We start from the raw sequence: 243,793 nt of genomic DNA on the forward strand, positions 1-243,793 counted from the left end.
CCCACTCAGAGACACCCCTGACCCTGGAAATGGGGACGCTGGGGCAGGAGGGCAGCCCGGGTGGCACCCCCAAAACGCAGCCCGTGGCTGGGGGTGAGCTCCCAGAGCTCCCAGGCGTCAGTGCCTGGCACGGGAGGGCAGCCCCGGCTCCTGAGAGCCAGCCAGGGCTGCATTACCCGGCGCCAGGCTCGGCGGGAGAGGGAAAATGCTAATAATAGTCCTGGGCAGAAGGGGGGCACGGTCCTTCCCTCCTGCACGGCCTCCTGCAGCCCCTGGCCACCAGTCACCCAGAGGATGCTCCTGCTCTGGGACCACCCTGTGCCCCCACAGCCCCAGAGGACAGAGCCCCTCTCCCCCGGGGCACAGCCAGCACATGGGGACAGCAGAGGCCTCGGAGGGACAGGAGCACCCAAGCCCTTCCCCAAAGCCAGCCTGGAGCCTGCCCCACTCCCACACTCCACGGCACAGCCCTCATGTGATCCAAGGCTTGGCTTGTCCTTGCTGAAAATCCTCTGCCTGTGCACAGGAATCACAAGCTCTGCCTGCCCCGAGGCTGCTCCCAGCGCAGCTCTGAGGCTTTTCAGGGCAGTTTGGCTCCTGCCTCCCCTTGAATAGCAGCGTTTGTTCCTGCAGGAGGGCCCGGTGCCTCCCACACAGCGCCCTCCTCCCCCAGCCCTGCCAGGGCAGGCTGCACCCCCAGGGTGAGGGCTGGAGACCCCCAGCTGTCCTCACCTTGAGTGACCCGATGGGAAAACCCAACGTCCCCAGGCTGCTGCTGCTAATCCAGACCAAGGAGCACCTGGAAGCTCAAGCTGTTGGTTCCTTTCCCTTTGAGAGCTCCCCAAGGTCCATCCCTGCTCTGGCCATGGGTGTGAATGTGACCTGCCCAGAGCACATCAGGGTTTGGAGCAGCACAGTGTGGCTGTGTGTGACCATCCCTGGGGACAGCAACTTCCCAGAGCAGCCTCTGGAGCTGCTCCCACTCTCCCTTCCCCACAGCCCAGCATCCCTGGAACCCACAGAACCCAGCATCTGCACGTGGCACCAGCTGGGAGAGACAACTGTTCATTTGAAAATCTAAAAAGGTTTATTAAACCTGGACAAAAATACAGCAAAGGGCTACGTGAGGAAAAAGCTGCAGGGCTGGGAACTGCCCCTCGTGCACACCACGGGGCTGGTTCATCCTCAGGAGGGATGCTCAGGCTTTTATACCCCTGGGGCTGCATCAGCCAGCCCTGGCCCTCCCAAAGTCTGTCACTCAGCTCTTCTTTGCCATTTATCAGTGCAGACTGCTTTGCCACTGGACTGGAGCTCAGGTGTTGCCATGCCCACCCCCAAAGCACCCCCTGAGCTTTGCCATTCCCACCTGCCCCAGGTAAGAGACACCTTCTTTTTGTCACCATCACATTTTCTGGAGAAATCCCTTCACCAGGAAGCTGAGAAGCCTCAAAGAAAAAGCAAAACAATAATTATCTGATTTGCTTCTCCTGTGTTTTGCTGCTTTGAAATGTGGTTGGACATTGTTTAGCAACAGATGAATGTTTGATTGGTTTCTGTGAATTGTTTTTACTTAATGACCAATCACTGTCCAGCTCTCTTGGGGCTCTGGAAGGAGTCATGAGTTTTCATTATTGTCTTTTAGCCTTCTGTCTGTATCTTTTCTGTATTCTTTGGTATAGCTTAGTATAGCATTCTTTAATATAATATAGATCATAAAATAATAAATTGTTCTTTAGCCTTCTGAGAACATGGAGTGAGATTCTCATTTCCTCCTCCATCTGGGGAACCCCGAAAATCCCACACTTTGTACCTGTCCTAGACAGCAGTACAGGGGGAAAGGGAACTGTGGGGAGAGCAGAGGACATCTAAACCACAACAACACAACTGTACATCACTAAAGCTGTTCTTAACATTCACACAACAGTTATCTTTTAATTGAGACAGCCAATCATCTCATTATCCATCTGTGACACCAGAGAACCGTGGTGGCACCGGGGTGACCCTGCCAGGCTGGGCTGTGCTGGGGACCCCAGCCCCACACCGGGGTGACCCTGCCAGGCCAGGCTGTGCTGGGGACCCCAGCCCCACACCAGGGTGACCCTGCCAGGCCAGGCTGTGCTGGGGACACCAGCCCCACACTGGCTGTGACCCTGCCAGGCTGGGCTGTGCTGGGGACCCCAGCCCCACACCGGGGTGACCCTGCCAGGCTGGGCTGTGCTGGGGACCCCAGCCCCACACTGGGGTGACCCTGCCAGGCCAGGCTGTGCTGGGGACCCCAACCCCACACCGGGGTGACCCTGCCAGGCCAGGCTGTGCTGGGGACCCCAGCCCCACACTGGGGTGACCCATGATGGCACTGGCTGTGACCCTGCTAGGCCAGGCTGTGCTGGGGACCCCAGCCCCACACTGTTGTGACCCTGCTAGGCCAGGCTGTGCTGGGGACCCCAGCCCCACACTGGGGTGACCCTGCCAGGCCGGGCTGTGCTGGGGACCCCAGCCCCACACCAGGGTGACTCTGCCAGGCCAGGCTGTGCTGGGGACCCCAGCCCCACACCGGGGTGACCCTGCCAGGCTGAGCTGTGCTGAGGACCCCAACCCCACACTGGGGTGACCCTGCCAGGCCAGGCTGTGCTGGGGACCCCAGCCCCACACTGGGGTGACCCTGCCAGGCCAGGCTGTGCTGGGGACCCCAGCCCCACACTGGGGTGACCCATGATGGCACTGGCAGTGACCCTGCCAGGCCAGGCTGTGCTGGGGACCCCAGCCCCACACCGGGGTGACCCTGCCAGGCCAGGCTGTGCTGGGGACACCAACCCCACACCGGGGTGACCCTGCCAGGCCAGGCTGTGCTGGGGACCTCAGCCCCACACCGGGGTGACCCTGCCAGGCCAGGCTCTGCTGGGGACCCCAACCCCACACTGGGGTGACCCTGCCAGGCCAGGCTGTGCTGGGGACCCCAGCCCCACACTGGGGTGACCCTGCCAGGCCAGGCTGTGCTGGGGACCCCAGCCCCACACCAGGGTGACCCTGCCAGGCCAGGCTGTGCTGGGGACCCCAGCCCCACACTGGGGTGACCCTGCCAGGCCAGGCTGTGCTGGGGACCCCAGCCCCACACCGGGGTGACCCTGCCAGGCCAGGCTGTGCTGGGGACCCCAGCCCCACACCGGGGTGACCCTGCCAGGCCAGGCTGTGCTGGGGACCCCAGCCCCACACCGGGGTGACCCTGCCAGGCCAGGCTGTGCTGGGGACCCCAGCCCCACACTGGGGTGACCCTGCCAGGCCAGGCTGTGCTGGGGACCCCAGCCCCACCCCAGGCACCCCGCAGCCTCCCCCGCTGCCAGGGAGTAATTGGGTGCAGCAGCAAAGCTGCGGGGCTGCTTTCATCCTGCTCCAGGTGGCTGCAATCCAGTGCAGGATTTACAGTGCCCTGACCCTGAGCTGTCAAGAAGGAACAGCCAGATTAATGGGGTGGGCGGGTTCGTGCAATAATCGTTTGTTTGATGTGACAAGCCTGATAGGCGTTGATTTACTTACAGACTGATAGGCTTTTAATTGAGCACCTCCGTCCCAGTCACATCAAAGGCAGAGGTTGACAAGGGGCCCCTTTTACCAAAAGCTCCCAGTGACTGACAGATCCTGGATGCTAATTCTCCCGGGGAGGGGGTTCCCTCTTTTCTCGGTGGTGTTTTACTCTCAGGCTGGGCCGTGCTGAGAAAGTTCCTGTTCCTGCAGGACAGGGTGCCTCTCCTCACCCAGAGCCCTCCAGCTCCCTCCAGCCAGGCTTTTGTTTGCCTCCACCAGAGTTTTGGGGTGCCCCTGCCTCCTCCTGCTGCCAGGTGGCTGTGGCCGGGATGCCCAGGGTGTCACAGGGCTTTGTCCCCACCATGGAGATGCTGTCCCTGGCACCTTTCCACCCCTTCCTCCCCCCCTTCCTTGGCTCCTGGGCCTTTGGGGTTGCTCGGGGTAATTCCTCTCCTAAAGGAGAGGAGGGACGTGGCCCTCTGCTTGTCACAGGCCAGTGACAAGTGCCACACAGGCTGGACTCCCAGCTCCTTACCCCTGTGCCCAGGGCCAGCAGGGCACAACCTCAGAGGGAGGCACTGACCCCGACAGGAGCAGCCCAGGTGGGCAGAGAGCTCCTGCCCGGGGTGTGCAGCCCATGCCCATCACCAGGCACACCTCTGGATCCAGCTGTGCCACCACAAGGACAAGAGAGGGTGGAAATCAGCTGGAGAGCAGAGGCAGAACCAGCCCACAGCTGGTTTTGGTGTCGGGGTGCATCACCTGCCCCACCTGCAGGGGCTGGGTCACACCCCAGGGTTGTGTGAGTGACCCTGGCTGGGCACAGCAAGTCACCTCCAGGTGAGTGTGAGGTGTGTACTCAGCAGGTGTGCACCCCCCAGCCCACCAAAGGGGCTGCAAAAGCAAAAGCAAACCCAAGTGGCTCAGACATTTTGTGAAAGACTTATAGGGGATTATGCTCTTAATGGGAAATTTAAGGATGTGGGAATAAATCACAGCCTTTTCCTCTAACCTGTGGGGTAGCATTTGCCTGAGCCTTTGGGCTGCATTAGCTCTGTCTGTTTATGTTTTAAAGACTGATGTGTTTTTCGCTATCAAAATATAAATTATTTTTACTGTATCAATGATTAAATATTTTTCTTTGAGATCATAGAGTCCAAAAAAATAAATGTTTCTGAAGAGGCATTCAAAAAATTTAAAAGAAGAAAAAAATCCCTCTGAGAACCCCTTTTGTCATTTGCAACCAATAAAAATGCCTATTGTTATGAAGGGCTCATAAATAATCTGATTTTGGCATGCTTTCATACCATACAGAAAATGAATAAATTAAACTTGATTTACAGCCTTTTTCATTTTTATTAGAGTTGCTCCAAACATTTTCTGTGACGTATGTGCCAGATGAGCTGCACTGAGTGGTTTGAGGCTCTGGCCCTGGTATTACAGAAATTAAGTTGGTTTCATTTGCATAGTTTAATTAACTAATACTGGCAAAGAAAAAAAGGAAACCAGGGGCAAAGGTGAATTTTTTTGTGGGTGTCTGAGGGCTGCATGAACCCACCGAGGCTGATCCCAAAAAAATGCCAGCACAGAGACACACTGAGGTCCCCACAGCGATTTGGGGGGGTCCCCACAGCGATTTTGGGGAGTTCCCACAGCAATTTTGGGGGTCCCCACAGCGATTTTGGGTGTCCCCACAGTGATTTTGGTGTCCCCACAGTGATTTTGGGGGTCCCCACAGTGATTTTGGGGGTCCCCACAGCGATTTTGGTGTCCCCACAGTGATTTTGGTGTCCCCACAGCGATTTTGGGGGTCCCCACAGCGATTTTGGGGGTCCCCACAGCGATTCTGGGGAGTTCCCACAGCGATTTTGGGGGTCCCCACAGTGATTTTGGGGGTCCCCACAGCGATTTTGGGGGTTGCCAGTGCTGACAGTGATGGAGATTGGGGGGTTGCCATCACCCCACCTTTAGAGATAGGGAAACTGAGGCACGGGAGCTTGGCTGCTGGGCACAGCCCGGGGTTATCACGGGGGTCAGCAGAGAGAACTCCCCAAAGTGTCCTGGCTCCATCCCAGGGCTGTGCAGCCCCTCCCTCTGATGGCATGGCCAAAAACCTGGAAAGAAACCCCCAAACCCCCCAAAAAGGCCCAGTGAGGTGCCTGTGAGCCCTGACCAGCCCCGACCTCCCGAGCTCCCTCCCTGCAAAGCTCCTTGGTGAGTGTGGGATGTTCTCCTCCCCCCTCCTTGTGCAATTTATCCCGCAGAATTTCCCACCAGGAAACAGCTTCATTACATCAACAACAGGAAGACCCCACTGATTTGTCACACAGAAAAGCAGCTGCTAGTCACACATCAAGGGAGCAGGGGAAGGGGAAAAAAAAACCCTTCACCTTTTTGTGCTTTAATGTTTGCAGCATTAATGGCTCTGTGGAGGGAAACAGGCCTGGCCATTCCATAACTAACCATCACCAGCGAGGATCAGTTAATATCCAAGTGTCTTCCTGCTTTTCCTGCTACATGATTGCTTTGGAAAGAAAGATTAATTCCAACTTTAAAAAAGAAAACACTATTTTTATCATTGCCAGGAGTCTATACGGGCTTAAAAAAGAAAAAGCACTTGCTTGTCGTTTTACATCTTGCAATTTTGTCAGTTGTTTTAAAACATGTCTCCTGTAATAAATAAGATCATTTTTATGCACTTGTTCTGCAGCTAAAAGCAAGGCCTGGGCTGGTGCTGCGTGGGGAGTGGAGGGGCTGGGATGGAGCAGGGCAGGGAAAACGCTGACTCGGGAGCTTTGGGTGCCATGGAGCAGAGGGAGGGGCTGCAGGGGGTGAGAGAGGATTTACCTGGGAACAGCAGGAGTACAAAGGCACTGAGGGGCAGAGAGAGGCTCAGATTTAGGGAGGGTGAGGGAGGGTTTACCTGGGAACAGCAGGAGTAAAACGGGCACTGAGGGGCAGAGAGAGGCTCAGATTTAGGGGGGGTGAGAGAGGATTTACCTGGGAACAGCAGGAGTGAAACAGGCACTGAGGGGCAGAGAGAGGCTCAGATTTAGGGAGGGTGAGGGAGGATTTACCTGGGAACAGCAGGAGTAAAACGGGCACTGAGGGGCAGAGAGAGGCTCAGATTTAGGGGGAATGAGGGAGGATTTACCTGGGAACAGCAGGAGTACAAAGGCACTGAGGGGCAGAGAGAGGCTCGGATTTAGAATGTGCCTCACATCCTCATCCTGCAGCAGGGGCTGGAGCCACCCCCAGCTCCCCCCATGGTGGCTGGAACCTCGGTGGGACCCGTCCCAGCCTGGCCCCACACCTCTCACACCCCCCAGCTCCCCTTATCCTGTCTGCCCTTAACCTGTGCCCAGCAGCAATGAGACAGGAGAGGTTTATTCCAGAGTCAAAGCCCAGCAGAGGAGAGGTCCTGCGATTTAAATTCATGTCTTATCTTATCTTATCCCACCAAATTCTCCATGCAGGCTGCAGCTCCTCCATCCTGCCTGCTCTGCACCCCCTGGCACTCAAGGTGCTGCACCTGGGACACAAAACTCCCTGCTCAGACTCATCCCAAGTTACTGGAAGACCCTGAAGGCAAACAAAAATCCAATTCCCCCTTTCTCAGCCTCGCTTCACAGGTCACAAAGACATCAGAGTCCCTGGGCTTCATTAGGGCTCTGCATGGGAACTCGTCCTTGGCAAAATCAAACCTCCTAAAAGGCAGCCCAGACAGGGCAAGTCCTGCTTAGGGATGAAAACATCATCAGTCATTGGTGAAAGTGCTCCCCAAGGCTTCTGGTCTCCTTTGGCTTTGCCTCTATTCCAAATATTTTGCTTTTCCTTTGGTGCTGGTGTTATTTTTGTTGGGCAGGGGTCTCGCTGCTTTTATTTGAACTTGTGCAATCCCTGAGCAGAGAGGGGCTTGTGCTGGAGCAGAACTGGACACGGAACAGGCAAGTTTCACTTTCTCCCCTCTGGTTACTGTTCTCCTTAGTAAAAACAGGACCCTCGTGGGTTGTAGAACAGAGGATCCAACCTGCACCAGGACTGGCACCAGCGTGGATCCATCACTACCCACGACACCCCTCTGATGAAGGAAGGGCTGTTTGCTTTACTCCAGCAAGCACAAGCTGATCCAGAATGGTCTCTGTGCGCCAGCACCGGGGCAGGATCAGGCCCTGGGCATGCCCCGAGATCGGGGGAAGGACAGACAGCCCCGGGGGCATCGCGGCTCCTGCCCTCGCTCGCCCCGGCCATGCTGCTCTTACTCACTCACCCCACCTGATCTTGGGTACTCGGTGAGGGCCGTGTTGTTGTTGTTGGCGAACGACTCGAGTGACTTTGAGGAAAGCCTTTTTTTCAGTTTCCTCCTTCCTTGAATGGCTCCTTTGAGCGGCAGCGCCTCTCCGCTCACATCCCGCTGTCCGGATTGAATCAATCTTGCGGTCAGCTTCGGGAGGGAGAAAAAAAGAGGAGAAAAAAACCTCACAAAGAGGGGAAATTGACAGGTCTGACCCTGGGTGTGATTGATAGGGGTTGGACGAGCGGGACTGGATGTCAGGCTGCGCTGGGCGATGCCAGCACTCACTGGGGAAATCCAGCAAAGCCTTTTTTCCCAGAACCCGAGCAGCGGGCTTGGAGAGGGGTGGGCACATGAACTTAATAATAGCAACATTGTTGGAACATAAAGCATCTGTCAGGAGTTAATATGATTAATTAGAGGTGTCTGTCTCTCCCCCTTTCCCCTCTCCCTTTCTGCGTAGGCAGGAGGGACCTGAAACACAAACCCCCGGAGGGCAGAGGTGGGGCTGGAGTGGGCACCTGGCCCCACATCGCCTTTCTTCAGGCCAAAGGCCCTCAGTTCTCATCCCATCCTGACCCCCAGGATTTTGTCCTGTCATTCCACACCCCCATCCCATTGCACATCTCCCCTCCAGCCCTCATTCTCCCCCCAGCTCCCACCTGAAGGCCAGGGGAGGAGCTCTCACCCCACCAGGACCCCCAGCCTCACATGCAGGACATGACTCGGACAGAGCTCCAGGATTTATCCGTGCCTTGGCTCCTCAGAGCCTGGCTGAGCTCGGCAGCTTTTCACCCCCCTGCAAAACTGAAGCCCCAGGGGTTTGTGAAATTAATTCAAGGATGTCTGGAAAAGGTAACTAGAAATAGGAAGTTAATTGTTGGAAGTTAATTAGTTATACAGCAGCCTGCACTGGCACCTGAAGATTTTTAAGACTCAGCAAACCAAAGAAAGGAGAAAATGACTGGAAAAAAAGGAGTTGTGGGTTCATAAGGGAATTGTCACTTTGTGAGAGCCCTGAGTTAAGGTCACCCCCTTAGCCCTGGGTGGCACCAGGACAGGGCACAGGTGTTGGCTGGTGGCAGGACACAGGCCCTGGATGCAGCTTTGGGTGCAGGAGCCACTGGCACAGGGGTGCTGAGCTGTGCCAGGTTGATCTTATCTAAGCCATGCCATGGCAGCAGTGCCGTGCTGTGGTGTGCCAGCTGAGCCATGCCATGCCATGATCAGCCACGCTGAGCATGCCATGCCAGCCAGGCCGAGCTGTGCCATTCCAAGCTGTGTCAGCCATGCCAAGGTGTGTTAGCAGTGCCATGCTGTGCCCTGCTAAGGTGTTCCAGCCAAGCTACACCCAGGTGTGCCAGCGCTGCCATCCCATGCCATGCCATGTCATCCAAGCCATGCCATGCCCAGGTGTGCCAGCAGTGCCATCCCATGCCATGGTAAACTGTGCCAGCAGTGCCATGCCATGCCGTGCCGAGCTGTGCCAGCCAGCAGCGCCGTGATATGCCGAACTGTGCCACGCCGTGCCGTGCCGTGTCACGCCGTGCCAGCAGCGCCGTGCCATGCCGAGCCGTGCCAGCGGCATCACGCCACGCCGTGCCCGGCGAGCCGCGCCAGCCGCTGCCGCTGCCGCTCGGGCCGGTGCCGCGGTTCTCCCCCGCGCGGCGGCGCGGGGCGGTGGCGGCGGAGCGGCGGCGGCTCGCCCCCCCCACCGGCGGCTCTCCCCGCCCCGGGGGCCCGGCCGGGCGCGGATTGGTGCGCGGCGCCGGCCCCCTCGGAGCGCGGCCGCCATCGGGGCTATTTGACGTGTCGGTGGGGCCGGGGAAGGGCTTCGTCTCGCCGGGGCCGCCGCCGCCGCCGCTCCGCCGCCCGCCCGGCCCGGCCCGGCCCCGCGGAGCCCGGGCACCCCCCCCTTTCCCCCGCCCCAAATGAGCGGCGCTCCCGGCGGGCCCCGGCCGAGGACCCCGCCGAGCCGCGGAGCCGCGGCCGCCCCGTCGCCCCGGCCGCCCCCCGCCGACCCGCTGCGCCAGGCCAGCCGGCTGCCCATCCGCGTCCTGAAGATGCTCAGCGCCCACGGCGGCCACCTCCTGCACCCCGAGTACCTCCAGCCGCTCTCCTCCACGCCCGTCAGCCCCATCGAGGTCAGTGCCCGCCGCCCCCGATCGCGCCTCGGACCCCCGGACCCGCGCCCCCGGTTCCTCCGGCCGGGCTCTTCCCAGCCCGGCGCTCCCGGTCCTCCTGGCCGGGCTCTTCCCAGCCCGGTTCTCCCGGCATTCCCGGCCGGCGCTCCCGGTTCTCCCGGCCGGCTTGCTTCTCAGCCCGGCGCTCCCGGCTTTCCCGGCCGCCGCTCCCGGTTCTCCCGGCCGGGCTCTGCCCTGCCCGGCGTCCCTGCTCCCCCCACTTCGTTCTTTCCCTTCCCCCGCCGCCGCCGCAGCCCCGCTCCCCCCACCCCACCCGGTCCCTCTTCTCCCCGGCCGGGCGCGTCCCCCCGCCCCGTCCCCCCCATCCCCGCGCCCTGGCTCGGCGCCGGGCCCGGCCCCGGGCTTTCGGCGGTGGGGGGAGGCCGGTGCGGGGGCGCCGTCGGGGTCCCCCCTGACCGGCTCCGCTCCGCCCGCAGCTGGACGCCAAGAAGAGCCCGCTGGCGCTGCTGGCCCAGACCTGCTCGCAGATCGGGAAGCCCGACCCGCCGCCCTCCTCCAAGCTGAACGCCGTGGCGGCCGCCGCGCCCGCCGCCGACAAGGAGCCCTCGGCCCGGCCCGCCGCGCTGAAGCCGCCGGGCAGCGGGGACGCGCCCGCCGAGGACAAGTCGAGCTTCAAGCCCTACTCGAAGGGCGGCGGGGAGCCCCGCAAAGAGGGCGGCGCGGACAAGGCCGGCTTTCGGGTGCCCAGCGCCGCGTGCCCGCCGTTCCCCCCGCACGCCGCCGCCTCGCCCGGCGGCTCCCGCGGGGCCTCGCCGCAGCACCCCGACCCCAAGGCCGCCGAGGAGAAGAAGGAGCCCGAGGGCGGCAAGCCCAGCCCCGAGGGGACGGGCGGGGCGCTGGGGCGCGGGGTGGTGGAGCCCGGGGCGCACGGCGAGCCCCCTTCGGGCCGCAAGTCGGAGCCCCCCGCGCTGCCGCCCGCCGGCCATGTGGCCCCCGTGTCGCCCTACAAGCCGGGCCACTCCGTCTTCCCCCTGCCGCCCTCCAGCATCGGCTACCACGGCTCCATCGTCGGCGCCTACGCCGGCTACCCGTCCCAGTTCGTGCCCGGGCTGGACCCCACCAAGCCGGGGCTGGTGGGCAGCCAGCTGCCGGGGGCGCTGGGGCTGCCGGGCAAACCGCCCAGCTCCAGCCCGCTCACCGGGGCCTCGCCGCCCTCCTTCATGCAGGGATTATGCCGGGACCCGTACTGCCTGAGCTACCACAGCGCCTCGCACCTGGGCTCCAGCAACTGCTCCAGCTGCGTGCACGACCCCGGCAGCCTCAAGAGCGGATACCCCTTGGTGTACCCCACGCACCCCCTGCACTCGGTGCACACCACGCTCTCCTCCAGCGGCACCCCCAGCCTGCCCGGCCACCCCCTCTACACCTACGGCTTCATGCTGCAGAACGACCCCCTGCCCCACATATGCAACTGGGTGTCTGCCAGCGGACCCTGCGACAAGAGGTTTGCCACCTCGGAGGAGCTGCTCACCCACCTACGGACCCACACGGCCCTGCCGGGGGCCGAGAAACTCTTGGCGGGCTACCCTACCTCCGGGCTGGGCTCCGCGGCCTCCTGCCACCTGCACCTCCCGCCCGCCGCCCCCGGGAGCCCCAACACCTTACCGGCCTCGCTCTCCTTGAGGAGCCCACACACTTTGGGACTAAACAGGTACCACCCCTACGGCAAGAGCCACTTGCCCACGGCCGGCGCCCTGCCCGTGCCCTCCTTGCCGGCTGCCGGACCTTACTACTCCCCGTACGCGCTCTACGGCCAAAGACTCACGTCAGCCTCGGCTTTGGGATATCAGTAACCGGCGCGGCCCCGGCCGGCTCAGCCCCAGCCCCCCGCGCCCTCCTTGGACTCTGTATTTATTACTGTATGTTAGCTTAAAGCTGGGAATATAAGTGCATTATACACCAATGAATCAATGGTATGCAAAAAGTCTGTGTCCAAAAAAAAAAAAATAACTCGAAAAAAAGAAAAAAAAAAAAATCCCTCTTTACTTTGCAGGTGTGGTGGGGCTTTGATTTTCCCCTTCTGTTTCTTTTGAATTTTTTTTTTTCCTTCCCCTTCTTAATTTCCCCTGAGAAATTCTTGCATGACTCCTGCCACACAAGGAAAAGCAAAAAAAAAAAAAAAGGCATTTTCCTCCTTCCCCTCTGCGTTTATTGCTCTGGGATCCTGTTCTCTGCATTTGTAACTTGCAGATGTAATTTTTTTTTTGTAATTTTTTTCTTATTTTTAATCTTTGGGGTTTTCAAATTTTTTTTCCTTTTAAAATTTTTGTGGTTTATTTTTTTTTAATTTTACTCTTTTTTTGTTTTTTTTTGGTTTTGTTTTTTTTTTTTTTTCCTTTTTGCGCTGTGTCCAGGGCCGGGGGGGCTGCTCACGCCGGCCGGGTGATGCTCACCCCAGGCCGTGCTCCCCCCGCGGCCGTGCCCCGCTGGGGGCTGCAGGACCCCGCATGTCCCCCCCATGCCGGGGGGGACCGGAGGAGCGGCGGGCGCAGCGGCAGGACCGGCGGCCCCGGGCGGGCGGACGAGCCCCGGTAAGTCTGATTTTGTTAATAAACGGCTCTTGGTTGTACCCATGCTCTGGTCTCGTCTCGTCCCTGCCCGGGGGTCCGGCGGGGGCCGCGGGGTCCCAGCACCATCTAGCGGTGGCGGCGGCGGGAGCGGCACCGGAGGAGCCCCGCGGGAGCGGCGGCACCGGCGCCCCGGGTGCGCTCCTGGCGCGGCCCCGCGAGCTCCGCGCCCCCGTGTCCCCCCCCCTCCGTGTCCCTGTCCCCGGTGTCCCCAGGCGTGGCGGCGGAGGGAAGGTTCGAGAAGGCGTTTAGCGGGATCAGAGCGGTGCCCCTGCGTGGTCACCCCCTCCCGGGGTGCAGTTTTGGGGGAGCAGGTGTGGTAGAAGCAGGGTACCGGATCTCGGTGTAGGGGGGTCCTGCCTGCTCCCCTTCAATCTTTGTGTCGGGAGGAGGGTGATGGATGGCTCTGACATGGTCTGGCTCCATCCCCACCATGGCTGGGGGGCTCTGCCTGCTCCATGCCCCAAGGAAATCGCTTTCACTCCAGCTCTGGGACCCCCGGCCAAGCTGCCCCTTGAAACCCTGCATGCCCCATTGCCCCACATCACTTATTTTTTTCCTGCCTTGTTCCTGTTGCATTTCAGTGAGTCACGCAATTAATCCCTGTTAATTGCCTTCTCGATATTGCTTTATGCCCTGTGTTTAAATTCCTTTGTGTCCTTTGAGCTGAAAAATAACGCGCTGAGAACAGGGACTACTTTTGCCAAAGGGATTTTGATTTCCCTGCCTGTGCCTGAGCGTGGCTGCGGGCGTGCGGCCGCTGGGAGGGCCCAGCTGGGTTTCCTATGGCAGCAGGAGAGGTTTGGTGGTCCAGGGCCAGTTTGGCTCCATGCTGAGCTCCCCGAGGCTGGTTTTGGGGGTCTCTGGCTGCCCCTTGCCCTGTGCAGATGTGGCTGGGCTCCGTTTGTGGCCGTGCTGGTGTTGCTCCTTCCAGGTGGGATGTTTGCTGGATGAAGGCTGGGATTTGCAGGGCTGGGGCTGGCACAGGGGTGTTTGCAGGGCTGGGGCTGGCACAGGGGGGCTTTGCTGCGGGTGTTTGCTCTGTCCTGTGGGCACAGCAGAAAGGGGGTGCCAGGCCCAGGCTGGTGTAGCCCCTCCGGTGTCTCCTGTGTCCCTGCTGGATGCTGAGCCTGTGGCAGCTGATGCTGGCTGTGGAGCAGGGTGCCACGGGCGGTGGGCAGAGCAGCTCCAGTGTGTTCTCTCTGGTGGCACAGGAGGTACCCAGACCCCCTGGCCCTCGGGAGCATTGCTTCTCCCTGGTCTTGGCCCCCACTCCCAGCAGTGATGCCGCTCGGTGTCAGCCTCGCTCGGGCATTGCCAGTCCCCATCATAAATCCTGGCTGTGGCTTCATGCTGGGGTCTGCCTCAGGTTCCTGCACTGGAATTTTGTCCCACCGTGCCCATCCCTGGCCGTGGCTGGGCACCTCGTGCCACGGGGTGGGAGGATGATGCCGCAGACCCTCGAGGCGCGGTAGCCCGGTGCCAAAATCAGCGCACCCGGCACGGCCGCTCCGGGTAGCAGCGCTGCCAGGGCCGTGCCAGATCCCAGCCAAAGAGCAGCCAGGGCACAGGGCAAGGGGCTGCACGGCCTCGTCCTGCTAGAGCCTTCTCCCAGAGCTGCCGGGCGATCCCTCCTCCCAGCAAAGCTCCATCCCCTCTCTCCCCCAAACCCTCCCCACACCAGGATGGTCCCTGCTCCAAAACGAGCCCATGCGCCTTCCCTTAACCCACGGCAGGGGTGGGTGCTGCCTGGATGAGTCCTGCTGTGCAGGAGGTTCCCTGAGGAATATTTATCTCCTCCCTAAGGACTGCAGCAGCGGGGCCAGACCGTGTAAACACCACGAGTATCATCTGATAGCGGCGGCACTTGGGCTGAGCTGCTGGGGAACAGTCGTGTTGCCAATATATTAAATAATTCCCTGTGTAATGTATGCCCAGGTTATTGCAGAATTCATTTTATAATAAGAGCACTGGGATGCACTTTATTAATCATTCTGTCTAACAACCTGCACTCCACAGTTTCGGTTTGATTTGATTCAATCCTGTCTTTCTGCAAAATATATGGCTGAGTGGGTTGGATAATGTATGGCTTAATTTAGAGTTGTATGGGTTTGAATTACCATTTTCATAATGTGCTGTGCATTAATGTGTTGCATCATTTATACAGAAAAATGTGCCAGGTTTCAAACCTCTCCAGGAGGCAAAAGTCACCTAAAGGGAACGTGGAGAGACAGAAAAAGACCTTTTCAAATCCAGCTGGGGCTGGGAGGACACCGGTGGGTGTCGGACGTGGGGACAGCAGTGTTGGGGCTGTGCTGGTGTCTCCTTTCCCCGTGGCACAGCAGCATCTTCTCCAGCTCACCCCGAGCTGCCGGGGACCTGCAGCACTTGACTCACCGGTGACCCCGGTGCCGGCGCTCGCCGAAGTCGCGCCCACCGTCACTCGCCCCGCGCCGCGAGGAAAAAGCTCTGATTATCCAAATACAGTCATTAAAGGGGAAATGTGTTTTTAGGACTGTCAGAGTGATTAATGAGGGTTAGCAATCCTTGCAAATGCACTTGTTTAGTCTAACTGGCAGCCTCTCCTTTCCTATTGATTTATGGTGGCAGTTGCCGGGGCCGCGGTGTGTGAGGAAGGAGCGGGGCTGCGCCGGGGCTGCCGGGGCACGGCGAGGGGCCCGGCCGAGCGGCACGGCACGCTCTGCTGTGCCGGAGGCAGCCGAACAAAGGCAACATTATCCCCTGTGCCGGGGAAGGAATGACTTGGACGCACACGCCGAGCCGCTCCGCGTGCCTTATAAATATCCCCGTCTGTGAAGCCCGAAGCCCAGCTGACCACAGCCACGCTGTCCGCCCAATAAATACGTGAATGAAAGAGCCAGGCCCTATTTTTTTCTTGTTGTTTTCCTTCCTCTCCTGCACAAAAATCCCCGATGTCTTTTAGGTGATGCAGAGGTGGCTGCCCGCAGACGTACAAGGCGTTTCAGAGTCCGGAGTGGAGCACGGCGTCCTCGAGGGCTGGAGCCTGCCCAGGGGTCAGGTCGGGATGCAGAGGCATGGGCCAGAGCAGAGCCATGGTGGGTGGATGAGAAGTTCCTCAGCTGCATAAAGCAGCTTTTCTTTCCACGTGAGCACTGGTGGAAGCCACGAAGAACATGGGCTCTGTTTGTCCTCCAAGCCAGAGTGGCGTGGACACCTCCTGTCCCCCCACCAGCATCCCCGTGCCCAGCCTGGGGTCAGGGGGTTGCTTTGGGGCACACTTGGTGCTGCATGAGCTGAGAGCAGACCTGGAGGGACAGAGCCGTGCTTGGAGGTGGCAGTGGAGGTCCTGTGCCCGGCTGTGAGCTGGAGCCCTGCAGGAGGAGCAGCTGGAGCAGCCAGCGGTGACACGGCAGTGACACAGAGCGGTGTCACAGGGCAGCACCAGGGTGTGGAGCTGTGTGTGCCCACCAGAGCCCCACACTGCCCTGCTGTGGGGCCACCTCCAGCCACTCCAAGCAGTGGGACAGCACAAGTGACAAGAGGCTGGACGAGGTGAGTGGAGAAGGACAAAGACCTCAAGGCGCCAAAGCCAGAAGAGTGTGGGCAAGCACCCGGGGCACTGCAGTGGCCAGGAATGCCACAAATGGGAGTGGACTTTCCTCTGGCTCTGGATAACAGCTGAAGAACTGCTGCTGCCTCTGCCCTGGCCATGGATTGGTGTCTGCTGCAAATCCTCCAGCTCTGATTCCAGCTTCAGCAGCGACACGCTGACCTGTTCCTCACCACACCAGGACACCTGGCCCTGGCTGGTCACCAGTGACCCACGGGAAGTCCCCAGTGTGACCATGGCCATGGTTTCCTTCTTGTGCAGTGTGACAGTCCAGCACAGGGCCCTGGCAGGTGACAGAGCCCTGGGGCTGGGTCACGGCCGTTTCCTCGCGCAGGTTGACACCGGAGTGTGGCAGCGATCCTGCTCGTTCCTGCAGGCCAGGTCACAGTCACCCTCTGTTTATTGTGGTGACAAACTGAGGAGTGCTGATCCTTACACACCAACACTTCAGCTGAAGCTCCCTGGGGAGCAGAGGAGGGCGCTCTGCTGACAGCTCCGTGCTCAGAGCAGGGTCCTGGAGCTCGAGTCCCAGTAACAAAGATTTATGCAGATTTACACAGACCTGTGTGTTTTCTGAAGGTGTTCATGGAAAACTCCAGGAGCAGCTTTGCCATGGCTTCATCCCACCTTCCAACATGGTGCAGGGAGACAGGACAGGAGGATGTGACCCACGGGGGAGGTGCCTTTGCCAAAGGTGACGGTGGAATGCTGGCCCTGTGCTATCAGAGCTGGCCAGAGCTGAGCAGAGCTGGACAGGACACCCGACACTGTGCAGGGTGCAACGTGACCTCTTCCAACACTTTATGGTCCCAAAATTCATGGATCACCCTTCCTGACCTGGCAAAATTTGGAAGGAGATGAAGGACGCAGCATCCTGGGCATCTGGTGGCTTCAGAAACTTGACAGACCCTTCCTGCAGACGCCTCAGTGGAGCAGAGAACCAAAATGGCCTTTTTTGTGTCCCCCACAGCTGCCAAGGGTGGCTCCCCAGCAGCACTCGGGGCTGTGCTGGTGCCCACCACAGCACCCCTGCATCTCCACTGCTGCATCCCTGGGAGAGGGAGATGCTGCTGCACCAAAGAGGATGGGAGCTGTGGGATCCTCAGGTCCTGGTGCCACCTCCCCATGAGCAGCTCCTGCAGGAGGGGTGGCTGGGGGGCTCTGAGAGAGAAGGACAGGACAGAGATGGGGACTGTTAAAGATCTTTCTTGCTGAGCCCTCACCGTCTTCTCTGCACTTCCAGAGGGAGGAGAGGGCAGAGTGAAGCACAAAAGATTTGCTGTATTTTCCTCTTTGGATGAGAAAGACGCGGCTGCTCATCACCGAGGATGGCATCCAGGCCAGGATTCCTACTCCTCTGGGCAGAGCTCCTAGCAAAGGGACTCCTGGTTTCTGCTGGAGCGTTGCCTCTGTGGGGTTTTGTTTTGTTCCCATTCCCTGCACAATCCCAGTAACAATCCCGGTAACATCCAACGGGCTGGAGAAGGACAGTGCCCCTCGGAGGTGAGAAGAGCCGTGTTCTGGGCAGAATGGAAATGGAGCCAAAAGCCCTTCCTTGCTTTTGGGGTTCCCACAGTCTCTGGGACTCTGCTTGGGTTTTGTTTTGGGAACAACTGGGACGGATGGGGCTGGCTGGGTGCCTGCTCCTCTGGCTGCAGGGATGTGCTCTGTCCCCACTGCTGCTGCTCCTTGATAATTCCCAAGCTTTTCCAAGTTGCTGTGCTGGCACAGAAATCCTGCAGCACTGGGGCAGCTCGGGGGGGTCCTACCTAGGGAACAGCCCGAGGGGAGCACCAGGATCTGACAGCTCTCACAGGATTTTGGGATGTCCTGGTGTGGGGCAGACCCTGAGCCCTCCTGGCTGTGGGGAAACCCTTTGAGGCACTGGGACTGTCCTGCTGGGTTTGGGGACTGGCTCTGAGCACTGGGGTGTGCACAGCACCCACAAGCTGCAGGTGAGTCCAGGGGAGATGGGGACCAGGGCAGGGCTGGCAGCTCCAGGGTGCTCCGTGCCAGCAGGGCACAGAGAGAGCTCAGCACCACAGCCAGGGCTGGGCAGTGGGCACAGCCCCCCACCTTTGATCCCACCCCAGATGGCCACAAGCCCCAGGGCAGGGATGGGCTCTGGGGCACAGATCTCTGGGTGTTGTGGCCGTGGGGCCAGCGCGGTGCCAGGGGATGCTGCTGGCACCCCGGGCTGCCCCTGCTCATCCCGCTGGCCCTGCCCTTCTCCCGCTGCCGGGAGCGGCCCTTTCATCTCTGGGGGAGGTACAAATGGAGCTGTCAGATGCCATCAGCCCCACGATATGACAGGTTGTGGGGCCGGGGCCCCTCGAACAGAGCAGCCTTGTCTGTCAGAGCCGCCTGACACTCCCCATAATGGCCAGATGGATGAGACTCTGAAAGTAGGGCCCGGCGCGTTTTCAACTCTATTTTGGGTGAAAACACTTCTTGAAAGATCTTGAAAGGAGCTGGCAGTTTAGTAGTTCAGATGATTAATGAGCACTGGCTCTGCCGGGTGGATTTCTCGCGCCGTGCCAGCAGCTGGGCCGCTGCAGCGGGCCAAGACACGCCGAGCTCCCCCCGCGGCCCCGGCCCCGGCCCCCCCGGCCTTCCCGGAAATGACACCGAGGCGACAGGCCCTGCATATGGAAAAAGTTAAATATAAATTACTGCTGAAAGAGGCCTCGCTGAGCGGAGTTAGTTAAAGATGTTTATGGATTCAGAAACACGGGCCTGCATATGTATTTAGGGATGACAAATGTGATTCAATAAGTCAGGAATTTCTCCGTGGGCTGAGGCGGGACCCGCGCGGCGCGGGCGCTGCTCTGGGCTCCGCAGCTCCGTGCCATAAATCCTGCAGGCAGGCTCCTCGCTCCTTCCCGGCCTGCTTGGGATTGACTCTTGCCTTTTCCCTGCAGCTCACCAAGTCACAGGAGATCCCGAACTGTGTTTGGGATGTGGCAGCCCTGCTCCCTCCACGGGTGTTCCCTGGGGTGGTTCTGAGGGATTGGGAAAACCCATGGGGGCACTGGGACCACACTGCCACCAGTGCCAGGCACGTCCCTGTCCCTGGGCTCTCTGTCCCCCCCAGAGCAGCTCTGGGAGCAGCCAGGCCCTTCAGGACTGTCAGCAGATGATCAACGACCAACAGCTCCAGAGCAAGTTTGGGGTTTAACCCGGTGCTTAACGAGTTCAGCCCTAATTCTGCAGCCCCTTCACGTGGGGCAGCTGGGGGGGTCTCCTGGAGCCTGGGGAGCACCCACCCAAACTGCCCCCTGTTCCTGCTGCTCTTGGGGTGCACACCAGGGAGCACTGAAGCAGGAAACCCCTAAACTAAACTCCAGCTGCCATGGTGGGGGCCTGGCAGGGGTGCCAGGTCCATGGCGGGGGTGCCAGGTCCATGGTGGGGGTGCCAGGTCCATGGCGGGGGTGCCAGGTCCATGGCGGGGGTGCCAGGTCCATGGTGGGGGTGCTGGATTTGGGGTGACAATCCCCAGCAGACCTGCAGCAATGGGCAGGGCAGTACCCACCCCCTTGGCTCCCCTCATCCCACACCTCTGTGAGGCTCAGAGGGAAATGCCTTTCAGGGGGTCAGCGCCCGGCCAGGCCTTGGACCCACATCCACATTCCTTTGTCCTGATTTTATTCGTTAGCAACATTTGGCCTGGATATGGAGACAGCTAATGAGGGACGGAGTTTATTGCAGTTTGATTTTTCTGTTAAAACAATACAATAAAATAAATGCACTTGGAAATCTGGTCTGTGTTTGTACATAGGAGATTTATGGCTCTGAAGGCTTCCAGAGAGACGCAGCCTTTCATTCCCTTCCTTATTGGAACAGATCATGTTGCAGAGTTTAAAGGCCTCTGGAGCTGTGATTTATTTGAAGGGAGAAATAAGGGAAATCCAACTATCTGTTCCCTGGCTCGGATCATCCAGTAACTCCCAGCCAAGGGGACGGATCTGCACCTCCTCCACAGATTTTTTTTTTTCTTTTTTTCCCTCCTGTCGCTTACATTATCCCTCTCTAAATATATCACCGAGCCAGGGATGGCTCCTGACCTGGGCTTCAGCACCTCACAGAGGTTTCCCCAGCCCTTCCTGGAATCCCACAGATAAATCTCTCTCCTGAGCCCTGTCTGAGCTCCTCCACACCGCTGATGGGACAGGACCTGCGTGGGGCCAGCTGCTGCCTTGATCCAGAGCTGAGGCAAAGACAGGATCTTGGGGTTATCTCTGGATTCAGGTGATAAATTCATGTCACCTGCTCCTGCTCCCCTCCCTTGCTGCTCTCCTGGGCAGAGAAGAGCACAGCAGCTTTGAACCAGGTCAGGATTTGTGCCTGAAAACCTTTTCCATGAACTTGGGAACTCAGCAGGATGATGCTGCAGCTCCCACACTCCAGGTCGGGGCTGCCATAGCCGCCTCCCTCCCACCCTCAGGGAGGAAAACTCTGTTTTGCCCTTCTCTGAGGTCTCCTGCTGCCCAGGGATGAATCAGCTGGAAGGCTCTGTGCTGCTGTGGTGCACCCAGCCCATCCCAGTTACCCCAGTGGATCCCCCCAGCAGGAGCAAGGTGAGATCCCTCCCTGAGCCTAAACCAGACATTTTGGAAGCATTTGGTGTTTGCAGGCCGGAGCTTCGTGGGTTCTCCTGCTTCTCCCAGGAATCTCCTGCACTTCTGAGAATGGTGTTGGTCCCACCAGCACCATCCATCCTTTGCTGTGCTCTTGGGACACACGTGAGAGGAGAATTCCCTTCTCCATCGTCACCATCTCACTGCGGGTCAGGGAAGGAGTGACCGAGGTTCCCAGCTGGGGAGGAGACCTGGCTGTGACAGCCACTCTCCTCCTCCTGGAGCTCCATCCCAGCTCCTCCAGCCCATGTTTTTGGCGGGCTGTTCCCTCCCCTGCACACAGACGGGCTCTGTTTGCCATTAGCTCCCCCCCTCTGCCCCAGGAGCCCATCCCAGCACTAATTCTCACGCATGTTTCGGGTAAATCTACTTTCTTTCCCGGGCTGAATTGTGGTTTCCAAGCACCATTAATCATTTCCCTTTAGAAAACAGCATTGGGGGGCTGGAAACACATTGCTCCTTTATTTACTGGGGGATGACCTGGCACGCTGGCACCCGGCCACGGGGCTGGCGCCTGAGGGACGTGGAGAGAAGCCTCGGGGAGAGCTCCCCTCCTGTGCTGGGAACTGGCTCCCAGTGGGATCACCTCCCCCAGGACAGACCCCAGCTCCTGCCCAGGGGCTCAGGAAGGAGGGGAGGAAAAGGCTGAGAATGCCAGTTCTGTAGTGCTTTCCCAAGAGCCTCCTCCCAGGGGCTGCTCCCTGGGAGCTCGGCATCCCTACGGCGAGGGCAGGAATGTCTCCCTGCTCTCTGCCCACCCCACACGCCCCTCTGGAGGGGACATGGGTCCAGGACCCTCAGCTCATGGGTTTGGAAGGAAGGAAGCCCCCCTGCCCTGCTGGCCGTGGGGAGGGGGCACAGTGACCACGTGTGAGCACTGGAATGTCAGGGGATGATTAATGGCCAACGCCACCGAGCTGCCCGGGCTGCCAAGTGCTGCATTGTTAGAGCTGACACGGAACGAGCCCCGACACTCTGGAACACAGCTCTGCCCCATAATCAGCAAATAACCTTCCATGGAGGAACTGGGGAAGTGTTCTCCCTCCCAGCCCCCTCCCAGCCCCTGCCCTGCCCTGCCAGAGCAGGAGAGGGCCCAGCCAAGCACCCTGCAGCTCCCAGCTCCTTCCAGGGATTTCCCTTCCTGGGCTCCACTGCTCCTTCAGGTTTCAGCTAGGAGACAGCTGGGATGGGATAGGTTCCATGGGATGGGATCCATGGGATGGGATCCACGGGATGGGATCCATGGGATGGGATGGGATCCATGGGATGGAACTGGAGATGGAGGCAGAATTTGGGATGGGGTTGGGGACAGGATAGAAATGGAGATGGAGACAGCAGTGGGGTTGGGGCAGGACTGACAAGCACAGCTTTGCACCCCCCGCTCCAGCTGCACAGGTAACCTTAAACGCCAAAGCAGGAGCGCGGGGACGGAGTTTTTCCAGCCCTATTCCCAGCTGTCAGGCGGTGATTAATGGCCAACAGCCTCGGAATTGCCTTTATTGCCAGGCCGGCATTGTTACAGTGACAGCTAACGAGGGCGGACAGGCTTTACACCGCGCCTTGTCCCGCCCCGCCGGGACCGAGCCGGGCCCGTCCCACCCGGGGCTGCCCACGGGGAACCCAGCTGTGCCCATGGATAACCCAGCTGTGCCCACAGGGAACCCAGCTGTGCCCATGGATAACCCAGCTGTGCCCATGGGTATCCTATCTCTGCACGTGGCTATTCCAGCTGTGCCCATGGCCATCCCAGCTATGCCCAGGGCTAACCCAGCTGTGCCCACAGGGAACCCAGCTGTGCCCACAGGGAACCCAGCTGTGCCCATGGCCATCCTAGCTGTGCCCACAGCTATCCCAGCTCTGCCCTCATCCCACCCAGGGCCTGCCTGGGTCCCATCCCAGCTCCATCCCCACAAGTCCGGAGCCACGAGCACCCAGAGCCCCGCAAATTGTCTCACTGAACTCCACAGAAAACCCCCCAGGATATTTTTACAAGGGTGAGGGGATGAGGTAGGGATGAAGGAGCTGGAGAGAACTGGGTGCAATAAACCATTTATTCCTCCAAACAGCCCTGTTAAAACCCTGAGCACCGTGGCACAGACACCACTGAATGTTCCTGGCCCAGAGTCCAGCGGTAATGATTTTTTTTGGCTTTTTTTTTTTTTTTTAAGGATTATTACAAATAATATTTACCTTTGTGCTGGTTCACATCTTGATGCTGTTAAACACGTGGCCACAGCTGGTTTCCCGCTCAGGGCAGTGATATAGTGCTGGTGTTATGAAGCAAAACCTCTCCTGCGAGCCAGAACACCCCACATTTAAAAACCTATTACTTTTCAATATTCCATGGATGCATTTTGCTCCAGCTCAGAGCAATTTCCTAGTTTACCCTTATTAAACTGAGAGAGGCTGAGCAGAGGCTTGTGATTTATGAAACACATACTAGATTCATTAAAACCTTTAAAGATTTAATACATTTTATCAAGGCCTTAAATCTGGGCAACCGCCTTTAAAAAAACACCAACTGCAGGGTGTTTTTCATCTCTGGCGCCCTTTTGCGCTTCTTTAAGAGCTGTAAAATTTGGATTGACAAATATTGTGGATATTTCATTCCTTATTCCTAAATGGCACTGAACCCTCCTGACAAGGTTGTTATATACAAGCTCGGAGATCCATCACCAGGAAAGATCAAATCATTCTGCTTTATTGACGTTTTATACGTGGTTTTTAAGGCCCTTTCCAGGATTTCAGAGCTGGATGATTCTGTTTCCTAGCCCATCCCATTTCCTGTGATTGCCCAAACGAGCAGGGGGGTCTGTGCAGGGGGCGATGCTGGGGGAGGTCAGCGATGAAATAAAAATGTTGTGGCTGAGAACAATGATTGACAGAGGGGGAATTTGGGCTAAATATTAGAGTCAGATCTCCAGGAGCACTTGGGCAATGCTCTGAGGGACATGGTGGGATTGTTGGGGGGTCTGTGCAGAGCTGGACTGGATGAGCCCGTGGGCCCTTTCCAGCTGAGGGTCTTCTGTGGGAAAATTGGGAATGTGGGAATGTGGAAAAGTGAAAAAGTTGAAATGGGGAAAAGTGGAATGTGAAAAAGTGGAAGTGTGGAAAAGTGGAAGTGTGGAAAAGTGGAAATACAGAAAAGTGGGCAATGGAAATGTGCCGGCCTGTGGCAGGGGCTGGAACGGGATGAGTCTCGCTGTCCCTTCCGACAGGTAACGTTCTGTGTCCTGTGACTCCTCCGTCTCTCTCTGCCCCCTGCCCAGGTGGGCTCGGGGGGCTCCGCGCCCCAGCCCCGCGGGAGGGCGCGGGCGGGTCTCGAACCCGCGGCCTCCGGCGCCGCATCCCCGCTCCTCCATCGCCCCCTGGCGGCGGCGGCGGCGCGGTCGCGCGGTGATGACGCCAGTGGCGCGCCGCCGGTGCCGCCGCCGGTGCCGGGCATGGCCCAGCTCGGCGCCATCGCCGCCCTCGCCCTCGGCGTCGCGGCCGCCGCGCTCCTCTCGGCCGTGCACAAGATCGACGAGGGGCACATCGGCGTCTACTACCGGTGAGACAGCCCGGCGGGGCTCCCTGCGGGGAGAGAGCCGGGCTCCGGCCAGCCGCCGCCGCCGCCGCTCACGGTTCTCTCTCTCTCTCTGTCTCTCTCCCGTTCCCTCCGCAGCGGCGGCGCGCTGCTGACCTCCACCAGCGGGCCCGGCTTCCACCTCATGCTGCCCTTCATCACGTCCTACAAGTCAGTGCAGGTGCTGCTGGGCGCGGGCCCGGGCGGGGCGGGCACCGGGGGACCCGGGTGGCACCCGGGGCTGGCTGTGGCCGTGCCCGCTACCGGGGACAGGCGGCTCTCGGTGCGATCGGTGCCGGGGAAATCCCTCTCTTAAGCCTCTTTCCTTCCATCCCCTGCAGACCACGCTGCAGACGGACGAGGTGAAGAATGTCCCGTGCGGTACCAGGTGAGATGTTCGGTTCGTCCGTCCCGGCTGGGAGCTCCTCAGAACCGAGCCCCTCCAGCCCCAAACTGGGGACACTGGGAAGACCGAGCTCCTCTCAATCCCCAAACTGGAGACACTGGGAGGCTCTGCAGGGTCTCTCTGGACAGTGAGCCCCAGGACCGTGTGCTGGGCAGGTCCCACACCCATCCCACGGAGGGGACAGTGCTCCTTGGAGCCGCTCAGCCTCCTGCAAAGATCATTTTGTGTTTTCTCCTTTTTTTTCCAGTGGGGGAGTGATGATTTATTTCGACAGGATCGAGGTGGTGAATTTCCTCATCCAGAGTGCAGGTGAGTCACAGCTCTGCCCTGGGGCTGGGCTGCAGTGACAGGAGGGGCTGGGCTGGGCTGGGTTTGCCTGGAAGGAGCCAGGCTGTCCCACAGGAGGGGCTGGGCTGAATTTGGTGGGAGCCAGGTTGTCTCACAGGAGGGGCTGGAATTACCTAGAGGGAGCCAGGCTGTCCCACAAAGGGTCTGGGTTTGGTGGGACCCAGGCTGCCCCACAGGAGGGGCTGGGCTGGGTTTGAGGGGAGCCACGCTGGCCCACAGGTGTGCCCCAAGCACCTGGCAGAGCCCTGAGCCCCAGCTGTCACCTCTGACCCCTCCCCGAGGAATTTGGGCTGTTGATTGTCTCTGTCCCAACCCCCCTGAGCTTTGTGCAGCAGGTTGGAGTCCCAGAGGGTTCAGGGGCTGTGAGCAAAGGCTCCTGGAGAACCACCTGGGCAGCCTTTTCCCAAATCCTTTGGGTTTGAGTGTGGGAGGGCCTGGCTCAGCAGGGAACTGTGTGTGTGTGTGTGTGTGTGTGCAGCCCCAGCACTGCCTGGGGGTGCTTCACACCCTTCTGTTCACTGGGCAGGGGACAGATATTGGTGAGAGTGACACAAAATACCAGCAGTGAATAAACCTGCCCTGAGCAGAGGGTTTGAGGGCAGGGGGTCCCTCATTTCATTCTGCACTGAGACTGAGCTCCAGGGCTTTCCCTGAGAGTGCTGAGCCTGCTCTCCCTGCTCCCTTCCCCCCCTGCTCTCTCCAGCTGCATCAGGGAAGGCACAGGTTGGATATTAGGAAGAAATTTTTCACCCAAAGAATAACTAAGCACTGGAATGCTCTTCCCAGGGAGGTGCAGAATCACCATCTCTGGGTGTGTTTAAAAAAGACTGGACATGGCACTGGGTGCTATGGGCTGGGTGAGGTGTTGGGGCACAGGCTGGACTCGATGATCTCAGAGGTCTCTTCCAACCTCATCATTCTGGGATTCTGGAATTCCTGTCCTGCCCCAGTGTATGACATCGTCAAGAACTACACGGCTGACTACGACAAGGCTCTCATCTTCAACAAGATCCACCACGAGCTGAACCAGTTCTGCAGCGTGCACACTCTGCAGGAGGTGTACATCGAGCTGTTTGGTGAGCTGCTGCTTCTGGGGGCTCTCCCTGTGGGCTGTCAGTGCAGAACCCCGGTGATGGGAGGGATTTATCCGTGTTTTATCCATGAATCCCGAGCTGGCTTTGCTTGGAGCCAGGGTTATTAGCCAGCTGCCATCATTTATCCCTGTTATCTTTAGGAGCTGAGTGCCTCAGTGTGTTGTAACAATAAACTGCAAGGCCAGCCCTGCCAGCAGCCTCCCTTTAGGGAAGGGAGCAGGAATTCTGTGGCATTCTCTGTGCGTGCAGCAGCTGGGATGGATTGAATTGCTTGCAGGATTGTCTGACACAGATGGAAGAGCCTGGCTGTGCCTCTCTGCTGTCACAGAAACTGAGCAAGCACCACTGGCCAGAGGCTTTGGGCTGTACCTGTGGCTGCAGTGCCCACAGTGCTGGCAGGAGCCTGCTGCCCTCCCCACCAGGGAGGCACAGGGCAGGAGAGGCTGAGGGAAAGCTGTGGTTTCCTGGTGGGATTGGCCCAGCAGCTGCCAGTGCTGAGTGTTTTGTTTCTGGCTCTGGGCTGACAGGAAATCCTCCCAGGCTTTCAGCAGTGCTGCCTGTGGGCTGCTGGGGGCCCAGCAGGACAGGCTTTGTGCCGGGGTGAGCACGGGGTGTTTGCAGGCTCCTGCTGTCTCTTCAGCCTGGCTTTCCAAGGAGCCTGGCTGCCCTTCCCACACTGGGGCTCAGATCCCCCCAGTTCCCAGCTCCTGCTGGTGGCTGGACGGGTTCCTGGCCTGTGGAGGCTCCAGATGTTGGCAGCTGCTGCTTGAAATGGGCTGAAAGCTCCTGCTCTGCACAGAAGGAGCTTGTGCAAACTCCCTGGAAGCCCTGGCTCTGGCTCGGGCTCTGCAGTGGGGCACAGCCCCTCTGAGCAGCCTCACATCACCCTCTGCCCCCACATCTGCCAGCAGGTGCAGGGAACTGATAACAGCTGCTTCCCAAACTCCTGGCTGGCCTTCATTAGGAGTTCCAGATAGGAAACTGGGACCAAAGCAAACAGTGCTGGAGTGTGATGTGATCCCTCTCAAGGCTGTTACCGTTTGATTTTCCCTCTGCACTTCCCAGCAGGCCCCAGCTGGAAGCACTGCCCTCCTTGGAGCTTTCATCAGAGCAGGGTTTTAGGTTATGTTTCCTTTTGAAATCCTCAGCTACGCTGGAGTTCTGGGACTCCTTGAGCCAAAGAGACATTGCTGATGATTTTTGCAGCCTGTTGAAGTAACTGATGCTGCCATTTCCCACTCCTGCCTTTCCATTTGCTTCGTGTCCTGCTGGCACAGGTCACAATCAGTCAGGATTTAACTCGTCCCTCCAGGGTCTAGTGGGAAGTTCAGTGGGGAAGGGGGTTAGAGCACAGATTGCTGGTTCTGGAGATGCTGTATCTGGCTCAGGAAGATTCCAGGCTGCAGGTTAAGGGAAACTGCAGGGTTTCCTTTCATGCCTGCCACATTCCTGTGGTGTGTCCCATTGCTGGGAGCCTGCCTCGGGGTCAGCCCAGCACTTCTTCATCCAACTGCCATTTGTGCTTTCCAGGAATAAGAAACGTGAGCCATCCCAGCTCACTCTGGGTGCTGACAGCAAACTGCCTTGGGGGATGTTTCATTCCCTTCTCTTTTCTGCCCAATCAGATCAAATTGATGAAAACCTTAAACTGGCCTTGCAGCAAGACCTAACCACGATGGCCCCTGGATTAATTATACAGGTAATCAGGGTTTGATTGAGATATTGAAGGGGCACATTGTGAAGAGGGGAAAGGGCTAAAAGGAACCAAGAAACTGAGATTTGTTTAGGAAATTGCTTTACAACATAGATTTCATTTAACCTGGGGAGTAGGAGCAGTGTCCTTCCTGTCCCCTCACAGTTTTGGTGTGTTGAGTTTCTCCTGGAGTTCCTCTGGGTGCTGCTTTGCCCAGGTTACACTCTCCTGTCATGTCAGGAGACCTTTCAGTGCTGTTTCTCTGTGGGTTTTGAGCCTGGTCACAGTCTGTGCAGCTCTGGTGGCAGAGGATGTCCCAGGTGCCACCCCCAGTCCCCTGCAGCCCCAGGGGCCACTTGGCTGCTGGCCCAGGTTCTCTTGTGTGTCTCTCTGCAGGCAGTTCGAGTGACAAAGCCAAACATCCCTGAAACCATCCGGAGGAATTACGAGCTCATGTAAGTGCCTGTGTGTGCCCAAAAGGCCCCAGAAAGGCAGAAGAACTCAGGGCTGGGGCATCGTGGTGCCCTCAGCTCATGCTGCCCCTCAGGATGGGGCTGGGGAGGAGCAGCTCTGAGCACTGGCAGGGCCCTCACTGCAGCCCTTGGTTTGCCCTGGGGCTCCTTCCCCTGGCCCGGTGCTCCAGAGCCCTCCCAGAGCTGAGCCTGAGTGGCAGAGGGATGGATTTCACTACTAATCCTCTTGTTTGACTGGGATGGAGAAACTGTTGATTCAACAAGCTGAAGACTTGCAAAGCTTTGAAATAACTCTCTTTGACAGCACTTGACGTGCTGATCCTCTGCAGTGCCCTGAGCCAGCTGCCAGCACTTTGCTCAGCCAGGATTGGATCCCTCTCATCCATTCTGCTTCCCCAGCACTGCATGTCACCTTTTGGGCTTGCTTGTGCTAAATCCTGTGTAATAAATACAGCAGGATTTGTTGAGAGACTCAGTTCCAAAGTCTCTTCCCTGACTGGGAGCAGGAGCAGAGTTTTTATTTATGTAAACTTTAAAAATTCATGAATGTAAGTAAAAACCAGTAAGATAGAACAGGCACCAGGGCAGCCTGCAGGGACTGTGTCACAGGGAAATCTTCCTGCTGTGGAGGGGAAAAAAGAATGCTTTGATTCAGGTGCCTGCCCTGACATTGCTGATCCCTCCTGCCCTGGGCACGTGCTGGAAGGAGGGGAGAGCCAGCAGCTCGTTCTGAGGGTGTGCTGTGAGTCCCACAGCAGTGAGCTCCTGGTTTTAACTGGTTTTTCTGCTCCCCAGGGAGAGTGAGAAGACAAAGCTGCTGATAGCAGCCCAGAAGCAGAAGGTGGTGGAGAAGGAGGCAGAGACAGAGAGGAAGAAAGCTCTGATCGGTCTGTGGGGCTGGGCTGGGAGAGGGAATGGGGGGACAGGCAGCAGAGAGACCCCAGGGAGGAGGGAGGGATGCACCTGGTTCACTCTGGGACCTTCCCTGATCTGAAACCTTCCCTGAGAAACTCAGGAGTTTTTCAGGTGGGTTCCAGCTTTGTTCTCTGTGGGCTGGAAATTCTTCCCACCGTTTATTTCCACCTGAAGTGGGTGATGAGTGAGGGTTTTCCAGGGTGAGGCTGCTCCTGGTGTTAGGAGAACATGTGATGACAGCTTGGGCGTGTCCTTGTTTTCATTTCAGAGGCAGAAAAGATTGCACAAGTTGCTGAAATAACTTATGGACAGAAAGTGATGGAAAAGGAGACAGAGAAGCGAATTTCAGAGATTGAAGGTGAGTGGGGGGTGAGCTTTCCAGTAAGTAAATCCTGAAGCAGTTCACCAAGGAGTTCTTGAAGTGTGTGTTGACTGTTCTTCAGCCCAGGCTGACGTTCACAGGGGTAAAGTTCCTGACCACAAGCAGGAGTAGGAATTTCTTTGCAGGCTGTTCTTGAAAGTCCCTTTCTCAAGGTGATCTTTGTAGGAGTTTGAACTTAAGGAGATGTTCCCTCACCCCTCTGATAAAGTGCTTTGTCAAAGAAACTCCAGGGCGTGGAGAGGGCTCTGCAGTTCCAGCTCGGGAGTGGCAAGGCCTTTCTTCCCCTTACATTCATTAGAGGCCCTGACAAGCTTTGCAGAAGCCATTGAGGAGCCAATTAAGAGTTTTACAGGTCAGCAGCTTCTCATTAAGAACTTCTTTGCAGAAATACAATGGGATTTATTTCTTATAACTGTGTCAGCAGGTGTCAGCCCTCAGTCTGGCTCTGTGCTGGCAGAGGATTCCTGCCTCCTCCTTTTTTCCTGGTGTCTCTGACTGGGACCAAGCTCTCCTTTTAGCCAGGAGAGGAAGTTGTGGGCCAGACCATCCAGCTGTTTACAGGATCTTTAAGTGCAGCAGCTCCCAGGCCTCCCTGCTAGGGGAAGTAAACAAATGGTTTATCCAGCTGTGCAGCTCTCAGGCCCAGACTGACATGTTGCAATTGTGTGTCTCCATGCCTCAGGAGGAGTGGCAGGACATGGGCAGGATTCCACTCATTTTATCTGTAACCTGCTGGCCTGATACCCATCATTATCACTGGATGGATGCAGAGGCAGAGGGGAAAAAGGAGTGCAGTACAGAAAGGGGAAGTGTTCCTTAAGTGTCTGTGCCAGGAGTCAGGAATTTCAGTATCCACAGAGTCAGAGCCTTGGAGCCATTGTTGATACAGCAGAGAAAAGGATTCAGAGATCCTGGCCAGGATCTCTGCAGGGGGCAGAGCCTGTAGAGGTTAAAATCCCCTGCTCTGCGTGCCAGATCCTTCATCTGCATCTCCCAAATCCCAGCTGGGAATCCCATGCACAGCACAGACCTCATCTGCAGGGAGTCTGCTGGGCTGCCCAGGCTGCTCCTGGGGTCCTGGGCAGGGGCTGTGGCTAAATCCCACATCTGCAGGAGAGCAGTTCTGCATTTCAGCACCAGAGTCAGCCCTGGCTCGAGAAGAAAGGCTGAGCTCTGCCCACGTGATGGGGATAATCAAACCCTGATGTTTGTCAAGTTCTTGGAGCTCTGCAGTTGCAGATGCAATTTGCTTCTTCGTGCTCTCATCCTGCAGCCATTTAGCTGTAAACTGAGCTCCCATTTCTGGGTTTCCCATTTTGTTCCCTCTTCCCTTGGTTGTACCCTGTGTAGTTCAGAGGTGGCACTGGCCACCTTCTGAAGAGTTGCCAGCTGCAAACAGTGCAAACATGGCTGGAAATAAAAATATGATTCAGAGCATGTGTTTGCTTCCAGATGCTGCTTTTCTTGCACGAGAGAAGGCGAGAGCTGATGCTGAGTGTTACACTGCAATGAAGGTGGCTGAGGCCAACAAGGTACTGTGCTTTCCTTTGAGGTGCCTCAGAGCAGGGCCCCTGGCACCAGGCTGTAGGGAAATGCCAGCACAAGGGCAGGCAGTGATCCTTGTTTAAGTCAAAAAGCAAAACAAGGCCATCTCCACTCAGCACAGCTTTCATCTGGAACAATTAGTCAACAATTAAATCCTTACTTGCAAGATCATTTTGTTCTCTGGACGGATCAGTGTCAGGGTATGTGAAATCTCTGCTCTGCCAGGTGCTCAGGGGGCCGTGGCTCTCTGTGAAATATCACTTTCAGTGCTGCCCTTTCACACTGTTGTGATGAGAAATGTGGTTTCATTCCAGTCTCAAGTTGGCAGGCAGAGCAGGGAGATCTCCAGGGTGACAGGCAGGGGCAGAATAAACCACAGTGCAGGGAAAGAACTGATCTCAGACACTCTGAAAAGCTTCAGTACTGCAGAAGTAAAAACAACAAAAAATCCAAGGTGGAAACAGAAAAATGACATGGATAGAATGGCCAGGTGTGCTCCTGCCCACAGCAAGCTCCCAGGACATCCCAGCAGGAAATTTTAGTTGTGTGGAGGTCAGTGAGAAGGGACAGAGGGCCGGGGTGTTTGTGCCTCTCAGAGAGGTTTTGTCCTCTCTTACAATGTCATTATCCTGAAGGAAGGAGCTCCTCTCACCCAGACTCCCTGGTGGATCTGCTCCCTGGAGAGAGCCAGGGATGTTTCCCTCCTCAGTAGCTCTCCTTGCAGGGGCTGCAGTGAGGGATGTGCTCTCCAGCCTCTCCCTCACGCTTGGACTGAGCCTTTCCCCAGCTGCTCCCTTCCCTTTCCATTCTGCCATTTAGTCCCTGAGATCTGGAGCTGCCCTCAGCCCTGCTGGAAGAAATCCTGGCTCTGGGCACTCTGTTTTCCCTGGGGAGGGCTGGCCATGCCTGCTGGGTTTGTGGAAGGTCTGTGCCTCGTGTGCTCAGGCAGGAATTCCCTTTTCCCAAAGCTGAGCTGTTGTGACCCGTTTTCTCTCCGTGCAGCTCAAGTTAACTCCTGAGTACTTGCAGCTGATGAAGTACAAGGCAATTGCAGCCAACAGCAAGATCTACTTTGGCAAAGATATTCCCAACATGTTCATGGACTCTGCAGGGAGCCAGAGCAAATCTGCAGAGGGACTGGCAGAAGGAATCCAAGAGGAGGACGGGGCAGGAACCAGTGAGGACACAAAGCTACTTCATAACATCAACTGAAAAGAAAGATTTCTATTCATTTTCTATCAAAAAACCATGAACTGGGAAATTCCTTTTAGTTTTCCCCCTTTCCTGTGCTGAAAGAGATGAATCAGATTTAATCCTTTCAATCTTTTATATGACAATTAGACACAAGGACTTTGGTATTTATGGGGTGGGTTTTCTGGTAATTTCTAAGCTCCAGGTGTGTTCTGTAGCTGCACCTCCCCAACTCCTGGTCACCCAGACCAAGGATTTGGGAGAGGCTGTCAGGCCTATCAGCTGGGTGGGAACCTAATTTGGGATTGAGATGGTTCAGAACAGTTGCAGGTAAAGTAATGTTGAGGTTTTGGAGGGAGGGGAATTGCTGCTACAACTTGGTTTGGGTTTTTTTTCTTACTGAAAATTCCAAGTACTTTCTTTCAATCCCCTCTGAAAATAAGGTGCTAGATTTTGTACATTACATACAAGTGGCTGCTCCAGGCTGGGGCCAGTGGCTGCTGAGCCCACATGAGGTGACCCCATGAGGACAGAGGAGTCCTGCAGGTCCCACCCACGGGGGGATCGAAGCCTTAGACCACGTCACGCAGGGAGTGACCCAAACTCTTCATTTTCTGTGTCCTGGCTCTGCTTTGTTTTCCATTTGTCATGTTCTTGTGGGGCACAGGAGAGTTGTCCCAGCAGTGCAGCTGCTGGGGGAGGGCATGGGCAGCATCCTGGAGTGCAGAGCTGGGTGGGATTTTCAGTGAAACGATGGAAATTGTCACAGAAGACCAGGGAGGAAAGAATTTTTGTCTCAGGGACCCTGACTTTACAAAAGGCCTTGCTGGGGAGGAGCTGCTGGAGTGAGCAGACAGTTTTTTAGCTGTGGGAGCAGCTGGATCTCAGTGTTTACAGACTAGAAAAGGACCTTCAGGTGAGCTGAAGTGAGCTCCTGTGGGATTGGGGCTGAAGGGACCTTGTGGAAGGAAGATTTCCCACTGGCCAAGGACAAACCATGATCCTGGAAGGCCACGGGGCAGAGACAAGCAGCTCTTCTGAACTACCCAAAGATGGAATCCCCTTCTTGTCTCAGAACAATGTTCCAGAATGTACCTTCCCCTCCAGAGAGCTGATCAGCTCCTCACATCCCAGACACGAGGAGGGAACAGAGCTTTCTTTTCTACACATGCAAAATTGGAGGATAAAAGTCCAGGCCTAGAGAGAACATTTTTTTCCCCTACCCAATCCATCTGCATTTGGCAGCAGAGCCTGGTGATTAATTGCTGATGTGATTAGAGGCCAGTATCCTCTAATTGCTGATGTAATTAGAGGCCAGATCCTCTTCTGAGATGATGCCAGTGCTCAGTGTCAGAGCAGCCTGGTGCATTCACAGGCTTGTGCCCAAATTCTTGCTCCCCAGTAGCCCTGGCCTCACCCTTCAGTGTTCAAACCTCTCTGTGTTGCTCTGAGAGAGCTCAGGTGAACCTCAGCTGCTGGCTCCAGGGTTTTTACAGCAGTTTTATCTTCCCTGTTGATGCTTAAAATGCAAAATAGAAATGAAGCATCATTTTCTGCTTAGAGTCCCATCCTCTTTGTATTTCTTAGAAAACAGGAGCTGAGGGAAGTCCCATCTCCAGACCTACATCAGACCCAACAGCATCCCCAGGGAGGCTGTGATATTCCTGACTCATAACTAGGTCTGTGCAGGCAGATCCTAACAGGGAATAGGATAGTTTAGCCATGAGGATGAGCTCACTTGAGATTGTTCTACGTTTGTGCTCGAGGTTTCCATCAGCAACTAACACCTCCTTTTACACAAGTATTTTTCACTAATGAAAGGACCCTACTAAGCCAAAGTGGTATTATAAAGGCTTTTTTTTAATGTGTGATTTCACAGCAAGACAATAGCTTGGGATAAAGAGCTCTTAATGATTTTTTTTTTAATTAAAACCCTGACTGCTAAAGTATTAGTGTAATTTAGTTAAGTTGTACTAAGAGTAAAAAAAAAAAAAAAAAGCAAAGTTGGGAGTGTGTTAGTCTTCATAAGCCAAAATTGTTTGTTGTGTCTTCATTCATGTTTCTTCACTCTAAAATGTCCTGAATGTTCCGGAGTGGATCAGTCTCTCCATGTAAACCTTTATTCCTCTGTCTCTAACAGGCAAGTTGACCTGTTTCTGTAATCCTGAGATGAAGATCTGAACTTTAAACCCACTCTATAGCAAAGGGAACAGAGGTTTGTGGCACTGCTGATACCTGGGAGCATGGAAATGCTCTGCCAGAGCAGTCCTTGATCTTCTTATGTACTGAATTCAAAGCCTTTTTATTTTGGTATTTGCTATGACAATAAAATGGCCTTCAATTTTAGAATCTTCCAATGTTACCATCAGGGTTTGTGGGTGGAGTTGAGTAGGAGATGTTTGCAGGGGAGGATTTTGCAGAGGGGTGGTCGATGTGCTCGGTGGGAGTGGGGGGCTCTGGGATGTTGGGGGTCGGTTCTCCCTTTCCAGTGAGGAGGAGGAAGGTGAAAGAGGGGTGGAGGTGTCCAAGGAATCCCATTTCTGTCAGCGCCTGCTTTGCTACGGAATGAGCAAAAACCACAGGAACCAGACTGAAGCAGCAAACACCTCGGATTTGGTGAAGCTTGCAGAAAATCCTTGTCCTGTTTTACCAGGCAAAGGGCAGGAACCTTCTGGGTGTTTTTAGCCAGCTGTGTCAACACTGAATCTGCAGAGGGCCAGTGAAGTTCTGCACATTAAGACAAATATTTGAGTTAATGTGTTCCAGCCGGCGCTTTCCCACTCTGCCCCGGGAGCTCCTCCATAAAGCCGGGCCTTGTCCCGGCCCCTCCAGCTGCTGTGGGGCTCTGGCCGCGCTCCAGGCGCTGCCCACACCTCAGGCAGGGCCTGCGGGACAAGCCCCGCTCCCCGCCTTGCTTCCATGACACACTTCCCCGCAGAAATTGAAATCCACACCCTGCGAGGCGGCTCCTCATGCAGCGATAACAACATCATCTTTGGGGGTGGCCGTGGAGGGTAGCCGGGACCGTGACAGTCGGGAGGGCTGGTGGCAGCGCTCGCAGCTGTGACTGAGGGCACGGAATGATTTGGATTTGTCACCAAAACCCAGGGAAGGGGACAAGCGGGGAACCCCGGCCGGGGCGCCCCCCGGGGCCACCATGGCGCCCGCGACCTTCCCAACATGGCGGCTCTCGCCCCGCCCCGCCGCTCCCATTGGCTGGCGGCGCTGCTGGGAGCGATCCGATTGGCGGGGAGCGGGGGCGGGGCAGATGTGTGGCGGAAGTGGCGGCGGGCGGGCGGGGATGTGGAGAGCGGGCATGGCCGCCGGGGACGGGCTGGGCCCGGCGCTCCGCGCCGTCACCGAGCAGGTGCAGCAAGCGGCGGCGCGGCGGCCGCAGGTGAGCCCCGGGGACACGGGGGGCAACCCGGCGGGACCCGCGGGGCGGGGTCGCTGCCACGGCGATAGACCTCCGTCACCATAGGGACGGGCCCGCGCCGTGGGCACAGGTCACCGGTGACCCTGGGGATAGGCCCGCAGTGCCACCGGGACGGGTCCCACCGTGGGCACAGCTGGTCACCGTGGGCACAGAGCCGCAGTGCCCCAGGGCCAGCACACCGGGGATGTGGGCATGCACACCCCCCAGCAGAGGAGCCGGGCCCGCTATCGCGACAGCGCTCCCTCCTGTCGAGCTGGCGCTCCCCGACAGGACCGGGCCCCCCTCGGTTTCCCCAGCAGCCCGGGCTGTCCGGGGCTGGGTTGGGCTCCCCGTGCTCACCCGCCGTGCTCCCGCAGGGGCTCCCGGCCGTGCAGCCGCGGCTCGTGGCCGTCAGCAAGACCAAGCCAGCAGAGATGGTGATGGAGGCCTACAGCCACGGGCAGCGCAGCTTCGGGGAGAACTACGTGAGTCAGGGGGCTGGGACAGGGTCAGCGGGGCTGGGAAGGGTTGGGGGGCTGGGACAGGGTCAGCAGGGCTGGGACAGGGTCAGCAGGGATGGGAAGGGTTGGGGGGCTGGGACAGGGTCAACAGGGCTGGGAAGGGTCAGCAGGGATGGGACGGGGTCAGCAGGGCTGGGACAGGGTCAGCAGGGCTGGGACAGTGTCAGCACGGCTGGGAAGGGTCAGCAAGGATGGAAGGGTTGCGGGGCTGGGACAAGGTCAGCAGGGATGGAAGGGTTGGGGGGAATGGAAAGGGTCAACAGGGCTGGGACGGGTCAGCAGGGATGGGGCGGGTCAGCAGGGCTGGGACAGGGTCAGCAGGGCTGGGACAGGGTCAGCAGGACTGGGACAGGGTCAGCAGGGCTGGGACAGGGTCAGCAGGGCTGGGACGGGTCAGCAGGGCTGGGACAGGGCCCCTGCAGAAGGCACAGAATCCCAAAATCATTCCAAGCACTCCAAGGGCATCGAGTCCGAGCTGTGCCCGATCCCCACCTTGTCACCCAGCCCAGAGCACTGAGTGCCACCTCCTGAGTCCTTCCTTGGACACCTCCAGGGATGGGGACTCTGACACCTCCCTGCACAGCCCTTTCCAATGTTCAACAACCCTTTCTGTGAAGAAATTCCTCCTGAAGGCTTGGGCCAGCTCAGTTTGGGTGGCTCTGTGGGTGACACATTCCCTGGCCTCGTGTTTTGAGGCTCAGTTTGGCCCCAAGGACACCAATCCCATGCCTGCTGTGAGTATAACAGAATTTAATTCTCCGTCATTCTCCCAGGTTCAGGAGCTGCTGGAAAAGGCATCAGACTCCAGGGTAAGCACACAGTTCCCTTCATGCTTTCTTACCATGTATAGCTGTGTCCTGGGAGCTGCTCAGTCAGAGTCCTGGGGTTTGTTAGGGATCTGGTTGGATCCTTATCTGTGCAGATAAATGGTGGGTTGTTCTTGGCTCACTGCCTCTGCCCTGTTCCCCTCCTGCCTTGCTGGCTCCAGGGGAGTCTGGGAATACATCTGCCTTAGTCATGATTTGTCTGCACAATGCTCTGCTTCTGTGCTCTCTTTAGGAGAAGCACGGTCCTTGTTGAAAAAACACATTAGCACTCAGTTTGGGGAAAATATCATTTTATGACTGTTGCACAAGAGCTTTGTCTTTGCTGTTCCCATGGACAGCATTCCCTGCAGCCACAAACCCATCCCTCTCCAGGCTCAACCTCAGCACAACCACAGGCTCAGTCTTCAGGGTCAACAAACAAAGAAATTGGGTGTCTGGTATTTGGTTGTGGGCAAACTAAGACTGAAGTGCTGCGTGGGGGAAGAGGGAATTGTTGTTCCAACCTGAGCATTCCCTCTGCTTTCAGATTCTCTCATCCTGTCCAGACATCAAGTGGCATTTCATTGGCCACCTGCAGAAGAACAATGTCAACAAGCTGATTGGTGAGTCCTGCTTGGTTTGGTGTGGGCAGTGGTCTTCCAGGGCTCAGATGTGTCAGGGAGGGTCAGGATTTCAGAGAAAGGGGGTGCTGGGCACTGCCCAGGCTCCCCAGGGAATGGGCACGGCCCCGAGGCTGCCAGAGCTCCAGGAGAGTTTGGAAAATGCCCCCAGGGATGCCCAGGGTGGGGTTGTTGGGGTGTCTGGGCAGGAGCAGGAGTTGGGCTCAGCCATCCCTGGGGATCCCTTCCAGCTCAGGATATTTCATGGCTCCCTGAAACAATCCCCAGGAGCTCCCAAGCAATCCCGTGCCAGCAGAGTTCCCTCAGCCTGTGTTCTCTCCCCAGCTGTCCCAAACCTGTTCATGTTGGAAACAGTGGATTCTGTGAAACTGGCAGACAGAGTCAACAGCTCGTGGCAGAAAAAAGGATCACCCCAGAGGCTGAAGGTCATGGTGCAAGTTAACACCAGCGGGGAGGACAGTGAGTGGCTCTTTGTGACAAGTGCATGGCTTGGCAGGGAGCTGGGACAGGCTGGGCTGGTGTGGGCTCTGAAAGCAGAGCTGGGCACTCATCTCCCTGTGCTTTTGCAGGCAAGCATGGCCTTGCCCCCGGGGACACCACGGCTGCTGTGGAGCACGTCATCACCAAGTGCCCCAGCCTGGAATTCGTGGGGCTGATGACCATTGGCAGCATCGGGCACGACCTCAGTAAGGGGCCAAATCCTGACTTCCAGGTAAGGTTTTCTCAGAGAAAATGTCACTGTGGGCTGGTTTCCTGGCACAGTTTGTCTGTCCCAGTCAAACCAGTGCGAGTGAGGCTGTCAGGAGGTAGGAACACCTTGTGCAGAGCCCTCAGTACCAGTGTCAGTGCAGGTGTGAGGCTTCTTTCTGCAGGGTGTTGCTCCCAGCCATCCTCTGAAGCTGCAGCCAGGATTTTGGAGCTCCAGGTGAGGTCTGAGCCTCCTGTGTGTTGTCAGTAACTCTGGGGAACCTCCAGACACTGTCACAGTGCTTCCATGGGAAGTGTGGGAGTTGCAGGTCCTGTGTGGAGGAAACATCAGGGACAGGCAGGAGCCAGGATCAGTGGAACAGAGCTGGCGTGGCTGTCCAGGTGTGTGACCTCTGCTGTCCCCTGGTGCCCTGCAGGTGCTGCTGTCCCTGAGGCAGGAGGTGTGTGAGAAGCTGAACCTGCCCCTGGACAAGGTGGAGCTGAGCATGGGCATGTCCACGGACTTCCAGCACGCAGTAAGTGTGTTCCTGCCCCTTCCCTGGGGGAACAAACGTGCCTGCCCCCCAAATTCCAGCCCAGGTGCCACCCAGACAGGCCTCTAAGGTGAAGATCTCAGTCCAGCTCTCCTGGTCCTGGGGGAGATTCCTGAGATCAAATCAGCCCCTGGGTGTAGCTGTGGGTGCTGAGTCTGTGGGGAACCATCCTGTGAGAGCCAGGGCTGGGCTGTGGGGTGGTGGCAGCCCTGGCCTGAGCTGCTCCTCTCTGTCTCTTGCAGATAGAGGTTGGATCCACGAACGTCAGGATCGGGAGCACCATCTTTGGAGAGCGGGATTATTCCAACAAAACCACTGGGGGCAAGGCCCCTGCTGGGGGTGGAGGCCAAACAGAGGCTGTGACAGTGCAAGGGCACTAAAGGGAAGACAAGTGGCCTCAGCAGAGGAGAGACCTCACTATGCATTTTACCTCCCTCCGTGTCGGCACCCATCCTGATGGTGAGAGGGAATTCCTCAGAGCAGAGGCCAGAATGCCTCATGATCATTGTGATTATAGAGTACCCCTAGAAACTGGAGATCTGCATAACCAACAAGGAAATTGAGGCTTGGAAGTGGCTGTGGTTCCTCAGGGTCATCAAGGACAGACTTTGGGCTAACTGGGCTAGACAAACAGGTGTTTGTCAGGCTGGGGTTGCTGCTGAGCAAGGTGGCTGGCACTGCAGCAGTGCTGGTGGTTGTTTTTGCTGAGGATTAAATGCTTCATTCAACACGTGATGATCATGCCAGAAACCTGTAAATGTTTCCCCAATACAAGTTTTGCCCGTGGGATGGTCACACAGGAGCTGGGACAGGGCCCTGCTGTGGCACAGGAGAGGCCGTGGCCATGGGGAAGGGGTGAGTGACAGGCACAGGGGACTGTGAGGAGCTCAGCTGCCACTGAGTTCATGCTGTGAGGCTTTGGCTGCACATCACAAGTGTGGGAGTGTCTTTTAGCTCAATTTTATCCTTTTCAGGCTGACACTAACTTTTCCCATGGCTGCCCAAATGTGGAATGCTTCCCCCCTTCCTTTCCTTTCCCCTCCTCTGTTGTTGGGAATTATTTTCATCCTGCCTAGTAGTTTTGCTGCTGTTTTTTTGGTCAGAATGGGGGTTTTCTGCCAGGTCTCTGCTCTGCCACCAGCTTGCTGCTGCTTTCCAAGGTGAGTCCCTCATGGTTTGGTGCCTGGGCCATCTCCTTTACACCTGTGTGAGGACAACAGAGCAGCAGGGAGCTTTCCTTGGGAAAATACTTCAGAAAACGAACTTTTATTGTCCCACTGCATTCTGGGTTCCTGAAAAAAAATCATTTGGCCACTGAGAGAGCTTCTAGGCTGTGTCTTGACATCCTCTCCTGCTTTTGGAAGAGGAGAGTGGGACTTGTCACTGCTGTAACTTTCCTTCAGGTGTGAGCAGAAGCTCCTGCCATGTCCTGTGTTGTTCAGCCAGTCTCACAACCCGTGTCCCAGCTGATTTTTGGGCTTTTGTGTCTGCTGAGAGGAGGAGAGCTCAGCTGCCAGCAGGAACATCCTCCCCAGGCTTTGCTCTGTGTGCTCTGTGTGGTTAAACCTCGCTGTGGGTTTCACTCTCTAAAAGCTGAATGTAAATGAAAAGAGAACTCCACCACCAACCTGTCGTAGCTCCGTGGTTTAGAAGCACCAGGGGTCGGGGCTGCCCCCTCGTGCTGCACCGTGTGTGGTTCATAGTCTAGTAATAAACAGTGCTCAGTTCAATGCCATCTGTGCCAGCTCAAAAGCTATTAAAGATGTTATTTTTATGTCCCAGCGTGGTGAATAAATGCCCTGAGCTGCCCTTGGAGCTGTTTCCCCAGCCTGGGGCCGCTCTTGGAGCTGGGGCGGGGAGAGGAGGGTGGTTGAAAGGCAGCTGAGACGGGGCTGGCAGAGAAGGCGAAGCGGGTGTTGATCAGGATGGTCCGGAACTCGCTGTGGCGCTGTCGCGTGTCGCGAGCTGTCGCGTGTCGCGAGCTGTCGCGTGTCGCGAGCTGTCCCCGCAGGAGCCCCTGGGTGGCGCTGCCGGCCCGGGCACGGGGTCCGGGCCCCAAAGTCGCCGTGTGCTCACCTTGCTCAGGTGCAGAGCCCCGGCTGAGGCTGTCAGGGGGCTTGGGGGGCTCCCTGCGCGGGGCTGGGGCAGAGCAGCGTCTGGGCGGCCCTGGGGATGCGCTTAGCCCAGGACACCTCTCTGGGCTCTCTCTGGGCTGCTCCTCGTGGCCATCGGGGAGCAGCCTGGGTGCTGTGCCTGGGTGACAGCCTGGGGACAGCCCGAGCTGGGCTGCGGCAAGGCTCTGGAGAGGAGCGGAGATCTGCGAGAGCTTCTGCTCCTTCCCCCGCAGCTGCTTCTCCCACCCGCGCGGCTCCAGCTGACTTTTCTCGTTGTGCACGGAAGGTTTGCCCGGCTCCCCACGGGTCTGAGCCTCCCCGAGGCCGGAGCAGCGGGCGCTGCCCAGGGGCGCCTCCCGAGGCGCCCGCCTGGAGCCCGGGGCGGGCGGGAGCGGGGATGCGGCGCCGGTGGCACCGGGCACCTGTCGGGGGGCGCGGGGCGCAGACCACCCACTCCCTCGGCAGAGCTCAGCCGGCAGATGGGAGCTGCTGGTCACTGGAGTGCAGCCAGCGGATGAAAGAGTCCTGAAAGAGTCCTCGGCCTCGGAATGAACCGCGCGGAGCCTCGGCCGCCGCCCCCGGCTGGGTTTGCGTCCAGCCGAGCCCCGGCCGCGCAGCTCGGGCCCCCCGAGCCGGCCCTGCAGGGTTTGCCCTGCAGGGTTTGCCCTGCCCCGTGACTTCCAGTGGCCGGCGGTGCTGGCGTTGTCCCCTCTGGAGCGAAGGCATGGCCCCAGCATTCCCAGCGGTCCCCTGAGGTCACCCTTGTTCCCACATGTCCCTTGGGTGGGGGTAGACCAGGCTGACCACCCCCAGAGCCTCAGCACTTCACATGCTCTGTGGTGAAAAACTTCCTGGGGGCTTGGAGCACACCCATGGGTAGACTTGGCTGATTCGAGGAAGAATAAACGCGTTGATGGTGCCAGACAGGGTGATTTGCTGCTGCTCCTTCTTCAGCTCCTGGGAAATGAGTCATCCTCACCCTCGGGGAAGATGCAGGGCCCAAAGGGCAGAGATGGGGAGCTGGGGATCAGCTGAGACGGGGCTGCCCAGGTGGGAGCTGGGACACCCAGAGCAGCTCGGATCCCCCTGCAGCCCTTCAAAGCGGGAAGCGTGTTTATTTCTGGGATATCGCCTTTCCGGCAGGAAGGACGGCCACTGCCAAGGTTTTTATTGGATCCCAGTGAAAGGAACTGAGAGAGTCCCGTGCTTGTTGTCTTTCCCTGTGCCTGCAGTTAAGGGGGGTTTTTACCTTCGAGTGGGAGGGAGGGAGGTACACAGGGATTTGGCATCCGGCACCGTGGAGATGGAGTTTCAAACGGGTTGCCTTGTCTCCTGGGCCAGAGGCATCAGGAGGGGTCGGGGCTGGAAAAGCAGGGAGAGGGGCTTGGAAGCAGTTGAAAGAACCTGAACTCTCAGGCTCAAAGCATGTGGAAAGTGTTGCTTGAGCTCCTCTCCTCCAGCGGGGCTGGGGCAGGGTATTCCACACACACATCACAGCTTGGACAAGGTTCTCACTGTTCTTGGAGGGAGTTTAGAGGCTGAAATTCTGAAGAGCAGGCACAGCAGTTTGATTGCTTCAGAGTTCATGGATGCAATTCCAGCGCTGGGACTGGAGCTCCTGGAGACACAGATTTCTTCATTTCAGGTTCATGCAGTGAAAGGAGGTGGCTGAGCCCGGTACCCTGAGTTGTTCTGGGGTGTCTCTGTGTGAGTGCCTGAGACAAGGAGGCTCCTTTCCCTTGTGGGAATGCCCAGGGGAAGCAGCAGGCTCAGCCTGGAGGTTCATGCCCCCCATGAGAGGGAGGGAAGGCCACTCCTGCTCTGTGCAGTGCTGGAAGGGGGGCCTTGGGAGGGCTCCCTGCTGGGCTGATGCTCGCAGGGTCTCAGAGCGGATGCTGGACACAAGCAGCTTCCTGTTGCTCTTCCAGCTTCAGCTGCAGGATCTGGGAGCAGCACAGAATCAAAGAAGGTTTTGAGTTGGAAGGGACCCGCAAGGATCGTTGGGCCCAGCCCTTGGTGCTGCACAGTGATATGGGTAAAAAAAGAGTTACCCGTCTGTTTTTTAAGAAAAAGGTTGCAGAGTTTAAAGTTAAGCTGGGAACTGATCTCTGGCCAAGAGTTCCTTTGTTGGTTAAATGTTGTAATCAGCTGTTGAGGATCGTCGTTAACCCTCTGTTGTGGAGAATTCTTTTTTCCAGTACCACCCTTGCCTGCTGCCAAGAGGATGACAACCCCCTCCCGACGGTCGGGAGGGAGGGGGAATTTGCATCTCAGGAGACATGCAAATTTATCTCAAAACCCAGACTGCACTGGGACAAGAACCCCACCAAATCCTGGAAAATACCCCAAAAGAGACGAGCCAAAGCAGAATTGAGAGGTCAGGGTGGTGTTTGGACAGCAGGGACGAGGTCCGAAGCCGGCAGAGACGCTGAGAACCTCGGTCACTCCTCGCCCTGACTATACGAAGTCAGTCGGACCTAGGACACCTGAACCAACAACCCAAACTGAATCTGGGGTATACCCCCTTTGCCCTCGCAAGGACGGGATTCCCTGTTTTGCTCTCTTGGGAGTAAAGCCGCACATTCCTCCTCTTCAGAATCACTCTAGGAGTGGCAGCAGGGACCCGCGGACATATCCACCCACTCATTCCGAGCTGATCACCTTTAATAAAGGCATCAAAGAGGAAATAGATCTCTTGCCCTGTTTATTTCACATAGGACAATCCCACCCTGCCCCTGAGTCCATTCTCCTTGAGCCAGGGGTGTCCTGTGCCAGGGCTCACTCCTGGGGCAGCGCCATTCCCCGGGCAGGGAAAATTCTGCTCAGTGGAAAAAACGGGAAGAAAAAAAAAAAAAAAAAGACGGAAATACGTGGGACACCTCATTGTCTCTTTCACCAGCAGGATGATGCTGGTCCCCAGAGCTCTGGGGTCCCACAGCTGATCCCCGGTGCCAAGGTGGGAGGTCTGTGGGGGGTGGGACTGGCCACGGAAGAGCCCTTGGGGCCACAGTCCTTGTCCCTGCCTGGGTGCCCGGGCCGGGAGCTCTGCGGGCACCGGGATCTTGTGCTCCCGACCGAGAGCACCCGCGGGAGCAGCCTGGCTGTGAGCTGGGCAGTTCTCCGGGTGTGAGCTGAGCAGCTCTCTGGGTGTGAGCTGAGCAGCTCTCCGGGTGTGAGATGAGCAGCTCTCCGGGTGCGAGCTGAGCAGCTCTCCGGGTGTGAGGGGAGCAGTTCTCCGGGTGTGAGGGGAGCAGCTCTCCGGGTGTGAGCTGGGCAGCTCTCCGGGTGTGAGGGGAGAGGCTCTCCGGGTATGAGCTGAGCAGCTCTCCGGGTGTGAGCTGAGCAGCTCTCCGGGTATGAGCTGAGCAGTTCTCCGGGTGTGAGCTGAGCAGCTCTCCGGGAGTGAGCTGAGCAGCTCTCCGGGAGTGAGCTGAGCAGCTCTCCGGGTATGAGCTGAGCAGCTCTCCGGGAGTGAGCTGAGCAGCTCTCCGGGTGTGAGGTGAGCAGCTCTCCGGGTGTGAGCTGGGCAGCTCTCCGGGTGTGAGGTGAGCAGCTCTCTGGGTGTGAGGGGAGCAGCTCTCTGGGTGTGAGCTGGGCAGCTCTCTGGGTGTGAGGGGAGCAGCTCTCCGGGTGTGAGGTGAGCAGCTCTCCGGGTGTGAGCTGGGCAGCTCTCTGGGTGTGAGGGGAGCAGCTCTCCGGGTATGAGCTGGGCAGCTCTCCGGGTGTGAGCTGGGCAGTTCTCCGGGTGTGAGCTGGGCAGCTCTCGGGGTGTGAGGTGAGCAGCTCTCTGCTCCCCAGCGCTCACTGCCACGCCGGGTCCTATTTATTTGGAGAGAGGAGTAAATTTCTTTTCCCCTCCAGGAACTGTTGGTCCTGGAGAGAAACCGCATTCCCAGCGTCGTCTCGTCGTCCTTCCATGACCCTTTTCCTCCGCTCCCTGGCACGGGGTCCTGCAGACTTCATTGCCGGCTTTTGATCCCTTTTGATTCGGCGCTGCAGCGAGCCGTGGCCTCGGAGAAGCCGAGCCCCGGGCGGCCGAGAGGGCTGGAGTCAGGCTGCGGGGACGAGGGAGGGGGGAGCGGGAAGAAAAATATTGAACTTAGTGAGAAAAGCAGTGAAGCAAACAGGGAAGCCGAGGGGGACGGGTGTTAACTGCAGAGCGGAGGCTGGGAGGGGACAGGGCAGCGTGACCACGGAGTGAACTGTGAGAGCTGTGGGAGCTCCTCCAGGCGCGGGGTCCCACAGGCGGTAGGACACCGCAGAGCTCCCAAAAAACTCACAAAAAGATCTGCTGGGCCCACGTGTGTGTCACCACCCTCGACACGGCGCCCTGTGCTTGTCGCAGCCGGGATGTCGCAGCGAGGCACCGCAGGGTGGCCACAGGGACCCCGCGGGCTCTGACCCACGCAGGGCTCAGCTCGGCCCCGGGCTGGGAGCAGCCGGAGCGCTCCGAGGCTGCCGTGGGACCTGGGCACCGTCGCTCTCGGTCCTGCGGGACCCCACGGGGCTCGGGCTCCTGCCCGCGGGGGTCCCGCTCTGCTTCGGGCGGGTCTCCCCCGCTCCTCCACGCCGGTGCCGTCGGGGGGGCCGAGCCGCTGCCCTCGGCGGGGCCGGGGCGGGCCAGGGCGGGCCGGGGGAGGCGCCAGGGCCGGCGGCGGAGCGCGGCGAGCGGGGGAGGCGGCGCCGCCGGAGCCGCCCCGGGGAGCGGGGCGGCGGCGGGCGCGGAGCCGGAGCCCGTAGCCGTGGCCCGGGGCCGGGGCCATGCGGCGGGCGGCGGCGTTGGTGCTGCTGGCGGCGGCGCTGAGCGGCCCCGGGGCCGATGCGCGGAGCTGCCCCGCGCTCAGCCTGGGCTGCAAGTGCGCGGCCGAGCGGGCCAAGGCGGGCGGCGGCCCCGGCGCTCCCCGGCGGAGGGTGGTCTGCAGCGGCGGGGGGCTCCCCGCGCCGCCCGAGCCGCGCCTGCTGCCCGAGGGCACCGTCACGCTGTGAGTACCGCGAGCGGCAGCGTCCGGGCATCCCCCCCTGCCCCCGGCATCTCCCCCGGGCATCCCCCTCCGGGCATTGCCCCGCGCCCGCTGCCCGGGGCACCCTGAGCGGGACGAGAGCCCACGCGTGGGTGGCGCTGAGCCCTCTCCGTGCGGGAGCCCCCGCATCGCCCCGTGCCCGACAGATGCTGCGGGGACTCGGGGAGCGGGGACGCGGGGCTGGGCGTGAAGCCCCGCGGGGTCCGGAGCGCAGTGAAGTTCCTTTCTCCTCTCAGTGTGGAAGGGTCGCTCGGTGCTGCGTAGCGTGGTTTAAATCGCGATAAAGGGGTGTCGCGGCTCTGGGCTGCCGGGGGGACCCCGCTGTCCCCAGGGCGCGGCGGCAGAGCGGGGCTGGTGTGGACGTGAGCTGGAAATGCAGGAAACGGGCTCCTGCTCCTGCTGCCCTCCGCAGCGTTCCTGCGTGCTGGGGAACATGTTTTTGTTTGAAAGTGACTGCTGTCCCTGGAAATATTTACTGAGAGGCCATCAGGAGCGCTTAATGGGTTTGGGGTTTGTGCAGAGGTTCTAACGCTGCTGCTCGATCCCTAAAGGCTCCTCTTCCTCGCGGCCCCCGTGCCGGGGGCTGGGGTTCGGCTGGAGCTGGCAGCCGTGTGCTGCTCGCTGCAGGGTTTATTTATAACTCCAGAGGAGATGTTTGAATTAAAATCTGGATTGGAGGCTGGGCTGGCAGCTCTGCAGCTGGGGGGAGCGTGGCTTTTCCCCAGAGCCCATCAGGGTGGCTGTGCTGCCTGCTCAGGCTCCAACCTTGCCCTCCTGGCTGGGGCTGGGGTGGGTGGGATGGTGCAGAGTTGGGTCTGGGGGCTGCCTCGTCCTGTCCTCACATGCCCAAACCCATGGGCAGTGTTGCCATTGCTCTGGTTTCTCGGGTGCTGCTCGCTGCTTTGGGGTGATGGTGGCAGTGAAAGTGACCCCACTGGCACCACTGTCCCCACTGGAGTGTGGCTGTGAAGGCACCAGTGCTACAGATGGTGCCATGAGCAGGGCCTGAGTGTAACAGCCACACTAAAAGCATAAATTGTCCCAGAATAGCAGCACTGATGGGTGTCTCGGGCTTCCCTTGGTGTGGGACACTGGGGGGCCTCAGGCAGGTGACAGCTGGGCTCTCCATCCCACTTGTGAGCTTTGCTCTTCATGTCTTTCCTCTTAGGGCCCTTCCTTGTGTCAGCCCCTCGCAAACACTCACGGGGACGTTCAGTCCTTTGTCAGTTTGTATTTGGGGAGAGCATCCCATGCCACATCCCAGGCCTGCTCCAGTGCCTGCCCAGCTGTTCCCAGCGGGGCAGGGGGTTGTGCTGCCTGTGCTGAGCTGTGCTGGCTCTCTTGGAGGGGCTGGGATGACCGTGCAGAAGCATTAGGGCATTACACGATCCCACTAAAACGTGACATGAAACCTACAGGCGTAGGCAGAAACCTACAAATATGCGGTGACCCTGGCTCTGCTCTCGTGCAGTAAACATGATTTATTCCAAACCCTTTCCAGATGGAACAATCAAAACCAGAGGCTCCGACTTTGGGAGCGTCTCCTGGAGCCACTGGGGTGCGGGCAGGGAGTGGAGGGGCCCAGGCATGTGGCAAGGGCTGCACGTGCCTTGGGGACATCCTGCTGGGGACAGCCAAATCTTGAACTCTGCGGATGAGCTGGGTGTGAGCAGGGCTCCTACATGTGCCCCAGGGTGCCAGGTCCTGTCTGTGCCAGGTTCCCTCTGTCCCCAGGGTGCTCAGGTCCCCTCTGTCCCCCAGGGTTCCCAGCACTGCTGTTGCCCCTGCTGCAGGAAATGTGTTTGGGGCAGTGACACTTCAAAGCAGAGCCGTGTTCCAGCGCTCATCCGGCCCAGCCTGGAACCAGGAGGGCTCAGCACGGGGGAGGCTCTTCCCCGCAGCCGCCTGGCGGGAGGGACGCTGGCCCTGCCCAGGTCCAGCTGTCCAAGCTGGGGACAGACGGGCGACCAGAGAGGCTTGGGTGGCTGCAGGAGGTCTGTCACCCTGTGGGTCCCTGGTCCCACCTCCCATTTGGCTTTTCCCACACTCTCTCTTTATTTATCTCCAATTATCAGCCTGTGCTGCAGCTGCTGCGCGTTTGCCCCCTGCGCCTGAGAAACAGACCCTGGCATCACCCTGGATGGGCAGGGCAGGGATGAGGCACCAAGGACAGGGGGTGGGGGATGCCTGTGGCCCCAGGGGCCTGCCCTGCAGCCACTGCTGGGCTCAGCACGGCCCCAGCGTCCCAGGGGTGGCTGGTGGCTGGCGGGGAGTGCCTGCTGAGCAGAGCTGTGCCTCCTCTCCCCTCATCCTCTTGCAGGGATCTCCAGGGAAGGCTGTGGGTCTGGGGAGGGGGCGATGCTCACACATCCCCTACAGCCCCAGCAGAGGTTTCTCGGTGTGAGCCCACCCCGGTGTATACCCAGGTTATTCCTGTGCCCAGCTCCCTGCAGGGAGGAAGGAGGGGTGCCAGCCCCGGTGCTTTGGGCTGTCACCCTGCTCTGACTCGTGGCCCCAGAGGGGTCACCTGGCTGTGTTGGCAGGGCTGGCCCCAGCCTCACATCCTGCTCCAGCTAGGATTGGGGGATTTGGCACCTCTGGGGCCGTCCCTCCAGCGTGGCTGTGAGGTGCTGGGGTGCTGCAGACAGGGATTAAGGAGGCTTTAATCCCCCCCAGCTGACCCCGTGCTAATCGCCCCATGGAAAAAGCGCCACATCCCTAACGAGGGCTGGAGAGGCTGGGCCAGCCCCGCTGTCACACGGGCGGGAGCCCAAACCTCTTCCAGATGTGGAATCCCAGCACAGGCCTCATTTATGTGCACAGCTTGATTGCACTGAAATTACAGATTGTCTGCAGGGAATAGAGGGCTTTGACTTATGACCAATTTCCAGTTCTACTTGAACTCCTTGCTCCAAGGCTGCTCTATCCTCGGCCCTGCAGATGGTTTCTTTCTCAAGCCTTCTTCAGCTTTTTAGTTGTTGTTTATTGGGCTGCAGCTCCATCAGGTTTGGGTTTTGCAGGGGCTGCAGGTCGTGGTGCTGCCCTGAGCATCCCGGCCCAGGCTGGCTCGGGAGGCTTCGCCCTCTCTCCGGGGCTTCTTTTTCCTGTGCTAACAAAAGCCGAGGCTTGGAACAATAATTTTCACCATCCGAAATAGCCCGGCGTGACGTGAGGCTGGAGGAAACGCCCGGGCACGGCACAGGGAGGGGAAGAGCCCCCGAGCACCCAAACAAAGCAGGGAGGGGGAGATCCCCCAGGGCTGGGCTTCTCAGCCCCTCCGGGTGGGAAGATGTGGGGTCCCCTCTGGGATGCTGTGGGGTCCCCTCTGGGATGCAAGGTTCCCTCTGGGGGCTGTGGGGTCCTTGCTGGAATGCGGGTTCCCCCCTGGATGTTGAGGGCCCCTCTGGGATGCTGCAGAGCCCCCCGGTGTTCCGTGGGGTCCCTCTAGGTTGCTGCGTGCCCCCCACCCTGTGATTCTGCCTCCCCCAGAGCCTTCAGCAGCTCTCAGCGGCCTCGGGGCCCCTCTTTCCCTTCCCGAAATCCCCGCGCAGAGCAGCGAGCCGTGCTCGGGGCGCAGCCCGCGCCGTATCTGCTCCCGGCATATGCTTTGAATTACTGCGCTCGGAGAGCGGAGCCGGGCCGGGTCCCCGCCCCCAGCGCGGCCCCCCAGGAACGCTGCTGCCTTCCCTGCCCGGCCTGGGGAGCCACCGTCTCCCCGCGTCCTTTTTTGGTTGGGTCCAGAGGAAGTTTATTGTTTCAGCAGCCCAGTTTCTGGAGCTGTTATTTATCCAAGTGGATTCCAGCACGCTTGAAAAAACAATCTTGTTTTTTTCACTTTTGGCTCTTCTTTTTTGAGATGAAAAAAGAGGAGGAGGAGAAGAAGAAGAAGGGATCTGTATCTCTCTGCCGGCAGCCTCGAGGGCTCCAAGCCCCCCCAGCCCTGGCGCGGGGGGGATGGAGCAGGGATGCTGAGCCCCTTCCAGGCCTGCATCCCCGGAATGGGAGGATGCTCCTTTCGGCTCCCCCCGCCATCTCCACCACGCATCCCCCATCGTTTCCGTTTGACTCCGTGCTCCAGTCCTTAATCCCCGCATTGTCCGGAGGGACTTTTCCAGCCGCCGCTCAATTAGCCGATTATTGTCCCCGTGGCGGGGCTGTCCCCGGCAGGAGCCCCCCCCGCCCCCGCCGGCTGGGCCGGAGGGTCCTCGGGCACCGGGCAGGGTGAAGGAGCCGTTCCCGAAGGAGAAGGGAGGGTTCTGGAGTGCACGGAAACGCTCGGCCACCGCGGCCTGGGGGTGAGAGGGATCCCCAGCCCTCCCTCCAGGACTGGCTGGGGTTGCTCCTGCTGAGCTGAGGGGTCCCAGCCCGAGCTGGGAGAAGAGCAACAGCTCCAAAGGCCACGGCTCTGTTTCCATGGCCTGCCGAGCCTCTAGGTGGGTGGGATGGGAGGGCACCGGGTCCCCTCTGCACCCCCAGACCTCGGTGGGCGTGTGGGAAACCACTGCAAGCCCTGCCTGGATCTCACAGCAGCTCGGCCTCGGTGAGCTCCGCTGGCTTTGAGCCCTGCAGCCCCTTCCCCCCAGCGGGTCCCTCCTCCCAGGGCAGCTCTCAGCGTTTGAAATGCCCTGGGGGCCTCGGGGTCTGTCCCCACGGCTGTGCCCCCAGCGTGGCTCAGGGGCTGCTGGCCTGTGACCCCCGTGGGCTGGGTCGGGGTGGCCTCGTGGGCACAGTGACCCCATTGTGTTTTGGGGGTTCTCAGTTATTGTCCTGTAAGGGGACAGTGCCAAGGACCCACACACAGCTCTGCTGCCTGTGGACATGTGGGAATGGAAAGTGCTGCGGAGACTGATGAGAACTTCCTGGGGAAAAAAAAAAAAAAAACAAAAAATCCCTAAAAAACCCAAACAGAAAACAATTTGGAACATAATCTCCATGAAACTAGAGAAAAGAAAACAAACCCGTGTTGGAGGATGTGGGTTGTAACTGGGGAGTGCGACCCAGATGGCTGCTGTGGGACAGAGAAGAAAAGAGCCAGGATCTCTACCCAAGAAAAGTTTTACTGAGGAGAAAAGTTTTGGGCAAACTGTCACTGTCAGCACAGCCTTTTGTGCCAAGCCCTCCTTTTAGTCAAGGATCTCTGCTCCTGGGCAGCACCTGCAGCTCAGGGTGCCCTGAGCAGTGTGGGGGTCCCGGCCTTTTTCTGGAGGGGCTCCGGGAGTGGCTTTGGCCCGGGCCAGGGTGGCCCCAGGTGGGGCTGCGGATGCCAGGGGCAGGCGATCCTGCTGGAAATCTTTAAAGGCGGAGTTGTGGTGTTGTGGCAGAGGTGCAGATGGTCCCGAGGGTCTGAGCGAGGCTCCCCGGGCTCGGCCGAGGGCAGCGGCTCCGGGGCTCCGGTTCTGCCACCACGGCCGCGGCTGCAGCCCCGGCACAGCCCGTGCCCTCGGTTGTGAAATCTCCTGCCGCTGGAATGAAAACCTCTTGCAGCCCTCGGGGACAGCTCGGCCTCGAGCCCCCACCGATGCCGTGGCGGGGAATTGGGGCGCGCCACGGGCTAAAGGGGCTGTGCCAGCAGCCATGGAAACATCCCTGGAAGCTGTCCCCCGCCCTGGGAAGGTCCTGGGCTGAGCTGGGGCGAACCGAGCCCCGGCAAAGAGTGGTCCCGGCGGGGAGGAGAGGGCCAGGCACGGCCCTGGCCGTGGCAGCTCCGGCCGCCGGCGTGTGGAAGCAATTTGCAGCCGCCGGGGCCGCCGGACGTTTCCGCTCCCCGCCGGCCGGGTCCGGGGCCCCGCGGACGCGCCGGTGCCCGGTGGCGGCTCCTCATTAGCACAGGATGCGGGGGCAGCGCTGCCAGACCCCGGCCCTTCCCTCCCCTCCCACCCAGCCTGCGGGGGGCTGCGGGTCCCGCTCGGTCCCGCTCCTGCCCCGAGCCCAGCGCGGCGGCTCCGCGGGCAGCGCGTCCGGAGGGGCCGGGCGGCAGCACACAGCGGCCATTCAGCCGGGCCCGCCCGTGTGTAAACAGCCCCGGCCCGGCCCTCAATGAGCCCTTTCTGCAGCGGCTCCCCCGGCCAGGCCTCCAGGATGCCCTCCCGGCCCGGCTGCCGCCTGCCCCCGCTCCGTCTCTGGGTCGCTTTGCCGGCGCTGGCGTCGCCGGTGCCCGCACGGGAGTTCCGCTGGTCCCCGAGGGCCGGGTCTGGCTCTGCTAATTGGGCTAACGAGCTTTAATGAGCTCCTGGCTGAATCATCGGTGCTGGTGCCCTCCATCCACTCCCACCGCCCCGCAAGGGGCCCTTTGGTCAGCAAAGCTGTTTATTTTGGGGTAAAATCCCACTGCTGGGAGGCTCCTGGGATAGCCACAATGACCAGCAGGAGCTGGGGGGCCCCTTGCAGCTGCAGGTCCTTGGGGTGCCCCCTTGGTGCTGGGGTGGGGGTCACCTCCTGGCCGAGTGACTCCTCTCAGCAAGGTGATGCCCCAAGAGGCAGCACGGAGATCCCATGGCACTCAGTCCGTGTGGTCCATGGCATGAGGAGCACGCAGAGCATCCCAGCACGGCTCCTGCATCCCCACGTGGCCATGGCATTCCCTGGTCCCACCTGGCCATGCAGGGGACACCTCCGTGGCCACCACCACAGTGGCACAGCCGGGGCCACGGGGGTCTGTCTGTCCCTGCTCCTGCCAGCCCCTGGGCACCAGGGCACTGCTGGGGGGCTGTGGCAGGTGAGGTGACGGGGAAAGCCAAAATCATGGAATAATGGAATTGTTTTAGCTGGAAAAGCCCTGATCACCCCCTTGTCCCTGATGTAGGGACAGAGGTTTGGGCAAAGTTGGGGCTCAGGAATTTTCTCTGATATTCCTTGGAAAGGATTGTGTTGGAAAAGTTGAGTAATGGAAGAGGTGTTCACAAATGTGAACAATAAGGGGTGGTTGGAAGTGAGTTAAGAGCTGTAATTTTTTAAAAACAATATTCTCAAATTCTCTCCCTCTGCTCTTCCCACAGGCTGCTGAGCAACAACAAGATCACGGTGCTGGAGAACGGCTCCTTCTTCGGGCTGCGGGCTCTGGAGAAGCTGTGAGTGGGGCTTGGGCAGGAGGGTGGGGGGCTCTGGAGTGCAGGCTGGGCTTCCAGGGTGGGTGGGAGCACCATCACTCACCTTCTGCCCCTGATTGCTGCAGCAGGAGCAGCACTGCAGTGCAGAATTTGCCCCTGGCACCCCCGGGCATCGTGGGGACCCCGGGAGCTGCCAGGGGGGCCCCTCCGTGAGGGCCGGTATGAAAAGAAACATTGTCCCCCTGAACAAAGTCAACTTTCTTATCTCTCCATGAAAGGCATCTCTATGGAGGGAGCTGCGAGAAGGGGAGATTTATGGCCCCCATATGGGTTTGATCTGTAGGTATGCAGGCGCGGGGACCAGCACTGAGGGGGTTTTGTTCCCCGCCGTGCCCTGCGAGGGTCTTGTGCATTCCTGCGCTCTGTGGGCTCCCGTGGAAACCCCCACGGGACTGGTTTTGGGCTGAGTGAAGAGCACTCACCTTGGGGACACCATCCCACGACGCAGAGCCCTCCCCAGCAGGGGTCAGGGTGTGAGGTCGCCTCCTGCTCTGGGCACTGCACCCTCGTGGGACTCAGGAAGGAGCAGCCAGGGGGACACCTGGGGAGGAGCAGGGCTCTGCACCCCCCGTGAGCCTGGGGTCCCCCTAAAGGTCTCCATGTGCTGGGAGAGCAGCTGCCCCAGGTCACCTCCTGCTCACACGGGGTCAGAGGGGCCTGGGGCAGGCGGGCAGCGCTCCCCCAGCCACGCCGCGCCTGACTGCCCTCGACAGGAGCCATAATTGCTCTCATCGGGTCGCTTCGGGGCCGTGGCGCAGCCGTGCCCCATGGACAGCCTGTGCTGGCATAGCTGGGACACCGTGGGGGCTGCGGGGCCCCTCGGCCCCCAGCCTGGGGCTGGCAAGGCCCCTGCCCACCCTGGCACCCACCGTGGGTGCTTTGGGGTCGCAGCAGAGCGGGGAGAACCCCTTCCCTGCATGTCAGGGCTGCCCCCACGGACCCGGCTTGGCATCTGCAGTGATTTGTAGCGGCTTAATGAGATTAATGAGTCTGAGCAGGGACGGTATGCGGGGACTCATTAGCAGAGCCCTGCTTGGGAACGGCCCTGGGGGGATGCGAGGGGGCTCGGTGGGGGTGGGTGACTGCACGGACAAGGATGGGCTCTGTCCGTCCATCCGTCTGTCTGTGCTGGGCTGCAGTGGGTGCACAGGGAGTTGTGGGCTCACTCCAGGCAGTGCATCAGGATGGCTCAGGTCCTTGGGGCCAGGCTTTGCTGCAATGAGGGTCTCTGTGCCCTCGTGGTGATTGGGGTCCCCATGCACGTGTGCTGCTGGGGTGTCCCCGTGCACACGTGGCACTGAGCCGCTGCTGGGGAAGGAGGGGGCTCGGGACCGCAGGAAATGCAAAGGCAAATGCGCAGAGCAGGGAAAAGAGGAGCCTTATCGGAAATCAGCAGCAGCAGCCGCGGCCCCGGCCCGCGGGAGGAAGTGCCTGAGTGAGGAAGGCCACCGCTGGCCGAGCTCCAGCCTGGCTGCAAACCCCTGGGGCCCAGCAGGGTCCCTGGCGAGTCCCATCCGCGGCTGGTGGTCCTGCAGCACCCAGACCCCCCCAGACCTGAGCCAGGGGCCGCAGGTTTGTCACTGGAGATGGATTTTGGCTGGCAGGGTGTGCTGGGGGTGCCCTGGGGGTGGGAGTCCCTGGGAAACCCGTCTGGATGGGGGCTGGCAGCTTTGGGAAGAGCCGGGGGGTTTGCAGGACGGGGCTTTGTGGCAAGGGGACTCCTGTTGGTGCAGCTGGCTGTGCAGGTGAGAGCGGAGCTGTTCCTTCAGCACCAGCACTCACCTGTGCACACCTGCCCGTGCACCTGTCTGCCCAGGCAGCTGCCAGGACGGCCGTCTGTCTGTCAGCAGCTCCGGGAGGGGCAGGCGTGGCAGCAGGGCTCTTGCATCAGCCGAGAGGGCCGGGATGACCCAGCTGCGTCTCCTCTGCCGAGGGGCCCCTCTCGTGTCCCCGCCGGGACTCCCCCCTCACACCCCGGCTCTGCTGGAGGGGGTCGCACCACTCTCCATCCCGGCCGCTGGTTTGCCGCCCTCCGGCGGGGCTGTGGCTCACGGGGTGTCCCCAGGGCTGCAGGCAGAGCAGCGGGAGACCCAGTGATGAGCTCCGCGGAGACTGCTATAAATAAACACGTGTCCATATGGATCCCATTTCCTCTCCCGGACAGCGCCGGTGCTCAGCAGAAGCTGCCGCGGGTCCCGAGGGCTGGCCAGAGCAGCCGATGCCACCAGTGCTCCCCACTCTGCAGGCAGACTGTGTGCCAGGCGAGCCCCTGATTAGATGTGTGCCTGCAATTGAGCTAATTGCTCAAACGAGCTGTCCGGGGCTGCGCTCTTATCCCTCACACGGGAGATAAGCCGTCGGGACGCGGCTGCTCCGGAAGCAACGCGGGGCCGGTGCCAGCAGCCAGTGCCAGCGTGTGGGGACGCCCGATGCTCCACAGGGCACCCAGGGGCTGGCATCCCCCCGGGAGCAGTGGATGCCCCTTCCCTGCACCCCTCGGAGAGATAACAGGAGAGAAATGGGATGGAAAACTGCTCGTGAGGCCCGCGCAGGGGGTGGGCAGCACCTGGGGGGGACATGGAGGGGATGGGGGCGGGGGTGGCACGGGTGTGCTCGTGCCCTCGGAGCTGTGTCTCCCGGAGATTCAGCTTCCTGCAGCACACCCCAGAGCGGTGCCTGTCTCCCCGCAGGGACCTGAAGAACAACCTGATCAGCACGGTCCAGCCAGGCGCCTTCCTCGGCCTCCCTGATCTGAAGCGGCTGTAAGTGCCGGTGCAGCCCCTCGGACCCTCGGGGCTGGCCCTGGGGACAACAATGGGGACAGTGGGGCATCCCCAGCCCTGATGTCCCCTCCACTCACCTCGCAGGGACCTCTCCAACAACCGCATCGGCTGCCTGAGTGCCAGCGTCTTCCAGGGCCTCCCCAACCTCCTCCGACTGTAAGTGGCTCCCTGGGGACATCCTGGCCAGCCCTGTCCCATCTCCTGAGAGCCAGGGGGTGTGTGGGCACAGCAAGGGGCCTGGGAGGTGTCCCCTCTCCCAGCAGCTCGCTGGCCACCTCCATGCCATCTTTCTCTCCTGTGCCACAGGAACATGTCTGGAAACATCTTCTCCAGCCTCCCGCCCGGTGTTTTTGACGAGCTCCCCTCCCTGAAAGTCGTGTGAGTTGGTGTCCTGGGATTTCAGCGCCCAGGGTGGGGCGGGGTCCCTGCCAAGGGTCTCAGGGCCGGCGGGTGTCTCAACCCTGCAGTGACACCATCCCTTGCAGGGACTTTGCCACCGAGTACCTGACGTGCGACTGCAACCTGCGCTGGGTGCTGCGCTGGGCCCGCGAGCGGCCGGCGCAGATCTCGGAGCGCACGGCGTGCGCCTTCCCCCGGCAGCTGCGCGGCGTGGCCCTGCGAGGGGCGCGGGACGGGCAGCTCCGCTGCGGTGAGCCGGGGCCGGGGCGGGGGCGGCGGCGGCGGCGGCGGCGCGGGCTCACCTGTGTCCCCCGCAGCGGGAGCCCCGGAGCTGCACACCCACCACCTGATCCCGTCGCTGCGCCAGGTGGTTTTCCAGGGCGACCGGCTGCCCTTCCAGTGCACGGCCACGTACCTGGACAACAGCACGCAGATCCGCTGGTTCCACAACCGCGAGCCCGTGCGGGAGGATGAGCAGACGGGCGTCATCGTGGAGGAGAGTCTCATCCACGACTGCACCTTCATCACCAGGTCAGGGATGGGGCCGGGATGGGAGTGGGGATGGGACTGGGACTGGGGTGGAGATGGAATTGGGATTGAGATGGGGACAGAGATAGGGATTGTATGGGAATGGAGATGACCACTCGTGACCACAGGAGTCACAGGTGTGTGGGTACCGAGTGCCGTAGGCGGGCTGCCTACTGTGGGCACCTTTGGTGCTACATGGCCTGTGTCCCCCTGTCCCCAAGCTTGGGGGATCACTGTGAGGGAGCCCCACCGTGGCAGCCCCTCTCCTGTTCCCGCAGCGAGCTCATCCTCTCCAACATCCACGTCTCCGCCAACGGCGAGTGGGAATGCGCCGTCTCCACCTCCCAGGGCAACGTCAGCAAGAAGGTGGAGATCGTGGTGCTGGAGACCTCTGCATCCTACTGCCCTGCCGAGCGGGTCACCAACAACCGCGGGGACTTCAGGTGGGGACCGTGGTGGCGCAGGTGCCGCGGCAGGGGGGACGCACGTGGCCGGTGCCACACGGAGAGCGAGCGGTGCGTGCGGGGGCCTCCGCTCACCGCAGGTGACCGCGCGTCTGGTAGCGATTAACGGCACGGCTTTTGAAGGGCTTCCCGTGCCGGCGGCGCAGCCTGGCTCCAGCAGCAGAGGTGTTGGAATTTCTCTGGCACGAGACGAAAGGCTCCGGGCGCCCGCCGTAACCCTGGCGGGGCCCTTACGGAATATAAATTACTGGCACAGTCAATGTGGCTTAAATTAGCAGTGCCCCCCACTGCCCGCTGCTTCCCCCCGCACTGCCAGAGCCGAGCGGGACACGGGGCTGGAGAGGGTGGGGGCTTTTGGGGGAGCACCACGCCAGCCTCCCCAGAGCCCAGGGACGGCAGCGGCTGGCGGAGGGGGCTGCGGTGCCCGGGGCGGAGCTGCACAGGGGCCAGGCGGGGGGAGCAGGCTCAGGGCGGGGCTGCCCCGGGGTCACTGTGTGGTGGCCACTGCAGGTGGCCCCGCACCCTGGCGGGGATCACGGCCTACCAGCCCTGCCTGCAGCACCCGTTCGCCGCGGGGCCGGCGGGCGCGGGCTCGGCGGGCGAGAAGCAGGCGTGGCGGCGCTGTGACCGCACCGGGCGCTGGGAGGACGGCGACTACTCCCACTGCCTCTACACCAACGACATCACCCGCGTGCTCTACACCTTCGTGCTGGTGAGTGGGGGGCCCAGGGGCTTGGCTGGGTTGGAGGGGGCTCAGCTGGTGACCGTGGCCGTGCCACCCTGCAGATGCCCATCAACGCCTCCAATGCCCTGACCCTGGCTCACCAGCTCCGCGTCTACACGGCTGAGGCAGCCAACTTCTCAGACATGGTTGATGTCCTCTACGTGGCCCAGATGATAGAGAAGTTTATTGGCTACGTGGACCAGATCAAGCAGGTAATGAGCACTGCGGGTGTCCCCTGCCTGCCCCAGTGCAGCCTGGTGTTTTTGGGGCAGAAAAGCATGAATTGGGGTGTTTCCTCGGGGGATGGCGGTAGCTCTTTGCAGAGCTGCTTGCTGTCCCCAGCTGACAGACGTGATCGTGGAGATGGCCAGCAACATCATGCTGGTGGACGACCACATCCTGTGGATGTCCCAGAAGGAGGAGAAGGCCTGCACCAGCATCGTGCGCTCCCTGGAGAGGATCGCGGCCCACACGCTGGGCAGCAACTCCCAGCACATGGCAGTGGTGAGAGGGAGCACGGGCTGGGGCTGGATTCGAGGAGGAGGGCTGGGTGGGGTCTCTGGCCATGCCAGGGGCTCTGTGCCCGTGCCAGGGCTGATGATCCCTCCGTGGTGCTGGCAGAACTCTCGCAACATCGCCTTCGAGGCGTACGTGGTGAAGCCCGAGAGCTACGTGGGGCTGAGCTGTGTGGCGTTCCAGAGGTGGGATGGGAGCCTGACCCCCCCAGGACGGCCCCCCCCGGCCGAGCGGGGGGCTGAGCCCACGCCCGACCAGCAGCTCAGGCTGCGCTGCACCACGGGGCGCCCCAACATCTCCCTGAGCAGCTTCCACATCAAGGTATGGGAACGCCGGGGCTCAGGGGGCTGGGCTCAGGGGGCTGAGCTCAGGGGGCTGGGCTCAGGGGGCTGGGCTCGGGGGGCTGGGCCCGGGGGGCTGGGCTCGGGGGGCTGGGCTCGGCCCCCGCTCACCAGTGACCTGCACCCGCAGAACAGCATCGCCCTGGCCTCCATCCAGCTGCCGCCCAGCCTGTTCGCCAGCCCCGCCCCAGCCACGCCCGGGGCCGACTGCAAGCTCCAGCTGCTGGTCTTCCGTAACGGGAAACTCTTCTGCAGCACCGGGAACTCCTCCCGCCTGGCCGACGATGGCAAACGCCGCAGTGTGGCCACCCCGGTCATCTACGCTGGGACCTGTAAGGGCAGCATGGTGGGGTGCTTGGGGTGCCCCGTGGGGCTCCCTGGGGCATTGTGCTGGTGCTCCTGCAGCACAGAGGCATCCCTGGGGTACTCGTGGGGAGGTGGCAATGTGCCTGTGGTATGTCCCCTGTGCCCAGCCCCTCTGGGGGTGCAGGTGGAGGGGTGTCCCTTGTCCTGCTGACCTGGTTTTCTGTGGCTGCAGATGGCTGTGGAGTGGGGAACCTGTCAGAGCCGGTGGCTGTGTCCCTGCGACACCCCAGGGAGGGCATGGACCCGGTGGCTGCGTACTGGAACTTCGAGGTGCTGGGGGGCATGGGGGGCTGGAGCGCCGAGGGGTGCCAGCTGGCTGCCCGTGAGCCCAACGTCACCTCCCTGCACTGCCGGCACCTCAGCAACGTGGCCGTGCTCATGGTAGGTGTGGGACGAGCAGCACTGAGGGAGTGGTGCCAGGGCAGGGAGCGTGGGGGCAGCAGGAGGGTGGTGGGGGGGTCAGGGGCACAGGGCTGCTGCTGTGGGGTCTGACGGGCTGTGCTGTGCTGTGCAGGAGCTCAGTGGGTTCCCCAGTGAGGCACAAGGCGCTGTGGAGGTGCTGCACCCGGCCATGTACACCTGCACGGCCGTGCTGCTGCTCTGCCTCTTCACCACCATCATCACCTACATCGTCCACCACGGGTGAGGGAGTGTCCAGTGCTGCTGCTCTGGGGGCTGGGCTGGGCTGGGTGTCTCTGTGGGCAGCGGGAGCAGCTCCCCAGGTGCCAACAGCCAGGAGAAGGTGTACCGGCATGGCTGTGCAGTGACATGGTCCTTTAGGACAGGGGTTCTCAGGACAGTGAGGAAGCACATTCTCCAGGAATGTGCTGCCCAGTGAGTGGCCCTGGGTCCTGTCCTTTGCCTGTGTGCAGGAATGTACCTGTACATCCCCTCCAGCCACACTCCGTGGCCAGGGACAGGCTGTTGGTGCCTCCCAGGTGCAGGATTTGTGGCTCTCTCGGGGCCGGGCAGGAGCTCACAGGTGCCCTCTATGCTCTTGCTCTTGCAGCACCATCCTCATCCCGCGGAAGGGCTGGCACATGCTGCTTAACCTGTGCTTCCACATCGCCATGACGGCCGCCGTCTTCGCGGGAGGCATCACGCTCACCGGCTACCGGGCCGTGTGCCAGGCCGTGGGTACCGGGCAGCGCCCAGCCCCGCGGGGTCCTGCGGGACGGGCACCGGCGGGCTGCGGCATCCCCGCCCCAACCGCCGCCTCCTCCCACAGGTCGGCATCATCTTGCACTACTCGTCCCTCTCCACGCTGCTCTGGATGGCGGTGAAAGCCCGAGTGCTCTACAAGGAGCTGACCTGGAAGGCGCCACAGCAGCCGGACAGGGACACGTCCCAGGCAGCCCCCAGACCCATGTTGCGGTACGGACCCCCCTGCCCCGGCCCTCGGGGGCACCTCCAGGGGCTGGGGCGGGACTTGCTCCTCTGGACGAGCCCATCCCGTGCTCTCCCGCGGGCTCCAGGTGTGCGGTGACGCTTCCCCTCCCCACAGGTTCTACCTGATCGCCGGCGGGATCCCCCTCATCATCTGTGGGATCACAGCAGCTGTCAACATCCAAAACTACCACGACAACAACCCCTAGTAAGTGTCCCTGCTCGACCCTTCCTCCCTCCCACGTGGGTGGCCTCCCTCTGCTGGGGCAGGGAACTGGTGGCACTGGGAATCTGGAGAAGTTTGGGAAAAGGTCAGTGAGTTTTTTCCTGAGTTATCTATCTACTGGGGAAAAAAATCATCCAGGCAGCTGGCACAGCTCCACAGAGCCCTGCCATGAGGGCAGGGGTGCCGAGCAGCTCCAGCCCACGGCCCCTCAGAGCTCCTCTCCTCCCGCACAGCTGCTGGCTGGTGTGGCGGCCCAGCCTGGGTGCTTTCTACGTCCCCGTGGCTTTCATCCTGCTCATCACCTGGATTTATTTCCTCTGTGCCGGGCTCAGCCTCCAGTGCCGACCCTCACACCAGAAAGACATCCCGGAGCCGCTGGAGCCCCCGCCGCGGCTGGGGGCCACCAGTGACCTCCTGACAGACTCTGGCTCCATCTCGGTGACGCTGAACTCGGGGCCGCCCTGCCCCGAGGGGGACGGTGTCTATTCTCTGCGGGTGCAGTTCTGGGCTCTGGTGGCCACCCACGCCCTGTACGTGGCTCTGTGGACGTTTGGCGCCATGGCCGTGTCCCAGCGCTGGTACCTGAGCATCGTCTTCAGCTGCCTCTACGGCGTCACCGCCGTGGCGCTGGGGCTCTTCATCTTCGTCCATCACTGCCTGCGGCGCCGGGACGTGCTCAGCTCCTGGTTCTCCTGCTGCCCGTCGTACCGGAACGCGCTGCCCATGCAGGCCTACGTGCACCCCGGGCTGGGGCCGGAGGACGGCTCGCAGGTCTTCATCGGCTGCGAGCCAGAGGCCGCTCGCTCCGGCGCCTCCTCCTCCTCCTCGCCCAGCAGCGCCGGCTCTGCCGGGGGCCGCTGCAAGCTCACCAACCTGCAGGTAGCCCAGAGCCAGGCGGAATCCCGGCCACCGCCCTGCCCGGAGCCGGACGCTGCCGACGGGAAGCCCGTCAGGCACACCAGCAACCTGCACGGCCGCAGGAGCCACCGGGGCAGAACTAAGCCGTGCCGGGACGGGAAGCACCACCGCTTGAAAATGCTGCGGGGCCCCTCGGAGCACCCGTCCAGCGAGAGCGGCAGCCTCCACAACAGCCACTCCGAGAGCTACCCCAGCGGCAGGACCAGCCCGGCCAGCGGCGGCAGGTCGCGGGTGCCGCAGGACGGGGACGCGCTCCCCAGCCCCTCGGAGGGCAGCGACGGCGGGCGGAGGGTGCCCGACTTCGCCGAGGCTCGCCGGAGGAGCGGCAGCCGGGACAACCTGCGGCCGGGCGGCGGCGCCGAGAGGGAGGCGAAGCGCCGCTCCTACCCGCTCAACGTGGGCAGCCACAACGGTGGCCTCAAGGGCAGCAAGTACGACATCAACCTGGCCAGCGCCGACAGCGTGGCCGGCATGAAGACCGGCCTCTGGAAGAGCGAAACCACCGTGTGAAGGTGGGGAAGGACCGACGGCCGCAGCGTTTTCCTGCGGGATGGGCGGCCAGAGCCGCTCGGGGCAATCACCTCGTGCACTAGCAGGGATGGGCGGCACAGCCGGGGGCTCCGCTCCCACCGGGCACAGCACGATCCCGGGCCCACCCATCTCCCCGAGGAGGCTCCGAGCTTTCCCGCAGCGGTGCCGGAATTGCAGCCGTGCTTTAATCACTCCTGCATGTCACTTGAGATTGATCCTAAATGCTATTTTATATTCTACAGAGGAAATGTCTATTTTTCAAAGCTATATTATTGAATGTATATATGTATAGACAGAGCTGTAGGTGACGCCAGGGCCCCGCTCCCGGCCCCGGGGCAGGGCCCGCCGTGCCACGACTGCAATATTCCCGCCGAGGGACCACTCCAAGTGCCCTTCACGTGCAGGCAGCACAGCCCCAGGATGAGCACACTGCTTCTGGAGAGCGGCTGCTCCTTCTGGAACGTTCCTGGCTGTGCCAGCCCTGGGGGCTGCGCCGTGCCAAAGCCATATTGCAAAGCCAAGCACAAGGTAAGAGGAGCCTCAACTCCAAGCTGAGGTGATTGTCTGCACTGCTTTAATGCCAGACACTAAAATAAGGGCCAGAAAAGGCTCCAGACACTAAATTCACAGCCAGAAAATGCTCCCAGGCCCTCAGAGGCTCAAGCTATGCAGTGGGGTGGGCTGGCAGACCTGTGCTGCTGCCAGGACTGACCCTCTGTGCCAAAGCACCAAGAACCAAGATGTGGGAGAGGCCCAGAGCAGCTCTGTGTCCTTAATCCAGGCTTCAAGCTCAGAGGTTTGCTCTTAAGAAGGCAGAGACCGTTCTGGGGAGCAGGGAGCATTCCTGGGAATGCAAGAGAACGATGCCAAGGAATTAGGGACCTTCCTCGGACGGTCAGAGGGCTGGAACCTGGATAAGCACTTATTGTTCCCATTGGAAAACAAATTTCCCCTTTTTCCCAGCACACAGGTGAAACAGCCAGGCTGCAGAGAGGCTGCAGCAAAGCAGAGGAGGAAGGTGGGAGCCTGGTGCCTCCCCTGCCCTTTCCAGCCTCCCCTGCCTCAGTTTCCCCCACCTGCAAATAAGTTTAATGACGTAGCTACCTCCGAGGGGTCGTGGGGCTGGCAGGGCCAAGAGCCAGGGGAGGAAAAAGCACTTAGTGGGGATTGGTCTCACCTGGGAACCACTCACCCCACGGGGCTGGGGCACCCCTGGGCTTAACCTGCCACTCCCTGCCTGCCTCGGCTTCTCTGCCCAGTTAAATGTTTAAATATTTCATTGTCCCTGGGATTTAACACAGTTTAAACCCTTACTGCAGCTCCTGCAGCCTCCCCAGCCTGGCTGATGCCCCGTGGTTCTATTGCTTGCTGCATTGTGACAGTATTAGAGAAAAAGCTTTGTATTCTTAATTACACTTTGTCTGTTTACAAGCGAATGACATATCAACAGAGCTTCCTGCAATATCCGGGGGGAGGGGAGGGAAATATGCCAAAGAAATGTCTTTAAAGGGGTCTTTTTGCATTTTTATATGAATAGAATGTTTCTAGCAGATATGTTTTGTTTAATATATTAAAGATATGCCAATCTGCCAAGACCTACTGTAATTTCTCTCAGATTTCATGTTGAAATGCAGTGTTTTGACCCTCACAAAGTCATTCTGCTGAAGAATGAGAAGTCCAAGGTGAGGCTGCCCTGGAAAACCTGGCACCTGCACTTTTATTTACTTATAGCAGAAATGTAACACGACCTGAAGCAGTCACTCCACAGAAAGCCCCATTTTGGTCCAGCACATTAAGGAGGACTCAGCCTGCTCCCTCCCCACAGCCTCATTCCCTCAGGGCGACCGTCCCTGCAGCACAATCACTCTGTCCCTAGTGGGCTTCACACTTCTGGTCCCCAAATTGTCCCTCTGGGCCACGGCCACCTTCAGGACCAGGCCTTGGCCTTCCTGAAGGCACGGATCTCCTCGGGGCTCCGCAGGTACTGCTCGATCTCGCTGTCCGAGATGGGCTCGTCACCCGTCACAGCCGCGCCCGGGGCGCTCGGAGCCGCCGCCCGCAGCCTCTTCCTGGGGTGGATGAGGCAGGGGGGGAGCAGGGGCCTCAGGGTGCCCCTCTGCTGCTGCTGCCCTGCCGAGGGACAGCCCTGCTGCTGTGGCACTGCAGGAGAGCTGGGGGGGGCCTGGCCTGGGCAGTCCTGGCCTGGGGAGTCCTTATCCAGGGAGCCTGGGCCCACAGAGCCCTGGCCTGGGGAGCCCTTATCCAGGGAGCCTGGGCCCACAGAGCCCTGGCCTGGGCAGTCCTGGCCTGGGGAGTCCTTATTCAGAGACTCCTTATCCAGGGAGCCTGGGCCCACAGAGCCCTGGCCTAGGCAGACCTGACTCACAGAGCCCTGGCTTGTGGAATCCTGGCCTGGGGAGACCTTATCCAGGGAGCCTGGGCCCACAGAGCCCTGGTCTGGGGAGCCCTTATCTAGGGAGCCCTTATTCAGGGAGCCCAGGCTCACAGAATCCTGGCCTGGGCAGCCCTGGCTCACAGAGCCCTGGCCTGGGGGGTCCTTATCCAGGGAGCCCTGACTTGAGGAGTCCTTATTCACAGAGTCCTTATCCAGGGAGCCCTGGCCTGGGGAGTCCTTATCCAGGGAGCCTGGGCCCACAGAGCCCTGGCTTGGGGAGTCCTTATTCACAGAGTCCTTATCCAGGGAGCCTGGGCCCACAGAGCCCTGGTCTGGGGAGTCCTGGCCTGGGCAGTCCTTATTCACAGACTCCTTATTCAGGGAGCCTGGGCCGACAGAGCCCTGGCTCACAGAGCCCTGGCCTAGGCAGACCTGGCTCACAGAGCCCTGGCTTGTGGAATCCTGGCCTGGGGAGTCCTTATCCAGGGAGCCCTGGCTCACAGAGCCCTGGCCTGGGGAGCCCTTACCCAGGGAGCCATTATTCAGGGAGCCCTGGCTTGTAGAATCCTGGCCCAGGCAGTCCTGGCTCACAGAGCCCTGGCCTGGGGAGTCCTTATTCATAGAGTCCTTATCCAGGGAGCCCTGGCTCACAGAATCCTGGCTTGGGGAGTCCTTATTCACGGAGTCCTTATCCAGGGAGCCCTGGCTCACAGAGCCCTGGCCTGGGGAGTCCTTATTCACGGAGTCCTTATCCAGGGAGCCCTGGCTCACAGAGCCCTGGCAGCCCTGGCTCACAGAGCCCATGCCCAGGCCCGTGTCCTGCTGCTCCTGCCCGTCCTGCTGGCTGAAGGCGCGTTTCAGCAGGAACAGCCGGTGCTGCAGCAGGTCCCCGATGTGCTTCACCACCGTCTTCTTGTCCAGGCGGAGGCCGCGCAGCCAGGAGAGCTTGGAGGCCATTGCCAGCAGGATCTCCAGCAGCTCCCTCAGCCTCAGCAGGGCCGGGGGAGGCAGCTCCACCCCTGCCAGGCGGCAGAACCGCGCCAAGGGGCACGAGAGGCGCGGGCCGGGCCGCAGCGACTGCCAGGCCAGGAACGCCGCGGCCGTGACCACGGGCACGGGGTGCCGCCCGGTCACCAGCCACGTGTCACTGGCCAGCTCCACAATGGCCATGGTCCGGGCCAGCAGCTTCTCCTTGTCCTCCAGGAAGGGCGCAGGGACGCTGGCAGTGGGCTGGACCAGCCGGAAGCTGCAGGGGAAAGAGCCGCGGTCAGCGGGAGGGAGCCTCGGGGACAAACACATCTGTCACTGTCACATTTTCTGGAAAAATCCCTTCGCCAGGATTTCCCTCCTGGGAAGCTCAGAAGCCTCAGAGAAAAAGAAAGCAATATTATCTCATTTGCTTCTCCTGTGTTTTGCTGCTTTGGAATGTGGTAGGTGATTGTTTCATTGGTTCCATGTGAATTATTTTGACTCATTGGCCAGTGACGGCCAAGCTGTGTCAGACTCTGAGGAGAGAGTCAAGAGCTTTCCTTATTATCTTTTAGCCTTCTGTCTGTATTCTTTAGAATAGTTTAGTACAGCATTCTTTAATATAATATAGATCATAAAATAATAAATCAGCCTTCTAAGAACATGGAGTCAAATTCCTCATTCCTCACTTCACCTGGGAACCCTGCAAATCCGAGACACACCCTGCTCCTGCCATGGCTGCTGCTCAAGGACATCAGGAGGAGTTTCTTTATGGAGAGGGTTCCCAGGCACTGGAATTGTTGCCAGGCAGGGGGTGGCATCCCCATCCCTGTAGGTGGCACTCGGCACTCTGGGCTGGCTGACAAGGTGGGCATCGGGCACGGGTTGGGCTCGATGGCCTCAGAGATCTTTTCCAACCTCAGAGATCTGGGATCCCCTGATCCACAGTGCCTCCCTGAGCACCTCTCTGAGGAGAACAGAGCAGGATGAGAATCACAGCCCAGGCGTGACAAGGGAGGGACAAAAGCCAGCCCAGTCCGAGCACACACACCTGAGTCACATCCCATCCCCTCCACCCAGCCAGACAAACAAGGACTGCCAAGGGCTGCCAGGGCCCCATCACCTGCTCAGGTGCGTTGTCACCAGGTCTGCCAGGCTCAGGGCGGGCACGGAGAGCCCCAGCTCCCTCTGCAGGCTCAGGAAGACGCTGGCAAAGAGCTCCTGCTTGGCGTAGAGCAGGGAGCACACGGTGCCCATGGTCAGCGGCCAGCGGTGCTGCCGGCACGTCACCAGCACACAGCAACCCCCCAGCAGCTCCTTCTTCTCCAGGCTGACCAGGTGGAAGGCAGGCAGCTGCAGAGCCCTCTGGAAGTAGGACACAGCCGTTTCCTCGAACGCTGCTGGCAGCTGCAGCACCTTGCAGAGGTCCTGGACCCGCCGGATCCCTGTGGGGAGCCAGGAATTTCTGCTCAGAACCATTTGGAGCAGTCTGAATTGCTGCTGGCATGATCCAGGGTAAGGAAGCAAAAAGAATCTTTTGCATAATATCTACAGATGTTTTGTTCAGCTGTGTGGTGAGATGTTCAGGTCCCAGCATCCATACTCAGAGGAAGCACCCTGTAGCTTTCTCTCCACAGGGGCCTGGGGGCTGACCCTGGTCTCAGGGCAGTACAAAGATAAGGACTAATCAGGGAATAGGGAAGGAGTGGCTCAGGGACATAGGAACAGGGGAAGGAGCCAATGAGGTCTTACAGCTTTTTGAGGGAAGGTTCTTGTGTCTCCCTAGACCAGGGAATGCCCCCCCAGGGTCTCCACAATTCCAGGTTTTTATATCATGAACAAAGCTTCTCTGAAGGATCAACTGAATCAACACAAAATGACAAAACCAGGCAGCACTCACTCACTAAAGCCCCTCCCAGTCCCTCGGGGCAGGCAGGCACCAAGGGCCCTCCCCTGGCTCAGCTCCAGGGGTTTCGGGCACTTTTTCACCGTTAAAACCAGGTGAAACAAACTGGAGGACGGGGTGAGTGGGAGCTGCTCTTACCTCGCTGCAGGCAGCGGCTCAGCTGCTCCTTCTGGCCAGTGCTCTGGGAATAGGCAACCTCTGGAAAACAGGGGTGGGGGTCAGTCAGTCCTGCAGGGAATGCAGGGACACAGACATCTGGATCTGGGGCCAGCAGGTGCCCACAGAACCGGTCTGCAACAAACCGTCTGTTTGAGGGTGCTGAGTTAGAGCAGCACGGGTAAAAGTGAGCTCTTGGATCCCCTCTGAGCTCCAGACAGAGCCAGGCAACAGCCTCGGGGCTGCTGCACTGCACCTGAAGCTTTTCTAAGAGATTTCAATGAGATTTTAACAATCTCTTTTAAAAATAAGAGATCCCCCAGTTTAAATTTAAAGCTCATCACCGGCTCCAAGCCAAATCTGGCCGGGAAGTGCTGCGGGTGTGGCTTGGGGTGGAAAACCCCGCTGGTGTTTGGGGGGATGCGGCCGGTCTCAGTGCCCCGCACAGAGACACAGCTCGGAGCGCTTCGCTTCTCGGGCCGGCTCGGAGAGGCCCAAACGAGCTGCGGACTGTCGGTCCTGCACCCCCCGAGCGCGGACGCTCCCGGTTCCGGTACCGCACCCCGCAGATGCTCCTCGTCGGTGTAGGTGGTGGTGAGGAGCCCCTCGGACAGGACGCAGCCGCAGGCGGCACAGACCAGCTGCTGCTGCGCGTAGTGCGCGTCCTCCACCAGCGACTCCGAGCCGCACTCGGGGCATCGGCCCCGCGCCGCCATCGCCGCCGCGCTGGGGGAGCGCCGGGGCGGGTGCACCGCCAGCAGCCAATAGCGGCCCCGCCCGCCCCGAGCCCACCAATAGCGGCACGGTCCGCGGTCGGCCCCGATTCCCGCCCGCCCGCGCCACCGCCCCTGCACGCTGCGTTCCGCCCCCGCGAGTTCCGCCAGCGATGCCCGGGGAAGCGGCGGAGGCCCCGGGAGCGCGGGGGGAGCGGGACCGAGGGAACAACGCGGCCTCCTCGGCGGGGAACCGCAAAGCACCCCGGGGCCCTGATGGCCTCCTCCTCCTCCCATCCCCGCCGCAGTGTGAGGCCAGCACTGCCATGAGGGCTCCGAGTCCCTCCGCGGTCCCTGCTGGTGCTTTACAGAAAGGGCCGGGGCTGCCGGTGCGGACGAGCCCGTCCGTCAGGTTTCCCCACTCCGCGAGGTGCTTAGCAGGAAGCTGGCAGCAGGGATGGAAGCAGGCCGGAATGCCCAGAGGAGGATGAGGGTGAGCAGAGAGGCACAAGGAGGGGACGAGGCCCTTCTCAAACTGCTCCTTCAGAACAAAGACACGGTGCTCAGAACGCTGGGTTTAAGTTGTCTTTATTTTAGTGTTCCATAAATCCAGAAGGTGTTTAAAAACAAACAGTACCTGGGCTAAAAGCAGAGAGTACAAACAGGGAACATGCATTAGATCCTTCAATAATAAACAACAGATTTGATTCTTAAGGCCCTTGAGGATGTAAAATGCCAGTCCCCCCACACCAAAGGAAGGCTTTAATGAGTGTTACCAATAAAAACGAGGTATGAGGGCTGGGTGGGGCTTTTGGGGCTGAGGAGGTCGAGGATTGGGACCCCCCTGTGCCCTCCAGGGACAGCAGAGCCCCGGGCTCAGCTCGGGCTCCACCCAACACCCAGGGCTGGAACTGGCACAGAAAGGCTGCCAGGGGAGGCTCTCCCAAGTGTTAAGGCTTCATCTCTCCTAAGAGCATAATATTATTAATTTTATGAATAATAATATTATTTATTGCTTTGGTTCTGTGCAGGTCACTCTTGCCAGCGGAGAGAAAGTCTAAAATACAAGTTTATCAGTGAGGTACAGGATCCTCTGTCCAGAGATCTAAGGAGGCACGAGGAGGAAACAAATCAATCCTTCATCTTCCTCACTCGAGAAGGCACAGGAGGCAGCAGCAGCAGCTGCAGCAAGGCCAAGCAGCACCACTCAGAATGAAACCACCACCAAGGCCACCTTCACTCAGAGCAGAGGGGACAGCAGAAAGGAGAGAACACCCTCACTGCTCAAATAACACTAAAATGAGATAAAAGGACCTGAAGTCTTGCAAGACTCTCAGCTCCTAAGGCTTGTTTGAGGTCAGGCTGCCCACGAGGGACAGCTCTGCCAGTAAAGCTCCAGACTTTGGTAGCAGGAATAAAAATGTCATTTAGAGCATTTCTTTGATTATTCTAATATATGTTTACATCTCTGTGCAAATCTATCAAACTGCTCCTTGCTACAAAATACAGCATTTGAGATCTCCAGTGGTTTGTGACGTTGTAAGCAGACTGCTCACAGGGTGAGAGCTGCTCCAGTCCCCCAATAAAGTGCTTTCCTGTAGAAAAATGGAGTTAGAAACTCACCCCTGGGCCAGGAGTGACCCAATAACCCAACTATTTCCAAAGGCAGGAGTGTTTATTTCCATAGAATTAAGGCTGGAAAGCTTTAAGCTTTGGTCCTCATGAAGCTTTGGTCCTTTGCAGGGCTCTGTTGGTTCTCCAGCTTCCCTCTAAGCCTTCCATGGACTCTCCCTATCCTGGTAAATCCCAGAGGTCCCAAAAGGCATCTGATGGTTTTGATCTGTGCCAAGGGCTCAGCAAACAAAGCCCTGCTCAGTTTGCAGTGGGGGGAGCTGTGGTGGCTGCTCCCCAGCCAGGAGCTGTTCCTGCAGCCTGAGGGGATGAGGAGAACAGCCCTGAGACCCCCAGGGGCTCTGGGCAGTCCAGCACACCCAGCTCCCTCAGCCACACAAGGTTTTCCTCCCACTGGGAGCAGGCAGGAGCCCAGCCCCTGTCTGGAATGACAGCAAAAAGCACTGCAAGGCTGATCACCTTGGAAGGGCCTTCAAGGTGAGCTCTGAACAACCTCCAGAGCAGAAACTGAAGACACCAAGAGAACAATTTCTGATTTAAAAATGTACCTTTGGAAAGGCCTTCAAGGTGAGCCCCAGCTCCAAACCCCAAAGGATTTCTGTGTCACTCAAAAGGGAAAAGGTCACAGAGCTCCCACAGGGCACAAGGGGCAGAGCCAGGGCAGCCCCTGCCTGCTCTGAACAACCTCCAGAGCAGAAATTGAAGACACCAAGAGAACAATTTCTGATTTAAAAATGTACCTTTGGAAAGGCCTTCAAGGTGAGCCCCAGCTCCAAACCCCAAAGGATTTCTGTGTCCCTCAAAAGGGAAAAGGTCACAGAGCTCCCACAGGGCACAAGGGGTGAGGGCAGAGCACAGGGCAGAGCCAGGGCAGCCCCTGCCTGCTCTGAACCACCTCCAGAGCAGAAATTGAAGACACCAAGAGAACAATTTCTGATTTAAAAATGTACCTTTGGAAAGGCCTTCAAGGTGAGCCCCAGCTCCAAACCCCAAAGGATTTCTGTGTACCACAAAAGGGAAAAGGTCACAGAGCTCACACAGGGCACAAGGGGCAGAGCCAGGGCAGCCCCTGCCTGCTCTGAACCACCTCCAGAGCAGAAACTGAAGACACCAAGAGAACAATTTCTGATTTAAAATGTACCTTTGGCCTAAATTCATTGACGCCATTCCTATGGCAGAAACGTACTGTGAACCTCAATGTCTCCTACTCCAAAAAACCTGAAAAGCTTCCCTTGAAGGACTCTTGGGAATGTCCACTTGATGAGATGAACTGAGATTTGGTCAGCTTACAGTCAACTTTCAGGGCATTAATTCCTTTAAATTACAGCCCAGGTCTGAAGCTGGGCCATCTCTGGACTTTCTCCAGTGTAGTTAATTATTATTTCAAAAACAATCAAATCCTCAAGCTCTACTGTACAAGGATTTATATTGCACTACAAAAAGTAACTGATCTCTAAAAGCTGCTACAAAACAAAACCATTTTTAAAAAATTCTTCCCAAAGGATCATCAGTGCCTTGCTGGGAAGCAAAACACATCAAAAACCCTCCTCCTTCCCATCACAGCCTTGGGATTAATGCCTGACCTTCCCAAATAATGGGAAGAAACCAAAAAATAAATAACAGTGAGTTCATTACAACACCTGATGGAACTATTAATCAACCCGAGGGTTGCTCAAGGCAGAAACAGGAAAAGGTTTTTCATTCTCTCATTTTCTGTGAGCAGCACGAGCAGCACCACCAGCTCCTCACCCTCCCCTGGGGGGATTCAGTCCTTGCCCACCAGACCCTTCACATCTTCCCAGCTTTTTTGTTGCCAGATATGGAGACTCTGAGGATGTTTGGGGTTTCCTCCATGACTCTGACGAGCAGGTTGTCGATGTAATCCTCGAGCTCCCGCACCTGGAGGTCCTTCCTGGTAATGGTATCCTTCTGTTTCAGCACCAGCTGGATCAGCTCATCGTGTGTCAGCTGAGCATAGGCATAGGCAGGGTCTGAGGGATCGTATTTCTTGGGAGGGAGGGAGGGAAGGCAGGGTCAGAGCAGGCACAGCACATTCCAAACCAGACACACAACACACAGACCAGCACGGTGACAGCTGCTGCCAAACAAACCTGGTACAGCTTAAACCAGCTGCTTAAATGCACACTGGGAAAGCCAAATTCAGGTTAGACAGCAAGAAACACCCACCCAGGCCTTTGCTGTTTCTTCCTATTCCTTTGAAAAATCTGGTTTTAACCCTCAAGCAGCATGAGAGGTACTGGGCAGCTCCTGCTGACTCCTGCAGCTCCCAGAACACTGCCCAGGCAGGGAGTGTGAGCACAGCAGGCTCCTGTGGGCCATCACACACAACTGAGGGGCAATCAGAACACCACAACACTCACTGCAAGTTTTGAACCCCTTGTCAGTCTGAATCACCCTGAACTCCCATCCTCTCCCCTCTCACCAGGAGGAGGCACTGCTGTTATTTCAGTTCTAACTTCCCATGATTTTCCCTGCTGAGCCAGGGATGCTCCCAGCCTTTCAGATCAGCCTGCCAGGGAGGCTGTGCCTCAAGCCTGGAGGTCTCTTTTGAGACCAGGATTATGCTGAAAGCTCCTCTCAATCCCACTGCTGACCCAAGTGCACAACTGTGCTCCAAGGAAGTGGCTGTGCCTGAGAATCTCCCCCACAAAACACGAGCCCCAGCTCTATTAATAGGTCAGTCTGCAAGAAAATAAGCATTTAAGGACTGTTCCCACTCTTGGGGGCTGACCAAAAGGATGTTCATGTCCCAGCTATCTGGAATACACAAACTCTTCAAATAAATCAAAGCTTGGGCAGTGAAAGTGCCACTTCCCTCCATACCTTCACACTCATTTCCAGCAGCTTTTCATTCATGGTGCTGATGACATTCAGGTTCTTGCTCTGAGGCTTGTTTGCCATGGCATTCATTGGCTTCACAGGATGGAGTCTGCAACAGGAAAAAAAAGGGTCCTGTTGTTCAGGCAGGAGAGGAAACAGCAGCATGACACAGATCTTTAGACTGAGAATAAATACAGCAAGAAATTGGGGATGATTCCCTCCCTGCTCTATCTCCTGAAAGAAAAGAGATTCAGCTTCAGGAAGACAAGGTATTTCTAAGCCACAGGGGTTTTGTAAGTATTTTCCAGTTCTCTACTATCTTTACTGACTTAAGGTATTGGAGATAAAGCAGCAGCAGGAAGGGAAATACATCCTGTGTGTGTCATGGAAGAAAAGCCAGGTCAGGCTACACGAGGAGACAGAACACAGGGCAGCTACTCTGATCCCTCAGAAACTGGTATTTCAGGCTGACTTTCCTAATCAGAACATATTTGTGATCTTACAACATACCAAATACTTCTGCTGTCCTGAGACAAGTGTTAGGCCTTGTCCAAGCTGAAGTGACACCACCAGCTGTGAGGAAGTGCTGTCATTATTTCCCTGTACAGGACTTACAGCACCAATTTTAACACAGGAACAAAATTTTCCTTCTATTCCAGCAAACACTGGCCCAGAGGTGTCCTAGACCCCAGGCAGAGCTCTGCAGGTGAAGTCTCAAGGGCTGACAGGTGAGTGGCACCACTCCCAAAGAGCAGGAGCTGCAGCAGTGGTGCTGATCCCTGAGGAGCCCACTCAGGCAGGAAATGAAGCACCACATTTATCAGGTGACCCTCCTCCCTGTCTGACAAACAGCTCAGCCCAGGCCCTTTTGCCAGTGGGATGGAATGACTCCATCCCCCCTGCACTTTCCCTAAGCTCCCCTAAGAGCTGTGAGGAGCAGCTGCTCCCCTGGGCACCCTGAGGAGCTGCACAGACCCTCCTGGAGCCAGCAGCAACCCCACACCTGGTGACAGCAGCCAAGCCCTGACAAACCCAGCCCCCAGAGGAAGTCAGGGCTGTCGTGGCCCGATGCAGCAACCTCAGGGACAGATCTGCACCCAGAGGGCAAAGCAAAGCTCACACCTGCACGGAGTACCTGCTGTGATCCCCACATGTCTCACCTGTGCTGGGGAGACACGGTTTCAGCACCCCGTGGGGTGTGGTTAGGGAACGTTTCAGAGGGTGAAACCCGTGCCTGGAGAAGTTTCTTCTTGCCCGAATTTCCCGCTTTATCTGCGAAGCCCTCGGCTCTTGGCTTTTTCGGAGACTCTGCTCTACGACTCGGGGTGTCAGAGAGAAGGGAACGAGAGGAAGAGTGGGGTTGGCAAGGACTTGACAGGGAGGAAGAGAAAGCAGAAGGCTCAGAGAAGTCACACTCTGCACGTTCCTCAGCACCTGCACTCCTTTCCAGCTCTTGTTTCATAAAATGACTGTCACACTCCCTGGAATGAGGTATCTCACCTAAGCCTGAGTCAGCTCCCTGGACACAGGCCCTGGGAGCACTCACTGCAGCAGACAGCACAGCCAAAGTCCCTGGCTCACAAGCACCAGGCATGGCTCCTGCTCCTCCTCCCGGAGCAGCCGGGATCACCGGGGCCGCAGCAGAGCTAGCAGAGAGCTCTCTCTGATCTCCATGCAAAGGTGTCAAACCTCGGGGCTGCTCTCCATTCTCTAGAACACCTCTGTCACCTGCAGTGGCCCCACAGCTGTCCTGGCAGTCCCCCAGCAGCTCGTCATCGGAGCCTCCCTCCGGGATCACGGGAAGCGCTGAGCCGCGGTCCCCGGGAACAGCAACGGCAGGCCTGACATTTGTCAGACTGACAGACAAACCATCACCACCCTCCTTTCCTAAAGGCCTGCCACTGCTCTTACCTCTGGGTGCCACTGCAGGGGTGACAGCCCCCAAGGAGCCCCCTTGAGGGAGGCACCCAGGAGCAGCCGAGGCCTCAGGGAATGGGAGCCCTGGGGTGGATTTTGCAGCATCCCCTGAAGCAGGAACATCACCCCTCAGCTCAGCCTGGGGAGTCACTGGGGATTTCCTCAGCAGCACAGCCAGTCGTGGGACTGGCTTTGGGGGCACAAGGACCTCACTGCCAGCCCTCCCTGGATCCCCTTCCCCAGGGGACACCGTGCAGGCTCTCAGTGTTGGCTGCACTTGAGAAAGTGGCTCCTTTCCAGCAGGTGGAGGTGCCTGGGGCTCTAACGTGGGCACACATTCTGCCCACTGCTTTCCACCACAGGTCTCCTGCTCCTCCCTGAGCTTGCTCTTGGGGGATTGTGCCTGGTCAGCCTCTGGCAGGAGGCTGTCACTGCACTCGGAGAGAGACAAAAAACCTTTGTCACCCCTCGTGCAGGGCTCAGTGCTCACACCACTGACCTCCACAGCTGTTCCATCACTGTTCCAGGTGGGATGTGTGCTGTCCCCAGAGAGCTCTGTTGATGGGTCACCCCCTGCTCCCAGCTCATCCCCAAACCCTGCTCGCTCTCCTGCTGCCCCTGAACTCATCTGTAACCTCCCACTGGAATCCAGGAGCTGCTCTCCAGCTTCCTGCCCACCCAAACCCGCATCACCTGATGGAACACCGTGCCATTCCCCAAGGACAAAGGAGACAGATTTCCCACGGCCTGCCTTGCTGCTTTCCAAAGAACCCTCAGGCTGAAGCTGGGCAGAATCCCAGTGCGGCTCTGGAGCCAGCCCAGGGGGGTCAGACAAGGTGCTCAGAGGGTGTGGCACAGCTGTGACATCACTGGTTAAAGCCACATCTGCAGAGCCCCCTGAAGTACCACGAGCAGGGTGTCCTGCAGAGGAACAGTCCTCCCCACCAGAAAGGCAGGAAGGGGAAGAACCAGCCTGGGAATGTGGCACTGCCTGTGCCCCACGCCTGGACACAAAGGGATTGTTGTCATTGAAAGGACAGTCAGAGGGGACAGAAGGTGTGCCTGAGCCAGAGAGACCCCGGGAAGCCTCAGAGCCCTCAAGACCCTGCCCCCAGTCAGCAGCAAAAGGATTATTGCCCCTGGCAGAGACCCGCCCAGGAAGAGGCACTTTGGGACCAGAGGCTGCAGGATGATGGGAAGAAGGGAAATGGGTGATGCTGTCGGGATCCAGGGCTCTGGATGCCCTGTCCCACTCAGGAGTAAAAGGGTTCTTGTCATTCCAGAGCTCTGAAGCAAAAGCAGGAGAAGTGAGAGAGGCAGGAGAACTAGTGTTGTTTTCAGAGTCTGGCACTTGGACTGTCTGCCCCACTTCAGGAATAAAAGGATTATTGGCACTGCTGATACGGTGCACAGAGAGAAAAGCAGGGAGGGGGTCAGGTGCAAGAGTAGGAAGCGTGGCTTTGGGTTCCTCCTCTGGAGACAGGCCCAGTCTGCAAAAAGGGACAAAAAACTCGCATGTCACTTGCAGATGCAACACGAGGCAGGAACAGACAAGCTTTAGCACCAGCCTCCATCAGCTCTGCCACTGGAGATGAGCTACAGCTTACAGAGAGCTCAGAGAGAGGTCCCCTTGTCTGTGAGATTTTACATCCTTTACCAAGCACTGGGCTTATGTCAGAACTCTCCTATTGCAGAGCCTGGTTTGGCTGCTTTAAGCACTGTCTCTTTGCACCCCAAGCAGGTTTATTAGTATGTAGAGCACTGCACAAAACTTGAGAAGCACTGAAAAGGAGGAGTTAGGGACACACACAAAACACAGCCTTATTAGTAGGGCACACCTACAAATATATATATTATAAACCCCATACACAATTTATATATTTGTATGAAGGATAAAAGAGCAGAATTTCCGAAAAAGCCTTGTGTACCAATCCACACAAAATCCCTCTGTGTTGCTGTGAACGATGCCAAAAGCAGAAGGGCTCCAAGGCCACCCTTTGGAAGACCACAGCCAAGTAGGGAAGAGGAAAGCAGAGATGTTAGAACGGGCATTTCAGACCCTGGGGAGGCTGCAGCCACACAGCTCAGACAGAGTTAGTTTGTGCAAGAGATCCAGCAAGAAAATTCACCCCTTCAGCACCTGCACAGGTGCCTCCTGTGCTAGAGAACCACTATTTCAGCATCACTTACTAGGAGCACCCCTACATCCATCTTTTGTTCACACTGAGGAAGAACCTGGGAGTTGTTCTTTGCTATCAAAGCTCCCAACGCCAGCGTAAAACCCTCAGGCACCCGCAGAGCAGCACCTGAGCTCAGGTGTGGCAGACACAGCCCGCTGCCACCTGCCACCAGCACTGCCCACCCCCACTCCTGCCAGCAGCTGGGACTCACCTGGGTTTCACAGCTTTGGTCTTGGCCGGTGCAGCTTTCTCAGGTTTCTGTTCCTCCTCACAAGGGCTGAGCACCTGCTTGGTTGTGATGGCCTCCTCCACGTGGTGAGCGTCTCCTGATGGGCTCCCTCTGCCCAGATCTGCTGGGCCTTCAGGGCATTTGGCCTCCTCTTCACTCTTCTCTTCCAGAATTGTATTTTCCTCACTCTGCAGGGTCCTGTCGGGAATAATCTCAGCATCGCTGGGCTTCAACATTTCCTTCTTCCCAGTGACCAGGGTGAGCAAGGCAGACTTTTTGTGGTCTGGTTTTTTGGTCTCTCTAACAGGCTCAATGCTTGGTGGAACGCTGGTGTCCAGGTGCTCCTCACTGCTGAGCAGTTTGTATGATGGCAAAGTCATGGATTTGAAGGTCTCCAAGGATGTGGACCCAGAGAATGCCTGCCCAGGAGAGGTTCTCCCCATCTCTTCAGGTGATTTAGTGGACCTGGAGGACAGGTTCTCCTCTGAAGCAAAGAGCTGCTTCCTCCTGAGGTTATGAGGAGAGGGGGAGGAGGTTGGAGTCTTGTCCTTCGTCGTGGTCTCTTCCATATAAACGTGACTGCCATTGATGCACAGACTGGACTTGGACATGGGATCACTTTTGGATTTAAGGCCACTGAACAAAGAGAGCCCATCCTTTTTGGTGTGGTTAGTGGTTCCCTGGGTTAGCTGCCTACTGTCCAAAAAGGCTGGTTTACGAGATTTAAACAGAGGAGAAGGAGCTGGCTTCTGTTCTGGCACATTTTCAAAGGATCCTGGGAAAAAAAAAACAGGGAGAAATTGAAGATGCAAGAATAACCTTTTCTCTGACACAACTGCCAGCCTCAGTGCCAGCAGGGACTTTCTGTGGATTTGCTCAGAAAGGAGAATTTAACCAGTGCTGTGACAAGTGCAAAGAACCCTTTGGGGGAAGATTTTGTGCCAACACTCACGTTCTGAGGCAGGAGAGGTCTCGGACTCCTCCTCATCCCACTGTGCCTGGAAGTCGCTGGGCCTCAGCCGAACCCTCTGGGTGAGGGGCTGCTGAGTGGGCAGCACTGACATGGACTGGGACAAGGATGTCTTCTGCAGGCCAGGCTTGGAGAACAGCGCTTTGAACTTGGATTTCTTCTTCTCCTTCTCCACTGCCTCATCCTCGCTGTCAGCAGGGGAGTGGGAGGTGCTGGGGACGATCGCCGACGCCGTGTCCGAGAGGCCGCTGCTCCTCTTGCCCTTGAGCTTGTCTTTGAGCTTCCCAAAGGGAGAGCGGGGCTTGTCCTTCATGGACAGATCAAACATGCTGGCTGTCATGTTGCTCCTCATGAACTGGATATCCACCTCGATCTCCCCTCTCTCCTTTTCCTTCTTCCCTGGTTTGGAGCGAAGCTTGTACCACCTGCAGCAACAAGGAGGTTTCTTTAACCACCAGTAATTGAGAACACAGAAAGTTCTTATGGCTGAAAAATCAAATCAGCCCACAGTGTAGGAAAAGAAAGCCTTTAATCTTATGGTGACGTCACCTTCACAGCCCCAGGTGCCAAAGAAAACACTCCTTATCGTAAACAGAAAGTTATTAATAAGATTTGGTTTAAAACCAGGTCAGGAAGGGTTAAAAAAAAAAGGAGAAAAAACAGAGGCACAGCATGGAATTCCTGTATTTCAGCTCAGCCACTCTCCTCTGCCCTTTCATCTCTACTCCTGACACTGGCAGGGGCCACAGCTTTGAAGTGGAGCGAGAGCAGCAGCTCAGAGCTGCACACGCGTCCCACGCCCTCATACCTTTCATTCCAGCTCCTTAATGCCTCCTAAGCCAAGGAACCCCTAATCAACAGCAGAGAGCCAACCCCAGCCTCCCAGACCTCGGGGATTTCCACTCCCCTCTGCAGGCTCGTGACTGGCACGCACCAGGAAGGGCATTGCTCAGGCAGAGCCTTCTCCCTCCCCAAACACAGCTCCCCAAGGTCGAGCTCTGCGTGGGCAGTGCCCAGGGCATCCCAAACCACAATCCCACCACCCACACGCCCTCAACCACCCCTCGGTGACACTCAAACCACATCTAAGCCAGCACAGAGAATGATCAGCACTGCACACCAGTATGGTTTTGTTTGTTGATGGAACCGCAGCATTCCCAACCCCACAGAACCCATAGGAGAGGCTGCCTGGAAACTGCTTGGTTTCTTCCTCCTCACCAACTGGAATGGGAAAATAAAGGCAGCAAACAGAGCATGCAAATGTGCCCTGCCATCCAATTTGCACTTCAACCTCCAAAGGTATACTGGAAGCAACTAAAGAGAACAGGAAAAGGTGATTTGCCCCAGAGAAAATTCAAAACTAATGGGGATAACTGAAGGAGATGGATTCAGGAATCTGCTACAGACACTTCAGAGGGAAATGTGGAAGAAATTTTTCCCTCTGGGTGTGGTGAGGCCCTGGTCCTGGAGAAACTGTGTCTGTCCTGTCCCTCAAAATGTTCAAGGCCAGGTTTGGAGCAATGGTCTAGTGAAGCTGTCCCTACCCAGGGCAGGGGGTGGAACAAGATGGGCTTTAAGGTCCATTCTGGGATTCTGTGACTCTAAACAAACACTTGACTGACAGTCAGGCACCCTGGCCTGGCTTTAGAAGACACCCAGGGAAGGGTTTTTATCAGGAGACCGAGGCTTTGCCCAGTTCCTGAAGCTGCAGCAGCCAGGGAATCACAACCCCTTTGCCTTTAACACCAGCCAGCACTGAGCACTTTTGTTCAAAGCTGTGATTTCTAGGAGCATCCTGAGCTCGCAGGGCTCCGGTGCCACAATCGATCCCGGGTGTCCCGGGCAAACACTGCGTTCAGCAAAGGCAGCTCAGCCCTGCCTGAAAGCAGCACCCTGGGGGTGGCTGGAAGGAAATCACAGACTGACAACCCCCAAACCACAAAAAAATCTCATTAGTGGCATTTATGGTGTTAGCGAGCACCTGTCAATCAACATTATCTATTTTCCAAATAAAACTATTCCTTTATGGCTACACATCACCATGGCTGCAAGAACAAAACAGGCTTCAAACAGGAAACCAAGGGCTGCAAACAACTGAAAACACGAGAAATTTCCCCAGGAATACCAAAGCTGTGTTTTCTTTTTTTTGTCTCCCTCAATTTTCCTTTGCCCAGACACAAAGGAATGCCTGGGAGCCCGAGGCACCGGCCCTGAGCTCTGCTGACCAAGGGGCTCCGCAGTGTAAACACAGCCCAGGCTGACACAGCCTTAATGAACCCGCGGCCTAATTAAGCCCTGACAAGCGGGACAGCTCCGGCGGTGCTCAGGTGAGGCAGGGGAGGAAGGTGACTCACCAGCACATTACAAGGCTGCTGACTCCCAGTAAAACCCTCCCGGGCACCACCCTTGGGTTTCACCGTGCCCATGTTTGTGTTCAAAGCAGGGAGTGTGTGACACAGAGCTGGAGGTGGGCAGGAGCGGCCCCAGCTCGGAGTCAGCCCGTGGAAGGTGGAATTATCCACCCTGGCACGCTTCAAGTGTTTGTTAGCAGAAATAAATTAGAGCTCGGTCCCTGCTGGAAGGAGACAGCACTCTGAGGACATCAGGTTTCGGGGGTCAGGCTGGCTGTTTACTCCGGAGTGTCAGCACTCACACGGAAATGTTTGAAAATCAAACCCAAGGACCAGGCAGGACTGGCTGGAAAAGTTGTCTCTGGACCCCCAGCCTCTTCCAAGAGAAGGCACTCCCCAGCTGTGGGGGCTCAGAGGGGTCACCTGCTCCAGGGGTCACCTTGTGGGCACTTTTGGGGCTTCAGGGGTCCCTGTGGGGAACAAGAGTCGCCCACCAGAACCCCCCACTGCCCTGGGGCACAGGGTGAGCCCCAGGCTGCGGGACACACAGACTGCCATGGGGGCACAGGGGTCTCCCCCATGCCTGAGCAGCACAGAGGTTTCCATGAGGAACAGGGACATCCATCCCATGGGGAGCTGGGGCTCCTCACAGCACTGCACTCCCTTCAGAGGCACCCCTCAACATCCTCCCCACTCCTGTGGGGCACAGAAATCCCCTCATCGCTCTCCCAGACCTCTGTGGGACGCACAGTTTCCCCCAAAACCTCTCCATGGCCCCCGTGGGCCTGACAGACACCCCAAAACCTCCTCCCCATCCTCTGCAGGACCCGGAGGGGCCTCTCCATCCTTCTGCCCAGCTCCCATAGTACACAGAAATGCCCTCATCGCTCTCCCAGACCTCGGTGGGGCACAGAAATCCCCTCATTGCTCTCCCAGACCATGGGGTTCACAGGTCCCCTCCAAACCTCTCCATGGCCCTCGTGGGATGCAGAGGTCCCCCCAAACCTCTCCGTTACCCCCGTGGGCCTGAGAGGTCCCCCCAAAACCTCCTCCCCAGCCTCACAGGACCCGGAAGGTCCTCTCCATCCTCCTCCGCAGCCCCCCAGGACCCAGCAGCCCTCGCACCCCCGCGGCTGAGGGTCTCCATCCCTCCCCCGGAGCCCCCCGGTCGCACCTGGTGTGCTGCCGCCCGCCGTCCTCCCTCAGCGCGGCCAGCTCCACCTCGGCGCGGCCCAGGAACTTGTCGGCGCCGGCCAGGGCGCGGTGCAGCACGGTGAGGCGCAGCGCGGCGGGCCGCGCGGGCAGCTCGAACGTGGCCTCCTCCCGCCACAGCGGCTCGCCCCGGCACCGCTCGGCCACCGACGTGCGGAACTTGTCGCGGCCCAGCGCCATCACCGCGTACGCGTCGCTGCCGCCCGCCGCCGCCTTGGCGCGCAGCCCCCGCGCCCGCAGCACCGTCACCCGCACGTGGGTGGGCGCCCAGCCCGGGGCCGTGCCCGCCATGGCTGCGAGCGAGCGAGCGAGCGGCGGCGCCGGGGACGGGCCGCGAATGCGGCGGGACGGGACGGGAGCGGCGGCGGCGGCCGGTGCGCCCCGCCCCGCCCCTCTCGCGAGAGCGCGGAGGGGGCGGGGCATGAGGGGGCGGGGCCTCGGTGTACAGGTGTGTACAGGTGTGTACAGGTGAGTGTGTACAGGTGAGCACAGGTGTGTACAGGTGTGTACAGGTGTGTACAGGTGTGTACAGGTGTTTGCAGGTGTGTGCAGGTGTGTACAGGTGAGTGTGTACAGGTGAGTACAGGTATCGATACATGGGTGTGTATAGGTAAGTGTGTACAGGTGTGTACAGGTGAGTGTATACAGGTGAGCACAGGTGTGTACAGGTGAGTATGTACAGGTGTCTCTACATGGGTGTGTACAGGTGAGTGTGTACAGGTGAGTACAAGTATCGATACATGGGTGTGTATAGGTAAGTGTGTACAGGTGTGTACAGGTGAGTGTGTACAGGTGAGCACAGGTGTGTACAGGTGAGTATGTACAGGTGTCTCTACATGGGTGTGTACAGGTGAGTGTGTACAGGTGAGTACAGGTATCGATACATGGGTGTGTATAGGTAAGTGTGTACAGGTGTGTACAGGTGTGTGTGTACAGGTGAGCACAGGTGTGCACAGGTGAGTATGTACAGGTGTCTCTACATGGGTGTGTACAGGTAAGTGTGTACAGGTGTCGATGCATGGGTGTGTATAGGTAAGTGTGTACAGGTGTGTACAGGTGAGTATGTACAGGTGTCTCTACATGGGTGTGTACAGGTGAGTGTGTACAGGTGTCGATGCATGGGTGTGTATAGGTAAGTGTGTACAGGTGTGTACAGGTGAGTGTGTACAGGTGTCTCTACATGGGTCTGTACAGGTGAGTGTGTACAGGTGAGTACAGGTATCGATACATGGGTGTGTATAGGTAAGTGTGTACAGGTGTGTACAGGTGAGTGTGTACAGGTGAGCACAGGTGTGTACAGGTGAGTATGTACAGGTGAGTACAGGTATCTATGCATGGGTGTGTATAGGTAAGTATGTACAGGTGTGTACAGGTGAGCACAGGTGTGTACAGTTGAGTATGTACAGGTGTCTCTACATGGGTGTGCACAGGTAAGTGTGTACAGGTGAGTACAGGTGTGTACAGGTGAATGTGTACAGGTGAGTGTGTACAGGTGCGTACAGGTGAGTATTTACAGGTGTCTATGCATGGGTGTGTACCGCTGAGTATAGGTGTGTGTGTGCAGGTGTGTACAGGTGAGTGTGTACAGATGAGTGTGTACAGATGTGTACAGGTGTGTACAGGTGTATGTGTACAGGTGTCCATGCATAGGTGAGTGTCTACAGGTGTGTACAGGTGTCCATGCATGGGTGAGTACAGGTGAGTGAGTACAGGTGTGTACAGGACCCTGCAGGGACACCCTGCAGCCTCCCAGGTCGGGTTCCTGTGCAGACCTGGATTTCCCTGGCACGGGAGGTGGCACCGGGCAGCTCCGGCAGCTCAGCCTGCCTTCGGGCTGTGGGAGCACGGGCAGGGCTTGGGGCAGCACCGCAGCATGCCCAGCCCGGCTTCTCCCTGCCAGCCACGGCCCCGGGAGGGGAATGGACCCCCCGAACCTCCGGGAACAGCACCTGGAGCAGGGAACAGCACGTGGAACAGCACATGGAGCAGGGAACAGCACGTGGAACAGCACATGGAGCAGCACCCGCTGCTCGGGGCAGATGTGGAGGCACCGCAGACATCCAGAGGTTTATTTCACATGGCAGGGGGACACAAACCAGGACAAAAACTGTGCAGTCACTGAACATCCTGCCACCAGCTTGTGCCCAGAGGTGCTGCAGGGCAGCGCAGCGTGGGCAGGGCACGCCTGCACTAATGTGAGATGAAAATCCACCTCCCGTCCCCCAGGGACATCTGTCCCAAACAAGAAGGTGAAACTGCCGAGAGACCCGACACGATCCCAGTTCCCTGCGTTTGGAAGGGCTCCGTGCTCGGAGCTCCCCTCGTTCCCCTGAGCTTTTCCTTTGCTGAAGGCATCGCTGCAGCTCCGGGACTGCACTCAGCCCTGGAATGCAGCAGCTGGGGCAGGGATGGAAATCTTGGGAAGGCTCAAGCCTGCAGGAGGCTCTTCTCTCCTCCTCAGCAGACTGTCCAAAACTGGCCAAGCCTGGGACAGCAGGGTCCTTTGTCCTTCAAGAAAGCAGAGCTGGCAGTCTCCACATCCCACCGCCAGCCGTGCCAGAACACCCCAGACGGGAGTTTGTCCCCTGTCCACACATCCCTGAGGCTGTGCTGCCCGTTGATGAGCAGCTCCAGAGCTTTTCCCCAGCTCCAGGTCTCCAGCACCGACGGCACGAAGGAGCTGGTGCTGTCCCAAAGCCACCAGCGTTCCCAAAGGAGATCCTCCTCCTGCTCTCCGGGTCGCTGCAGGCACCGCAGGCTCCTGCCAGCACTGTCACCCCTGGCGCAGCTTCTGCAACCCCGGCCCTGCAAGGAGAGGGTGGGAGGTGACACAGTGCCACCCACCAGGCTCGGCTGGGGACAAGGACCCGCAGCCACCACCCCAGCGGGCACAGGAGGGATCCGGGAGCGCCGTGCACAAGGTGTGCAGCTCCAGCGAGCCAGGCACCAGCACAAGGAGGGTTAAAGCGGCGGTGGCCGGGCTGATCCGGACTCACGTGCCCGAAGCCGGGCAGCAGCCTGGGGCTGGCCACGGGCTGTGCTCCCCGGGGAGGGCGGCGGCCAAGGCGGGCAGAGGAGAGGCCGGAGCGGTGATGACCCGGCCGGGAGAAGCGCTCTCCTCCCAGCTCTCGGCTGCTCCCAGTCAGTCGGACGGACCTGCGGGCGTCTCTCCGCCAGCAAACCTGAAATGGGGGAGCGCAGGGTCAAGAGCCCAGACCCTCCCACCATCCAGCACCCCGTGTCCCCAGCATGGGTGAATCCTGCCCAGGGAACACCTCCGGCACCTCTACCTCTACCAATTTCTGGCAGGAATCCTCTCCTGCCCTCAGGCATCAGGAGAGAAACACGCTTACAATCCACAGCAACCAGAAGAACTCCAATTTTATCATACTAATAAAAAAAACCTCAGCGTGGAAAAACCCCACCCTGCAATTGGAGGTGCAAATCCTTGTCAGGGTGCCGGCAGGGCAGAACCACAGCATGGGTGTCCCCACCACCCCTGCCAGCTCCTGCCAGCCCCCAGCAGCCCTGCCAGCTCCTGCCAGCCCCTCGCTCTGGGCGGGCTGCGGGCTCCGGGAGCGCATTTCCCGTCATGGGACGGAGCGGGATGAAATTAATTCCCTTCCCAGATTTACACCGCTGGAGGGCAAAGCAACCTGCAGAAACCAGAGTGGTGACGGCAGCCGCAGAGCCTCGCTGCGGAGGGCGTCCCCGCGTTTTCCTTCTTTAGCAGCTCAAAGAGGGATCGGGAGAAGGGGAAATGCCAGGCTTGGGGACACTCTCCTGCCCCGCTGCATGGCTTCCCTGTACACCACCCGTGTTTCCTTTACTCAGGAACAACAGACCAGGTCCTGGCGGGCTGGAGTGGGACTAGTTGGGACCCCAGTTTTGCAGCCCAGTGGAGGGGCCAGAGTTTTAGGGGAACATCAGGGAGCAGGGCAATGGTGCCCAGTCCCGTCTCCCAGAGCCTCTCCCATGTACCCCGGGGTCTGCCAGCTCCCCCAGCTCTGCACTGCACTGCCAGAGCACAGTCCCAGCACAGACATCCCCCCCCAGTCACACCCCAGAGGGCTGCACCGGACCCCCCGAGCCCCTCCCGAGCAAACGCCAGCCGGTACCTACTCATGCAGCTGCGAGCACAGCGAGGTCTGCGCGCCCTGCAGCCGGGACTCGCCCGGGGGGCGCTGCCGGTGGCCACTGCCCGAGGGCAGAGGAGTCTCCTCTGTTCTGCTGCCGCTGCCCCGAGCCTCGCCATCCTCTCCGGGGCGCCCGGGGGCCGCCTTGCTGTCCCCTGCGGGGACCCCCCGAGGGCTGAAGGCGCAGGGACAGCGCTGCAGGTCCTGTGAGACGGCGTGGAGCCGGCGGTCGGCGCGGCGCGGGCAGCACAGCAGCTTGCGAAAAGCGCTCCTGAAGTCGGGGCTGCGGCAGTAGATGATGGGGTTGAAGGCCGAGTTGATGTAGCCCAGCCAGTTGAGGAAGAGAAAGAGCTGGTCCGGCACCAGCGAGCGGCAGAAGACCTTGATGATGTTGGCCACAAAGAAGGGCAGCCAGCAGAGCGTGAAGACGCCCATGATGATGCCCAGGGTTTTGAGCGCCTTGTGCTCCTTGATGGCCAGCAGGCGGGAGGGCCGCCTGCGCCGGCTGCTCCTGCCCGTGGGGCTGGGCGGCTCCTGCAGGAACCTCACCTTGTCCTTGCCGATGAGCCGGACGTGCCGCGAGGCCACGGCAAAGACTCGCACGTAGACGAAGATCATGACGAGCAGGGGCACGTAGAAGGAGATGGTGGAGGAGACGATGGCGTAGGTCACGTTGGTGACGAAGTCGCAGCAGCGCGGGTCGTCGTAGCAGCGCGCCGCCCGCTCGTCCGCCCCGTCCCGCCACCAGTGGTTCATGATGGGCAGGAAGGAGATGAAGGCAGAGATGGCCCACACCAGGCACACCACGGCCCGGGCCCGGCCCTTGGTCACCAGCGCCTCGTACTGCAGCGGGGAGGTGATGGCCAGGTAGCGATCCACGGCGATGGCGCACAGCGTCTCGATGCTGGCCGTGACACACAGCACGTCCAGCGAGGTCCACAGCTCGCACACCGTCGTGCCGTAGGGCCAGTGGCCGCTCAGCAGGATGGTGGCCCCCGGCGGCACCACCAGCAAGCCCATGATGAGGTCGGCGCACGCCAGCGAGGTGATGAAGACGTTGGTCATGGTCTGCAGCCGCGGCGTTTTGGCGATGGCCACGATCACCAGCAGGTTACCGGCCACGGTGACCAGGACGGTGAGGCTGATGGCGGTGCCCAGCACCCACTGCCGGCCCAAGCTGCCGGCCCCGCTGCAGTTGCCGGAGCCCCCCCAGGCGCTGCCGTTGCCCGCGGGGAGGGGGCTCATCTCGGCCGGGCTGGGGGCACCGGCCCCGCGCCCCGCCGTGCGCTCCCGCCGCGCTCCCGGCGCAGCCCTCGGGCCGGACCGGCGGGGCCGGGTCCCCTCCGCGCCGGAGGAGGAGCCTTTAAAGGCGCGGGGCGGCCCCGGGCTGCTCGCTCCGGAGGGCGAGGGAAGGGGAGCGAGCGGTGGCACCTCCTCCCCTCCGGACGCGCTGCCCCGACCCGCCCCGCTCCCCCCGGCATCCCTGCCGGACGCCTCAGCCCCTCGCCGTGCTGTCCCGCCCTTCTCTGTGCTCCCCATCCCCTTTCTGTGCCCTCCAGCCCCTCTCTGAGTCCCCAGTCCCTCACGTCTGTCCCTGTTCTGCACCCTGCCGTGCCCACCATCCCTTCCCTGAGTCCTCAGCCCTCTGCGCTGCCCTCACCGTGCCCAGCCCGGTGTGCCCCTCTCCGTGCACCCCTCGCCGTGCTCAGACTCTCCCTGGGCAGGACAGACTGTCCCTGGTGGGGACAGTGACACCCCTGTCGTCCCCCGACATCAGCACAGGGTTGGCAAGGTGACAGCCAGCTTCCACCCAGGTGACACCCAGGGCCACAGTCACCCCTTGACTTCCATAGTTATTGCCTGAGCCTCCTTCCCAGTGGATGAACGAGACCTTTCTTGCTCCCCTTCCTGAATTTGGGTGGGTGCTGGTGTTTGGAGACCCCCACCCACACTTCCTGTCCTACTCGCTTGGCACTGGAGAACCACCAAAACTTCAGGGAGGCTCCACAGCCCCATCCCAGTTCCCAGGGCCCCTGGGCAGACTCCAGAGTGGATCATCTTTCCCTATCAGTTATTTATACAAATACTGCAACTTCTAAGGCAGACGGTCTCCAAATGCAGCAGTTTGAAGTTTCAGCCAAATGGAGCAATGTTGACAAAGACGGAAAAAATATGTGTAAAAATGATCTGGCTGGCATTTCTTCCCATTCATGAGCTACGAAAGCAGAGTCCTGCTTTTACAAGCTTCATCTTTACAAGGCTGTTTTGGATTTTCAGAGCCCTCAGCCAAGGGCTTGATCTGATTTCACTCAGCTCCCAGCTCCGTGCTCCCTGGGAGTGAGCTGGGAATTGCTGTTCACAGGGCAGCTTGTGCTGGCCCCAGAGCAGCCCTGGCACACACACAGGAGCAGGGAAGCTGTCGTGTGTCTGTCCTGGCTGCACAGCCAGCTCCGGGGCACACTCACATCTTTGGGTCTGAGAGCAAAGCAGGAGCACCCGTGGCCATGTCCCTGGGTGGTGAGGGCTCTAGGGAGTCTCCAAAGGGCAGCCATGGGGCAGGATGCCCAGCTCTGCCACCCCCCTGGAGTCACCTTCCCTTCCCATCCTCACCTCTGCTTCTCATCCTCTCCTCCCTTTCCATCCCTGCCTCCACTTCCCTGTCAGTCCCAGCCAAGCTGGGCTCTGTGCTGGCCCCCAGACACCCAAGGAGCTGCCACACTCATCCCTGGGGATTTTACAGCCTGTTTTCCTGCAGACAGTCCCCATGGCATTTCTGCCCTTCCTCACCCTGCCGTGCCCAGCAGGGAGCTCCCCCTGCGTTCCCAGGCATGGACAGACACACTGCCCACAGCAGGACAGACAGCCAGGAGCCCCCCAGGGGCCGAGCAGGCATCCAGCCCCTCGTCCTGATGCTTCTCTCTGCACCTCAGAGCAGGGCCAGCCCTCGGCAGGAGGGCTCGATGCCCTGCCCCGCTCCGGGGATCAGGCGGGGCTGGGGAGGGGAAGGGACAGTCCCCTTCCAGCTCCGGGGAAGTAACGTGGCTCCCAATCTTTGTCCCAGTTTTACAGCTGGAAAAGCTGGAGCACAGAGGTGCTGGGTCTCACCCAGCCCTCACCCCCATCCCTGCTGCTCCAGAGCTTTGGTCCAAGCCCCCACAGGGATGGAGACTGTCCAGCCCGGGACTGTCACCAGGAGAAGAGTCTTCTTCCCTTTCCCATCCCTGCCAGGACCTCTGGCCTGGCTCTACCTGCACGGCCACTGGCAGTGGGGAGGCAGAGCCAGCCTGGCAAAAGGCCACAGGAAGCCAACGGGTCAAGGGTTGTTTAGAAAACTCTGGGAAAATATGTTTATGCCATGGATCAGAGCAGCTCCTTTGGCTGTTGCTGCAGAATAAACAATGGGTATTTAAAAATACATTTTACACACAGAGAATTGGAATCAATTAGGGGAGATCCCTGCTTGGGCATGCAGGGAGTAGGGAGCAAACATCTCCTTGCTGGGCAGCAAATGGAGTTCCTGGTGCCCATGGATGTGTTTGGAGAGAGGAAACAGATGCCTGAGCTGATCTCAGACACATCTGAGGGCACACAGGCTCTGCTTGGTCACAGAGAGTGAGGGGTGAGAGCTCAAGTAGCAGCTATGGATAAAACAAAAGCTTTTTATAGCTGAGAACTCGCTCCCTCCCTGGCATGTGGTGCATTCTGGCTGGTACAGGACACGAGATAAACCCATCACACGGTGGAGTCACAGTGCTGCCACTGCTCGTGGCCACACCAACTGTGGGGACACCAGAGTCCCCCTCTCCCTCCTGCCTCAGCTTCCTCAGCCTCCCATCACAGCACAGGCTCCACAACCAGCCCCAGTGCAGCAGGTGAGGGCACCAAAGTGTCACCCTCAAGGGGTTTCACCTGCCCATCCCAAGGGAGGACACCTGGGGACAGCTCAGGACATGGATGAGGGCTATGGGATGCTCTTCCTTGCCCGAGGAGATGCCAAGGAGAACCACTTCACCCAAATTCCCTCCCCAGGGAGGGAGGTCTGGGCTCGCTGGGGTGGGCACAGGGCCAGGCTGGGCTCTGGGAATGGGTCTGCCCCAGCTGTGTCCCCACAGCAGTGACAGACTGCCCTGGATTTTCAGAATACTTCCCATATCAGATCCACAAATCTTGCTTTGAAGTTGTTTGGGATTCTCTGTCACCACATTTCCTTGTCAGCACATAAACAGGCTGTGATGAAGCTTTAACCCCTGGGTACTGCCTGTCCCAGGAAGCCTGCAGGAAGCTCCACATAAACTCAGGTCCCCATATAAACCCTCCTCCCTGGCAAAGCAGGCACAGCTCTGGCAGCTGCAGCACTGTCTTGTGCAGGAAGGGAAAAATCCCTGTGTCAGAAGAATAAAAAATGATAAAAATGTGCTGTTTCACAGGCATGCTCAATATCCCAAGGCAAATATCCCACAGGCAGTGTGTATCCCACATTTACAGGGCTCAGGCAGGGGCTGTGCTGTGTTTCTGGGATGCTTCACACCCTTCTAGAACCTTCCCTGGGGCTGCTGCCCCATCACCCAGTGGGACAATCCTGTTATTGTTGGACATACACATGTGATTAGGGTTTAAGAAGAAAAAAGTGGTTTATTTTGTGTGGTTTTTAGCTTATATATTCTTAACAAAGCATAATCTTAAATTATTAATTATATCATAATAACTTATATCAAAATAACTTATATTTATCAGTGCAAAGTAATTAGAGTTAATATTATTAATAAAATTTTTACAAAAAATTAATAAAGTATGTATATACATTTACTTATGTATGTCATTTACCTTACAAAAATTTTCATGTATCTTTTCTAATCTGTTTCTATGCTAACAACTTTATTTTCTTCTTTGCTGTAAATACACTTAAAAATCATTAATTATTATTTCTTCTATTAACTCAGCTTTGCAAACTAACTGTCAAACCCCTCCAATTCGATCCCTGTGCCACCCCAGCCCGGGCTGAGCCTGGCACCCCAGGGGCTCCGAGCTCCCACGTCTCCAGCACGCACATCCTGTTTTCCAGGCGAAGCTCCTGGGAGCTCCTGGTGGTGATGAAAGAGGCACCCGGAGGTCGGAGCCGGCCCAGCCGGGGCTGAGGTCACTCTGTTCCCTGTTTGTCAGCCCGTTCCCAGCCGGGTTTGCCCCACACAGCTCGGGGGAAGGAGCCGTGCTGCCCTTCAGGGGCCGGGCAGGGCTGCTGGGATCGCCCTCTTGGCCTGGGGTACCCCGGGGTCAACAGGTGGGGGCTGAGGGGTGGTGTGAGAAACAGCTGCTCACTTTGGAAATCTAAAAAGGTTTATTAAACCTTGACAAAAATACAGCAAAGGGCTACATGAGGAAAAAGCTGCAGGGCTGGGAACTGCCCCTCGTGCACACCACGGGGCTGGTTCATCCTCAGGAGGGATGCTCAGGCTTTTATACCCCTGGGGCTGCATCAGCCAGCCCTGGCCCTCCCAAAGTCTGTCACTCAGCTCTTCTTTGCCATTTATCAGTGCAGACTGCTTTGTCACTGGATTGGAGCTCAGGTGTTGCCATGCCCACCCCCAAAGCACCCCCTGAGCTTTGCCATTCCCAGCTGCCCCAGGTAAGGCACACCTGTGCAGCTTCTTTGTACCTGTCCTGGACAGCCCAGGCTGTCTGATGGCAACAATACAGGGGGGAAAGGGAACCGTGGGGAGAACAGAGGGCATCTAAACTATAATAACATAACTGTGCATCACTAAAGGTTTTATTGATATTCACACAATAGTTATCTTTAATTGTGAGAGCCAATCATCTCATTATCCATCTGTAACAGTGGGAAACCTGCGATGGAGAATGCAGCTCGGGGCATCTCTTCAGAGGGCAGCAGAGGGAGGCAGGGGTCTGCCCCAGGGCCATCCTGCCCTGAGCAGGCAGCCTGAGAGCAGGCACAGCCCAGCAGGGCCACAGCAGCATCGGGAGAATGAGGGAAAGGGGCATCGAGCTCTTGAAAGCCAGCCAGGCTGCACTAAGGCAACCCCAGGTCCTGCTCCTACCCCCGCAGATCCCTGTGCAATTATGGTTTCAAATTAAAAAATAAATCTTAGTAAAGCTGTTTTTTCCCTGCATTGCTGAGAGGAAAGCCTGCGACAGCAGCAGGGCAGCACCTGCCCCAGTTATTCCCAATTTCTGACATTTTTATCAAACCTTGCAGGTTCCATTTCTGACAGGTCCCATCTCCCTTCAGCAGCCGGAGAAGGGAGAGTCCTCATGGTGCCATCAGGACCACAAAGGCTTTACAGATGTTTTCACAGCTCCTTTCCCGTTGTTTCTGGTTTTCCTCCAGCTGTTGCTAAAGCAAACTGGGGTGGGGGGGAAGGAGGGAGAAGTTTGCAATAACACGGGTCCAGATTTCACAAAAAGTGTGGGAAGCAAGGAGAAAAAAACAACAGAAATGACCTCCGAGAGAGCTGAGCTGTCAGGCAGGGCTCTCCGAGGGAGAGAGGAGCATCCATGTGGCATTCCCAGCTCTGCCCCAAAGCAGGGTGGGAGGGAGAGGGTCCAGCCCCGCGTGGGGGAAGCTGGCAGGGATGAGGCAGTGAGTGGAGCTGCCTGCCAGCCCAGCCACACCACGGGACACCGGCCAAGCTGCCACGTGCCACCCGCATCTCCCTCTGCCCCTGCATGCCGGGCACCCTCTGCCAAAGCTGTGCCCAGCAGCACCCGCCCCAGCCCCCGTGCCCTCTCCTGGAGCTGGCACCAGGCTGTGCTTGCTTCCAGCCCGATGTCTGCAGGGAGGAAAACCAGAAACAACGAGGAGGAGAAGGAGGAAGAGGAGGAGGAAGAGTCAAACACTCCTCCCCCGGCTCTGGCCATGGGTACCACGGTGAATCCCGTGCCCCAGAGGCTGCTTGCAGGACCCAAGGAGCCCATCCCAGGGCTGCGTTTTGGGGTGCTGAGCACCCCCAGCAATCCCGGGGACGTTCCAGCCAGGGTTTCCTGCTCAGGGCTGGGGCCGGCGGAGATGCCCTTCCCAAAGGCAGGATGGGCTTGTTTATGGGGCAACCTTTATCTGCACCAGCAGCCCTCGGGCGGGCAGCAGGGACGCGGCTTCGTCCGGGTCTGTCCTTATCGCCAGCCGCGATCGGAGGGGAATGTAAACACCGAGGGATGGGGTGGAAATGCCGCGGCACTGGGACATCCTCACTGCCGTGGGGTCCATCCTCCCCCCGTCCTTCACGGGGCTGCAGTGGGGTCCCCAGTCCTCCAGGGGAGGGGTGGGATGCGGAGGGGGCTGGGGATGAGCCTTCCCACGCGGGAGCCACCCAAACAGGAGGTGATGGATGGGGCGAGATGAAAGCTGCCAGCACACCAGGCAGGAGTTTATCCTTCCCTCGGGTTATTCCCTTCCTGTCTCAGCAAACCTTCCTGTAATCACAGCTCGGTGCAGGTGGGGCCAGCGATGGCAGCGCCAGTGATGGCCCCCTGCCCCTGCTGCCCTCCCCAGGGCTGCTCTCACACCAGGGGCAGGGGCATTTCATGACTTATAAAGCACATTTTCTGCCCCAGGACCTCCCAGCGTGGTGAGCCCTTCCCCAAAGCCAGCCCTGCCCAGCTCGCAGGGACCCAAAGCAGGGCAGGAACAAAGGCAGCGCTGACACCTCGGAGAGCACTTCTGCTCCCGATTTAGAAGGCAACAATGCGATAACTCCGTATCACATGAGGATGACAAAGGGCTTTCCAGTCCCGGGAGCTGCCCGTGGAATGGGCAGATAAAATGCCCTGGAGAGGAACACTCTGTAACCCGGGGGTGCTGGTGGTGTGGGTGGGAGAGCACCCAACGTCTCTTCCCTGCCTGCAGGCAGCTCCAGGCAGCTGGAGCTCTTGTCAGGGCCAGGAGGATCCCTGTCCCTGTCCCTGTCCCTGTCCCTGTCCCTGTCCCTGTCCCTGTCCCTGTCCCTGTCCCTGTCCCCTGTGTGCTGCCGGGAGCACCGCGAGGGTGACACCGTGGCAGGGCTCTGCCCCAGCCAGGATGTGCCCTAAACCCTGACCTTCCCCAGTCCCTGACCCCACCACGGTCCGTTCTCCAGCAGGAGGAGGAAATGGCAGCGGCAGCCTCTCTGGGTTGGGGGTCACTGCTGATGTCATTCCACGCAGGAAATGTTGTTTTCCTGCCCCAGTGCCCACTAATCGATTCAGCAGCTGGCACAGGGCGAGAGCTGCCGGCTTGGCACCGCAGCCTGCCCGGGCCCCTGGGGCTTACTGGGGTCACCGCTGCCTGCCTGGGGTCCCACAGGACTTTGGGGGGCAGAAACAGCCCCATCCATCTCCAGCCTGGCAAGACACCGCTGCTCTGGACACCGAAGTGCTGCCCCCCAGGAAAGGCTCAGCGCTCCCCGGGGACCCGCAGGACCCGCGGGATGAGGGTGGCCCCGGGCAGGGTCCGGAGCCTGCGTGGCTGCCGAGCTCCATCTGTTGGAGCCGGGGCGATGGTTTGGGCCGGGCTGGGCTGCTGTGTCCTGTCACTGTCGTATTTTCTGGAAAATGCCTTCGCCAGGATTTCTTCTCCTGGGAAGCTGAGACGCCTCAGGCAAAAAGGAAAATTATATTATCTCATTGCTTCTCCTGTGTTTTGCTGCTTTGGAATGTGGTTCGAGGTTGTTGGTTATTTGATTAATTTCATGTGAATTGTTATGATTTAGTGACCAATCGCCTTACAGCTGTGTCGGGACACTGGAAGCAGCCACGAGTTTTCATTATCATTCTTTGTAGCCTTCTGTCTGCATCCTTTCTCTATTCTCTAGTATAGTTTTACTATAGCATTATTTAACATATTACAAATAAAATCATAAATTAGCCTTCTAAGAACATAGGGTCAGATTCTCAATTCCTCATTCGTCGTGGGGACCCTGAAAATACCACAGTGTCCCAACACGGCCCGGAGCAGGGAGCAGCCTCAAGCAGCCCCCGGGCCGGGGTCAGTCCCTGCCGCAGCCCCGGTGACCCCGCGGTGCTGCGGTACAGGCGGTGTCGGCGCTGGAACGCAGCCCGGTCCCTGGCATCCCGGCCGTCAGCAGATGTCAGCACCGGACCGGTGGCCGGTGAGGGCCAGCAGAGCCCTGTGGCCATGGCTGGAGGAGCAGGGAACCATGAAGGGCTTTTTCTAGAGAGTACCCGTGAGCAGGGTGGTGCCAAGGATGTCCGGAGGGGTTTCACGCCGGGTTTCATCCCTGGGTCCTCCAGCCCGGGGGTCCCTCCCCGCCGACTCTGCGCCCCCCGCACCGCACTTGAGCTGCTCTTTAGATCTTTCATAAAGTATTGAGGCAAACCCTATTTCCCACAGCTCCAGCCCCACCGGAGCATGCCCGGGGATGCGGCGTGGGGGGCGCCGGAGCCGTGTGTGGCCCCCCGGCTCCTCCCGCGTTTGTCGCCCGCCCCTCGGGGGAGGCAGAGCCATTTGGGATGGGGGCAGCCGGGCACACATCTGTCCCCGCGGCGTTCCCACGGCACCCCCGGACCTCCCAGCGCGGCCACGGGCGGGCACGGAGGGGCAGCGCCGTCAGCACCCCCGGGGCTCTGCGGGGTCCCCGCCGGGCAGGGGGAAGCGCGACCCCAAAAGCGGGATGCACAGGCCGGGGATGCCTCGGAGGCAAAAAGGGGAGAAAAAAGGGAGAAAAAAGGAGAAAACGGGAGGAAAAGGGAGGAAAAGGGGACCGGTCGGGGATCCCGCCCAGCCCCCGCCCGTTTAGCGTTAAGCCCCACCCCTGTCCGGGCTAAACCCCGCCTCCTAATTGACCCACTACTATTAGCATAACCACGCCCCCTTCCATCAAACCACTCCCACTCACAGTGAGCCCCGCCCACCACTTGCGCCCCGCCCGTTCCCGGCCCCGCCCCGTCCCGTTCCCGCGGCGGAAGGGGCGTGGCCAGAGCCGGAAGCGGCGGGCGGGCGGCGGCGGCAGCGGCAGCGCTGGTGCTGCTCCCGGTCGCGCTAGCGGTCCCGGTCCCGTCCCCGTCATGTCGGGCCGCTGCTGCCACGGGCAGACGCCCAGTCGCGACATCCCGGGCCCCGGCAAGTGCCTGGCCCTGCCCGACGGGGCCCCGCTGCCGCCCGGCGACTACAGCACCACGCCGGGGGGCACCGTGTTCGGGACCACGCCGGGCGGTGAGCGCCGGGCCGTGCTGGGGACAGCGGGGGAGGGAGGGCTCGGTTTGAGCAGGGGCGGGGAGCGCTCCCGTCCTGTCCCGGGACAGCGACCGGGAGCCCCCGCCCGGTGCCGGGGCTCGGTGGAGCTTTGGGGTGCCGGGGCGGGCGGACAGCGCCTGCCCGGGGCTCCGTGCTGGGGAGCACGGCAGCGCCTCGGGAGCCTCGCAGGGAGCAGCCTCGGCCTCCCCGTGGTTACTGATTAATTCTAAACTCTAATATTTGCTGTTTTCCCTGTCAGCCAGCAAACCCTGGGGCCTTTTTCTTTATTTCCAGTCCCAAACTGCTCTAAATTCTGGAGGCACAGTGCTCTGCTGCTGCTGCAAACACGCCATGGGCTCGTTCCCTCTTTGCTGTCCTGGGCAGTCCCAGAGCCGCCAGGAGAGGAACCTCCTGTAGGGACTTGTCCTCAAGTAAGAGTAATAAACTGGCTGTGCCAAGGGTTCCTCTATCAGAGAGGTTTTGTGTCCCCATCCCTCCATTTTTGGCAGCTTGGCCCCGAGAGAAGCGGCTGCAGCTCCAGATGGTGGCACAGGGTCAGTGGGGGGAGTTCCAGCAGCCTCTGCTGCCCCCGAGCCGGGCCTTGGGGTGATTTTGGGATGATTTTTTTTTCCCACACCTTGTAGAATCTCCCCCCTGCATCCCTGTCCGGCTGGGTGCGAGCAGCAGGAATGGTGAAGCCAGAAGAACAAACCGTGGGAGGGGTTGTTGTCCCGCAGGATTGCAGGGGTTAAATCGCGGGGAGAAGGGGAAGTGACACTGCTGAATCACCGGGCCGGTGTGTGCAGAACAGCCGGGGTTCGGGGTGGTTTTGGCCGTGCCTTCCCTGCTCTGGAAGCAGCAAATCCCTGAAGGCTCCAGCAGCACCTGCAGGAGCAGTGGTCAGGTGTGGGAGCCTTGCCCAGCCGTGAGTAACGCGGCAGAAATGAAATGAAATGAGCAATTAGCACAGCAGAAATAATGAAACGAAATGAGCAATTAGCACAGCAGAAATAATGAAATGAAATGAGCAATTAGCACAGCAGAAATAATGAAATGAAATGAGCAATTAGCAGAGCAGAAATGAAATGAGCAATTAGCAGCGCGCAGTAAGGAGCCCTCTGGGGCTGGCAGCTCTTTGTCCCCGGGGATTTCCTGGGTGTTTGGAGCAGGAGGAGAAGCTGGGCTGCATTTGTGACCGGGGTGTGCCCACCTGGCAGTGCCCAGGGCTGTCCCAGCCCGCCCGGGGACACCGTGTTGGGGACATTGTGCTGGGGACACCGTGTGCTGCCCGGCCCTGCTGGGTGCTGGAGGGAGAGAGGACTCAGAGCTGCTGGAGGACAGACACAGGGGGCTGGGGGGCTTGCAGGGAGCAGAGCATCCCGTGGTGTGTAGCTTTTCCTGCTAAACACACCCTGGTAGCACCCAGAGCTGGGGGAATGTGGCTCTGGGTGGGTGCAGGAGCCTCTTGGTACCTGTGACAGCCCAGGCTGGATGTCCTGTCCTGCCCAGGGTGTCCTGCTCCAGCTGTGTGTCCTGTCCTGCTCCTGCTGGCCACATCCCCCTGGCTTTCAGGAGCTCTGGGCACGAGGTTGTTGGAGGAAGGTGGAAGCTCAGTGCTCCCAGTGCTGGTACAGAGCTGCAGTTCCAGGAATCCCTGTCCTCCTCCTGGAGCTTCCCAGGAATTTAACACCCCTCTCCCAGCCAGCTGACTGTAGGGATGGATCCTCCTCCTGAAAGGACTGGAGTTCAGAATCATCAGTGAGAAGTTTTTCGGTGTTTTGAGAACTCCCTGGCAGAACTCCATAGGAGCACAGCTGCTGGACGTGTTGTTTTATGGATTTATTGTATATTTACAGTGTTCAAACCAAAGGGAGTTGGTTATTCCAGGACAGATGGTGGCAGGAGCTGTTTGCCCACACGTGTGTACTTTAGTTAACACTTTTGGGGAGGGCACAAGGGCAAGTCCCTTTCCCTGTGGCTGGAACAGGAGCAGAGCAGGACACACCTGATCCAGAGGGGTGTGCAGCCTCCTCTTGGGAAGCAAACACTGTTTTCCAGCCCTTGCTGGCTTAAGGCTGTGGGCTGTTTGGAGGGATCCCTTTTCTGCCTGTGGTTTTTGAGCAGTTTCCATGAAATTCCTTTATAAGGAACAGGGTGTTCAGTGGTGTTCCTAGAAATCCACGCCTGGAGCTCAGCGTGGTTGGCTGGAGGGGTGGTTCCTGGTTAAGCCTTGGAGCATTAACCATCTGTGTAAGCCCTGAGCAAGGTGTGTGTAAGTGCTGCTGTGCCAAGGGGAGTGCCCACGCAGGAATTCCTGCTGGGCAGAGCTCAGAGGGACACGGCCCTGCCCTGCTGTGTGTCCACCTGCAGCTTTCAGCCCCGCTTCTGGCCATGAGTGGGAATTAAATTCAGTTTTCTCTTTGCTCTGTGGGCTGGTGTGACCTTGAGCGAGGTGGGAGGGCTTGGATCTGCTGCTTCCAGCCCCTGCCAGGGGTTTGGAGCCCTGTGCTGGGTACCTGATGTGTCACCTTTAGTGGCAGTGCACCCAGAATTCTGGAAACTGAAGTGCTGCATCACAGTTATCACTTAAATATCCAATCCCTGAGCGTTTTGGGCTCTAAGGGACCTTAAAGATGATGGAGTGCTGAGCTTGTGCTGTCCCCCCAGGTACCAGGATAATTTATGACAGACAGTTCTTGATGGAATGCCGCAATTCTCCGGGTGCCAAGACCCCTCCCTCCGACCTTCCCGACATTCCAGGCGTCACCAGCCCCAGCGTGGAGGAGCTGAAGCTTGAAAACCACCACGTCCAGAGCTGTGAGGAGAAAGTGAGCGCAGGTGAGTGCAGGCAGCAGAAGCCCAACAGCCCCTCAGGAGCTCTGCTGGTTCCTAGAAGTTCCAGAGCTGGAGTGGAGCCAGGAGGTTCCCAGGAAACGTGGTCAATTCTCCAGTAACTTCTTGGAAAGTCACAGTGGGCTCAGTGTCACAGGGCAGCAAGGGTCTCGCAGTTGTTTGATCCTGCTGTGGTCCCCAGCAACGTGACTTTTGCAGTTTGGGGGTGTAATTTGATATGATTCCATTAATTCAGCCTTTGGGAAGCTGCTGTTGGATTTGGAGCCCTGTGGAGAACAGAGGGGCAGCTGCTGCTGCCTCTCCCTGAGCTGGGCTGTGCTGCAGCTGCTGGAGGTTCAAGTTGCAATTCAGAGCAGGATTTACTCAGGTTTTTAATATCAGCCTGAGTGGTAAATTCCTCCTGCCTGTTTCTGACCCTGTTTTGTGACAGGGACACTTCTGTGAGGTCCTGCTGCAGCAACATGAGCCAATGTTGCCTCGAAAAATTGTTTTTAAAGTTATTTGAGGTTATTTTTTGATGCAATCTGAACCTATCAAGTGCAAGTATTTATCTTCTCTCTCTAAAAATAAAGATCCAAAGGCTCTTGTTGTGTGCTTGCTGCAAGTAAAACCTTTCCAGAGTGAGGATTGCCTCATGCTGTCACCTGAAGTGGCTCAAGGGACCCCCTGAAATGCAGGCTGGGTGCTGGGCTGGGGCTCTGCCAGAGAATCCCTGTCCTCAGGAGCAGCTCCTGGCTGTCAGGCTGTGGGATAACAGCTGTGAAATGTGCCTGGCTGGGTTCTGTCCTCAGTGTGGTTCTTTCCATTCTTTGTTACAAGGAAATCCAAGGGGAAGAACTGATTATTTAAAGGGCATTTTCTCTGCCCTGCTCTGGTATGTCTGAGGGAGACCCCCCAGCAGTGACACCTTTACCACAGCTTCACAAGAGGATTTTCACACCAACCCTGCTGCCTGAATGCAGCTTTTGAACCCAAACCACCCCATTTCTGAAGCACAGCCACTCCTTCCCTGAAATCTTTGGTATTTAATGTGGAATTCTGGAGCCTCACCCGTGGTTTTGTCCCTCCCAGCAGGTGAGGAAGAGCAGTTTGACATGGACATCTAACCCACCTGCCTGGAGTGACCCAGTGGAGCAGCAGGACTTGTCTGGAGGATTCCCACCAGCCAGGCTTACAGCAGCCATGCCTTGAGTGCCTTCCTGCTCTGGGAAAGGCAGATTCCCTCAGGAGAGCAGAGCGTGTCCTGTTCCAGGGGCCAGGCCAGGGGTGCTGCAGGAGACACTCTCCCCCCTTGGTTTTGGTTCCAGTTTCATGCTTTTGTTAATCATTTTAATACTGTAACAGTAACGGAAATGCAATATAAGGGAGAAATAAAAATCATGTGAGGTCTCCTGGTGTGGAGATGAATGCAATAAATGTGGCTTCTGTCCCTTATTTCAGCAAGAAACTGCCAGCCTGAGGTGTTCAGTGGTGCCTCCTGTGCTGCTGGGGCTGGGCCAAGCATCCCTGGTCCCTGGGGGAGTTTTGGTTTGCCAAATCTGCCCCCAGAACAGAGACAACACCTGTCCCCTGAGTGCTTCCAGAAGGTTCTGTCACCAGTTGTGTTCCAGTGCCTGCCTGGCTGAGCTGCAGGTGGGAGTGTTTGGGCTCAGTTCAGCTGGAGGCTCTTGGAGGGCTCCTGGCTGAGCTGCCCTGCCAGGGAGAGGAAGGAGCCTGCACTGCAATTCTCTGTGGCATGTGCTAGCCTGGGTTTGTGATCCATGGAATCACAAACCCAGGAATTTGGATCATGGAATTTCCCTGCTGCTTTACCCCTGCTTCTCTTTTTTATCCTGTGGTGGGTAGGGAGAAGAGCTTTGGGGAAGAGGCTTAGAAACAAAGTCAGTCTGAGTTTGAGAGGGGAATTTTCATCATTTTGCTGTGGGAGGGTCCAGTTTGGGTCCCCAGAGCAAATATCTTTATTTTTAGCCTCCGTGAGGTTTGATACATGTGGCCTGGACAGTCTGTAAGGCATTGCTGTGTTACTGCTGGGGGGTGGAGGCACCTCACAGGAGGAGAATCCTGAACTTCAGACTTCCCAAACCACAGGGAGTGTCTGTGCAGACCAGCTTTGGCAGATAGCATTTAAATATCTGCTAATGATGCTCAGTGGTGACATTATGATATGCAAACCCTCAATAATGAGTAACAGAACAAAGCAATTGCTGCAGATAAACCTGCATTTCTCTAAGATAAGATTTAAGGGTTTCTCTGAAACCTTAATGGGAACAAATCCAAATTTTATTGCCCTCAGGTGTGACTTTATCAGTCTCAGCTGCACCAGTTAGGTTCTGAGGATGGTTTAGAGAGGAGCTGCTGCAGCTGGGACTGACTTTTTTCTGTGCTAAATTGGTTTTGCTTCAAAATGGCACTGCTGGACTGCAGCTGCAGTTTTAGGTTTAGGAAAACTTCCTGTGTTGATGGTAATTTCCCCAAAGTTCCCCCACTGCTGAAATGGCCCTGACAGTCTGGGCAGGCTCTGCAGGGATGAGCCCCTGTGCTTGTGCTGGGGATTCTCCTGCAGTCCCAACCCAAATGAGGAATTACCACTCTGCTGTGGCTTTGTGGGAAGGGTTGGATTGATGGGGCCCTTGGTGAGCTCCTGGACAGGGCCCTCAGCAGGACTGGCTGTCACCCTCCCTGACCTGTGTGTCTGGGCAGTGTCCCTGTGTCACCCAGGACTGTGGGTTTGGTGGGACACGGGATGCTGGTGACCCTGGGGTCCCCCAAGGTGCCATCCCAAGCTGAGGGCTGCACATCCAGGCAGGTTTGGGATCCCCCAAGGTGCACATCCAGGCAGGTTTGGGATCCCCTAAGGTGCCATCCCAAGCTGCACATCCAGGCAGGTTTGGGGTCCCCCAAGCTGAGGGCTGCACATCCAGGCAGGTTTGGGGTCCCCCAAGCTGAGGGCTGCACATCCAGGCAGGTTTGGGATCCCCTGATGTGCCATCCCATGCTGCACATCCAGGCAGGTTTGGGATCCCCCAAGCTGCACATCCAGTCAGTTTTGGGATCCCCTGAGGTGCCATCCCAAGCTGCACATCCAGGCAGGTTTGGGATCCCCCAAGCTGCACATCCAGTCAGTTTTGGGATCCCCTGAGGTGCCATCCCATGCTGCACATCCAGGCAGGTTTGGGATCCCCAAGGTGCCATCCCAAGCTGCACATCCATGAAGGTTTGGGATCCTCCAAGCTGCACATCCAGGCAGGTTTGGGATCCCCCAAGCTGAGGGCTGCACATCCAGGCAGGTTTGGGATCCCCAAGGTGCCATCCCAAGCTGCACATCCAGGCAGGTTTGGGATCCCCAAGGTGCCATCCCATGCTGCACATCCAGGCAGGTTTGGGATCCCCAAGGTGCACATCCAGGCAGTTTAGGGTCCCCTGAGGTGCCATCCCTGCATGTCCAGGCAGTTTTGGGGAGAAATGAGCTGATTTCAGCCTCGACCAGCCATGGCTGTTGGAGCTGGAGCCTTGTGGTGTTGGTGCTGGTACAGAAGTGGCTGCCTGGGATTTTGGGGGTGTCAGGTATTGCAGGTAATGCTCTTAAATGCCATTCCTGCCACCTGCAGGAGAGGTAACACGTGCTGGAGGTGTTAATGCTTTGTCTGTGTCCCGGCAGCTTTGGCAGCTTTGCATCGGTATCTGCAGCTTATGCAGATGTGGGAGCATCAAAGCACCAGGTGTCTCTGACAGAGGGAGGGAGGAAACCCTGTGAAACACCTGGCCAGGTGTCACCGGGGTCCTGCTGGGTTCTCGGTGCAGGCCCTGGGGCCATGGGTGCATCGGGACCCTTGTGGGGGCACAGAGAGCCTGACCAGAGCCCCGAGGTGATGAGGGGATGAGGGGATGTGCACATCTGCTCTGGGACCATTGTGGGGGCACAGAGAGCCTGACCAGAGCCCCGAGGTGATGAGGGGATGTTATCACAACATGATAATAAGAGGTGTTAAATGCTGCCTTATGCTGTTCATATTTATTCAAGCATGGAAGTGTACAGTATGGTAACCAAAAATTACTCAAATAAAGATGTCATGTCCCTCAGAGACATTTTTTTGTTCAAAGTTGTCCTGATAGCAACACTTTTCCTTATTTCTATTTTATTTTTAATTAAATCTTTGCTTACTGATCTCAAAAAAGCTCATAAACTCAGTTCCATTTTGCACAGAGCACATCTGCTCTGCTGCAATTTGTCCCAAACCCATTCCTTAAACCTTTCCACCCGTGGTGTGGGACCAAGTGGTCTCAGCATCCCATTGCTCAGCTCCTTCACTCCCTCCCTTCCCCCTCACAGCCCCAGCTGCTGCATCCTTCAGCCAGACGGTTTTGGGCACATCTCCCTCATGCGTTCACATTTACAGCTCTCCAAGCTTGCCCCAGCCCTGCCAGGAGCAGCTCAGCATTCCAGGGCACATCGCTGCACACCCAGGCTCGGTTCCTCACCCAACACTTGCTCTCCCAGGCCGAGGAGCTGCTTTTTGCACGGCCTGAGCCCAGTTGTGCGCAGTGGGAGGGAGGGAGGCAGTCGTGGGTGGCTGAGGCACAGCTGGGATGCTCCGGGGAGGTCCAGGCACAAGTTGGCTTTGTCCTTGCATTTCCCATCCCAGCCCCTTTTTGTCTCAAGCAGGCAGAGCAGCACACCCGGTGTCCCTGTGTCCCACTCCATGTCCCCGTGTCCTGCCCCGTGTCCCAGTCACGGACAAACGCCACCTGCCTGACCCAGCTCGTGCTTTAAGGCACCATTTGTACAAATACCACCCTCACTCTGTTTGTTCTCACTCTTTCCTTTTCATGTGTCCAAAGTAATCTGTGCCTGCTGTCCCCCGGCCGAGCCAGCCCTTCCCAGAGCACAAACCTGCCTGATCCCCCAGCCCTGGGATGCTGAAGGCTCGTGGGCAGGACTGGGGCTGTCCCCCCACTTTATTGTCCTCGTGTCTGGGCTCCTGTGTCCCCCAGCCGATGTAGATTGGGGCAGGAGCAGAGCCAGAGCTCTCCCTGCTCAGGGCAGGTCCCCCCTCCTAGCCCGAGCTTAGCAGAGCCCGGCTGGCCGGCAGATCCTCGCCTAAACCCGACTTTATTGTCATTGTCCGCACTTTGATGTTTTCCTTACAGCCCTGGAATCCCAGCCTTTATTTTTCCACCCTGCTCTTCCCAGGGAACGGCTGCTGCCTCCCCCTGCCCCGACACAACTTTTTGAACCCGCTGCTGGATTCCAGGCAGGCGTGACGGAGGGGCAGAGACGGCAGAGATGAGATACAGCACCCGGCGGAGGGGCACAGATGGCAGAGATACAGCACCCGGCGGGGCGGGGGTCCGGGGGGGGCTTGGGGGACTGAATCCTCCTGCTTTGGAACCCTCTGTGAGCAGCAGTAGCAAAACTGCGCAGAAAGAGGCAAAATAGTGTGATTTTACATCACCCGGGTTCCTGCTTTGCCTCCTGCCGGGGGTCAGCCCCGCGCCCCCGGCCCACCCTTGACAGCTCCTGCAAATGACCCTCTAATGACGGGATGGTGGCGGTGTGAAAGCTGTTGGAATATGGAAGCGGCCCCGGGGAGGGCCCGCTGCGGCGGGGGAGCAGCAGACACGCTTTGTTTATCCGCCGCCCGGGATGTGGATTGGGGATAATCAGCCCGGGCTGGGATGTGGAATGGGGGCCGCTGCTCCCAGGAGGGGCGGGCTGGGGGTGGCCGCTGGCCCAGGGCCACCAGGGCTTGGGGTCCCGCCCGTCCCCTCTGCTGCCCGGGGGTGCCCAGGCGTGAGTCGTGTCCCCGTCCAGCTGTGAGCCTGGGGATGCCAAACCCGCACTGATCCCCCCTCCCCGGGGCTGCCAAACCCGGACTGATCCCCCCTCCCCGAGGCTGCCAAACCCGCACTGATCCCCCCTCCCCGGGGCTGCCAAACCTGCCCAAACCCGGACTGATACCCCCTCCTCGGGGCTGCCAAACCCGGGCTGATCCCCCCTCCTCGGGGCTGCCAAACCTGCCCAAACCCGGACTGATCCCCCCTCCTCGGGGCTGCCAAACCCGGACTGATCCCCCTCCCCGAGGCTGCCAAACCCGGACTGATCCCCCCTCCCCGGGGCTGCCAAACCCGGACTGATCCTCCCCTCCCCGGGGCCGCCAAACCCGGACTGATCCTCCCCTCCCCGGGGCTGCCAAACCCGGACTGATCCCCCCCTCCCCGGGGCTGCCAAACCTGCCCAAACCCGGACTGATCCCCCCCTCCCCGGGGCTGCCAAACCCGGACTGATCCCCCCCTCCCCGGGGCTGCCAAACCCGGACTGATCCCCCCTCCCCGGGGCTGCCAAACCCGGACTGATCCCCCCTCCTCGGGGCTGCCAAACCTGCCCAAACCCGGACTGATCCCCCCTCCCCGAGGCTGCCAAACCCGGACTGATCACCCCTCCTCGGGGCTGCCAACCCTAACCAAACCCGGACTGATCCCCCTCCTCGGGGCTGCCAAACCCGGACTGATCCCCCCCTCCCCGGGGCTGCCAAACCCGGACTGATCCCCCCTCCCCGAGGCTGCCATGCAGGAGGACACGGTCACCTCGGGGCTCTCAGGACCCCGGCATCGCCCCCAGCCCCAGCACTCCTCCCGATGGTGCCCGTGTCACACGGCTTAGGATTCCCTGCTCTCACAGGGCACGGCCCTTGCCTTATCTCCGAGGGGTAAATAAAGGAGGAAAATCCCTTCAGCCTCCCCTTCCACGCCTGCAGGTGCCTCCCTTGCTCTTGAGCAACCCAGGGTGGGAACAGCTTCGTCCTTATCTCAGGTGAGCTTTGGAGCTTTCCAGCATCTCTTGCATCGTTGGGGGGACCCCTATCTCTGGTAGTTCCAGAGCCCACCTGCTGCAGCCAGAGCAGGGAGGAGCTCTGGGTACAACAGAGGGGACACAGAGGAGGGGACACTCACACCCTGGCACGCCATCAACAGCAAAAATCAGCTGAACCCAATGGGCATTTTTAATAGATATAATTTATTGATGAATTGTACAGCTGTGACCTTTTCACTACCAGCCCATCCAATGAGGGGGAAAAGGCTCGAGCAGAGCTGTGGTTACTTGTTTGTAACAGCTGCCCACCTGGATCTGCCAGCTGGGGCTCTGGACATTGGCTACTACATTCACTTGTCTGAGTTGTCATAGAAATCTGACAGTTTTAATAGAAATACAATAGAAATCTTAGGAGAAACGCCTCAACCCCAGGGGAGATTGAAAATCCCAGTGGTGTGTATGCTCAGCACGGTCAGACACTGGAGCTGCAGGGTCCTGAGAACCCGTGGCTCCTGATGATTCCCATGGCTGGGAAAAGCAGCATTGCCTGAGCCGTGTCATGGCAGGGAGCCGTGCCCCAGCCCTGCACCTCAGCTCCTGCCTCTGTCCCACACACGGCAGCCTCCAGCTCCTTGGTAAACGCGGGGTGCAGCCACAGGGAGGTGGCTGGTGGCCTTTTCCACGTGGAGCCTGGATCCAGCCAGGCCCTGTGGCCGTGCAGTGCAGCAGAACTGCCGGGCACCCGCTGCTCCCCAGCTCCTGTGCCAGCCAGGGCTGTGCCAGCCCGCGGGGCTTCAGAGACACCTGGCTCTGTGTAGTGCTCGTGGGTCCTTGGGGCACTTCTGGGCACCTTCCTGGCGGGTACCGAGTGCCTCAGTTGCAGCCACACTCCTCGATGATCATGTCCTCGTGGTGGCGGACCACGATCTCGCCCTTCTCGTAGTAGAGCATGGAGAGGGGGCTCATCTTCACCGGGGAGCAGGCGGGACACGGCACCTGGTTGGGCTTGTAGAGCTGCAGCAAACTCTGTGGGAGACACGGGAAGGGCAGAACATCTCTCTGTTGGGGTGTGGGGCGCGGCGGATTCGGGGGATGCGGGGGGCAGCACCCCTCTTACCTGGATGTAGGCGTGGTTGGTGGGCTTGAAGGTCTCGTCCACGGGGGAGGGGCACAGCCCCTCGCAGCGGTAGGCGTTGTACTTCTTGGGGTACACGATCCAGCTGCCCCAGCCCGTCTGCTCGAAATCCACCACCATGTCCACCCTCCGGCACAGCGGCCGGCCCTGCTCCCGGCCCTGCTCCCGCGGGGCGGCGGCGGCGCCGCTCGCTTTGATCCGCTGCCTCTCCATCCTGTTCCTGCGCTGCCGCCGCGCCCCCGCGCCCCGCGAGCCGCTGTCCCGCATGATGTACTTCGAGGTCTCCGCTGTCCTGATGAGGCTGTGCTCCCCTGGAGACTTGTCCTTGGAGAAGACGAGCAGCAGGACGCTGTCTGCCACGTCCTGGGGCAGCGCTGGGTCCCCGCTGCCGGTGTCTCCCGGGGCGGCGGTGGGCACCGAGCCGCTCACCTCCCACCGCCCCCGTCCCGCGGGGCTCTGGTGCCCGGCGAGCACGGCTTGGTGGAGCCAGGCCCGCAGCAGGTTGGTGACCTCAAAGACTTTCCAGGAGGCCTGGGTGGCAGAGGGGCTGCCAGCCACGGTGCCCAGGAAGAGCTGGTGGGCGCAGCCTCCGTCTGGGCGGCACCTGCGCCGCTGGCTGTGGTAGATGTCCAGGGAGACGTTGTGGGCTCGGGAAAGGCCGGGCAGGCGGACTCGGAGCTGAGCCAGACTCACCTCCTGGCTGCTGGACAGGGAGGACATGTCGAAGGAGAGCGCCCAGCGGGAGCCGTTCTGCAGGGAGCCTGAAAGCCAAGGGCACGGTGAGGGGAGCGGCGCCAGGGGTGCCAGAGCAGGGGGTGGGACGGTGCCCCCGCCTGCTGCCGGGAACCAGCCCCGCCCTGGGAGCCTGAGGGTCGGGAGAAAGCAGCTGGATCCACCTGAGAGCCAGCCAGAGCCTCAGGCAGGGCTGGGATGCCCGGGACAGTGGGGATCCCTGGACAGGGACGCATGGGGACAGCGCAGGTCCCGGGGATGGCGCTGGTCCCAGGACAGGGAGGCTCGGGGACAGCGGCAATCCCGGGAGGGGGGACTCTGCTGATCCTGGGATATAGTGCGAGTCCCGGGACAGGGAGGCTCAGGGACGGTGCCGGTCCCGGGACAGGGATGTCCGCGGCCCCACTCACCGTGCGGGGAGAGGCTGAGAGCAGCGGCGGCGGCGGCGCGGAGCGGGGCGGGAGGGGCGCGGAACAGCTGCAGCATCAGCGGGGGACAGCGCGGCGGGGCGCGGGCCGGTGCCCAGGTGAGCTCCCGGGGGGACGCTCTGGTCGGTGCCCAGGTGAGCGCCCGGGGGGACGCTCCGGTCGGTGCCCAGGTGAGCGCCCGGGGGGACGCTCCGGTCGGTGCCCAGGTGAGCGCCCGGGTCGGAGCACAGCCCAGGCGGAGCAGGGCTAAGGCGCAGAGCGCCAGCGCGGGCACGGAGCTGAGCGGGACCCGCATGTCTGCCCGGGCCACCCGCAGCCGCCCTATTTGTACAGCGGCCCCGAGCGCCGCCCCGGGCGGCCCCGGCACCCCCCTCCCCGACAGCCCCCTCCCCTCTTCTCCCCGTCCCTCTTCCCATCCCTCCGTCTCTATCTCTGTCCTCCCTTCCCTCCACCCCCATCTACCTCCCGGCCATCCCTCCCCGTTCCCTCGCCCTCGTCCCCCACCCTACTCTTTCTCCGTCTCTCCTTCTCCCCATCCTTCCCCCGCTGCCTCCAGCCTTATCCATCCATCCATCCATCCATCCATCCATCCATCCATCCATCCATCCATCCATCCATCCATCCATCCTTGCCTCATCCCTGCATTCCTCCAGTTCACTTTCTCCCCGTCCATCTGTCCTTCCGTCCCTCCTGGGCTCGTCCCCACCACCCCTCTCTGTCCCTCTGTCCCTGTGGCTGGGGGTTGGGGGCAGCCACCCACGCGCTGTGCGAAAGCCACCGCTGTCCCCAGAGCCCGCAGAGCCCGGGACTGCTGATGGCGAGCGGCCCGGGCACATCCCCAGCCCGGTCAGTCCCGCGGCGCTCCTTGGCGAGGGGAGCAGGACCGGGGGCACCCGTGGCCTCCAATCTCTGGGGCGGGGGTGCCAGCGGGGGTCCAGTCCCGCCAAGAGAGGATACACTCGTCCTTCCCGGGGGGAAAGGCGCTCAGTTCTCCCGCGGGGCACCGGGACCCGCTCCCGGTTCGTGCCCCCGATGTCAGCCCCGCGCCCGTGACGTCACGGCCGCGCAGAGTGACGTCACGCCTCCCCGCGCCGCGCTCCCGGCGGCCGCCGGCAGGGGGCGCGCTCCCGGCGGGGCCCGGCCCCCCGCGCCCGCCGAGTCTCGCGAGATCCCCGCGCTTCTCGCGGCAGCGGCGCGAACATGGCGGCGGCAGCGGCGGCCGAGGGCGCCGAGCCCCCCCCGGAGCCGCCCCCGGCCCCGGAGCCCCCGGCCCCGCCAGAGCCGCCCGCCACCGACGCCGAGACCGGGTATGTCCCTCCCTGGGCGGGCCCCTGGGAGCCCCGCGCTTCCCGGGCCGTACGGGCTCCGCGGGACCTGGCCCCGTTACCATGGGAACGCGGATGGGGTCCCGGCCCTCCCTCCCCGGGCGGCTCCGGGGCTCCCTCGGCCCGGGTCCCGCCAGGCCCCGGGTCCCGGCCGTGCCCCGGAGCGCGGGGGCGGGCTCCGCTCTGACTTCTGTGCCCTGGCAGGGGGGACGCCGCCATGGTCGATGCCAGCGCGGCCCTGGAGACCGAGTCGGCCAACGGGAAGGAGCCGCTGGTAGGTGCCGTGGGCACGGAGGGCTTGGTTCAGCCGGGGAGAGCATCCCTTAGCGCCAGTAAAGGATTGCTTTGGGAGTTAAATCTCCAGCGGTGTGCAGCCAAAAACCATCTCCAGGCTGCTCGCAGCAGGGTCGTGGGTTAGGGGAAAGATTTATTCCCTCTCAAATCCCGTGGTGGCAGATTCCTGCCCAGGCCCCTGTGCTGCCTGCCCCGGGCACTGTTGGATTCCTGGCTCTGCTCTGCTCCCAGGACGCTGCCGGGGATGGCGCTGAAGCCATGGATGCCCAGGGGGGCTCGGGGGACGAGGAGAACACGCGGCAGCTGGGCGAGATCGAGCTTCAGTGTGGCATCTGCACCAAGTGGTTCACAGCTGACACCTTCGGCATCGACACCACGTAGGTGATGGCCGGGCTGGCAGGGCCAGCACGGGGCTTTAAAGTGGAGTATTTGGAGTGTGAGCTCTCAAGGACCTGCCCGTGTCCTTGAGCACTTGGGAACTGGTGTGTTTTGTAAATTAAACTTTGTCCATGATAAGGGCACCCCCATGAAATACCACTGAGCCTGGTAGATGTCTGTGCTTTTAGGGAGGGAAGGAATTCCTGGATTTTAACCTGGAATAATTAGTTTCTTAACCCAGGATAGTAAAGAATAATTAATTTTCCTTCATTCCAGGAAGAACATTGAGGGGCTGAAGCATGTCCAGGGAAGGGAACGGAGCTGGGAAGGGGCTGGAGAAACAGGAGGGGCTGAGGGAGCTGGGAAGGGGCTCAGCCTGGAGAAAAGGAGGTTAAGGGGGGACCTTGTGGCTCTGCACAGCTCCTGCCGGGAGGGGACAGCCGGGGGGTCGGGCTTTGCTCCCAGGGAACAGGGACAGGAGCAGGGGAAGTGTCCAAAGAAGGGCTGGAGGTGTCACTGAGTGCCCTGGGCTGGGGACAAGGTGGGGATTGGGCACAGACTGCACTCAGGGGTCTCAGAGGGCCTTTCCAACCTCACAGATTCTGGGATTCTTTAACCTGATACAATAATTACACTGTACCCAGCCCTAACAAAGCTGCTTTTCCCCAGATCCTGTCTGCCCTTCATGACCAACTACAGCTTCCACTGCAACGTGTGCCACCACAGTGGGAACACCTATTTCCTGAGGAAGCAAGCCAGTGAGTTTGGGAACAGCTCCTTGCAAGATCGTCCTGGAGACTTGGCTTTGTCTGAAGTCACTGGGTGGGCTCTGCTGAGACTTCTGGAAAATGAGCCAAAATCCCATTTTTACAACCATGTGTGGCTTCTTCTAAAAATGTTTTGCTGCTGATTTATGAAGGTGGTGTAACTGGTTCAGGAGGGCTGAGTCAGGACAGAATTTGGGAGGTTTTGCAGTTTCTCAGGGCGATCACTGTGTCTGGGTGTCTGACCTTCCCACCAAGTGTAACTGGGGTGTTTTGTTTCTCAGATCTGAAGGAAATGTGCCTTAGTGCTCTGGCCAACCTGACGTGGCAGTCGAGGACCCAGGACGAGCACCCCAAAACAATGTTCTCCAAGGATAAGGTCTGGCTCTTTGGGACCTCACAGCACTGGTGGTGTTAGTCAGCAAGAGGAGGAGCTCACACAAATGTTTTCTGTTCCTACAGGATATTATCCCCTTTATTGATAAGTACTGGGAGTGTATGACAACACGGCAGAGGCCTGGGAAAATGACCTGGCCCAATAATATTGTCAAAACCATGGTAAGGGTTGAAGGTAGATCTGTGGAAGAATTCCCACAAGTTTGGGTTTCTGACATCTGTGTGTGCTGAGGGCTGAGCTTGAAGGTGCTGATGCTTCTTAGGTAGCTGATGTACCTAACACATTCATAGGAACTACTGGGGTTTAAACACTTGTTAATGAGTTTGTTGTGGTCTTACCCTGTGTAACTAAAACTCCTCTGTTTTAGTGTAAAGAAAGAGACGTGTTCCTGGTGAAAGAGCATCCAGACCCAGGCAGTAAAGACCCAGAGGAAGATTACCCCAAATTTGGGCTTCTAGACCAGGTATGGGATGGGAGACAGGAGGAAGGTGGGGGTCCCACTGGTACCTTTCTGCTCAGTCTAGGGGCAGATCTCTGCTGTGAGCCAGCAGTGGGTGGGAGCCCCAGCGGGCTCAGAGTGTTCCCTTTGACCAAAGCTTTTGATCTCCTGCAGGATCTTGCCAATATTGGTCCAGCCTATGACAACCAGAAACAGAACAATGCTGTGTCCACGAGTGGAAGCTTAAATGGCAAGTTCTTTACTCAGGGGGGTTTGGGTATTTGGGACTAAGCTGCATTTCCCAGTTCTCTGGGCATCTGTGCAGTTAAACTGTCCTGTGAACTGAGCTTATGCTTATGCTCAGAACAGTCTCACTGTGCCTTTTTATAGAAAGATTAATTTTGTGTCTTGGGAAGGTTCAGCCCTTTCTTTACTGTCACCACATAAATCAAGATGCTCGCTGAAGGCTGAGCTTGTCACTTTGCTCCTAGAATGGTTTTAAATTACCTCCTTGAGTTATTCAGATTTCCTGTTTCCCATCTTGCTGAGGGTACTCAGGGCAGCCTTGCTGCAGTAAATGAGCTGTTAACGGGTTTATGTATTAATAATCTTAATTAAACACATCCCAGTAGTACAGGCAGGAGGTATTTGGGTCTTTTTAAAGCAGGTTAGAGATATCTCAGGTGTGTTGTTTCCATGTCATGCACTGGTTGTTTTTTGTTTCATTTCTGGGAGATTGACAAACATGTGGTGCCACTTCTGTTCTTGCAGGTGGAGCCTCTCTGGGAGGTGAATATTTATCTTTCAGCTTCTAAAACTTAAGTATTGCTGTTTGCAAAGCTTTTCTTGCTCGATTCTCTTGGAAGCCAAAGTCAATCAAAAGTGAAAGCGTGCCCTGATGTGATTGCAATTGGACTTCAATACAAACCAGCAATTCCAGTCTTTAATCTCAGTAGTTAGAAGCTTTTAATTGCCATATTCTGCCCTACTTGACTGGTTTAAAGGTTTTGTTTATTTATTTTACACTTATGTTTATTTTTTTCTCTATCAGTTGGCTTGGTGTTGTAGTTTTAATGCTTAAACAATTGGTCTGAAATTTACAGTGCAATGGTTTGTTGGGCAAGTAATTGCTGACAAACTGGAGAGCCTGAATGTTTGCCTGCACTGAAATCAGGGAGTGCAGCTGGATCAGGTCATGTTTGTGCAGAATATGGCATTCCCTGGATGGTTTGGATCCCTTACTCTGTAAGGGAGTGCTGGTAATGGAAGAGCTGACTGGATTTTTAGTTACCACACAAATGTGGTTTGTGAAGGTGTTTATCTACAGTACATGAAGTTTCCATAGTTTTCCTTATAAATCAGCAGTGATGTCTTTGGAAATAGCAGGATGATAAAATGCATGTATGATTTAATTTATTAAAACATGCTGATATTAGTTTAATTAAGTTTGACATGTAGCTTTTCCTACACTCAGTTTTATTACTGAGTGCTGAGTTCAAACTGATTTGCTGCTCAATCACAGAACTGATGTCAGTAGTACTGAAGAGAAACACCTCTTGCTTTTCATTTTTCCTCAACTCAGGTGTATTTTATTTTGTAGATGGAAATTGAACACTGAGTGCTTATTGTTGGTTGGTGTCAGTGTTTCTCCAGCACAGGGTCACTGGGTTGGTGGCTGTGCTGTAGGCTGGGTTTCTGCTGCTTCTGCAGAAATAGATTTGGGCTGTGACTGGAATCTCCAATAATAAGAATAATAATATTAATGCCCCTGAAGTGGATCCCAGTGCTGCTGCAGAAAGGATTCTTAATTCTCACCTGAAAAGCTCAGATTGAGCTTGTTTTGCTGCTCAATCTCCTTTAGCTTCCGCTCCAAATTCAGACACCTGAAAAGCTGACTAGAAGCCACGTGAAAGTTGTGGGCTTTGCTGTGCTCGTTGGCAGTGACAGTAGCTGTGGCCAAAAGGCACCTGAGCCCAGGAGCTGATTTGGTGTGGCTGCTCTGCCCCTCTGTCCCCGGGGATGCCGTGCGGGCGGGCGCTGGCGCTGGCAGCTCCTGAGCGGGGCTGGTTTGTGTGTGCAGGGGGAATGGCTGCCGGGGGCAGCGGCAAGGGCCGAGGGGCCAAGCGCAAGCAGCAGGACGGGGGCACCACGGGCACGGCCAAGAAAACCCGGAGGTGAGAGCAGAGGTGCCATGGAGGGGCAGGGATGGGCATGGGGATGGACACAGGGATGGGGCGGTGATGGGCACGGGGATGAGTACCAGTCAGGGACAGTGGCACTTGTGATGCCCTAAGCTGCCTCCCAGCTGTCTCTGCCCTGGGTGGGTGTCTGGGGGTCACTCCTATGATGTCACTGATGATGTCATGGGTGACTGATGGGTCACAGGCTATAAATGATTTGCAGTTGGTGACTGCACACAGAGTGTGCAGCCCCTGAGCACAGGGACAGCTCTGCAGGGGGGTGTCCAGGGGTGACAAGTGACAGCACCTGGAGATGCCAGCATGGTGTTTCTGTGTTTCAGTGATCCGCTGTTCGCAGCTCAGCGCCTGCCCCCCCATGGGTACCCTCTGGAGCACCCCTTCAACAAGGACGGCTATCGCTACATCCTGGCCGAGCCTGACCCCCATGCCCCTGACCCAGAAAAGCTTGAGCTGGACTGTTGGGCAGGAAAACCAATTCCTGGGGACCTGTACAGAGCCTGCCTGTATGAGCGAGTCCTCCTGGCGCTGCATGACCGAGGTACAGAGCTCGTTAGGGTGTGCAGGCTGTGTTTCCTTCCAGAGGCATCTCAGTCACCTCTCGCTGTCAGTCAGAGCTTAGAGGTGCAGAGCTTAAATCCACCTCTGCGTGTTCACTTGCCTTTTGACATCACCACGTTAAAAATGACAAGTGTGTGCTCGTGTGCCCCCCTGCAGCTCCCCAGCTGAAGATCTCTGACGACAGGCTGACTGTGGTTGGGGAGAAGGGCTATTCCATGGTGCGGGCCTCGCACGGCGTGCGGAAGGGAGCCTGGTACTTCGAAATCTCCATGGACGAGATGCCTCCAGACACAGCTGCCAGACTAGGCTGGTCACAGCCCTTGGGTAAATAATCTTACAAAACATTTCTCGGCAGGTGCTCCTGCTACGCTCGCTGTGTTCACCATGAAGGGTTTGTTTCCACAGGGAACCTCCAGGCCCCTCTGGGATACGACAAGTTCAGCTACTCCTGGCGCAGCAAAAAGGGAACCAAGTTTCACCAGTCCATAGGGAAACACTATTCCTCTGGCTACGGACAGGGCGATGTTCTGGGGTTTTATATCAACCTTCCAGAGGATACTGAGACAGCCAAATCCCTGCCTGACACCTACAAAGACAAGGTGAGGTGCAAGTTCACTGTTGGATTAAGCATTGGCAGGTGGAAAACTGGAAAAGGAGTTGCTGTGGCCTCACTCGTGCCCCTTTCCGTGCATCCTTCCCATCCTGCCTCTCGGTACCTCTGTGGTTCCTGGGGGAGAGGCCCAAAGTGTTGATCTCAAGAAAGCAAAATACTCCTGGATGGGATTGCCCACATCTCCTTTCACCTTCCCCTCCTGACTCTGAAATCTCTGAGCTGTGGGAATCACTCCTCACAGGTACTCTAACACCAGGCACACCTGGCCCTGAACAGGTGACAGGTAACAGACTTTGGCCTTGTTCCTGACGTTGTTTGCTGCTTTTTCAGGCTTTGATCAAATTCAAAAGCTACTTGTACTTTGAAGAGAAGGATTTTGTGGACAAAGCTGAGAAGAGCCTAAAGCAAGCCCCTGGAAGCCAGGTGAGTTGTTGTTGTCACTTCAACACGTGCCTGGCCTGAGTGAAAGGGAGCAGGCATTAATCTTGTCAGAGCTGCTGTGTCCTGACAGCCACCATCAGTGGGAAAACCCTTCATTTTTCAGATCATATTCTTCAAGAATGGTGTCAGCCAAGGAGTTGCCTTCAAGGACATCTTTGAGGGGGTTTATTTTCCTGCTATCTCTCTGTACAAAGGCTGCACGGTAAGTGAGGGGTCTTTGAAAGGGAATTCCTAAATCCATCAGTTTCACACACAAAGTGTGTTCATGCACAAAGTGTGGGCACTCTGGGAGTGTGCCAAGTGAAAAGGAAAATGGGAATCATTTTAGTGACTCTGGAACAATCTTGCTGTTCACATGTGTAACAAGATTATCAAATTCCTGAAGTAACATCAGCAATGTTTCTTCCTGTGGGCTTGTGGGAGGCTCAGGAGTAGGTAGGAATGAGGAGGGAGGACTAAAGAGATTTTCCTGGATTTTTAGATTTAATGAATATATATGTTCCACAGGTTTCCATAAACTTTGGGCCGTATTTCAAGTATCCACCAAGAGACATCACTTACCATCCTGTAAGTAAAACTAAAGCTTCTCCCCCCATTTGAGAGCCTCATTGTTTAAATCAAAGATGTTTTGGTGTGATCCATACCACATCTGTACCTGTCCTTCAGTCTCAGTACCTGGGCAGTGTAGCCAAAAGGATTGTGTTTAAAAATATGTAAGAACAGATATCCAAATGAATCATTAAATTTTAATTAAATAATAGGTGCTGTTATCTTGTTCCTCTTGACAGATTGTTGCCTGGCTTGGCCTCATTTGTCAGTAAGGGGGCTGAATTGTTGTTCAAGGAAACACTTTGAATTTCCCCGCTGTCAGTACTGTTTTAGGAGGGAAACAGCCCTGGGCTGTGTGGTCCCTCCTTGTCCAGGAGTGGAGCTAACTGTGCTTCCCTCTGCAGATGAGTGACATGGGCTGGGGGGCCGTGGTGGAGCACACGCTGGCCGATGTCCTGTACCACGTGGAGACAGAGGTGGATGGCAGGAGGAGCCCACCCTGGGAGCCATAAACCCCAGCACTGTGGGTTTGCTGCAGAGGAACCTCCATCTCTCTCCAGTGATCAGCCAAGGACCCAACAGGCCCAGGTGGATGCAGCCCTGGCTGGCAGCTGTTGTGTGTGTGTTCACAGCTCCCCACTGCCCCGGGAGGCAGTTCTGGGGTGTTTTGTGCTGCTGTGGGGCCTCTCTGGGAGCCCCCAGTACCATTAGAGTGTCACTTGCTGGAGAAGGGGGTGTTGAAGACCCATCTCCTGGGCTGTGACAGCTCAGGGTGTAGCTGGACCTGCCAGGTGTGGCTGCAGTGACCCCTGGGCTGATGGTGACCAACACCTCCCAGCCAGGACGGCTCTGTTGGAACGACACGGCTGCATGCAAGACTGAAATTTGGGCTTCTGTCCAAACTGTATTTTTTTTTCCCCACAGACTGGAAACCAGTTTAAAAATAAAGGCTTTAACTCTTCTTTTTATTCTTGTTTTTGTCTTGTACATTGTTACAAAGTAGTTACACTTGGAGATCTTTTGAGCTGAAGATCTGTGCACAGGAGTTACATGGGGCCTAATGATCATCATTGCAGAGCTTTGGGTGAATAAATAATTTCACATTTCTTATGTGTTGGTACAGGAAAAAATAAATTAGAGCTGCTTTGAGGGGGGAGAGGAAACAAAATTGTTATGTAAGTGCTGTGTTTGAGCTTTGGGAGAATAAAAGTTGAGGTTCAGTCAGGCTTGTGTTTGCCTCACTGAGGATGTACCTTCCCAGTCAGCTGTCTCCCTAATAACTAATTAGCCCAGACCTTTAATTGTAGACAGCACTAATTAAAGCTTTATTTATTCATTGAAAGTAATTAGGGAGGGTGGAGTTGGCTGACTGAACCAGCATGTGCTTAGTTAAGCAACTGCAGGAATTAAATTTTTATTCCTGCACTTAACACAATGAGCTTCAATAAATAAACCGTTCTATTTATTGAGTGTAACTATGTATTAATTAGTGGAGTCTGCTATTAAAGGCCTTGGCTAATTGAAATGACAAGATTCCATACTTGGCCCCTGAAGGAAGCCCTGCACGGGGTGGTCAGCAGGTCGTGGTGGTCAGCAGGTTGTGGTCAGTGGGTCATGGTGGTCAGCAGGTTGTGGTGGTCAGCAGGTTGTGGTCAGTGGGTCTTGGTGGTCAGCAGGTTGTGGTGGTCAGCAGGTTGTGGTCAGTGGGTCATGGTGGTCAGCAGGTTGTGGTCAGCAGGTTGGGGTGGTCAGCAGGTTGTGGTCAGTGGGTCTTGGTGGTCAGCAGGTTGTGGTCAGGAGGTTGTGGTGGTCAGCAGGTTGTGGTCAGCAGGTTGTGGTGGTCAGCAGGTTGTGGTCAGTGGGTCATGGTGGTCAGCAGGTTGTGGTCAGTGGGTCATGGTGGTCAGCAGGTTGTGGTCAGTAGGTCGTGGTGGTCAGCAGGCCGCAGGCACCGGCCGGGCCAGGCGCTGCCGCAGGTGTTTGGCGAAGTCCACCTGTGTCTGGGACAGGACCTGGTTGATGATGGTCTTGGGCAGCCACCCCTGGGGAGGAGCAGACACAGCCTGTGAGCAGAACCAGCCTCCCCTAGAGCCTCTGGCTCCCCCGGGCTCCCCCCAGCCCCAGGTACCTTGAGGTCGATGCTGAGCAGCCAGGTGAGCCTGGTCTGGGAGGGGCTGCCGGGCAGCGGGCGCAGGACCATGCAGGTGGGACCATTCTCAGCCCTTGGTGGGGAGAGAGGCCCAGGTCAGACCCAAACTTGAACTTTTCAGCCTCAAAAATACACTTTGGGCTTTCTGCAGCAGCTCCTGCTGCCCGTAGAAACCCAGCGACCCTGAGCCCACAGTAAAACCCGTGTGCCCTGTGGGAATCTCCTCCCTGCACACACATAACGGGGCTGAGCAGGTGTAGGTACCTTATGAAGCCCTCCTGCTCGGGCATGGCCCCGTAGGTGGTGGACATCCCTGCCAGGACACAGGTGGAGCCGCGTCTCCTGGAGCACCGCACGCTCACAAAGTCCCGGGGCCCCACGATGTTCCCAGGGGTCGCAGCCGCCTTCTCGTGGGTGATCACCGTGTCCTTCCCAATCTTCTCCAGGATCTGCAGTTCAGAATTAAAACTTTCATTTCAAGGGTTTACTGCAAGCACAGCTAAAAGCTGCCTTTGGTTACCAGGTGTTTAGATACAGGATCTGACAAAGACTTGACAATGACAATAATTCCAAATACGTGCTCGCCCCCAGTGAGAACTGTTTCAATTCCCGAGTGAAAAGCTATTTCCTCACTGCCCCTCTGATTCTTTGTGCCTATTTCTTCCCCAGATCAGCTCCAACTTCCAGCAGAACTGGCAGCTCCTTGCAGGAAAGTGCCTTTCCTGCAGAAGTAATCACACAGAAGCTGCTCCAGACTCGCCTCAACACAGATACTGCAAAACCTCCTCCACATCTGCAGCAGGAAATGGACAGAACACACGTGGCAGGTCTGACACACATCTCCTACCCTGACTTCTTTGACGTTGGGGTTCCAGTCTCCCATCTGCTCCATGTTGTCCACCAGCTCTCCATACACCGTGTCCAGGGGCTGGTCCACCACCACCTCCAGCCGGAACACCTTGCCCACGTCTGGCAGCACCTTGCTCAGCACTTTATCCCCGTTACCCTGCGGAGGGGAGGGCAGAGTTACCACCAGAGCTGCTCTCAGGGGGAGGGAGGGCTGCAAGGCAGCACCACAGGGCGCAGCACCCACCGCCACCGTCTCTGTCTTCCAGTCGTCCTGGTCCTCCAGGATTCTGAGGGATTTCTGCAGGGCCTCCTCTCCTTGCTTGATGTAAGACATTTCCATCTCACTGAAGGGTTTCTCCTCCAGCCTTGAGCCTGCAGACAGAGGCAGGGCTGAGCAAGAGCAGTGTAATGTGCCAGATGAGCTTTATCGACACCAAATACCCTTTTCTGTGTCCAGGGGATGGGGATTACACCCAGTTCCCACTCTGCCTTTTGTTCAGCAGAAGCACAGCCCACCCTCAAGCAGGTTTTCCCCCAGCCTGTGAGGGTCTCCCCCCAGCAGGAAGGAAGAGACCCCTCAGGTGTCACTTACTGAGCAAGGAGCTTCTCCTGCGCACCTGGTGGATCCAGGTGCTGGGTCCTGGGCTGTGGCTGGCCAGCCTGCTCAGCTCCTGGCTGATGGCCACAGCAGCTTGTCTCCTCAGACCTGGGGAGAGAGCGTGTCACCCACCAGCACCACCTGGACCTTACCACAGGCTTTTCTCCCATTTAAACACACAACATGGAAAAGTCCCTGCTTGTCACCATCTCGGTGTCCCTGCAGGCACAGGGAGCAGCTGGCTGTCATTGCTCTGCCCTGGGGTAGGTTCTCCTAAGCAATCCTGAGCTTGGCTCCAGCTCTGAGCAATGCAAAAGCACTGAGGAGCATCGTGCAGGTGCCCAGGAAAGTGCATGGAAATGGAGCACAGAGGTACAAAACCCTCACAGCCAGAGGGAGTGTGACCCAGAGCTGGTCACAGGGACATGAGCCAGCTCCTCAGGCCCCAGTGAGAGGGCTCAGGGTTTCAGGGACAGTAAATCACAGAACCCAACATGCTGCAGAGTGGGGAGAACATTGCTGAGGCCCCAGCCACCACTCTGAGGAGAGAGCCCTTTCTGGAACCTTTTAATAAACTATTGTCAGAAACTCCCACTCTGCCTGTGACAGCGGGGAGAGAATCCATGAACCTCAGGTGGCCAGACAGGGACTGCCCTGGTGTCATCCTGCCTGGGGCAGCCAGACAGGGGCTGTCCTGGTGTCATCCTGCCCCAAGCAGAGGGACATGGACTGCCCCGGCTTTGTCCTGCCCCACACACCAGAGAGGAGCTGTCCTGGCCCCATCCTGCTCCACACAGCCGGACAGGAGCTGTCCTGGCCCCATCCTGCTCCACACAGCCGGACAGGAGCTGTCCCGGCCTTGTCCTGCCCCACACAGCCAGACAGGAGCTGTCCCAGCCTTGTCCTGCCCCACACAGCCGCACAGGAGCTGTCCTGGCCCCATCCTGCCTCAGACAGCCGGACAGGAGCTGTCCCAGCCTTGTCCTGCCCCACACAGCCGGACAGGAGCTGTCCCGGCCCCATCCTGCCCCACACAGCCGGACAGGAGCTGTCCCGGCCCCATCCTGCCCCACACAGCCGGACAGGATCTGTCCCGGCCCCATCCTGCCCCACACAGCCGGACAGGAGCTGTCCCAGCCTTGTCCTGCCCCACACAGCCGGACAGGAGCTGTCCCGGCCTTGTCCTGCCCCACACAGCCGGACAGGAGCTGTCCCGGCCTTGTCCTGCCCCACACAGCCGGACAGGAGCTGTCCCGGCCCCATCCTGCCCCACACAGCCGGACAGGAGCTGTCCTGGCCCCGTCCTGCCCCACACAGCCGGACAGGAGCTGTCCTGGCCCCGTCCTGCCCCACACAGCCGGACAGGAGCTGTCCTGGCCCCGTCCTGCCCCACACAGCCGGACAGGAGCTGTCCTGGCCCCATCCTGCCCCACACAGCCGGACAGGAGCTGTCCCAGCCTTGTCCTGCCCCACACAGCCGGACAGGAGCTGTCCCGGCCTTGTCCTGCCCCACACAGCCGGACAGGAGCTGTCCTGGCCCCATCCTGCCCCACACAGCCGGACAGGAGCTGTCCTGGCCCCATCCTGCCCCACACAGCCGGACAGGAGCTGTCCCGGCCTTGTCCTACCCCACACACCAGAGAGGAGCTGTCCCAGCCTTGTCCTGCCCCACACAGCCGGACAGGAGCTGTCCCAGCCTTGTCCTGCCCCACACAGCCGGACAGGAGCTGTCCTGGCCCCATCCTGCCCCACACAGCCGGACAGGAGCTGTCCTGGCCCTCAGCCGGACTCACCGGTCATGTTGCGCAGGTGGCGGTAGGAGATGGCGGCGCAGAGCTTGGACGTGGCTGGCAGCATCTCCTGCGGGGTCGGAGCGTGGGCTGGGCAGTGGCAGTGGCGGTGGCTGGGTAGTGGCGGTGGTGATGGCTGTGGCGGTGGCGGTGGCGGTGGCTGTGGAAGTGGCGGTGCCCTCAGTGGTGTCCCGGTGTCCGTCCGTCTGCGCCAAGCGCTGCTCTGGCCCGGCCCCGCCGTGCACGGCCTTAAGTACGCGGGCTGAAGGATTCTGCCCCGTCAGCCGGGAGATAAGAGCCGTCACTCCGGGCCGTCACTGCGGGCCGGGCCCCGCGGGCCAAGGCCGGCCCCGCTCCCCGCACACCGCGGGCAGCGCACGGGGCCGGGAGCGTGCGGGCCCCGCGGAGCTGCCCCGGCCCCGGGGCACGGCAGGCAGAGCCCCGAGCAGCTCCTGCCCTGCCCTGCAGGCCGTCCCTGCCGGGGACACAGCACACGCAGCTGGGGCCCATGGCACGGAGCAGCAGCTGCGACAGGAAACAGATCAGCACAGTCCGATCATTAAGGCTGGAAAAGTCCTCCAAGGTCATCGAGTCCAAACTTTGATGGGCAACAACGGATAATAAGGGATAACGATGGACAACACCATCTCTTATTGTGGAATAATGAGCCAGGCTGAGCCTCTGTGCACAGGAACCAGGACAGCCCACAGAAAGCTGAATGTGAAATCCATTGAGCTGCTGAGCCTGGCACTGAAGTGAGGGGCAGCCCCAGGCAGCCCCCCGACTCCCCAGGCCCCGTTATCTGCCCCAGCAGTGGGACACGGCAGAGCAGCGATAATGCTCAAGGCTGAAATGACATTTCTGGGATGAATTACGGCCTGGAGACCAGCACTCCCAGGAACCTGTGAATTACAGCTGCTTCCTTTGACGTCAGCCCCTGCACCCTCTGCAGGGAGCCTGACCTTGCTCCCCCATTTCAACAGCTTGGCCCAGGGGGAGGTCACCCCCTCACTGCACCAGCAGCCTGGCCCCAGGGAGCCCTTTGTGTCCCCCTGCCTGTCTCCAGCTTTCCCGAGGTGATTTGAGTCCCACCTGCCTTCCAGAACGCTCCTGCTGCTCCCTGGGATGTTCCTCTCCCTTGCAGGGCTGCCATTCTCCACTGTGTGCCAGCAAACACCTCAGGCTCAGGTCAGCAGCGTGGGGTTACAGGGAGGTGCTGCAGGGAGCAGGAGGAAGCCAGCAGCTGCACTATCCCTTTCCAAAACCTTTGCTGGGAGCTCCTCTTTGCAGCCACCCTCCCACAAGTGTGATTCCCGGGTCATGGCACAGCTCTCCCCACCTCTGGGCTTCACCCACCTGCTCCCACCTCCCTGCACACCTGGGGAGGGAGGGTTTGGGACCCCTGGGAGTGCCCAGCCCAGAGCTCTGACCAAGCACACACTGACAGGTCTGGGTGCTCAGGGACACCAGAGACACCCCAATATTGTGCTCTGCCCCAGCCCTTGCAGTCTCCCTGCCCTGGGAGTGAGGGCACACAGCCCTGGAGCTGTGAGCAATCCAGGGCTGTTATCCCAGACCCAGGGAGCCCCTGGCTGTGAGCAATCCAGGGCTGTTATCCCAGACCCAGGGAGCCCCTGGTTGTGAGCAATCCAGGGTTGTTATCCCAGATCCAGGGAGCCCCTGGCTGTGAGCAATCCAGGGCTCTTATCCCAGACCCAGGGAGCCCCTGGCTGTGAGCGATCCAGGGTTGTTATCCCAGATGGAGCCGCCGCTCCCAGCCCAAGGCCTTGGCACAAGGACACGCAGTTGTTTGTGAGAAGAACCAAAACAAACCACGCAGAGCCGCCCCTCTGGCTCCAGGCTGGAGGGCACCACCCCAGCTGTGCCCTCAGGAGGGGACACAGGCACAGCCACACTGTGCCACAGCACGTGAGGGAATGCTGCAGGTGAGCAGTCCCCAGAGCAGGACGCAGACCCCAAAAAGGCAGGCAGAACCCTCAAGGGGATCTGGTTAACTGGGACAGCCCAGCCCCCACAGCCCCCTGAGGCCCCCCCCAAGCTCCTGCACAAAGTCACCACATAGCTCCATTTGCATTCACTTAACAGGGCTTGAAGTCCAAAGGTTCACAAGTGTACAAAATGCACAAAAACCAAAATTATGCCAACCAAAGGCACTGGAGCTTCAGTGGGGCCTGAAGGCTCAGGGACCCAAGAACCCTGAGGCTGCCCGAGCCTCCCACCCTGCCCAGCTGAGCCTCCTTCTAGAACATTCCCCTCTCCCAGCCTGTTCCCACTGCAGGGGTGGCTCTGTCGGGGTGACCCTGTCCCTCCTGCAGCAGCACAGCCAGGGGGTGTCCCCCCATCCCAAGGCTGCCCTGGTGCTATTTGGAGAGCACAGACAAACCACAGCCCCCTGTGCCACAGAGGTCACACCCTGATAAGAAAATGGGCTCAAGAGCAGAAAGAATGGGTCCATGTCTTGAACCCCACCAGCTCCTTACATCCCCCCAAGCCCTGGGCTGCAGGGCTGGGACCCCAGCACCGGGGCTGGGCAGCCCTTGCCTCCCCCCAGCCACCACGGGCATCTCTGCCCTGATCCCCCCTCACCCCAAAACACCCCCCAAACAAACAGCAACAGCACAAACACCCCCAAAGAGCCACCCCTGCTTGCCAGAGACTTTCCAGCCATGAGCTCCAGCTCCATAAATGCTTTTTAATAAATTTTGTTAGAACAAGAAATAGCACTTCCTTGTTTAAACCTTTGCTACCCCCAAACCCACAACACCCACTGAAACCCAACAGGGCAGAAATGTTTCCCCCCAAAGGAAGGGGTCCCTGGGCCAGTGAGAGTGGGCCACAACAGCTGCCAGCCCTCCAGGACTGTTGTGCTCAGCCCCAGCAAGCAGAGCTGGGTTTGTCCTCTGTCCCCCCAGCGTGGACTCTTCACCCAAAGAACTCCCAGGGGAGCAGCCCCAGGTTGCCCAGGGATTGTCCCTGCCGAGGTTTGCCCTTCCCTGCCCACACCCAGGAGGCTCCTGGGGCCTGGCAGCTTCCCAAAGCCAGCCCCGAGGCCAAGGACTCTCCTCCCCACGGGAGGAAGGGCCAGGACACATCGGGGCAAAGGACTCTCCAAGTGACACAGCTGTGGCAGCTCCCCCAGCACGGAGCGAGGAGGGGCTGGAGCTCCAGGCTCTGCCTGGCCCCAGATGCAGCAGCTCTTCACCAGCAGGTAATTAGTGGGTTCAGCTGGTAATTAGCAGGCTCAGCTGCAGGGAAGTGGCACAGCCTGGCTGGGGGGTATGGGTGGTCTGTGTTGGGGTACAGGGGTACCCAGGTTCTGCTCCTCTCCCAGAGCAGGATCTTGCCACAGGCTCCAGCATTCTCTTGGAATGAGCCCAGCCCATGGCCGGACCAGGGGTCCCATCTGTCCCTGCACAGCACACAGAAGGGACAAGGGCTGGCCTGAGGGGTGCTCGTCCTGAGAGAGGGGAACTGCCAGGACCAGAATACCGGAAAACCATCGACGCCAGGATCAAGGATTTATTTACATGTCAAGGAAACTCTCACCCAGAGTCATGTGAGGAGGAAAAAGCAAACAAACCCAAGGAGCAATGATTTGCCTCCCAAACACAAATGCTTGCACTCCCAGTGCGCTGGGCCCTCCTCATCTCCTTCTCCAGAAGGAGACTAAAGGCATGATTTGTGTTCAGTTACCAGCACCACAGAAAAGACAATCTGAAAATGAAACCTGCCTTTCCAGGCAGTGTGTGCCTGCCCAGGGGGGTCCTGGAGCAGCCCTGGCTCCCTGCAGGAGGGGGCAGTCCCTCAGTACTCATCCAGCGTGTCAGCCCGTGGCACCGAGAGGCCTCGCTCCTTCAGCGCCTGCACCTTCAGCTTCTCTGACTCCTGCTTGGCCTGCTGCTCCACCCGCTGCTCCTCCAGGATCTCCTCGATGGACACCTGCTGCAGAGGTGTGTCGCTCTCCTTCTCCAGATCCTGCAGGAGAAAGGAGCCTTCAGCTCCGCGCACCTGTGCCCACGCACCTTCCACACTGGGGCTGACAGAAAACAGAGGTGCTGGAAGTGCTCTGAGGGGTGGGGACGTGGGCAGGGATCCCCAGCACAGCCCTGGGAAGGGGATCCCCTGAGCAAACAGCGCTCGGCTCCTCCTGAGCCCATCCCAGACGGTGTCTGCTGGGGCAGAGCCAGCAGGGAGGTACCAGGCAGCCAGCAGTGCCACCCTCCAGCAGTGCCACACAAGCTGGAGCTTCCCAACAGCTCCCTCTGCATTGTTCTTTGTCCTTGTGTCATCCCAGAGGGGCTGTGGCAGCAGGAGGCAGCCCTGCCCTGCAGGCTGGCCTTTCTGTGATGGCTCAGCCTGAGCTGGCCCGGGAGGCGGCTCCAAATCCAGCCCAACACAACAGCAACCACATTTCACAGCAGACAGATACACAGACAGACACACAGACAGACCACCACCCACCCCAGCTCGGGCCCGGACTTACAATTTCCCCCAGCAGCACCACATTCTCGCCCCTCACCACGAAGATGCCCCGAGGGATGTCCCCATATTTCTTGCCCACGTGGATGCGCTCCACAGTCTGGTGCAACACCAAGTTTGCTGCAGCAACGAGAGAGACACAAAACCAGCAACGTTCCACCGTGGACGGTGGCTGAGCAGTGTCCGCAGTCCCACCGGAGCAGTGCTGGCTGTCCCCCGGCACTCAGTGGCTGCTCGGAGCCGGGTCACTGAAGCCACCAGCACCCAGCGAGCTCCGAGCCGGCGCTGAGCCCACCCGAGATCGCGCAGCGCAGAAGATGACGGCGATGCTCGGGCAAGGACCGAGCGCCTGGCCAGAGAATGAACATCACCCGGCCGGAGGATGAGCATCACCCGGCTGCTTCTGCCCAACAAGCGACGCCACAGCCACAGCGCTGGATGCACCCGCGGCACGGGGAGCGCCCAGGGCGGGAGAAACCCCCGCGAAGCGCTCCGGGGACAGGACACAGAGGTTCAACCCCCAGCACAACCACACTGGAGAAGCAGCACGGCTCCCTCCTCCTCCTCCTCCTCCCCATCCCCGGCGCTCCCGCGGCCCGGCCCGGCCGTACCGAACTGGTCGATGCTGCGCAGGTACCCGATGAGCGTCCGGCCGTCCCGCAGCAGCACCAGGTGCTTCTCTGCGGGAAAGGAGAGCGGGACGTCGGGCACGGCCCCCGCGGCTCCGGGACCCGCCGGGGTCCACGGGGGGCGGCTCGCTACGGGAAGAGAGGTCCGGGCGCTGCACGGGGAACCGCGGGGCAGGACCCGGGGGAGCGGGAGCCCGGACCCCACGGCGGGGCGGCACAGAGGGGAGGGGGCGGGCGGCCCCGGGACACTCACTGTCGATGTCCTGGATCAGGCTGGCCGTGCCGGGCATGTAGTTCATGGTGCCGCCGCGCCCGCAGCGGAAGCGCCGCCATGCGCCGGTGCCGCCGCCGCCCCGGAACCGCCCGCGCCGGGCGGGGCCCACCCGGCGCTGCCCTTTTAAGCCGCGCCAGCCGTGCGCGCGGGGCCGCCGCCGATTGGCCTGAGCCAGAGGGGAGCGGCCGCCGATTGGGCAGGGGGCGCGTGGGGGCGTGGCCTTGGCGGCGGTCATGGAGCCCCGCACGGCCGGGCCGGGCCCGCCAGCGGCGGCCGCGCAGGTAACGGGGGCGAGGGGCGGGCACGGCCCCCGGGACGGGCAGGGCCCCCACGGAGGGCACGGCCCCCGGGACGGACAGGGCCCCCACGGAGGGCATGGCCCCCGGGACGGGCGGGCAGCGCTCAGCCCGGCCCTGCCCCGATAACGGGCGCGCAGGGCGGTCCCCGGGCGGCCCTGGCCGGAGCCTCCCACGCCCCGCCGGTTCTCGTGGCTCTGCTCGCGGGCCCCTCCGGGCGTGTAACGGGGCGGAAAGGAGCGCGGGGAGGGAGGCGCTGCCTGCGGAGCCGCTTCACGGGGACGTTTCTGGGGCGCGTGTGCTGGTGCGGAGATCCCGGGAACGCGGGGACCCCGGAGCACTTTGCGGAGCGGGAGGGCCACGGTAACGGGGCTGGGCATTGCTGGGTCCGGTGTCACGGCTGGGCATTGTGGGGTCCGTTACCCGCGGGGTTGATGGCAGCTGGGTTTCGGGCTGCCGTGCAAATTCCGTGTGAGGAGAAGGGCTTTGCCGTGCCGGAGCAGGTTCTGCTGTCCAGCCGCGCTTTGGCTTGGTTTGGTTTGGTTTGGTTTGGTTTGGTTTCTCCTCTGGGCTGTCAGGATGGTCCGGCCCTTCCATAAATCCCGGCACACAGGTTGTACAGCCTGCCTCTGGGAAGCAGCTCAGCAGCTTTGGGCTGCTTTGCCCGAAGGTATAGGGAGTCATTCCCCGAGCTCCTGAAATCCTGTTCTTCAGCATCCCCTCTGCCGTCAGGTGGAAGCTCACATTCCCTACACATCAGTTATGGGATGGATCCGGGTAAATTTCTTGGATACGTCCTGAGTGTGCAGACCTTCCATACAGAGACCTGCATGAGCTGCAGCTCCAGGAGCTGAGCACTGGCTGGCAGAGCTTGTCTGAGAATGAGCAGGGAAATGAACTTTGCTGAAGAGTTTTCCATCCTCCCGTCGATGCAGAGCTGGCATTGAATCCTCCAGGAGCTGCTCACTTTGAGGGGCTGCTCACTTCCCCCTGAGCCCAGCTGGTACAGCCAGGTTAGACCAGGAAAGCCTAAAAGTGGGGCAGATCAGCCAGAGGGCAAAGGAACCCCCTGGCTAAACGCTGCAGGAAGGGCCAGACCTCTTTCCTGGTGCACCTGTGCCTGTATCCCATCACCTTCCCTGTGCTCTTCCCTTGTCCCCAGGCAATGGATTCTCCCTATGCCAACGGAGCCTACAGCCCCCCGTACCCACACTACGCCAGCCTGCCCCAGGCACGGGGCTTCTACTGCTCGGGGCCCCCGCGCAGCCCCTACCCCCCGGAGCCCCCGGGCCTCTACCGGCCCCCGTCGCCCGCTCCCGCCTGGAGCTACGTCCCCCCGGAGTGTCCCCCCGAGGGCTCGGCCCTCCGCAGGCAGCAGGTCCCCGGCTACTCCCCGCCACAGGTAAGGGCACTGCCAGGGGCAGGGCCTGCGGTTCCTGGCATGGGTCGTGGGGCTGTGCCAGGGGAAGTGGCTCTGGGGGGGTTGGGGGTGGCTCTGAGTGCCTTGTGCTGCCTGGTTTTACTCTTACCAAAACTGGTGGGCACCCCATTCTCTAGAGACCCTGAGCTTTTGGGTCAGGAAAGCGGGAATTGGGCAGCCAACCTGAGCTGCAGCTGTTCCATCCAGCTGCCAGGGCTGTGTGAGGGTGCAGGGCTGGCAGTGCCCCCTGTAACGCCTGTCCCAGGGCTGTGTGAGAGTGCAGGACTGTGTGAGGGTGCAGTGACCCCCCTGTAACACCTGTCCCAGCTGCCAGGGCTGTGTGAGGGTGCAGGGTTGGCAGTGTAACGCCTGTCCCAGGGCTGTGTGAGGGGGCAGGGCTGGCAGTGCCCCCCCCGTAACGCCTGTCCCAGGGCTGTGTGAGGGGGCAGGACTGGCAGTGCCCCCTCTGTAATGCCTGTCCCAGGGCTGTGTGAGGGTGCAGGGCTGGCAGAGCCCCCTCTGTAATGCCTGTCCCAGGGCTGTGTGAGGGTGCAGGGCTGGCAGAGCCCCCTCTGTAATGCCTGTCCCAGGGCTGTGTGAGGGTGCAGGGCTGGCAGTGCCCCCCCCGTAACGCCTGTCCCAGGGCTGTGTGAGGGGGCAGGGCTGGCAGTGCCCCCTCTGTAATGCCTGTCCCAGGGCTGTGTGAGGGGGCAGGGCTGTGTGAGGGTGCAGGGTTGGCAGAGCCCCCTCTGTAACCCCTGTCCCAGGGCTGTGTGAGGGGGCAGGGCTGGCAGTGTCCCCTCTAACGCCTGTCCCAGGGCTGTGTGAGGGTGCAGGGCTGGCAGAGCCCCCTCTGTAATGCCTGTCCCAGGGCTGTGTGAGGGTGCAGGGCTGGCAGTGCCCTCCCCATAATTCCTGTCCCAGGGCTGTGTGAGGGGGCAGGGCTGGCAGTGTCCCCTCTAACGCCTGTCCCAGGGCTGTGTGAGGGTGCAGGGCTGGCAGAGCCCCCTCTGTAATGCCTGTCCCAGGGCTGTGTGAGGGTGCAGGGCTGGCAGTGCCCCCCTGTAACCCCTGTCCCAGGGCTGTGTGAGGGTGCAGGGCTGGCAGTGTCCCCTGTAACGCCTGTCCCAGGGCTGTGTGAGGGTGCAGGGCTGGCAGTGTCCCCTGTAACGCCTGTCCCAGGGCTGTGTGAGGGTGCAGTGTCCCCTGTAACACCTGTCCCAGGGCTGTGTGAGGGTGCAGTGACCCCCCCTGTAACGCCTGTTCCCATCCCTGCAGACCCCGGGGATGCCGATGCCGCAGTATCCGTACGGAGACAGCGGTGCGGGAGTGACGGGGCAGGGCCCAGTGCCACAGCCCAGAGCCCTGGAGGACACCTGGGGCCCCCACTCTGGCTTTGGGGTGCAGCCTCGCTACGCCTGGCCCGCCTCGGGGCACGGCAGCCTCTACGTCTCGGACTCACACCCCCCCTGGACCGGCAGCGGGGCTCCTTCCCACCCACCCTCCTGGGAGTCACAGGGACAGGTGAGCTCCTGTTTGCATAGAGAAGACTTAAACCCGTGGCTGTGATTCTTGTGAAGGACAGGATGTCCTGGGTGGTTCTTGACATGGGTCTGACAGGCTTTCTCCGGGTTGGGTCAGGAATGAAGTGACTCCACGTTTTTGGTCCCTAGGCAGTAGCAGCCCTGATGGGGCTCAGATTCCTCTTCTGGACAGGTGTCCCTTCCTGGGCTGTTCTTTCTAACATGGGAGCAGAGCACAGCTCTGGGGAAATGCACTTAGAGATGTTTTCTCCCTCTGACTGCAGGACTCTGTGTACGACAGACCTGAGCAAAGCCCCGGCCAACACGGTTACTATTCTGATGGCAACCAGCGGCACTCGGGGCCAGTGAACGAGCACAGGGTGGCCAAGCCTGCCCCATCCCAGCCCCGGGTGCAGTACAGTGCCCAGCCCCAGCTCTACGACCTCGCCCCACGGAAACCCGTGGCCAGGAGCCAGGAGCTGGGCTTCAAACCTGCTGACCAGCCTGCCACGCATCCTGCAGCCCTGCAGCCGGAGATTCAGAGGATCCTCCACGTGATGGGGGAGGCTGAACAGCTGGAGGAAGAGGTGGATGAGTTTGTAGGGAAAAAGACAGATAAATCCTACCGGCTGCTGGAGGAGATGTTGACCAAGCTGCTGCTGGAGCTGGATTCCATTGAGACTGGGGGCCAGGACAGTGTCCGGCAGGCCAGGAAAGAGTCCGTCCACAGAATTCAGGCCATACTGGAAAAACTGGAAAGAAAGGGATTGTGAAAGCACACGGGCCACAACACACAGCCTGTTGTTGAGGTTCCAAAGAGTTCTCTTAAATCTCAGCTCTTTCTGCTACGCACTATTGACAATGGAATAGCAATAAGCCCTGAGTTAACAAATCAAATCAAACCCACCAAAAAGCCAGCCCAGAAGCCCAGCCCTGACAAACAACTCAGCAAAGGACAAATGGAGAGAGGTTTGAAGCAGCAAAAGCATTGAATGACGATGTTGAAGAGAGCTGGGCCAAGGATGGAGCCCTGTGGGGTTGTGTACAGAGTTCCCCAGATCAGGCCCAATCTCTGGGTGCCTCCTACAGCCACAGCCAGTCTTCAAACACTCCTCAGATGTGCTGCAATGTGCAGCCACCAACCAAGACAATGGGCTTGTCCTCACTGCCTGTAATTTCAGCTTCAGCTCCCTTGCCATGAACCCTGTGTGTCCTCAGAGGGGTTGTTTGGGTTTAGTGCACTCAAGGAGCAACACTGAAGTGCTGGAGGGAGGGACTGTGCTGGCACATGTCACGTCATGCTGTTCCTGCTGTGTGGTGCAGAGCCAGTGTGGGGTGTCCCTGTGGGCATAGGAACAGACTGGAAATCCCCGTTCTGCCACTGGAAGAAGTGCAAGTCAAGGCAAGAGCAGGGGCAGGATGCTTGGGTCAGAATCCCCTGTTTAATGTCCCTCTCCATCCTGTGAGTTCTGTCCCACTGTGCAGCATCACGGGGAGGGAACAGCTCAGCCTGTTCCAGCCTCCTGCACAGCAGCTCACTGCTATGTGTGGCACCTAATAAACCCTGACAAGTTTTAAATGTTATTTTGTAATTGAGATGTCTTAAAGTCTCTTTTTCTTTAAAGAGAAGTGGTGAGGAAGGTTTTGTAACTCAGACCAAAGCTCCAGCCCAGCTGTACCAACAAATAGAACATCTGAGAAGGCTGTTTTGGGGTGCCAGGGTGCCCCATTGCCTCCCAGGCAGTGCAGATGCTCCAGGAGCCTCCAGCTGTGGCTCTCGGGCCGGTGTGGAAAAGGCTCTGGAAGGGATTTAGGATGCCTGAGGCTGGGAGTGCCCTGGCCATGCCCTGTGTGCTGCCAGCCAGCCGAGGTCCTGGAGGCAGATCCCACATTCCCAGCCAGGGCTGTGGGCACAGGATGACCTTTGGAGCTCGTTGGATGTGTCCATGACCACACGTGGTCAGCCTGCACAGCCAGCCACGTCCAGGGAGTGAGCTGGGAGTGAGCTGGATGTCCTGGGACAGGGAAGGGCTCTGCTGCTGCATTTCTTGTCAGGCTGGGAGCAGCCAGGCCGAGCTGTTCCGTGCTTCCAGCCTGGCAAGTGCCTCCTGGGGACTGCTGGCTGTGCTGGGAAATTAATAATTGGCAGTATCAGAGTGCTGCCCTGTCACTGTGCTGGTGAAGCCTCTGTTAGTGCCACCCCTTCCCCATCAGCTGAACCTGTCCAGGTAGCATATTCCTGAACAATGGTGCTTGTCCCTGCCTCCTTGGCAGAGGGTGATGTAAATCCCTGGAGCAAAGGCCACGATGAAGAAGTGGGCTGAAATGGCAGCTTATCATCACAGGGCATGGGGATCCCACAGCTCCATGGGACAGCGTGGCTGCCTGGGACACTCCAGCATCCCTGGGTGGGTTTTGTGTGTTTCCCCCAAAGCTGAGCTGGGATCAGGGGTCAGGCACACGTCCCACACCTCATCCTGCAGGAAGCTCTGCTGTAACCCATCCCTACCTGCTGCCTCTGCCTCCTCCACGCAGGACCGGAGTGCGTCACAGCTCTGGATGATCCGAGTGGGGATGGTCTGACACGGGCAGGAGCTGTGTCAGCACCGACTGCTGCAGGCTCTGCAGGGTCTCCAGCTGCAGAACTGAGGAGCTGAGCACTCCTGACCCTTCTGCTTTCCTCACCAGTCCCTGCTGTGCGACTGGGATAGCAGTTCTGGCAACTGGTTCATCTTGCAGCATCCACTTGCAGCATCCACCCACATCACAACCCCCAAATTAGAAAGTCTGTCTCTGTTTATCGCTGGGCTCATCTCTACAGAAACCAAACTCTTACTCTGGGGTTGCCCGTTGCTTCTCCAGCAGTGCTGGAGTTTCTCAATCACCACGGTGGCTAAAGTGTCACAGAGGGACTGAAAAACAAACATGAAATCAGCACCGCGTGGTTTCTGCTGCAATCAGCCCATGCTGGAGTGTTTGTTCGTGCTGCAGCTGGCACAGGGCTGGGTGTTTCCCTGCACCCCAGTGCCCTGCATCCAGCTCGGGGCCACCATCACCCCCACCCGGGCTGCTGCCAGGGCAGGGAACGCGGGCAGGGGTCACAGGGAGGGACCAGGGGCAGGGACCAGGGGCAGGGAACAGGGACAGGGGTCACAGGGAGGGACCAGGGGCAGGGAACAGGGACCAAGGGAAGGGACCAGGGGCAGGGACCAGGGACAGGAGACATGACAGGGACCAGGGACAGGGAATGTGGGCAGGGGTCACAGGGAGGGACCAGGGACAGGGAACAGGGACCAAGGGAAGGGACCAGGGGCAGGGAACAGGGACAGGGACCAAGGGAAGAGAACGCGGACAGGGAACATGGGCAGGGACCAGGGGCAGGGGTCACAGGGAGGGACCAGGGGCAGGGAACAGGGACCAAGGGAAGGGAACAGGGGCAGGGAACAGGGCAGGGATCAGGGACAGGGGTCACAGGGAGGGACCAGGGGCAGGGAACAGGGACCAAGGGAAGAGAACAGGGGCAGGGAACATGGGCAGGGACCAGGGGCAGGGGTCACAGGGAGGGACCAGGGGCAGGGAACAGGGACCAAGGGAAGGGAACAGGGGCAGGGAACATGGGCAGGGACCAGGGGCAGGGGTCACAGGCAACATGACAGGCAAAGGTCGCGGGCAGGGACCGCGGGCAGCAGTCGCAGGGCTGCGGGGAGGGGCTGCGGGCGGGGATCGGGGGCAGGGGTGCAGGCAGGATCTCCAGCGGGGACTGCGGGCAGGGACTGCGGGCAGAGATTGCGGGCAATCCCCGCTCCTCCCCGGCCGTGACGGCGGGGGCGGGCCGCGGGCAGCACCGCCCCGGGCTGGGCGGTCTCCGGGGCCGGAGCGGAGCCTGCGCTGCCGCCCGGGCCGGGCCGGGTCGGGCCGCGCCGCCGCAGCAGCCGCCGGGGCAGCGGGGCCGGGGCCGCTCGGAGCCGCTCGGGCCGGGTTCCCGCGGCGCAGGGCGCGACCCGCGGAGCCCCCGGTGGCGGCGGCGGGAGCGGCGCTCCCGGCTCGCCCGCAGCAGCCCCATGGCGGCGCTGGAGCTGCCGCGGCCGCCCCCGAGCGCCGCCGAGTCCCCGGAGCCGGAGCCCGGCGGGCGCTACGAGGCCGTGGTGCCGCACTGGTTCTACTGCAAGGTCACGGACACGCGGGAGCGCTGGGTGCCGTTCAGCGCGCAGGACTCGGAGCGGCTGGAGGCGGCGCACGGCGCAGGTAGGGCGGGAGCGGCCGCGGCAGGCGGGCGGGGGTCCCGCGGCACCGCCGGGCCCAGCTCCCACCGCCCTCCGGTTCGGCATCCCCGCTCTTGGATCACCCTAAGGAATGGGCCTGCTGAGGCTGGCGGGGGGAGCATCAGGTGTGTGCTTGGAATTCTTCCCTGAGCACATCCGTGGCTTCCACCTGGGATGCTAGATTTTCCCTCGAGAAATTTTAAATTGGGGCTTTTTTGGCCATGTGCCTGCTCCCAATAACCGAGCGGATGCATCAAATGGTCTGACCCCATTCAACTGATACTGCTCTGAATTATATATAATCATGCTGCAAAGCATCCTCTGGTGAGGCTGGGAGAACGCTGCCAGGATGGCAGGAACTCCTCTGGGAGAATCTCACAGCATGGAGCTGTGCCTACTATGGCAGCAAGGATTGGAGGTCAGCTCCAAGCCCTGTGCTGAGACCCTTGTGTGCCAAATGTCACCATCTATGCCACCTGCTGCTGCCGCAGGCAGAGCTCCGATTGCCCAAGGATTGGCTCCCGTCCTCCCTCGCCCAGGAAGTTTCAGATTAGATGCTGTGCTGCTCATCCCCGCTGCCTGGCCCAGCCTGGCACAGGGTGCTGTGCCACCAGCCCAGCCCACAGGCAGACCCAAAATGCAGCGAAATTTGCGTTTGAGTCTGTTTTGGGATCTGTAGAGAGTTCTCTGTTTTGGAGAGGAACGCCTTAGAGACAGGAGACCCTGGTGCACCCCCACTGTTACACAATGCACTTCCCAGGGCCTCAGTTTCACTTTTACCCTCCTGGCCAGGTAGGGAGAAGCCACGTAAGCATGTGCCTGAATTGGAGAGAAGGACAGTGTAGTGTAATCTTTTCATCTTACCTTCTGCCTCTGGGCGAAGTCTGACTCGGGGCATCTCGCCCCGACAGCGCTCTCTGAACCTGGGTCCGGAGGTGGTGCTGCTGCCGTGGTGGCTGAGCTGCCCAAGGGGGTGCTCCAGCCTCTGGGAGCTTGCTGTTCCAGGCCTGTGAGGATTGACTGCAGGCCTGTTCCCCCAGGGAAGGACCAGGATGGCGTGGTGGTGCCCACCTCGGGGGGCAGGTACGACGTGCACCTGCGGGCGCGGCAGCGCGTGGCCGTGTACTGGGAGGAGGAGGCGGCCGAGGTGCGGCGCTGCACCTGGTTCTACAAGGGGGACAAGGACAACAAGTTCATCCCCTACTCGGAGTCCTTCAGTGAGAAACTGGAGGTAAGCACACCTTTCCCACTGGTTTCCATCCCAGCTTCTCCTCGTCACACGCTGCCTCTGATGTCCCAAACCCCATACGAGGCCACTGGCAGGCCTGAGGACATGAACTCCAAAGAGGCTTTGGCAGGCATTCCTGCAGCTGATTGATGTAACTGTGAGCTCTGCCGTGGCCTCCCCTTCCCCTGCCCTCAGTGCATCCTTCCAGCACACCTGAAAGTGCCAGGCTTTCCTTTGGCATGATGCAAGTGCAGAAGTGAATAGGCAGACGTATACAAATACCCATCTTTGCAATAATCTCCGTTCTGATGTACCAAAACCAGTTCTAAGGGGATGGAGAAGTCTGATGCTGCTGCTGTCAAAACAAGGAGCTCTTAAGCATTCTCAGCAGGTGATCCTGGGATGACCCTGCTGCTCCTCCAGCTGATTTCTCTGCTTCTTTTGCAGAGTATTGATAATAGATTCTGAAAATTGGGTGGGGCATGTCTCGAGAGGTTGAACATTGATGGGCATCCTTCCAGCTGACTCACAGTGGGTGTTCCCTTCTGTAGGAAGCTTACATGATTGCCATGACCCTGGGTGAGTGGAAGAAGAAGCTGGAGTCCCCCAACAGAGAAGTCATTATCCTGCACAACCCAAAGGTGAGCAGGGCCTGGTGGTCTCTGTGGTGACCAGCGAGGACATCCCCTTGGGTCTCTTTGTGCTGTTCCCTTCAAATTGCTTTGTCCCAAAGGCATTCCACTCACCTGCCTGTGCCAGAGGAGAGGGCAGTGGCAGCTGAGCCTGCCAACAGCTTCACATTTCTTTCCAACACCTCTGTGGGCAAAGCACGGTCTGGTACCACCCCGTGTCAGCCGGCAGCTGCTGTTGCTGTCCTGCTCCCGGGTCACTGACAGGCTCTTCTTGTTCCCAAGCTGATGGTTCACTACCATCCCGTTGCCAGCTCCGACGACTGGGTCTCCACCCCCACGGAACAAGGCCGGCCCCGCACGGTGAAGAGAGGAGTGGAGAACATCGCTGTGGAGATCCCCAACGGTGAGCCTGCTGCTCCCCATCCCAAACCCTGGGTGGTGCTTTCCAGCCTGATCGCTCACAAAGACTGGAGGAAGCTCCCATGATCCTTTAAGTGAAGTGCACGTCAAAACATTTTGTGCCAAAAGGATCCAAATGGTTTCAGAAACCTCCCCAGCCCCAGCGTGCTGCAGATCCAGGGGAGGGTGGTGAGCTTCCAGCTCCTGTGCAGAGACAGAGCTGCTGGGAGCTCTGCAGTGCCTGAAGTGACCCCTGAGGTCTCGATTTGTACAGGAGGGAAGTTTCTTTGCCTGCTAGGGACAAAGTGCTTTATCCCTTACCTTCCTGCTGGTGACTGTCTGGGGCATGTGCTGTCCCCATCTGTGCAGCCAAGTGTCAGCTCTGTCCCCTCTCAGCTGCCCTGAGCTGCCAGTGGGGCCTCAGGACTTGTCCCCATGAGGACATCAGGCAGTTGCTCCGTTTTCCATGGGTGCCTGCCCTCAGGAAGGCACGTATGCAAACTAAGGTGTGTGGGAAGCAGAGAACAAGCCCTGACTCCACCTGGGAGATGCAGCTCTGTGGGGCTCCTCAGAGTGGGCTGGGCATGGGGCAGCTGCACTGAGACCTCCTGATCCTGCAATTCCCTGTGCTGGGCAGGGGTGGAGGGCAGTGGGGACAAGCCACCAGCCCTTCCTCTACTCTCCTGTTGGTCCAGATCCATCCCAGGGCAGCTGACCTGAGTAGGACAGAGAGAGATGTGAGAAACCCCAGCAGCCTTGAGGTGTAAATGCAGGCACTAGGGAGGGTTTTCATGGGCCGAGGTGAGGGTGGGGGGCTCCAGCCTTGCACAGGGCTGTTCCTGCTGGGTGCTGTCTGCTCAGCACCCTGAGCTGCCCTCCCCTCCTCAGGAGAGCCACTGCAGATCGACCACCTGGTGTTCGTGGTGCACGGCATCGGCCCCGCCTGCGACATCCGCTTCCGCAGCATCGTGCAGTGTGGTGGGTGCCCAGCTGGGGGGAACTGGTGGGGGCAACCTGGGAGGGGAGCCTGGCAGGGGAACCTGGGAGGGCAGCCTGGGAGAGAAACCTGGGAGGGGAGCCTGGCAGGGCAACCTGGGAGAGAAACCTGGGAGGGGAGCCTGGGAGGGCAGCCTGGCAGGGGAACCTGGCAGGGGAACCTCACCCTGGGGCTGGCACACGCTGCCTCAAACCACCCTGACCCTGGCAGGCTGCATGGCCAGGCCTGCTGACTGTGGGCAGTGTGAGCAGAACGCTCACTGACCAGCAAAATCCACCTTCTGAAAGGGTTTAGGCAGCTGCTGCTCATCGGTTTTGCTTCACTACAGAGTTATTTTTTATAAATTTCTGAAAGTTTCTTATCCTGGCCCTATGAAGGAGGTGCACATGGGCCTGCGAAATCCAGTCAGCACACGTGGCAGGACATGGAGCCTCCCCTGATCTGTAGTTAAAGATTCAGGGACTTAGGGGAGCAGCAGCAGATTAAAGACCCCAGTGGGATTTCCCTGTAATGATCTTTCATGGTATTAAGTGTGGTTGGTGCCATGGGCTGGCCCCAGAGCCTGGTGCATTTCCCTAAGAGCTCTTCTGTTTCACAGTGAATGATTTCAGGAACGTCTCCCTCAGCATGCTGCAGGCACACTTCAGGAAGGCCCAGGAGCAGCAGCAGGTCGGGCGGGTGGAGTTCCTGCCTGTGAACTGGCACAGCTCCCTGCACTCCACGGGCGTGGACGTGTAAGTGTCCAGCAGCCCCTGCCCCAGGGCTGGGGGGTGGCGAGGGGCACAGGCAGCCTCCTGCTCCGGAAACTCCACTTCTCCTGTTGGAAAAGCAAAGGGAAAGCTGTGAGTTTTTAGGGTAGGAGTGAGCAGGACAGACAGGGACCCCCTGAGCACCTCCCCACTGCCATTCTGCAGCACGCAGCAGGTGCCTACTCTGATCTCTGAGAACAGAGGCTTCTGCCTTCCCTGGCTGATCTCAGGAGGGACTGTGGACATCCACACCTTGCTAATGCCTCTGAGAGCTGAGTACACGGTTCCTGCACTGCAGCACTGCTCTGCAGTGCCCCAGCAAGGGCAGGAAGCAGGCCAGGCTCCTGGGGAAGAAAGGACAGGCTCTTTATTCTTGGAGTGTAAGAGCACAGGCTGTGCTTTGCCTTCAGCCTGGACATAAGCTGAGGGTCTGGATTACAGCACACCACGTTGGAAACTGTGTCAATCCTCCTGGGAACTCATACTTTGCTGTAGAAACAGGGTGGGGTTCCGTGGCTTCCCCAGCTGCAGCCCCCCGTGTCCCTTCCCCGCAGTGACCTGGAGCGGATCACGCTGCCCAGCATCAACCGCCTGCGTCACTTCATCAACGACACCATCCTGGACGTGTTCTTCTACAACAGCTCCACCTATTGCCAGACCATCGTGGACACGGTGGCCTCGGAGATGAACCGCCTGCACCGGCTCTTCCTGCAGAGGAACCCGCACTTCAGGGGCGGGGTGTCCATCGCGGGCCACAGCCTGGGTGAGGGCTCGCCCGCCGTGCCAGGGAGCAGGGAGGGCACAGCCACAGCTGCTCTGGGTTAGAAGGGGCACCAGCCATGAGACCAGGTTGCTCCAAGCCCTGTCCCAGCTTCCAGAGGTGTGGCAGCCACAGCTTCTCTGAGCAGCCTGTGCCAGTGCTTCACCACTGAGTAATAATTTCTTCCTGCTGTCTAATCTAGCCTGTCCTCTGCCACTTTAAAGCCATTGTCCCTTGTCCTGTCACTGTCTGCCTGTAAAAAAGCCCAGGGTGCAGCTCTTCCATCCCAAAAAAGAGGTGGCTCGGGCTCTTCCCCTCCAGATACTGATGCTCTGCCCATGGCTGGTTTCTAGGGTCACTCATTTTGTTTGATCTCCTGACGAACCAGAAGGCTGATCCCGAGGAGGAGCACTGTGTGCAGGTAGGGGAGGCCACTGACCCCTCCCTCCTGCAGCTGCATGGGGATGGGGCAGAGAGCACAATGTGCACAGGAGCAAAGTGGTGAGCAGAAAGCATGATCCCTTCTGGGTCTGTTCCCAGGGCTCCAGGACAACCTCAAGCACAGGGGGTATTGAGGAAGTAAAAGAAATCCTGAAGAAGCTGGAGCTGTCTGAGTACTGTGATGTTTTTGAGAAGGAGGAAATGGACAGGCAAGCACTGGTGAGAGGTTCCCCTTTTTTACTGGCTCTTGGGGCTCTTCTTTGCTTTTCTTCCCCATCATCCCAGCTGTGCACATCTTCTGGTACTACTACTGAGTCCCACATGAGCTATCTCTGAGGAGGAACACAGCCCATAGAACAGACCCCTCACCATACCTCTGCTCCTGGACTAACACCAACCTTGCTTATTTTCCAGTTCTTGTGCACAGAGAAAAACCTGAAAGAAATGGGAATTCCTTTAGGGCCCAGGATGAAAATACTCCATTACATCAGCTCCGAGACAGGGACGAAGGTTTGTTTTCCACATGGCTTGTGCTCATGCCATCACATCCCATCCCATTGCATCCCTCTGACACAAGGACCCCTTTGTGCTGCTGCAGGGTCGGAGCTCAGCAGCTCCTGGGCACAGTGAAGGTGGGGCTGAGCCAGGGTCCCCATCCCAGCTCGGGGACAGCTCCAAGGATGGCAGGAGCTGCCAGTACCGGGACGTTGGCTTGGGACAGGTACAGCTGAGCTCTGTCTGCACCCTAAAGCCCTCCTGACACAGCACAGGGATTGTCTCATGAACAAATCTGAACATCCCCCTGTCCCAGGTCTCGGCAAACTACCCCCAGCTGAACTACAAGCCCAGCATCTTCTTTGCCTTTGGCTCTCCCATCGGGATGTTCCTCACGGTGCGAGGAGTGAAGCGCATCGACCCCAACTACAGCCTGCCCACCTGCAAAGGCTTCTTCAACATCTTCCACCCCGTAGGTATAAGAACCAGAGCTGTCCTGCGTGAGACACGTGGAGCACGAGCCCTGGCCACTGTCACTGTCCCCCTCTCGTGTGCAGTTTGACCCCGTGGCATATCGGATCGAGCCCATGATCGTCCCGGAGCTGGAGTTTGAGCCCATGCTGCTGCCCCACCACAAGGGCAGGAAGAGGATGCACCTGGGTATGGCACAGGCAGCCCCTGTCCCCCAGCCTGGGGTCGCTGGTGCAGCCCCCAGCCCCACAGCCAGCCCCCTCCTGCCTTGCAGAGCTGAAGGAAGGGCTGACTCGCATGAGCGTGGACCTGAAGAACAACCTGCTGGGCTCCCTGCGGGTGGCCTGGCAGTCCTTCACCCGTTCCCCCGTGCCAGCCCTGGAGGCAGGGAGCTCTGAAGCTGAGGCAGAGGCAGAGGCTGGCACTGAGAAGCAGCCAGGTCAGTGGTGGGGGGCATGGGGGAGCCAGGGATGCAGCCCTGGGAGCTGCCTGTGAAGCAGCGTGCCTGGAGTGCCACAGCCACACTGCCCATCACCTGTGCCCAGCAAAAGGATCACCTTTGGGCTGTCCCTGAATGCTGTGGCCTTCTGTTAGCACCTGATGAAGGGGTTTTCTGGAGGGGGTCTCAGCACACCACACCACGTTTTAAGCCCACCCCCCTCCTCTGGGTGCCCCTTGCACTTCAGCTGCCTCTCCCCTGTGTGAGCTGCAGAGGGGTGAGGGCATGGCCCTGCTGTTGTATTGCCATGGCTGCTGGTGCCCTGGGGCTGAACCAGGCTGCTCCTCCTTCCTGCAGACACAAAGCCAGAGGAGCCCCCAGCAGTAGTGAAAGAGGAGACCCCTCCCATCAATGTGGGGAGGCTGAACGGGGGGAACCGCATCGACTACGTGCTGCAGGAGAAGCCAATAGAGAGCTTCAACGAGTATTTATTTGCACTCCAGGGGCATCTCTGCTACTGGTAAGTGTCTGTGTAATGCTCAGGGCTTCAGATTTACTTGGGGTGAAGTAGAATGGCATCAGTTTCAAAGCCAGTGTAGTGAGGAAAGCCTCAGCTGGTCAAGGTCTTGTCCTGTCTGTGACACACAGAGGGTGGGCACGGACAGAAGAAGGATGTCACTCGTGAGCCAGGGTCAGGGCAGGAACAGGAGAGGGGCAGGATGGTAGCAAAGGCAAAAAAGAACTTTATTCAAAAGAACCGTGTGGTTTGTATAGTGGTGTGATAGATTGTGTTCTATTGGCTAACTAACAGCAACATCTTTCTCATGCACTGCCCTTGAGAGGAACAGAAAAACAAGGTAGAAAAAGCACCTGCAAACTGTTTATAGTCAACGGTTATCACCTCTTTCCAACTCCCTAAAATTTCTCACAAGCTGCAGTGAGAAACGCTTGCTGTTTCTCCCTCCCTGTCCCATGGCATCCACAGAAGGACACTTGTGGTTCTCCTCGTGCTGCCTGCATTGCAGAGCACTGCATCTGCCCCAGCTATCACAGATGGCCTGGCAGAGTGCAGGGAAGCATCCCCTTCTGAGGCCCTTTCCTCCCCTGCAGGGAGTCGGAGGACACTGTTCTGCTGGTTCTGAAGGAGATCTACCAGACACAAGGCATCACACTGGATCAGCCTTTACCAGGGAGCCAGTGACCCACCTGTGCTGTTGTGGCTGTAAGTCACCTCTGCCTAAACCCCTTCTGCATTTCCCAGGACACCTCTGAGGAGATCTGGTTGATTTGGGGGAGTCATGTCCATTATCTGAGGCAGGGAACGTGTGTCAGCTTTCTTTGGCCTCTCAGCACCTTTGGCTTCTTTCCTCTTCCCTGCACATGAGCATGATCAGACATGAGGAGAGGACCAGGCAGGGTTCAGGGGGCTGGATTCTGACTGCAGCTATTCCTGTGTTCTCCTTTTGCTTTCTCAGGTTCAATCCCACAGAGTACTCACCAGGAAAGTCCAGATCTCTTCTCTGCCTTCCTCTCTCCTCTGCTGCCGAGTCCTGCATGCTGCTTCCCAAGTATTTGCTGCTGCCTGGAGATAAGGACGGATTTTCCTCCATTTTGGGTAGGGCTAGGGGGAAAAACTGTCAAGGAAGACCACTTCTGCTCAAACACACACACCACCTGTACAGTGACTCCCTGTGGCAACGTGTACTTGTAAGCCTGCACCCTGTGAGTCCCCACACCAGCAGATGAGCTGTCTGGGCTCAGAACCCAGCAAGGCCCTGAGCCCACACCTGGCTCTGTGAGGACACTCACAGCCCAGGACCTTGAGGAGAAAAAGCCTTAAACACAGCATGGGAAGAGCTGCAGCAGCCTTGGAGCAAGGGAGATTGCTGACTGCAAACACAAACCCCCCAGCAGGGCCCGGGAGGCGAAGCCCAGGGCACAGACTGCTGCTGAGCCACAGGGGCTGGCCAGCAGCCACGCTCATCCCTGCACTGCTGCTGCACCCTGTCAGAGTGGCATGCTCGTGCTCCTCCCTGCTGTGGGGTGCTGCTGGGGACAGCTCAGCATCCCAGCCCAGCCCACCCAGGCCTCCCCAGTGCTGCTGGGGACAGCTCAGCACCCCAACCCAAACCACCCAGACCCTCCCCACAGCCCTGACCCAGCCAGTGCTGCTGGGGACAGCTCAGCACCCCAACCCAGCCCACCCAGCCCACCCAGACCCTCCCCACAGCCCTGACCCAGCCAGTGCTGCTGGGGACAGCTCAGCACCCCAACCCAAACCACCCAGGGCTCCCCAGTGCTGCTGGGGACAGCTCAGCACCCCAACCCAGCCCACCCAGACCCTCCCCATGGCCCTGACCCAGCCGGTGCCCCCTGTCCCTGCTCTGAGGAAAGCTTCCCCTCCAGCTGCAGCCAGCCCAGGGAACAGCAGCTGCTGCTGGCAGTGCCAGGCAGGGTGAGCCCTCTGGGCCCTGCAGGGACACAGAGCAGGGCTGCTGTCCCACAGGGCTGGCAGGTGAGCACAGAGATCTGTGCCCTCCACGCTCCCGTCCCGGTTTAGCTTTAAATGTACAAAACGCAGCCAGCAAAGGTGGAGCCCAGATCCAGCAGGGTCTGGCCACTGCAGGAATGACACCAGCTCTGTAGGCAGCTCAGTCTGCACCTGCCTTGAAGCTCTTTTCTGAGGGGGCAGGGCTGGAGAGCCTCTGGGATCCTTCCCTGGGCACCAAAGCCCCTGGGCTGGGGGCTCCAGTGCTGTGTGAGGTGTTGCTGTGCAGCCTTTGGAGAGCCAAACCACTTTCCCTCCTGCTGACTTTTGCCCTGCATGGGGTAAGGAGCCTTTTTTCCCCACAGCCTGTTGGTTTGTTTTTCCTCCATTGTCTGTTATTTGCACTATTGGAAAGGTTTCGTTTGCAGCCTCTATCCCTCCTCCCCTCCCAAGGAACAGAAGCTGTTCTTTACCTGACTGCAGGAACAGCCAAGCTGCTTGGTCAGCACCTGACCCACTGCTGGCTAAGGTCTCATGGGAGTAGGAAAAGGGACAGTCTTAACATGGGACACTAATGATCAGCTTTTTAAGTTATGCACTTTGTTAAAAAAAAGGAAGTTAAATACATTTTAAATGTTATTTAATGTCTTTTCCAGTAAAAGCCAAAATAAATAAGTAGATGACTGTGGTGTGTGCATGTCTGGGGGGAGAGGGAAGGGCTGGAAAACTCCCATGTGCAGTTCTGGGGGAAAGTGAAGCTATTTCTGTAATTCCACTGAAGCTGCAGAGTTACAGAGGGTGCAAACTGCAGCTGATGGGGAGGTGTTTCATTACTGACTCACCTGCCTTGCTCTGCTGCACCTCACCCGTGCTGTTTGCATGTACACACACTTGAAACCTGTCTTGGAAGGGACCAGGGACAAACAGCTGCTCCCAGAGCTCCTGCCAGGCAGCAAGAGCTGGATCTCAGCAGCACTCTGCCCTTTGTCTGAGACACACCAGGCAGGGAAGTGAGGGATGCTCCCAGACACCATTTCATTTTCTGCTGTCATCTCCTTGAAACTACTAAAGCTGCAAGGAAAGAGCACCCATCAGAAACCCCTGCAGACATCAGAGGAAATGGCTTCTAAAGCAACAACCCAAACCTTGAAATAAAGTTTTAGTGCCACAGGTCATTACAAAAATTAAACTCCTTTATTTGGGAAATTAGAAAAGCTCAAAGTTAGCAGGTCCTGCACTTCATTTCCCAGAAGAAGGGCTGGGACAGCTCAGCTGGACTGCAGGGAGGTGGCCAGTGGTGCTTCCTGGACTGGACACAAGAACTTCCACTAGACTGGGCACACTGGGCTGTCACATTTTCCCAGTTTGTGTTCAGGACCTTCACACCCACTGGGTCTTTGTTCAGGTTGGCACCCCGAGTGCCTCCCTCGCTTCACAGTGGGCCTGAAGAGGGGGTGGCCTACAAAATTCAATGAAATGAAAAAACACAAGGGCCAGGGCAGGCAACTCACCAGCTCAGCAGGGAACACCTGCCCAGGTGTTTGTCCTCACTTCTGAGCAGCCTCCCCCAAGCCTCGCCCTGCCCTGGCACCCAGGGAGAGGCAGGACAGAGCCTGGCACTAAATGTTCATGTGGAAGCTGGGAGCTGGAGGCTTCTCCTCGTGCACTGGCAGTGCTTTGGGCTTGGCCAGAGATGGTTTGTGGCACGTGGTGTCTGTCAGGGGAGGGTAGTACTGCCTGTAGCACAGGTATGCGAGCACCAAGCCCATCGCTGAGCCAGCCAACACATCTGTGGGTGAGACCAGAGCAAAGTTAACAGCCCTTCCTCAGCAGCAGCTTCTCTGCTAGATCCATAACCTGGCTTGGCTGTAAACCCAAGTTTGGTATGTATTTCAAAACCACAGAGGAAGGCATCAGTTCCCTGCAGGTGGCAGCAAAATTGCCACTGGAGGAGTGAAAAAAAAAACAAACCCAAGTTACTGCTGGGGGCTCTGAACACTTATGTGGCACCAAAGCCCTCCATGCCTGGAGTGCCCTGCTCAGGGCACCTGCTGAGCCCCATCCAGGTGCACCAGACAACGCTCACCCACCTTCCCAGTGGTGCTTGTAGTCACAGGTGCGGGACACGGCGATGAGGGTGGCGAGGAAGAGGGGCAGGAGGAAGGCACAGAAGCGCAGGGCCCGGCCCCCCCGGCCTGGAACAAAGCTGTGCAGCTTCCCTGCCAGGTAGAAGGCAGAGAAGGCAAGACCAGCAAAGGCAACTGGAAGAGAACAGAACAATGTTGGTTCAGAATAGCTCCAGGCTTTGCTGCCAGACCCTGACCCTGACCCTCTGCTGCTGCAGTGGGAGGGCTGTGAGAGGTGTCTGTCTGTCCCTGTGAGCCAAGGGAAGTACCAGCTGGGAGTGTGTTGGGGAAGATGGAACAGGAAAGCCTTATAAATATGATTGCCTGGCAAAAGATGTTGAGAATATGGAAACTATAAGTGAGATTGAAATTAAAGCAAGCTTTGAGATCCCTCAGTCACTGAACACCTGGCAAACAATGGTGTGGCTGGCTGAAGGCAATCCCCTTTGGATGGAGCAGCACCCTCTGCTTGCAGGCAGCTCCAAGGGGCACAGCAGACCCTGCTGGCCTGGCAGAAGGGCCCAAAGAAGGGTTTTTAGGGTTTAAAATGTAACACAGTGTGGTGATGTAATGATTCTTACAGGCTGTATGTAAATGCTGTAGGATTTGTATCTTGGACTAGATTGGTTAGTGAGAACTAGAATATTCAGCACAGAAGAAGATTGATGGGATTGGAATGGGAACCTCGCTCTCTTACCCTCTTACCCTCTCATACTCTGTCCCTCATCCTCTTTACCCCTCTCTTCTCTTGGGCCTGCTCTGAGCTGTGGCTGCAGCTCCCAGCAGGGCCCTGCACCCAGGCCCTTGGCAATAAACCACAAGTTCCACGACCTGGCTTCAGATTTCTCTCATCTCCATCCGCCCCAACCGTCCTACCCCACGACACTCCTACAGGAGTGATGGATCCTAGAAGCTGCTACCTGGAACACATCCCTCCCTCCTTCTGGGCTGCAGACAGCTTTGGACCACATTTCTCACCCCGTTGCTTTGCAGAGGGACACCCCAGTCCCTCTCAGGACGCAGCCAAAGCTGTGGGGAGCAGGAAAACAAAGCCAAGCTGCCCTCCCCGCGGGTGCTGCTGCCCAGGGCTGCAGGAAGGAGCGGGGGTGGCACTCACAGGAAGCGTGTCCGCTGGGGAAGCTCTTGCGGCCCTCGCTCACCCTGCGCGCGTCCCCCGTGCACAGCAGCTCCGCGTTGGCTCGGCCGTCCGGGAAGCAGCGGTGGAAGAAGTCGGGCCGTGGCCTGGGACAGGGAAGTGCAGCTCAGGGCCCTCCTGTGTGGGCACTCCCAGCCCCCGTGGGGCAGCAGGGAGCTGCCCGTGCCAACGCCATCCTCCCCAGCCCAGGCCCAAGTGAGCCCGTCTGAGTGATGGCCTGAGGCAGCAGCTCCCCAGTGTTTTTTCTATTCTAAATTGTCTTTGCAGCTAGAAAAACCCCACATTCTTCCCAGGCTGAGCATGCCCAAGTTCAGCTCCTGGCCCTGACGTGGCTATCACAGAATCACAGAATAATGAGGTTGGAAGAGACCTCCAAGACCGAGTCCAACCTGTGCCCTAACACCTCACCTAGACTACAGCACCCAGTGCCATGTCCAGTCTTTTTTTAAACACATCCAATGAAAATTTTTTTCCTAATATCCAACCTATTGGTCTCTTCCACCGGGCAGCAACTGACAGAACCAGAGGTCACAGTCTCAAGCTACATCAGGGAAGGTATAGGTTGAATATTAGGAAAAAAATTTTCACCAAAAGAATAATAAAGCACTGGAATGCTCTTCCCAGGAAGTGGTGGAATCACCATCTCTGGATGTCTTTAAAAAAAGACTGGACAAGGCACTGGGTGCTATAGTCTAGTTGAGGTGTTAGGGCACAGGTTGGACTCAGTCTTAGAGGTCTCTTCCAACCTCATCATTCTGGGATTCTGGGATAGGTTGGATATTAGGAAAAAATTTTTCACCAAAAGAATAATAAAGCACTGGAATGCTCTTCCCAGGGAAGTGGTGGAATCACCATCTCTGGATGTCTTTAAAAAAAGACTGGACAAGGCACTGGGTGCTATAGTCTAGTTGAGGTGTTAGGGCACAGGTTGGACTCAGTCTTAGAGTCTCTCTCTTCCAACCTCATCATTCTGGGATTCTGTGATACCTTCCCTGACGTAGCTGGAGACTGTGTCCTCTGGTTCTGCCAGAGAGACCAGCCCCCACCTGTCTGCAACCTCCCTTCAGGAAGTTGTAGAGAGCAACAACATCACCTCTAAGGCTCCTCTTCTCCAGGCTAAACAGCCCCAGCTCCTGCAAACATTCCTATGGCAGAGCTGCCTCCCCTGCGGCGCAGCTGGGAACCAGCCAGTCCTCACCTCCCCACAACGAGCTTCAGGGCGTTTGTGAAAACCCCGTTCAGGGCAAGAGCAAGGCTGGCAGCTGAGAGAGAGCAAAAGGGTCCCATCAGCATTGTCCCCACCTCAGAGTGCAGCACGTTCAGGCATGGGCAGGGCTCAAGCTGCCTTTCCCTGGAACAAGGAGCAGCTCACCAAGGCAGGCTTCCCTCGTGTCCTCGTGGTCAGCGCCCATGAACAGCCTCGCCAGGAGGATGAGCAACAAGGGAGACAGAAAAGCGATGAACTGCACAACACAGGGAGATTTTTAGGTGTCAGTGAAGCAGGTTTAAGTTCTCACCACAACACAAGAGCACTTAAGACTCTGGAGTGCACTTCCCTTCCCCAAAGCCAAGCAGCAATCTGTCCTCCACGATCGCCGCAGTGCCATCAAATCCACCCCCCAGCTGGATTTGCAGCAGGCCCTGATGAGCCCAGCACGTTCTTTGGTTCTCAGACAGCTCTTCTGGCAGAGTGCTGCTCTGGCTGGTTGTTGGGGGTGTCCCCAGGCACAGCACCTCAGCTCTGCCCTCCCTGCAAGCCCCAGCATTAGCGCTCTGTCAGCAGCACCCTCGCTCTGTCAGCAAAACCTCAGCAGCTGCTGATTCAGAGCAGGCAGTTATCATCATCCCCATCTCAGCCCTGGGGGATTGCACCCCGGGACATCCTCACCTCTGCCAGGCTCCCATGGAGTCTGTTCCCACCTAAGCTCTGGCACATGTCCTGCTTTGCACTGCCTGTTCCAAATGCTATCCCCGAGGTTTTGTCCTTAATGTTTAGTGGCCACCTCTTGCAGGAAATCCCACCTGCCATTTGCCAACTCGAGAGGAACAGCCCTTCACCTGACACCTGTGACAGAGGGAGCCAATCCCTCTGACACACTGCTCTCTCCTGGAACTCCAACACAGACTTAGTCAAACTCTTCTAAGCAAGCCTAGAGCCGTTTTATTGTCAATTTCATTTGACAATAAAATGATAATAATAAATCCCTGCTAAAAATAGCTGCTTGCAAGGAAAACATTCCCTGATAGCAAGAGCTGTGCTATCTTCCACACACCCCTAAGTGAGACGTGGAATGGATTACGGACAACAGTGCAAAGTCCCAATCAGTTTATGAACTTCAAATCCCCGCAGCAAGGGATGGTAAAGCCTCAAAATATGACAAAAATCACTGTATGTTTGGCCTGGTTGGTACTAATCTCACAGAATGGGTAGAAAGGGACCACTGGGAACCATCAATCCAACCCCTCTGCTCAGGGTCCTCAGAGCACATCACCCAGAACTGTGTCCAGATGGATTAGGAGTATCTCCAGGTAAGGAGACTCCCACTGTCTGGATAGCCTGTGTCACTGCTCAGTCACCCACACAGGAAAGCTCTTCCTCCTGTTCAGGTGGAAATGTTCCAGCTTGAGTCTCTCACCCCACTGAGCAGAGCCCGGCTCCATCCTCACAGCCCCTCCCTGCAGCTCTTTATCCACATGGATACGATATCCTGCACTTTCTGCAACGTGCACTAGGAGCTGCAGGTATTGCAGCACAAGCTTTTAGCCAGCAGCTTTGCTTTAAAAGGAGAGCTGGTAATTCGAGAATAAATCCAAGTAAATGCAGGAAACACTGGCACAGGCTGCCCAGAGAAGCTGTGGATACCCCATCCCCGAACTGTTCATAGACAAACGATGTAGGGCTTGCTCTGGCGGGAGGGGGGCACCCCCCCGTAGCGGGAGGGACAAAACGATCTTTTAAGATCCCTTCCGATCCAAACCACGTCAAGAACCCACTGAACTTACAAACATGAAGACCGTGGGGACGTGATCCACTTCAACGTAGGGGCTTTTGTAGAGCCACATCTCCTCGGGCTGCACCACGCGCTGGAAGGGCGGCAGGAACTCCATGATCCTGCAACGAGACGAGCGAATGAGCGGCGGGGGCGGGCGGGGCAGGGCAGGGCAGGGCAGGGCGGGGGTCCCGCACCCACCCGAAGGTGGCGAGGAGCAGCAGCCGCAGCGCGGCCTCGGCCGCCAGCTCCGCTCGCCGCATGGCCACTGCCCGCCCGCCGAGCCCCGGGGCGGGGCGAGCGCAGCCCGGCCCGGCCCGGCCCGGCCCGGCCCGGAGGAGGGACCGGAGTGGAGAGTCCCGTTATTCCAACCCCACCCCCCCCCCAGCCCCGCCCCGAGACGGAACTGAGTCATCTCATCATTGGAACATTCAGAACGATTTATTGAAGTCAACCTCAAGCAAAAAAATTTCAGATCAGTGGAATGTCATTAAAAACCTTTCCAAAGGAATCCTCGCGGAAAAGCAAAAGGGAAAAAAAAAAAAAAAAAAAAGAAAAGAAAAAAAAAAAAGGAAAACAAACAAAAAAAACCCCAAACCAAAACCCCAAAAAACCACATCTGAATTCCAGAGTATTTGTAAAATTAAAAAAAAAAAAAAAAAAGGCAACATCTCAGTAAATAGAATGTACAAAAATTATATGTTCTACCATCACACACAGTCAGTAAGAAGCTAAAATATTACAGGCAAGTCTCGATACGCTCTACCTAGAGGACAGGAGCTATCTATGTACAGGGAACCAGCTTTACAGGCTTCACACTATGCAAGAGGACAGAGGCCAACACAAACCCCCCAAAATATTGGATATCTCAAAGTCTATGTGGCAACATCAAGTCATGATACAGTAATGCCCCGTGGAATCAGACACTCCTCGGTAGTGCCAGGGCTGCATCTGCGTCCAAAAACTCTTCCAAGACCAACTCCGGTGAATATCGACGCTTTGCTATTAAAGACTCGAGTGATTTCGTTAAAATAACATTTCACAGAATCTACAAAGTTTGTTACAGATAAACAAAGTCTACAGAAATAACGACTCTACAAAGGTCCATCTTACAGAGCACGTGGGGATGGAGACGGATCCGCGGGGATCTGTGTTGTGCAACATCACTCGCGTGGAGACAGACGGGCTGGGGTCCTCAGAGCACCCCCAATGCAACCCCCAACCCCTGGCTCAGATGGGACAGGATCACCCTGTTGGGGGCTTGTTGGAAAAGTGACACCAAAATGAGATACAGATCCACCTGGAACAGGGGTTCGTCCTGTAGGGGTTCGTTCAGTCTGGTTATGACCCAAAAGTGAGAGAGAACTGCAAGGTGGGGGGCTCCCAGGGACCCCAGGCAGCTGGCATCTCCAGAGGGACCCCACAAAGCTGGCATCTCCAGAGGGACCCCACAAAGCTGGCATCTCCAGAGGGACCCCACAAAGCTGGCATCTCCAGAGGGACCCCACACAGCTGCCTGCCCCTGGAGCTGGCGGTGGCACAGCGAGGGCACAGCCCCGGGGCACAGGGAGTGGTAAATGGCTTTGGCAAATTCATACATGTTTTCCCTTTTTTATTCACATTAAGCACAGAAATCCCCTACACAAAGCACAGTTCCAGCTCCCTACCTCCCGCTCTGGAGCAGCAGGACCCCTCCCAGGGGAACACAGACCTGAGCTGCTCACTGGGAAATACAGTAACACAGGAAACAACCTTTCTTTTCTTCCTGTTTTGCCTTTTTCTCTTTCTCCTTTTTCCCTCAGAACAACACTGGGAATACATCCAACGTGTAGGAGTGTATCTTAAGTGCAAATGTTTTTGCTACACAAAGAGAAAATGGTGGGGAAAGCTGATGGGAATGGGAAGCAAAGGGACAGCACTGCTCCAAGGTCGCTGTCTCCCACACAACACCTGGTGAGCACACACCTCCGAGCCAGCTGCTCCCAAACCCTCCCGTTTGCCATGGATCCACTGCACAGGGGAGCAGGAAGGAACTTGGGGAGGGGAAGTCGAGGACATTTTCAATGCAGTATACAAAAAAAATCATGTATAAATAAAAAAAGCTGTAAAAGGAACTGCAGAGCTTCAAGTACATTAAACCCTGAATTCAATGAGGCAGAGGTTTCCATGTTAAAGTGACTTCTCCGTACCAGCGTCGGACACCCCCATCCCACCCTCCCCCCTCCCCTCCCACATAATTCTGTCAAGTTTCAATATATACAGATTTTATGCTCATTGATAGTTATGTCTAGTAATTGTGTCTTTCCCATTCTATCCTGAAATTTAAGATAAAAGAAGGGTTTTTTTAGAAGAAAGGCCAAAAATCCACATTCCAGCCCTATTACTCCATTTGAACTGATTCTCCAAGACTATGTGGTGACCAGAGAAGGTGATTTGCCCACGAAATTTCCTTCCCGAGCTGCAAACACCTTCAACAGCCTATGGACAGGACAGGTCTATACAATAATTTGACAGCTACAACAGCTAATGCTTGCACAATGTGTTCAGGAATGGTGGAACCAGCCTCTGCACCACTGGAATCACAGAATCGTGGAATTCTTGCTCCTAAATTCAGCTGGCCACAGGCTGCAGGATGCCTGCACTGTGCCCAGGTGCAGCTGCAGAGGAGAAGCTCCAGTAAACCACAAAACCTGTTCCCTGGGCAGGGCAGCCCAGGCACTGCCCAGGTGCCAGAGCTGGAGGCAGGAGGTCACCAGAAGTGTGGGGCCACCCCAAAAATGTAACAAGAAAGTAGGTGAAAAACATGTCACTGTGTTCCCATGAAGGAAAAACAATGTGCTGGGACAGCACACTGCAATTCTCCACCAAAATTACCAGTTCTGTGGATTTCCCCTAGGTCTCAGCATGAAATAACCCAACTATCCAAGATTCCTTATTTTGGAGCCCACACAAATTAATTCAGCAGCTGCCTCTCACTCTGCTGAAGCCAATCCATTAGAACAGCTGTGCAATCTTTTCCCTACAAAGGAGCTGTACTAAGCAACTACATTCTGGTTACTCAGCTTACAAAGACGTGGTTAAAATGTACATTTTAGCATCTGAGCCTGGCACTCAGAACAGCCCCTGCAGTCACCAAGATCCTCTGAACTGGCCTGTTCTCATCTAACAATGTTAAAGCTTTTTTGAAAGACTCACCTTCTCTTCAGTTCAGAGTTTTGTTCACAAACTAAACAACCTCTCCTGTTTTCCCTCCTGAGTCCAAGCCCAGCTGCTGGCTGCTATGAATCACTTTTTGGTGGAAAAAAGAAGCATCTCTAAGAAGTCTGAACACAAAGTGAACCAAGACATCGAGTGGCACAGGAGGAGCAGCAGCAGCCTCCATCACAGCATTTGACAAGTTTAAAGCCTTCTGTGTCCTGGCACAGCACTGTGGCACAGCCAGGGTGGCCACTGACAGTCTGTGGCTCCTGTCCAATGCTCCCAAGGTGTCCTGGTGCTGCCACAGCACGTCCCTGTGCTCAGCAAGTCACCATGGACAGGGAATGAATGGAGCAGGTTGGGGCACTCACACAGAAGCACAGCACCAGCAACATATCTGATATATATACACATATATATATACATATACATATATATATATATAAAATATATCAGCTGATAGCTGCAATATCAGAATGCTCTGACTTCAGAGAAAATCACTGAACATGATCAAGCCTAATAAAGAATATAAAGTGAACACCTCAGGCCCTACAGACATGGTAGCAAGAGCTGTGTTTGGAATTTCTGAGAAGGTTAAACATCCTCAATGAGAGCATAAAAAGAGACATTTCCCACACAAAACGTTAAGAAAAATAAAATCCTTTTTGTACCTTATTTTTTCTTTAAAAATACCAAAATCCAGCACTGCTTTCCAGCAGGGTTAGTGTTGGACCCTGACTGGAGCATGGCCCACAGCAGGAAGTGCTTTAGGGATCCCAAAGCTGCTGCCCCAGCAGTGGCCCAGCCCTGTGGGGTCTGGCACCCCAAGGGAGGTGTGGGCAGGTGCTCTGGGCTGAGTCCAGGGCACAGCAGCTGCTCAGGGACTGTAGTGTATCCATCACCGATTGCACACACAAAAAACTCCCCCTGGACACCAGTTTGAGGATGAGGAGGACACCAGGCAGAGGCAAGACATGGTCTAAATTCCACACAGACTTTTTCTTGATCTGAGAAGTCTCCGTGTTCCCACAGGTTTGTGTAAGCAGTTTTCCAGAGACAAGGTTCTTAATTCCAAGGCTCAGTTCAGCCAGATGCCAGCAACATTTGATTATTTTCAGTACCCACGAGCAAAGGCTGGCAGGGAGCAGCTGTTATCAATACACAAGTCAGAAGTACTTGCTGTACCAGGGCAGGGGGGGACAGTGCTTGGTGAGATTGTGGGCTGGGGGAGGAAGAGTCACCTAAACTAGCTCCAGCCTGGGGACACCAGTGCCCTGTGGCTCCTTGCACAAAAAAATGGAGGAATATAGGTTTTCTAAAAAAATTCTGGAGCAAGAGCCAACATAAGCCACATGAAAGCCTCACTGAAGGAATCTGTCTGATTAACAGAGGGAATCCAAGACAGAACCATCTCCTGAGGCATCAGCTGGCTGCTGGGTTATGGCCCCTTACCCAGACACAAAATACCCTGTTCACTGAGGAAGTGCTGAGATGTTCCTCAGCTCCATTAACAATGAAGATTAAAGTTAGAAGATGTCTCTCAACAAAAAAATATTAACACTCCATCGAAACCAACATGCACATGGGTCAGGTCCCTCACGTGCCCAAGTCTCCCTGAAGCCAAGGGGAGCCTGAGAAGGCAGGACTGAAGAATCACTCAGTAACTGCCACCAAACCAGGTGAGGAGCCCACTGGCAGGACTGTCTTCAGCTCTGACTCAGGTTGGGAGCCTCTCCTGCCTGGGAGGGTTTCCAAAATATAGGTGGGATACAGAAACGACCACTGTGCAATTAAACTCTGAATTTTTGCATGTCTGCAAACACCTAAGACAGCTCTGGAGCAAGGCACCACCACTTCTTCCTCACTGCCAGACCTTGTGTTACGAGCACTTCCCAGAAGTCACACACCTGATTTCTCACAGGAAAAGCTTCACAATAATATTCATAAGTAAACATGAGAGACAACCTACCTTCTCCAATGCCTTTAACAATAAGTACTGGAACAGAGGCATTGCAGAGTCACCTGGTCTGACACCCACACCTGTCTGTTTGGCATCTCAGTGTTACAGAGGGGAGAGGCTTTGCTCTTTCCATAAACTAGACACAAAAGTTACGTTGGCTTCGCTGTTTTTAAAGACACGATGACTGATCAAAGCCAGATCTTCAACACCCTTTCAAAATTAAATAAATAAATATGTGGCTATGCTTTGCTTTCTACACTCAAAGAACATTATTTTAAACAGAATATTCTTTTCACTGTCAAAAGGTTTACGGTTTTCTTCAAAGGCCAAGACGCTCCTGGTTTCCAACAGTAAGAGCTGCTGTAGCACATTCAAGGGTAAAAGAAAGACCAAACAATAAAAACCAAACACCACTGCCTGGTCCTTCTCGCTCAGGTCAATGGTCCCATTCCAGCTCACACGTGACGGCTGCGAGGACAAAGCCGAGTGTGGCACTGCAAACTCTGAGTTCATCGCCTGCTGCCCCTCTTCTCCCCTCCCGTGTTTGTTTTTAACCAAATTCACTCCTTTGCCTCTTCCACAGCATTCTGTGCTTCCAATTTGCACTTGATCTTGCTCCAGTACTCGGGTGCCACAGGAGATTTGGGGTCGTGCGCGGAGCAGCAGAGGCGGCCGTCCAGCGCTGACGGCACCAGGGCTCCCTTCTCGTGATCCTTGCAGAAGGAGTGGGGGCAAAACTCACAGAAGGACACGGCAGGATTGCTACAGATGTCACACTGATGCCATGGACATTCCCACTTTCCTGAGGAGGGGAGGAGAGAGAGAAAGGAACTGGAATTAGTGCACTTTGGAGACAGCCCTGGCCTTTAACCCTCACTCCATGCTCAGATGAATGCAAACAAAGTTCAGAAAAATCAGCCACTACTTCTGCTTCTCATGTACAAGAATCTGCCTGAACACAGTTCTGTTCTGCATTTTTTAGGCAAAAAGTTGATGTTCATGTTTCAATCAAAATAAGAGGAAGTTTGATTGATTCAAGGAGAGGAAGAAGAGCAACATTAAAAAGTATGACAAAGCCTCTGCCCACCAGTTCCATTTAGGAACAGTCATCTGATGTACTGCTAAAAGTGAGTGGTATTACAAAAGCAAATTTGGTGCACTTAGTGCAAATGAATACTGCATTTAATGTAAGTGAACACTGTATTTTATGTTATGTACATGAATGCTGCATTTCATCTCCAATGCTGTCCTGTAGCAGGAAGGAGAAGTTGAGCAGGAGGAGCCACTGTTCTTACCAAAAGGTGGTTGAGTCAGGTTAAGGCATAGGAGGTGGTATGCTTTGGGACAGTCCTTCTTATCACACATGACCAGCTCTCCCCCATCTCCACACTGGAAACAGTTATCTTCATGCATCTGCTTCTGTTCTGTTTTTATTTTCCGTTTCTTCTGCTTTAGTTTTGCATTTTTCACCTTCTCTTCATTTGCCGTTGCAAATGCTGTCTGAGAAGGAGAAAATCACAACACAGAGTCACTTATAAACACCCAGCATTCAAGTAAATTTTGGGTTATTATTTGCATGAATTCTTCTTAAATGAGATCCATTTAAAATAGTTTTTAAGCTCTAAAAGCCAGAATTGCTCATTCAGATGTTTCTGAATTAACTTCCTGCCAGACACAACAGCATGGCAGGGCAGACTATAGAACCTTTGGAGACTTCTAAGGGTAGAAAGCATTAGGCTAGAGAGTGAAATAAACCCAAACCCTCTTTGCCCTAGAGAATCTCTGGATTTGGGAGGAGAAGCTCCAGTTCCATCCATGTACCTTGGGCCGCACTCCCAGGAAGCCGCTGCAGTTTTCTGCTCCGCAGTGACACTCGGTCCTGCCATTGCCCAGGCAATCCAGGTTGTAATTGAATGTTAATTCCATTCCTGAAATGTAAAGAAAAACAATTCACCCACATGGACACTCAGTCCTGCCATTGCCCAGGCAATCCAGGTTGTAACTGAATGTTAATTCCATTCCTGAAATGTAAAAAAAACAATTCACTGAGGGAAGACAGGCCTGTGACAATGACATTTCATCAGCATTTGTTACCATGAGATCCCTGCTAAAACTGGAACCTTAAGTATCATCTCCACTCCAATGAATGAAAAGTTCCTAAACACTTCACTGGTATGAATAACTTCAAAGAAAAAGCCATGATTCTAAGTGAGGAACTTGGCCACTGCAAGACAAAAGCAAACATGCCAAATAGTGCCATCCTTTTACCTGCAGGAATGTCACAAAGAGCAAACAGTCCAACTCTAATGTCACCATTCACTGTCCACTTCTGTGTTTCACAGTTTGGGTTACAACTATGGTTCATAAAACGAGAGTAGTTCCCCTTTGGGCCAGCATCTATTATTCGGTCCTTCAAGGAAAAAGACAAAGATGGGTTTAGTAATTACAAAGCAGAGTTTTCCTGCTGCTGTGTAACATTTGCTATCAAACAAGACACAATACTCACCTTGGTTACAGTTAGCATATAAAAATTGGTGACACTGTTCTCGTGAGCACGTTTGATCCGCAGCCGGCACTCCTCCTCGTCAATCAGCTCCCCAACATATTCATTCACAAATTCACCCTGCAAAGAAGAACAAAAGTAAGTGATCTCTGCATCCTAAGAACAATCATCAAAGGAAGCAGCACAGAAAAAAGCATTTCCTATAACAAAGACTCTGATCATCACAAAAAGTGTTACACTTCACTGGTCTGGTAGGCACAGTGTGAATACATGCACCAGGTAATTGCTGTCCTAGCAATACACCCAGGCAGAATAAAAGTGCAATACTTTCACCCAGACCCACCCTGATGGCTGTCACAGCCTGTCCTGGCTCACTGTCACAGCCCTGTCCTGGCTCACTGTACTGTCACTGTCATATTTTCTGGAAAAATCTCTTTGCCCAGGACTTTGCTCCTGGGAAGCTGAGCAGCCTCAGAGAAAAAGGAAAACAATATAATCTCATTACTTCTCCTGTGTTTTGCTCCTTTGGAGCATGTTTGGAGATTGTTTCATTGGTTTCATGTGAATTGTTTTTGACTTATTGGCCAACTGGGGCCAAGCTGTGTTGGACTCTAGGGAGAGAGTCACGAGCTGCAATTAGTATCTTGCTAGCCTTCTGTCTGTATCCTTCCTGTATTCTTTAGTATAGTTTAGTTTAGTATTCTTTAATATAATATAGATCATAAAATAATAAATCAGCCTTCTAAGAACATGGAGTCAGATGCATCACTCCTCGCTTCGTCAGGGGTTGTTGTGTTGTGAGGTCTCCAGGACGAGGTGAGAGATGAGAATTTGACTCCATGTTCTTAGAAGGTTGATTTATTATTTTACATTATATGATATTAAAAGAAATTACATACTAAAACTATACTAAAGATAGAGAAAGGATACATCAGAAGGTTAGAAAAGAATGAATAATAAAAACCCATGACAGACCAGAGTCCAACACAGCTGGCTGTGACAGGTCATTAAGTCAACACAATTCGCATGGAATGAATCAAAGATACACCAGTTGGTAAGCAACCTCTAGACCACATTCCAAAGCAATCACATACTTATTGTTTACATTTGTTTTCTGAGACTTCTCAGGAGAAAACTCCTGGGCAAAGATGATTTTTCAGAAAATACGACCCCGTACCTTTTTGATGCTCCTCTTGGTGCGGAGGCCCCAGCCGCGGCGCTCGGTTTTGATGATCTCGGCGTCGGGGTAGAGCCTCTTGGTGAAGCACTGGTTCTGGCAGCGCTCCCCAGCTGGGCACACCTGAGGGTGGCACTCGTACTGCAGCATCCTGTTGAGGCACTCTGACTCCAGCCCGCAGGGGTTCTCGTCCGACGGCTTGCAGTTACAGCGCGGGATCTCCGACAGGTCGGCCACCTGGATCTGCACCTTCCCGATCACCTTGTTGGACTGGGGAGCAGAGGGCAGAACAAGGGATGAAGGCAATGCACTGAGAACACAGAGTCACCAACTGACACCAAAAGGCAAAGAAAAATTATTTTATTCTGTGTTTTATTCTGTGTTTCCAGTCGGCCACTGGATCTGCACCTTCCCAATCACCTTGTTGGACTGGGGAGCAGAGGGTAGAACAAGAGATGAAGGCAATGCACTGGGAACACAGAGTCACCAACTGACACCAAAAGGCAAAGAAAAACTATTTTATTCTGGGTTTTATTCTGTGTTTCCAGTCGGCCACCTGGATCTGCACCTTCCCGATCACCTTGTTGGACTGGGGAGCAGAGGGAAAACAAGGGATGAAGGCAATGCACTGGGAACACAGAGTCACCAACTGACACCAAAAGGCAAAGAAAAATTATTTTATTCTGGGTTTTATTCTGTGTTTCCAGTTGGCCACCTGGATCTGCACCTTCCCGATCACCGTGTTGGACTGGGGAGCAGAGGGCAGAACAAGGGATGAAGGCAATGCACTGGGAACACAGAGTCACCAACTGACACCAAAAGGCAAAGAAAAATTATTTTATTCTGGGTTTTATTCTGTGTTTCCAGTTGGCCACCTGGATCTGCACCTTCCCGATCACCTTGTTGGACTGGGGAGCAGAGGGAAAACAAGGGATGAAGGCAATGCACTGGGAACACAGAGTCACCAACTGACACCAAAAGGCAAAGAAAAATTATTTTATTCTGGGTTTTATTCTGTGTTTCCAGTCGGCCACCTGGATCTGCACCTTCCCGATCACCTTGTTGGACTGGGGAGCAAAGGGCAGAACAAGGGATGAAGGACTCAAACACGAGGTGAGCTGGCAGGAGCAGCACCATTGCCAAGGGAAGCGCTGCAGCTGGCAACAGTGCTACCAGCTTTTAGTGCTCTGGTGATGGCCAAAGCAACCACAAAACTCCACATGTTTAAAGAATCCTTTTCAATCAACATTGCTCTGACTGAATCCCCAGCAATCATTAGCAAGCACCAACCCCACAGCCTATAGGCTGATCAATACTTTTCTGCTGCAAGGACAGGAAGAGGAGTTGTAATAACTGTGTGTTTATTCCACAAAAAAGTTTACCAGGATAAGCCCAGTACATAAAGCAGAATGAGACACACACGAGTTGTCCCCATCCCAAAAATTCCTGGTGCACAGAGGGAACCTCAGCACTGGGGTTCACATGAATTTCTGAAGTTTACACTAATTTGGGCAAAAGTTATTTTGGTTGGCTCACATTTTGGGTGATGTGTTACATGTGGAGAGCCACAGCACATCTCTAAGCCGCCTTCAGAAAAGACAATGCACTGGGAACACAGAGTCCATAACTGACATAAAAAGGCAAAGAAAAATTATTTTATTCTGTGTTTTACAGTACTGTAAAACACAACAAGAGATTAGTGAAAAGAACAGCAAATTTATTTACATGGATTTCTTTAGGCTTCCAGTGTTGAACACTTTGGTGTTGGTACATAACTTAGAGTCACACAACAGTGTGAGTTGGAAGGGACCTTAAAGAATATCCAGCCCAACCTCTGCCATGGGCAGGGACATCTTCCACTAGATCAGGTTGCTCTGATCCCCACCCAACCCATCCTTGAACTGCCAAGGAGTGGGCAGTCACACCTTCTCTAGGCATCCTTACTCATGCACAGGGCAACTTCCTCACACACAGAATAAAAATAAAATAGAAAGAGGCCAACTCACTTTAATGTGTTTATAGGGCGGAGGCTTCCTTGAATTCCTTTCAATTTCCAATGCCTCTTTGCTTTCTCTTTGTGCTTTCAGTTCCTGGAAACGCTTTGCTGCTTCTTCAAGTGCTGTGCAAAGAATTCAGAATAGAAAGCAATCACTCCCAGCTGCTGCTAATCAAATATGTACATGTACATGTATCTATTTAATTTCTTTCTTTAAGACTAGGAACAGAACTTTATTAACAAAAAAGACAAGTTAAAATTAGTTATTGCAATTTATCATGAATTTATCAGCAGGTACTTTCAGCAGGTACCAACACACTGAACAATGATCCCATGCAGCAGAGCCCCAGATCTCAACATTCCCCCATTTGTGGAAGCACTGAACTGGTCCACAACAACACACAATGAGTAGGCACTTAAACACATTTTTATCTGCAGTCAAGGGATCAACACAATGCTTGGATTTCACGTGAACACAGAACACTAGTCACATAATATTCCCATGCAGGTTAAGTGGTGATGGAGACACAAACACGTGGAATTTTTGTCATAAACCACTATAAACTTTGTTTGATTTTACCTTTCTTGAAGGTCTTGTTAATACTAGTTTGCCCCTCAGCAAAGCTTTTATCTCCTTCAACATAAGGGAAAACTCTGCCCTGGTGTACCCAATAGTAGTCATGTGAACCAAAGAAAAATACTGGGAAGTCCCCGATATCATGTTTGAGGCCCTGTATGTTGAGAGGCACAGACCTGGGATTGCAGATCTCTGCTGGCCACCACCTGCAGAGTAGGAGAGAAAAGAAGAATGTAAGTTCCCTGAACCAGAGCTTCCCAGTTTCCCTCATGGGATGGAGAAATAAAAGCCAGTTTTCCTTCCTCAAGGAAATGAATTCCTCCCTCATGCAGCCAAGGCTCCTGCTGGCAGTGCCTGGGAAGCTCCATGCAAAACACAAGCAATGTTCTTACTTCAAATTCTGGGAAAGCCTTCTAAGAATATCCATGGCCTGACAGTGGGCATCCAGGACCACCTGCAAACACCTGTATTGCTGCAGCTGACTAAAGCAAACACCAGCAAGGACAGCTGGGCTCTGGCTGCCCCTGCTTTCCCACATCCTGACCACACTCTGCAGAGCAAAGGTGTGTGCAATCCAGAGTCCAGCACTGCCTGGGAGAAGCAGGAGCATTGCATTTCAAGGGTGACATCCATGTCTGACCCCAAGCAGAGGAATTACTGTATGTCTAACTCTCGTTCACGATGACTGAGCTGCTTTATCTTCCTGCAATTCCAGAGTGTATTAAAACATCCAAAGCATTAGAACCCCAAAAGGTGAACTTGCCTGTAATTCCCAAGCTTGACCCAAACGATCTGCTTGTACCGCAGCTTCTTGCCAGCTTTACAGTCATTGCAATTCCAGCATCCCTCAGGCATTTCTATGCTGAGACACTCGGGGTGGAAGGAAGCTGGGCACGACTCACAGCACAACAGTTTGCCACCTTGAAACAAAGAAGCCCTGCTTGGTTTGTAGAAGTCAGGATTGCTCCCCCCCGTGCACAGCAATTGACATTCATTTTAGATCATCCGCTCCGGATTCCCACTGCCCCACAGAAAAATGGCAAATGAAAGGGATCAAGTCAAGCTTAACAATGTTGGTTAAAAAGGACTGTGCAGGGCTTAATCTAAGCTGGGACTGCATCAGACAAAAAAGCAGCTGAGGACTCAAACACGAGGTGAGCTGGCAGGAGCAGCACCATTGCCAAGGGAAGCACTGCAGCTGGCAACAGTGCTACCAGCTTTTAGTGCTCTGGTGATGGCCAAAGCAACCACAAAACTCCACATGTTTAAAGAATCCTTTTCAATCAACATTGCTCTGACTGAATCCCCAGCAATCATTAGCGAGCACCAACCCCATAGCCTATAGGTTGATCAATACTTTTCTGCTGCAAGGACAGGAAGAGGAGTTGTAATAACTGTGTGTTTATTCCACAAAAAGTTTACCAGGATAAGCCCAGTACATAAAGCAGAATGAGACACACACGAGTTGTCCCCATCCCAAAAATTCCTGGTGCACAGAGGGAACCTCAGCACTGGGGTTCACATGAATTTCTGAAGTTTACACTAATTTGGGCAAAAGTTATTTTTTGGGTGATGTGTTACATGTGGAGAGCCACAGCACATCTCTAAGCCACCCTCAGCAAAGCAGCTCATGTAAGATGACTTGATACATTACACATACTGTAATATTTTATACATGTAGGTATATAAAATATATATACATGTTCTTATATGTATATATATTTAAAAATTAACAAGATTTTGTGTCCCAGATGGAAAATCTGGGAGAGATTTGAGAGTATTCAAACCAATTTTCAACCACAGTGTCAAAAGAAGTGTGAATAGTCACTTTCAAACCTTTATCAGAAAATCTTGTTCACCTATAGACTTCCCAAAATATCATTGCATTAATTGATCATTGCATGTTACAATAAGCATTCCTTAAACAATTCAGTTGCATGACCAACACTGTATTTCCTCTGCTAAAACCAGTAAAATCCAGTCACATGGATCCTCCAGAGCTCCCAAACCCATAATGAAGTTTTTGAAGAATTTTTTGTAAATGTAATTTCAGAGGAAATACAGACAAATTACTGAAACATTATCCAAGATGAGAAAATGCCAAGAGATGCAAAAATCAAACAAAATCAAACACAAAACTGTCAATGCTAAGCAAGAAAAAACCCAACATTGCTCTCGGGATGCATTAGGCAGGTATGGCTCAAGCTAAGCACAGGGCTCAAAATAATTCTTGTTTTCAGGAATTACAGGACTACTGCAAGCCATTGATCTCACAACGCTGACAGCGACCTAACTTGGGCTGGGAAATGGGGCACCGGCTCTGAACGCTCCCGGGGAACCAAAGCTCTGTGGGGAATGAAATACCAGAGCTGAGCATTGCACACAGACAGCAGGAACTGCCCCACAGGGGTCTGGGGAGGAACTGGCAGCAGGAACTGCCCCCAGGATCCAGAGAGCCTCACCCCTTCAGCAGCAGGAACTGCCCCCAGGGATCTGGAGAGCCTCACCCCTGCAGCAGCAGGAACTGCCCCCAGGGATCTGGAGAGCCTCAGTTCCCTTGGCAGCAGGAACTGCTCCCAGGGATCTGGAGAGCCTCAGTTCCCTTGGCAGCAGGAACTGCCCCCAGGATCCAGAGAGCCTCACCCCTGCAGCAGCAGGAACTGCCCCCAGGGATCTGGAGAGCCTCACCCCTTCAGCAGCAGGAACTGCCCCCAGGGATCTGGAGAGCCTCAGTCCCCTTGGCAGCAGGAACTGCCCCCAGGGATCTGGAGAGCCTCACCCCTTCAGCAGCAGGAACTGCCCCCAGGGATCCAGAGAGCCCCTTCAGCAGCAGGAACTGCCCCCAGGGATCTGGAGAGCCTCACCCCTGCAGCAGCAGGAACTGCCCCCAGGGATCCAGAGAGCCCCTTCAGCAGCAGGAACTGCTCCCAGGGATCTGGAGAGCCTCAGTCCCCTTGGCAGCAGGAACTGCCCCCAGGGATCCAGAGAGCCTCATTCCCTTTGGCAGCAGGAACTGCCCCCAGGGATCCAGAGAGCCTCAGTCCCCTTGGCAGCAGCAACTGCCCCCAGGGATCTGGAGAGCCTCAGTCCCCTTGGAAACAGGAACTGTCCCTCTGTCCCTCAGCAGCAGAAACTGGCCCTCAGCCCCCTTGGCACCAGGAACTGTCCCCAGGGATCCAGAGAGCCTCACCCCCTTGGCAGCAGGAACTGCCCCTCAGCCCCTCAGCAGCAGGAGGGGTCCCTGAGCTGCGGGGTCCCTGCAGGGTCCCAGCCTGGCTGTGGCAAGGACCCATCCCCATGGGAGGGGACAGGCATGGGGCTCAGTGGTGGAGGTGGGACACGAGGCCCATGGGGCACACTCAGGTCAAACCTCCCTGCCCTCCTGCTCTGGCACCTTCCAAAAGGGACACAGCACCCACCCTTATCCAGCCCCAAACACCCTCTCTCCTCTCAGGACCTGCACAAGGTCCAAAGCAGCACGTCCCTCTCTGCTTCCAATCAGTTTAAGAAGTGGTTTTACATCATCCAGGTAAATAATGAACTGCAACAATATCGAGATCCATCTGCCTCCTCTTCACATTGCTGTGCAAACAGCTCCCTGAACCTGGAACAGCCCAGGCCAGACAGAGTGACCAAATCTCTTCCAAGGAGAATTTAGTGACAGCAATTATTTTAAGCCCTTTTATAATTAAAAAAAAAAAAAAATTGCCAACAACATGAACACAGGCTCACAAAAACCATGAGTGAAGGTCACTGAAAGCAGTCAGTGTCAGGGGACAAGCAGACATTTCTCCGTTGATTTAGAGAGAAAAAATAGAAAAAGTGAAAGTAAATTAAAGAGAAAGAAACTATTTTGGTTACCTTTCTCACATTTCTTTTTGGAAGCTGACGAAGGAGGAGGAATCATAGGTAATTTCATCAACTCAGCACGATTTGACTCATTCAGTAGGTAGTGGGACTTATAGGCATAGGAACTGAACAGGGGGTCTGAATGGTCCTGCACTACCAGCCCTATACGAAACAAACAGAAAGAGATGAGTTGCAATGAAACTACCCATGATTCCATGAAGGAAAAACCAAATACACCCAATGAACACCTCTGATGCGTTATGTGGGAATGAAAAAAGGATAAAATGAAGAAAAAGGAAAGCCTGACAAAGTGTCTGTGCTAACAAAGAGGTTGTGCTGGAGAGACTCAAACTTAACTGGAAATCTTGCAATGAAATAAGCTGCTTCTAAGTGGAATTTCAATTGGTTTTTTACCCTTCTAGAAAAGCACAAGAAAAGCAATAAAGTTTGAATCCATAGGATCCCTTCTCCTTCCCACAGGGCAAAAGGAAGCTCCTCTGCAGACCTGGGGTGATGGTCACTGCAGCTGGGCCGTGCTCTGAGCTGGGGCTACAGATGGAACAGATGCTGGGAATGAGAACTCACTGTCCCACTCCCTACAATCTATCCCTGAGATCTTGCCTACAGAAGTGCTTTGCCTCTGTAATTGTGCTGGAAAGCAAGGAGGAGGTCAGTGTTCTGCAAGGCACCAAGGGGGATGCACAGATGGAGGTTCTGCCCTAGGCCGTGGTGGTGAAGCTCCCCCACCCAGCCCTCCCAGGGCTGCTCCAGAACAGTCCAGCACTCAGCTCCCTACATAACTCCATCCCAGGCCTTTGCAATTCTCTGTCCTGCACCAAGAAGAGCTTTTCCTCCTTACTCCAAAGAGCCAGGCAGCCCAGCTGAGAGCCCAGAGCTGCAGAGCAGAAGCACTTGGCCAGCAGCTCATGGCAAGAGCAGAGCAACTGAGCCCCAAAGAAACAGGAAAGATGAGCTACCAAGAGAGCCCCCAGCTCTTCCCCTGGGGGACACACAGCTGAGGGCTGGACAGAAGCTCTTGGATGGTGCCTAAAGCACTGCTGTAAGAAGACTGGGGTCATGCATCATTGGAAGGATTCCTAAAACAAGGGAACCTACACATGCAACGAGGTGAACTGCACCATGCTGACTGCAGTTATTGCAGGGTGCTGAATAAGAGGTCTTTAAATATCTTGTATTTCAAGTACCTCACTCTAAGCAAGTTTGTATATCTTACAGATTGTCTCTCATCTACATTTCTCACTTCAGTAACTGCAACTAAACACAAAGTCTCTGCTTCTGATAGCAACTAACACTAATTAAATCAGCACTAATTAAATTCTCACAGAGAAGTCCAAGGATTTCTGAAGCATTCAGTTCCTCGTTTCTTTCTGAGCAGGTGGCTCAGTGCTCCTGCCCCAGGTACTGTCCTCAGCACCCTGGCTCCTGATTCCAGCCAGGCCTGGTGGACACAAGCCCCACAAGAATGCTCTAGAGGAACAAGTACAGAGCTCTCTAAGACACAGAGGATTCAGGCAGTGGCAATGGTTTGGAATGTTCAAGTTCTCCTAATTAAGATCTGGTGAATACACAGGACAGGGAATTCTATCTGCCAGGGCACAAGAGGTTATTTAGATTGCCAGGAGAAAATACAGACTTGTGCAGTTTCATCTCTGATGGAGCCAGATTCAGGTATAAAGAGAATTACTAAACAAATGTAAAGTGGAAGGAAGAAAAAGAAAAAAAAGCATGAAAAATTCCTTCTGCATTTCTTGTCATTCTGAGATGTGTAACTATTCCTCTGCTCTTGCAAAGTCAAGCCAAACTAAACTTCCACCTGAATGAACACAAATGAAAACAAGTAACTTCAGGATCCAGCTCACTTTCATTTCCCTATTAGTGACTCTCAAAACTGCTGCAGAGACCACAGAAAATATAAACTGCTGGCATTCTGTAGAAAGTATGCATTAGTATTATTCCAACAGAATAATGGTACTTTTGAATCTTGAGACCAAAGTAACTGCTGCACTGACATTTTTTTCAGCTGCTCTCTGGCAGAACCCTGGTGACTGAAGAACCATAAAAGTAACAAGTGGGGAACAAAGTTAAAAAGAAAAAAAAAGAACTCTGACACATGGAAAAGCTCAGCATGAAACCTGCTCATACAGTACTGCTAAAGGTTTTCTTTCAAAGTTCTCAAATGTGAAGGCAGTTATAAATGGAGTTATTCAAGTTCATGAGTGAATCCCACCTTTTAGCCTTAAAACTTAGACAGTTTTAAGTTTGTAGCAGTGAAACAATCTCCTCCTGCTTAATACAGTGATTAACAACACAGCAGCCATTCTCAGCATGAAAAGGCTGGAATGGGGGGATTGGGATCTGCTTTTCCCTACTGGCAGAACAAGTGGGCCTGAGTACCTAGTGCTGCTTCTGGCTATCAAATGGACCAACACAGCAAGCTGAACCTCATAAGAACTGCTGACCAAAATAAAATAAAATTAAATAAAATTACATAAAAAATCCCAGGCAGCATTTAACCCCAGCAAGCCCTAAGGGAGGAGTTCCTCATGAAACACTATTTTTATCACTAAACTACACAAATGACAACAGAACTATAAACAGGGAAAAACCAAGTGTCTCACCTCTTGCACAAACGAAACAAAAGCCTACATTTACAGCTGATGAGGAGTGAGTCCTTTTGGAATGGTTACTACAGATGAGGATGTGGGATGACACAAACAAGCTTCCTGCAGCGATGCAGCCGTCTCCAGAGTGATAGGCCACGGGGCAGCGCAGACATCTCGCCATGCGACCTGCTCAGGAAACAGCAAAGACACCCAGGGCTAGCACCACTCAGCTGCAACACACCCCTGGGGACAGCCAGAGCTCAGGGCAGGACATGGAGTCAGATTCTCATCTCTCACCTCGTCCTGGGGACCCTCACAAACACCACGCAGGTGCAAGAGGTCCTTGCCCCTGGTAAAACACCTCACAAAAGCAGTTAGTTTTTTTGTTCTCTTCTTTTTCTAGTAAATTGCCCAGGTGGGACTTTTTGGCTCCTGTCCAATTAGCTATCCTTAAGTTTGAGGTGAATTCTCTCAGTTCTCTATGAGATGTCTTTTCACCTAATTGAGGAGAGAAACTTCTGGGCTTATTTCCTTTTTAAGGGGACAAAAAATAGTTTTGTCACCCCATCAACAGGGAGCACATTCCTATACAAGACTTTTTGGCTTCTGTGCAATTAGTTATCCTTAAGTTTGAGGTGAAGCCCCCCAAGCCCTGTGAGATGTCTTCATCTAAGTGAGCAGAGAAACCTCGGGGCTTCTTTCCTTTTTAAGGGGACAAAGGATAGTTTTGTCACCCCGTCAACAGGGAGCACATTCCTATACAAGACTTTTTGGCTTCTGTGCAATTAGTTATCCTTAAGTTTGAGGTGAAGCCCCCCAAGTCCTGTGAGATGTCTTCATCTAAGTGAGCAGAGAAACTTCGGGGCTTCTTTCCTTTTTAAGGGGACAAAAAATAGTTTTGTCACCCCATCAACAGGGAGCACATTCCTATACAAGACTTTTTGGCTTCTGTGCAATGAGGTGAAGCCCCCCAGGTCCTGTGAGATGTCTTCACCTAAGTGAGCAGAGAAACCTCGGGGCTTCTTTCCTTTTTAAGGGGACAAAGGATAGTTTTGTCACCCCATCAACAGGGAGCACATTCCTATACAAGACTTTTTGGCTTCTGTGCAATTAGTTATCCTTAAGTTTGAGGTGAAGCCCCCCAGGTCCTGTGAGAAGTCTTCACCTAAGTGAGGAGAGAAACTTCAGGGCTTCTTTCCTTTTTAAGGGGACAAAGGATAGTTTTGTCACCCCATCAACAGGGAGCACATTCCTATACAAGACTTTTTGGCTTCTGTGCAATTAGTTATCCTTAAGTTTGAGGTGAAGCCCCCCAAGCCCTGTGAGATGTCTTCACCTAAGTGAGCAGAGAAACCTCGGGGCTTCTTTCCTTTTTAAGGGGACAAAGGATAGTTTTGTCACTCCTTCAAGGGGACAAAGGATAGTTTTGTCACTCCTTCAAGGGGACAAAGGATAGTTTTGTCACTCCTACAAGGGCACAAAGGACAGTTTTGTCAACAGGGGGCACATGCCTGTGCCTGGCCTCACCTTTGCTGGCTTTGTGCATGTCCTTGTCCATGGAGCAGGCGGTGCAGCAGTGCTGCGGGCAGCGGAAGCCGCGCGACTCGAACAGGGCCGTGGCAAACTTGCGCACACAGGACTCGTGGTAGAACTTCCCACAGGTGCTGACAGAGCAGCGCTTCACGTCCTTGCCAGGCAGCTTGCAGGAAAAGCACGTGTGCTCTCCTTGGAAGAGAAGGAATAAGGAATGCCAACTGTAAAGGCCAACTCTGATGTGGAAACCCAGGGCTCGCAGGAAACCTGTCCCCCAGGAGAGCACTGACTTTGACCCTCATTCATGGAGAAAGTTTCCTGGACTTCAAGATGGACTGGAACCCACAAAAGTGTGAAATAGATTATAGAGAGCAGTGTAGGTGTGCCACTTGATGAGAAATTTAGGTTTTGGGATTTTTAGGATGTTGTGGATGGAAGCAAGATGGAGGACATAGGCTTTCTTCTTCATGCCTCTTCTTCCCTCTTCTCCATGGGTTTGGGTGCATTTTGTAATTGGGCAGAAAAGTCCCCATTGCAGGCTCAGTGGGATCAGTTATTGGGTTAAAAGGGAAAATAATCCAGGTGTCAGTTCTTAATTGGATAGTTTAGTCTTAAAAGCCCTTGTGACAAGGGATTGCTGGCCATTTTGTGCCTTCTAATGAAAAGCTGCCAAACTCACAGCAGTGAGACTGTTTTACTGATCAGAAATAATAAACGCTTGAGTCTGAACATGAACTACTGTCTCAAGCGCCTTCAATCCAGACCTAGAGAAACCCACAACTGAAACCCCCACACTCTGACATACAGATATTGTCCAAACAAATTCTGAAGCCAACAGACTGTGAGCAATACAGGATCCTTCCCACCCAACAGGCTGGGTGGCTATTGTGATCCACAGTAACACTGGAGTGGCTGCTCACATAAAAATCTCTTATTCCAAGTAAAACCCTAAGCAGCTAATTTTTTTTTTTTCTTACAAGGCACTTGCTAAATGGAAAATGAGACTCTGGTCTCAGAGGTTAAAAAAGCAGCAAAACAACCCAAACTTAACGCAGAAACCCTTGGAAAGCACCACCTTGGTTTGCTCTGACCAGAACGTGGCTCTTGAGCAAAGGGGGAAATCCCTCCCAGTTTTCCAGGCACAGGAACACACTCACCATTCTTACACTCGGTGCAGATGAACTTCTCCTCAGGCATGGCCTTCAGGCCGAGACACTCCAGGTGGAACATGCTGCAGCACTCGCCCTCGCAGGCCAGCAGCGACTCGCCAGAGCTCTCACAGATCTGCAACAGGCAGAGAGCTCAGCAGGGAACAGGGCACCCTGACACACCAGGGACTGCCAGGTGCTAAGAGCAGGAACTGCCTGCAATTGCTTCAGAATTAGGGTAAGGCAGGAGAACTGAACCTGGCAAGCCTCAGGGCGAGGACAAACTCAGCACTCACTGCACCTTGCTCTGGGGTAACAAGACAGAGACAGGAGGGGCACCACAGCATCCATCTGCCCTCCTCCCTGTCTCAGGTAACAAGCTGCTCTTGTTCTTCAGGTCCTTTACTACTGACCAGGGAACTGGACAGAACATCCCAGGATTTTATTTTTTTTTTAATACTGAAAAATTCTCACTTTGTCCTATCCTGACCAACCATCTGGAATTTTCAAATGGAACAGAAAATGGCATCTAGTTTTCCTATTCATGCTGGCAGGTATGGATTAGACACCACCTTCCAGCTGCTGAGCTTTCTGGCCTGCAGGATGGCTTAGGAATCATTTAATATGAATCATTTTCAGAGCATAAAAACTCCTAAACATCTGGATATTTTATCTGAGAGGTCAAATTATCAGAACTAACAGAAATAGGAGATACATACTCAGTATCTACCACTTCCCAATATCACCAGTTACCTGACAAACAGTGTCTTTTTTACTTGTTCCAGTTCCTCTCCTGGATAAGCTGGAGTCCACTGACTGCACATCTGAGGCATCAGCATCAGCAGTGGCTGAGGGGCTGTCTGAACGCTTCCCAAAACTGCCCTACAAAGAGGAAAAAACCATGGCTCTCAAACCAGACAATGCCAAACCACAACCACACCGGGAAAAATATTTGTCACTGTTGATCAAAAAAACATTTGGTATGTCTAGAGACACAAAGGTCCTGGAAAGGTGCTGAACTTCACCAGGATGACACAAGTGCTGCCTTCTTGAGATATTTCATCTCTACAAGCCAAACACCACAAAGAGCTCTCTTACTTTTCCAGACACTCTTTGGAGTTACAACAGATACAGCAGCATCTCCCAATTCCCCAAGAATTTCAAACCTTCCACAGAGCAAACCATGATCTAAACCAATGCTTTGCCAGACAAACAGTAAAATTTGCAAGCAAACATTGTATTTTTACAACAAACCAGTGGAGGGGATTAGAACAGACTAGGTTTTATGTTTTCAGACAATGAAATAATGAAAATTTGTAGAAAATAGAGTTCACATATTTAGCAATATTTAGCAATAATCAACTGAAAAGCCTCTTGTACACTGACAGCTTGTTCAGGTTCCTGTGAGAACCAACACACCTTTACCTGCAAATCATTGAGTCCTCTGGAGTCAGAGTCAGACGTGTCCCTGTAGGCTGAGCTGGTCAGTTCCATGTCAGTGGAGGCACGACTTCTCTTCTTTAAGGGTTTACAGGAGTCTGAAATCTCACTGGCACCTTAACACAACATGCTAAAATTAGTTCAATACATGGTCTCAACTCTTTGCTTCAGCTTAATAAAGGAAAGAAAGATGAGGGCTTGGATTCCATTATTTGACTTAAATTTCAGTTTGCAATTTTGTTACTAGTTGAATTCTCCCTGAAAATTAACTGAAAACCAGCTTAGGCAGAGCTTTTGACAAACTTTTTAACATAGTGACATAGTGGAGAAAGGCAATGAACAGTCTCTAGGGGAGGATAAATCCTTAGATTTCCTCTTCATCATCCATCTTTAATTTTGGCTAAGCAGAGACTTTTAAGAAACATCCAGAAGGACTTGGGGGCTTACAGCACATGAACAAACACCATCCTTCCCCCAGCAATGCACGAGGACCAGAACCCCAAACACAGCCTGTCCTCAGGGAAGCTGAGCTCAGCCCTACAGAGCACCAACATCGTGGCTCACATGGAGCAAAGCTGCTGCCCAAGGGCCACAGGCCACCAAGGTCAGCTGAGTTAATTTTCACCTGTCACTCACCTTTCTGCAACCCCGTCTTCACTGCTGCCAGTGGGACAGCTTCAACCTGTTTGAAAGGAAAATCCACAGTTAACACCAGAGGAAAGTTTCTCCCTAGTCCCAAAAAGCAAACAGGTCAGTTCAAGGGGTTAGAATTCAGGTGGGAGCTGCCATCCCCTCCTCAGCCCGAGCCTCCGCGTCCCGCTGGATCCACTCCTGCCTAGGCTGGTGCCCGCAGCCCTGGCAGCCACGGGCCACTAGCCAGGGCCACTAGCCAGGTCCTTCCTCTCTGCCCGGGGGCAGGAAGGTGACAGGAGCGCTGTATCCGTGTCCAGCAGGCAGGAGCGGGGGCCCTTGGGCAGCCACCCCTGGTGCTGTGCAAACCCCACAGCTGTGTGAGCACACGTGCCCCTGGCAGGGCTGGCACTGGGCTAGTGAGGCACAGCGTGGGGCACTCTAGGTGCACTGCAGGTGCTCCCTGCAGCTCCTGCAGCCCTTGCTCCCCGTCTAGAGCTCTGCACGGGCCTGCTCGGGTGCCGTGGTGCAGGGCTCTACACAGCTGGAACTCCAGGGCACAGGCACTTCAGCAGACAAATGCACAAGTTTACAGTCTTGCAAAAGTACTTCCAGTCCTTGACCCTAGGGAGAAGTTTAGGAACTGTTCTGCCAGCACACATGGAAGATGTGGGAATTTGGTGACTGGATAATATTTACAGAAGAAAGCTGTTGCCTAAAATCCTGTTTTCAAGGTTAAGAATTACAAGTTATTGCTTTGCAATGTGGTTACATATGCATGGAGAAACACATTTAGTAAATATTTAAGGATTATTCTATAATTTTTTTAAAAAATATTTTATTTTGTTGTACAATAGGTAAAAACATACAGTAGAAGGATTTGTATAGGATACATTTTGTAATACAAATATAAAATCTAAACAATCACTTTTATTTCTCCACTAGTCACTGTAACAGTAGCATCAACATTTTGTTTTTCCCATTAGTTGTACTCGTTCCAGTTATAATTTTATACCAAGTTGTTGCAGACTAACTGGGGAATCAAGAAAACTTGACTTTGGGTAACAAATATTGTTGCATAATTGTAAGAAGTTAGTAAGTTTTCTTTTTTAAAATTTAACTTAATACATTCAAGGTTTTGCGCATTACAGTGCCCCTGGGTTTCACTTTAGTCAGATACTTCTCCTGAGAAAAGCACTTTAATTCATGTCCACAGACTGAGTCAGCCAGGTAAGAGAAGCACATGAAGCTACCTGGCATCCATGAAGTTCATCTTGTTGGTTCTTATACCTTTGTTAAATTAAGAAACCTTCACAAACATAAAACATCTCTTTTGAAAGAGGGAGGCTGCGACAGCTCGTGCCAAGAGGCTCCACGCTCCACATCAGGTGTCACACACCCAACACTTGAATTGCTTTAAAGTTTCAGCAAGAAACTGCCTCGAGCTGGAGCACTCCTCTGCTGCACAGCAGTGCAGAAATGCTGCAGCATCAAAGGAAAAATAAGGAGAAAAACCCCCAAAAAAGCAACTGAGTTCACTTTCAGTCTCTGAAGTGAAGGAAGTGCAAAACAAAGCGCAAAGGGCAAAGAATAAATTAAAGAGATAAAAATATTTTTTTCCCCTTTCCCATATAAATCTTCATCCTGACTGTCCCTTTTTAAAAATTCTCACTGGGAAAATCTAAACTATGAAACATATATGTAAAATTCTCAGCTTTCAGACAGAGGCCCTTGAAGCGGGAAAAATCAACCATGCAAGGAGAAGAACCAACAACTTTGACAAACTTGTTTAAAGTGTATGCAGGTTTTAGTATTTCTGTCCATCCACTGCACTCTCCTACTCAATTCCACGCAGAAATTTTTGATCATTAAAATTTTCTTAAAGCAACAACATTTGTCTGTCTGACATCCAGATTAAAGGAATGCCCTGTACACGTTAGAACTATTTCAGGAAAAAATGGTATATCCCAGAACTGTTTTGCTGATGACTGCCAACATGAAAGTCTGACTATTCATCTTTAAGTGAAATCATTCTTGAAGTCCATTTTCAGAAGTGGTCAAATTAATCACTCTAACTTCATTTGAAAAACAAAGCCTCAACATAAACCAGCAGCTAAATCAAGAGCCAAAGGAAGGAACCTGGTGGCAATTCCATCCAAGAGAAATCACTGAAACAAACCCATTTTGCTCAGAACAGAAATCTCAAAGGAAACATGGCAGGTTCTTTAGGAGTCATCCATCACTGCGTGCCCACTTCCATAGCCTGACTGATACTGAGAAGATGCCAGTAGCAGAGTCACAGCAATGGCATTGACAGGGGGATTTCATGGAGGATAGTCCAAACCGAAACCCGATGGGGAAAAATGGAGAAAAATAAAAAGGCACCAATATAAGCCACAACATTTATGAATACAATATATTTTAACTCTCTACATGGAGGAAGCCAACCTGCTCCTTTTTGATCTTCTTCTTTGGCACAACTTCAGTGGATTTCTCAGACTCGGAGCGGGTTCGAATCGATCTTCTCTGTTGCTTCTTTTCTACAGAACCTGAGGAAGGAAAAAGGTTTCCATTATATGATTCCTTGTATTTCTGAGGTACAGCAAGATGTGCAACACCAAACCAAGAGGTAAAGGAACGAAACCAAGACTTTGTCCTCTTTTGAATGTTTTATTTTTAAATTCAGTTCCAAGCTATTGACCAGCTGGTGCTGTGGCTGCAGACACACATTCTGATTCCAGAGATCAGCTTCAGAAAACAAACACAAGTAACAGGCTGGAACAAAAGGCTGGAATTCAGATTAGGCAAACAGATTTCCATAATCCATAACACACCTCTCTGGCATGGTCTTCACCTGGGTAATTCTGAACCAAACAGTCCATCTTTGGTGTTTTGGGAAGGTAGCCACAACCAACTCCTTGAACAAAAACAAACTAGAAATTTCAGACGCAAAGCACAGCTTCAGGATTTCCTCCAAAATGCCAGATCTGTGTCGCCCTCTGTGGGGTGATGGCCTCTGTCACATAACTACAGCCAGTCCCACCCTGTACCACCTGCAGCCACACCAGACCTCAATGCTCACCTGCAAGTTTTGAGGTGAAGAAAAACTCAGCACAAACGGAGGCATCAACCATGATGTGTTACCATCATTAATGAATGTGAAAAACAAGTTTTTAAAAGCATTAGCATAGAAAACAAACTCAGATTAATGAAGGTTACTGTGACATTTCAAGAGATGAAGAGGGAGCTACTGGGGTTTGGCAACTAAGGCTGGCAAAATCAAAAGACCTTTCTATGCTCCAGCACCTCCCAAACAGGCACATCGAGAACCATGGACCCAACACCATGGGCAGCTGTTGGAACAAGCACAACACCTGGAGCTGACAAAACTGGCACCTGAGCACTTACAATGAGCTGCTGGGAAGCATTATGCTGGGTTTTCAGTCTGGGAGGTTTCACCTGAACAAGACACAACTGGGAAATACTTTGTTTTCTTCCAAGCAAAACTGCAAACTCTGGGGAGCTGACTGTGTCAGATGGATGCAGTTAGGAGCTGTAAACCTGCCTGGTCTTGTCAGAAGATCAAGTACCTAGAGACACACACGGGCTTGAACCAGACTGAAAGATAGCCTTGCAAAAGGAATTCAGAGAAAAAAAAAAAAGAAAACTCCTCTTGATACATTGGATAGCGTTTTTCCCAAGGCTGCATGGCTTGGGAATGCTTCAGTAAGTAAACTACACAGCTGGAAAAGTTATCATGTTACAATAACTGGATTTCTGAGGGAAAAAATTGTTTTTCTTAGAGGGAAAAAACTTTTACAGCGTATTAATTAATGAATAATAGCAATTAGTTGTTAATAATTTAGAAATCAATGACTGAGGTCAACATCCATCATGTCTGTCCATGTGTAACTTCTGGTTAGGCCCCATCCCTTGAGGAACTCGCACAGCAGCAGTGGGTCTCCACATCAGAGCTGGGGAATACCTTTTGTCACTTTGCTGTGTGACCAAAATCCCCTGAAGCAGCTTCAGGTAAACATGAGCAGATGGGACCAACAGTTACTTTAAGCAAGAATGGATTTTCTCCCTGTGCTGCCCCGCTGAAGCCAAGGAGGATCAAGCCCTGGATCAGAGAATTCCAGAACCAGAGTGTCTAATGTTGGCTGACAGCAACACTGACCACTGCAATGGGCACTTTCTCTTCTTCCTGCTCTCCAAGGATCCAGTCATCACCTTCACAATGCTCCCATCCCATCTTCAGGTATATTTTCATCCAATGGACAGATGTTGGACCAGCCCTCCACCTTGCTGGAGATAAATCCTAGTTCAGTGTCTGCAGGCCAGAGGCACCAGGGATTCTCAGGGCTGCTCTTGCAGTAGCAGGTTTCAAGTAAGGGAATTATCTTTCCAGCATTATTGAATTCTGTGTATCTAACTGCAGGTTAGCAATAAGGACTCCCAAAGTCAGTCTGGGAAATACTTTACCGTAAAGGGATTCTGAAGTTCCACTGACCTTACATTTGAAAAAAGGACTTGGCAGTTATGTTCCACAAGAGGGGACCAATAACTGGACTTTGGAAATGGCTTTGAGAGTGACTGGAGTGTGCACTGCAGGTAAGCTCAGGCACTTACAGGGTGTTAGCAGGTGGAGTGTTACGTATCCAAAAAGCCTAAGAAAATGAAAAAAGAGAGGCTCAGAATTCTCACCCCCTACATCTGAGGAGCCAAAGGGAAGCTGAAGCCTTTAGATCCCAGGTGAGAGAAGCAGAACGGCGATGGCCTCTCCTGCTGCAAGGCAATTCAAGGAGCCACAGCAACCACAGCTGGAAAGAACCACCACTGTCAACAGCAGGGGAATCCCCCCTGACAGCAGGAAATCTGAGTGCTGCAGTCCCAAACACTCCATAAACCAGCAAATAACCCTGCCTAAAGCCATCACACAGACAGAACCTGAAATGTGTTTGCAGAGGACTCATGGATGCTGACCACTGAGATTTCTGACTCTGGTTCTCATCTGTTTCATGTTTGGAAAGGGAGAAATAATTAAATAGATGGACAGTTAAAGCAGAAGTGACACCTGGCAACATTATGAGATTCAAACAGCTAATTCAAGGTTTTCCCATTTCAGGCCCAAGTTCCATTATTTGCTTCAGTGGTTCTTCTCCCCCAGACCTGATAGTTCAAAACTCACTGCTTTATGATGTAACCCCTGAGATGGCTTCAGAAGGCAAGCACCACCTCATTTGGATGGAGTTAGCTGAAGCAGTTTTTAAAAAATCCCTGGTTTTGACAGGTCATGCAAAAACTCAACAACAAAGCCTAGGGAGTCTCCATCTCGAATCAGACATTCCCTACTGAAATGTGCCACTTCCTGACTCTTTTTGCTCTCATGACAGCTCTGGTATTTTCCATTTGGGACCAAAAGTCGTGGCAATACCCTGCTAACACACATCCACTGGGTTGTCTTCTAAACCAACTTTCCATTGCTCTGCACAGGACATCATCCCTCGAGTATGCTGCCTCAGGCTGTAAGTTGCAGACACAAAGTTCAGAGGCCAAACCACCAATCCCACCCACAGCCATGCTGTGTATGCTGGCTCACATGTGTGACATCAGCCATGCTCATTACAATTACTATGTGAACAGAAAGATGTTAATAATTCTTAAGTAATGAGAAAATGCTGGGTTTGATATTTGAATTCTCATGCTGCAGGCTCAGGTTCAGAGCAGGATTGCAGTTTCCCTACCTGCTGCCCCAGAAGTTGTCTCAGGAGAGGACGCGTTTTGCACCACTGCCTTCTCACTTCTCTGAGCTGACGAAGAATTAAGTTTCTCTTGTCCTTTGACACTTATTTCTGTTTTGTTACCAACCCCCTTGAAAAGAAAAAAGGAAAAGATTGTCTTTCCCTGTTACAAAGGTGTGCTGCTACCAGGTAACAGGCCTGCCCCTGAATCTCAGAACAGAAACAATCAATGCTCTCCAACCCAACACATAGACAGGATTAATCTACTACGGAGCTGCTTCCCTGCACAACTTTCCACCCCTCTCAATCTCCCCTCACACACAAGGAAAAAATAATTCCAGTGACTTTTCTAAACATTACCTTCTCTATAGGGCTTAGGATGAAATAAACACTCTCCAGGTAGAGAGGCAGAAGAAGGAGGCAGAGAAATAGTCCTAAGCCTTTTCCTTACACTGACTGTGGGAAGCTGCTGTGCACCTGAAGGAAGCTCAGAGGCAGAACTCAATTTCAAAGTCTGTCACACAAAATGTAGTTATTACTTTTTAGTACATTAGTAACAGTTTTGTTATCTGTTTCCCACAAAACCACTGATTTTATCAATAATTTTTGGACTATTTCAACTAGGAAGCTGAAGATATTTAATATATTTAATGTGTTACAAACAAAAATATGGTCATCTGTAGGGAGCTGCTCTGCCACCAACAAAACACTTGCTGCCAGAGCAGCACTGAACGTGGGGTTCAGTGCACAGAAAGATTTTATTGTCACATCTGTCTGCTAATCTCTCCAATGAAAGGAACATGGGTGGTGAAAGCTTGGTGGACACAGCTCAAGCTCCCCTGTAAGGCAGGCTCAGGCTAACTCAGGAGCAAAAGAGGGGTCAGTGCACCAAGCACGTACCTTAGTGGAATAAACAAATTGATCGATGAGTTTTCCATCGCCAGCAGCATTCTGAAGGGCAAAAACCTGTTCAATTTTAACAACCGGAGACATGTTACACTTTTGCAGATCCAGGTTGTGCATGGTGATCGAAGCTGGCAGGGACTTCCTAGCTGCAGCTGTTTTCCAGGCGATTTTCACGGGTGGAGCCTCCTCCTCCTCCAGGCTGGAGTGCCTGCGCTGGCCCTGCCGGCGCTCGCCGTGGCAAGGCGAGGAGCCGGCGGCCGCGCTGCCGTGCTCCGGCTGCGAGCTCGGCGCCGCCTTCGGCCGCCGGTTCTTCTTGGCCTCCGATTTGGAAGCAGCAGTCTTTTTGGCTTTGGCCAAAGCCTCCTCTGGCTCTTGGTCTACGTAAATGAAGGTGTACTGTTCTATCCTCTCTTCCCGGGTCATTTTCAGCGCCTTCTCGGCGTGGGCAATGCCAATGTCCCACTGAGCTCGCTCCCTCTGCGGCCGCGGCTTGCGAATCTTAGGGGACAAGACAAGCAGTTGGTTACACTGAAGATTTTGCCATTACAGCACTTAAAACACAACCCTGAGGGTCTCTGCATCTCTCAGGCAGCAGATTGCAGTCTGCTCTCCATTTACAGGGTATTTTTGACACTGAATGTATATTGCCACATTCTCTTCATAGAGAAAAGCAAGGCACAATTTTTCCCAAGAATATTTCTGAGATCCACGTTCTCTGGACCTCAGAAAAAGAGAAAGCACAATTCTTATTACTTGCTGTGCCTGTGTTGTGCCAAAGTAGAATGCAATATAGAGACTGTATATCCACAGTGGAGATGTTTTATTTCCTTGGCCTATTAGGGCTGAGAAAGTGTGTGTGTCCGGACTGTCTGCTGACAGTCATGAAGCAATCAAGAGAGAAGTGCAGTTCTTTGCAAAGTAAGTGCTTGGCAGATTCAGTTTAGATGAAATGTATATAGTGTAGTATAATAAAGTAATTAATTAACCTTCTAATAAGTTAAAGTCAGATACATCATTCTCTCCCCCTCGTCAGAGTCGTCCTTTACTTCAATAAATGTAGACACGGAATACTCTGCTGGTGAGATGCAGCCAGTCTTTCTCAAGGCAAAGCCCTGAAGACTTCCAGACCTGCCCCAGAGCGTGTCCCTTACAGAGCTGATCCCCCCAGTGCCCCCTGTACCTTCTGTTTCTCAGAGTGGTTGCTGGCTTGCTTGGCTGCCTCAGCCAGTAACTGCTCGTACTGTTTGTGCCCTTGGTACTCCCGGACGCGCTTCTCGTGCACCCAGGCCCGCTCTGGCTGGTTGCTGAAGAACTGTACATGGTATTCCCGGGCACCTGAAAGGGCAAAAACCTCTCAGGAGTTGTACCAACACTGCTCTGTTCAGCTCACACCTTCCTCCTCCCCAGTGCTTCCTTCCTGCAAGTGGAGGTACCTGGCCCAGGTGCAGAAATACAACAGGCCAGATCCAGAACAGTTTGGGATGGATGCTTGTTATCATGATATTGTCTGAAAAATCCCTTTGCTAAGGATTTTCTCCTGAGAAGCCTCAGAAAAGAAATGTAAACAATAATTGTCTGCTTGGAATGCAGTTTGGAAGTTGCTTACCAACAGGTGAATCTTTGGTTCCATGTGAATTGTTTTTAATTTAATAACCAATTACATCCAGCTGTGTTGTACTCTGAGTCGGTCACAAGTTTTTATTACCGTTCTTGTTCCAGCCTTCTGATGTCTCCTTTCTCTTTCTTTAGTATAGTTTTAGTATGTCTTTTTCTTTTAATATAATATTATATCATAATATAATAAATCAGCCTTCTGAGAACTTGGAGTCAATTCTCATCTCTCACCTCGTCCTGGGGACCCTCAACACAACAACAAATGCCCAGGACACCCTGCCCACAATGGACTCTCCCAGTGACTTGAGAAAAGCAGAAACACCTGTGCACCAGCCTATTCCCACAGTGCCACCTGCAGAGGTCACGTCCCAGGTGCCAGTTCTGTGTGTGCCAGGACTGTCCTGTTCAGCACACACACAGCAGAATTCACCCCACAGAGGCAGTTTAGAATGAGGATATTTTTAAAAACAGAACAGCTACAGACACCTGATACTCTGGCAAAGAGCTTCCTCCCTTACCTCTTGTATTAATTTTGGTATGCACGTCAAGCTGTGGATCACAGGACACCATGCAAGGCCACCATGGGTACGTCCCCACCTTGGACCAAACCAGATCCCCAACCTGGAACTTGACATCATGGGTGACCTGTGTTGGAAGGGATGGCACGAGCTGCTGGACCTGCAAAGGAAACACCAGATTAAAGCCACAGGAGAGGATTTAGAGCACTTGGAGATGCACACGCCATCCACAGGGACTTGTTGTTGTTCTCTCAGATATCCCTGAGGTTTGATAATCCAAGATGAGAAAAACATTTCTTAGAAACGTGAAAGAAAGGAGCTGCATGCAGCTGGGGTTTATGTAACATCATCACTGACAAACAGAGACACAAAAGAGCAACTGCCACCCCCCCCCCCCCAAAAAAAAGGATTCTGCTTCCTAAGTTGGTTAGAAATACTGCTTTTAGGATAAAATAGAGCAATAAATCCAGTACAATAAGAGATGCATTGATGCAGTAATGAGAGTAATAAGAGTTTAAAAGAAATGACAACTGATTTATCAGATAAATTAAAGAAGAAACAGTCCAAAAATAGTGACATTCTCCGAGTTGCAAAAGTGTTAATTGGTGCATGTACTAACCGGGGCTTCCTCCAGCACTGCATCTTCTCTTGGTCTCTCAGAGAGTGTGCTAAGCCTCTCATTTGGTCTCTAAGAAATGGGTAACAATGAAGAGAAAAAAGGAAAACAACACTTACTGTAAGGGGACAGTAAAACAACAGAAGATAATAGTGAAACCAGGCAGAAAAAAATAATTTACAGAGAGAAAGGCAACCATGAACCCAGAAAACGTGAATATGACTATTCCTCGTACCCAATTAACATAGTAACATCACAATAAAGAAATACCTGGTTTCCCCTATTTACATTACTATCACACCTAAATATAACTATGCTCTCCTGTAACAGATGACAGAAGAACACACATTCAGAAACAGCAAATCCAAGTAACTTTTCACCTAAAATAACACACAATTTCCAAAAACCAGAGAACCCCATGTGAGGATATCCACAGCGATGTGGTGAGTCTCACTGTGCACCAGTTATTTGCAAGAACTGCAGTACATAAATTGTGCTAAATATACAACATGATCATTGTAAAATCGATGTTATATTGCATAGAGTTGACAAATATATTTGGAGGATCAAAAGTCCATAACACAGAGCAAAATTAGCCCTGACCAGAAGCTGACACTGACGTGGGGTGGCCATGCCAGTGGGTGTGAGGGACAGGGGCTGAGGTAAGGGTGAGCTGGAACTACCTCAGGAGACAAATGCCACACACTTGCTTTTCCTGCAGCACAGAAGTCAAAGGACTCAAAGAGCAGCAGAAGGAGTAGTCAGACACAAGCAGTGAGGAACTAATAATGCTGAGGACCCTGTTGAAGCCAGGCCACTCCAAGCACAGATCCCACATCAGTCCTGCTGTGTGCTCCAGAGAACTGGGGACACAAGGAAAGGGACAGAGCAGCTCAGGTCAGGGGGGGCACAGCCCAGTGTCTCATCTGGAGCTGTCTGTACACAACCTCCATTTGACACTAACCACATTGCTATTTGCTGGGCAGTTCTTCCTCCCTGCACAGCAGGAAGCACAGCACTGACTCCTGCCCCTCTTTAGCTCCAGGGAGTTAGTGAAACCTCCCCTCTGCCAGGAAAGTCGAGCTGGGTTCACAGGCTGCAAACTTCCAGCTCCTCACAGAACACAACTACTGAGCAGAGAGGCTGATTCTCAAAACAAGGATTCAGAGCTTGATGTTCACCAGTGTTTTCAAAATGTTTCCATTTTAAATCAGCCTCTCCAGTATGGGCATCCCCTCAGAGTCAGTGGATTTCCTCTGAAATTACAGCATCAGAATAAGGAACAACTTGTGACCATCTGACTTGCCACAGCCTCGCTGAGTGCAAAACTATAAAACAACCACAGCTGTACCAAAAGTTGTTTGTTTCTATGAAGATGATCCCAAGTCAAAAGTCTCACACCATTAACACTGAAGATGACAAAAGTGTACATGAAGATGAAATTGTGCAGTGGAAAGCAAAATGATGAGACAACGGACCTGAGACTGCCCTGGCAAACTCATACTGAGAACCACCAGCAGAAAATCCTGCCCCTGTCAGAGCAGGCCATGTCTGAAACAGGGCTGGGTTACATGAAACATTGATTGCAACACCACCTTTAGAAAGAAAAATGAAAGCAACAAGGAAGACAATAGCAAGACCAAGATTTCTGGTGAACTCTGGATGACACACATGACTAGGAGCTTGGAATTCAAGATGCAAGGTTTTAGTTCAGTCTGTGAGAGACAGAAGATTCCATTCTCATGGTAAGCAGGTAACAGAGCCAGAGGGACAGGCACAGCTGAGGCTCCAGGAGTAGAACAGGAGTCACTGGTAAGAGGGGAAACAAACGGACAGGCTGATGTGGGGGTGATGGAGTCAGGTCAGAAAGCAGGTACAGTGCAAGAGAGACACTGCTCAGGGAGTGCCAGCAGGACACAGCAGCTCCTACAGCCTCACAGGGGCCCCAGCACCTCCCTGCAGCACAGAACCCACTCTACCAGATCAGAGCTGGTGCCTGCAGGACAGGATCTTCTCCCTGAGAACAGCAAGCACCAAGGGCTTTCACAGGCCTGACAACAAACTCAGCTACGTTCTGTAACAGCCCAGCCTGTGCTGGGCAATTTCTGTCCCTGCCAGAAATGGCAACTTCCCCATTCCTGACACTTACAAGCCTCTCTGCCACCTATTCCCTCAAACTGGGAGAGGCAGAAACCAGCACCACAGAGGTGGAAGGAACAAGCACTAGAAAACGAAACACAAGTACTGGAGTGGCTTATGAAACTGAAAGAAAAAGAATGAGAGGGCACCAAGGTAATCTGGGTCTTTGTTTCCCAGAATCTCAGTTAACACCACCTGATGTACATCCTCTGGATATGAACAATGTGGTACAAGATTAATTAATGTTTCACTGCTGAATACCCCAAGGAACCTCACTTTCCACTCAACAATCTAGCACTCTTTTGAGAGGCAATACAAGAATGTGTGAGCTTTCATCCAGAAGTTCCATCTTCAACACTGGCCAGAGCGTAGCAAACTCTAACCATGTTATAACACTAAATAATATTTAAAACCAATATATAACCTTTTCTAAAATTTGTTTTTCACATGAGCCTTTAAACCGACATTGTGTTACCTACAGACACAGCTCCTGGCAACCTCATCCTGAGGCTCTGACGAGTAACTAAAGCCCGGTGACTCAGCGTGCACACAGCCAGAACAAGGACAAACCCTGCTGGACACGCTCTCCATCAACAATACCAGGTGTACAGATGGCTGAATTACCATTCCACTTACATTTTGCTCCTCTGGTTCTAATTTTGGAATTTTGTGTGACTTGCGCTCTTCCGACCTGGAAGAGTCATGCTTGCTACTTTTTTTCCTTTTCTCTTTCCTCCCTTCATGTTTTGCCTTAGCGTACTCCCTCGCTTGGACTTCATTCAACAGGTCCCCACACAGGGAGGACTCAAACAATTCCCTGCCGTTCTGGATAGTTTTGGTTATTTTCAGTTTGATCTCTGGTGAGCCAGTCTTCTTTGGAATCCCCACTTGTGGAGGCGGTGGCGGAGGTGGCGGCTGGGGAGGAGGGGAAGGTTTCTCCACCACTTCCTGCGGCCTGGCGTTGCTGTTCTCCAGCTGGTAATACTCCGGGGGGCTGAAGTTCCTGCCCGTCCCGAAGCCGTTGGCAGATCCGTTGGGATACTGAGGGTACCCCTGGTACTTGCCCTGGGGCTCGTACATGCTGATGGCCGGGGGGTAGCCGTTGGTGAGGGGGGGCAGCTCCTCGGATGGCGTGGGGTACTGGAAGCCTTGCTGCAGCGCGGCCTCGTACGGCGTCCGGCCCCCATCCTCGGCAATGTCACTGCTGCCATCAAAGGCCTCCTCTTGGCGGATGTTGGCCGAGTCAATGAGTTGAGGTGGTTGCTGAATTGTGTTTCCCATGATCCCTTGCATGAAAGAGAAAGAGAAATCCATTGTTCTGCTCCAGCATCCTTAGCTTTCCCTTTTTCTCATAGGGCCTAGAGGCAGGGGAAGGGAAATAAGAAGTCAGTGTAAATTAAAAACAGTAATTAAGCAAATTAAACAGTTGAGGAAAAAAGGGATCTCAAGAACGATTTCCCCCTCTCTATTCAGCAGACACCCTTGTGTGGATTTAGAGAGGACTGTTGTTACTGAGCCTTTACAAAAGGCTACTAGCATGTCTTTCATATGGCAAATTTCTTCTTTTCCAAGACGTTTCAAAAAATATCAGAAGCACCTATGAGCGTTTAAGAACTATAAGCCCCAGTATTTCAAAGTCAGAGTAATGGTGCCAAACTCCCCAGCACTCTCTACAGCCTTCTCAGTCATGCCCTAGGAAGGGTTTATTCCAGCCTGAAGCAGCTGGACAGCATTTCATCCTGCAGCAGATAAGAGATACCAAGTTGTCCTGACACAGTCACTGTAAACTGCACAAGCCAGGAACACCACAGAAAGACAAACAGAGAAACATCTTCTCCTCCTCCCTCCCCACCTCCTTGCCAAAATTCGAGACATGAGCAGCCTTTGGGAAAGCCATAGGATGCTCTGAACAAGAGCACAATGAAAACAAGTGGGTCATTCCACCTTGGCCACTGGGAAACCAGTGCCCTGCAGCAGCCTCAGATGGAGCTTCCCAACCTCCTCCCTCTCCAGAAAAGCAGGGTACAGTTTGCATGCACTGGCTCCCAGCAGCTGTGTGAGGAGGGTTATTCTCCTGCCCCTCACACCTAATTTCAATATTAAGCACTGCACGGTTCAGAGCCTCAGCATCAACAGACCCCCAAACCCAGAGGTTACTCACTGAATGAGATTCCACACCTTCAACTTTCCAGTGCATACTGAAACACCACAATCAGACTCAATCAAAGTTAGACTTCCAAAACTCAACTGCAGGCTCAGAGAAGGCTTTGGCATTCACGTAAGCAGCTCAATGTTCAACAAGAAGCAACACACAGTGAGCTGACCTGACCTGCAGGTAAGAAACACCAGTTTCATTCCCACAGGGTTAGTTCAGTCCTTCCAAAGCAAACATAGCCCCATGGTATTTGTTCTGCCTGTGTGGGCACACAGGAGGGTTACTGTGCCCTTTTGGTCTGGGTTAGAAACGACATTAATGCATTCCACAGACACTTCTTCTAAAGGAAACCTCCACTAAACCCTGCCCACATGCAATTCTCACCCTCCCAGAGCTGTGCATCTCAGTACCTTAGAGCTTTCCTAACACTGAGAACTTCCCTCCTCTAAGACTTCAAAAAGTAACTGAAGTTCCAACAGGAATTTGTGCTGGATGTTTTGGGGTGATGTTTTTCGATGATCTTCACACTTTGATTAAATTGATGTTTGTCCTCATCTTCACTGTCTGTGAGATTGACTTGGGCACGTTTGTCACTGTAATTAAGCAACTCAGGGCAATAACAGCACAAGGCTCTGCAGCACAATTTTCTCTTTGCAGGAACTTTTAAACCTTGGGGCCATGAAACCATCCCTTCCTCCACAGCTCTGCACATCAGCCAGCAAACCAACACAGGCAGCACCGTCAGGGGCAGCAGATCTGAGGAGCAGCACTGGCATTGCACAGCAAGGTCAAAAGCCCCAACCCACCCCAGTTCTGGGAAGAGGAAGTGGGACTGTTTGTACAATTTACCACTGAATTGTTACTTTCCATCTGCCAAACCGAAGAGCAAACAGTAGATTCTCACACTAGGCTGGGTTTTATTTTTTACTAAAACCAGGTTCAATCTTCTGAATACTTATTAAAAACTCTTGGGAAGCTGTGGCAGCACTTCAGGAACATCCACAGCTGGGAGGGCACAGTCCCAGCTGCCAATGCAGCTCCCAGAGGCTCTGCAGAGGTGGCTGCCCTTGTGCTTTGTTTTGCTACATGACAGAAGTGTGGATTAATGAACTTTAAAGCACTGCATTTACACTGGATTTAGGAGCCACCAGTTAAAGGAGAGTGTTATGATTTTGTTTTGTCATTTGTTCCAGAGCTCACCTGGGTCACTCAGCCTGTGCTGCACAGCTGGGACACCCCATCCCAAACTGGTTCCTCAGGAGCTCTGTGCAGGCTGAGAACCAGGGGCAGGGCTCCACAAACTGCCCCAGCAGCCCCAAAGCACCAAGGCTGTTCTCTGCCCCCCACAGCACTGACATCTCTGCCACCTCCTCACTGCCATCACTGTTAACACAGCCAGACTTTCCCACTCTCCTTGCCCAAAATTCTGCCCCACATGCTGCCCAGTGAAGTGGCACCTGAGCAGGATTACAGTGAGAGGACAGGCCCTAGAGTGACCCACAAAAACAGGACACAATGAGGAACCCTGAACACACAGGAATCTCAACAGCCAAACCCAAGCAAGGATCACTTTGTGTATGTCCCTCCTAAGCACTAATGTGAAGAACACTCCACTGTCACCACAGAGAGCTGTCCCTGCCACACAGCAACACCACCCAGACCACAGAACAACGGGATTTCCAGCTGATCTTGCAGAAAAGTATTCCAGAATAAATTCTTCTCACTATGCCAGTGATTACTCCATGAACCCACCATGTCAGCCTCCTGTGAACTGTACAGTTTGGCTTTCAAACATGACCCATAACAGATCCTGCACTGATACAACACTGGAGATGAACAGATAAAGAAACAGTTTCATCACTTCAAGGTTTATAGGAAATGGACACTTCAGAGCTGCAAACAACTTGAAAACAACAATGAAACAATTTGAAATTAACACTTTCAAAAGTACAACTGTATTTCCTAATGAGAATGTTTCCTCTTTGGAGGTGAGAATCCCCCATTCTGCTCAAGTCCTCCCCCAGGACAGACTGGGACACAGGGCCATTTACAAACACTGAGACTTGACACACCTTCAGTAAATATTTTCCTGTCCTCCATGGGAGAGTCCCAATTCAAAGGAACAGAGGAAAAGGTAAATGGAAAAATATAAGCAGCACAGAATCCTTAAGTGAACACTGTTAGTTTCAGTTCCCATCCCAAGCTTCTCAGCTCAACTGAGCACAACTCAAAAAACCAGTTCTATTCCAAGAATGAGTGCTCAGTGAGGGGAAGGTTTTGCAGAGATTATGGATCCCTCCAGGTTCAGCTTCTCACCAACAATTCCACTTACCTAAAACCAGTTTTAGTATTTTTCAACTTTGCTTTCAGAAAACAAGACTTGAAGTTCTCAAACCTTGCTTCCATGCTGCATCGGACTAAACAACAACTGATCTCAGATTATCAAACAACTCCAATCCTGTGTGATCCCAGCTTTTCTTATTCCCAATCTCTAGGTCTGGCTGAGACTGGCTATGGCCACAGCAGGGAGAAACACAACAGCTACTGATGGAAGTCCAGCATACACACATTTTAAACAGAGCTCTCACCAAACCTTTTCCCTCCCTTTTCTGTTGACAATGCCCAACTAGGGCTAGTGCAGTCAGAGGTGAGGTGTTTTTTGGATGGAAGGTGTGTGTTGTGAGGCAGGAGCTGGCCTGCTGGCTCCTAAGGGAGCTGGAAGCACTGCTGTGAGTCAGACGTGTGTGCTCAGAATGGTGTCACTGCCTCGTCACCCTGAGCTGGCCTTTCTATCACCAGCCTCAAAAGCAGAAGTTCCAGGATATCTTAATGTCCAAATACCACCCAGTTCCTGTCCACACAGACCTAAACCAGAGAGATGCAAACCTCTGCTCACATCCTACCAACCCCTCCTTACCCCAGAGATGTTTACTGCCATTTCCTGTGCTGCTTCACCCCAAAGGATCCAAGCTGCACTGCTGCTGCTCTCCTCAGGCACCCCACCAACACAGCAACTGCTCCCAGGAGCTGCTCACTGCTGCAGGTGTCTGACTGACAGACAGACAGAGCTGCCTGGCTGGACAGGCTGGGTGTCTGAAGTGATGCAATCACTCCTGACCTCTCAAACCCCTAAGCCTGCAGTTCATACACACCTCACTCTCACACCTCTCTGCAGTTCACACCCTGCACCTCACTCCTCCCCTGAGCTGAGCACACCCACTGCTCCCAGTCACATTAACCACGACCCAGAGGGCCACCTCTGCCACCTGGAACATCATCCCAGCGGGTCAGAACTGTATGAACTGCAGAGAGAAATAAAACAATTGTTCCTACTAATCCCTGCATTCAGTCTGTGCAATCTGCTTTGTCCCATCCTTCTCTGCATGCCCTTAACAAATCCCCCAGACAAAGCTCTGTTTGCACACATTAAGACAATGCCAAATTTTCACCTGCACCTGAGTCTTTAACAGGAAACCCACAGCCTGTGGATTTTTCCTGACTCCAGCTGGACTGAGCTGTTCCTCCTGGCAGACACCAGCGGTGAATCAGAGGCCTCTTGACAAACTTTAAAGCATGAGGTGAGGCTGCTTCCCCGTGCACCTTTGTAAAGGTGTTTTGTATTTGGTTTCTGAATGCCAGAAAAAACAGTCACGTCTGTAACTGAGCTAGATAAGGGCATTTGGATGAAGTTTCCCACGGTGATGTGGAAAGAAACAACTTGGGCAGCAGAGAAAAGTGGTTTGTCTGAAAAAAGAGCTCAGAGACTCATTTGTTTTGAGAGCCATGGGATTCAAATGGAAAACATGGAGCAAAAACTCTGAATCCTCAGGAAAAGTCATGGGCTAATACTGCTATGAAGCCAGAAATCAGGTATCACAGCCAGGGTAAGAACCACAACGCATCTCACACAAACCTCCTCAAACTCAGGCAAAGCAGTGAAACTGGAAAATATAAAATATGTTTGTATTAAAACAAAACATACAGTCTTTGACCACCATCCTTCACTCTTACCCTGCACCTTCATAAGGCACATGTTCAGGCTTTGGAGCAAAATCCTTCCAAGCAGTTAACAAAAATAATAATAATAAAAAAATACATATATAACTACCAAAGCATTCACTGTGCATTTCTGCAAAAGGTCACTGAAAGACTTGAACAGCCATCAAAACACGCTAGTTTTCCCATCAACTATAACTACTGGCTACTTCATACTGTCCTTCGGGCTAGTATACATCTGTAGAACTGTGTCATCGTTAAGACTTTTAACAACAAATTGCACTGAAACGACCGAGCGTATCGAAAGCACAGCGAGACCACAACAAAGTGCAGCACAACGCAACAGCACCGCAGAAAAATAACACCAGAGCAACAACAAACCCTTCGCTGATGCGCAGCTCTTCCCGCGCGCAATAAAACCCCGTTCCTCGAGCTGCGGAGGCCGCGGCGCGGTGACACCGACGGCTCCGGTGGGCGAAACCCCGAATTTCTCGCCCGCAGCAGGACGGGGCTGGGCCCCGGTGAGAGCGGCTGGGCCGGAGCGGGGAGCGCGGAGCCGGCCGGGGTGGACGGCGCGGGGGTCCCGCGTCACGGCGCCGAGCCGGGGCCTGTCCTGGCCGGGCTCTGCCCTGGCCGGGCTCTGCCCGGGGCCCGGCCCCGCCGCCCCGGTGCCGCCGCAGCTCCCGCAGCAACATGGCGGCCGCGGCCCCTCCGCCCCGGGGCCGCCGCGGCCCCGCGCTCACCTTCAGTCAGTTCCATTCTCACGGCCCCGCCGCGTCCGCCCGGCCCCGCGCAGACAAAGGCGGCGGCGGGGGCGGCGCGGGGCCTCCGCCTCCTCCTCCCGCAGCACCAGCAAGGCCGCGACGGAGCCCCGGCCTCGATTTCCGCGCCCCCGCCGCTGGCGCCGGCTCCGCCCCGGGGTGGCCGCCCGCCCCCAGCGCCCGCCGCGGCCGAGGGAGGCGCTGGCGGGGCCCGGCGGGTCCGGCGGGTCGGCGGCCGAGGGAGGCGCTGGCGGCGGCGGCGCTGGAGCGGCTGTGCCGGTGCGGCCCCGCCGAGCGCCTCCGCCCCCGCCCGCCCCCCTCCGCCGCCGCACTGCGCAGCCGCGCGCGCACGCGCCGCCGTCTCCCATTGGCCGCTGGGGCGGTGCCCGCCGCGAGGTATCACGGGAGATGTAGTTCGGCCGAAGGTGGCGGCGGCGTGACCCCCGAGAGGAGCCGGGGACAAGAGGGGACTGGGCGGGATTTATGTCCCTTTCTGGGCTCCTCGGACAAGAGGGATAAGGGGCTAGACTGGGAAGAGCTGTAAGAAAGGAAATTTAAAAAGCGATTCTGCTCCTCAATTTAGGGACCTTCCTAAAGGCCCGTGCACAGCGCAGGAACAGCGACAGATGAGTCTCCTCAGGAACAGGAGAGGAGACTCATCTATGTCCCTCATTCCCACAGGAAAAGCTCTTTTATACATAATCTTAATGTGTTTAAAGCCCAGTTTCGTACTGGGAGCTCTGTCCCCCTTTTCACCCATCTACCCCATTTTATTTCTACTTTTTAAAGCACTGTTCAACTGTTTGGGCATCCCTTAGCCAAAGGGTTCCGGACTCTTTTTTCACAGAGGCAATGAAATGTTTTTTCCTCTCTAATCTCTGAAAACCAGCTAGTATTTAAAGGAATCTCAAAATGTCTCTGGTTGGAAGGGCCTTTAAAAATGTCAAGGAATCAAGTCACCTGTCACCTGCTGGGAACGTGTCTCCAGCCGTCAGTGTGTTCCACCCGCCCCTCAGCCACACGGGAGTGGAGCGTTTGTATCACACATGGCAGAGCTTGTCCCCCTGACAGAGAGGAGTCTCCGCTCCCTGCGTCCCTCACACGCGGAGCCGCGTTCTGTGTGTTTAGGGCACTGCACGGAGCGAGGCCGCTGGCAGGGCCTGCAGTGACAGCTCAGGGCCCGGCCTGCCGCCAACCGGGGATGTTGGGAGCGACTCCTCCCTGCGAGGCGCGGCACAGCTGCCCGGGAGAGCTACGGCTGCCCCCGGACGCCTCCGAGGCAGGACGGCCACGGGGGAGGCTCCTGGATGCGCTTTAGGGCCCCACGGGACGGTCCCGAGCGCCTCGCCGTGCGCGTGACGTCATGCGCAACTCCCCGGTCTCGCGATGGCGTCACGCCACCGGCACGTGACGTCACGGCCCCCGCGCCGCCGCCGTTCTCGCGCACCCAATCAGCGTCTTTTCCCGAGGGCTCCTCGGGTCAGGCCCCGCCCCACTGCGCTCCCATTGGGCAGGCCTCGGGCAGGACAGCGATTCTGACTTCTGATTGGCTGGTGTCGAGCAGGGCGTGGCGCGGCGCGATGGCGTCACGGCGCAGGCACCACAGAGCGGCTACGGGTCAGAGCGGCTCGCGCGGGGCACGACGGGACGGGACGGGTGGGCGGGAGGAGTGCGGCCGGCGGTGAGCGGAACCGGAAGCGGAACCGGCATCAGGACCAGGGAACCGGGACAAGGATCGGCATCGCCGGGACTGGCACGAGCACAGGGACCGGAAAGGGGCGGCGCGGCGGCCCCCGGTCCGGCCCCGACGCGCCCGGCAGCGCTCGGGGATGGGGCCCGCCGGGCCCCGGCGGCCCCCGGCGCCCGCCGGAGCTGCCGCCGCCCCGCGCCGCCGCCGGGGCTGAGGGCCCGCCGCGGCCGGCCCAGCCATGGCTGCGTGCGGCTGTAACGCGCTTCTGGCCGCGGCCAGGGCCAGGTGAGCCCCCGCGGGGTCGGACGGGCCTCGGGGGTGTTCGCAGCTTTTGTCGCGCTCCCTGCTGAGGGGGCTCCGAGAGACCCGGGGGGCTCCTCCCCCCTCAGAGATGAGCTGCTGGCACGGCACGACTTCTCCGTATCGCAGCCGTTGCTGGGGGATCAGGCTCTCAGCACAAAAGCGATTTCACGGGGCCGGCTTGGTGCTGAGGTTTGGGGGTGATGCCTCGGCACTCGCTTCTCCTGCCCTGCTCTTACAGAATCACCTCTCCAGTTTCAGGGGCTCCCATCTCCTGGCGCACTGCAGCCCTCTGTGCTCCCCAGCCGTTGCTCTTGTCCAGCTGGTGGATCCCCAGCTCACCTGGACCTGCAGGGACTCCAAAAGCCAGCCCTGGCCACGCCGTGCCTGCCTGGGCGCCGCCCTGCCTCGCTCACCTGCCCACACCTTGCACACCTCCAGCAGCCCCCGGCAGCAGCTGCCAGGGGGGCCCCTGCCCCACGGAAAGCCCAGGAACCAGGGAGCTAAACCTGCTAAAAACCTGGGCAAGCAGGTGGTGGCTCCTGCGGGAAAGAAGTCCTTGAGACAGAGAGTCGTGGATGAGCTGAAGCATTACTACCATGGGTTCCACCTGCTCTGGATTGACACCAAGGTGGCTGCCAGGATGGTGTGGAGGCTGCTGCATGGGCAGGTGCTCACCAGGAGGGAGAGGAGAAGGGTAAGTGCCACAGTGCTAGTGTTCAGGAACACAGAATCACAGAATGATTAAATGCAGGTGCTTTTTCCTGGGTGTCAGGGGTACACAGACCCAAATCTGACTCCCCTTCTTTGGGCACACTTTGAGTGATAATCTCTGGGTAATCCCTGCTGTGCTTTTCTCCCTACAGCTGCTGAGAACTTGTGCAGATCTCTTCAGGCTGGTTCCCTTCCTGGTGTTTGTCATTGTCCCCTTCATGGAGTTTCTGTTACCTGTGTTCCTGAAGCTCTTCCCTGACATGCTGCCCTCGACGTTTGAGACGGAGTCAAAAAAGGTTTGTGGAGTGTCCCCAGCTCCTCAGAACATCTGTGCAGGGCTGATGTTCCCTGCCTGTGCTGCCAGTGAGCATCAGCCTCACCCTGTGCCTGAGGCATTTTCAGGTCATTCCTGGGCTGAGTGATGTCACTGTCATATTTCCTGAAAAATCCTCTTTGCCCAGGATTTTCTCCTGGGAAGCTGAGAAGCCTCAGTTTCTCCTGTGTTTGCTGCTGTAGAATGTGATCTGGAGATTGTTTATCCAACATTTGAATTGCTTTAACTTAATGGCCAATCACAGCCAGGCTCTGAGCAGTCACGAGTTTTTATTATTCATTCTTGTTAAGCCTTCTGTCTGTATCCTTTTTCTTTCTTTAGTATAGTTTTGTATAGCATTCTTTAGTATAATATAACGTCATAAAATAATAAATCGGCCTTTTAAGGACATGAAGTCAAATTCTCACCTTGTCCTTGAGGACCCCCACAAACTCAACAGTGTGGGACAGATGGAAGGCTGTGCTGCAGACAGGGATCAGAAGGAATGTGCACAGCAATTCCATTTTCTGATTTATAACTTTGTGTTTCCCAAATGAAGGAAGAGAAGTTGAAGAAGAAGTTGAATGCAAGGCTGGAGTTAGCCAAGTTCCTGCGGGAGACCATTGCAGAGATGGCCAAAAGGAACAAGGCAGACACAGGAAAAGGGAAACAATTCTCCATTTACCTGCACGAGGTAGGATGGCAGCCATGGCACAGACACACCTTTAGAGCTGCTGCCTGGGGCAGAGAGCAGGGGATCTGTACCAGGATTGTGGGGACAGAGCAGCTGTCAGTGCTGGTCCCTGCCCACCCTGCAGTCAGAGCCCTGCTCACAGGAATTCCCAGCCTGGCAGGGAACACCTTTCACCCCCCAGAACTTCCATGGCCACTCAATAACAGTTTAACTGTGACTTTTAACTGTATGGTGCTGTCTCATGCAGGGACAGGAATTCCCCTGTTAGGAGGGGAAGGGAGGGAGGTCCCCAGCTGGGGATCCCACTCAAGGCTGTTTGTGCCTTGCCTCAGTTCAGCCAAGCCCTGGAATTCCCAGCCTGGCAGGGCTGGAATTCCCAGCCTGGAAGTTACCCCTGGAACTTCCAGTGGTCACTCAATAATAGTTTAACTGTGACTTTTAACTCTATCTCCAGCAGGGACAGGAATTCCCCTGTGAGGAGGGGAAGGGGGAGAGGTTCCCAACTGGGGATCCCACTGTATCCTGGTGTCTCCAGCAGGGACAGGCATTCCCCTGTGGGGAAGGGGAAGGGGGGTTCCCATCTGGGGGTCCCACTATATCCTGGTGTCTCCAGCAAGGACAGGAATTCCCCAGTGGGGAAGGGAAGGGCGGGGAGGTTCCCAACTGGGAATCCCACTGTATCCTGGTGTCTCCAGCAGGAACAGGAATTCCCCTGTGAGAAGGGGAAGGGGGGGAGGTTCCCAACTGGGGATCCCACTGTATGCTGGTGTCTCCAGCAGGGACAGGAATTCCCCTGTGAGGAAGGGAAGGGGAAGGGGGGGAGGTTCCCAACTGGGGGTCCCACTGTATCCTGGTGTCTCCAGCAGGGACAGGAATTCCCCTGTGAGGAAGGGAAGGGGAAGGGGGGGGAGGTTCCCAACTAGGGGTCCCACTGTATGCTGGTGTCTCCAGCAGGAACAGGAATTCCCCTGTGAGGAGGGGAAGGGGAAGGGGGGAGGTTCCCATCTGGGGGTCCCACTGTATGCTGGTGTCTCCAGCAGGGACAGGAATTCCCCTGTGAGGAGGGGAAGGGGAAGGGGGGGAGGTTCCCAACTGGGGATCCCACTGTATGCTGGTGTCTCCAGCAGGGACAGGCATTCCCCTGTGGGGAAGGGGAAGGGGAGGAGATTCCAGCTGGGGATCCTGCTCAGCTCAGGGCTGTTTGTGCCTCCTCCAGCTCCGTCCCAGTGGCCGGAACCCCAGCACACAGGAGGTCGTGCGCTTCTCCAAGCTCTTTGAGGACGAGCTGACCCTGGAGCACCTGGAGAGGCCCCAGCTGGTGGCCCTGTGCAAGCTGCTGGAGCTGCAGGCCCTGGGCACCAACAACCTGCTGCGCTTCCAGCTGCTGCTGCGGCTGCGCAGCATCAAGGCCGACGACGAGGTGGGTCTGCAGCAGCACCCAGGAGCTGCCCACACCCCCTCACTGCAGGGGAGTTTGGTGTTGATGTGAGTCAGATCTTCCCCAGGACACATCCCAGAAGAAAACAGAATGAGGGTTCACCTCCCTGCAGCCTTGCAGTCTGGCAGTACTACAACATTTCCTTTTGGAGTCATGCTAATTATAAAAAAGGGATGCCTTTTGATGTGCAGTGGGATTATTTGGAAAATGGAACCAGACTTACACGTGCAGAGGTAGTGGCCATAAATTGCAGCAAGGCAAATTTCAACTTGATAAGGAAAAACAATTAAAATCAGTGAGTGGGTAAACAGTGGAACAGGTTGCAAAATCCCCATCCCTAAAGGGGGTCAAAGCACAAATGGAAAATGCTGAGCAATTCTGAGCAGGAGATTGGATTGGGGACCTCCAGAAGTTCCTTCAGGTGCAGCAGGGTCTTGGCTTGCCCTGTGCCTGGATGGGAATGTTGCTGTTCATTCCAGATGATTGCCAAGGAAGGGGTCAGTGGCCTGAGCGTGCCCGAGCTGCAGAGCGCCTGCAGGGCCAGAGGGATGCGGTCACTGGGGCTCTCTGAGGAGCAGCTGAAGGAGCAGCTGGGGCAGGTGAGTGTGCCCTGGCCTGGGCTGCGTGAGGTTCCTCAGTGACAGGCTCCAGGCAGTGCTCAGGTGCAGAAGGCACAGCTTCCTGAGAATTCATGCATGAGTTTCAAGCTGGATCCTCACCCACAGAGCTGAGCTCTAAGGCATGAAGGATCCAGATTATGTCCTAGACTAAGGAGAAAACCAAATAGAACCAGGGCCAGATAGGAGCAAGGTGAAGTGGGGGGTATTCCTAACTCTTCAGACCCATTTCTTCTCATTATGGTAACTTAAAACTGTATTATCCAAACTCAAGATTGCTTTAAGGACAGTGTTGTATTAATACATACTCACATAGAGCCAATATGAAGCAATTTTTCCTTCTGTTTTCTTCCAACAGTGGCTGGATCTGCATTTAAAGGAAAACATTCCTTCTTCTCTGCTCCTGCTTTCCCGTGCCTTGTACTTAATAGATGTAAAGCCACAATCTGTTCCCATTCCACAGAGCAAGGCAAGTGGTTTGAATAAAGCTGATAGGTTAATAGCTCAACCATTATGCATTATAAAAATGAAGGACTTTGATAGAATCTTGTTTCCTGATCCTACAAGTGGACTGAAGTTGTGACTGTCTGTTCTTCTGCAGACAGCTGAAGCTGCTGGAGTGATGACATCTGTGCTTGAAGGTCAGGAGACCCTCCTGGATCCTGCCCCTGTTGTACAGGGAAGAAAGGTTAGAAACAGCAGTCTGCAAGCAGGAAAACATGTGCTGAAGTGGTTGGGAATTGGGTGTGACCAAACCTTTCCAAAGCTGGACAAACCCAATGTTTGACACAGAGCATGAGCAGTCTGTTCTTGCACTGTGGGTGTTTTCCCCCACAAGAGCCTCACAGTTGCATGTTGTGATTTGAGAGGCAAGGGAAGGGAGCAGGGATCTGCTGTGGCACAACTGGTGCTGTGCCTGGGAGCAGCTGGTTATTGAGTGCTGACTCCCAGCCAGGGAGGACTCAGCCTGAATTGCTTCAGGCCTCAGCCCAGGTGCATTCAGCTCAGAGGAGCCAGTTAAAGAGAATTTGTTTTTAGCCCTCTTAGTGAATTTGGGTTCAGTTGTCTGGGACAAAATGAGCCAAAATATCTGGAGTAAGAAAGCCAGAGCATATGGTTCTCAGCATCACACTGCAGTGAATTCCTTAGATTAGTCCCAGCTGATAAAAGCAGCAGCAGGAATCAAAGAATATTGTATCAACTGCCAGAAATATTTCCACATAGTTAAGTTGTGCTGGGGAAACAATGGAAATGCCAGGACAGCTTTGACAGAGTTAGCAGGGAACAGCCTTGTCAGAAGGGAGAAGGGGCTGGGGGGTTTAGGCCTTTTTGAGAGGATTCTGTGACTTACAGCTGCTTTTTCCTTAAAGAAGGAAGAATTTGTGTCCCAGCCAACAGAGAAATTGCCATTCTCTGAAGCATCAGTGAAGCCTCCCCCACGAGAGGTGAGCTTGTCAGAGTTCTTACACTTCCCAAAAGAGATTGTTCTTCACACAGCTTGCAGCCAAACTGAGGAAGTTTGGAGTGCAGGATGCTGTGAACACTGCTGAGTTCAGGGAGCAGCTGGAGAAACTGGATGAGAACTGCACTGGGGGCTGTTCAATACAAAGATACCACACATGACAGAGAGCAGTCAAACTGGGGGGAATTACTGGTATATCCTGGTGCTCTTCCTTAATAATCTGCCTTGGGCCACTGGGACAGACCAGCCTTCCCTTGGAGTCAGCAGGGTAAGAGCCACTTGGCATCTGTCAAAATATTTCTGCAGTGATTGTCTTTGTTTTGCCCATTTTCTTTCTGTGAATATTTGATTTCAATTTAGGTGCTTATGTGCACATCTGGGGTGCTGCTTAAGGCAACTTGGGGAGTCCAGACAGACTCCCATCTCCCATCTCCTTTAACCTGAAGAACTTTGCTCGTTATCAACTGTTCCTCTCCAGAGCAACTTCCCATGCTAAATGGGAAGACACCTTCAAAAAAGATTTTGAATTTCAAAAAATATTTGTACTGCCTAAAATCTGCCCTTTTCTTTTGCCCCTAGACCAAAATGGAAGCATCCCAGAGCAGCAAGGCTGGTGCCAATGGAGCCTAACCTGGAGCCAGCACTGGGAGGAAGCAGCTTCCATCTCCACACCTCCTGCAAAGGGAGCAGGGATTTCCCAGGAGGCTGCTCTACACAAGGAGGCAGTAGCCCTCAGGGGCCTCTCTCTCTGTCCCAAGCTTGTTAGCAGCTAGGCCACTGTTGTCTGGATGGCCCCAGACATCTCTTTTCTGCTGGATCCTTGCCCTGCTACTTTTAACTTATGGTGTAAATATGTTAATAATGGTGCTGCTGTCTGTGCTGTTCCTGAGCAGGTGTTTGTGCTTAGCAAAGGCAGCTTTTCATGTTAGAATGGCCTGTGCACAGAACAAGCTGGGCTGGGCTCCAGCAAAGCCTGTTCTGCAGTGTGAAATCCTCTGCAGGTACATCCCCACACACCCAGGGCCAGCAGCTTGTCCTGAGGGTCACAGCTCAGGCTCTTGGTCCTGATTTGGGTGTTTTAGCCAGTGACCAGCCCACAATGACCCACGTGGCCACAGTTTAACTGAGGAGGGTGGCCACAGGGAGGGAGGGAGCAGCACTCAGTGGTAGGACTGGTCAGAAGGGCTTCAAGCCTTGCTGGACAGAAGGAGCCTCCCCCTGTGAGTGTTTGCTTCCCCAGTGGGAGCTGTGCAGGTGCCACACACTGTGACAGAATCAGACTTGCACTTTGAGGATCCCTCTGGGTCACAAGAGGGAGCAACCTGGACCTGCACACCTCTCCCAAGCGTGGAGCTTTGGTTAATCCTCACCTGGCTCAGAATACACACCAAGTGCTCTCCACACTTGCAAAGTGACTCCTCACATGCTCCAGTGATGGCTCAGTTTTTGCCAGACTCTCAGAGGATTCTGAAAAGCTGTTTTTAGCATTTGTTAAATTTTTTACTCTGTCCTATGTAAATACTGAGAAATTACTCACATTATGGATTTTAAATATGTATATTTATACTTACTGTAAAATTAGATTTGGTGCTAAGTAGGAATGAAATGTCTCTTGCAGAGGTCAGCCAGCCTTTAGAACAACCCGACTGAAAGCCAGTTCTCCAAGCTCAGGTAGGAGCAGCACTTTAAACCCAAGGCCTCAGGCTCCTACAGCAACACAGAGCCAGCTGTCAGGTGTCCTGTGTCCTTAGCTCTGTACCTGAGCCCGTCCTCGTTCACCCAGCCCGTCCACAGTGCTGGTCTGTGTCTAATAAATGGAATAAATGTTATTTCAATAAAATAACACCTTGCTGTGGAGTCACTGCTGCCTCTTAGCGCCACAGTGAGGGAAGGCATCTCCTCCCGCCTGCTGTTCCAGCCCGGGACTGCCCCACTCCCAAACCCGCCTGGGTTTCTCTGGCAGCCTTTGGAAGCCCGGGGAGGTTTGGGGTGAAATGATCAGGTAACGGCTCCTTCCTTTGCCAGCCGGCCTCCACCGGCCCGGGGAACTCCCTGCCCCATCCGAGGACCGAGCTGTGCCGGCTCCCAGGGCTCTGCCCCTCGCAGAGCTCCTGCGGGCAGCCCCTGCTCCGGGCGGAGGGAGAGGAGGAGGCTGGCGGCTGTCCGGGGCGGGATGAAGGCAGAGCCAGCCAGCGCCGGCTGCCGAGGCAGCAGCACATTCCTCAGCTGAGAGGTTTCACAGATGGAGAGAGCAGAGGGACTGGCGGAGAGCCTGGGCATCACCTGGGCACCGCCCTGCCGTGGGCGAGCTCTGGTGGCTCCCTGGTCCCCATGCTCCAGCCGTGCAGCAGCGCCACCACGTCACACTGCTGTGTGTGCGAGCGCTCATGTGTCCGTTTGCCTCCTGTGTTTTCAATTTAGAAAGATCTGGAAGCTGGGGCTCGCTCTTCCTTGGATGTCCTGCAGTGACCACCAGCCCCACGGCCGTGTTCAGCCTGAAGTGAGCGCAGGCTGTGCCAGCCTCCCTCCTCCCAGGGCAGCCAGCCCTGGGGCAAGCAGAGGCAAGAGAGACCCTTTCCACACCTCTGAACAAACCCATTTTCAGATCAAAAAGCCAGCCAGCTTTTTTCCCTGAGCTTCACAGGTCACTGCTGCCTCAGGGCTCTTGGGGACGTGCCCACTCTCACCTCTGCCTGGCATGTGGGGACCCCAGGCACCTTCCCAGGACCCAGTACCCTGCAGGCACGCAGAGGGGAGAGACAGCAATTCTGCTGCATGACCTTCCGAGCGAGGGGAGGAAACGACCCCCATGGAGCCCCATAAATCACGGGATTCTGTTCTGCAACACTGGGCAAATGAAACGCTGCAGAGATCCAAGGCCGTGTGTGCTTTGGCGTGGGGAGAGCTTTTCCAGCCGCGCCGGTGCCAAACACCTTCCAGTCTCCCCTCAGCCTGGAGAACCAGCTCCTCGGCTGTTTATCCTTCCCCCGGGCATCTTCACACTCTCTCTGCTCCAGCCTGGAGCCGGGTGTTGTGGCACCCGTGTCTGCCCCAGGCCGGGGGCAGCGCCGTGCCCGGAGCTGGGGATTTGGATTTCTGCTGGATGCTGCTCCTGTGGCAGCGCCAGCCCCGGGCCTTGCGTCAGCCTCTTCCCCTGAAAGCTGCCGAGGAAAGATGCCCCGGTCAGCACTTTTGGAGGAGATTAGTATTCAGAGGGAAAAGCAGTGATTTAGTGCGGCCCAAGCACAACAAAGGCTGGGATTTACAGCTCCCGGATCCCCGCAGCACATTCCTGCAGCCCTTCTGCCTCTGCTGTAAACGTGTAACAAAGGAGATGGAGCTTTATCCCAGCCTAAAGTCGTGTGGGACAGGGCTCCGTTGTCAAACCTCGCATGGAGCAGGACGGGGTGCAGGTGGCAATGTCCCCAAGGTGTCCCCAGGGCCCAGGACAGCAGGGGTCTGGGGGAGCTGTGTGCCCCAGCTGCAGCTGCACACATCTGGCTCTGGTTCTGCTCAGCTCTGGGGGGCTGGAGCTGCACCCTGGGGTCCTGCTGACCCCACAGCTGGCTGGGACACGGGGGATGGAGGGTGGCTGAGGGGGCTGGAGGCAGCCATGGCCCCCAGGCTGGGGGATCACTCCCCACACGCACACTGAGCCCTGCTCTGAGCCAGGGACCTGCACCGTGCTGGAATGGCACAGGAGGGACACGGCTGGCAGGGGGACAAAGCCCAGCTGAGTGCTGGCAGAGCAGCCACGTCCTGGGCTGGGGCCAGGAGATTGTCCCAGGCCTGCACAGTCCGAGGGCTTTAAAAGGAGAGAGCGAGGAAGGCAAGGAGTGGAGAAGACAAAGGATGCTGTGAGAGCCAAACGTGGTTACCCAGCACACCCCACCCGCTCAGGGGCTCCTGAGGGCAGCACCTTCAGCTCCTCCATTGCCCTGGAGCCATTTCCCAAGGGATCTGTCCCATCTCCCTCCTAAGCAGAGACCTTGGTGCTGGGCAGAGCAGGAGGGGCTGCAGGCACCCCCTGGGCAGGGGGTGCTCTGGTCCTGCAGGTCCCCCCAGCGCTGGGGGGGACCTGTGGGGTGCTGAGGTCACTTTTGGGGTATGCCCATCTCCCAGATTGCCCACATGAAGAGGATGGGTTATCAGGGAGAGTAGAGAGCTGAATTTTCCTGCTGGGCTCCAGCATTCAGGCAGCTTTGTCCCATCAGCCTCTGTGGTTTCTGCTGGGCACCAGCCAGGGCAGCACCCCAGGGACCCTCCATGCTGTGTCCCCGTGTCCCCACAGAGTGCAGTGGGCACCCAGCTGCATGTGCCCCTTCCCCAGCCCGGCAGGGAGCTCTGCTGCAGCTGCTCTGCTTATTATCATATTTAATTGCCCTCCTGGTAACCCCAGGAAATGAGCAGGAGACGGTGAGAGCCGCAGTTTGGGATGATGTAAACACCAACTCCAGCTCTCCCTGCGCCAAGCCAGTCCCAGAGAGAGCTGTGATTTATGGAGCCCCCCAGCCCTGCCCCCCGCCTGGGCTGCCAGTTTAATCCAGGGCTGCAAATTCAACATAAATCACTTGATTAAAAGCTCTACTTAATTTAAAGGGGGTGGGGGTGGGCAGAGTGCAGCTGATCGATTTAATTTACACCGGGAAACAGCAACAAGCAGATGCATTTAAAAAGGCCGGGGAGGCCGGTGATGCTGCAGCTGCTTCAGCTGCCTCAGTTTAACCATTTAAGGGCTCTGGAGAGGCTGGCAGCCCCTCTCACCCTCCCTCCATCCATGTCCAGCCACCTCCCACACCACTGCCCAGGCCCTGCGGGGTGCTAGAACATTTTTATGGGAAGTGCTGGAGCCCTGAAAAAACAGAATTCCCACAAAAGCAGCTGCCAGCACGGCTGCTCCCTGAGCATCATCATCCCAAAGTGCTGCCTGGATGAGCCCCAGAGTCCCCTCCCCATCGCCCCCCCAGGGAGATGTAAGGGTGGTTAAAGTCTTTAATAATTACAAGAATTCCAGAATTTCATTACAGAAGAGTTTACAACAAATAATATTTCTCCATACAAAGGCAAAATAAACTTTTCAAGTAACAGCGGCCTGGCACTGGCGGCAGGGAGGGGGTGGGGGGGTGTTCAGGTGGCTCCTGCCCCAGCCAGGAGTGCTCTGTCCATCTGTCTGTCCATCCCCAGCGTGGTGGAGCAGAGCTGGGGCACTGGGACAGCCCGGGGAGCAGGGACGGGCAGAGCTGGGGTGAGGATGCTCCCCCGGTAAGGCACTGGCAGGGGCTGGCGCCCCGTGGCACCACCTGGAGCGACCCCTGCTCCTCCCCAGGGCAGGGCACGGGGGGCAGGGACAGCAGCCCCCTCCCTCCCTCCCCAGGGCACTGTCCCAAGGTGGGGCCACGGGCACGGGCGGCCCCAGCCCCGCCGGAGCCCCGGAGCCAGGGCGGGGCCAGGCACGTAATGACAACGGATTCCCAAAAGGCATCATCGACACATTATTATTATTGTTTAATACAACCCCATATAAAACTGAAGCAGCAGCAGCAATTCTTATCGAGGGACCTAAACTGAAATAGGTTTAGAACATAATTTAAAAAAATAAAACCAGCAAAAATAGCAAAATATATGACTTTTTTTTTTTTATAGCAACTGATATCTACCAGCCACTAGTACCTTCCTACCAAACTGGTATATCTCTGGTAACAACCCTTTTTAAAAAGACATGTAAATATATATTCATATTTATACATATTTTTTGTTATGTACACGGGACTCTGGGTTTAGCACAGGTGGGTTCAGTCACCTCTGAGCAGTGCAGGGCACCTGCCCTGGAAGTGCCAGGCCTGGCTCAGCAAAGCCCACAGGTGCTTGTCCTGTGGCCTGGGGGCATCCTGGGCAGAGAGGGAGCCCCACACCACGAGGGGTGGTGAGGGTCCCAGCATGCCAAGGCTCCTGGCATGCCAGTGAGGCTCCTGGCACACCAGTAAGGCTCCCAGCACACCAGTAAGGCTCCTGGCACACCAGTAAGGCTCCCAGCACACCAGTGAGGCTCCCAGCACACCAGTGAGGCTCCCGGCACACCAGTGAGGCTCCCAGCACACCAGTGAGGCTCCCAGCACACCAGTGAGGCTCCCAGCACACCAGTGAGGCTCCCAGCACACCAGTAAGGCTCCCAGCACACCAGTGAGGCTCCTGGCACACCAGTAAGGCTCCCAGCACACCAGTAAGGCTCCTGGCACACCAGTGAGGCTCCTGGCACACCAGTGAGGCTCCCAGCACACCAGTGAGGCTCCTGGCACACCAGTAAGGCTCCCAGCACACCAGTGAGGCTCCCAGCACACCAGTAAGGCTCCCAGCACACCAGTGAGGCTCCCGGCACACCAGTAAGGCTCCCAGCACACCAGTAAGGCTCCCAGCACACCAGTGAGGCTCCCAGCACACCAGTAAGGCTCCCAGCACACCAGTGAGGCTCCTGGCACACCAGTGAGGCTCCCGGCACACCAGTGAGGCTCCTGGCACACCAGTAAGGCTCCCAGCACACCAGTGAGGCTCCCAGCACACCAGTAAGGCTCCTGGCACACCAGTAAGGCTCCCAGCACACCAGTGAGGCTCCCAGCACACCAGTAAGGCTCCCGGCACACCAGTGAGGCTCCCGGCACACCAGTGAGGCTCCTGACACACCAGTGAGGCTCCCAGCACACCAGTGAGGCTCCCGGCACACCAGTAAGGCTCCCAGCACACCAGTGAGGCTCCTGGCACACCAGTGAGGCTCCTGGCACACCAGTAAGGCTCCCAGCACACCAGTGAGGCTCCTTGCACACCAGTAAGGCTCCCGGCACACCAGTGAGGCTCCTGGCATGCCAAGGCTCCCCCCCTGTGCAGCTGCAGGAGCCGGGTGCTGCTCTCAGCTCAGCAGGTTCTCTCGGTGGCAGACCAGCCCAGCTCCCTGTGCCCGAGCAGGGTGTGCCACCCCAGGATGCCTGGCTGGCTCTTTGGCCATGCATTGCCCACGGGAGAGGATTTCAGCTCAGCCAAGTGGGAGCACAGAACTCATGGAAAAGAGGTTTAAAACCGGAAGGAGGAAAGGCCACGGAAGCCCCGGAGCCGAAGCCTTTGGGCTGTGCAGAGCTGACACGAGCGGCAGGAGAAGCTGGCAGGAGCTGGGTGGTTTTGGTTACGTGAGATGCTACGGGTGTCTCTGAACCCTTTCTGCACCAGCTCAGCACAACCAGGCTGTGCAGGCAGCGTCCACAGGCGTGGCACAGTGCGGCGGGGCACGGCACCCCTGGCAGTGCCACCCTCAGGGTCGCTTCAGTCCACCGTTGCTGTGCTGAGGGGGGAACTTGGGAAGGCACGGCTCGTCCGGGAGCGGGTCGTGGGAGAACACAGAGTCCTCTCCCGAGGAGCAGGTGGAGCTGCGCGTGTCCGGGAAGCCAGGGGAGTACTGATCCAGAGGCATGGACAGGTCCAGGTACTCCTGGCAGGGACAAACCCCAGCGACAGGCTCAGGAGGGGACTGGGCAGCCCCCAGGGAGAGCCTCCCCCTGGTGCCACCAGTGCCACCTCCCCTACCTGGTTGGAGGTCATGGCCACGATCCTGTCCAGGTCTTCCACCAGCTGCTTGAAGGTGGGTCTCTGGGAAGGGACGGCGTGCCAGCAATCCCTCATCATCATGTACCTGTGAGGGCAGGGCAGGCAGGGGCTCAGCCCGGGGACCCCCACCCACGGGAGCAGAGAAGCACCAGGAATGTGTGCCCAGTGTCCCTGTGCCCAGGCTGGACCCACGGCCAGTGAAGATGCTGCTCTGGGGGCTGAGGGTGATCCCTCGTGTGCAAGGAAGGGAAACCCTCCTGCCTGCCCTCACGACCCAGGGAGGAGGATGGACACAGTCTGGGCTGGTCCCTGTGCTGGGGTCACCCTGGGGTTCCCTCCTGTCCAGGGAGAGGCTCGTTGTTGCAAATCTGGCTGACTGATGGTTTTGCAGGGCTGGGAACTGCTGGGACTGTAACTCCAAACATCTGCCTGCCACCCTCCACGCCCCAGCCCACGTTCTGCACCCAGCAATGGCACTCAGAGACTTCAAACCCCTCTTCCCCATCCCAGCATTGCACTCACAGCTCGTTGGTGCAGTTGCTGGGCTTGTCCATCCTGTGACCTTCCTTCAGCAGCTTGAAGAGCTCCTCAACAGGCACACCGGGGTAGGGTGACCCACCCAGTGTGAAAATCTCCCACAGCAGCACCCCGAAGGACCACCTGGCAACACAGGGCAGATGCTGGGGCACCAGCTCCAGGGTGCTGACACCTTGCTGGGCCCCAGAGTGGGAACAGTGATTTGCTGGGAGGAACAACCATCCACAGCTTCGATTCACTCTGCAGGATAAATGAGTCCCAGCACCAAATACAATTTGGATTCAAAACGTCTGGTTGGCTGACACCAATTGCAATTTCATTAAATCAAGGCAAATCCCATCCATGCATCTCCCTACTCACACGTCACTCTGGTGGGTGTAGATCCTGTCAAAGAGAGCCTCGGGGGCCATCCACTTCACTGGCAGGCGACCCTGGCACACAAAACCCACAATGGCTGTGAGGGAACCTGAGCCCTGCATGCCTGGGGCATTCCCAGCACAGACTGGAGCCTCCCCACCCCGCAGAACCCCTGGCACAGCACTCACATTTGTGGTCTTCTTGTAGTAATCGATGTGGTGGATGTCCCGGGCCAGCCCGAAGTCGGCGATCTTCATCACGTTGTCCTCTGTCACCAGCACGTTCCTGGCTGCCAGGTCCCTGTGGATGCACTGACCAAGCACAGGGCTCTCAGCACCAGCTCCCCACGATGGGACAGGCAGGGAGGGAACGGTGTTGCTCTGGTTTTTTAAGATTTTCTAAGCTTTCTGATGTTTACATTCTTGTGGCAAACTTTCTTATACACTTTCTGTAAATAACTTATTGTTTCACATTCTTTTATGGAAGAGGAGAAATCTGATGGGCTGTTGGCTTGTCCAGTGTCATTGGAGAGGTGGCACTTTCACCCTTCAATCCACCATCTCTTTTGAAAAACTATAAATGTTAAGAGTCAAAAAATAAACTTCCCTTTTTCTTCACCATGAGAGCAGCAGTGTGCACTCGTGCTGTTTCGTGTCCTACAGCGACAGAAGGATGTGTGCCCCAGGCCCAGCTGCTGGGCTCCCCATCCCACCACAGCCTCCTGGGAGCTCCTCACCTTCTTGGAGGCCAGGTACTCCATGCCCCGTGCCACCTGGTAGGCACAGGAGACCAGGTCCTTGAAGGAGAGCTGCTCCTCGGGGACGCGGGTGGGGTTGTAGCAGTACTCCATGCCCGGGGGCCGCCGTGCCTGCAGGTACTCCCGGAGGTTGCCCTTGCTGGCATATTCCACAATCACATACAGGGGTCCTGAGGGGATGGTGGGATGAGAGGCTGGAACGTGGAGCAGGGTGCCAGGCCAGCCCCTCCAGGGGACAGCAGCTGGAGGGGTGGCAGAGGGGACACCTCCTCCCCACTCATGCGCCCTCACCATCCTGCGTGCAGGCTCCCAGCAGGTTGATGATGTTCTTGTGCTTGCCAATCATCTTCATCATCTCCATCTCGGAGATGAGGTCAGACAAGTCCTTCTCTGTGGCGTCGGCTGAAGTGGAGAAGGCAGCACTTAGGGGGTGCCAGGCTGGGTTGCACAGCGCAGACCCCAGCCAGGGCTGTGGCATCATGCCAGGACCACCCCTCAAACCCCTCTTCCCCATCCCAGCACTGCACTCACAGCTCGTTGGTGAGCTGTGAGTTTTGTGAGTAATTGCACCTTATAAATACTGACAGCTATCTATATCTAGTATTATATTAAGGGCTCCTGCATCACTGAAAGTTTGGCTTTGCAGGTAAGATATAAACCTGAAAACTTATCTCTCTTGCTTGCTAAAGATCTCACAGCATTGTTTGGCAAGAATAATTCATTACCATCACTTTCTTGTATAAACTGCAGCTAGCTTAATCACATTTTGTCTCCCTAAACTCCTTCTGTAGTATCATTTTGCTGAGACATTTTTGCTGCCACTTACACTTGAGCATCTTCACCGCCACCTTGGTCACACGATTGGGCTTGTCCTTGTCCAGCCCGATGGCTTCTGCCAGCACCACCTGCCCGAAGCACCCTTCTCCCAGAGGCTTGCCCAGGATCAGCCTGCAGGGAGAAGACCCCGATGCAGCAGGGCAGCAGGATGCTCCTGGCACCAGCAGCACCCTCCAGGGTGCTGGACTTGAAATAGAGATTTTTGGAGTTCACTTGAGTTAGCAATATGAATAAAGCATTTAAAGTTTAGCCTGTAGAAGTATGTGTTGAATTTTAACCCTTTTACTTAAGAAACCTCTGCCATGGTACAAAGGGCGTAGGAAAATGCAAATTTCTGAAGCTTCTTGCATAAAAGAAAAATACCAGAGGAGACCAAGGGATGCAAAGAACCCAGATAAAGGAGCTCCTCTGTCTCCAAGCTGATCAAGGCCGACAGACACACTCAGATAAGCACCACGGGACCAAGAGCACACACGCCAAGGAGAAAAGTTCAAAAGTTCAGTCATGAGGAAGACCATGGCCTTCAGCCTCAGAGACCACCAGAGACCCCCTGTGTGACCACCAAGCAAACAAAGCATACCCAGAAGGGCGTGGATCTGATTACCATGTGAGGTGAGGACAGGTGGGGCCAGGGCTTGAATATGCATGGAAAAGCTGTGCAATGTATTGCACATGGAACACCTTTGTGAATAAAATTGTGGGTCAGACTGAGGCTGGGGGCCCAAGTTTTCACGAGAGCCATCTGGCTTGTGCCGGGCACTGACACACCCACCCACTCCACAACTATCTCTGCTTGTGGAGTTTATTTATTCTGTGAATCACTTCGGGCTCACCTGTCCCGGGGCAGCTCCCAGCGCGGGTCCTCGGGGAGCTCGTACTCGGAGACGCCGGCCAGCATGGGGGTGCCGCTGGAGGAGAGGCGCGAGGGCCGCACCAGCATCACGCCCGAGTTCATGGAGGAGCTGGAGTCGGCCGACACCTGCAGGGGGACCGTGGGTTACCTTCATGCAGTGCCCAGCCCTCTGCCGGCTGCCCCCGGGGCGCGGGGAGGTGGTGATGGGAGCCTTGGCACCCTACAGGAGTGTGCTCTCTGTTGATGGAGTGACACAACTATCCTTTGTGCCCTTGAAGGAGTGACAAAACTATCCTTTGTCCCCTTGAAGGAGTGACAAAACTATCCTTTGTGCCCTTGAAGGAGTGACAAAAGTATCCTTTGTCCCCTTGAAGGAGTGACAAAACTATCCTTTGTCCCCTTGAAGGAGTGACAAAACTATCCTTTCTCCCCTCAAAAAGGAAAGAAGCCCAGAAGTGTCTCTCCTGGATTAGGTGAAAAGACATTTAGAGAACTGGGGGACTTCACCTCAAACTTAAGGATGGCCAGTTCGACAGGAGCCAAAAAGTCCCACCTGGGCAATTAACTAGAAAAAGAAGTGAACAAAGAAACTAATTGCTCTTGTGAGGTGTTTTACCAAGAGCAAGGACCTCCCACACCTGGCTCGGGTTTTCTCTGTTTGTTATTTTGCCTTTTATTAAACCTTTTTGTTTCCAACACTGCTACATAAGCCATCCTGCTGATTTTTATGCCTCCAAGGGTAGCTGAGCAATCTTAGGTGTGTTATTGACCTCCAAGAGCTTGTGAGACCTGGCCTGAGGAGGCTTGAGCCCTGCCTGCAGCCCCTGCCCACCCTGCCCATGTGCCTGGCAGTGCTGCTCCCCTCCGTGGAACTTTCAATTAGTCTCCAAAAATGCACAGCCTGGCAGCACCCCCATCTCCTCAGTGTGTCCCCCGCTCTGCTCAAACCTTAAACTGTGGTAAATCCTCCTGGTTCTCCTCATGAGCCCCGTCAGGGGGGGATGAGGGGGAGCTGTGCAGCCCCCCAACCCTGACTGTGCTGCCACAGCCAGGACTGTCCCCATGCCCTGCCACTGGTGGGCACAGGCTGGAGGGGGTGGCACATGCAGCAGGGTGAGATGGTCCTGGGTCTTCCCATCCCTCCTCCCCCACATCCCCTGGGAAGGGCTGGGCTCCAGGAGAGGCAGTAGGTGCAAACAAACCCCCTCTCTACTTTCTGTTACCTGTCTGCGCAGGGGGATGCTCTTGGCCAGCTTGTGCACGGCCAGCTGGCTGTTGAAGTCTGTCTTCTTGGTGGTGCTCTTCAGCTTGTAGATGATGATGGTCACCACCATGCAGGAGATGAGGAAGGCTCCGATGCAGTAGATGATGATCTCCAGGTAGAAGGGAGATGTCATCATGGCTGGGGTGTCTTCAATAGCTGGGTCGGCGTGAACAGGGTGTTTGTTAGCACCCACCAGGCCCCAGGGAGTGGCACTGGGGAGCCCCTGGCTTGTCCCCAAGCTCAGTGGGGACGTTGGTGCAGCAGGGACTGGGGGCTGCCCCCCAACCCTTGCAGGGAAGGCGTGCAAGCAGCCCCCAGCTCATCATCCCCACGGCCAAGCAATGCCTTTGCCACCTCTGCAGGCAGCCCAGGGTGGGATGTGGTCAAATGGGACAGGTATGAAGTGGGGGGACAGGGCCTGAGTCACCACACAGGGGTGTGGCACCAGGGGCACCTTTGGGGACAGGGCTCTGTCCCATCTCTGCAGGTCCCTCAGGATGTGGGGTCATCCAGGATGGAATGGGATGCCTGGCAGCATCTGGGGCTGTGGGACTCCAGGCCTTACTGGTAATGACTGGGGAGAGCTCAGAGCAGAGCAGCCAGGGGCACTCCAGGGGCAATGACCTGCTGTGGGAGCCTGGGCTGCTGGGAGAAGGGCCCCACAGACCCTGCCTTGGTGGCTGAGGGGGTGATGGAGCCATGAACAGCTCAGAGCCTGCAGCCATGTGCCCAGTCCGTGGTGAATCCGGCAGGATGGGGCTGCCACTGCACCTTGTGCACCCCCAGCCTGACACCCCCAAAGAGCAGAGCCTCAGAGAGAGGTGTAAGAGGGAGCTGAAGATTCCTGCCCCACCTCTGAGCACACCCGGCTGACAAAGCAGTGGCTGATAACTGGGAAAGTTTTGGCTGGGAAGCAAGGAGCACACAGCACCCCAAAAGCTTTCCCACAGCTGTTATCAGGCTTTGGTCCCTCATTGATACCGAGGAGCAGCATCAATGGGGACGGGGCAGCCATCCCCACGGGGCAGGCACACACAGCCCTGGATGGTCCCACACCTCAGGGCAAGGCCAGGCCCTGGCAGGGAAGGGCAGCACTGCCAGCACCCCCAAAACCCCCTAGACCCCCTGAGCAGGCAGTGCTGGCCTGGCCTGGCCCAGCCTGGGTGTGAGACCATCCTGCTCTGGTGGAGCCAGCCCTGGTTAAGTACCCCAGGTATGCATTGTCTGGGCCAGGGAGAGAGCAGGGGCAGACCCCAGCTGGGGTGGAGGGGGGCACAGAGCTGAGGGACACTGGGGACACTGCCCCATCTGCTCCAGCTGCAGGGCAGCCCACGCTGAGCCAGGGGAGGGGGCTGGGAAGGGCTCTCTCCTGGACCCCAATGCATACGTTGGAAAGGAGGGAGGAAAGGAAGAGGAGTATATACCTTCGAGAACTGTCAACCATGCAGAGTGATGGGAGATCCCAATAGAATTACCCGCCAAACATGTATACTCCCCAGCATCCTCAAATGAGACATTCCTTAAGTGAAGGACTTCCATTTCTTTGTCTGTCGTGTTAACGCCAGCCGTCTGGAAGGAAAAATGGAAGCAAAAAACGGAGAAGCAAACGACATGAGATCTTCTGGGAGGAGGCCAGACAGGAGGGAGAGCCCAGTCTCATTTGCCAGACCCCCGGGGAGCAGACAGAGACCACTGGAGACCTGCTAGAGAGAGACCCTTGGGATGACCACTCATCCCGGCGGACCTAGGGAGACGCTGTTAAAACCCTCCACCAGACGGAGTGTCCTGCCCATCCGAGCATGCTGGCGATGGGCTGCATGGAGAAATCACCCGGGCAGAGCCAGCTGGCTGACAGGGCAGGCACCAGCACAGGGATGGGAGCACAGAGACAGGACACAGACGAGAGGATGGTGGCAGGAGGGCAGCACAGACAGGGCATGCAGCACTGTGCCAGTCTGGGGTGCCCAGCACCATCAGAGACCTCACTGGTGCCACACCCAGCAGGTACCTGGCAGCTCTGGTGTCTGCATGATGGGGAGGGCAGCACACAGGACAGACAGCAGGACACGAGACAGCAGCACACAGCAGAGACACTGGGGCACACACACAGAGCACAGCCGGCCCCGCCGGGTATTTTTCCATGGTTGTTGCACCAGAAACAGCAGAAACAGGAGAGCCCAGAGTTTTGTCTTCCACCGCCAGGCATTCTCGGGGTTACCTGTGGCCAGGGGCCTGGTGACTGTGAGCCACGCAGACTGGTTGGCCTCTCCAATATAATTGGAAACCTTACAAACATACTCCCCGCTCTCGGCCTCTGTCACATTATACAGGGTCAGCACCTCCGCATCAGAGCTATTAATCCCCGAGTGCTGGAACAGACCAACAACACGCAGTCACACGGATGTGCCCAGGAACTGCAGCACCCTGAGGGCTGGCACCGGCTCTGCCAGCCCCCACAGGGGGTGGGGGGCGTGGGGCTGCACGCAGGGGGACACAGGAGGGAGGAGCAGGCAGGGATGGGGGTGTAACCCTGCTCCCCCCAGGAGCACAGCTGGGATGGCTGCATGGAATCACAGCATGGCTTGGAAGGGATCCTTAAAGGCCACCCAGGCTGACCTCCTGCCACAGCTGGACCGGTGGCACAGCTGGGGTGTAGAGGGAGCTGCTCTCCCTGGGACCATCCAGGGCTCAGCACCCAGCTCCAGAGCTGTGCTTGCTGCCTGGGCCAGCCCACCCAGCCCTGTGCTGGGTGCCCTTGAGGCTCCAAAGGCACAGGGACAGCCCACCCAGCCCTGTGCTGTGTGCCCTTGAGGCTTCAAAGGACAGGGACAGCCCAGCCAGCCCTGTGCTGAGTGCCCTTAGGGCTCCAAAGGCACGGGGACAGCCCACCCAGCCCTGTGCTGTGTGCCCTTGAGGCTTCAAAGGACAGGGACAGCGCACCCAGCCCTGTGCTGGGTGCCCTTAGGGCTCCAAGGGCACAGGGACAGCCCACCCAGCCCTGTGCTGAGTGCCCTTAGGGCTCCAAGGGCACAGGGACAGCCCACCCAGCCCTGTGCTGTGTGCCCTTAGGGCTCCAAGGGCACAGGGACAGCCCACCCAGCCCTGTGCTGGGTGCCCTTAGGGCTCCAAGAGCCAGCACACTGCTGGCACACACAGCCCTCCCTGCTCCCTGCCCAGCAGGCTGCTGATGGCTCCGGGCTCCAGGTGCTCCCAGGCCTGGTGGTCCCCAGCCCCAGGTGACCCTGGTGGCTGCCAGTGCCCTGCTCCTGGCCCAGGCACTGGAAGCTGGCTGGCACCACCCAGCGTGTGGCTTTACCTTCAGGATCTGCACGTAGGGCAGGTTGTCGGGGCCGATCTTGCTGCCATTCACCTCAATGTGCTTCAGCCACTGGATGTGGGGCTGAGGGTCGCTGTAGACCTTGCAGACAAACTCCACGTTGCTGCCCAGGGCCACTGTCTTGTTGGCAGGCAGCCCTGCCTGCAGGATGGGCCGGTGTGGGGAGCGCTCTGTGGGACCAGGAGATGGGGCACCTCACAACGGGGTCTGGGGTGCCTGCTGCCCATCCCGGGGGCTCCCTGCAGCCCTCCATGCCCAGGACCCCTGGCTGAGGTGGGCACCAGTGCACCCAACGCAGCATTAGTGTCCCCTTGCCCAGGAGCCTGCCTGCAGTGGGGTGACAGCATCCAGGATGGGGGACAGGTGAAACCCCGCTGTGGGGACAGGGACACTGGCACCTATTGGGCAGGGTCAGAGGTCAAACAAACCTATGGAGGGTCCTGGCCGTTAACAAAGTGGCTGCCACTGTGGTGAGTCAGCATTAACAAACCCCTTTGTTCACCTCGCTGACTGTTCCCTTCAGTTTGCTCAGTGTAATCAAATTAAATCACATTTTTAATGGTTCATTTACTGGCATTTAGAGCAGCTCCACATGTGGAACTGCTCAGACCAGCCTTCCCAGCTGGGAATTATGGCTAATAAGGCGATTAGAAGAAGTTTCTGTCCGGTCTAGGAAATTATTTCCACCACAATTAAAAACCCCCAGAACAGGGTGGGGTGAACCTCTCGCTGCCCAGATGTGCACAGGGATGGTGGGCAAGCCCCTTCCTTGGGAGCACAACCCACCCACCCCTGCAGGGTGCAGTGGGGAAGCTGAGGGGTGTGGGGCGAGCCCCCAGCCCCCTGCACTCACCCACGACATCCAGCTGGTAGGTGTGGTTGATGCTGCCATACTTGTTCTCCACGATGCAGGTGTAGTTGCCCTTATCAGATGGCACCACCGAGTCCATGATGATGCTCCAGGTTGCCTGGCGGACCTGGGGACACGGGGGGGACAGAGTTACCTGCAGCATGCAGAGCCCCAGGCCCTGCTCCTGTCAGAGCTGGTTCAACCCCTGGCACGGGCAGGACATAAATCTCCCTTTGAGGTCACCTTTCTCCTTCCCTACAGAGGGGCTGTAATTGCTGCCAGCTGTCCCAGGAGGGACAGGAGCCACGGAGCCAGCTGTGCTGAGCAGATGTTGTTGATGGGCTTGTGGGGACACCCTCCCCGGTGGCCCCTGTGTGTGCAGGGAACAGAGCAGCATTCTTCCTCCTGCAAGAGCTGCTTCCCCAGCTGGCCCTGGGGGTCAGACCCCACTGCTGCCATGGCCAGTGGGCCCTGAGGTGGGCAGTGGGCAGCTGCAGCCTGGTGTCCTGCACCCAGGGCACTCTGTGGGTGCTGCTGACCCAGTGCATCTCCTCTGGGAGAGCCTCAGTGGCTCTGCTGGCAAGAGCACTCACTGCCCAGGTCCCTCTGGCCACGAGGCACCAGGAGGCTCTCCAAAAGCCAGCCCTGTCACTGCCAGCTGCAGCTGTGGCTCCTCATGGCAAACCCTCCTTGAGCCCAGCTGGAAACTGGTTATTTCCACAGTCCTGCATTTCAGCCCTGTTGGCTAGCTGGGACACTGTGCTGTCCCCAGCTGGCAGCCACAGTGCTGCCAGCAGCTCCTCTCCTCCCCAGCCATGAGCCCAGGTCCTGGCTGAGCCTGTGTCCCTCCAGGACACGCTGCACAGAGCTGGAAGCTGTGACGTGGCCACATTCCTGCTGCTGCCCCAGTCTCCTGGCAGGAGCCCTGGCATGCAGGGCATGTCTGGAGCCACTTGTGACATGTGGCATGTGACCCAGTGGTGATGGTGGCCCCACAGCCCGCTGGCTGGGCTGGTTCAGGGCTCCCAGGCTGGGAGCCCCAGGCAGGCTGTAGCCCTGCTCCCGAAAACAGAGAGATGGCAAAAGGGGACAGTGCTGCCTTCTGACTGGTCATCCCCTCCCCTGGGGAGAAAAGGAACTCGGGGATGCTGGTCTGGAGCTGTGAGAAGGGGAAAGCCAAGCTGCCATCCCACCCAGGTGCCATCTGCAGCCTGGCTCTGCTGTGGGTGCTGGGGAAGCAGCACTGAGCTCCTCCCCAGCTCAGGGAGCCAATGTGGGCCCCAAACACAGCCTGGAGCACCCCCACCAACCACTGCCAGGCATGGAGGGGCTCCTCCAGCCCAGGGCATGCCCAGACCCCTCTCCTTGCCCGGGCCCCTGTCCTCGGCAGGGGGATTAGGCAGAGGTGGCCGAGCCAGGCTGGCCCCTCAGCAGGAGCCCCCTCCCCCAGGGCTGAGCTGGGACAAACACGACCAGAAGCAGGTCACTGCTGCAGGGCCCCTCCCAAGCAGCAATGTCAGAGGGGCCCATCTGCCCTCTGGGGTGGTGTGGATGGGGGCTCGGTGCCTCTCCAGCCCCATCCCAGTGCTGCCCCTCCCCAGGAGCCCCCAGCCCTGGGGGCTGTTCCCCCTGCCCCAGCTGTACCTTGTACCCCCCGATGCGGTGGTCAGGTTTGAACTCTTTGCCGTTCTTCAGCCAGCGCAGGGTGGGGTTGGGGGTCCCGCTGGATGGACATTTGAATTTCACTGTTTTGGCAGCAGGGACAGCGTGGAGCTTCTTCTCCATCTTCTCAGGATAGGTCCAGTAGGGAGCGATGGCCTCTGGGGAGCAGAGGGAGGGCTCAGCACGGCCAAACCCAGCAGCCTCCTGCTCCAGGAGAGACCCAAGGATGCCCAGAGCAGGCTGAGACAGGAATCAGGAGAGATGCCAGCAGCCAAGGCCAGCTAAAGCAGGGAGGGGAGCTCTGGGACACGGGGTATTACCCAGAGACACAGCAGCCCTTTCCCTGTGGGGTGGATGCTCAGCTGCACCAGCAGTGACCCCAATGCAGCCGTGCTGGCACAGCCCCTTGCTCTGACCCAGCTGCTCCAGCCCTGCTCTCCCCACTGTGCCCTCGACACTGCCAGGTGCCCTGGGCTGCCAGCCCCATCCCTGGGTGATGCTCATACGTGCCCAGCCTCCCCCTGCCTGGCCACAGGGCAGTGCCACGGGCAAACCCAGCTCGCACGTACGGTTCGGCTTGGTGTTATCCGCCTCCTTCTCCTCCGACGAGGAATCATCTTCATCATCATCATCCTCTGCAGAGGGAAGAGCGTCTGCAAGAGAAGCAATGGCCCTGCTGAGTGCCTGTGTGTGAGGGGACCTTTGTGGCTGGCAGAGCACGGTGGGTGGGTGGGGGCTGTGCCCACTGAGGTGGGAGGGCAGGGTGGTGCCATGGGGATCCCACAGAAATCCCACACAATCCCCAGCAGAGCCAGGGCTGGCAGAGCCCACCATGCCAGTGCCTGCAGCCATGGCCATCATGGAGATTTGCTGTCAGAGGTGACTTCAGAGCTCCTCACCCCACGTCCGGTGCCACCAACACCCCTGGGGTGGCAGCCAAGACCCGCGAGCACAGACACATGCCCACCTCAAGCACTCCTCCCTCTCCAGCCTCACACTCCATCAACACCACTGCAGAGCACGGCTCCCACCCAGCACATGGCCCTTCTGGGGTGGCCCTGCAGCCCCCTGCCCCCTCAGACAAACGTGAGATGATTTCTGGCCGCAGTGGCCAGGAAGCCACAGCACCACACTGGAAACTCTCCTGGGCACTCGCAAGGTGCAGGTCGGCCCCAAACTCACTGCGTGTGACCAGCATGTGTGCAGGGGCCTGCAGGGGTGTGCAGGGGTGTGCAGAGGCAGCCTGCTCCTCGCTTCACAGCCTGGCCCCGCGGCTGCCCCGTCCCTGCACAGCCGGGGCTGCTACGAACCTGAGACGTTCACGGAGAAGTAGGTGGTCTCGCTCCCCGAGGGGCTGTTGGTCATGCAGGCATAGAGCCCTGAGTCCTCGGGCACCACGTCCCTGACCTCTACCTCCTCCCCAGTGATGCGTGTCCGGTTGTTCTCGGCCAGCTGGATGCCATCCCGCACCCAGTTGATGCTCTGGACGTCATCCCGCAGCCGGCAGCGCAGCTGGAGCAGCTCACCGGGGTGGGCTGAGTACGACTCCACTTCGATTTTTGCTTTGGGCAGAGCTGGAGGAGTTAGGGGAGAGAAGAAGAGAAAAAAAAAAGGAGAAAAGGAATAGAGACCAGAGAAAAACCATGCTGCTGCTGCTGCTGCTGCTGCTGCTGCTGCGGCCTGGTTAATGAGGCAACATGCACTGCTGGGACATTCCCACTGCTGGGATATTCCCACTGCTGGGACATTCCCACTGCTGGGATATTCCCACTGCTGGGACGCTCCCACTGCTGGGGCATTCCCACTGCTGGGATGCTCCCACTGCTGGGATGCTCCCACTGCTGGGATGCTCCCACTGCTGGGATGCTCCCACTGCTGGGATGCTCCCACTGCTGGGGCATTCCCACTGCTGGGATGCTCCCACTGCTGGGATGCTCCCACTGCTGGGATGCTCCCACTGCTGGGATGCTCCCACTGCTGGGACATTCCCACTGCTAGGATGCTCCCACTGCTGGGATGCTCCTTCTGCTGGGACATTTCCATTGCTGGGATGCTCCCACTGCTGGGACATTCCCACTGCTGGGATGCTCCCACTGCTGGGATATTTTCACTGCTGGGATATTTTCACTGCTGGGATGCTCCCACTGCTGGGATGCTCCCACTGCTGGGATGCTCCCACTGCTGGGATATTTTCACTGCTGGGATATTCCCACTGCTGGGATGCTCCTTCTGCTGGGATGCTCCCTCTGGGGCACTGGGGACCCCAGCACTCAGGGGATGGAGCCTGTGGCAGCAGCAGAGCAGAGCAGAGGCAGAGGCTGCGAGCTCCCCAAGCAGCACCAAGTGCTCCCCTCTGCAGCAGGACCTGCTGGGTGCCCAGGCTGCTCCGAAGCCCTCACCCTTCTCAGCTCTTATGGAGCCTGACAGGGCAGGGGATTCCCAACAGGGGAGAAACAGGCAACAGAGACACCTCAGTGCTGCTGTATGGCAGGATCCAGCCTCACCCAGAAGCATCCCAAATCCCTGCATGGCTCTGCCACCTCGCAGGCGTCTTGGCATCCCTTCCACCACAAGCGGGCAGCCAGCAAAGCAGGCCAGGGTCCCCATGCCACCAGGACCCGCACCCTGGTTAGAGCAGGGCACTGCAGGGATGAAAGGGCAGGAGAGCAGGCAGGGAGTGAGGGGGACAGGTCAGCCCAGGGAGCTCTGGCCAGACAGGTGCCGGCCTCGTGTTCCCATCTGCAGCATCCAGGCAGGGGAGCTGAGCTCCCCGAGGTGACACTTGTGTGAGCAGCACAAGGATCCTTTCTCTCCATCCTGCTGTGACATGATCTCATCTCTCCCAGCCCTGAAGTGTCCAGGGCTCTGTCCTCAAGTCCTGCCCTCCATGGTGGGGGGTGCATGAGCAGCTCTCCTGGCCCCAGGCTTGGGGAAGATGCTGGCTTTCAAATCACCTCTTCAAATTCCACAGCCCATGGAAGGGTCCAAGCTGCTACAGCTCTGCAGAGGCTCCCTGTGATGATGTGGGTGGATGCAGTGTGATCTTCATCCTAGACTGAGCTCTACAGGTGGCTGGGCACAGCTCCAGAGCCCAACTCTTCAGGCACCCCTTGACCTCTGCCTCCTCCTCAGTAAGGTGTGTCTGGCTGTCCTTGGCCAGCTGGATGCCATGGGATGCTGTGGGAGCAGCATGAAGGGGCACAGGGCACTGCTGCAGATGCTCCTCTCAGGGGCTGGAAGATCCCAATACAGGCAGCAGAACCAGCCAGGAGATGTTCAAGCTTCAGCTGATCTGTAGCTCGAGGGCTGAGCCCCCCAGGATTTCTGAGTGCCAAATGAACAGAAAAGAACAACCTCTGCTCCCTGCTCTGCCCTGAGCAGCACAGAGCAGCTCACCCTGGGCCAGTGCTGTAGAGTGGCACAGGCTCTCTGCTGTGGTCTCCTCTCCTCCAGAGAGGAGCCAGGGCGTGCAGGCAGCACAGGGCCAGGACCAGCAGCGAGGCCTCGCTCCTCCCTGCTCCCAACAGCCCCTCTGTGCAGCCAAAAATGAAACCTGGGCTCTCCAGAACTCTGATTCACCGCACCGTGACCTGCACTTCACTTTCTGGCCACTTCTCTTTGCCTTGGACTGATGAGAAGCTCCATGGGAAAAACCTTCATGAGCAGCTCCAGAGTTTCTCCTCTTCCTTTTGCTCAGCACTTGAAAGAAAGCAGTGGGATGGGGTAGGTTCCCTTTGCTCAGTTGCTGTAATACCAACACCAGGGCTCCAGTTCATCCGTGAGAGGTTACAAAACATTTTCATGTGGAAGGAGAAGACCAATGGGAGCCCCTTTGGTGCTGGGGAAGGGTCTTGCTGTTTTCCCCTGATTTTCTCCCACAGGACGGGCACTTCTCACAGCTGATTTGTGTTTCAAGTGATCAGTCACAGGCACCTCCAGAGGCTCACAAAGCAGCAGTGACATCCCATCCTGTCCCCCTGAACCCTTGGGTAACACCACATCCTCCTGCCCATCCCGACTCCCTCCTCACACAGAGCAAGGCCAGGGGGCAACAAACAGCCATGAAAACCCCAAACCAGCACGAGCCCAGTGCTGCAGCCATATCTGCTCTTATCTGCCCCTTCCCAGGCATCAGCAGCTTCCCTATGGAACAGAAGAGCCCTGCTGTGGTCACTGCTGCCAGCCTCAGCTCCACCAGCACCCCACAGCTGCACCTGTGCATTGTGAAGAGCTGTCCTGGGCATGGAAAAGGCCTTTGGAGGAGGGGAAATTTCGGGAGACCCCAGCCTGATGCCAGGGCTTGAGGAAGCAGCATTCCAGCTTCAGGAGGGTCCCTTCCCACTGCCCACAGGTCCCTGGGTATGCTGTGCAAGTGCCACTGCTCCTTCAGACCCTTGGGTGTGGGGCCAGACCCCTCTCAAAGCTTCCAGCTCCCTCCAGCCCCACTGAGCCAGGGCTGGTTTGCATCAGCAGCATGACTGGGGCATGGAGGTGCGAGGTGATGGATGGAGAGGGGAGGCAGAGGGCACGGTGGTCACCCATGCCATGAGAGGGCCATGGTGGTCACCCATGCCACCCAAGGGCCACCCATGGGCCCTTGGTTACCCATGGCACGAGAGGGGAGGCAGAGGGCACAGTGGGGTGTGCCCTGGGTCACCCATGGCACTCCTCTGGCACTTGGGATGAGGTGGAAAACGCAGCCTGGTGGGAATGGTCTCAGAAGGAATGCACAGGCTAACGAGCATGGCCAGGTCTGCTCAGCCTCTGGGTGGGACTGAGCAGCACTGTGGCTGCTGGCATGATGGCACAGATGGCACTGAGAGCTGCTGGTGTGAGCCCTGGCACTGCTGTGGCCTCACTTTGGTTAATGATTGCTGGTCTCACTAGCCTGCTACATCCCTGTCTCACATCCCCCTCTGCTTTCCTGGGCCTTAAACCACAGCACAGGGCACAGCCCCACAGCAGAGCCTCCCTCCCCATGGGCACAAGCCAGGCCCACAGGGACCACCTCTCCAAAGGTTCATCTGCCAGACCAACACTTGGCTCTCATCCCCGAGGCTCTGGGTGCTCCCAGCACTGCACAAAGGCTGCTCAGTGGGAGTCCTCACCTAGCTGGGAGCTGTGGGGATGGTCACAAACAGGGTGACAGGAACACCAGCCCCCTTCATGGGCCTTGTCCATCCCAGGGGACAGGAGGGCTCATGCCCACGGGGAGCCCCAAGGTCCCCAGTGAGGCAGGGGCAGCTCCAGCCCACGCTGCCTCCGTGAGCACCCCCAGAAGCTGCACGGTGCCACGCTGGGGGCAGATGCTGGGGTTTATTACTTTATTCCAGCTTTGAAATGGACCTGGGAGCGGAGCTGAGCCCAGCCAGATGGAGAGTGTCACCAAGTGCCTAGAACTGTCACCAGCTCCCCTGGGGCTAGCCCCCGACGGGGACAGCAGGGACAGGGACACGGGGCAGCCCTGCGGACACGAGCTGCTCGTGCTCACTGTGCCCCCTTCTCTCCGTGCTGGCCGTGCCCCCCAGGCTGGGCACACACTGCAGGGAGCCCGGGGTGCACCCTGCAAGCAGAGAAAGCCCCAGGCTGTGCTGGCCACGGCGATGGTGACGATGGCAATAAAGGGGCCAACAAAGCGGCGCGGGGACAATGCGGGCGGGGGGCGCGGAGCCGCAGGCGCCGGTTGCCCTGGAGACCCCAGCGGGGCTTTCCGAAGGTATTTCCTGAAGAAAAAGCACACACATGCCCGGCAGCCCCACTAATCCCAACAGGAAGCGCTCACCGGGACGTGGGGATTGGCTTCTTTTTGATTTAAACAGCTCCTCACGCTGCCGTGTCCCCCCAGCCCGGGGGCACGTCCCGAGGTGCAGCATCCCGGCTACTCCAGAGCCCTGCTGGCTGCTCCAGCATCCCTGGATCCAGGGAAAGGCTGCAGCAGGGAGATGCCAACAGATGAGCACCACAAGGCACACACCAGCTCAGGGCACCCCCAGCTCCTCCTGTCCGAGCCAGCCCGGGGGCTGCTCCACACCCTCCGCTCCCCGGCTGCTTCCTCCGCAGGGAAAGGGGATTTATGTCCTGCTCCAGGCCCTGCCTGCACCGCAAATGAAGCAGCACTTAATTAACAGGCGCCTTGGGAGTTTGCAAAGCTGTCAGGATAAACCCACCCCTTTCCCCCCTCCCCACCACACTCAGAGCCCTGGAGGCAGCAGCTTGGGGCACAGACACTCTCCATCGGCTCCCCCGGGCATGGCACACATGGGGGGCACAAGAGAACACCCCAACCCGCAGTTCTGGGCTGGCTTTGCCTGGCCCTGGCTCTCTGCTGGAACTGAGGGTCTGTTCCTGTGCCCACCTCCCTCCTGCACAGCCCCAGGCTGCTGCACGCGGGGGCTCCACACCCAGGGACCCTCCTGCTGCCCCGGGGCAGCTCCACAGCCCAGCCTCTAGCTGCTTTTCCCAAAGACTCTTATTTCTTTTTTTGCTCCTCAATTAAGGGCTGGAGTGACAGCATCCGAGTGGAAAGGCGGGAGGAGGGAACAATGCCTGCCCGGCAGGCTGGGAGGGGACAGGGGACAGGGCGTGATGCCCTGGAGGGCACAGCCTCGATGCCCTGGAGGGCACAGCCCTGGCAGACAGGACTGGGTAGCTGCAGCAGCGGGGTCTGGGGGTGCTGCTGGGCCCCCCGAGCTCCGGGAACAGTCCTGGGCTGCTGCCATCAACAGCAGAAGAGCAGGAGGCTGCAGGCTTGGCAGGGAATCCCTGGGCTGCTTGTGGGGCTCCAGCAAGGAGTCAGCTACACCAAATGGGATCCCCTGGGCTCCCCGAGGCACTGGGTGGGAGACACCTGGAGCTGCAGGAGCAAGGAGGGGCTGGGCAGCAGGGAAATGGGGAGGGGGACAGAGAGAGGGTCAGCAGTGCCCTGGGGAGCAGTGGGGACAAGCCAAAGAGCCTCGTGGGCTCCCCCAAGCTACCTGGGCTGAGCACATTGCCTGCCCCGACTGCTGGCTCCTGCAGGGTGCAGAGCAAGACCCCCTGGAGGAGCTGGGGACAACAAAGCCCCGGGAGCCAGGGCCCCTGCTGGTTCTGCAGATGGCCGGGGAGGGGGGGTTAAGCCTGTGGCCAGCTGGGCAGCCAGCAGCCCTGGGAAATGGGGCAGCCCTCGGCCCCTGCCCCATGGGGAGGGGGCTGCAGCCCGATCCCCTGTGCTATGAGTGCAAACACACCCCCCTGGGGAGGGTCTGCTGCACTGGGGCGGTTTGGGGCGCAGCGTGTCCCAAAACCAGCGGCCCAAGGCAGGACCCCCCTGCCCCAGGACAATCTGCTCGGCCACTCGGCACCCCCTGCAGGGCCAAGGCAGCCCCCGGCGAGGAGATGCCTGAGCAGCGGCCGGGACAATGGCAGACAAGGAGAGAGGGGAAAAAAAACCTTGGCAATTTTCTGCAGGTTTCTATTTAACCTGGAGACAAAGAGCGGCTTTGTGCGAGGGAGGGACAGAGGCTGCGCATGGAAATTTCTTGGCTTTTCCCCTTAACCAGGGTTTTTTCACCACCTCCAAATTTAGGTAACTATAAAATGCAGTAAATGCCTGTTAATGTTTTATTTGCTCCAGATTTTTTGGTACTGGGAGGGAGCCCCTGACAAGCAGAGCTCCCAAACTCCCTCCCACAGCACAGGCAGGGGGGAGCAGGGCTGAACCCCCCTCCACGTGAGGCCAGCCCGCTGGCCGGCCGCGGGGGATTACTCCTCCCTGAGAAGGGAGCTTAGCTGCCTCAGAACCAGGAGTAAACTGAAACCCCATAAACATGCAGAACAAAGTCCGGGAAAGCTGCTGCCTCCAGCACCGAGGGACCGAGCGGGGCGATGGGGGATGCTCCTGAGTGCCACGGGGGAAGGACAGAGACCTTGGTCCTTAGGACACCACGGCCCTCAGCATGGCAGCTGAACCCCATCCACACCTCTGGGGACCCCAAAACTCCTGGGGCCGGGTCGGAGCCTGCCCCTGAGGGATGCTCAGCCCTGGCTGCAGGTCCTGGCCCAGCACTGGCTCTTCCCATCCCACACGTCCTGCTGGGAACATTTTGTTCCCACCAGTCGGCTCCCGAGCCAAGGGACGGATTCTGCCCCAGCCGGGCTCCTGCTGTGGCACTAATTGGGCTGCCCTGGTGAGAACCGTGTCGGGAAATGTTTCCAGAGGTTATTGTTAGCCCTGGCATGAGGCTGGCGAGGAACCAGCTCCCTCCTCTCCAACCTCTCCTCCTCCACTGCCACCGCCTGACACGGCTCTCAAACCTGCCAGGAGCTGCAGGGCTCCTCATGCACCCCAAAATTCACCTGTGCTCAATCAGCTCCCCTCAGCCTGAACACCCCAACACCTTTCTCAGTGCCACAGCTGGCGTTGGGGCTGCAGGTGGTGCTCTCCTGGCAGCACAGAGCCATCCTTACCCCAAACACTGCCAGGAAACCTCTTCCAGGAAGAGCAATCTCCTGAGAAAAACATGTTTACCACTGTCAACCGCATTGTTTACAGATGCGGGGAGCAGGCACGCCAGTGGAAAAATCTCAGCCATGGTCCCTGGGAGTGAAGATCTGCCCGGGCTCCTCTGTGGAGCTGCAGCTCCCCAGGGACCACGCATGGCTCTGGGGTGTCACCTCGCAGGGTGTGACCTGTCACCAGGGTACCTGCTGCCCCAGTCAGAGGTGCCAACCCTGGCAGCCAAGGGCATCACCCAGGCATCTCCCGGGGGGGCTGGTGCAGCTGCAGAGGGGCCACTTGCCAGCTGCCAGCTCCCACCCCGAGCCCTGAGGGGACCCCGGGGCACCTCGCAGCGCTGTGCCCATGCCGGCCACACCGGCAATCTGCCTCCCAGGGTTCTGCTGCGAGGAAGGGGGAAGGGGGAGCGAGTCTTAAAAAGCAGAGCAGTGCCCACAGACCAGACATTCTTGGGTAATTAGAACCAAAAGGAGCGAGTCGAAGCCCCGCTGCCGGCTCTGGTTATTCTCTGCCTCGCCGAGGGCCAAGGCTCCGAGGCGCCGGAGCAGGGCTCTCTGCCAGGGCCGGCTCTGCCCAGGGCCAGGCGACCCACTTGGCCCATCCCTGAGCCTTGGGGTGCCCCCACACTCTGCTGGAGCAGAGATCTGGACTGCACAAATCACATGAGCCAGCCCCAGCTTTGAATCCTTGGGCATTTCCAGCTGGGAGCAACACCGGAGCATCCCGAGGGTTTCTGCAGGGTGCATTCATCCCTAGCACTGCCAGCTGGCAAAAGCTGAAGCAGTACCTTGCACCCAAACCTTCACCCCCACTAGTGAGCCCAGGGTCACCCCAATGGGGCCAACAGGGTGGGAGCAGCCTCACACACATCCCGGGTTACAGATCATCACAGGGGTGACAGTGCTGTCACACAGAGTGACCCCAGCGGGGGACACAGCCCCCAGGGCTCTGTACCCTCCTCCAAACCAACAGGTCAGGGTTTGCCACAATTTTCTCCAGGTTTAAAATGTCCCCAGGCACTGCTGGAGCCACACACAGACCACTCTGGGGACAACACGTGCCATGTCCCCAGAAGCACCAGCTCCCAGGTGACACCACAGGTGGCACTGGGGATGTGCTGGTGGCCCCACAGCTGGAGCACACGCCAGCCTCTGCCTCTGCTGCAGGGAAGAGCAGCTCGTGTCCCCCAGGAGGAACACAAAGGAGGGAGCGGGGGCACCGGGCCGTGCTCTTACCTTGCTCGGGCAGGGTGGGGGCCGGCCGGGCAGCGGAGAGCGCGGCTGCGACCAGCACAGCCCAAAGGATCAGGCACCGCCAGGTCCACATCCCACTGCTGCAGCTACTGCTCGGCGACTGGGCTCCGCAACTGCCACTCCATGGGGGCCCTGGGTGGGAGCAGGGGGGTCTCCGCAGGGCTGGCAGCCCCGACAAGCTGTGAAGGAGGAAAGCAGAGTCAGGCAGGGCCAGCTCCCCCACATCCCACCATCCGGCACGGCGTGCACTTGGGATGTTCCTCCCGCATCCAGCCCAGACAGCAGGACATCCCTGGATCGAGGGACATCCCCAGACTGTGGTGGCAGGTCCCCACAGACCCCTCAGCAGCCTGACACGAGCTGGCACTGACTGGCAGGGTTATGTTTCCCTGTGTAAAAGCGCTGATGTGTCAAGAGTGAAACCGCTGGCGAAGCAGAACCGAATGCAACAAGACTTCCCAGAATGGTGAGAGAAACATTAACGCCAGTTAAAGAAAGGGAGATTCCTGCTCTCCTCTTCCTGCACTTTGTCAGGTGGGGCTGACCCATGGCTTTCCTGAGGGAAATCCCTTCTCCAGAGCAAAATCTCATGTTGTCTGTGCCACCCCTAGCAAAGCAGCTCTCACTGCAAACTCCAGCCACCCCCGTTCCCTATAGGATCCATAGGGCACAGAGCAGCCACCCCCTTGGAGAGGCCTTCCTGGAGCCAGAGGGTCAGCCAGCTGCAGCCGATCTCTTTCCACCAACAGCTGTTTTTGAAGTGGCTGTGTGGGGAGAAATCCCTCGGCATCCAGGGCCAACTCTGCAACTTGCTCTCATCCCTGCCAGCTCTCACGCTGGGCTCTCCAGCCCACCCATCCCCTCAGGTCCCCGTCCCTTTCCTGGGGACTGCTCCGTGCAGGGCAGCTCCAGAGCTGGGCTCTGGCACAGGGAGGCCCAGCAGAGCCTGATCCTGTCTCAGGGTGCTGTGGGGGCGTGCCCTCCATGGCCCTCATTCCTCCTTCCTTCTGACCATCCCTCCTTCTCTCCATGCCAGGAGCATGGAGCTCTTCCAAGACACGTTCCAGGGGGACGCTGGAGCCCAAACCCAGCCGCCCCCGGCCAACTGCTCCGAGCCTGGCGGATGGGAATGAGCCCCTGTGCTCCACCCCCGCGCCACATCTGCACCTCGGCAGCAGCCTGGGATGAGGTCCCGACGCTGGCCATGGCTGATGGTCCCGCCGGGCTCTGCGAGGAGATCCTGCCCAGCCATTGCACAACCCGCACAGCCCCAGCCAGGGCGCCGCTGCCAGCGGTGGCTCTGGGACAATTACAAGGACCAGAACGTAGACAGGACAACACCATCCCACAAACCCTTCCCTACAGCACCTCCCAGGGTACAGCTGTGCCTCCGGGCCCCTCAGCCCCTGCCGAGCATCCCAAGCTCACCCGGTTGCTCTCCCCGCCGCCGTGCGCTGTGCTGTCCCTGACCTGCCGCGGGAACAGGCGCTTCCCTTCGCCGAAAGGCGTCAGGCTGAAGTACACACTGTTAAAAACAGTGAGTAATAATCGTAGTGAGTAATAAACTGCTACTCATCCTCCCCACGCACTCGGTCCATGGAGCTCCTCTGCCTCTCCTGCTCCAGTGTGAGACCCTGCGCTCCCTGTGCCTGGAGCGGTGGCTTTTCCCCAAGGATGGGCTGAGCAGCCACGAGCCCCACAGGGCTTAGATCCTCCAAAAAGCCTCTGCACCCAAAGGAAGCCCAGCTGGGGTGTAGCTGTGGGGGCTCCAGCTGCCTCCTTCATGCCCAACTGCTCTGACTGGCACGGGAGTATTTGGGACCCAAACTATTGACACAAGGAGTCGGGCAGGGAAAAGGGCACCCAGCAATCACTGGTGTTATCTCCAACACCAGCACTCCCAGGCACTGGGCAGTGCTTGGAAATAGTTATTGAATGTTCAGGATTTATCACGGTTTGGAAAGGGGAGGTGGAATTCTTTGGGGGTGGGGGGGGAAGACTTTGGTATTTCTGGAAATTATTTTCTGTCTCTCGGTGGCTTTGTTTATGGACAGCACATGCTCCCCGGAACATGCCCTAATGCGGAGCGTCTGCGTGGGCCTCCCGAGCCGGCCCCGCGCCGAGGGGAGGGATGGAGGGATGGAGGAGAGCCCAGTGCCTCCAGTTCCTGAAAAATGAGTCAGTGCTGGCTCGCACACAGCAGAGCCCTTCTCCAGATACACCTCGGAGCGGGTGCCTTCCAGCTGATTCAGGGGCTTGACAGCAGGATATTTCCATGGCGTAGGGATCGCTCGGCAGCACAGAGCTGTCCCGTGGCTGAGAGGGTCACTGGGAGGGAGGGAGGAACAGAGGGAAGGGTGCCAGGACCCAGCAAGAACACACAGAGATGGTCAGCTTCCCAGGGCAGTGAGGGAGGGCGCAGCAGCCATGGCTCTGCTGGAGGGCAGCAGGACTGGGACGCACCCTGCCTGCTCCTTCTGGACAGGTTCAGCAGCACCCGAGGGAATCTCAGTGCTCAGAGATGTTGGAGAGGCAGCACAGACCTCCTCCTTCTCCCCAAGGGAAAAGGGGAGACTGGGGAACCCCAAGACACCTGCCCTCATGACTCCTTGGTGTCCACACGGGAAGGAGGCAAGGAAGTGGGGAGAGCACTCCTACCTGTGCAAACAACAGCATGGCTCTTTTCCGTGTTTATCCAGCTTTTATAGAAATCCCAACAGGAAACCATTTGCTCTGGAGGATGGCAGCTCTGGCAGGGTGGGTCTCTGGCTCCTGCCGGGTGCTGGGCACCATCCCCACTCCCCGTGGCCCCAGCACACTGCAATTTACTGCTCCGGGGTGGATTCAAACAACTAAAAACAGAAGCAGCTAGAGAGGAGCCAGGGCTAAGTGCCCCTCGGAGACCTGCCTCCAAAACTGCAATTACAACCAGCCATTACACCCACGGAGCTATTTCGGAGTGGTGATGGACAACCCTGTGCCCATCTGTGCACCCTCCAGGGGCACACACCTCCTGTGTGCCAGGAAAGATGTTCTCACACTGCCTTTGCACGCCAGTGTGTCCAGAGGAGTCTTGTGCAACCTGTCCCCCACTGTCCTCAGGGACCCTGAGGGCTGCACTTTCACTCCTCGCATCTCCCACAGCCCTGAGTCACAGGGCTGAGCTGTCCCAGGGACGTGGCACAGACAGGACTTTCCCACTTGCACAGCAGATGCATCCCATGGTTCTGAGCTGAGTGGCTCTGAGTGGGGAAGCCCCTTCCTGTCCTGTCCATCTCTGGAATGCATCTGGGGTGCCAAACACAGGAGCTGGTGCTGGAGCAGGGTGAACAGCCAGGGACGGAGCCCTGCAATGCTGTGACATCTGCAGAGGAGCCCTGATCTGATCCCTGGGTGCTGGATGTGATGGGCTGGCTGCTGCCATGGGCTCGCTGGGGCTGGGGGCTCTGGTTCCTTTCCTCTGCCTCCCTGCTGGGGCAGAGATGGCCTGAGGCATTCACCACGGCTGCCTTGGCACCAGCAGCCAGTGGGGAACACACAGCAGGCAGGAAAAGAACAGGGACAGGCCAAATGCAATGGGGAAAAGAGTCTGAGCTCAGCTCCTGGGTCTGCACAGCATCAGAAGCCTGAGGTGGCAGACTGTGCCCAAGCAGGCACTGTCCCCGACCCTCAGGAGGGGAGGTGGTGACTGCCAGCAGACCACCCTGCCTGGCACAGATGCCCCTCAGCTCCAAAGCACATGAAAAGAGACTCCTTTTCCTCAGAGGCACAACAAAAGCAGCCCTCCAGCTGCCCTTGGGGAAGAAGGACACGCCAAAGGCACAATCCGTGGGCGGCAGGAGCGAAGCCTTCCCCTTGCCCAGTGCTCCGTGCCCCAACCTGTGGCTCGGGTCAAGAACCAAGTATTTGCTGAAATAAAAAGCAAACACAACTGCACATGGAACTGTAGGGAAGAACTGTAATGCTTAAAGCAGACACATGCTTGGAAAAATAAATATCCAACTGTGCAGCATAAAGAGCATGTTAACCCTTCCCAGCTGGCCGCCAGGACTTAGGGCTACCAGGGGCACCTCCAGCACGGAGCTGTGAGTGGGTATCCAGTGGGGAGAGAGCCTGGGACATGGGGCAGGAAGGACAGGGAAAGGCCCAGCCTCACCCACAGATCTCCATAAAACCATCACAGTTCTAGAAGCATCCTCTCACTCAGGGATCCCGCCCTACCCGAAGACTTGATTTTCAGATCTACAGAACAACCATTGGTACCCAAAAATCTATACTGGGCTGGTCGCCCTGACTGCTTTGAGAGGAGAATGGTTAAGGACAGGGACACAGGGACACGGTCACAGTCTGCCATCCCAGGCAGGGACAGAGACCCATTACCCAGCCTGGGAGGGAGCTGGATGGGGTTTTCACTACACTGCACTCCTCCAAGGAAAGCCATAGAGAGGGGAAGGACACACATTTGCCATCATGCCCAGAAGCAGAAGGCCCCCAAAGGGGCAGAAAGTTGGATTTTCAGGATGGGATGAACATCTGCGAGCGGCCCCTTCCAGCAGCCAGGACTTGGAGAGGGTTCCACCTGGGACTGGAAACAATAGGGCTCCTGGCTCAGGTTATGTTTTTAGGTGGGTAAATAAAGAGGGAGCTCCAGCTCACCTCTGGCAGTGACCCTTCCCACACGGCCAGGGCAGGCACCTCGTGTGCAGAACAGCCCAGACAAGGCTCCCGCCGGCCGCCTTCAGCCCGGCACCACTCGTGCCTGCACCCTGCCGGGGCAGGGGCGATTTATTTTAATCCCCTCGGAGCAACACAAGGAAAAGGCAGCAGTGCATGCCAGCCAGCACAGGGATTAAGGGAGGAAGTGCTCCTGAGTGGGGAAGATGGCTGCTAGCCAGAGCAGGGGGCTGCAGGGCCCACGCTCCTGCGGCGTCCCCGGGCAGCGCGGGGGGGCTCTCCCTGCGCCCCGCTCGCTGTGCTGGCATCCAGCATCCATCGGCGGCACCCGGAGAGCCCCGGCGGAGCAAACCACCGCCTCCACCTGCGCACAGCGCCAGCCTCCCCCCGGCCCGGAGCTGGCAGCTCCGAGCCCGGCCGTGCTGGGTTCACTGAACTGCTTGGGTTTAAACATTGCCGGGCAGGGAGCTGCCCCGGCCCGCCGTGATCCGGGACACGAACTCAGCAACCCGGGCAGACAGGGAACGGCGAGGCAGCCGCGGAGCTCCTCGGCGTCAGCTGAACGCGGACACGCTCTGCTCCGTCCTCACACGAGGCCAGCGGCCACCTCCATGTCTCCCGGCCCCAAAGCCACAAAAACCACAACCAAACGCCTCTGGAACCGATCCCTCCGGGTGCCGAGGGCCACCGCACGGGCGCGGCGGTCACCCGCCACCGCAGGTGTCGCCTCCCCGCGCTCCCGGCACCTCCGCCGTGGGCGGACGAGCGGTTCCCGGAGCCCGGCACAGCGCGGGGATGCGGCGGCTCCGGGAGCCCCACCGGCGTGGACACACAAAGGGAAGCACCAGCTCTGGGACGGCGTTATTCCAGCGCCTCCGTTCCCGCTGCCCGCCCCGGGATCCCAAAACTGAAACACAACCAAATCCAGCTCCTTCTCCATTTTTTTTTCTGGAAGCCGCAAGGCTCCCGCTCAGGTACTTTTCGGGAATAAGGGGCCAGGCAGCGACTCGGAAAACGACCCCCGATTCCCGCCAGGCTGCCCTGCGGCCGGGAGGGGTTTCGGGGTCGGGACGGTGGGAGCGGTTCCAGTCTCGGTTCGGCCGATGGACGGGGTCCGGCCCGCCGCCTTCCCAAGCTGCTGCCCGCCGAGCGGCTGCACCCCGGGAACGGCCCCGGGGCCCCCAACCCCCGCACACCGGACCGCCCCGCTGCCCGAAAACCCCCCGGTCCCTCAAGGCGGAGCCCCCTCCCCGCCGGTGCCGCCATCGAGCCGCCCCGCCAGGGCAACGGGGCGCACCTGGGGGGGGTTCGGCCGCGACCGAGCCCCGTTCCCCGACCGAGCCCCCGGGCCAGCCCCGCGGAGCACAAAGCGACGCCCCGCGTTGCCGGTGCCGCCCCCCCCGCGCCGAGCGGCGGCCGTTACTCACCGGAGCCCCGCGGGCGGCGGCGGCGGCGCGGTGCCGCCGCTCCCGGGAACAATGGAGGGGAGCCCCGGCCGGGGCGAGAGGCGCAGCCCCGCCGCCGCCGCGCTCACAGCGGCCGCCCCATGGCAGCCCCGGTCCGGCCCGGCCGGCGGAGGCGGCGGGAGGCGCTCCCGGAGCCGCTGCCGGACGCGCTCCCGAAGGCGCGGCCGCCCCGACGCCGCCGCTGCCGCTGCCCGCCCGCCGCGTCCCGCCGAGCGCCCGCCGCCGCCGAACTAAGCCGCTCCCGCACCGCCCCGCCGACAGCCGCGACTCCTCCTCCGCCTTCCTCCTCCTCCTCAGCGGCCTGATGGGGCTTGTAGTCACAGCCGGACCGCCCCCCCCCACCTGGAGACCCTGGTGGCATTCCAGACGTCCCCCGGGGTTTCGCGGGCGGTGGTCGCCCCGAAGGCAGCGCAGGCTGCGCTCGGGGCAGCGCAGGGATGCCGGCCGTGTTGCTCCCCTCACCCCTGCACCCTTGCCCTGTGGCTCTTGATGGCCCCAGGGAAGCCCCAGGCCCCGTGGGTACAGGCTGGGGTGAGGGGCCTGCCTGCACCCCCCGTTATCCTGTGCAACAGCCGCTCTGGAGGCAGCGGGATGCAGGCAGTGCATGCAGGCAGCAGGGTGGGCAGAGCTCTGGGCAGCCTGGAGCCCCCCAGACATCCCCTCTGCAGAACAAGGCCCAGGGCAGATGTTTAAAGGGTCCCAAATCCTCATCCCCAAGTCCTTCCCAGGAGCCACCACTGCTGCAGTCCCTGCCCTTCCCAACTGTTTTCAGAGTTTGGAGGTTTGGAGCAGGAACGCGGCAGCTCTAACACAGAGCTCCCCAAAACTCTCAACATGCACTTTTGGCTTAGTCTCAGCTGGGGCCACACTCAGTCCCCTAGCCAAAAGGCAGAGTGGGATATTGTCACACCAGTGAGCCCAGCCTGACTTCTGTCCCCAGTTTGGGCACTCAGACGAGCTCCCCCGAAGCTGGACTGGCTCAGGGTAACACGGGTGGTGCAGGGCACTCAGCCCCCATGCAGGAAGCACTGTGGGAGCAGTCATGAGTCCAAGTCAGGGCATCCCGGGATGAAGACATCTCCAGTCAGCAGGGAAAGACCTGCCGAGGCAATGTGTAAGTGATTAAGTTATAAGAGGGAAGAGGACAGGCTGAATTAGCCCTGTCAGTCACTGGTGTTAGATTTGAACCAAATGCTGGGCATCCATCCCCAAGAGCAGCCTCCTCCTGCTTCAGGCACCCGTTCAGCTCCCCATGCCGAGACCTGCGGAATATTTCCCTTTCAGATTTGACAGATTTGTGGACAGGGAGAAGGGGGGAAGGTAACACACCTGCTGGGATGTTCTCCCAGCAAGCTGGAGATGGGAATTGTTTCAATGATGGCAGAGCCAACCCCAGCCCTACACATGCACGACTTACCCAATGTATATTTAGGGTGCAGTCACCCCTCCCCAGCCCTGCCAGGAGCTTTGGGCTGAAGGTGCCCACAGCTGCTGGACCTGCTATCCATGACTCCCACTGGGCTTCTGTCCCAGCCTTTTCTATGCTGGCTCCAAGACAGACCTTACAGGGCTACACTCATGATGGACAGGCTCTGTGGCTGCTGGTCATTTGGCATGGTTTTCTGCATGTTTGCATCAACAGGGCACAAGTTCTTGGGCCTTTGTCAATAAAGGTGCTTGGAAATGGCAGAAAATGGGGAAAACCACCCCCTGCTCCCAGGAGGCTCAAGGATCTGGCTGCATCCTTGGCCTCAGTGATCTCAGCATCATGTCGGCGCTCAGCACAGAAGTGACCATGAGCTGTCACCATCTGGTGGCATGAGTTGTGCACAAGCAAGTCCTTCAGGATGGACAGGGAGAGGAATGATCTCCTGGAGCAGGTGGGGGTCTGCAAGGGGCATGGCACGACTGAGGAGCAGAAGAGACCACAGAGCAAGCTGGAGCTCACTGCTGTCCCTTCCAGGGACCTGCAGGGGCTGGGGCAGTTCCTTGGCAGCAGCAGCCCGTGCTGGAACCCTGTCCTTCTCCTGGACCAGGGCAGGAAGCCTGTGATGTGCAGGGCTCTTCCACAAACACATTTGCACTGGTGATGCAGTTTTGAGGCTTGCGAGGCCAGAGCTTGGAGAGCTTTGTCTTGGCTGAGGAGGAACAAAGGCATTTGGGGAGCAGCTTCCCTGGGACAGGGCTCCCAGAGCTTGCACAGCCCCCTGCAGACAGCTGTGTCCCTGCAGGGTGTCACACATGGCCCCTGCAGAGTGTCACACACAGCCCCTGCAGAGTGTCACACAGTCCCTGCAGGGTGTCACACAGAGTCCCTTCGGGGTGTCACACAATCCCTGCAGGGTGTCACATAAAGTCCTTGCACGGTGTCACACACAGCTTCTGCAGGGTGACACACACAATCCCTACACGGTGTCACACACAGTCCCTGCAGGCTGTCACACACAGTCCCTGCACGGTGTCACACACAGCCCCTGCAGGGTGTCACACACAGTCCCTGCAGAGTGTCACACATGGCCCCTGCAGGGTGTCACACACAGTCCCTGCACGGTGTCACAGACAGTCCCTGCAGGGTGTCACACAGTCCCTGCAGGGTGTCACACAGAGTCCCTTCAGGGTGTCACACAGTCCCTGCATGGTGTCACACACAGTCCCTGCAGGGTGTCACACAGTCCCTGCAGGGTGTCACAGACAGTCCCTGCACGGTGTCACAGACAATCCCTGCATGGTGTCACACAGAGTCCCTTCAGGGTGTCACACACAGTCCCTGCAGGGTGTCACACAGTCCCTGCAGGGTAACACACACTGTCCCTGCAGGGTGTCACACAATCCCTGCAGGGTGTCACACAGTCCCTGCAGAGTGTCACACAGAGTCCCTTCAGGGTGTCACACAGTCCCTGCAGGGTGTCACACAGTCCCTTCAGGGTGTCACACAGTCCCTGCAGAGTGTCACACACAGTCCCTGCAGGTTGTCACACACAGTCCCTTCAGGGTGTCACACAGTCCCTGCAGGCTGTCACACACACGTGTGCACACATGTACCCCCTCCAGCCCCACGTGTGCCCTCCTGCACACTCAGTGCTGGCAGTCTGCCCGCCTCCACTTGCCAGCCCAAGGCCACGGGGTGGCCTTCATCCTCCTCCTCCTCATCTGCTGCCTGCACATGCCGGCTCCCAGCTGCGGCATCGGAAGCAGCAAAATCCAGCACAGGCAAAGCTGAGCCCTCCCCGCAGCGGGGACAGCCCGTCCCACCGGGCTGGCTTCCCCAGTCCCCAGGGAGGTTCCAGTGGGAACCGGACTGTGAAGAGGGGGCACAGAAAGGGCTGAGCCGGCAGAGGAGAGGCCCCGCACAATAGAGCGGCTCCCCCCTGACCTTGCCTTCCCCGTGAAAGATCTGCAGCTCTCTCCTCCTCCCCACTACAAAGGGGCTCCTTTCAGCCCCTAATTCTGCATTTAGAAAACAAAAGCAGATGCATCTAGTTTAGGTTTGGAGAGGGGGAGGCAAGAGCAAATGCTGAAGAACAAAGAGCTTTCCCTGACAGATCTGACTGACAAAGACTTTGTCAGCTCCATCTCTCCCTGAAAAGGCTGGAGCCCATCAGGGTGTGGGGCTCCTGGCAGGCAGCTGGCGGCTCCCAGCCCGGCCAGCAGAGCAGAGCACACACGTGTGGGACGTGCCCCAGCCCCGTGGGGCAGAGCTGAGCCTGCACATGTGTGCACTCGTGGTCTCGGGGACCCAGCCTGGTGCTGGGGCTCGGGCAGGACACGCCTGTGTGTCCCCAGAGCCAGCACCAAGGGCAGGCTGTGCCCCTGCCACCCTCTGTCCTAATCCCCAGCATGTGCTGGTGTCTCTTCCCACTGTCCCCTCACAGCCAGGCTGCAGGGTTTGCTCTGCACCCTGCAGGAGTTCCAGGTGTGTTGGCTGGCCTTGGCAAAGCACTTCCCATCACCTGGAACATCTGAGTCACAGAGAGCAGCCTGGCACGCTGCCCCAAGGCTGGCAGCTCAGCAGGGATGGGGTTTGCTGATGCCACCTCTAGGAGAACTCGAGCTCCTCTCATGGGCCACTGTCCAGCCCAGACTTTTGCACCCAAACTGCCTTTTTCTTTTCTTGGTCTCATCTCAACACCATAACCTCCCCCACCCACCACTACCTGGCTGTCCCTCTAGGAAACACATTTTTTAGGAGCCCCTGGCTGCCAAACTGCCCAAACACCATCTTCTTCATGGAGGTGAGGACCTGTTCCAGGACCAGCAGTGCTTGGGGCACCATAGTTGCAGTTTTAGGAGACTGGCAGGAGCTGATGGAGCAAGCTCAGCCAGGGAGAGCAGAACACCAATGCCACCCAGCCTTCAAAGCACCCAGCCCAGCTGTTTTTGCCATTTCCTTGACATTCTTGTGGTATCTCATTTTTAATCACAGCTGATAAAAGCTCTCAGCCCCATCACAGGGCTGAGAGTCCTGGCAGCCTCTGCCTGGGACAGGGCAGCTCCTGCTGGTCCTCACACTGAGACCCCAGCGTTGGGACCAACCCCTCCAGCCAGGCAGGAGCTCTGCTCCCTGCAATTGTCACATGCTGAGGGGCTCATTAAGACATCACATGATATTTTATTGTCTGCAGACAGCAGTCGAGGCAGGCAATTCCCCAGCAGTGCTTGCAGCCAGGCCAACATGTCCCCAGACTGGTGTCTGCCCAGGACAGGCACCCCGCTCCTCCCCAGGCAGAGGGAGAAGGGAGATGGGCTCAAGGGTGCTCAGGGCTCTGCATCCCCACAGGCACTCCTGGCACAAAGACAAAGCCCTCCCCACACTGCCAGAGCTGCCAGGTAAAGGGCTGAGCCATCCATGCCAAAAACCTGGTGCCCAAGAGTGCTGCCAGGCTCAGCCCTCTGCCCTGGGCAGTGCAGGCAGGCAGGCAGTTACCCACTGATGGTCCATCCAAGAGATCCTGCCCAGGGGGAGGCTCTGATCTGCTGGGAGGTGAGCAGGTGCCCTCAGAGGTGCTGCAGGGCTCATGCTCATCGTGTGGGATGATTATCTAGTGCAGTGTATCTCCTGTGCTGGGAGAGCTTGACTTCTGCCCCCATTGATTTGCAGAGGGAAATTAATGGTGTTTGTTTGACATTGCCCCTGTGGCACTGAGGCTGAGCTGCTGTATGAATGTCATTCTGTTCCAGCCCAGCTTGCTCCAGGGGCTGGGATGTTTAATAAGCTGTCCCAGGGGACCTCCAGCTCTTCCCATCAGATGCCCTGATGCTCGATGCATGCTGAGGCTTCTTGGGCTCCATGGGAATGCCCACACAGCCAGAGGGCTGGGGATGGAGCAGTGCATCCCTGTGGGCTGGAGAAAGGACGAGCTTTCTGGTGCTGCTCTGCTGCCCTGGTGACACCAGGACACCCCATGGCTTCCCAGGACTGTCTCTAGAGCCAGGGCAGGGCCAGGACACTGCCCATCCTGTCCCCTTGGCTCTCCACCCTGAGAAATCCTCCTGCTATCTTTGGATTGGCCTCAAAAGATATCCAGGGGCAGATAAAGGTGCTGAAGTCCATCAGAGCAGCAACAGCCACCTCCTAGGCTGTTATCTCATCTTCACAGGGGGAGGACACTCCAGATAAGAAACATCAGTGATTCACAGCCTTTATAGTGATGCAGGCATGAGACAAATCACTTGGGGGTCCTCCTCAGATGAGGACTCTCTCCCCTTATCTCACCCCTCCAGCAGTACCCACAGCACCCACACATTGTCCCTCTCCCTGCTGGGCACCAGGGACGAGGGGACTGGTCCCTGGGCTTGGTGGGATCCCTGGGAGTGTCCAGGGCACAGCCTGGGCTGGTGCAGACATCTGCACGGACATGGGATTCACCTCTGCTGTTCCTGTGTGAGAATGGAGCTGGCAGCTCCTTCTCTCAAGGCCAGATGCATTTCACCTTCTTGTTACTGCAAAGATTCTTCAGCTGGATAATCTGCTAATGGCATTTTCTGCACGCTGTCATTTGGAAGCCCAACAGCAGCTCCTTCCAGAGGGAGACGGGCTGTCATTATGTGTCATTACCCACGGGCCATGATTCCTCCCCCACTAACTGGAGCTGGTTTTTTTCTTTCAAGTACTACTTGGATGTTTACAGGGAAAAAAGCCACAGCTGGGGACAAAACAGCCAGGATGAGGACTTTTCCCTGCAAGAGTATAAAGGGAAAGCAATGCAAAACAAACTCAAGCAGGTTTAGCACCTGCAAGGAAGGACCCAAGCAGCTGGGTTCCTGTGCCCTGCCCAGGCTCTGATGATTGAGGGATCCAGTGGATCCCCTGCCTAGAGCTGCTCTGCAATGGTTGGCATAAAGCTGGGAAGCAGAGAGGCCAGAGCAGGATGGAGGGGTGGTTGTGGCTGTGTGGTGTAACTCTGCTGCCTCCCCATCTTCCTCTACCTCATCCAGAGCCTTGCATCCCCTGGATTTGGAAGTGAGTAGCCAGTTTTCCCTGGGCTCCCAGCACAGTCCCAGTCCCCTTTAACTCAGGGAGTTTTCTCCCAGTTCTCAGGCTGTTTCCTGTCTAGACAGCCCTGGAGAAGCCACTGTATTTATAGAGCAGGGCAGAGAGCTGTGCCCGCTTGCTCTGCCAAACCCACATGAGGCTGATGCTGCTGGCGAGGCCGGATGAAGATGCCTCCCACACGCTGGAAACAGGAGGAGGAGGAAGGCAAAGGAAACCACAGACAGACCCTAAACTCTCTCACCCCTCCAGATTGTAAATGGCTCCTCTCAGTGTCCAGGACTGCTGGGATCCTCCTGCCCTTTCCCTTACTCTCTAACAGAGAGGGGCCAGGAAAAGAATGACTGCAGGGCACTGCCAGGTAAAGGTGACTCAGTCACCAGCTCTGCCCAGGGTCCTGTCCTGACCAGCAGATATGGAGCAGGTGACTGGTGTATATATAGAGTAAGAGCTGCACAAGTGCATGAAAGCTTTTAAAATTTGACTCATTGATTAATTCATTTGGGCTTAATTTGCCGGGGAGGAGCATCCTCTGGTACTTCCACCTGCCAGCATTTGACTTAATTCACCCTTGTCTTGGCTGCTGAGCTGTGGAGGCATTAGAGCCTGTTTTAGCTGATGCTGGAGGACAGAGCACAGCCTGGCTCAGAGGATGGCCCTGGCAGAGGTTCCTGGCTCACAGGGAGCTGTTGCAGGGGGGTTTGGTGCCCAAAGAGTGAGAGCCCCCCTTCCTGCTCCGAGCACTGAGAGGTGACTCTGCAGGACTCAGAGATGTGCAGAGCCCCTTCAGCACTCCCAGCCCTTCCCAGCCCCTGCACTGCAGCCCTGGGGGCTCTGAGCACGGGGGATGAGAGCAACAGAAGCCAAACTGGGTTTCCAGGAAGCTTCCCCGTGATGGATTTATAGGCACAGTGCCCTTTTTACAGGAGTTCATGCTGGAAACAAGCTGCAGATGCTCTCCTTGGGGTCTCCAGCAACCAGTCCAGGTTTACTGCTGCAGCCTCACAGCTGTGCTTGGGCAGGGGCTCTGTGACTGTGCCCACCCCTCCCAGTGCTGCAGCTCCTGGAGACAGTGGCACAGAGGTGAGCCCAGCTGATGGCAGTGCCTGGGGCAGCCCCCGTGTCTGTCACCCGTGTCCCCGTGGGGCCAAGCCCCATGCCCAGCCAGGGCAGAGGTTTTCCCTGTCTCAAGCTGTTCCTGAGAGATGCCAAGGTGCAGGGAGAGTGTACTGGGCAGCCTCAGGGTTGGATTTGGCATGGGACTGAGCAGTGTGGGGTTAGCAGAGGCACTCGATGATCCCAAGGGTATTTTCCAACAGAAATGATTCCTGGATTCTGTGAATTCCCCAGGGAGCTCGGTGGCTAAGCTTGTGTAGCTGAGGGGGAGGCAGGTGATGCTCCAGCCTCTTGGAATGCAAAGTGCCCTGTCATGTCCCGCAGGCTGAGCCACACCAGGGGTGACCCTGGCTTGGTACCAAAGGCAAATTCAGGCCAAATAATCATGCAAATCTCCCACCCAGGAGCCCGAGGGTGGTGCCCCCAGGGGCTCGCACTGGCTGACAGAGTCACGGGCAGTTCCCAGCCTGAGGATGCAGCATTGCCTGCTCTGGGACCCTCCTTGGCCCTGGGGATCACCCAGTGCCCAGCCACAGGATTCTGGGTGGTCCCAGGGACCAGGAGCTCCACAGGTGCTCTGTGTGTGTGGACTCCAGTTCTTGGAAGGTGTTCCCTGAAGTTTTTGGGGACAATTTGCACCTCACCCCAGCACTTCCCATGCTCCTGCCATGCAGTGAGCAGCTGCAGCCCCAGGAAATGCTGAGCCACTGGCAACTCCCAGAAATTCCCCAGAATTGCTGTTTGGTCCTGTGGTGAGCAGAGAAGCCACGGAAAGAGTCCCTGGAGCATGCCAAGTGCTGGGGCAGGGCTTGCAGGGTCTCCTGCTTGCCCTGTCAGAGCTCCAGCACCACCAGCACATCCAGCAGGCTCTGAGGCTGGATAAGGTAGGGAAAATTTCGAGGCTGGGGCCAGGAGCATCCTGCCCTGCCCTGCCTGTGTGTGGAGCTGTCAGTGCACTGGGCAAACTCAGGGGATTAGCTCTGGGATTGGAGCTGGTGTGAAAAGTGACTCCCGTTTTGAATGGATAAAGCTGCTTTTCTCTCCTCTGCTCCAGCACGGCAGAAGCAGATCCAAGGTTTAATCCCTTCCGCCTGATCCTGCTCGTTAGACATAATGTAATTAACAGGCGAGGAGCTGCAAAGCTGTTTGTGCTCCAGGGTCACCTCGGAGAACAACAGGGCACCAACTGCCGCCAGGCAGGGCGGGGGCAGCGCAGGAATTCGGGGGGCTCGCCCACGGGGGGGGGCTCCGTGCAGGGGGCACGAGGCCCAGGGGACACCTGGCACGAGGGGAGGGACCCTGGCGCTGGCAGATGGGGGAAGGAGCCACCTGCAAGCCCCAAGGTGTCATCTCCGTCCTGCTGCTGCCTCTTGGCACATGGACCACCAAACCCTCCTGGGCTGGGCTAGGCTGGGCTGGGCTGGGGGTCCTTTTGGGTTTTTGTGGCTGAGATGACTTTTGAGGTATTACAAAGTCTTTTTTTCCCAACCTCGTGACTGAAGAAGAAGTTGAGATTTGTCAGTTTTGCTTTTTAAGGTTGTTTATTTTCTCTTATCTATTCCATTCTTTCTCTGACCTGCTGAGCTCTGTCCAGCAGGTCGGGTTGTGGCACAGCCACTGCTTTTGGAGTGGTGTTAATTTTTTATACTATGAATTACAATAATTTTCTAATACCTATCACCTATGTTAGACAGTCTGTCTCTACTCTAAACCAATCCAAAAGTGTCACCAGCACAGCAGAAGATGAAGGACAAGAAGGAGAAGGAGAAGGAGAAGGAGAAGGAGAAGGAGAAGGTGAAGGAGAAGGAGAAGGAGAAGGAGAAGGAAAAGGAGAAGAATAAGAAGAAGAAGAAGAAGAAGGGGAAGGGGAAGGGGAAGGAGGAGGAGGAGAGGACACACTTAGATTCCTCTATTTTGCTTCTTGAACCTCCATTCTTAAACTCCAAAATTCTAATTTTTCACCCTGTCACAAACTCACTGTCATTCTACTCAAACTCTTGTGGCTTGTAAATCTTCACACAAAGTGGGGAATTTTTTTAATGGACTAAAATCGAAGGCACAGGTGTTTTTGACTCCATGCCAAGGTTTCTGAGCTCTTTGCTGGGGTCTTGAATCACTCAGGGTAGCCAGAGGAATGTTTTGGGTCTTGACAGGGTCCCAGCTCCAGGCCCCCCCTGGGGGGATGCAGTGACTTCTTCCCCCAACAAAACAAGGGGGAAAGGTTGGGAAGGGGCAGGGAGCCCCCGGGCTGCCCCACCACCCCGGCCCCTCCCCACCTGTCACACTCTGGCTCTGTGGCCCTGCTGGAATAAAAGGCCCCATTTATTTGAGTTGTGCTAAATAAGTCAGCACAGCCTCACTGGCCTGGCTGAAGACACCCCTGGCTGTCCTCGGGAATGTCCCGGGGTGCCAGCTCCAAAGGCAGCTGTGGTGGGCCTTAGATCTTTATGGCCAGTAAAGGGGTCCGTGGCTAATTTATGCCCCTCCTATAATTTACAGCCTCTTTACAGCTGCTGTAAAATGACCTATAAATCACAGGCAACATCATAGTGCAGGGACAAAGCCCCGGCATCGTCACCTGCCAGTTGGCCGAGCTGGGGGCGGGTGGAGCCCACGGCAGGTACATCCCTGCTGCAGCCAGGCACTGGGAGCACTGGGAGCACTGGGAGCACTGGGAGCACTGGGAGCACTGGGCAGGGCTTGTCTGCCAGCTGCAGCCCCCTGGCTGTGTCGCTCCCTGTCCTCAATTCTCGGCTGCCTGGCACTGGTCCCCACTCTGTCCCCACCCCCTGGGGACCCTCGGTGCCTGGCATGGGAAGGGCAAGGCTGAGCTGGGCACCGTGGGCACTGTGGGCTCGTGTGGGGCTGAGGGGAAGCTCGGTGGTGCAACCCCACATTTCTCTTCACAGAGAAAAGCAAGGCACAATTCTTCCCCAGAATATTTCTGGGATTCGCATTCTCTGAACCTCAGAGAAAGGAAACACAATTCTTGTCATTTGCTGTGCCTGTGTTTGTGCCAAAGTAGAATGCAATATGGAGATTATTTCCCCAAAGTGATGGTGGATTGGTTCCTTGGCCTGTCAGGGCCAAGTGTGCAGCCCCACATTTCTCTTCACAGAGAAAAGCAAGGCACAATTCTTCCCAAGAATATTCTTATCTCACTTGCTGTGCCTGTGTTTGTGCCAAAGTAGAATGCAATGTGGAGATTGTTTACCCACAGTGATGGTGTTTTGTTTACCCACAGTGATGGTGTTTTGGTTCCTTGCCTATCAGGGCCAAGAGAGTGTGTGTGTGTGTCAAGAGTGTCAGGAGATTCAGTGCAGTGTGAGCAGTTGTGTGCAGAGCTGAGTGCTTGGCAGGTTTCAGTTTTAGATGTATAGAATACCACAGTATAATAAATAATAATAAATTATAGATAATTACATACTGTATAATTATATATTCATATAATGATGTTTTATTAATAATAAATTATTAACTAAAATATAATAAATAATAAAGTAATTAATTAGCCTTCAGATAAGATGGAGTCCTCCTCATCATCCTCCTTCGTCAGAAGCAAAACTATCCACTATAGAGTGGCCTTGCCCAGTGGTGCTGGCAGAGGCTGCTGCTCACAGGAAGGGCTGGCTCTGTCCCTTCTGTCCCTTGTGGGAGGAAGAGCAAAGCCCGGGCCCGCGGGCAGGAGGTGGTTTGTGCTCGGGCAGGAGGTGGTTTGTGCTCGGGCTGCAGCCAAGCCCCTGGGGCTCCGGGGCTCCTCTTGAGCAAATTCCCGGGTGGTGAGGAGGGAGGGGGCCTGACAGAGCCTGTCTTTGTGCCCAGGTGTGAGAGCAGAGCCGCTGTGGCACCCCCTGGCATCCAGCATCTGTCCTGACATCCAGCACTGAACATCGCCGGGCTCAGTGCCCTGGGTGCTGCTGGGCTCCCCTGGGGGGGTCCACAGGATGCAGAGGGGCAGGGGTCACCCACAGCTCCACAGAGCCAGGCTTGGCCACTCCAGCCCACTGCAGTGGTTATTTGAACTCCTCCAAACCCCATCTCCACGGCAGGATGATGGGTCCATGGCCCTGGCATGCAGCCAACAGCCTGGGGCCGT

General features: G+C 56.7%; 18 protein-coding genes across 61 annotated transcripts; 9 read left to right on the forward strand and 9 right to left on the reverse strand.

Annotated features, from left to right (window-relative positions):
- Positions 1-9,732: 9,732 nt before the first annotated feature.
- ZNF703 (zinc finger protein 703) lies at positions 9,733-15,462 on the forward strand. Of its 2 annotated transcripts, XR_009489741.1 has the most exons (3): positions 9,733-9,960; positions 10,437-12,551; positions 14,755-15,462. XR_009489741.1 is itself a non-coding variant. In XM_059870534.1 (2 exons), exons 1-2 carry the CDS (start codon positions 9,748-9,750, stop codon positions 11,811-11,813), a joined length of 1,590 nt encoding a protein of 529 aa, XP_059726517.1. In that variant the 5' UTR covers positions 9,733-9,747; the 3' UTR covers positions 11,814-15,462. The 2 variants fall into 2 exon arrangements, 1 of the variants encoding a protein (XP_059726517.1); XM_059870534.1 differs by having other exon boundaries at positions 10,437-15,462.
- An 8,773-nt stretch (positions 15,463-24,235) lies between these two features.
- Positions 24,236-34,778, forward strand: ERLIN2 (ER lipid raft associated 2). Its single transcript, XM_059870389.1, has 11 exons — positions 24,236-24,367; positions 24,482-24,563; positions 24,724-24,770; positions 25,036-25,097; positions 26,087-26,212; positions 27,856-27,929; positions 28,320-28,378; positions 29,192-29,283; positions 29,580-29,669; positions 31,146-31,225; positions 32,241-34,778. Exons 1-11 carry the CDS (start codon positions 24,261-24,263, stop codon positions 32,448-32,450), a joined length of 1,029 nt encoding a protein of 342 aa, XP_059726372.1. The 5' UTR covers positions 24,236-24,260; the 3' UTR covers positions 32,451-34,778.
- Positions 34,779-35,722: 944 nt separating this feature from the next.
- On the forward strand, positions 35,723-40,827 carry PLPBP (pyridoxal phosphate binding protein). The gene is made up of 8 exons (XM_059870564.1): positions 35,723-35,826; positions 36,222-36,329; positions 37,139-37,174; positions 37,719-37,794; positions 38,137-38,271; positions 38,382-38,524; positions 38,937-39,035; positions 39,296-40,827. Exons 1-8 carry the CDS (start codon positions 35,731-35,733, stop codon positions 39,431-39,433), a joined length of 831 nt encoding a protein of 276 aa, XP_059726547.1. The 5' UTR covers positions 35,723-35,730; the 3' UTR covers positions 39,434-40,827.
- Positions 40,828-45,893: 5,066 nt separating this feature from the next.
- Positions 45,894-64,061, forward strand: ADGRA2 (adhesion G protein-coupled receptor A2). The gene is made up of 19 exons (XM_059870423.1): positions 45,894-46,149; positions 53,184-53,255; positions 55,985-56,056; positions 56,162-56,233; positions 56,384-56,455; positions 56,563-56,726; positions 56,794-57,007; positions 57,283-57,447; positions 57,979-58,180; positions 58,255-58,404; positions 58,535-58,696; positions 58,814-59,029; positions 59,180-59,381; positions 59,588-59,796; positions 59,930-60,057; positions 60,425-60,548; positions 60,644-60,789; positions 60,920-61,009; positions 61,261-64,061. The coding sequence occupies exons 1-19, from the start codon at positions 45,929-45,931 to the stop codon at positions 62,453-62,455; spliced, it is 3,876 nt and encodes a 1,291-aa protein (XP_059726406.1). The 5' UTR covers positions 45,894-45,928; the 3' UTR covers positions 62,456-64,061.
- A 98-nt stretch (positions 64,062-64,159) lies between these two features.
- On the reverse strand, positions 64,160-68,636 carry BRF2 (BRF2 RNA polymerase III transcription initiation factor subunit). Of its 4 annotated transcripts, none has more exons than XM_059870428.1 (5): positions 68,465-68,636; positions 67,885-67,944; positions 66,964-67,285; positions 64,899-66,117; positions 64,160-64,688 (listed from the first exon to the last, which is right to left on the reverse strand). In XM_059870428.1, the coding sequence occupies exons 1-5, from the start codon at positions 68,616-68,618 to the stop codon at positions 64,404-64,406; spliced, it is 2,040 nt and encodes a 679-aa protein (XP_059726411.1). In that variant the 5' UTR covers positions 68,619-68,636; the 3' UTR covers positions 64,160-64,403. The 4 variants fall into 4 exon arrangements, with proteins under 4 accessions (XP_059726411.1, XP_059726410.1, XP_059726408.1 ...); XM_059870427.1 differs by having other exon boundaries at positions 64,160-64,793; XM_059870425.1 differs by having other exon boundaries at positions 64,160-66,117.
- Positions 68,637-69,187: 551 nt separating this feature from the next.
- On the reverse strand, positions 69,188-82,322 carry RAB11FIP1 (RAB11 family interacting protein 1). Of its 4 annotated transcripts, XR_009489724.1 has the most exons (7): positions 81,910-82,322; positions 78,367-78,809; positions 77,397-78,189; positions 74,249-76,495; positions 73,092-73,197; positions 71,335-72,254; positions 69,188-71,142 (listed from the first exon to the last, which is right to left on the reverse strand). XR_009489724.1 is itself a non-coding variant. In XM_059870318.1 (6 exons), the coding sequence occupies exons 1-6, from the start codon at positions 82,236-82,238 to the stop codon at positions 72,036-72,038; spliced, it is 4,137 nt and encodes a 1,378-aa protein (XP_059726301.1). In that variant the 5' UTR covers positions 82,239-82,322; the 3' UTR covers positions 69,188-72,035. The 4 variants fall into 4 exon arrangements, 3 of the variants coding, with proteins under 3 accessions (XP_059726301.1, XP_059726302.1, XP_059726303.1); XM_059870318.1 differs by having other exon boundaries at positions 69,188-72,254; XM_059870319.1 differs by having other exon boundaries at positions 69,188-72,254; positions 74,249-74,458; positions 81,910-82,313.
- Positions 82,323-84,002: 1,680 nt separating this feature from the next.
- ADRB3 (adrenoceptor beta 3) lies at positions 84,003-87,406 on the reverse strand. Of its 2 annotated transcripts, XR_009489785.1 has the most exons (3): positions 86,070-87,406; positions 84,944-85,129; positions 84,003-84,752 (listed from the first exon to the last, which is right to left on the reverse strand). XR_009489785.1 is itself a non-coding variant. In XM_059870664.1 (2 exons), the coding sequence occupies exons 1-2, from the start codon at positions 87,326-87,328 to the stop codon at positions 85,090-85,092; spliced, it is 1,299 nt and encodes a 432-aa protein (XP_059726647.1). In that variant the 5' UTR covers positions 87,329-87,406; the 3' UTR covers positions 84,003-85,089. The 2 variants fall into 2 exon arrangements, 1 of the variants encoding a protein (XP_059726647.1); XM_059870664.1 differs by having other exon boundaries at positions 84,003-85,129.
- An 8,600-nt stretch (positions 87,407-96,006) lies between these two features.
- Positions 96,007-100,538, forward strand: EIF4EBP1 (eukaryotic translation initiation factor 4E binding protein 1). Of its 2 annotated transcripts, none has more exons than XM_059870586.1 (3): positions 96,007-96,248; positions 98,937-99,107; positions 100,194-100,538. In XM_059870586.1, exons 1-3 carry the CDS (start codon positions 96,101-96,103, stop codon positions 100,226-100,228), a joined length of 354 nt encoding a protein of 117 aa, XP_059726569.1. In that variant the 5' UTR covers positions 96,007-96,100; the 3' UTR covers positions 100,229-100,538. The 2 variants fall into 2 exon arrangements, with proteins under 2 accessions (XP_059726569.1, XP_059726570.1); XM_059870587.1 differs by having other exon boundaries at positions 96,012-96,248; positions 100,197-100,538.
- Positions 100,539-106,806: 6,268 nt separating this feature from the next.
- On the reverse strand, positions 106,807-108,523 carry NODAL (nodal growth differentiation factor). Its single transcript, XM_059870619.1, has 3 exons — positions 108,211-108,523; positions 107,051-107,829; positions 106,807-106,959 (listed from the first exon to the last, which is right to left on the reverse strand). The coding sequence occupies exons 1-3, from the start codon at positions 108,521-108,523 to the stop codon at positions 106,807-106,809; spliced, it is 1,245 nt and encodes a 414-aa protein (XP_059726602.1).
- Positions 108,524-109,442: 919 nt separating this feature from the next.
- On the forward strand, positions 109,443-117,148 carry ASH2L (ASH2 like, histone lysine methyltransferase complex subunit). 2 transcript variants are annotated; one of them, XM_059870550.1, is made up of 17 exons: positions 109,443-109,535; positions 109,758-109,827; positions 110,079-110,224; positions 110,895-110,983; positions 111,274-111,368; positions 111,452-111,547; positions 111,754-111,849; positions 112,000-112,075; positions 112,597-112,614; positions 113,906-113,999; positions 114,347-114,564; positions 114,741-114,908; positions 114,990-115,183; positions 115,528-115,620; positions 115,742-115,840; positions 116,146-116,205; positions 116,592-117,148. In XM_059870550.1, the coding sequence occupies exons 2-17, from the start codon at positions 109,771-109,773 to the stop codon at positions 116,697-116,699; spliced, it is 1,707 nt and encodes a 568-aa protein (XP_059726533.1). In that variant the 5' UTR covers positions 109,443-109,535; positions 109,758-109,770; the 3' UTR covers positions 116,700-117,148. The 2 variants fall into 2 exon arrangements, with proteins under 2 accessions (XP_059726533.1, XP_059726534.1); XM_059870551.1 differs by lacking the exon at positions 112,597-112,614.
- STAR (steroidogenic acute regulatory protein) lies at positions 117,132-121,909 on the reverse strand. The gene is made up of 7 exons (XM_059870552.1): positions 121,577-121,909; positions 119,778-119,891; positions 119,430-119,557; positions 119,184-119,342; positions 118,601-118,785; positions 118,316-118,409; positions 117,132-118,229 (listed from the first exon to the last, which is right to left on the reverse strand). Exons 1-7 carry the CDS (start codon positions 121,638-121,640, stop codon positions 118,122-118,124), a joined length of 852 nt encoding a protein of 283 aa, XP_059726535.1. The 5' UTR covers positions 121,641-121,909; the 3' UTR covers positions 117,132-118,121.
- A 3,189-nt stretch (positions 121,910-125,098) lies between these two features.
- LSM1 (LSM1 homolog, mRNA degradation associated) lies at positions 125,099-127,105 on the reverse strand. The gene is made up of 4 exons (XM_059870539.1): positions 126,956-127,105; positions 126,685-126,753; positions 126,078-126,193; positions 125,099-125,569 (listed from the first exon to the last, which is right to left on the reverse strand). The coding sequence occupies exons 1-4, from the start codon at positions 126,999-127,001 to the stop codon at positions 125,399-125,401; spliced, it is 402 nt and encodes a 133-aa protein (XP_059726522.1). The 5' UTR covers positions 127,002-127,105; the 3' UTR covers positions 125,099-125,398.
- A 53-nt stretch (positions 127,106-127,158) lies between these two features.
- BAG4 (BAG cochaperone 4) lies at positions 127,159-131,807 on the forward strand. Of its 3 annotated transcripts, none has more exons than XM_059870540.1 (4): positions 127,159-127,257; positions 128,435-128,674; positions 129,971-130,216; positions 130,500-131,807. In XM_059870540.1, exons 1-4 carry the CDS (start codon positions 127,210-127,212, stop codon positions 130,986-130,988), a joined length of 1,023 nt encoding a protein of 340 aa, XP_059726523.1. In that variant the 5' UTR covers positions 127,159-127,209; the 3' UTR covers positions 130,989-131,807. The 3 variants fall into 3 exon arrangements, with proteins under 3 accessions (XP_059726523.1, XP_059726524.1, XP_059726525.1); XM_059870541.1 differs by lacking the exon at positions 127,159-127,257 and adding an exon at positions 127,413-127,635; XM_059870542.1 differs by lacking the exon at positions 127,159-127,257 and adding an exon at positions 127,655-128,285.
- A 2,454-nt stretch (positions 131,808-134,261) lies between these two features.
- DDHD2 (DDHD domain containing 2) lies at positions 134,262-144,260 on the forward strand. Its single transcript, XM_059870374.1, has 17 exons — positions 134,262-134,460; positions 135,518-135,708; positions 136,257-136,346; positions 136,620-136,740; positions 137,625-137,714; positions 138,332-138,467; positions 139,037-139,245; positions 139,596-139,663; positions 139,783-139,902; positions 140,098-140,193; positions 140,282-140,404; positions 140,495-140,650; positions 140,736-140,838; positions 140,924-141,088; positions 141,446-141,608; positions 142,199-142,310; positions 142,564-144,260. Exons 1-16 carry the CDS (start codon positions 134,277-134,279, stop codon positions 142,287-142,289), a joined length of 2,106 nt encoding a protein of 701 aa, XP_059726357.1. The 5' UTR covers positions 134,262-134,276; the 3' UTR covers positions 142,290-142,310; positions 142,564-144,260.
- A 488-nt stretch (positions 144,261-144,748) lies between these two features.
- Positions 144,749-150,153, reverse strand: PLPP5 (phospholipid phosphatase 5). The gene is made up of 7 exons (XM_059870375.1): positions 150,050-150,153; positions 149,862-149,970; positions 148,231-148,321; positions 148,057-148,120; positions 146,820-146,944; positions 145,667-145,837; positions 144,749-145,365 (listed from the first exon to the last, which is right to left on the reverse strand). The coding sequence occupies exons 1-7, from the start codon at positions 150,109-150,111 to the stop codon at positions 145,196-145,198; spliced, it is 792 nt and encodes a 263-aa protein (XP_059726358.1). The 5' UTR covers positions 150,112-150,153; the 3' UTR covers positions 144,749-145,195.
- Positions 150,154-150,267: 114 nt separating this feature from the next.
- On the reverse strand, positions 150,268-191,089 carry NSD3 (nuclear receptor binding SET domain protein 3). Of its 23 annotated transcripts, none has more exons than XM_059870355.1 (26): positions 190,915-191,089; positions 184,657-185,378; positions 181,885-181,953; positions 181,266-181,425; positions 180,314-180,468; positions 179,128-179,631; positions 178,231-178,357; positions 174,932-175,032; positions 172,490-172,535; positions 171,833-171,969; positions 171,167-171,295; positions 170,423-170,549; positions 169,260-169,457; positions 167,748-167,918; positions 165,121-165,270; positions 163,549-163,605; positions 162,023-162,179; positions 161,263-161,465; positions 160,693-160,805; positions 159,095-159,115; positions 158,687-158,935; positions 157,513-157,629; positions 157,275-157,416; positions 156,828-156,934; positions 156,302-156,506; positions 150,268-155,808 (listed from the first exon to the last, which is right to left on the reverse strand). In XM_059870355.1, the coding sequence occupies exons 2-26, from the start codon at positions 185,332-185,334 to the stop codon at positions 155,567-155,569; spliced, it is 4,365 nt and encodes a 1,454-aa protein (XP_059726338.1). In that variant the 5' UTR covers positions 185,335-185,378; positions 190,915-191,089; the 3' UTR covers positions 150,268-155,566. The 23 variants fall into 23 exon arrangements, 20 of the variants coding, with proteins under 20 accessions (XP_059726338.1, XP_059726341.1, XP_059726340.1 ...); XM_059870358.1 differs by lacking the exons at positions 159,095-159,115; positions 190,915-191,089 and adding exons at positions 186,199-186,349; positions 189,093-189,255 and having other exon boundaries at positions 158,687-158,956; XM_059870357.1 differs by lacking the exons at positions 159,095-159,115; positions 190,915-191,089 and adding exons at positions 186,182-186,349; positions 189,093-189,255 and having other exon boundaries at positions 158,687-158,956.
- Positions 191,090-192,796: 1,707 nt separating this feature from the next.
- Positions 192,797-200,003, forward strand: LETM2 (leucine zipper and EF-hand containing transmembrane protein 2). Its single transcript, XM_059870563.1, has 10 exons — positions 192,797-192,907; positions 193,178-193,619; positions 193,789-193,932; positions 194,509-194,643; positions 195,860-196,063; positions 196,561-196,680; positions 197,057-197,171; positions 197,304-197,386; positions 198,069-198,143; positions 198,740-200,003. Exons 1-10 carry the CDS (start codon positions 192,861-192,863, stop codon positions 198,788-198,790), a joined length of 1,416 nt encoding a protein of 471 aa, XP_059726546.1. The 5' UTR covers positions 192,797-192,860; the 3' UTR covers positions 198,791-200,003.
- Positions 200,004-204,905: 4,902 nt separating this feature from the next.
- On the reverse strand, positions 204,906-232,208 carry FGFR1 (fibroblast growth factor receptor 1). 10 transcript variants are annotated; one of them, XM_059870667.1, is made up of 18 exons: positions 232,053-232,188; positions 225,934-226,130; positions 217,515-217,778; positions 216,774-216,857; positions 216,187-216,362; positions 214,546-214,669; positions 213,672-213,862; positions 212,574-212,724; positions 210,308-210,511; positions 209,072-209,216; positions 208,228-208,349; positions 207,693-207,803; positions 207,381-207,571; positions 206,833-206,955; positions 206,648-206,718; positions 206,273-206,410; positions 205,730-205,835; positions 204,906-205,634 (listed from the first exon to the last, which is right to left on the reverse strand). In XM_059870667.1, the coding sequence occupies exons 2-18, from the start codon at positions 226,022-226,024 to the stop codon at positions 205,458-205,460; spliced, it is 2,469 nt and encodes an 822-aa protein (XP_059726650.1). In that variant the 5' UTR covers positions 226,025-226,130; positions 232,053-232,188; the 3' UTR covers positions 204,906-205,457. The 10 variants fall into 10 exon arrangements, with proteins under 10 accessions (XP_059726650.1, XP_059726652.1, XP_059726648.1 ...); XM_059870669.1 differs by lacking the exon at positions 232,053-232,188 and adding an exon at positions 227,380-227,463 and having other exon boundaries at positions 209,072-209,217; positions 210,315-210,511; XM_059870665.1 differs by lacking the exon at positions 232,053-232,188 and adding an exon at positions 227,380-227,462.
- Between the last annotated feature and the right edge of the window lie 11,585 nt (positions 232,209-243,793).

This window comes from Haemorhous mexicanus, chromosome 30 (genome assembly GCF_027477595.1).
Source record: "Haemorhous mexicanus isolate bHaeMex1 chromosome 30, bHaeMex1.pri, whole genome shotgun sequence".
Classification (NCBI taxonomy): domain Eukaryota; kingdom Metazoa; phylum Chordata; class Aves; order Passeriformes; family Fringillidae; genus Haemorhous; species Haemorhous mexicanus.

Excerpts from the sequence above, each read along its gene's own strand:
- STAR (XM_059870552.1), bottom strand. The coding sequence starts at position 121,640 with ATGCTGCCAGCCACGTCCAAGCTCTGCGCCGCCATCTCCTACCGCCAC. Across the intron at positions 119,892-121,576 it reads CCACCTGCGCAACATGACCG|GTCTGAGGAGACAAGCTGCT; the intron begins GTGAGTCCGGCT and ends CTCTCTCCCCAG. Across the intron at positions 118,410-118,600 it reads GAGCAGGAGGGCTTCATAAG|GGCTGAGAATGGTCCCACCT; the intron begins GTACCTACACCT and ends CTCCCCACCAAG.
- ERLIN2 (XM_059870389.1), top strand. The coding sequence starts at position 24,261 with ATGGCCCAGCTCGGCGCCATCGCCGCCCTCGCCCTCGGCGTCGCGGCC. Across the intron at positions 25,098-26,086 it reads TTTCCTCATCCAGAGTGCAG|TGTATGACATCGTCAAGAAC; the intron begins GTGAGTCACAGC and ends GTCCTGCCCCAG. Across the intron at positions 28,379-29,191 it reads CGGAGGAATTACGAGCTCAT|GGAGAGTGAGAAGACAAAGC; the intron begins GTAAGTGCCTGT and ends TCTGCTCCCCAG.
- ADRB3 (XM_059870664.1), bottom strand. The coding sequence starts at position 87,328 with ATGAGCCCCCTCCCCGCGGGCAACGGCAGCGCCTGGGGGGGCTCCGGC. Across the intron at positions 85,130-86,069 it reads CTGTGCTCGCAGCTGCATGA|GTTTGCTGGCGGAGAGACGC; the intron begins GTAGGTACCGGC and ends CCCCCATTTCAG.
- ADGRA2 (XM_059870423.1), top strand. The coding sequence starts at position 45,929 with ATGCGGCGGGCGGCGGCGTTGGTGCTGCTGGCGGCGGCGCTGAGCGGC. Across the intron at positions 53,256-55,984 it reads CTGCGGGCTCTGGAGAAGCT|GGACCTGAAGAACAACCTGA; the intron begins GTGAGTGGGGCT and ends GTCTCCCCGCAG. Across the intron at positions 56,234-56,383 it reads CTCCCCAACCTCCTCCGACT|GAACATGTCTGGAAACATCT; the intron begins GTAAGTGGCTCC and ends CCTGTGCCACAG.
- LETM2 (XM_059870563.1), top strand. The coding sequence starts at position 192,861 with ATGGCTGCGTGCGGCTGTAACGCGCTTCTGGCCGCGGCCAGGGCCAG. Across the intron at positions 193,933-194,508 it reads TTGAGACGGAGTCAAAAAAG|GAAGAGAAGTTGAAGAAGAA; the intron begins GTTTGTGGAGTG and ends TCCCAAATGAAG. Across the intron at positions 194,644-195,859 it reads TCTCCATTTACCTGCACGAG|CTCCGTCCCAGTGGCCGGAA; the intron begins GTAGGATGGCAG and ends TGCCTCCTCCAG.
- PLPBP (XM_059870564.1), top strand. The coding sequence starts at position 35,731 with ATGTGGAGAGCGGGCATGGCCGCCGGGGACGGGCTGGGCCCGGCGCTC. Across the intron at positions 35,827-36,221 it reads CGGCGGCGCGGCGGCCGCAG|GGGCTCCCGGCCGTGCAGCC; the intron begins GTGAGCCCCGGG and ends GTGCTCCCGCAG. Across the intron at positions 37,795-38,136 it reads CAATGTCAACAAGCTGATTG|CTGTCCCAAACCTGTTCATG; the intron begins GTGAGTCCTGCT and ends TTCTCTCCCCAG.
- NODAL (XM_059870619.1), bottom strand. The coding sequence starts at position 108,523 with ATGCGGGTCCCGCTCAGCTCCGTGCCCGCGCTGGCGCTCTGCGCCTTA. Across the intron at positions 107,830-108,210 it reads TCTCAGCCTCTCCCCGCACG|GCTCCCTGCAGAACGGCTCC; the intron begins GTGAGTGGGGCC and ends CTTGGCTTTCAG. Across the intron at positions 106,960-107,050 it reads CCAACCACGCCTACATCCAG|AGTTTGCTGCAGCTCTACAA; the intron begins GTAAGAGGGGTG and ends TGTCTCCCACAG.
- BAG4 (XM_059870540.1), top strand. The coding sequence starts at position 127,210 with ATGGAGCCCCGCACGGCCGGGCCGGGCCCGCCAGCGGCGGCCGCGCAG. Across the intron at positions 127,258-128,434 it reads CGCCAGCGGCGGCCGCGCAG|GCAATGGATTCTCCCTATGC; the intron begins GTAACGGGGGCG and ends CCTTGTCCCCAG. Across the intron at positions 128,675-129,970 it reads CCGGCTACTCCCCGCCACAG|ACCCCGGGGATGCCGATGCC; the intron begins GTAAGGGCACTG and ends CCATCCCTGCAG.
- BRF2 (XM_059870425.1), bottom strand. The coding sequence starts at position 68,618 with ATGGCGGCGCGGGGCCGATGCCCCGAGTGCGGCTCGGAGTCGCTGGTG. Across the intron at positions 67,945-68,464 it reads CGACGAGGAGCATCTGCGGG|AGGTTGCCTATTCCCAGAGC; the intron begins GTGCGGTACCGG and ends CCTGTTTTCCAG. Across the intron at positions 67,286-67,884 it reads GAGCCGCTGCCTGCAGCGAG|GGATCCGGCGGGTCCAGGAC; the intron begins GTAAGAGCAGCT and ends GGCTCCCCACAG.
- LSM1 (XM_059870539.1), bottom strand. The coding sequence starts at position 127,001 with ATGAACTACATGCCCGGCACGGCCAGCCTGATCCAGGACATCGACA. Across the intron at positions 126,754-126,955 it reads CCTGATCCAGGACATCGACA|AGAAGCACCTGGTGCTGCTG; the intron begins GTGAGTGTCCCG and ends CCTTTCCCGCAG. Across the intron at positions 125,570-126,077 it reads TGGTGCTGCTGGGGGAAATT|GATCTGGAGAAGGAGAGCGA; the intron begins GTAAGTCCGGGC and ends TTTCTCCTGCAG.
- NSD3 (XM_059870355.1), bottom strand. The coding sequence starts at position 185,334 with ATGGATTTCTCTTTCTCTTTCATGCAAGGGATCATGGGAAACACAATT. Across the intron at positions 167,919-169,259 it reads CATGCACAAAGCCAGCAAAG|GTCGCATGGCGAGATGTCTG; the intron begins GTGAGGCCAGGC and ends TTTCCTGAGCAG. Across the intron at positions 165,271-167,747 it reads TTGTTTCGTTTGTGCAAGAG|GGCTGGTAGTGCAGGACCAT; the intron begins GTGAGACACTTG and ends TGTTTCGTATAG.
- FGFR1 (XM_059870667.1), bottom strand. The coding sequence starts at position 226,024 with ATGTGGACCTGGCGGTGCCTGATCCTTTGGGCTGTGCTGGTCGCAGCC. Across the intron at positions 212,725-213,671 it reads CCTACGTGCAGATCCTGAAG|CACTCGGGGATTAATAGCTC; the intron begins GTAAAGCCACAC and ends GGTCTGTTCCAG. Across the intron at positions 205,635-205,729 it reads TGGCCATGACCTCCAACCAG|GAGTACCTGGACCTGTCCAT; the intron begins GTAGGGGAGGTG and ends TGTCCCTGCCAG.
- DDHD2 (XM_059870374.1), top strand. The coding sequence starts at position 134,277 with ATGGCGGCGCTGGAGCTGCCGCGGCCGCCCCCGAGCGCCGCCGAGTCC. Across the intron at positions 134,461-135,517 it reads GGAGGCGGCGCACGGCGCAG|GGAAGGACCAGGATGGCGTG; the intron begins GTAGGGCGGGAG and ends CTGTTCCCCCAG. Across the intron at positions 136,347-136,619 it reads TTATCCTGCACAACCCAAAG|CTGATGGTTCACTACCATCC; the intron begins GTGAGCAGGGCC and ends CTTGTTCCCAAG.
- RAB11FIP1 (XM_059870318.1), bottom strand. The coding sequence starts at position 82,238 with ATGGCGGGCACGGCCCCGGGCTGGGCGCCCACCCACGTGCGGGTGACG. Across the intron at positions 76,496-77,396 it reads ACCAAAGCTGTGAAACCCAG|ACTGGGCCTGTCTCCAGAGG; the intron begins GTGAGTCCCAGC and ends CCCTTTTTGCAG. Across the intron at positions 73,198-74,248 it reads ACCGTGTCTCCCCAGCACAG|ACTCCATCCTGTGAAGCCAA; the intron begins GTGAGACATGTG and ends TTCCTGTTGCAG.
- ZNF703 (XM_059870534.1), top strand. The coding sequence starts at position 9,748 with ATGAGCGGCGCTCCCGGCGGGCCCCGGCCGAGGACCCCGCCGAGCCGC. Across the intron at positions 9,961-10,436 it reads CGCCCGTCAGCCCCATCGAG|CTGGACGCCAAGAAGAGCCC; the intron begins GTCAGTGCCCGC and ends CTCCGCCCGCAG.
- EIF4EBP1 (XM_059870586.1), top strand. The coding sequence starts at position 96,101 with ATGTCGGGCCGCTGCTGCCACGGGCAGACGCCCAGTCGCGACATCCCG. Across the intron at positions 96,249-98,936 it reads GTTCGGGACCACGCCGGGCG|GTACCAGGATAATTTATGAC; the intron begins GTGAGCGCCGGG and ends CTGTCCCCCCAG. Across the intron at positions 99,108-100,193 it reads TGAGGAGAAAGTGAGCGCAG|CAGGTGAGGAAGAGCAGTTT; the intron begins GTGAGTGCAGGC and ends TGTCCCTCCCAG.
- ASH2L (XM_059870550.1), top strand. The coding sequence starts at position 109,771 with ATGGTCGATGCCAGCGCGGCCCTGGAGACCGAGTCGGCCAACGGGAAG. Across the intron at positions 109,828-110,078 it reads CCAACGGGAAGGAGCCGCTG|GACGCTGCCGGGGATGGCGC; the intron begins GTAGGTGCCGTG and ends CTCTGCTCCCAG. Across the intron at positions 110,225-110,894 it reads ACCTTCGGCATCGACACCAC|ATCCTGTCTGCCCTTCATGA; the intron begins GTAGGTGATGGC and ends GCTTTTCCCCAG.
- PLPP5 (XM_059870375.1), bottom strand. The coding sequence starts at position 150,111 with ATGCGGCGAGCGGAGCTGGCGGCCGAGGCCGCGCTGCGGCTGCTGCTC. Across the intron at positions 148,322-149,861 it reads TCCCCACGGTCTTCATGTTT|TTCATCGCTTTTCTGTCTCC; the intron begins GTAAGTTCAGTG and ends TGTGTTGTGCAG. Across the intron at positions 146,945-148,056 it reads CTGAAGCTCGTTGTGGGGAG|GCCACGGCCCGACTTCTTCC; the intron begins GTGAGGACTGGC and ends TCCCTGTCCCAG.